The sequence below is a fragment of the Gymnogyps californianus genome, chromosome 5, assembly GCF_018139145.2.
Source record: "Gymnogyps californianus isolate 813 chromosome 5, ASM1813914v2, whole genome shotgun sequence".
NCBI classification, from domain to species: Eukaryota; Metazoa; Chordata; class Aves; order Accipitriformes; family Cathartidae; genus Gymnogyps; species Gymnogyps californianus.
The window spans coordinates 33,082,886-33,294,254 of record NC_059475.1 but is presented as its reverse complement, the minus strand read 5'-3'; the positions used below and the strand labels follow the sequence as shown (position 1 = coordinate 33,294,254).

Here is a 211,369-nt window from a genome sequence, read left to right as displayed (position 1 = left end):
ACACGTCTGGGAAAAAGGTACTAGGCAGCTGTCAGCAATGCAGGCTTAAGAGAAAAACTGCCTGTCCAAACTCCCTGCACAAAAAACTGCAGCTCTAAGAAGCTGTTTCACATTGTAGTGTGCTCTGTGGGGATCTGACATGCATCTGTTTCACATTGATTAACAGCAGGTCCTTTCCAGTTGATTGTCCTTTGAAAAATGCCAAACACTACTTTGCATCAGCTGAGATCTGCCAGTTGCTCTTCCCTTTTTCTTCTGTGTCCTGACTCTGTCCAGGACTTTTAGCCGTAAATAAAAGCAGAGAGACTGACTGCTGGTGGCATGTGAAAATGAGAGTGGGACCTCCTTTCAATGCACTATGAATAAAAAAATCATTATCCCTACTTGTCTAGCAAGGGCTATGGAGAGCCCAGATCTGAGCTATAAGTATGTGTGTATAGTTTTATGTCAGATTTTTGCTATTCGGATAATGTTTTCCATATGTTTTAAAAGCGTTACACCCTCTTCTTTCCCCCTCTGGTTCTCCTGTGATATGTGGGTAGCGATACTAGATGTTCAGCTGGACATCTCAAAGCACTGTGCTGATGTCTTAAAGACCAGCTCCATTTTACAGATATTTCCCCACACTAGAAGAAGAGTCGGTCCAAGCAGTAAAATTGGAACTTAAAAAATCCTTACGGAGCCCTGGAAAATATCGGACTGAACTGCTCATCTCTTGACAAATCGGTTATGAGGGAGAAAACTGCCTTGAAGTGCATGTTTTGTGCACAGTAGCCATAGGTGGTGCTGAGTATTAGACCGTCAAGAATACCCAAGTATCTTTTTTTTTTCCTCTGCCTTGTAAATGGGCGTTAGGACTCTTAATGCCGCTGGGCTCTGGCCCCATTAGCTCCATGCCCCCAGTTCTGCTGCACTGCTTTCAGGGTTTCCAGTGTGTAGTGAAATATTGGAGGGTGCTCTTGCTACCAGCAGTGAGGAAGCCCTGCTGCAACTTTGGACAAAGAAGCCAGGAGGTGGGGTAAATACAACTAGATAGATGTAAGAGCTAAAAAAGGTGGGTTATCTTTGTTTCACTCAATTGGAATAATCACCAGTTAAAACCAGAAGGACTTCCTGCTAGCCATCATCCTTTAGTTGGATGCATTTCACCGCCAGCTGTGGCTAGTCAGTGGGTTCATAGCAAAAGCTTATTTCTCATGATGGGCTGCAGTAGGGGACGAGGAAGAGAAATTGCCATAGTGAGCAGGTTTGCACTTGGGTAATAACCTCAGCCGTCTCTCAGCCTGCCTTGCCCTAACCGCGGAGGGAAAGGAGCAGAGGGAAGCCCGGATGGGTCCTTGTCCTCCTCACTGCCTCTTTTGCTCAGGACCTGCCATTCCGGAAGGTGAGTCCTGTGCTCTGCAGGGGACAGCAGCATGGAAATGTGGCTTATGAGCAAAGCCCAGAAGAACTGAGTTTGTCTAGCTCAGGGGAAACAAAGAACTGAGGAACAAGGAGATAAATAAGAAAAACACTGTGGTGAAGAGGAGGGGGATTTTTGTGGTCTGCTTCCTAGTCTAGCTAGGATGGGAGGTTATGGACTTAAGTGTCAATGAAGGAGATTTTGGCTAGTCGTGAAGAAAAGCTTCCTTACGGTACGCATTGCTTCATGACACAGGTCACATTGCTTCCTTACAAGCGCACTGAGTGACTCCCCAGCTGCAAACCATCTGTGCTGCCCACTGACAAACCTGGAGGTGATAAAAACTGAAGTATTTTAGCTAACTGTCCATGGGCGTTCCGCTCCCATACGTGCTACGTGCCCTTCAGTCACCCGCTGCCAAGACTGACACGCAGCGCTTCTCTCTGAACTGCTTTAATTAATGTGTGCCTGCTCTGGATTTTTATAGCTCTTAAAAAGTAGCTGTGAGTGGTATCTTGTATCAGAGGGACGTTTTATATCACTGCTGTGAAGCTTGCCATTGCTACTGCTGAGGAGGTGACCTTGGCACGTGTTCCCTCCCCTTCGCTCCTCGCACTATGTGTTAGCACCACACTTTGCTCTTCCAGTCAAATGCTTCAAAAAGGACACAGGAGCCAAATGAGGATTTTTTTGAAAAATGCAATGTAGCAGCTTTCAAAAAATCCCTGCTGCCTTGAGAAGAAATACAAAAATAGACCTCCAGACCTAAACAAACTTTATCTTGCTAAATAAGTGCTCATTTTTTAAGATCTCAGAAATTCACTTAGGGGAGACAATGGAGTCAGTAACCTCACCAGCCTTATTTTTCTATAAATCCCTGTGAGTTTGTTGGGGGAATTTTTTGGTGTTTGTTTTTGTTTTTTTCCTGGGGAGTTAAATGGAACTGCTGTACAAAGAAACAAATTGTGCTGGAATCAAGATGGGAAATACATGCCAGTAAAACCAGCATGATTTTCTCACTTCTATCCTTACAGGACTTTAATTATATCCTGAACAAAGATGAGGAGGGAAGCCTGGAAAACACAATCAACTTGAAGGGGATTCCAAAAGCCATGGGGTGCTGTGTGTTAGGCACACCGCAAAAAAATACCCTAAATGATCCATGAGAGCAAGGATGGGAATGTAGGAGTTGCTGTGCTGGACTGAAGCCAAAGTCTAGTTAGTTCAAGACAATTTCTCTGACCTTAGTAGTCTGTAGTGAGAGCTTGGTTCTCCCTAGGTAGTTTGTTTTTCACACTTCATATTTTCAGGGTGAAAACTCATTGATATTTCTTGTGGTAGTTTGAGGACAGCTAGGCAGAATTTTTCTAGCAAGTCTCCTATCACCAAGACATGTGGCAGTGCCTGCCTTGCTGGGGATGGGCTGTATGGTCAATAGGATTTAATTTCACCTTTCCCTCTCTAACCTTCCCCTACTCTCACTAGCCGGCAGTGAGTAGACTCTCAATGAGTCAGCTGTCTGAAAAATGCCAGCTAAAGTGGCCGCACGTGTTTCTACCAACACGAATTCCCAAACTGCATTTAGGGTTTGAAGAGGGGGGAGAAAGACCCTGATTGATACAACACTGCTTCAGTTTGCTTCAGAAAGGCTCCTGTGTGGAGGGACTGTTGGTTAGTTAACAGAGGATTTTACAAGGAAGAACTTCAAAGTCTTCACACAGATTGGTCTTTGAAATACTCTATTCTCTAGCTGACTCTTCGTTTCTTTTAAGGATGGGAGATGCAGGGAGTAATGGTAAACATAGGGAGGGTGTCTGTCGAATGAAGCGCTGGTGTTCAGGCAGATTTGGTGGTAAGCTACACAAGCTATTTTGCATGTTTTAACCCCAAAGACTTCCATTCTCTAGGTGTGCTGGTTGGATAAGCCAAAAAGGGCTTCTCCACCCTCCTTCCTACATTTGTCAGTCAATTGTGGTGATAGTGACATAAAAAGATGTTGGGGAACAGTGTCAGAGACATGTAACCTGACTTTCCAATTACAATGTATGGCAGAGGAGTAGAAATTCCCTCTACCCATGTGTGCTAGCCTTGCTGCTCTGCAGATTTGACATGGAGGAGACAAAGAAGGAGTTCAGGTTGCTTTTGTGGTCCTTATTGCTTCTGCTGAAACTGTGCCTGCCCATCAACAGCTGCACTGTGAAAACAAAACCCTTGTAAGGTAACTTGATGATGAGCCAGTTGGGGCTCATGGAGCCAGATGGACAATAGTGGCAAGGAGACAGATGAGCAGATATCATCTGTTCAGGCTTGAGGAACGCCATGGCTGTGTCTTCAGCAGTGAAGTACTTAAATGTCAATGGTCTTTCCTAGCTCTGCCCATTAATGCCCACTGAGATGCATCAAGTGACCTATTTTCTAAGCTAGTACAGACTGTCTGAAGAGGACCCTCTGGATGCATCTGTCTCTGTCATGATAGCCAGAAATTTAGACCTCGCTCACATGGCGTTAATTATTATTTTGATTGGGCATGGATTTTTGTTTATTTAACCGAAATTTGATCTGATGCTGTCAAGGGGGGTGCAAAGGTCTGTTATGTGGTTATAGCTCATTCCCCTGGCAGTGTAGTGCTATAAACACCTCGAATCCGGCAGCTGTGTCCGTCCTGAGGGAGCTGCATGGGTTTAACGCTGTCAGTATATTAAAGCCATATTACTTGTGTATCAACAAGCTCCTCTTTCTTTTAACAGTGAAAACATGTAGTGAGTAAATTATGTTTTTTCCGACAACAGAGAATAAAAGGCATTAAATCTGTGTGTCCCCACCTCAGGCTCCTGGCTAGGTGCATTTATGCACTGCTGGCAGCCTGGACCCCTGCTGTGACCCAGCAGACTTGTACAAAGGAGCCTGCTGAGGAATTGGGCGCTGGAGTGTCACTGAACCGAGGTGGGAGGTTGTCACAGCACTGGGGCCAGCTTGCCTCAGGAGCAAAGCAGGAAGAGGCAGTCCTGGGGAACGGAGCTCCCCCGCTTCTCACTTCAGTCATTACGGACCTCACAATTTCACCTTTTGCTCCTGTTCCCTGTTAATTTCACATCAAGGAGACCCAAAACACACATGATGAATGCAGGAAATGCGTCACTGCTCCTTCTGACATCTCCCATGGGGAAGTCTGTTCTTGTCATTTCTAAAACCTCAAGTCCCTAGAAAGGGGTGCTGGTGCCCCAGTAGCTGAGCTCATGCTTCAGCAGGTGGGGTGGTGGCAGGGCATTGCACCTCAAGCACGGCGTAGCTGGAATTAGTGTAACAGTACTGGAAAAAATGGTTCCCAAATGCAGCAAAGTAGTTTTAACGGGGGGGAACAGAAATAGAGTGAGATTGGGGCATTTTAAGGCGAGCAAGCTGCTGAACAGGATTTTCAGAGCTGCAGATGATCGGTCTTCAGAGAGGGGAGGAAAGCGCTTTCCTTAAGGTGTGTCTGTCTGTCCCACTCCTTCATTTCTGACCTCCCTGGCATCCATAAACTATATTCTGAATCTTGCTCAAAGCTGTGAACTCCTGACTTCAATAAATCCACAGCAAAGCATGACACATGGGCTGAGGTCAAGAAATGACAAAATCAGCGGACGCACAAAATCAGAAGTACCTGCAAACCCTTCTAAATCTCGATGCGCTGGCTGTAGCTCATTTATTGACTTCTGCTCAGTCTGGGGGCAAAAAAAATGGGCACCTGGATAAATGTGCGTGGTCTGCCTCAGTTCAGTCCATGGAAGGCAGTGCCAGGTCACTGGCTCCAATGTTTTATTAGTGAAAGGAATGCATCTGAGCCAAAAATGAACGGCAAGTTTTGTTATTTGTACTGTAGTGGCCAGTGTCCTAACTATGCATGGAAATTTGGGTGAGCCCCAGTTCATGGTGAATGGGCAATGACCTAATGGTCTGATGCCATCACAAATCATTTCTGTTGCAGATGATTTAAAACAACTTCAGATTTACATGGATATTAGTGCTAGTTGCACCCCAGATAATAGCCAGATCTTCTGTCATCCTTATTCCTCTCCCACAGTACCCCAGATTCACCAACCCTCAGTTTTGTCCTGTCTCATCTGCAGTAAGAGCAATCCACCTTCTGTTCTCCCTCTTCTTCCTTACCATATACCTAATGTTCGCTTGCTCTGGTAATTGGACTCTTTCCAGCAGGCTTGTCCCGAAGCAGCCAGGGCAGTGCTGAGTGTGCCCATGAGAGGAACAGCCTCTTGGCTTTTCCTTGCGATGCATGGGACACCTGGCCGAGGAATTCCTGACTTTCCCCAAAATTGCTCCTCTGGTGAGCAGTCTCTCGTTGCGGCTCCCTCTGAGACTGCAGGAGGTTGGACTTTAATTTCCAGATCCACTGGATATTTTTCATTGTGATTCCCATTTGTCATTCTCAGCTTTACTGGCTCAGACCTTTCATTTCCCACTTCTCACATCACAGAAGGCTGTCAACCTGTGTTATTTAATGACAGGGCTAGTTTTCTGCTAGCGAGCAGAAAACGCTTCTCTTCCTTCGCTGTTGATTACACTCTTACATTGCTTATTCTTAGCTCTTTTTTTTTGACCCAGGTGCTACGAAGAACCTGAAGGAGGAGAAGGCAGGAGGAGCGAGATGGGAAGAAGTGGAACGTTTGCTTCTCCTTGCCCATTAAGGATTGGGGTTTTTTCTTTCCTGAGTGCAGTGATTGTCCTCTGTCTTGTTCTGCAAATCTCCATCCTTCTCCATCTGTTTCTTTTTGACTCAGTCCATCTTCCCTTGCTGTGTTTCACCCCCTCCTCACTGCTCTCCTGCCTCTGGTGCACATACAATCTGCTGAAGAAAACCCATGTGTTTCTGACAGCGTCTCACCTCTGCTCTGCAGGAGGATGCACAAGATAGATTTGTCCCATAGCCATCATATCATTTTGCACTTCATCACTGTGTGAGCTGGTCACAGATTGGCGAAGGCCACCTCCAGGTTCAGGTGAACGCTAAGGCTGCAAGGGCCATGGCGAGATCATGGCCACACAAATCTGTACTCATTTCAGTCATGGGGCAGCCTTTAAGCTGGTTTCACTTGATGCTTTCAAAACAATTTAAGACATAGCTCAGAGCAAGAGGCTTGAACTAACTTAAATTATCCTTTCAGCTGCTGTGGGAAAAATGGCATTCAGCCCAGGTCTGGAGGAACAAAGTCAGATGCACAGAAGCTGACATGGCCACACTGGAGCAGGTCGCTGGCCGTGTGTAAGGGGCGTCCGGCAGCCATCACCAGCCTGCCTGCGCTGTCCCTCCAGCTCCAGTTTTCCACTTGGTCGGCCATTTGCAGTAATTTGTCCTCAGAGACAGGCAGCTAAAGCCAGGGCAATTCTTGGTGCACCATGCAGGGTCCATCTCCTGAAGTGCCACCAGAACAGACGAAAATAATTTTGGGATGCTCCTGGCAGGGATCTGGCTGGGAGCTGCTGAGAAGGGACCCTGGCCCAGGCCAGGCTGAGAACTGCTGCCCCTGACCTTCACAGCGATCCTCTGCTCCGTGCCGTGGGCTCACCCTGCTCCACCGTGGGGACGTGGGCTTCCCCTGCCAGAGGGGAGAGCACCGAGTGATGGTGACGGAGCACGCTGGGCTGCTCTCGGGGGCCTGCCTGTGTTAATGAGATAGCTTTCACCTGTACATGGCTGGCAGCATCCTTTCAAATAAATCCTTTTTATTTGTTTATATGTCATTAAAGGGAACATTTGCCTATTTGAGGGCTGATCTCTCTCAGTGAAAAGAGAGACTGAAGAGACTGAGGCTGGCCAGGGACAAAGCCTAGATTTTCAAGCTGGCTCTTGTGTGCTGTATTGCAGTAATGCACGGTCCTTCTCTGATTTGTCGTTGTGCAAGCTTTTTCCATCCCTTTGGATATGTAAAGAGCCAGGCCTGAGAGGGTTCACAATAAACTTGTGTATGGGATGTGGATAGTGGACTAAAATATAGGGATAGATCTGCCTATGGATGAAACACGTAACCCTCCCTGGGTACAGCTGACCAAGCTTCTCCTTTCCAGTGCGTGAAAGTCCACGGGAAAGGTGCAGGTATGCTCCCAAACAAGAGGGACTCACGGGTGCCAACACCTCAGGTTTGACCATCTCTCCACATCCCTCACAGGGAGGAAAGCTTCATCTCTTTGAAATCTCAGTTCTACCTTCACATCCGACCCCTGCCTCTGTACTGAGTGAAACCATACCCTCTTCAGTCCCAAATCCAAACCCCTGCAATGCCCTGGTAAGTTTATACCTGGTAGGCCCAGCTTTAGTGTATTAGCTCCTCTGCAAGAAAAGGAAGAGCTGGCAAAGGAGGAGACAGCAGCTGGCTTTCTGATTTACAGATGCTTTTGTTGTAAAGCACCTCAAAAATGACAATTTACAAAGGTAGTTTCTGAGAAACAGAATGAGCTTCCTTTCCCATCCACTGGAAATGTCCATGTTTCATTTTTTCTCCATCTCTCCCCATTTTTCCTTTTTGATGAACATTGTTATTTATATTCTGTAAGAATAAGAAGCAGGTTTTTCCTTGCAAATACCAGAATGGCTTAATCTCAGGCCATTCCTTGAAAATAATTAGCTGCAGCACACTCTGCCTCAGCTGAGAGGTATGAACTGTGGCTCTTCTCCTTGGCACCTCTGCTCAGAGCAGAGTCTAATGAAATTGGATCTTGGCTCTTGAACACCAAGAATCTTAAATCTGGATCTTGGTCTCACTGCAAATGCTGGAAGAGAAAGAAATGCCCTGGGAGATGCTGTAAAGCCTAGATGTGGGAACTGAATTTTAAATTTAGGCTTCAAAGTTGACTTTCATGAGGGTGGCAAGGGTGGCCTCGGGTGGGCCAGAGCTTGGGGGGCACAGCCACCACCACTGAGGTCTGAGCAGCCGCGCATCTTTGGACAGAGCAAATCCCAAACACAATGAGGCTGCTTGTATGACAGCCTTTAGAGACAAATGAGGATGTGATGTTTGGAGAGCAGAAGAGATAAAATAAAAAATGAACCAGATAAAATCTATTTAAAATCTGTTTTATCCTGGATTATCCTAGGGAGGTTGCAGAAGTCCCTGAGGGCTGGAAACCTGTCAAAGCAAACTCATCCTTCAGAGCTTGGCAGGGACCAAACAGCCCTACGAGACACAGCTGTCCTCCCATCGAGCTCCTCCCTGCACCTGATGATAAAGGGAACCTGGTGCCTCTTTCCCTCTGTGCCTGCTGCCCTCAGCTGCCCCTGGGGCTGCCAGGTAGGGAAGAGCTGCCTCCCATCCCTGGAGACATGGGTACAGGGGCTGCTGCCACCCAGCTGGGGCAGGAACATGGCATGTGAGAGCCCAGTGCATGTTTGAGGTGCTGCAATGGTGGGGCCTGAGCTTGCCCTGTGCTGGAGCTGGGACAGAGCCTACCTGGCTGAGCCAGCTGCTTGGAGCAGGAAAAAGCCAAGCTATAGAGCAGGAAAGGCTGGTATCACGGTGATGCACGGTAGCATAACCGTCTGCAGGCTGAGATTATACACAGCTGTACATGGGGCTTTAAAACTTGGGCCTATCAATATGGTTATTTTTATCTATATAGATTTTACTGCACTAAAAGAACCTGTAAATGTTCTTCAGTATGCCATTAAGCAATATGATTATAATTGTCGCACAGAGCCTTTTTCATCCTCTCTCTGTGGGGAAAGGTATGTTGTAGCGGACACACTTGTAGAGGAATTACATGTGCAAGTACTTATATATTTGCTAGAGATAGTATATTTCTTTGATCTTGCTGTGACCTTCAAACAGAAATGGACAGGCTTGCAATGGCTCTTAGCTCCTGTGAGAGAGATTTTCCTTGTCTTCAGCTGGCACCAGAGAAAGTAGCGTCTGCTGCAAACTTGAGTTAGACTTGAAACTAATCTAAGGGTGTGAAACACGTATATACACATGCAACGATGTATCTCTGCGTCTGAAAATGCTGCAGTAACGTGCTGAGCACCTCTGCAGACATGCAAGCATTCAAATGAAAGAGTACGACTTCTACTTGCAGTGGCTTAAGCAGTTTCTCCCATTTCTCACTCCTTTTTCTGGCTGCTACGCTCCCACAGTGACAGCTCTTCATTGCCAAGCCGTGCATTCAGGTACTGGAGACAATTACAAGCAAAAATGAGGGGTCATTTTTTAAATAGTGGAATTTCTTACTTTGTAATTCCCATCCCCCTCCTATGCAAAAGTGGTGGAGGTAATTTTGTTTGGCACTTCTAAAGCATTTACCTTTAGAGAGGAAAAAAATGTTTGACCTAAAATGTGAATATTTAAAGAATATGAATCTGACCTTCCCTATTATTATTACAAGTGTAATCTCTATTACATTTCTTTATTATACAGTGCACTTTATAAAAATGGCTTCCTAATGATGAAGCACCTTGCCTTTCAAGGAGAGGCAAAAAGTCTGGGACTCCTCCATTTGGGGAAACGAAAGCTGGCTGAGAGGGCAAAAATCATGGAGGCAGTGGATAGGGTGGGTGGAGAAGTGCCATGCACCAAATCCCACTGCTCAGGGACCAGGGGGCACTTGGTGACGCGTGTAGGAGGTTCTTTGACAACATATAAAAGATTAAGTGTTATTGTGCAATGTGCAGTGAAGTGTTGGACCTTGGTGTCACAGGAGGTGGTGGAAGCAGATGCTATTAAGGGGTTAAGAAGGTGATGACATAAATGTATAGGCTCTATTGCCATAAACAGATCCTACAGGGGATAGCAGGACTGCATCCCATACAAGAGGGGCAGGTATCCCAGGTGAATATGAAAGGCATGGATGGCAGGAAGGGGCCAGGTTTATGAGTTCTCCCCGGACAGCATCTCTTGTGACCACTGCTGGGGACAGGGTGATAGGGCAAAATGTACCATTGGTTTCACTCAGTGAAGTGTAACTTATGTTCCTGCTAACTATGTCCCAAATGCTACAGTTTCTAGCAGTCCTTAGGGATGTTTTGTAATAGATAGCCCCTGGTGTCAGGTGTGTTCATGGTGAGGCTGTCAGCTCGGGCACCAGCACTAGCGAGTTTTGGAGGAAAACTCTGTCCTCCAGTTTGCACTTCCAAATATGCTTTCATGATGTGGGACCTGATCTGCAAAGCAGGGAGCCCCATGTGCTACAGGACTCAGGGCTGGAAAAGGCCTGCAAGTGTGGAGATACCAAACAGGGATGATGTGAACTCAGTTCACTAAAGCAAATGCCCTCAAACCCCCATCACCTTCAGCTGGAGCCAAGTGCTCCTAGCACCTTGCAGCATCAGTCTAAGTCAGGCCTGCTGCCAAGGAGGTTATGTGTACCTGTGCTGAGATCCCAGCTGCCGTCAGGTAGGTGGTTCCTGCCAGTGCTTCTCTTGCCACCCTGACTGTCGTCGTACTTTTTGTGCTTCATTAATTCTGGGTTGTGGTATGGCGCAGGTCAGCCTGGCTTTCTTACCCTCCTGCGCTGCCTCAGTGCTGAACCCTAACGCTGGAGAGAAACACTGAATGCTAATACTGAAACCCTGCCAAAAGGAATGAGAAGGGCTGAGCAAGGAGGGGTAGGTATGTCACACCCAGGCTGCTGACCTGTCCCATTGCTGGCAGAGGCTGGGGGCTGGAGTTGTGCAGGGATTTAATTGCCAAATCTTGCCAGGCAGAGCTGTCACTGCTGATGGTTTCTCATCCAAAACGACTGGACCTGCATGATCCCAGTGCAAGGGGTTCCCATGCTGGATGACTTTATAAAGTCATGAGAGGACAGCAGCCCCATTTCTGCAAGAGCTTCAAAATAAGTTAGTGGCGCATTTGTGGAAGCTTAGCAATACCTGGGTCGTTGTTTAAAGGGATCACAATGGAAAGGTACGCTGCCAGGCTCAGACTGTGTACCTTATTCTTAAATCAGAAATGGTGTGGCATTGATGGAGTTGTCTGTGCATTGCCTTGTGGTGCGCCCTGGTGTCTTCCAGACTGACGTAACCGCTTGCTGGCCTGCTGCAGGTCAGCAGTTTTTATTGGTTGCAGTTCCACCGGGGCTATCATTTCAATAAATATTCTTGTCATCCTTGAAGTCCCCTTCACCCACCTCCCTAGGAGTAAAGATGTTCCAATATAATGCAGATGGAAAAGGTAGAAAGTAATAAATCTTTAATAGCATGTTGATCTGCCTGGATCTTGCTCCTGACATTACAGGGATACCTGATGTCCTCTGGACTCCATCCCTTTCCCTGGCTTTTTTGTACTCTCCAGTTGCCACCTGGAGATGGATCTCGATCCCAGCAGGCAGAGGTTACGGGATCAGGCTCGCTGCGGGGGTACTGCAGTGCCTCTGGAGTTAACTGATCCATGACTCCTATTTCTGGCCTCCCCTCAGCCTGGAGTTTCTCACGCTTAGTGCCAGGGCTGGAATGTTTTGGAAAGTTTTCCATTAATTGTCTAGGCTATTTTGAGTGACAGAGTTTAAAAAATAAATACATTGCTGTGACTTTTAGGAAAGTTAAGCATTTTTCATTGCACTGAACTCCAACGCAGTCTGCTGTGCAGGGTGCAAGCCTCTTTTATGGGATGTGTGAGAAACTGGGTAGGATATCTTTCACAGGTTATTTCCCAGATTGTCCTGTTTTCACATGGAATTCCTCTGTAGTCAAAAAGACAGGAGTTTCATTATTTTGCCAGATGAGCATTTCAAGCTGCTTCTGCTTTGCAGCCAAGAGGACTGTTATGAGCACTAACCTGGTAGCTACAGTGAGCTGTAAAAGCTTTGAATTTCTATGAGGATTAAATTGCAGTTCAGGTCACAGTCAGTGCTGTGATGGGCTGCTAATAAAGGAGAGCAAATTGTCGTCAGATCATAATAAAGAGATTTTATTGTTAATTAATTCTGAGCACCAGAAAAAGTGCTACGTGCTTTACCATAAAGGTGGGAAATAAATCCATGTCCTAGAAAAGATGCAGCAAGGAGGAGAAGCAAATGATTTGGGGTGAGAAAAGGAGATAAGAAAAGTGGTAGGAGGGAGAGCAAAAATTTATATCAGGCTCATAAAGTGAATCAGGTTGATTATAAGTGGATCTTTTAGTTGATAAGTTATATTAATATGTAATTATTACTACTTAAATATTTATTCTGTTTCTACACTTTTAAAAGATTGCACGATGGGTGCATGAATTTGAGCATTTTTCAGTGCTGTTGATAGCTCCTGCCTGATTCTGCCATAACTCCACTCCTCACTAAGGCTGCATCTAGTCTTGCGGTGGCAGACAGGTGGGTTACCTGGCTCAGAGAGGGTTAATGGCACCATCTCCCAGGGGGGAGAGGGGGATGTCCTGAATCCCGGCTAACCATCTCTGAAGATTTTCTTGGTTCCTCCACACTGTCAAAGGAGATTCATCTTGCAACTGTTAGCCTTTCAGCAGATGTTTTTCTCTTCTTACTTGAAGAGCACAAGTGCAATGTGGAACTGTTAATTACAGCTTATTGGGAATTCTTCTCTATGCTCTCATTTTCATTAAGAAACATGTTCATGAAAATAACGTTAAGGTTACAGTGACCTTAAATAGCACTTCAGACAATGTTTAACTGTACAATTTAAAGCACCTGAAATCCTGGTTCCCAGTCAACTATATGCTGTTTGCCTTAACTTGGCCCTGAGTCACTCCCCTCCACCACCTTACTGTTTGCACGCTGGCCAGAAACAATGACCCAGAAGGTATTTCTGTCCTGGTCAGCATATGTGCCACCCTAGGCAGCTTATCTTCTGTTAAATGCAGAACTAATTGGCACCCACCCTCTGTACCTATTCCGATAGAGCATCAGGATAAATTAAGAATGGAGCCACTCCTGGGGGAGTGATTTGTCTGTCTGGCCTTTTTACGGTGCCTGTGGCCGTGGCGTTGGTGGTGAAGGGCTGGAGACTGCCTGAACAGTATGATGCCTGAACATGCCTGAACAGGGCATGATCAACGCAAGCTGTTGGACTTTGTGCACCTTGTAGTTTCCCAGTGGTGACCGAGGCCAAGGATGTGGAGGGTGGTATGTGAGCCGAGGCACAGCAACATGGATTTTCAGAAACCCACACGCATACCCATGCCCTCTGACCAGCATGAGAAAGCCTCTTCAGACAAGGAGAGTATTTCAGGCGGTTTAGGAATTTGGCCAATGTAGATGAGTAATGCAGATAACATTTTTCTTTTCACCAACCACGCAGTGGAGGATGACGGCGCACACTTTGTCATCTTGGCGTTACGGTATGAGTAAACATGTCTTGGAGGTTTACAGGGGTATGAATTGGATGTGGATGAAGGGCACGGTGAGATGCTATGGTCAGACCATCAGAGGGGCCTTTCATCCATTATGGGGAAAGGACTTCAGCTCTTTCTGCCCATTGGGACAAACATTTCCCCTTCTCCCTCATTTTCCTGAATTGAAATCAGGGAGGAGCTCTGAGTCCTCTCCCTTCAATAGGTAAAATACTTTCACCCACTCCTACCCACCTATACCTGACCTGGAAGCAGACCATTGACCCTGCTTGGGAAAAGACCAGAAGCTTCACCAGGGAGGGCAAGTGTCCAGCCCAGGGATGGGCCAGAGGAGGAGGAAGGAGCCGCTTAATGGCAGCAAGTTCAGAGAAAACCATCCTGAGATGTCTCGCCTTCTCCCAGGCACCCTGCTCTGCCCGTGCAGAAGGAGCTCTCTGAGGAGTGTTCTCTTGTGAAAATTCCCTGAATTGAGGCTGCTCTTCCCTTGCACAACTTAGCTAGGAGCCACGACAGAGGCTTAGCTAAGAAAAGAATCAGAGCTGTCTCAGCCGTGTGTATGGATGGGCTTTGGAGTGAGAATTAAAAGAAGGAAATTCTGCAGCTGAAGGGCCATAGGGAGCTAAGCCATGTTTGCGTCTGTCGTGGTTTAACTTGTCCCTTTTGGCTTCAAAATACACAACTTTCTGGATCTTCAGTCCACAGCACTTGCAGCGAACAGGCAGGAGCCCAGCTGGGTGCACAGTACTTCCATGCAAGGTGGAGCTCGGCTCCCGGCCAGCTGCGGGCAAGCAGAGCTGCCTCTCCCTGAGCGAGTCCTCTCATCCCAGCAGGACAACATGCCACTCTCGTTTCTCTCTGGAGCATGGCCTGCTCCAGCCGCTGAACCCTAATGCTAATTTTCTTTAAATGTTCTTAGCTAAACTCTGAATGACTTTATTCAAACTGTTTCCAGAGTCTAGACAGACCTTATGTTCATGTTTCAGATGGCACTTCCATGCCTGGAGGCCACAAATATAGTGGACCTGATTTCTCAGATCAGAGTAGTGCTAAGAAAAAACTTTTGGCGTTCTCCAGATGTTTCATAGGTGAAAGCTCAGCTACATTTTATGTCAGATGACTGCAAAAACATGCACTGTGTCTCACCACAACTATAAAGCAGCCACACTTCATTTTTTTCTGAAGACAAATCTGGATGATGCTTGTCTTTTCCTCTGCAACAAAGATCATCTCAATTTTATCTGGGCAATTTGGGACACCAGATCTGTTCTCTTAGGTGTTGTTACCAAGACTGTCAGCCAAAGACAAGAAAATGGCTTCTCGAGAGCGCTTTTGAATATTCATGGTCCTAGGAGATCTCTTTCCATTGAAGGTGATGCTGATTATGGTGATTATAAATAAAATCAGGTTCTCAAACCCTACATAAATTTCCTCCATGTAGCTGGTCATATTCCTCCCTCCCCGTTCTGTATCTAGATTACTCACCAAATACTTAGTCTATGCTCATGTTAAAGAATCAGCCACCTGGATTGTCAAGTGGTCCCTTATATTATTCCACTGTACAAAGTTTGTCACAAAATAAGAAAAGACTTAACATCTCTAACATGGAACAGCTACAGAGGAAACTGAAAAAGAACAAGTGTGGTGGTAAGACCCCATAATTCTGCTGTGAGGTTTGTATAATCTTGATTTGTTTATTTTATTATATTATGTTTCTCAGGTCACTTTTCTTAGGGCATTTATTGAATTAGCTGATGCCTTTGCAAAGATCAGCAGTGAAGTATTATCACTGTTAATATTCATTGGATGTCTACATTGCAGGTTGTATTGAGTAGAGATCTCCATGCCAGACTGCTTCTGGTACTCTTGTTATCTCTGATGGCGCTGGCTCTAATATTTGCATGCAACACTGCAGCTTACAGTATAGCTGTACTTGAACAACTTATATTGTCAGAGATCCCTGTAAAAACATAAGGTTAGAAGTGTATTGTCTTTTAAAAGAAAGATGAGATTCTGGAGCAAAGCTCTGCAGTCAGAGGTGAAATGATCGCAAATTCTGGCTGCAGAACACAGGACCTTGGGTACCGATAGCTTGGACCTGGGAGCTAGTCATCCTGCAGTGAGGTATTTGGGCCCTGAAGATGAAACATTGCTGTGGAGACACTTTCAAAGTGTGTGGAAGCCTGGTGCTGCAAACGTACATGCCTTTTCTGCTGGAGCTGTGCTGAAGGTCCTGTCTCCTTCAGGTCAGCCAGCTCTAGTGTCCCTATCAGCACTCCCTAACCCTTTCCAGCTCAAACAGGTCCCAAAGCTTAGGCAATGTAAACAATGGGTCTCTTCAAATCTGACTTATCTGTGCTGAATTGGGTACCTGCGGGCAAGTGTGAACTGCTCTGCCAACAGCTCTGAGGGTGGGTAACTCGGTGCTTTTGCTGTGCCCTTCGCTGGGGTTGTGGGCTAGAGCAGAGCTTCGCTACCCCGTGCTCTGGCTGTGTTTCTGCCGGAACAACCCGTGCGTTCTGGTGCTGACTTCTGGAGGGAGAGGGGAGTAAAAGCAGCTTTCGCCTAGGAGAACGACCCCTTGAACTTCAGCTCGTCTTTCCTACATCAGAGCTGACTTTTGTTTGGGCTCTGCAGAAGCTTGCCTGCAGAGCTTTCTGCTTGTTTCTGACACTTAGCTACAGGCCATCCCTTGAAAGGGATTCAGGGTCTTCAAATGAAAGAGTTAAATTATCTGGGTTGTGTTTATCTTGTAATTAATGAATTGATTTAATGCAGGAAAGAAGTGATTCTGCACAGGAGGGTTCCTGTCACTCATGTAAGTTGTCAGCAGGCCACATTACCCAGATAGTACAAGTAAACTCAGAGTTTTTGGTTTTTCTGTGCTGTTTTCTGAACTGCTGGCAATGCTCTGGGAATAACAGGATGTGATGGGGGCAGAATAGCAAAGAGGGCTCGGCAGCGTGTTCTGCAGGCGTGAGAAAGCGCTGCTGGGAGCTCAGGAGCCTCCCCTCCAGGAGCATAAGCTCATTAATGACAGAGAGCACCCACCAGCATGCGGTCAGCTTTCAAGGCTTGTGCGTACGGTGCTTCCACTGGCAATGAGGGCCAGCTGGGTGCAGGCAGCTGCCTGCTGAACTCTGCCGTGGGCAGTGCCACCCTGCCCTGTATGGCTCCCTGCATGCGTGCACAGAGGTTAAGTTCCAATACAGCCCGAGCTCTCTGCTGACACTTTCCCCTGGTCAGTGATTGCAGCTCCGAAACACGGCGGGACCAGCTTACTCTGCTCCCTTGCTCACCTGGCAGTGCTTTGCACCCGCTTAGCACAGGGGTCGATGGCTGCTCCAGGCAGGGGGAGGCTTGGTGCCAGCCCTAAGAGTGTGAGCCTGTATTGTAGTATGGACAAGGTGCTGGGATTTATTAGCAGATGGCAAATGTTAGACTGCACTTGCAAAACTGAAGTGGTAATGCTGTGAAAATATAGGGCTGCTCGTCCTGCACAGGGAATAAAGTGTGAGGCATCTTTGCCCAGAAGGTGGTATGTGCTCTGGAAAGGGAAGAGTGCTAAAAATGATATTGTCCCTGGAGAATCTGAATCTGAAGAGTCAGGGAGCTGGGTTTCTTCTGAGCAGAAAAGAGGAGATGCTGGGCTGACCTGGCAGGGGACTTCTCAACTGTTAGAGGCTTGGCTGAGATGCTTGTGGGGTGGTGTGGAGTGGGGATCACCATCAGGATGATTGAAAGTGGTGAAATGTGGTGTGGGGAGGCAATGGTGACAGCGTGGCAGCTTATAGGGTGCGCTAGTAAAGACAGCAACGGAGGAAGAAAATGAACGGCTGTGGTGGAAGGGGGAAGCAGCGTGCTTGGCAAGGCAGGAGAAGGCGGTCTGCTTAGTTCAAGTGTTGGGGCAGAGGGTTTTCTCCTGTTTCACACACATTTCTCCATCACTGTGTGATTTGCTTTTTTGTAGTGAATCTCACAGGACGGTGAGAAAAGACTAAGAAGGAATCGAGCAAAGTCTGGTATGATCTGCACAGTGGTGAAAGAGGAGACAGTGTATGGGGCTGGCTCTGCTGTCACAGGGACATGAACATGTCTTTCTCCCGTGTCTTTCCCTTTTCTGAATCCTGGATACAGCTCCTCTGCCTCTCTTCATGTCCCTCTGCAACCCAGGCAGCTGCTGGATCCAAACCCACATAGGAGAGCGGCCGCCGTTTTTTTGTAGGACTGTGAAAGAGAAAGAGACCGAAACCAGTGGGAGCTCAGCTTCTACAGGTTACTCGTACCATGGGGACAGCCGTGGACTGGGCAGCTTGGACTTATTGTGTTTTTGTTGATCCCTTGGAGGACTTTGTTTCGCCTTGAGTGTCTCAAACTTCCCCTTGCCGCTGGCGGCCTGGGAAGCTGCGGGTCGTTGATGAGTTATTGGGAAAGGTACCTAGGAGGATGTAAGATGCTTTGTAATACCTTTCTGCATCAGGAGTGCAGTGTGCTTTGCAGGGAGGTTGGTGTGGAGCCATGCTGCAGCCCTGGGAGGTGGTGGTCCTAGCAATAGCTTTCTGCCCCAAGCGCTGGCACTGCACAAGTATGACGGATGAATTTCATACTGTGCTGTGCTTCAGGAAACAAGCGGTGTGCAGGTAGACCTGAAAGGGCAATTTAGCAGGACAGGTTGTAATCACATTTAGAGGGATTTGGCCAGGAGGAAGGTAGGCAAAAAGTCATTGAGAAGCCCTGCTGCCATTTTCTGTACTGTAATTTAAATCCTCCAATCGCCTCGTCAGGTGCCTTGGAGGCACCCACATTCTCTAAGCACGTGTCTTCACTGGTAGAGGTTTCTTGGTACCTCCTCCTGCTCTCTCAAACCCTTAAGCCCTAGTTGCACAGCAGCTGCACTGTGCCTCAATGTAGCTTGGTTTCACAAGCTGGATGGTCTGTTGCCTAAGCTGCCCACAGGGCTGGATTCGGTGAGCTTTTTACCGCTACAGCTTTGGCAATGCCCTGTAATGTGGAATTGTATAATCGTTGCCCCTCCACTGCCACGCTTCCCCTTCCCGCAGGGCTCGAAAGGCCTCGTGGCTGTAGCACTTGCCCAGATGCCCAGCCCTTGTGCCAGTGTGTGACTGCTGGGTGGTTGTGTGTAGCAGCGATGGGAGCGGGTGCTTGGGCGGCAAGGCCCAAGAGCCTTGCTTCTGTGAACCCCCACAGCTTCGGTGTGAGAAGCTTCCGGGGATGCGCCCATCTCCACGGAGTGGGTGCCTAGATCCCGTGTGCCATGGGGTGCCACGGTGTACTCACTGGCCGCCTGCCTTACGGCACAGAGTACCGTGTGGCGCTCGGGCCACCAAGGGCAGGGACCTGGGCTAGCAGTGCAGGAGGGCAGGCTGCTGCGTCACCCGCGTCCCAGCAGCTGCCTCGTGGGGCTGAGCCCGTGTCACCCACTCCCCGCCATGGGGGCCCTACCGCCACATCGGAGCACCCGCTTTCCCGGGGCGGCCACCCCCTCCCCGCTTCAGCTGGAGCGCCGGGCGCATCCTCAGCGGCACCCACGCAGGCAGCCGGCCAGACCCGCCGCCCAGCCCCGGCCGGCTGCTCCCCCCGCCGGCCAGGCCGGGTGGAGGAGGAGGCGGCGGCGGCGCGGAGCCCTCCGCCCCCTGCGGCGGAGCGGGGGGAGCGAGGCGTTAGGATCCGGCGGCGGCTGGGCGGCGCGGGGCCGGAGCGGGAGCGGGAGCGGGAGCCGGAGCGGTGCCGGGGGAGCCGCCGCGCCGCCGCCGCCTCTGCCCTCCTTCCTCCCGCAGCCGCCCCTGCCCGTCGAGGCAGCGCTCCCAGGCTCCCCCGGGGCGCTCGGCATGAGGAGGATCAGGGCCAATGCCATCGCCATCCTGACCGTCGCCTGGATCCTGGGCACTTTCTACTACTTATGGCAGGACAACAAGCCCCGCTCGGCGGCCGCCGGCAGGTCCGCCGGCAGCGGCGGCGGTAGCGGCAGCGCCCGGAGCGGGCAGAGGGCGGCCGGCAGGCTGGAGCTCCGCCGGGAGGAGAGGACCATCCCCCTCATCGTGAGTGAAGCCGCGGCCGCCGAGCATCCCGCCCTGCCGCGGCGAGGAGGGATGCTCGGGCAGCCGCCGCCTCGGGCGGGGGGTGAGCGGGGCGAAGGGGAGCGAGGAGGGCTTCGCTTTGCCTTCGGGTTGCTTTGTATTTATTTTAGCATTCGTGCTTGTCACCATGGCAGCCGTTACAATCGGGGAGCGGGGTGGGCAAATCTCAGGGGAACAGAGTAATGCCGTGGGTAAAGTGCGAGTTGTCTCCGCCGGCTCGCCCGGGCTCTGCTCCTCCGGCTGAGAGCGGCTGCCCTTGGCTGAGGAAAAGGGTGGGTGAAACAGCTGGAAGGTTTTTGGTTCGTGTTCAAGAGGCTCATACATACATACATACGTGTATATATATATACACACACACACATATATATATGATCACAGTTTTTTCCCATCAGGGCCAGATAAGAGCCATGACCTCTCACAAGCCCTTCCTCCGGCCAGCTGGGCTCTGGGCATTGGGCCGGGGGATGTGAGCGGCACTTGCTGGGGGGGACTGTGCAGCTGGTAGCAGCTTCTGCCTCGGCTCCCTCCGCTTTGCTGCCAAATGGGGGACCTGGGCGCAGCTCACGAGTTTTGTCTGTTTTAAGCCAGAGACAGCAGTCTGCGGGTCGGGCTCAGGCTAGGGTTTGGGCACGGTGGGAGATGGGGGGAGCCGTCGGGGCTCCTTCCTAACCCGAGGGGTGGTAGTGGTGCCCTGATGTGCTACTTCAAATTTGCTTTGAAAGCCCCACACTCTGCCCTCCCTGGGTATCTGTGGGCTCAGTAGGGTGATAAAATCGAGCTCCTGACTTAAGGATGATGAGGACCTTTCTGCTCTGTCCATGGAGGAGGTTTGTCCTCCTTCAGCCTGTATAACAGCAACAATAAAGCTCTCCAAACTCTAGGCAATAGCTTCATAAAAAATAAACCAGTCCCTGGAGCAAAAGTGGCCCAGCAATACCATTCCCAGGAGTGATGCAGCTGAAGCAGTTCGCGAACTGCACTGTGTGTCACTCTTTGGCTGCAAATCCATTTATCAGCCGGTTACGCACACATGGAAGCAAACAAAAGCAGCAGCCTGGTCGGAGTTGGAGCAGGGGCCGGGCACTGGGGCTCTCTGCTTCCCTCCCTGACTGGCACTGGGATTTTTTGGCCTGTGTCTCTCTTTTCTCCACTGGTAAAGTGGGGGTGGCAGGTGTGTGCAGGGGTGTTGGGGAAGTCTCGTGAATGTTTGAAAAATGCTGTCAGAGCAGCCCCAGCCCTCCAGCAGTAGGGTGGAAACCCTGCAGCTGAGACCCTCAGCCATCGCTTGCAGCTGCCAAAACTCAAAAGTCAAAACTGAGGCTCTCGAGCAGAGCGAGGATGTTATTTGCTGCTCATTAGGGCCGGGGGCTGCCAGCAGTTCAGGCTGCTCTGCTGTGAGACCCTCTATGGAGCAGGACTGTGGAAATGAATACGGTGCCTCCCGTATTCATTCATGCCTCCTCCGGGCAAGGAGCTCTGTGCGAGTGCTGTTATTGCTGTAGCCCTTCGGGCGTGCTGGGAAACGCTCTCAGGCTGGCCAGGGCCGAGTTGAACAAACGGAGGACTTGGAGCGCTGCTGCCTGTCAGATTCCACCTTAGCAGTGGGGGAAGCTGCCCCTGAGCCCCTGATTTCTTGCGCGTGCTTGAACATGCTGCTCTGGCAGTTTTATTTCTCCATTCCCCCGCTTATGCCTTCCATGTTTTTTTATTGCATTTACTTTACTCCCTCTCAGAGGGCTTGTGAGGTTACAGGAATCCGTATCGTCTGCCATGCACCTTAAAATCCTTGGGAGGAGGATGCTGTGGCAGTGCCACACGTTGTTATATTGCTGCTGTTTGGGGGGAGGCGGTAGGCGCTCATGGCTAAGCACAAAGCCTCTCGTTACAAGCTATAGCGCCGTACAACAGCTGCTCCAAATCTGGTCCTGCTCGCAGAACGACATAAAGCATCCCCGCTCTGCTCCACGCCTGAAATCCCTTAGCAGGGAAAAATAATGATCCTTTGCCTCTCCTGTCCCTCTGTAACTGGGGTCCCAGGATGTGCCAGCCACCCCCGCATAAGTCCCAGTCCCGCAGCAGACAGCAGCTGGGATGAAGGAGGACCCTCTCCTGATGCACCTGACAGTGGGGCATGGTGGAAATATCACATCCTGACCTGCCATGATTTGTCTGCATAGAGAAGGGAAACAGGAGGGGTTTGTGGTGTTTGGGCTTCCCCTTGTGCGTGCAGAGCGGTTTCCCAAGGATTTGGTGGGTTGCCATGAGAGGCAAGCTGGTAAAACGCAATACATGTGCTGCTGTGTCTATGCAGTGGCATGGCTATCAGAGAGCCTAACGGGCTTCGCTGTGACGGGAGGCGAATAACGAGCCGTCCCAGCCGCGGCCTCTGCCTGCGCTGCTGGGGCAGAAGCAGGGAAGCGACTGCAGGTGGGCGTGGGGTGGGAAGGTCAGGAGGGGTCCGGGGACAGCACCCCCCCGCAGAGGGTGGCACCTAGCCGGGGTCTGAGCAGCTGGTCTCCTAGGCTGAGTTGACCGTGTGAGCTGGCAGGGCTGGTTACGCAGGGGCTATAGCTGTGCAAGCGGCCCTCAGCACGCATCCTTCTCCGGCTCCTGGGCGCACAGCATGCGGGCTGTGGCGCTGCCCACCGCCCTTTCCCAGACAGCATGGAAAATGTGCCATTTCAACCACCCCGCTGGAGAAATGATGAATCTAGAGAAGCGGCTGTCCTTTTGCCATGCAGAGCCCTCAACCCTGAGTTCATTCCCCGCAAAGTTAGATTACTTGACTTAATATATAATGGTAGTCTTGTGTAAGAGGAGGCGTGCCTGTGCTCCGCCTGCTTCTCGTGTCCCTTGGCCTTCTGCAGAGCCACTGAGACAAGCTGCCCATTTTGATCCAGCTTTTGGTTTCCTCTGCTCTGCGTGAGTGATGATGTTGGAGTTCAGGTTTGGGCTCATCTGCAAATAAGGGTGACTCATGTGACTTATGGGTCTCTGGAAAATATTTTTTCAATTTTCTAAAGTTGGCTGCTTTTCTGTCTGGGAAAAAGAAAAAAATCTTGTCTTTTGGGTGAGCGAGTCCAAGAGTTTTTCTCTTGCGTCTATGCTGTGACATTTCAAATTCTGGGCAAATGAAGGTCAATTGCATGGGTTTTAAAAATTGAAGTGCTTTCTGGGCTTGTGGTTTTGTTCTTTATTCTCTCCCAATGCAAAGAATAAAAGTCACCTCAGGTAAAAACTATAGTCAATTGCAAGTCTCAACTTGAAACTGGTTTGTTATTTGTTGACCTCATGTTTATTAGCACAACTTCAAACTTAAAATCTGGATGTCTGACTCCTGGAGTCAGCAAGGGAAATCTTTGAATATTGAAGTTGGGGCGGGGGGGCTGTCAGAGATCAGTGTCCCACATAGCTCGTGCATTAATAGCAATCCTCCGGATCCCTGCTTTATATCCAGAAATCTTGAAATGTGGGCTCTCTGCAATAGCCTCTCCCCAAACAGGTCCTACAGATGCTTGAAATAAAAATGCAGAAATTGGTAAAGGTCAGGGCTGACTTGGTGGCATGCCGAGCTCCTGCATGCTTCCCCTTTCACCCGCCACAGGGGGTGGAAACATGAGTGAGTACCACAGTCCTAGGAATGCATTTTTTCTCTGGAGCACAGCATAGTTTCATATAAATTAGGAGGAGCCCTGGGACCTCTGGCAGTTGGTTGGTGTGTTGGGTGTTTCTGGAGGATGGACTTCTTCCCTAGGCTCTTTTCTGTCCCTCCCAGGCAGGAGGTTGCCTCCTGCTCCTTCAAAATTTCCCAGAGGCAGAAGCTGTGCAACATGTCTTTTGGAAGGGCTTTGGCATCATTTCCACACTATGTATGGGCAGTTAATCATTCACCACGTGCTGCTCATCTGCTTTAGCATGGCACTGATGGGCAGAGCCCAGGACTCTGTTCTCCCGCCTCTAAAGATCGCAGCGTGGGAAGCTTGTCCAGTGTACCTGTGTCCCACTGAAGAGAGCAAGGCCATTGCTGTCGCGTGGGCAAAGCCACTTAGCCAGAGGGGTGGCTGGTAGGTAGCTTTGAAAGAGGAATTTTGCTGTTGGCTGACTGTGAGCTGAGGATGGGAGTATTTGCTCCCATTTCCCAGTCAAAAGCTGAATGTGAGGCTGCCTGCGGGCTTGTGGCACCCTTGCTCTGGGGTGGTAGGAAAGCAACAACATGCCTGGAAGATGGAGACAGAAGAGTATCATTAGTTAAATGCTGTGAATCGTGTTAGGCTGGTGCCCAATTGCTCTTTGGAGCAGGTATGTTGTCTCTTATCTTTGTCCTGCCAACTTTTGTGACCTGTGTAACTCCTCTGTGGCCCTACTAGAGTCTCTTTGGCAGCTGAGAGACCCTATATTATAATACTGGCTCAGGTTGCCTGGGCTCAGCTCTCCTGGCTGCTCCCTACCTCTGTGCTCAGCCGTGTAAAATGAGCACCGGGGAGATGAGATCAAGGCGTCCTTTTCACTTGTAGCAAAGGGTTTCTAAATGCTCTGCAAACATCGCTGAACTGAGTGTCACTTGCCTGTGGTGAGACAGCGAGCAGGAGACTCCTCTGGGACGTGCTGCTGAGTACAGGAGGTGTCTGTACGCATCAAGCAAGTTGGCAAGGAAAGATGTCAATCGTTTGATTCCCCCCTCTTGTTTAGCCAGAAAATAGGCAGTGGCTGGGATTTACCTGCTTCTCTGAGTAGCTGAACTGGCAAGTTTAGCCATGCTTGTATTTGCCACGATGTAAGATCACCTTGATGTATGCTTTTCAGACCCTGGTAGACTTAACTAACTTGGCCAAACAGTGTGCTCTGCTGCATTTGTTTTCTGTTGCCTTTGGCTGTGGGTATCTGAATCCCGTGGAGCACGTGCTGGCTGATGTTCACCATTTGTTTGTGAATGATTTTATTCCCGTCCCTTCATCACATTCCCTCTGTGCACAGCTTTCAGGGGATGCTGTTTCCCTCACAACTGGGATAAGCTGCAGCTTTCGTGGATTGATAAGTGATATCATTTTTCAGGGACTTGTATCCCACAGGGCTCCTGCATGTGTGCCTGCCTGGAGGCAGAGCTTGTAGCCCTGGGGATGTAACACTGGGAACCGAGGTGGATCCTAAATAAAAAAAAAAAAACCAAACAAAAAACAAAAACCAAGAGGGGGAAGAGCACTAATTCCTTGCATTGGCATACTGTCGAGCTTGTGAAGTACATATTTGATTTCATGTCCTGCTGTGCTGTGGAGAGAGAAGGCCTAATACTTAATGAGATGCCACAGCTCATTTCAGCAGCTTCCTTACCATTTGACTCTTACCAGGTTGCTCACTTTTGAGTCTCCTGCCTTTTGGGGCAAAGATCAGCAATGTGGCTGTATACATTTCTTTCTGCTCTTACACTGGGCGGCTGTGTGTCAGTTTGCATGCGTGTGAACACAGCACAGGGGGCTGTATGGTCTCCCTGAGGCTGTCTGGTCTCCCCAAGGCTGCTGCGCTGCCTGTAAGCCAGACCACCTCGGGTGCAGGTGGCAGGAACTCAAGTCCAGGGAGGCACGGTGAGCAAGCCGGTGAAGTCGCCAAGTTCAACAGCTTATGAAATGCTCTTGTTTTCTTAAAATGTCTTCTTCCTTTCAAGTTAAAGGAAAAGTGAAGGAGACTTGGGCTCTCCATCCTGCCAGCCTGCAGAGCAGCTCCGCTCCCTGTGGCTCTGCAAATATCTGGGGTGCTGGAAACAAGATGGAAAAGAAACTGCAGGTCGTAGTGGTGATGCTTTTGCAGGGGGAAGGTGCCCCCTCCAAGTGCTGGGTTTGTCTGTGCCGTTCAGCCTGGCCCGTTCCCCTGCCAAAATCCAGCACCTGCCTGGCTCTTCCCTGCACCTATATGGCCTCTGCTCTTCCCAGTTTATTTTAGGGTGCAGGGAACAGCCCTTAACGCTTGGGGTTTTGTGGCAGCCGTTCCTGCTGTAGCCAGACCCCTGCAACACTGATTTTTTTTTTTTTATTTCTGTGGGATCTCTCTTATGGCAGATGAGAGGCCTGTGCCAGCTCCCTGGGAAAGGATGACTTGGTAACTATTTCTCCAGGGGTATTACTGCAGGAGGAAGATTCAGTGACAGTTCGACAACTTAATATTTTATTTATGGTGTTTATGTTTTAAAAATGTGGGAATGAATGCTGTTTGCCTAAATGGCGGAAAACGATTTTATATTTAATTTGTTCCAGTGGCCCATGTGGTGCATTAAAAAGTAAAATAAAAATAAGTGGTTCACAATAACAATATTAATAAAATCCAGTTGGCAGCACTGGCCTTAATTGTTAATAAAAGCGACGAGGTAGCTGCAGTGAGGTAGCTGGGGCTCGGGGAGCGTGGCGGTCTGGGCAGCCTGGGATGGTTTGTAGAGGTGTGGGGGGGTGAAAGTGCAGTGCTCCTGAAGATGATTTTTTTACCAGAGCCTTTCCATTAAACAAGTGGGTGAAGCAGCTGCAAGTTTTAGCAAGCTGAAGCGTTCTTTCAGTATGCAGCTGCTTCCCCAGTTAGATTTGTCTTTGCATACAGAAAACTGCCCTAAGATTTAAAAGCTAAAAATTTAGCAGTGTTTGCTGGAAACAGAAGCCTTTGAGAGACATCTCAGGTCGCTGTTTGCCGTGGTGAAACTTGGCCCAGGTGCTTCATCCTGAGGTGGGTAGGTTGGGAGTCACCTGAAAGGCAAGGGGAGAAGATCTGGTTTTGTTTCAGCAGCACTGAACTGGGACTGCCTGTGTTGGAGTGCTGAAAAATGACTTAATTATTCCTCTTAGAAAAACATGCAATGTAGCACAAAGGCAATGAAATAAACAGAGGCGAACGTGCTGGGGATGAAGCACGTGGGTCAGTGGGGGACCCTGGCTCGCCTGTGCTGTGCATCGTCTCCCTTCTGCAGGGAAAGCCCCAGGGCAGATTGTGGCTGGGCAGGATCTCTTGGTCTTCCTTGGCTCTCCCCAGGATGCCAGCTGGTTGTTCCTGTCCCATGGCATCTCAGTGACAGTCCCAGGACCTCGTTCTCTCTTTCCTGTTTCAGTGGCATATGCTGCTCCCTTGTGCTCCTCCAGCCCTATCTGCCAGCTCCTGTGGTAGGGTTGTAGGCTCTTTGGGAACTCGTTGTGTCAGTTGTCACTGCTGTTCTGTCTGTACAGCACCTAGCGCGGAGGCCATGATCCACAACATGTCCCATGCTATCGCATTAAGGTAAAGACATAACTAAAGTGAGACTCATAGACTGGGAGTCAAGCTGGCTTACTGACTGAGCTGCAAACTCATCCTCCTTAAAGGCTGCTGTGCCTCAGTTTCCCCAAAGTCTAAAATGGAGATTTTATCTGCCTCACAGGACTTTTGGGAGGCTTAGCTTGCAAGTTTTGTAAAGGGCTGGAGATGAGAGAACCTTAGCAAAACATTTGGTTGAGTTTACCCTTTGTATACCTTTGAACCAAGAACAGGATTAGCAGAAATGCAGCAGGTCAGGGATGATCTGCTCCAAGAGGAAGATGTTAAAGGAGCAGCATGGGCTGGTCCATGCACTGAACAACAGGATGTATGAGGAAAGGCTGCGTCCTACCTGCTGCTATCTTGCACTGAATTTTTAGAAGCACATATTCTTGAAACTAGTAAAAGTGATAAAGGACAGGAGGTGGACTGTCCTTATCAGATTTCCAGGTCCCAATTGTGCTTGTGGCTGTGAAGACAGTGAGATATATAGGGGTACATTTTAAAAAAAAAAACAAAAAAAGGGTAAAAAAAAAAAGTGGTCTTTTGGGCCTCATCTTTGCAGAGAAATTACCCATGTTGTGATGTGCTTTGAGCATATGGGTAATTTCTCAGTGTTGGTAGATCCTGGGTTTTTGATAGGCAGCTGCGTGCTCCCTTTGGAGCTGCTTTCTTTCGGCTACTTCAGGGGCATCGTCCCTGCAGAGACCTGCCTCAGCTCCTTCTGCGGTGGCAATGCAGGTCCCACAGCACTGTTGGTGTCTAAGCCCCACGCTACCCCGGGACGTGAATGAAGCTGCCACGTGGGGCTGCCCCTGGGCGGAGAAGCTGTTTTGGCTGGTCAGATGATGCTCGGTTGGTCGTCCTGCCATGACGGAGCTGTAGGGTTGACTTTGCAGTTCAGGCTTCAAGGCTGCCGTGGTCAGGCTGGGGTAGTACTCTAACTTACGACTCTGTTATAGCATGGGCACTGATGACATTTGGCTAAAGCCGCAGAAAATGATGTACTTTAACCTCTTGTTTTCATTCTCCCACTTTCCAAATTTTTCATCTTGTAAGCTGAAATGTGGTCCTTGTGAGGAGGCTTTGTTTTAAAGTAGCAGGGAGAGAGAAAGCAACTGTGCTGAAACCTGCCTCAGCCATTTTGTGGGCCTGGGAGGAAAAAAAAGGAATATTTTTCTTGCCTTTTTATTTTGGATAAGCTGAATCCTGAAACAGCCAGGGCTTGGCTGGAAAAGTGCTCCTACCCAATGAAGGTGTCTTCAGAGGTTCTCTGAAAAAGTCTTCCTGCAGGACAAAATTGGAAAACACTGATGCTTTCCATCTGCTCGCATGCTGAGTGCCCTGAACGAAGTATTTGGTGCCAGAGAGTGTCATGTTCAGTAATGCCATGCTGTACCTTTGTGCCTTTTGGTATCAAGTATGCAGTAAAAAGCCTAATAAATGAGGACGAGCATGTAAGAGCTGCAAAAAGCAGTACTGCTCCTTGGGTAACTGGTGAGTTAGTCTCTGAGTGTGGGAATGGGGATACAGTGGCAATGCAAATGGGAGCCATCACATCCACACAATGAAGTTTAAAAAATTCTGTGCTCCCTATGTAGTTTCCCAAAGTAATTTTAAATTGTAAAAATTAATAGTAAAGTATTGGAGTTAGGAAATGTGAATGTTGCAAGTGCTCACTGCAGACTCCTGGTGCTCAGTGATGTGATCATGCTGTATTTCCCAAGTGCTATAATATGCATGTGACTTTTGGTTTGTTTTTTTTTTTCTTTACACCTTTCTGGGAGATTTTTTAGATCTGTGGTAGGGCATAACCCTACCCCCGGCACAGGGACGCTGAGTTGCCACATCCCTGCTGGTGCTATGCTTGCTTCTGTAATGCTAAGGCTCTTGGTTTTGTGTTCGGGAACAGCAGAGCTGGCTCCCCTGGCAGTACCAGATGCAGGCTGGGGCGAGCACAGTCACGTTTCTCCCATTGCTCGGAGTGCAATGTGGTGTTTATACTGAGCTTGGGTTGGCAGCAGAAGGATGGGTGCTCTGCAATGAGGTAACCCTTTCAAAAAATCTGTTGGAGCAAATCTGAGCAAACTTGGCACCTGCTTGCATCCTCTCTGCGTTTGGGTGGTCTAAGTCTGGTTGCGCCCTGCCCTGGAATGCCAGATTGCTGTGCCGTGCCCGCTAGCAGAGCGGCCCTGTGGGGCATTTCCCGTCTGTGCTGTGAAAACTGGACCACGCTGGCTGGGCACTCCCAAAGAAATTTTGGGAAGGGCTGGGAAATCAGTGTTCCTTCAGGACTAGCTGTGGATCTGCCAGGTCGGGCGATGATGAGATGCAGTCAAGTGAGGTCTACCCTCGGAAAGGCTGCCCAAGCACCTATGAAAAGCTCCCTTTGGCTGAGTGTGAAAGGGCTTTACGTCAGTGGATGGACTGCTGGCTCAGGTCAGGTTCTTGAACAGACACAGATCTCATGGTACGTGTTAGGCAAGCCACGACGAGGTGGTTTACAGTGAAAGTAAACACTGTCCTTACAGCGCAGGATACAGATTGAGTCACATTGGGTAGTAGGAAAAATCTGCTTGCATCACTTAGCTTACAGCATTATTAAAAATAATTAACTGTAAATTACTTAATCATTAATTTTCTTGGGCCCAAAGCCTCACCTTCAGGAAAGATGTGCTGGAGTTGAAGGGAAACATGGTGGGATGATACAAATGATTGTGCTTGGCAGGGCTAATGTGAAAGATAGGTTATTTGCTACATTCTTCTTTCTGCTGCCGTTCAGCTGTTAATTGTGCAGCTCTGCCCTGCGTGGTTGGTACCACTCTGACCTTTGCTGCCCCTTGTACCTGTGAAGCAGGGGGGCTACCTGAGTGCTTCTGCCACCCCCATGGTTTTGGATGCATTAGTCTTGGCATGGCAATGCCATGGCATTAGAGTCCTCTTACCCACCGCTAGCATCCTCGGGGCAGTGGGTCTCACCAACTCGCGCTTACTCACGGAGGAATTGGCAGGGACAGTGTGCTGCGGGGACCTTGTTAGAGGCATATGATGTGTGCAAAGCCGAGCCCTTTAAATCTTGGTGCCCTAGTTAACAGGGATTTAGTCCTCCCAACCTGTCACAGCCCATCTCATTTTTCCTCCTCTTTCTTTTTAGTTAGAGGATTATAATTGTCGCATTGAGTTTAAAGAGGATTGGAACGCTCTGTATCTTTCTTCTGCTTTTCCCTGATGTCACCTAAGAGACATCATAAAGAAGGACCAGGAATGGATAAACAGGTATCAGCACCACTACAAGAGCTGGAGAAGGGGTGAGAAAACTCTCCCTAACCTGTTGTGCCTGTGTTCTTGCAGGGTCTGCACGGGATGCGCTGTGACATCCTGAGCTGTGGCAGCTCCCCGACACACTGGTGTTACTCTGTGTCCCCAGATCGCCTGGTATGCAGGAGCAGGGACTCCTGGCAGTCAGCTGGGCAGGACCAGCAGCTGCAAGAGGGGAGAGTGCTGATGGGAACTGGGTGTATGAAGGGACCCCCTTCTTATTCTTCTGCGCCTCCTGTACCTTAGGAGCCTTGTAAGGTGTTACTGTAGTTCCCCAGCTCACAAGCGCACAAAAGGAACTTGCTGCTGCCAGTGGGTTGCATATTTAGAAAACCCAGTACGCAGATGCACTCAGTTCCTTCAGCTGGGCTTCAGCAGAATCCAAAATGGTAACATGTAAACTTTAAATGAAGTATCTTGACTTTTTTCTTTTTCGGGGGGGGGTGTGGGGTGTGTGTGTGTAGGTGGGTGGTGCTATTCACCATGGAAGAATCATTAGAAGTGTTAGAAAGCAGAAACACAGGGTAACCATTTGAACTCTTTAGTTTATATAGCAGTGAATCTGAGAAATTAGGAAATAATGCCGCACGCAGCATTTATTAAATGTCCAGGAATTCGCTAAACTGAGTCTTGTGACAGATTCATTAAGACTAAGTAAATTTTGAGGATCCACATTACATCATCAATTTTCTTCTCTAGCTTTCTGTTAATGTTTTTATAATTCCACTAGAAATACACCTTCCACTGCTATATTTAGTTTGCTGGCCCTGTGTGAAGCTTTAATTGTGATCCTCACCATTCTCTGTGGCAAGGACAGCCATTAAGCATGTTGCCGGAAGGTTATTTTGAATCATTAAAGGCAATTCATGTCTTTCCAGTCTTGAGTTGGTGAGTTGAATTTGAATGGAAAATATTTCTATTGAGATCAGAATTTGCTTTAAGTTATCAGTTCAGTACTTTTCCTCCCAAGGTAAGTTCCCATATCATTGTCCCATATCTGATAGGGGTAAATTTAGATGCATTTTGGTCATTGCCTGTCAGTTGGGGGCCCTTTGAGAGTCAGATGCTGCTTAGCCTGGGGTGGGCTCAGCACCCCTGCAACGCAGGGGTCAGATCTGTACTGGGTCGTGATTGGGGCGACTCCAGCCATTACCTGGGTCTGCTTGGCAAGAGCTGGGTGAGTGCTGGCAGTGTGCTGAGGGTTCAGGTGCAAAAGGAGGGGCGTGGAGAGAAGCTGTTCTGTATGACAACTCAGCCGGTGCCAGCAGCTGCCAGCCTTTCCGCTGCCCTGGCTGGAACTCTGTGTGCCAGGGGAGTGCGTAGCCCAGCTCACAGCTGGATGTGTACCTCCGTAAGAGACTCTTTCTGTATGTGAGGGACTTGTTTTGGGGCTCTTCTGGGATTGGAGAGCGAGGCAGGGAGACTTGTTGAATAATAAACCTTTAGGGGCTGCCGCAAGCCTGCCTGGAGTTACCAGTCGCCTTGCCATCCTTTTCCGAGCAATTTGCACATCAAAGTTACGCAGCCTGAGATCTCCTGTACATCTTCCTCCTAGCCCAGACCTCACATACAGCCTGTGCTGCTGGGTCCCTCCTGATTGTCTGCAGATCCCGCCTTGTAGGGGTGTTTGGGTATCCAGACTGAGGGCTCTTCTGCACATGGCAAAATGTGAACAGAAAAGACAGCCTCTGTCCCGAGGAGTTTATAACCTCTGTAGATGAGTAAGATAAAGGGTTGGGGATAGAAAACGTTCTTCCCCCCATTTCCCTGATGTAATTTCTGCTGAAAGGAAGAAAAGAAAAAAAAAAAAGTTATGTTCATTATTCAGATCTGCTAACCTCTGGTTATTAACTCTGATTAAAATATCAGTGAAGCCAAGACAGCTTGGATATTAACTGTGTACCAACATGAATTCAAAGAACTTGGTACTGGATTCCAGCTACTACCCAGAGATGATTAAAACTCATTTTGTCCTGTGGTAGCTGCTGTTGTAACTGGCCGTACCTCATTCTTGTTAGGGTTTCACATTTCGCCTTGGTAATTTATTTGAGCCACCTCCCCACCCCTCGTAATTTCTGTGGTCAGTGATGGGTTGGCCACCTAAAACCACTCTGGCACTTAGCGTAACCTGAGGGGGCTGGGACAGCTTGGGGGGAATAAATTTGGCTCGTGGCTGGGGGAGGGTGTTGGGAAATTCCCCCCCCCCCCCCATTACCCCAAGTGCCAACTCAGGTTTTGGTGTGCGTTTCTTTCTGTGTGTTCATTTGGGGGAAGAAGCAGCATTTGAGGATAAGCCGCTGGGAGCGGGAGTGGGGAGACAGGTTAGAAAAAGCTTCTAAATGATTCCTGTATGTGCAAATGTTAATCATTAAACCTGTTACCACTTAACAGCATGACTTCTCATCATGATAAGCTGCCCCTCCAGGCTGAACAGGAATAAATCTCAGGGTGTTTGCTGAGCTCTGGGAGCTGGACTTCAGCCTCTCCGACCTCAGCCCTAATGCTGAATGGTGTTTAAACACTCCTTAGTGGGCTGTGGTGGCGACCCGCGTGGCAGTGGGGCTTCTTGGGGCTGCTGCTGCTTCTTCAGTCTTAACTCTGCCTTTGGAGACTTAAATTCTCAACTTTATCAGGGTAAAGTGAGGTTCCCTGTGTTATGTTGTTTTCAATGCCAGGGGACATCCATAACCAGCGTCTGGATTCTAGTTCTGTGCTCAGACAAGTAGCCTGTGTGATTTGCTCTTCTGGGGGAAAAAATGCACTGTAGGCACTTTAATCATTCTTTCTGCAGAAAAAAGAGTGTTTTCATCTGGGAATACGCTCTTGGCGTTTGTAGTATGTACTCGTTTTTAGTCTTGCTACCAAGTTCTTTGAACAGATAGATAACAGCAACGTGAATGCCTGCATGCTGAAATGCTTATATGCCTGTCTGGTGGCACGTGGCACAAGTTGTAATGGGCAATACCATCTGACTGGTCATATGGCCTTTTTGCCACAAGTTATTAATAGTCAAATGCAAGCACAAACTGCAGCATCTACTTTTGTAGGAGCAGAATTTTACAAGGGTGAATTCAGCTGGTTGTACTCATTTCCCCCAAAATAAGAGTCTGAATGTAGGGCATCCACTGCTGCTAATGCATACCCCAGTTTTGTGCCGAGAAGGGGTACTTAACTAGTTCAAACTCTAGCAGTCTGGCCAACATCACCTAGATGATGAAAAATTACAAATGGATGACTAGGCCTTTACCCCCGTTGTTTTGGCGAGTGATATCGGGTAATATTTGTTGCTAGTAATTCTGTAATGCAGGCAGGGGAAACTTTGCAGTCTAAGGCGTGAGGGCCCTAGGGTATAGCCCGTACCTGAGCTGGATAACCCACTCTGCGAGGCACGCTGGAGACCACCTCTCCTGATCAGACAGGTGAAGAGCAATGTTTCTGGGGCAGCAGCAATATGCCACCTCGAGAAAGCTCCTAACAGCCGCAAGCAACTGTAAGTCCCTAGGGAAGTCTGTCCTGTTTGACACAGACTTGCTATTGCTTCTTGAACTTCTCCATACGGCGCTACGGGATTGGGACAGAATTGGTTCTAAAGAATTGGTTCTTCAGAATGGCTCTGCACTGTAGCCAGAAATGGGCTCTTTGGAGTTACTTGAGGGGAAAAAATGGCCAAAATAGACTGAAAACCCTGATGATCTAAAGGAAATACCTTTGCTCCTGAGAAGGGTGAGTGGAAAATCCTCACCTGTTTGGTAGGGCCACTCAGGCTCCCCGTAGGCTCTGCCTCCAGAAGAACTATTTGCAGTTCTCCTGCCAGTTCAGTACCTCCAGCATTACCAAAGCGTATGTGAAAAACAACTGCATCGGAATGTCTTCGTTGTCATTTAGAGGGCAGCTCAGCTATCTGTCCTCCGGACAGACACCAAGTCTGGCAAGGAGAAAGGCGTTTATACTGTGCTTTAGTAAGTGTTGACCTAAAAGAACTTGTCACTGCACATTTCTCAAAAACCTGTTAGTTTAAAAAAAATCTCTCTTAGCTTTCAATTAAATTGATTTGGTGCATTTCTGAGAGTGTGAAGGTGATCGGCAGTATTCTCCTTGGTTTGCTGAAGTAGCTTGCGTGAACGTGGAGGGGCTTCCTTGGTGCTCCCTGCCGATGAGAAGGGCACATGAGGAAGTGTGGGGTGCAAGGACTTTTGTCTTTAAGAATGTGCTCCTAGTGTAGGGCAGGTGTGGAAGTATTAAAATACATTTAAAACATTTGAGTGTTTGCTGAAATGTAGACTCTTAATGTTGTCTTTCTTACCTTGTCACTTCAGCTATTTGAGTTTATTAGGAAAGAAGAAGAGTGGGGTTTTTTGTATTTCCTCTTTACACATATGGTGTTGTTTGTGTCAGTCACAGAAAGTGGAGGTGCTGAAATAACTATCATCCAGGCAGCCGCCCTGCAGATGCTGACTGCCTCCTGTAGTAATGGCCCGCACTATTTCTTGGAACCTCTTGCTTGTTTGGCGAGGTACAGAAACGATCCGATAGCTCTTCCTTCCCTCCGTCTCGTTAAACAGGTTGACAATATAATATGCAGGATGCACAATGCTGTGGTTTTAATCTGTATTAAGCCAGACTGAATGCTCAAGGTCCAAAACCAGAAGGAAAGATTATCTAAGGATGCTGGGATTATGGAGTAGGATTCCATGTCACTGGGCTGGAGCTGGCTGCTCCTTGCTGCGGAAGGATCTCGGCCACAAGCCCTCCTTTGAAGATGTGTGATTTGGGAGGAGAGGATGGCTGTTAGAGAGGCCTGTCTGCTCCTCCAGAGCTAATTTAACAGCCTGCCTCCCATTCAAGCAAGGGAAATGCCATCAGTGGAATTTTTCCTATTATATTAAATGACCTGACTGTATGTCATGGCCTAATGGTGTTACCGCAGAGAACGGCAGATAGAGGATGATTTTCCTTGAATGTTTTCTTTGCTGTGTGGGAAAGGTGCCGCTCCCATCTGATTCAGCTGCTAGGCAGCCAGATTTCTCTCTGCTGGTAAATAAACAGGAACTGCTGTTTCATGCACCAGAAACTGGGGTACTGCAGAAACTGGGGTACTGGCTGCTATAGTTATGACTTAGTTTCTAGTGTCAGATTAGTTAGGAGTTAGATATTGCACCAAGCCAAGGATCTATCTACTAAAGATGTACAGGCTGTAAGTGAATCTGTATATCTACGTTAAACAGATCTGTAGCAGCATCTCTTCTGCCCAATGGTTTTTACAGCGGAAACAGTCCAGAGACAATAAGATTGAGACACTTCAGTTGGTACTTTTGGTAATAAACATTTTTTGCGTTGACACGTCTGGTGCACTTGACTCTTCAGAAATGTAGTAGGTGCTTAAGCATCTTCTTTTACAGATCAAGAGTCTGAGGGAGGCTCAGAAAGGTTACAGTCTTGATTTACACTGATTGCTCAGGCTCCATTGACTTTCTCTTTGAATGTCTTTCCCACTGGGCATTTGACTGACATTCCCTTCCCTAGAGCTTCAGTGCATGTGCACACAGTCATAGCTCTTTTGCAGGGATGGGAGGTGGATTAAGGAAAAGTGAGGTGAATATACCCCGCTGATGCACAGTGCCAGCATGCTTTGCCCCCCAAGGATGACACTTCTCCTCTCGGGGTGTCTTTGGGATGCAGCATTGAGAGTGCTCAGGTCTCTGTTGGCAAGTGTGACATCTTGCAGTGCTGCAAGGTGAAGGCCCTTGTAAAGAGTGGCTTGAATGAGACAAACAGTAATGAGTTGTCCAGGGATGGTTCACTGGCTCGTGCCTAGCAGAAGGAAAAGTGTCACTGTGATTTGTGCTTACCTAGCTATGCAACTGAATTTTATCCTTGAACTGGGTTCCTGGTTTAGACAAAATCCCTCGGGTGAGACGCGTGCCATTTGCACAGGGCTCTTAATTAGAAGAATTCATCGTAAACATGGGCATCTTTCTCTCGTTAATATGGCAGGGGATAGAGATTAATTACATCAGCAGAAATGTGTCTGTTGTTGTTTACTATTTCTATGAAATGTGGCAGTCCTTCATGTCTGCAGACAGAGATGAGGTTCCATATGATATTGCTGTGCTGCCACTATTATGCTTTTAGTTATTTAATGAATTACTGACTTTTGAGTTGAGGTAGCTCCACAAGGCTTGCTATCTGCTGGTCAGGAGATGCTTAAAACTTGCATATTCAAAAATTTCTAGATGTGCAGTGATGAAGGGGGAAAATCATGGAATGTTTAAATTTTTAATACCAGCCCTCTCCTAAAATATCTGTGTTCTCCTCTCCCATACTGCCACTAGCAAAGGACGGGATAGAGTGCAAGGAGATAATTTACTACGATAATTTCAAAATTAACAGCTTAGTTTGGAGCACAAGTAGATCTTGCATCCTGCTTCTCTCCCCTCTATCCTCCCTCAGCTGGCCAAGGGATGCCATTTTGAAAGCGTCCGAAGAAAAGAAAGTCCATTGGCTGTGCAAAGCTCAAGAATCGGAGATTAAAATTGCTTATTGGGTTCTTCTATGTGAAACCTAGCTTCCAGCGCGAAGGATTAATTGCTTACATTCAGGTTTGCAAGGGTCTGTGTCTTTTGCAGAGAATAACGCAAGAACTTCTTGCTGGCTCCAAAGCACGTAAGCATTATTTGAAATGCTTGCCAGTGGGGTGCAGCAGGGCTCTCTTCTGAAGCTAGCGGGAACAATTAGACGACTGGAGAGTTGGTTTTGGTGGTTTTTTTGGCCAATAATCTCCATCTGTCTCCTCAGGGAAATTTTCTTTTAGCTGGTTTGTCTCCTTTCTTCCTCTCCAGATGGATATCACGGTATAAACAGATTGCTAAGGAGAACTGTTTCCTTCCCCTGCCTAAAAAGGAAGTGACCGTATGGAAGCTGTCTCACAGAGACAGGTTTTGAGCCCTCTTTTAACTTGGCACAGACTTTGCTCTCACCCCAGGAGCCCTGAGGAGCAACACCAGTGTGGCAGGCAGAGGCAGAAAGGGAAGCCCACATAGATGGCTTACAGGAAGAACGGACAAAGTGTGTTTTGAGGAGATCAGTGTTGTAGCAGTTGGATACACCTATACTGTACTGGGCCAAATCCCACTCTGGCTCTCACAGTACGTAAAAGTTGCGATTTGCAGCTGCTTCTGTCCTCTAAGCACAAAAGCTAGGTGATCAGGGGTGTTACTGGAGAGGAGGCAAGTGTTTGTCCATGTGATAATTAAGACCTGCTCTCCAGTGAGTGCTTTACTGCAGGTGCTCTCTGGACACTTCTTGCACTTTTCTTCTGGGATTACACTGTTAAGCAATCTTCTTTATCCCCTTGTCTTCTATGCTCTCATGTCATGAGTTAGGGATGAAAGTGCCTCCTCTGCCAAATACGATCTGATGGAAGGTCTTGCCTGGAAGATTTATTTATTTGAGTATGAGGTTTTTCAAGTTTAAGTGGTCATTAAGTTGGAATTTAAAGAAATACCTCAGAATGAAGGAGGGTAGAAGAAGCATTTCTGCCTGTCCTTGTTCTCAAGTGTGCAGTGCCTATCACTCTCAGAAGAGGAACAGACTGTTGTGGAGTTAAGATACTTGAAGAGTCACTGACCTGTGGGCTGTGGTGCCTTCTCTGTCCAGAAAACAAACCCAGAATAGTTTCTGTGCAGTTTTTTAAATGCCTAGCTTGCAGTTTGGGTGCCCAGACATGAATGATTTTAAGATCTGTTGCATGTCTGAGGACAAGAGTTACAGACCCTTAGAACAGATAAGAATTTAGTTAAAATAGATAAGAATTTACTGACAATCCATAGCTTATTGGATTCCTCCATGTAAAATCTCATGTACAGCACTGAGAATTAATTGATTAAACACTTCTCTGGAAAAGTTTATTCTTTAAGATGTGAGTAACGTAAAATTGCCTTACTGGCTCAAAAAAGCATAAAAATAGGAGTTTAAAGTGGCTGTTGCCAGACAGAGAATACTGTTGTCTGCTTTTAATTATAGGACAATATTTTCCTTAAAAAAAAAAAAAAAAAAAAAAAAAGGTGATTCTAAGTCTTTTGTATCCTTATGGTGAATGGAAGCAGTTAATTAAAATAAACACTTTGGGTTTGCGATTTGCAAGGTCTTTCAGATGAAGGACTTAGGTAGACCTGGAAGTAGGTGTTTTATGAAGCTGTTTCCTGCTTTGCAGTTCTCCCTTTGAGCTGAGATGGAAAGCAGGTGTTAATCACTTCTCAAGGGCTCTGCAAGACATTGCTGCGGTCTTGTGAACATCATTGATTGTGTCCTCCAAAAGATCTTGCTGGGGCCATGCAGCTGGAAGAACGGTTGGACAGCTGTGGTAGCTTGCTGAAAGAAGCAAGAATATTTGATTTAAGAGCCTGCAGGCACTTATTACTGCTCCTCTTGCTCTGTCAAGGCACTGATCTTATATTTTTCTCTGCAGGTTACCATGAACGACTATGCTATCCCTCCAGATTTTGCCAGCTGCCAGTAGGGACAGTGCTTGGGACGTCAAGAAACACAGGAGAAACTAGTCTTACCAAGACGTCCCTCCATCTGTCTGCAAATGATGTTTGTATTTCCTTGTCCCTGGGTACTGCCTCCCTTTTGGGCTGTGAAAGAGGCAGGGGCTGAGCCAGTACAGCCCCATACCAGCAGGAGACGGGGGCTCTGCTAGGTCATGAGAGGCCTAGGGGCAGAGGGTCATCTTCCAATAACTGGACTAAGAAGACACTGAGGGATACGAGGTGTATTTGGTAGAAGTGTAGGGGGAAACAGGAGGAACAAAAGCCAAGTTGGTCTCCACCGGATGCTGGCTGTGGTCCCTGAGGAAAAGCATTTTTGCTCTGTTGCCACTGATGTTTGTACTCAAGGTTAAAGCACTTGGGTGGAGGTGAAGACACCATTCTGGGAATGTTTTGCTTCAGATGTGTTGACTACAAAGAGAATTTTTCTTGTTAGCCTGGTATTAACCAGGGGCTATGAGAGGGATGATATGACTCTGTCACTTGCCTGGTAACATGGAAGTGTGCAGTGAAGGGTGACATTAAGTCATTGTCAACTAAAAGAAGTTGAGGGAGTTCCTTTCCCTCTTGGTTTAAAACTTGTTGCTTCACACAGGTTAACACAGTGCTCTGGGAAGAGATCGAAGGGGTGAATGTGTGTAGGAAAACAGAGGATGGGGATGGGTGTTCTATATATGCTTTTCCCACTTGCTGCTTCCCTCCAAAATTTATCAGTCATTTGGGAATTGGTTCTGGCATGTTGCTTTTTATGTGTATAATAGGAGGAATCTGTTAAAGGCATATCTGATGGGTGATGAAGTACTTGTATGAGCTTTCATCTGTTAAGATATTATCAGGTTAAAGATGGTTGTTTGCTGGGGTGGTTGCTGCACCCCCAGCTCCAGTTCAGCACTGAGTGGAGGGACTGGGTGGAAAGGTGCCATTTGGACTAGCAGCCCTCAGTTCAGCTCCAAGGGCTGCTGGAGCAGCCGTGCTGGAAATATCCTTGTAGTTTGAGCCACTGGCCTAAATGCTGGCTCCATAACCCAGAGGGTCAATATTAACCTGGAGACAGAAAAGTCTCATAGCCTCTGACTCAGTGCATCTAAGTGACATGGAATGGGAAGAGCTTGCAGGGGTCCAGGCAGGATGGATAAAGAAAGTTAATTTGGAGGGGAAGTATATTGTGACGTGACAAGATAGGACCAACTTTGTTTCCTTGTGCTTTTTCCTCTGCGCTCTGGACTGCAGAGAACAGCAGCTATTTAAACATCCCTGTAGACTTCTCTCACTTTCAGATGAGGAAAGAAAGGCACAATAATTTTTTAGGAAACCTGAGGTGTGGCTCTGTGCACGGTTTCTGAACTGAGTTGTCTGGGAGATGTGTATGTGTTATTTGCGTGGGTGTATACTGACAGCCTTGAGGTTCATGTTGCAGCCCAGCTATGAGTGCATGCAGTAACGATATTTTAATTGTGATAACTTCTGGAGACTTTTTTTCAGTACAGAGGATTTTCATCATCTTTGTACTTATTTTCCTGTTTTATTTAAAGTAGTAATTCAGATCTAGTGTTTCCCTACTGTTCTGAGTGGTAAAAACGAAATAGTGACAAGTCATTTGACCTCCTGTGCGAAACCTTTGGAGGTCAGAGGGATGCCTCCCTTTACCTACCAAGGGAACTGACATACCTACCTAATAAGAGACCAAACCTGATCAGTTTGGCTTGTACACTTCTGTCCCCACCAAGCAGAGGTCCATCTTGGACACCTTTAGTTTAAAAGCCCCAGAGCCATCCTGCGGAAAGGGCTGGTGGCAGGCGGCTCCAGGACCCAGCTGCCTGCCTTCCTCTCAGGTTTCTCTTGTCTGGGGCATCCAAGAGCTGGGGACGAGCCAGGTTACTGTCCTCTCCTGTGTGAGGGTGGGCTTGCCCAAGACGGGGTGGCTTGTGCGTGCATCCTCTGTTGAAGTCACCAGGGCAGCAGTGACTTGCAGCAGGTAGAGCCCTCTTTAGTTGGAGGTGATCTCTGAGCCTTGCAGCAGAGGCTCCACCAGCAAAAACTAGTGAAGCACTTTCAACTCCATTGATTAAAACTGCAATAAACAAGCATTTGCTTGTGATGGCTAAGTGAAGTTGTAGTACCTCAACTCATGAGATTTTGTTAGATGTTTCAGTGTTCCCAAGTTAATGAGCCTCCTTGAGATAGGTATCTCTTTTCTCTTGACACCTATCATCAAGTCTCAGACCTGGCACAGTAGGATTTGAACTGCGTGACAGTGGTTAATGCAGAGATATAAATTGCTATTGCATTACCTTCACCATGGTGCGTGGTCTGTGTCAATTGTCTCCAAGGCAGCCATTTTTGAAGCAGTCCATCATGCTACAATTTCGCTTTCAGTGAGGAAGATCACTTACTTTTCTGCAAAGAGAAACATGATTTCTTCCCTAATCTATGATTAAAGATCAGTGGACTTTTGAAAGATACCTTTCTACTTTCCTTTAACAAAATTATTCATTCTGTTGTTCCGCATGACTGACAGATATGTATCAACTCCAGGCCTTTAGCATCACAGTACAAACCCCTACTGCCCATGTTTAAGGACTGATTATTCATTTGCAGGAACAGTACCAGGCAGTTATCCTCTGTGAACCGGCATACAGAAATGGGTAGCGTGCAGTCGTAGCAAATCAGGAGGATAGGTGTGCAAAAATTGCTCCATTTTATGATGGGTGTACCTTAGAAAGATTTGATGCTGTGAGACAGTTTTCTATTGTTTAACTGAACTGCTGGTTTCTAATGAAGAGTGTGCTGCTAAGCTCTTCTTCTGCTCCACCTAGTTGGGGCATCGGTTGCTAAAGAGTCAGCTTTCCTGAACTACCCAAATGTACCAAGTGTTTGGCTCTTTTAAAAAAAAAAAAAAAAAAAAAAAGCTTCTGGCAAAAGGATGCCTTTCTTTCTGCTTCTGGAAGGATTCTCCCTTGGGTATCCTTGACTCTGAACATGACCACAGTTAGTTATATTTGGGGGAGTAAATGGCTGGCAATCAACTTGTGTCATCTTTTTCAGATTCTTTGGAGTAGCCCGTGAATGACATGCTGAAACCCAAGCTGTTGACCAACGTATGTTGATATGGGAGGTCTGGAAAACATCCTTATGATAGTTGTGTTAAGGGTTCTGTAGATCATTACCACACCCTGCAAGTAGACTCTATCATTGAAGGAAAAGTTGGCTTTGCATTATTTGTGCTGGTCTTGTAAGCAGCTTTTGGCTGAGCTGTTTAGGGGAGAAGCTGAAAGTGGATGCCTATAACAATCTGATGATTGTTTTGAGAGAAGTTAATCACAAGAGCTCCCCAAGGAGGTAAGGAGGCGCAGTAGTGTGGTACTCATCAGCATGGGTAGGTAGCAACACCAGGCTGGGTGCAGGGATCAGAAATGGCTTTGGTGAATGAAGTGGGCAGAGCCCTGCAATCGCAGTGGGGCGTGAGGCAGGAGCTGAGCACCTCTTCTCAGCACCCTGCTCCCAGGTAGCAGGCCCTGCTGCGTCCGCAGCATGCTGCGAGTATTAATTTCCTTCTCACATAACTGGGAACTGGCTCTGTTTGTACTGGATAAGAACCTAGCTTTAAAAAAAAAAAACAAAAGCAACAAAACAACTAAAAATTACTATGATATTGCTATGGTAACAAACATCTAGAAATGCAGACAGATCTCTGTATCAACTGCAGGCTTGGGCTTTATAGCCTGTGCCCTGGTGGTTGCATATGCAATCAGAGACAGAAATGATGCTGTAAAGGGAAACAGCAGCGAGTTTATGATACCTGGGGATCTTTCCAGATATGAGACCTACTGCTCCCTCTGCTTGAGGCAGGCTAGGAGCAGTTGCAGGCTGTTGGTGTGTGTCTGTCACTGCCTGTTCGCTACCCACTCGGGCAATGAGAGATGAGCGGCCAAATGCACTTCCCAGCACTGTTACGGCTGAGCAGAAATGACTGATTATGGGATTGGTGCTGGAATATCCTGCATTTTGAGTTTAAGAACACCTTGGCCTCTCATTGGGTTTTTGGGTGGCTTTGACTAGTTGGAGAAGACAAGTTCATTTTGCATATGGTGTATCATTTGCAGCTTCCAGCAGCATGTTCAACAGCAGGCCTGGGAGAAGGCAAAGGGAGCTCAGCTTCTTCCCTGGTATGGTGGTTAGTTGTGTGTGCAGTGGTTCTGGGTTTTGCTTTGTTTTCATTCTTGTTTTCCATTTTCACTCTGTTATGGGCAGTGTTAAAATCAGTGGAGTAGGAGGGGAGGTGCCAGCAGCAGAGAGCTTTGAGTTTCTGGCTGAGATGGAGCAGGTTCTTCCAAAGCACCCCTAAAGCATGGGGTGTCTTGGTAACTCAGCCGTCTTCCTCTCCACAAGCATCTCCTGAAAAATACGGCAGGACTGGGCAATAGGACAGGAGACAAAGGGAAGGAACTTCCACCAGGGCAATTATGGAGGTGTAGGGGACCCCGCTATAATTGTGGAGGTTGATGTTAGGAGAAAAGACGACCCATCCTGAGAAGGCCTGGCTTTGAAGAGGAGTAAAGACCTCAAAATGCTGCCTCCTAAAAGAGGTCTTGTTTCCCTGCCAGCCCTCCCTGAGGGATGATCCTGAAAGGATCCCGGCATGTGAAAAGGAAGCTGCCTCTTTTAATGCAAGGACTTCTCCGGCTTGCTGCTGCTCTGGCTCTCCTCTAGACCAAGTTGCAGGCTGATTCTTCCTGACTACCATTTCAGGCTTCAAATTAGTTGAAGCTACTGAGTGTGAGATATCACTGGGAACTTGATCTGGACGCTTTTGGCATCCCACTTGTTTCTGTTCGACTTTGCATGTGATTGCAGGGAAGCAGGGGAAGAACTCCAGGGAGCTCAGTCTCCTGCGTCAGGGCACATGTTGGTGTGTAATTATATGCAGTCATGCCAATTAATGCTTGTAGTGGACATGCATGGTAGAACTAGCTTTGCGTTGACACTTGTAATTCAAGATTGCCCTTTGTGCTGAGTGCTCGACTCTACAACCTTAAATATGCCTTTTAATACTGGTATGGGGAGGAAGGGGCAAGGGAGAGAGCTGTATAAAGTAGTATATCTATTGACAGACAATGAAGAACCCTTCATCAGCTCACGTTGCTTAAACATCTGTTAAATAGGGAGAAAGATTGAAAAACGCTGTCCTGGCAATTGGCTGGATCCTGAGCGGTGAACGTTACTCGATGAGCATGAGAGCTGCTGTGCGTGCTCTGGCTCATGCCCTGCGGCTGCAGAGATCTCACTGGCAGCTGCCTTTGTGCTAATCAAAAGCACAAGATTTGAACCGTTAAACCCATTTTACTCCATAGGAGGTGCTGCTCTGCTAAAGAGTGTTGCTCTTTATTGGCATTGGGTGTGTTGCTGGTCAGACCACCTTCAGCAGTGGCAGGGATAGAGTGCCTGAAATAGGGCATGCACAGGTGAATACACTGCCTTGGGTGCTGTCGGTCCGTAGTCCTGCCACGTTCAGACTCATTATATAGGATACCTTTTACATCCAACCAGCTACAGTAAGAAATGCTTATTCCAGACTGTAATGCAGAATTACAGGCTAATTCCTCTTTCACATTCACCTTTTGTCATTTAAGGATAGGCCTCCCGCATCTTGTTCCCTGTCTATAACAGTTCTTTCAAGTTTTGGGGTGGTTGGTTTTCTGGTTTAGTTTTTTTTAAGTTTATTTTGTGATATCTTTGGTGCTGTCTGTCCCCACGCTTGCAACCACAGCTCTGCTTTTTGTTTTATGAATTTTTTTAAACCTACTTTGAACAAACCTCTCAGCACATTTCCTTTGTTCATGTTTGTTCATCTCCATCTTCCCTTCCAGAGCCAGAATTGCTAAAACCCAACAAGAGCGAGCCAGAAATGTGAAGAATGTCTCAACATCTTTTTCTGTTTGGGAGAAAATGAATTGTGTTGCAGACTCCATGTCTCTAACAAGCTGTATTGCATTTAACCTTTACCTTGCCACTGCAACCTCCAGCTAGAAATTCATACATTATTTGTCTTCTGGGTAATGAAGTCTATTTAACAACATATTAGTTAAAATGGTTTCTAAACACAAGCCATTTTCCAAGGCAAATAAAGATTTGGAAGAAGGGGAAGTTCAGTGTGTTAAGCAGTTTGATTTTTCCAATAGATCGTAATAAAATCATGAGTGTGGACAACTGAAAGGTAGTGGAAAACTGGGGCCTCGATGAGTACTGTGTGTGTGTTTGTTTCTCTCTGTTTATATTTTTGTTGTGGCTGAAATCCTGTCCTGCTGATGTCACTGGGAATTTTGCCACTGGATTTTGCTGGTAATTTACAGCACACTCAGACTTTTACGTTGTGTTCTTCTGAACACAAACAAAGCCTCTGTGCTTCATGCTGCTCTCTGCAGAGAAGAGAAAGCAGAGCTCATCCTCGTGAGCAACCCTCTGGTTTTCATGGAGCTGTGACAGGACTGAATGTATCTATGTTTATTTTTCATTCATATTTAGGAAGGCTGCTGAAGGCCCAGGCAAGACTTTTTGACCATCACAGCACCGGTGGCTTTTTGGAGCTGTGCTCTTTCTTTGGTGAAATAAATCTGTGTGGTGAAAAATGCACCTGCCTGGTGCTCCTAGGCAATGGGAGGTAGCGAGGCTGTTACGTTACCCAGAGACGTGAATGGAGGGCACTCAGTCCTACTGGTTATACTCAGCTGTCATACTCTGGAAGAGGAGAATTTTAAAAAAAGCATCCGATGGATCTTGAGAAGGGAAAACTGTCTTCCTTGACAGTGTTGGTTATACTCATACAACACTCCTCTGGGAAGCAAAAGGTTAGGATCACAGCCCCAGCTATCAGAAACAGACACCCACATTTTTGTTATGACCCATGCATGAACTTTGAGTACGAAAACTTGCTCACAGAGTGGAAACTGCTGAGCTGGTGGCTGGGTTTGAGTCAGCCAGCCGTGGGGGGCAGTGGGCTGTCAGGAGTGCAGTCTTTGCATGGTGTGAGGAAAGTGGGACCAGACTGCAGGGCTCTGGGAGCTTTCTGAAAATGAAATTTGGGCAAAAACTCACTAGTTGAATATGTGGAGAAAAATGTCAGACATATCTTTTAATATATGAACTCAAAACCAACAGTTCCCAAAATCTGCCTGATCAGACTTGTGGTTTAGCCAGGCCAAAAACCAGCTATAGTCCAAGGTTTCTGTAGTGGTGTTATTGCTGACCACAAACATTCAAACATTACTTGATTTGAAAATCAAGTTTTGTGTCCTTTATCTTCACCTTTTGGGTTTTGAATTTCTAGGTATCCACCTTTTTTGTCTTCTGCAACTATGAAGGCAAAAAATTATCCTTTCAAAAGAAAAGCTGTGAGTTCTCCTAACAACATAACCCAGGAGTTGCATCTTTACGAGATGATCTTACAATATCAGACTCGCAACAGAACTGTGAGCACTGTGTGTGCAGAGTCAGATGATGGCTGCCCTTTGTATTGGATGTGGATTGATAGGGTGATGGATTTTAAAGATCATCGCTGGTCATTGCAATCATTGACTTTATTTTGCCGCAGTTTGCACCTGCAGAATGAGACAAGTGGCTGTGTGAGGGACCGCGGCGCTTTGTGCAAGGGGAGAACTGTGTTTCCATGAGCAGTGGTTTTGGCCATACCTGTCCTGAGTGCATTTTTGTAATGCCCACTTCAATGGTTCTGTTCTTCCTTATATGCACAGCTCTTTCCTGGTTGACAGTGATTAAATGGCAGAGCAGAGAGGCTGTTGCAGAGGCCTCTATAAATAGTGTGATTGAACTCTAGAATGACAGAGGCCTGCATAGCATAACACAGGGGTTTTCATATTTGACAGGCATATGTGAGCCAATTGCATGATTCTTCATTGGTATGCATCCTTGATTAAATTTGCTATTGGGGAGGTGAATTTAATGCCTTTGCAAATGGAGACCCAAGCAGGAGCAGAGTGCGGCTCTGAGGGTCTTGTCTGTTCAAATTGACTGCTGAGTCCTGGAATTGGAGCAATACAGTAACTGAAAAATTAATCAGTTAAAATGGAATATCATTTGGCTCTTTGGTGGTTTAATCCCAGCCAACAACTAAGCACCACGCAGCCGCTCACTCACTCCCCCCACCCAGTGGGATGGGGGAGAGAACTGAAAAAAAGTAAAACTCATGGGTTGAAATAAAGACAGTTTAATAGGACAGAAAGGAAGGAAAAAATAATAATGATAATAATAAAATTGCAATAATAATAATAAAAGAATTAGAATATACAAAACAAGTGATGCACAATGCAATTGCTCACCACTTGCCAGCTGATCCCCAGTTAGTTCCCGAGCAGCAATCTGCCCCTCCTGGCCAACTCCCCCCAGTTTATATACTAGGCATGACATCATATGATATGGAATATTTCTTTGGCCAGTTTGGGTCAGCTGTCCTGGCTGTGTCCCCTCCCAGCTTCTTGTGCCCCTCCAGCCTTCTTGCTGGCTGGACATGAGAAGCTGAAAAATCCTTGACTGAGTATAAACACTACTTAGCAACAACTAAAAACATCAGTGTGTTATCAACATTGTTCTCATACTAATTCCAAACTATAACATTATACCAGCTACTAGGAAGAAAATTAACTCTATCCCAGCCAAAACCAGGACAGGCTCCTAAACAAAATGTAAACAGCCTGATATTCTCAAATCTTCACTGACAAACAGACAATGAGGTTTTCCACTATTAGAAGACAATGTTGCATGCCACAGGGCTGAATGCATGGCAGAGAACATATCTGAGTGAACAAGGTCTTGTGCAGAAGGACTCATTTTTGTAATAAATCATGGATGCATATGCACCATCACTATTGTTGCTACAGAAAGAGTACCAGTACAGTCCCTGGGGATAGGTCTCATGGCTTCGAACCTCCGAAATACAAGCCTGCATTGTGAGGTGATGGTTATTCTTGAACTTCTCTAAGAAACCAGGTCATGATTCAACGGCGGCATGAGGATTTATATTAAGTCACTCTGTTAAACGCCAGTTTGGTTGTTGGTTTACAGACAAGTTGCATTTTCATATTGGGCCTGGCTAACTCCCAGCCAATTGGTCCTGCCAAGAGCCTTTCTGTGTGATGTTCAAAAGCTAATGCGAGGAAGAGCTGTGTGGAGCATCATGGTAAATTACCTGACTCGTCAAGGTCGCGTCCTACCCAGGTGTTATTTCCTGGGAAGACAAGCTCCGTGCAGGCTCTGGGGCTGTGGGCCAGCCTCCAGGAGCAGCACGGTACCCCAGCTGGCACAAAGGCAGGAGTGTGGCTCCCTGAGGCCAGTCTGCCACCCGGCTCGGTCTGCAGGATGTGCCGTGCTTCCCACCTGCGTGGTGCAGGTATCTGTGAGAGGCTGTAACAGGATCTGTCTGATGATTAACATGGGGAGAGAGGAGACAGTTGGTGCGGAATTGGATAATATTCGAAATCATGAGTGTTTGAGCAAGATCTACTAACAAAAACATGTTAGGGAAAAATCTTTCCTTGCTAGAAGACGGGGAGAAATTCCCACCTCCTGCTGTGGGGCTGGGTTTGTCCCTGGTGGGGGTGTGAAATGTCCCCTTGTCTTCCTGGCTCAGCTGTGCATGTGCACAGTATTTCTGTGGAGTGTGAATGTTGGCTAGTTGCAAAACCACACTGTTTTATTCCTAATCTTTTAATCTCCGTTTAAAGCTCTAACTCTTGAGGATAAAAGATTAAAAAGGTACTTCAGCTTCCTTTCTCTAGCCTTAGCAAAAAGCCCTTACAGTGTGATCTTGAAGGCAAAGAAAACGAGCCCCAAGCTTAATATAATTAAATATTTTAATGCTTTGGGTGAGCACTGTCCGCTCCTCAGTGCTAGCTGACCTCTGCTCGTCTCTTAGGTAACTAGTTCACTGCTGACTATGTTAGCAGCTTTTGAGGTCTAAAGTTGCTTTCTCGTTCTCTGCGAAAATACCTGTGGCGGCATCTGTCACTCTAGACAGTTGTGATTCCCTGGGAGGAAAAGGCTGAATGTAGGTCACTTGAGTTCAAAGGGAATGGATTAGTACATCAGCACGGGAGGCACATACACGGGTTGTGTCTGTGCAGACAGTGTAGGTGGGGGAGTGGGCACAGAGAAACACAATTTATGTGACTGATATGTTTAATGAAGACCTAGACCACCCTCATTTGAACGGTCTTATTGGCTTCATAGATGCTACCAGGTAATCATGAGGGCATCATCTGTCTTGATACAGAATGCTATATGTCAGTCTGTCATGATACAGGTGCTATAAAGAAAGGTTTCAGGTAATGCCTGAATGGCCACTGAGCATCTAACACTTAGAAGACAAATAACAAAACATTGTTCCTTTTTCTTCTTTGTTTTAGTAATTCAAAATCACTTGGAAACCAGGGGCATTCTTTACATATTTAAATGTCTACAAAGACCAGGATATTTTTCCAAAAGAAAAGATGCAGCTTCCTAGAATGCCTTTTGTTACTCTGAAGGACCTCAAAACACACTTTTACAAACTGTGTATGTATAACCTTTAGCAGAGCAGTATTCCTATATACAGTAAGTAACCTAGATGGCTTTTGCTAAGGAGGTTTGCTATGTGATACTAAACAGATGTCTGAATGCAGACAGCTTCATGTCCATGTGACCATCGCTTCTCTGTACAAAACTTTCATTCCCAGAGGCACTGTGTCCCCAGCTACCCATTGGGATCTCTTTCTGACAATGTTGCTGTTTTGGTGTGAATGCCAGCATGAACCGCCTAGTCCTTTAGGTATTCAAATAGTGTACTGTCATATCTGTCTTCTCCCTGACACCAGATGTTGTCATGCATATTTACAGATAGAGAGGTGTGCTTGGAAAACAAGTGCTATTTCAGGGAAAAACAACCCCACAGACCTCATGCTCCTCTCTCATGCTGGTACTCTAATTTTGAAGACCATCCCGTCACTACTTTTCACGGTTTTCTCCACGTTGTTTTCCTCCTGGAGAGAAATATAAAAGCATAAAAGTCTCTATCAGCAAAAATGGCAGTGTTCACGTCACAACAAATTTGCCAAAAAGGGAACAAATGGCTTTACTCCAGGGTATGAGATGAAGATCGAAAGAACATAGAAGCCAGATGTATGTGTGTCTGGACATGTGGGTGTTTATACAAAATCAATGTATGTGAATGTCATAAATATATTAAAAACAAAAATTGTAATATAATTTTTCAGTTTTGCATAATGGACATCTGTGTGCTTCCCTCAAACTGAGGGAAGAAATAGGCCTTAGCAACTGCTTCACGTTGTCTGGGGTCTGGATTTTTACCGTTCTGAGCAGCCTCATTTCCTCAGAGCTGTTTGGAAGAGAGTGCCCTCGGGCATCTATCTTTGGAGCCCTTTTGGCTTCCACTGCTTTGCTTTATTCAACACTCCTAAAAACAAAAGACTAGAAGGATGCCCCAGGGCATCGTGTCCCCTCCCTCCAGTTATGGGCAATGTCTTCCTGCCTCTGGGCAGCTGGGCCAGAAAACGTTATAGGATCCTGCCCTTGCTAACTCCTCAAGGTCTATTCAGGATTACATAGCTGGGTCAAAGATGGACATACTTTACAGAAGTCATCTCCTGCTATATGTTATATTTATATATGCTATATCTGTCTTGGCCAGCGGTAGAGCATGATAACCGATAGTATTGTGCACCTGTCATGTGAGGTTCTATAATAAATTCCAGCTTCTCAAGGTTGTCATTCTACAATGAATATACATCAGGACTGTATTCAGAGAGGAATCCAAGTTGGCATGATTTATGCATGGATTGCTAATCTACATGGGGGCGGAGAGGGGTTAGTTCGTGCTGAAGCCAGTCACTGCATGTGGAAGTGAATTGTTTGCATGCAGTGTGATGCTGAGCTCATATAACCAGCATGGCAGCGAGTACCCCACACTCTTTAGGGCTGCTGTCTGCAAAATGAATGAGAGTGATGTGTGCTGTAGTGCTGGCGCCTGTGCACTGTGTGTTACTTTTGGCTGTCCTCCAGTTGTCAACCCATGCTGCTTTGCATACCTTTGGGACCTGGGCTAAGTGATCCAGATGTGCTTCCTGGAAGCATCTCTTCCCTCCTGTAGACAAGGACGTGCAGGATCAGGATGAAACATCACAAGAAGGATGCTTCTCCACAGAGTCACTAAAGAGATGGCTAAGTAGGATCATTAGGCAAAGGCCACATGGCTGCCTCAGAAGCAAGATTGTGAGTTCTTAGACATGAAAGCAAGGAGTTGGGACTGTGGTAGGACAGACACTACCTTTCCATATGCTGAGAAGTTGGATGAGGGTAGTGGCGTGTGAAGCTATCAGAGAACCACCGCTCGTGATAGACAGAGGTAGTAACTTCATTGCTCTCAGGGCTTTTTTGCTGCTCCCCCTGCCAACTTCCCCCACACTGTTTTCCTCTCTTGTGTTGCCTACTTTCTTCCCCAAAACTGCCCAAAAGACCACCTTGTCAAACTATGGCAAGTCTGCTTGAAAGTTAGTGGCCAAGCCTTGTCTATCAACACGCTGTTTTGACCTGTAAGTCAGCAGCATCCTGTTTCTAAACTCTTCACACTAACAACCCATGTCTGCTTGTGACAGACATCATAGGAGAGTGTGATGTTCACCTCATCCAGGCTGTAGGATATAACATGGAAAACACTGTGCCGTCTTCTACGTCTCTTGGAGGAGGCTCTGAAAGTAGCATCCAAAAACTGATGGGTGTGGGGAGAACATTGCTGTGGAAACCAAACACAGAATAATTGCTTCTCCTTTCTTGCCTTATACAGGATTTCCACCTTTTCAGGCCAGATGCTTGAGGACACTTTCCTTGTCAACAGCTCAATGTCTGGCAAAACTATGAGGGAAGAAAAGAAGAACAAAATAGAAAATGTTTGGTGGAATACCATGACTTCCTAGCCATGAGGCAGGGACAGAGAGAAAGGGTTTCTCAGGGCTAAAACAGAAGAGAGCAGAGATGCAGTCTTGCAGAGCTGGCAGAGAATTGCCTCTGCATGCATAGATGGCAATAAATGCCAGGAGACAGTGGAAAAGAACATGGAGAAGAACATGGAGGTGGAGAGGCACCTTGGGCAAGCAACTGTGCTGGAGAGCAAGCCCCAGCAGACTTTCCCTGCTTCTCACTCCCACCATCCCTTGGCAGCTACAGCTCTGTCACAGGGCCTGGAGAAACCCTGTGAGCTGGCAACCATGGCCTCTTCTCAGAGGGCATTGAACATAGCCTCTGCTGGGCGCCCACCACTGGTCTCTCCAGCTCAATTTGGAACTGGCAGCAGGCCTCAAGATTGTCCAGTGTTGATGGCAGTAGGAAATCTCTTGCAACCAATTAGCTGCTGTGGGAGCTGATCAATTCAAGTAGCTTTACTGCTTCCATTGTGTTACTCCAGTTTGTGCAAGCTACAAACAAAACATTCAAATCGGTCTCTGAGCTCCTCTGTCAGCACTTGCACTTCTTGAAGAACAGAGATGGTTCTATTTAACTGTGGTAATTTTTATTAACATTTCATAACAGAAGTTCCGTAAGAGCACAGTTCCTAAACCACATTTAAAATGCTTTACACAGTTAAACAAAGCATGAATAAAATAGGCCCTGTGCTGTCAGGCACAGACTTTTCTCTTAAAGTATTTTGAGCAATTTTTCAGAGAAGTATACAAACTATTTCATGAGACATAACAAGAGCCATGTGTGCACTGGGATTCCTAAACCCAACTGGAAACGCAACACACCCTCTAAAATGAATGCTCTTGGCAACAGGCATTCCAGAGACGCTATCTTGTAGGTTCAGATCATCAAGAGTAGGTTGCTCCCTGGGAATTTCTTGGGAGTTGCTGCAGCTCTCAGTCCTGCCCTGTCTGTTGTCTGTGCCATTCGTAGCCCATCCATGTGCCAGCATATGGGTTACAGAGCTGAGCAGCACCTGTCTCTGTAGCATCCCCAAGCACTGCTGTGCTCCCCAGCATCTGATTGCTGGTGGTGGTGCTGTGCTGTCCTGTCCTCTCTGGGACTTGTCTTCAGGTCACTGGGACAGCATATGAAGCAAGTGGAGTGAGCCCACGGAGAAAAATTTCACACCGTGCGGGCCCCAGCAGCTCCACTGTGGTTTACAGAGGTGACTTGGCCCTGACCTTTGCTCTGAGGCAAGAGGATTTGCTCAGCCAGCAAGGTGGTATCTCAATCCAGTGGGTTGAAGCTGGCATTAAACCAGTTCAGAGGGGAAACCTCTGCTGAGCGGGGTTGGAGCTGCAGGGCTGGTGGGAGGGAGGTGCTGGCAGGCTTGAGGGTCATGGCAGTGGCAGTATGTGAGGCTGCAGCAGCAGGATACATCGAAGGGGGGCCTCGAGAGGGAGGAAGGTTTGGTGAGGTTGTTGCTCCCTGGCTTGCTTTGTGCCCATATTCATCAATTAGACCTTCCTGGTCAGTTAGTTCTTCCAGGGAAAGACACTTACTGGGGATGTCTTGTGATTGACGCTTTTTCTGTCCTGGGATTTGACAGAGCTGACACAATCATGAAGATGAGCTTAAAACAGAAGAGAAGCATGGCAGCCCCTTGCTCCATTTGTTGTACTAGCGCTAAACACTTGTAAGAAAGACATGCAAGAGCTGTAAAGTATATGTCCTGTCATATAAAACTGCTGTTGGACTAATTTCACAGTAACTATAAAATGATTAATTGCACTTACCTTTGAGAGTTTTGCATTCCTTACTCTAGTTAAGTAATGATTCCTCATGACCCCTGGAGTATGGTTATCCTTTTTGAATTTGGCCAAGCCTGCTGTTACAAAAAAGTATCTTGGGACCCTGAAGTCCCCAGCTGCTCTGGTTTTAGTGGCTGTTTGCATGATGTTGGAGCTGGCATGCCTGTGTCTGGTGGCAGACAGTGACAATGCACAGAGGTGAGTGGCACTGTCTGTATTATAGTCTTGCTATTTCACAAGTGATCAGGCCTAGAGGAATATCACTGTGCTAGTCAAGAAATGAGGCTCTCAAGTTTTCATAGATGTGCATGGCATTGATTCCTTTCCCTTAATCCCTTGCTTACAAAGTTAATTTCACTACTAAAATTGTTTCTGGTCTCTTGAACCATGTCAAAACACAAATAAGAATGTGCTTTCAACAGCAGAAGAGCATCTCCGTCCATTCCGTCACTGAAAGGGAAAAGCATATGTGAAAATAAGAAATGGTGAAATGAGATTAGAAGGTTTACAATATTTCCTGACATTTTGGTATGTGTTGGAAGTCTCAGCAATGTTTGGGACAAACCTTAATTTATGCAAACTACTTTGCCAATCTCTAGTCTAGACACTCACATTTCCAGTGCCTATTCATCTTTATTTCTGCTTTCATGTAGTAAATTTTTTTGGTCTATCACAGAGCATCAGTCAGAAGGAACTGGGCTCTTCTGCTCCCATGACTCCCACTTGTAGTTCCAGCCTCAAGCATGGGGATACAGGGTGTGTAGCTACATAAAGAACTTACAGGTATGAACTGTCCTGTTGATGTGGTAAAAGTCTTGACTCTGCACTCAGCTGTACATACTGTGCCTTTAATATACCCAGAGCTCATATGTGCTTCTATTGACTTCTCCCTGAAGTGAGAGGTGTTAATGTGAAGGGAGAGGAAAGAGGGGGTGGACGTCAGTCCCCCCTCCTCAGGGGGTTTGGCAGGGGACTGACTACTTATTTCATAGAGAACCTGTGCTGCTCCTGTCAAGTATGTTTTGAATTAACAGTGATAAATGTCCTGTAGTCAAACATCCATATTCTAGGAAAAGAATCTGATAAAGCAAGTCAGTCCTTAAAGATAAGCTTTTTATTTGCTTTGCCAGGCTTGTTCATAGCTGTCTGGGCTCCACTCAGGATGGTGTTTGCTCTCCTCTCTTAATCTGACTTTGCTGTTATGTGGTTTGTAATGAGTTGTAATATCTAGGGCTTTTCTGAGGAGCTGCTACCTTGCTGTTTCTGCCATGTTTTGTATTAGCACAGACCTGATGAACTGTAGAGGTCTGTGGTGCCCTTATTGAATTGCATTTATTGTTTTCAGACTTTTTTTTTTCCATGTGTTGAGATAATTTAGAATTCTAATCCTGTTCCCCAGTGTGTCTGACATTTTTGCTGGACTTCCTATGGATCTGACAAACATACTCTGTCTCAATATCCAATGTACTTATGAAAATACTGAATAGCAGTGGATCCAGAACAAACCCCTAAGACCTGCTTTCACCATAGCCCCTTTGCCCTGACAGTGAACAGCTAGTAATTCTGCTGACAGTGGCTTTCCAACCAGTTTCACCCATTCCGCAGTACTTTCATCTAGACTATTATTTCTCTAGCTTGCTAATGACAACGTCTTACCAGCCCCTATCAAAAACCTTACCAAAGTCATGATGTATCTATCTCCTGCTTCTCCACACCCTTAAGACTGATTACTCCACCACAGGAGAAAATTAGATTGGTCTGACATGATGCAGTCTTGACAAAACTCAATTGGCTCCTATTTATTACCTTGTTATCTTCTTGGTGCTCACAGATCAGATGTTTGATGACTTGTTGATTACCTGTTGATTACCTGTCTTTCTGGAAGCTGAAGCTAGGCCCTCTCAGCTATCATCCCCTGAATCCTCCCTTTTCCCTATTTGAAGAGAGCACAAAGAGATACTGGCTGAGATAAAAATGAGAAATGTTCTTAACTGACAATTAATTCCCCGTGGTCTTTTACCACTTTTTAAATTTGATGTATAACTAATGTGAGAACCATAGTATCTAGAGGAATTACCCCTAAGAGTTCAAGTTTAAATGTGTCATGGCCCTGAGGGCACTAATGGGCCTTCCTGTTCCTGCCCACTCCCCGGGGCTCCCCCAACCCTGCCCATGGCCCAGGACCCCATGTCAGCCCCCCGGGGCTCCCTGCACCCTGCCTATGACCCAGGACCCCAGGGGCTCTCAGCCCATGCCCCAGCAACGCCGCAGCAGGACCTGTCTCCAGCTCCCCACAGCCCTGCCCTGCCTGGCCATGGGCCCTGCCAAGGTGGGCCCACATCCCGTCCTGTCCCCAGAGAGGTGCCCGATGTCCAGGGCTGGGGCTGCCCCGGTGCCCCCCGGCTGCCCCCCTCCTGGCTGGGGCATGGGATGGTCCCTGGCTGCCAGGCCCTGCCCTGAGCCCCACCATGGGGAGCCCCTGGCCCTCATGGTGCCCTGACAAAATGGCTTTCGAAGACTTGTTGCCACTTCCAGGATTTTGCAAGACGTTCCTGGCAATATAAACCAAAACCAGCTGTTGCTTTTCCAGGGCTTGTGGAGACAGAGATAAGTAGCAAAGGACAAACGAGTGACTGCAAAATATTTAAAGGCGTGTGATAAGCTGGGCTTTTGCTACACATCAGTGTTGTTTTCTAGGGCAAGAGGAAAAAGAGAAATGGAAGCCAAGTTTGACAACACTCCTAGTATGAATTAAAGGAGGAAAACGTTTCAATTTTTAGAGGTAGGAAAGTAATTATTTTCCTCGTCGTACTGAAAATATAATTTCAAGGGAGAGTCTAGGCAGCAGGCTGTGAAACCAGCCATACAGATAACTGCACCGTTGCTCTAACCCAGCGACATGCCCAGCTGGTGCTGCGGCGGCGGGCACTGCGAGGGGTGGCAGGGGGACGACAGTGTCCCTCGCAGAGGGGTGGCAGTGCAGGGCACTCGCTGCCTGGAGGGGTGGAATGCAGGCAGACTTACCTGCCAAAGTGTGCCTATGCGAGTCCTGCGCTAGGGTAAATCCATATGCAGCAGCTTGGTTGTGCAGTGGTTGAATAAGTTTCTTGGTGTTGAAAATAGTGGCGCTTTTTTGTTTCCTATGAAAAGATGTTTCCCTCGTTCTTGTATGGTAAGAAAGGGAAATCTGAGCATCAGGCTGACCTTGGCTGTATTAGGCATAATTTTATGGGCCACCTTCGGGTTTTTTCTCACTTCGTTCATCTTCTCTCCAAATGGAATAGTCCTAACCTTTAATTTCTCTTCATCCTCCAGTAGCTTCCTTCTTGCTCTCTGGCCATGGCTGCTGAGCTGTCACTGATTTCGTATAACAGTGTTCACAATGGTTTCAGTTTTCTCTGTCCCATATGCAATGCACTCGATTTGCTGTATTTCCCATCTCAGCAGACCGAGTGCACTGGAGCGAGTGGTCACGGTTGGTTTGAAATCCATCAGTGTGCATGAGTAGTTCAATTTGTTTCTTCTAATGTTCATTATCGTGCACTTGTCTATGCTGAATTGCATTTGCCATCATTTTACCCAACTGTCTGGTTCTCCTAGGGCTGCCTGCACTGCAGGGTAGCCCTACTCGGAGAAAGGTGCAGAGATGTTTGTTCTTCTAAGCGCTCTCCTGCTTAAGGAATTTGCCATGGTGCTGGGTCTCGAGTTGTTTCCCAACCTACTAAGACGGCTCAACCAAAATGCTGTGTGATACTGGGGACCAGTCCCTGGTCTCTTGCCTGCTAAAACTCCTAAAGGAGCCTTATAGCAGAGGGACAAACGTGATCAAGCCTAGTATTAGAGGGTACCCAAACTATTTTGCACAGAAGGATCTCAAGATCTGGGGATTGTCCAGCGTTTTGGATGAGATGTGGATGTGCCAGAATCTGCCTTTTCCAGCAGCTTTAGGGAGCTCCAGCACTCCTTTGTACAAGGCTGGGAGCATTTTATGGCTTCTTCATGATTTGGTCTATCGATCAGCTACGACAGACAATTTGTTAAACTACTTTTATTGTATAAACAATCCTGACTGATTGCTTTATAAGCTGATATTTTACAGTTTCTAGGTTGTTTCCAGCCAAAATCTTGTATCTGAGAGTTCAGCATGGGCCGGAACTGTGCCTGTCCTCCCTCCTGGTGGCCCTAGTGAATGGTCTTCAGGTGCTGGCATTGCACTGACTCTGTGGCCTAGGAAAGCTAGAGGAAAATTAGGAGAGGAGAGGGATGGCTGAGGTGTTTTAGCTCTTGCGTGGGACTGAGGACAGTCACATGCAGCTTCCAACTTTATCACGGACTTCTGTGAGACTAGGCAAAGCTGGGCAAGGCACAGCAGGGAACCTGTTAAATCAGCTGCCTCTGTATTTGTATGTGATAGTGATTGCTGAAAGGCTGAAACTGTTTTTCCTCAAAATACTGTGTTTCAGCCACATTGGCTGGAGGCTGCTCTCAAACCCGCGTTGCCTGGAAGGGTTTCCAAATGCCTGCAGTCTCACACCTTCTGCGTAACAAGTGCTAAAGGGAATTTGGCTCTGCCTGTGCTATCAGGAACAGCAGCTTTCATCCCAAGCTCAGTCAGTAAGGATAGCGAGGCCTGCAATTTTCCTCAGAGAAAGGAATTATAACACCATATCTGTGAGGGTTTCCTGCTTTCCTTTCCAAGCTCTTGCCTGCCCTGCCTTCCCCCATACCTGAGCCACTTCCAGATGTGTGGCAAACAGCTTGCCTTAGTGTACGCATGTCTGAACTTATTACCTGTGTCTAAACGTGAGTTGGCTGCTCTCCCTGATGCTCTGGTGCTTGTCTCTGCTCTAGATGACAAGGGCTCCCCAAGGAGAGAAGAACAGCCGGAGGGGTTTTGATGAAAAGGCTTACTTGTCCTCAAAGCTGCTGAAGGCCGGAGAAGATCCCTACCGCCAGCATGCTTTTAATCAGCTAGAGAGCGACAAACTCAGCAGCGATCGGCCCATTCGGGACACCAGGCACTACAGGTACTGTGCAGCCCTTGCTCCAAGCCATGGCTGGTGCTTGGTGTGAGGAGTCCACTGCCCTCCTGCGTTGGTCTGCAATGTTGTCAAAGGATGGTTTGGGTTTTTCTTCGCCAGCGTCAGTCTGTTACTTCATTGTATTTCATGGTGAATCTGGAAAGGTCTCAAATGTGCAGAGACCCTTGACTAATTCGGCCCCAGCTTGTTGCTTTTCTAGCATCTCTTCTTCCAAGTCCAAGCATCACCTTGTTTCAGCACAGTCCCTCCATTACAGCTCAAATTGCTCATCTGACAGTTCTTTTTTGCACAACTACCCTCACACTCATGGCTTCCCTCAGCGACCCTCTGTCCTGGCTGCAAGGTACACCATTGTTGCAGCCTGGCTTTACTCTGGTGTTCCTCACCTGCTGTGCCCTGGCTGGCTGAAGCTGGTTTGGTGCCTTCTTTCCAGCCTGAGCATTAAGGTTTGGATGAAGGCTGTTGGGGTGGGGATGAAACTAACGTGCGAATACAGTGAATATTTCATGACTTGCAAAGTGCTCATCGTTCTGTCCTTGTTTCACTGGGGGTGAATTTATTCTGCTGACTAAACTCATCCTTAAATTGCTGATAGTGCTCAGGTAACTATTTTGTAGTTTCTGCAGTACAAAAAGATAATGTTGTGCCTTGGAAACGGTAGGTTTGATAGTGATAGGATAGTGTAAACCAGCCTACTTCAATGGATAAAAACCAGAAGCAAACTAACCATGCTGAAATGCTTGTCTATCAGGGCTGGAACCTAGACCCTACCTAGGGTTGCAAAGCAACACTTCACAGCTGCTGGGAACGGGAAACCAGGCATCTAGCTTGACTGAAACTGTGAAAGGGATGTCAGGAGACATGGATCTTTGTGAGCCTGCCAGCACTGACAGCCATCAGGGTGCTTTGTGAATGCAAGCAGTCCGGACCTTGGTTGTGAGATCAAAGTCTTGTGCTCCTGTTCCCCAGCACAGTACTTGGGATTGGCTTCCTACTGACTCGGAGGCAGCCATGCCATGTCCTGCATTACTGACAAGTCTCCCTGCCATGCAGAATTGCTGTTTTCTGTTAAGCTGCTGTCATATTCTGGCCTAAAACCAGCTCACTTCAAAGGTGAATTATTGTTTATTTTGATCTGTGGTAGCATGGAGAGCATGCTTTTTGTGAAAAGCCTCATCTATGCACTTCAGTCTGAAGAACAACATATATGTGATTCCCTGGAAATGTATAGCCATTTCAGCCCCAGCTTTGAAAGGATTCCCTTCAGCAATGGGGATTCCAAAGTAGTGTATAATCAGAGCAGATAAACCTGTTTCCATGTTCCTCCCCTTTGCAGGGGTGGCAGTTTGGGAATGAGGGAGCTGTGTTTGAGTGCCTTATCTTGTAACAATATTGGAATGGTTGCTGGGATGGCAGCTTAGGATGAGGACTTATTTCAGCTGATACAAGTTAGCTTGCGGTTTGAGGAAAGCTCATCCTTCTGTCACAAAAGGGCCTGGCTCCCTATTTAAGGAATGGGAGGTCAATACGTCACTAACGTCACTTTTTCTTCAGGCACCCAAGCAGAGCTTGGACATACTTGACTCCACATCCTACAGGCTCCTTCTGACCTAGCATGTAGCTGTTTTTTTGATCCAAACCAAAGAGACAACTTTCAAGCACAAACTTTGTCCTTGTCCTCTGTGATGCTGTAATAATGCTGAGATCTTGGGAAGACTTCCCCAAATAACACATACACCAACCTCTTCTGCTTTTCCACTTCCAGATGCCTTAATACATTTTATATGCTTTACATCATGGAGTTATTTTGAAACAATAATAAATGCGGTATGTCTCCTGTGTGGTCTCAGGTTTTCCACTTTAGTCTTTATCAAGGTTTCTTTATATGTTTGAAAATTGCTGTAAGAAGCTGCTGTCCCCTTAATAAAATATTGCAATGAAAAAGTCATAAACCAGTAGGATTGAATGTGATGATAAAACCAGTAACAATTTAGTAATAGCCATAAAAGAATAGTAAGCGTGGAAGTACCAGTAGTGGCTGTAAGAACTGAATTGTATTCCTTCCCGGGATGGATTCAGTCTATGCATGGCCTTCAGTTGTTAAAAACACTAGGCCACAGTTTCAGGTGTGGGCTTTTCATCGGGCAGGGAATTAGTGCAGACTGACTGCTGTTTGACACTGGCTGGAAGTTAAGGCGGCAGACAGTCTGGAGGAGCAGATCAGCCCAAATCTGCCATTCCTAGTATCTGCCAGAACTGGATCCAGGATTCACATCTGTGAGTTGTTCTCCTCCAAGAATCCTTGTTCTCCACAGGGTTCTCCACAGGGTGCTCCAGGTTCTCCAGCAGAGCAGCCCTGGTGCAAGCTGATCCTGAGTTAATCCTTGTTCTGAGTATGAGAATGAACGTATGTACCTAACATTACAAAGTCAGATGAGAAGATGGGAGGAATTGCTTTCCATTGCCAGCTGAGGTACTAGTGTTGAACCTCAGCAACTCCCTGATGCAGATCACAGCACTAGCTAGTGTTTTCCTTTCTGTAAAGCCCAGTGTCCAAAGAATTTGAAGTGCTTTGTACAGCGATGCCTGACTGTACCAGCTCCATGCATCCTTAGCTTGTGCATGTCCTATGCATGAATAAACAAGATTTTACATGAATGACAGGCGAATCCAGGGACTAGAGTCCACGATGTTGAAACTTTGTTCCCCATAAAACCCACGTGCCCTCCCCAGCATGCAGCATCATGAATTTAGGTATCACAGCCTCAAAACTTTGCCTTTCAACAGGTACAGTTCTTTTTAAGCTCTGCCAATCTTCATGCAGCGGCTGCTGAGGCCTCCCTTGCTGCAGCTCAACTGTGCTGTTTCTGATTATTCTCTTCGCCTTTAGAAATTCTAGGTACATTGCTGCAGTGGCTGCTGCTGGGTGATGTTTGGCTTACACTTTTGCTCTCCTGTGTTGCAGGTGCACTTCTGTACGCTATGACACAGACTTGCCAGCTACCAGCCTCATCATCACCTTCCACAATGAAGCACGCTCTACCTTGCTCCGCACGGTGAAGAGGTGAGTTCAGCAAGGGGTGCTGGGCCCAAACGATGGTGCCTGGAAGGGCACTGGTGGAGAGTTAGGCATTTTCCAGCAGTTAGACAAGCAGGGTGGCTACAGTCCCCCAAGTGCTTGTAATCTACCCTTGAGCTGGCCCACTAGAACAGGTCAGGGGCTTGGATTGGCAGCGTGGGCGTGTCTTCAAATACAGAGCATATCTGCAATTAGCCACTATATAGCCCCTGAGAGGGGAATCATTAGCAGCAGGAAAGGGGCTGCTGAGCCTGCATCTGCAGGTGGGAACAGTCTGTATGAGCTTGGTTTGGAAGAGTGAGGGGGCACCAAAGGGGACACTGTGTTGCTAGATGCAACTGAGGGATGGGGCTTGGGAGGGACTGTGTTCCATAAACGGGAATAAGCAACCAGCTCCCTGCTAGGGCACGTGTTACAGGAGCTGGGACTGGCTCAGTGAGGGCAGGGGGCACAGCTCGCAAGTCTTTCAAGCAGAAGGTGATGAACTCGAAGTCTTGTGGAGATCGAGTCCTTGTGGTTTGAGCAGGTGCTCAGAGTCAGTTGCTGGTAAACAGTTGCTGAACCTGATGGCCCACCAGATCCTCCCTGGGGCTTTGTGCACAGACCCTGCTGGACCTGCAGGACACTTGCTATCTTATCTTGCACTAGTGTCTCCTCATATCTGAGTATCAGCAGTGGCCAAATCTAACCAAGTAAATAGGTGGCATAGGGCCTCTCAACATCACCAAGTAGACCGAAGCATGCAGTTATCTGTACCACAAAGCAATGTTCCAGCTGCTCCTTCACTCTGCCTTCCATCACACCTGCAGAACCCATGGAGGCTCTTTTCCTTTTAGTTTTCACACAAAAAATGCCCCCTGACCTCTCTGACTTATCAAGTCATTTCTCAAAGGGTCTCTGAAGCCTGCAAACAGGTCCAGGAACAGCCTGTGGAGGCTGAAGGAAGAGTGAATTGTCTGAGTGGAAGGTTGAGCTGATGGTATCACTAACAGGAATGCATTATTCATCATCACCACTTCTTCCCCTGACAGATCCTGTGGGCTTAGAGAAATGTACTTTGTGAATAAATAACAGGCTTTTTAAAGTTGGCCTCATGGCTAGAAGGCTGGGTTTCTGTCTGCCAGGTTTGGTGCTACTGTGTTTCCAGAGACCTGTATATATTGCATTAACACATTTTGCCTTTTTACTTCTATCATTTCCTTTTCATTTGAACCATAAAATGAGTTCTACAGAGCCACTGTTCAGAAAATGAGCAGATTTGTTTGGAACCACAGTGCTGCTAGCACAACGGGAGGAGATTTCTGCCGATTACGTCATAGGTCAGACAATAAATGGTTAGGTGATCAGAAACCGTGCTAGTAGGATCCTTAAGAAAATCTCAAGGCAGCCAGTCAAATAGCCAGATGCCCTGATAGTTAAAATGAAGAGAAGATGACATTCAGAGCAGCAGTAACGCATGGAGAGAGAAATTGATATCCAGATCCTATGGAGGTGATGTCTACTAATGAGCAGATGAGTGTTGCCGATGCATTAACAGGCCAGGCTTGCTCAAAACAAGGTCAACTAGAGTAGGTTGCTCAGGGCTGTGCCTGGTCAGTTTTTAGTATCTCCAAGGATGGAGACTCTGCAACCTCTCTGAGCATTCTCTTCTCAAGGCTAAACAACCCCAGCTCTTTCAACCTCACCTCATACATCTGATGCTCCAGTCCCTTAATTATCTTAGTGCTCCTTCGCTGGACCTGCTTCAGCATGTCCCACTTTTTCTTGTCCTGGGAAGCCCAGAACTGGACACAGCACTCAAGATGTGCTATTACCAGTTTTTCAGATGTGGTCTCCTGCAACCCAGAGCCCCCAACAAAGACCTTGAAAAATGGATGACCCATCTGTTCAAATTGGTCCCCGGATTCCTGCTGCCACTGGAGGAGTGCTGTTGTGAGAAACTGGCTGCACTCTGCTGTGAATGGTAGGGTGGGTGGCATTTCCTCCCAGACCTCTGGATACAGCTGGAGTCTTCATTGCCAGATGGTTTACAGCCAGTGCATACGATTGATTTACTCCTTGCTTACATCAAATGTCAGAAGTGTCCATGTTTTATCCCTGTCTGCTGAGGGATCCTGAAGGCTGAATTCTTCTTGGGCTCTACAGTATTTGCAGTGTCACACAACCAAGCATTGGCTAGCAGCCTTGTCTTTGAGGCCCAGGATGTTTGACAACCATACACAGAGGTGAAGGCTTAGGTCATGGCTGCACTGTTAGAAGACGCATACAACTAAGTCCCACTTGCAGGTTGACACTGATATTATAGAGGGAGTTGAAGATTTCAGGGTGCTCTTCAAGGCCTCTTCTGTAACCTGAGAGTCCTGTCTTTCAGCAAAACACATCTGAATGTGCCAGGCTGAGTTACTGCTGTGAGTGTAATTGTCACTCAATTCGCATACACATCAGTGCACCAAATACTGTGTAATTACTTTGCAGCACTTTGGGATAAGTCAAGTACCAAAGGGACAGGACTGTTCTGTTCTATTTGGTTTATGACCTGGCTGTGAGTCTGCAGAGGACCACAGTGATATTAGGCAACAGGAGACATAAAATTGCACTGCCTGCTTACCTGCTGACTAGTCAGGCTTGTAGCCTGTCATTATTTCTATATCCATAAGAGCTTTCTTAAGCCATGTAGAGCACGATTATTTAGATAATTAGAATTAACCATTTGAGATGCACCTGGTGAAAGTTAAATATGATTCCACTGTTATTATGGGCCTTTTACCAAGTTTAGTTATCATAATTATGCTATGGGGATACTATAAGAGAAGTGGGGGTGGAAGAGGACAACTGATGGAAATGAGCAGCACTAAGAGCAAAATTTTCCATGGCTGGAAACTTTTTTAGAGGCCCAATCTTTAGAGGTGAGCAGAATATGTACTACCAGTTGAAGTTTTCATACCTGAGATCTTTGCAAGCCTGGCTGTTGAGTGCCTGAATTTGGGCACTCAAAAATCAGCTGTAAAACTTTGGGAAATTCTAGGAAGAAATATATGAAAAGAGTACTGGGATTGAACTGATCTTAAATTAAAACTAGAGGGAGCCTAGATGCACTCCTCTGAGCCAGATACCATCTTACTGTGTTATTCTGACAGCTCTGCAAGGTAACTCAGCTAAGTGGCAATGCTGGTACCAAAAGGTCTTGGGAACTGACCCAGGGATGAGACTCCTGCATTACAGTTTATTTCGGGGTGTTCTAAACATGGCAGCTGTAGGGGCCAGATCCTGATCTGCAGACCCTTCTTGCTAACTCCACCTGTGTGTGTGCACACGTGGACTCGCACAAGCACCTCTGGCAGCTCAGCAGTTGCCACGCTCTCCCTGCTGCCCCTGGGATCTCTGCTGCTGGATGGAAGCAACGGGAGTGATATGCTGTTGTTGCCACTTGAGGATGGGAGAAATGTTTGTGTATGAGGGAGAGGGGGAAATAGAGGAATGACTGTGGGGAGGAATAACTTCTTCCCTCCAGCACCCTGTTGCTTGTTCCTCCTGGTTCCCAGACACAGCATGGGCTGCATGCCTGCCTGCTGCTGTGGGCTCCAGCCATTTTCCTCCTCTGCCCTATGTAAAGGCAACAGGCAGCTGGACCTGCTGCCCAGCCTGCAAGCTGCCGGAGGGACCAGGCCAGCGCACCAATAGGCCATGCTGCCCCAAATCCTACTGGTCCCATGCAGGGAGTCCTTCAGACAAATTTTGTTCATTTGTTTTCAGTGTAGAGGGAGACAACTGGTTAAAAATATCCAGCAAGAGACTAAGAAGGGGGGAGTAGGGGAAAAAAAATGGGAAATGGGCTATCCATCAGAACCTGTGAACATGCCAGTTCAAATGGCTCCTTGCTGGCATCCTCGGTCCTGCAGGAGATGCGTGTCAGTCAAGAGCTGCTTGCTTGCGTGATATCTCTTCCTCGGCAGGACATAGCTGTCACTCTCAAACCAGTTACTTGCTTGGCATCCTGTTCTCCTTCAGAAATAACTGTCACTCAAAAGGCATTTTGCGTGATTGATGTCTGTGCCTGATGATTAGTCATTAAGCAATACCATCACTTCTGCTGCGGTGACCATTCTTGCAGAAGGGAAAATCAACTGCTTTGTTGTCTGTTCTCTTTCTCTTTATTTCTGATTTCAGTCATTATTGCAGGGACTGTTTGGTTTTGGTGCAAATGTAAAGGTGAATAGTCAGGCTTTAAGTCAATGGACTTGAACAGCTGTCAGTGGTTTGGTGCCTATGCAGAGAGCCTGTATTAAAAGAGCCATCTGATTAAAAGGATGCTGTTGTAATGCTAGAACATTTGGTATAGCAACTCATTACAATGACAATTTAAATAACGGCAAAAGAGGAGATTATTTTAGAGCAAAGAAAAAAAAGACGCTCCTCTGCTAACATCTGGAATAAACGAGATTATCTGTGAGTTGATGAGGGATGGACATATCAGCAGAGGAGAGAAACTCATTGGCAATGCTGATGTGGTGTCATGCGACAAAGTAAGGACACTGATATGGAAAGAAGAAGGAAGCTGTGAGAAAAGACAAAGGAGGTAGGAAATCCATGAGATGAGGGGAGAACAGTCCGTGTTTCTGCTGTAAAAGGCAATTGTCATTTGGATTTTGGAATCCTAATAATACATTTTGTGCCTAAAAGTAATTGATTGTCATGCCAGTCTCTGCACCTCACTGAAGGGAAATACTAGGATTACTGTGTTCCTTGTTAAAAAGACAGGCAAGACAAAGTACAAAGAAGATTAAGTACCTTTCCTAAGGATCCACAGCAAATCATTGCAGAGCTGAGAGAAGAATTCAGCATTGAACAATGAGCTGTGAACTCCTTGAGGAGTGTTTTCTCGCTGCTGGGGAACTGGTGGACAGGTGAGGAAGAGGGAACAAAATGTTTGCTTTTTTTTCCCAGTTATGTTGAGTTGGAAGACCTGAAACTTGTGGAGAAAATATGAGCATTGCTAATAGTCAGGCTAGTGGGAGAAGGTGTAGAATACCATTTTACAGCCATTATACTGCAGGATGCAGCCTGTCTGGACTGGTTATGTTTTGTATTGAGTTTGCACAGACCAGAATTTCAGCGCAGGGCAACCTTGTCTGTAAAATATGCAGATGATGGCTATGCTGGGAGAAGCCGCACTTACAAATGCAAAGAGGAACATCCCCCACCTCCCACCCCACCATACTGGAGGATCCAGAGAGGTATGAGCCAAGAGAAGCAAATGAGATTCAGCTTTGAAAAATGCAAGCTCAGTTATCTAGGGACGTATAAGCTCAAAATACAAATACTCTCAGAGACATGAAGCAGCATAAATCTGAAATAGAGTGGGATGTGATACTGAACAGCAGAGCAGTCAGGATTTTGCTGTGTGAGACAGCAGAAAACTCTCCCAAACTGAGGAAACTTTGGCTCTGTATGCAAAGCCATCAGTCATGCTACATAGGAAGATGGTAATTTATTTCTCTACAGCTCCATTCCTGGGAGTATGGGATTACTCGTTGTCTGTTTCCTGTATAAAACAAAAAAGCCAAAAAAAAGAAAAAAAGCCAACAATCTTTCTCCAGAATTGCTCAAAATCAGAAGAGCGGGTGCCACTGAAATGAGATGGGTTGCTAGAAATAGGAAGACAGTGTTTACCTCTGTTTTTAATATTAAAATTTAATATTAAAGTTTGAATAACTGTCCTCTTCATTGGGGTGCCTAAGTGTTACTGAGCAATCATCTAGTTGAAGGCAGTGAGGACCTGCCTGTGCGTAGAGGCATTGGAGGAGGCTCGAAGGGGGAATATGCTGTGTGATTGTAGTAAAGCCAGGGGAGGGACTTGAAGAAGGTCATGGAAAATGAGTTCAAGCATTTTAAACAAATGAGAGGGACAAAGAGGTCAGAATCAAACTGCTCTGACTCCAGGGTACCAGAGTGCATTGATCTCTGAGGAGGGCAGAAGCTTTTATCCCTCCTCGTGTGTGAAAGTCCCTGTGTCCTGCAGACACAAACCCACTGCAGTCCCAAGGGTATTGTGGGGTATGGTGCAACTAGCCTGAGGAAAGGGGGGTGCTCTCAGCAAGTGTGGGGCTGGTTTGAAAGAAAGACAAGTAACAAACAAAAGAGGGAAAAAAAATCCAAATCCGGAATATTGCCAAAGCAAATTGCCTTCCTCCCAAAGGAGGGAATCGGTGAGAAAGCCCCAACAGGCCTCATCTGTGGCATTGAGACAGAGCTCCTGACTGGGGAAAGTGGCAGCTCTCTTTCCGCTCCCCAGCAGTGATGAGCTTTGCTCAGAGCCTGGCAGATGGGAATGGCCTCCTGGCTGCCTCGGGGCAAGTGGTGCTCTCCTTTTGCCTCTCTGTTTAGAGGCAGAGAGCATGCTGCAGCATCCTTTGCTAGCTGCCCCCAGGCAAGTCCCACAGTCAGCTTCCCGGCTGTGGGTCCCTGTAAGGTCCGGCTGAGATGCCATAGCTCTCTGGGATATTCCTGCTTGCAGTTTGGCTCCTGCCAGTGAACCCTGGTACAAGGGCAAGGTTACCTCTTCCACATTACTGGAGTTTGGTATTCCTGCTGTAATGCATAGCATAGCAGATTTGTATCAGTCCTACCATTGTCATTATTATGGCAGCTCACAAAGATTTTCTTTTTCCTCCCTGGGTCCCTGCAGCGTCCTGAACCGCACCCCTCCCAGCCTCATCCAGGAGATCATTTTGGTAGATGACTTCAGCTCAGATCGTAAGTACGGACCTATTTCCCTTGCACTTGTTTCTTCCCTTCTGTTTTCCCTCTTTTTGTTTGCTCTGTTTAGTCCCCCTCCCTCACAGAGATTCCCTCTTGTCTGTATGCAAGAGAAAAAGAAAAGGGAGGAAGTTTTTCTGTGTTTAATTTATGTCCATGCATGGCAGAGGCCAGAGCTTCTTCCTCATTTTTTCTTTCTATTGGGTCTTCCCCTTCTGTCAGCTTGGCAGTTTTGGCCAGGTTGCCAGAGATCTCTGTCTAGTTTCATTATGCACCATTTTGTGAGCTGTTTAGCACAGATATGTATGTAGCAATGGTGTACATGAGCAGAGTGAGTAATTACAAACCAAGAGAGAGCAAGAGGATGCCATGGAGCCTATAGAAAATTGCTGCCTGGGATCCTGCAGGCAGACTGGGGCAAGACTGTCTGCCTGCCTCCATGTGTCTGGGATCCCAGGTGTCCCTGTGAGAGGCCGTGGAAGGGTTATTGCTTTGGGCAGCGCCATACCTTCTCCTGCAGCTTGGCACAGGGATGGAGTGTCTTCTGCATGAGTCCCACCAGACCTGCAGACTGGAGTCTATGGACTCTTTCCATCTGTACAGTTGCTCTTGCTCCTGGCTGTTGTGTAGTAGTGGTGAGGTGGTGGGGACAGAAGACTTCTTGCTTCTCGCACGTGCTAGATTCAAGGACAATCTGGTTGTGTGCCACATACATAATAATTGATAATTACTCCTTCAGAACACTTTACAGATAGCTGAGAATGCCCACCTTGGCCTGCTGAGGTAAGGAAGCATTGATCTTTTGATTTTGCAGCTAAATACTTATGTAGCTTTGGCCAAAAAAAATTTTTAAAGGTGGATGCTGAGATTAGGATTTAAGTTTCTGAGGGCCTTAGAGTGTGATTTGGATAAGGACTGAGCTGTGGCCAGCTGTTGGAGTTGGGTGTTTCTGAGCACTTCCAACAAACAATCCTAAGTGTTCCACATTCAGCACCTAAAGATTCAATTCTCAACGGCCAAAGTGTTCCAGATCAACACTGATGGATTTCTGGTACCTGTCCTGCACAGGGCTCAACCAGAAACTCCCATTTAGGCTCCTAGGTAAATAGAAAGATTTTTAAAAAGCTCCATCCTACGACAGCTCTCATTTTTTCACCGGCAGCTGGATATTTGTGGATACAGCTACTCCCCTGAGGCACCTGCATGGAGGCACTTTAGCACATTTTTAAGGTCTGATGCTTTGCTTTAATATCCACCTTGGTTTCTCCAAAGATACAGTAGTATCTTTGTATACATGTAGTACACAAGAGCAGTATTTCAGATTGCACGTATCCTTGAGAATGGAAATGCTTGTGCAGGAACATGCCAAGAGATGCATTTTGGCTAATGGCCTTTGCGTTCTCCCCAGAGCACTCAGTCTGTGGGAGAATGACAGCAGGGAAGGGGAGGGGGGTGAGACATGAAAAGGAACATGGAATAAACATGGAAACTGGGGTGAACTTGGTGGAGCAAGGAAAAAGAGCAAGTTAGAAATTGTTATTCCTATGACCTCTGCCAGGGCAGGAATAGAGAGGGGATAATAGAGAACTAGAGACCCAGTGCTCATTGGTACAGCTGGGCTGGAGCTGGTAGGTATTCCTCTCCGTCTCTTCCCTGGGCAATGTAAATGAGGGATGCCACGAGCTTCTGGCAAGCTGCCAGCAGAGCCCTCGGTTAGGCATCCATGTGTTAATGTAATGATGTCTCCAAGGAAGCAGGTCACATCCCTGCGGCCTTTATTAAATAAAATCAAGCAGAAACTGCCCCGAAAACAAATGGTTGGAAATGCCCAGACGAGCCACTAAAGGCAGAGAGCGGATGAGATCACTTTATATGACAGGACTCTCTTTTACTTGGCACTTCAGTGATTTGCAGCCCTGGCTCCCTGGGCTCCACATCAGTGCTCGGTGCCACATTGCCAGCGCATGCCCCGTTGTTCTTGTGAAACGCTGAGTGTAGGAGGGCGAAGGCCTGGCTGCTCAGAGTATCAGGACAGGCTCAGTTGACCGAGGAGGACAGCAAGCAAGCAGTGCTCTTCTGTGTACTCTTTAGACAACAGGATTAAGACCATCAGGCTGATTAATGTGATGTTAAGTGAAAGCAGAATTTCCCCTCCCATGGAGAAGCGGGAGAACAGTTAATTGGAGCTTTCTGTTGAAGCCAAATAATTCATGCATGTGTGCCAAATGTTTTTTTTGCCTTCCCTAAGCTGAGGACTGCCAGCTCCTTACCAAGATCCCAAAGGTCAAGTGTCTACGAAACACCCGGCGAGAAGGTGAGTGTGGAAAGCTTTGTAGGTACAAAGGTTTTGCAGATTTTCCTGCAAAAATCCTGGTTTTTTTCCTGTTTGCCTGCCAGCTGCTTACATGTTGTTTCTTCTAGTTACAGTTTGTGTTTTCTATGTAAGGGTTTGGTATCCTAGTTTGGAGGCTCTGTGGAGGGAGAACCTGGCTTATCAACTCTCAGGCTTTAGGGCTCACATTTCATACTTTAAATAATGAGAAGTGGTGTCCAGAGGCCCTGGCTAGAACAAGGACCACATTTTAGATCTTTATGAATACAGATGCAGATATAAGTCCTGTCCTTTTAAACTCAGAGTGCAATCTAACAAGCCATCTACGAGATGTGGGAAAAGGAAAAACAATCATATATCTATCATAAAGAGATACAATTAAGGAAAGTTATTTCTCATATATCTCTTATGTGCATAAATGGTAACGCTGACTTTCCCAGCTGCTCTTTAGTTTGACTCACATGTGCTGGCTTATTTCTAAAGCTGTCAGTGCACAGCAGGCCTGGAGCAAGGATCTGGGAGATGAGAATCACTGCTTAGTTCATGAAGAGCGTCCCAGGTAGTGGGATGGCCCGTAAGAAAGTAAGGAGACATCTGAGAGCCAGGTTGATATCTCTGACCACCAGGCAGAATAAAGGACAAACAGGAATAAAGCAGACGAGCAGTAAGAAAGGCAACAAGCAGAGAGCAGAGCTTGGTCCCATGGAAGTGGTGAGACAGGCAGCAGGGTGCTCTAATGGGAAAGACACCGAGCAGGCAGCAGCAAGATACCCGTGGGGAGGGCTGGAAGGGAAAGGGGATGTCATCACAGCAGGAAGCAGATGAAGGCTCAGTGGCATGGACAGAAGTGACAGGCGAGGTCATTCTTTGTGTGCTGGGAGGGCTCAGCTGACAGTGTCCCCCAGGGGATGCCCTGCTAAAGCTGCTCTCTGCTCCTGATGGAGGTGTGACATAGGAGAACCACCTGCTCTTCCCCTGTAATGGCCACACGAAGTATTTTTTCTGAAGGAGGCTCAGCTGTTTCCCTCCCTAACCTTCCTGCTCCTCTGCTGTCCTTTCCTCATTGTAGGGCTGATTCGCTCTCGGGTGCGAGGAGCTGAAGTGGCTGCCGCTGACATCCTCACCTTCTTGGACAGTCACTGTGAAGTCAACAGTGAGTGGCTGCAGCCAATGCTTCAGAGGGTAAAAGAGGTGAGCACCATGTTCCCCTCTGGGATGGATGGAGCTGGCCTGTCTTGTGCTGGTGGATCCTCTGCCCTCACATGCCATCAGCAGTGCTGGTGAGGACAAAGCCTGCCTAGGTACTCCTCTTCTCAGGCAGGCTGTTACAGAGGAAGGTACAGCCTGAGCGATATGGGCAAGAGATCCCTGACGGGCTTCTATGGTCTCCTGCCAGTGTGGCAGGGCAGGAGGTGCTGAGTGATGGGATGCAGTGGTGAATGCTTGAACCACCAACTTGTATCTCATGTCTCCTGCAGGTGCTGTGCTTCCTAGTCCTGTCCACCTGTACATAGGATAGCCACTTTGGCAGCACACACTGTACAACTTTTCCATCGTTGCCATCTCCCTTCTTGCTGCTGGACTCTCCCCTCTGCCTTGTCACTGCCAAAATTTTCCTTCCATTAATGCTCCCACTGGGCTGCCAACACACATCACCTGCATGCTGGTGGCTTCCTAGCACAGAGGAGCTGCCTGTGAGTGCAGGGATGTCCCTTTGCTGGTTCACTTGCCAAAGGATTGCCATGAGGCTGGAAGAGTGAAAATGAGACAGGAATATTAGCAGCTGTCACCCTGACTGCACTGTAGGGCTGGAGGGGGAGACATACAGCTCTGCTGTAAGAGCAAACTGGGGAGAGGTGATGGGAGAAGTCACAGCCATGCTTGCAAGTGGCTGGGATTGATCCCCTCCTCTGAAAGGAGGATCCCATGGAGTAATGGGCCTCCAGAGAAGGGGTGGAGGCTCTAATGCTGCCTTGTATTCATGTCTGGTTGGCTTCATATGAAGGAGCAGAAGAAGGTGAAACTTCAGGATTGATGACTTAAAAGCTTCTGCTTTTTATTCCTGCTCAATAAATCCTCCATCTCGGAAGCCCATAAATGTTTACTTTACTACTGCTCTTTAATTCAAGCTGCAGCAGCAGCAGTATAGGGGTCCCTAAGCAGAAAGGACCTCACTCGTTTCTTCAGGGAAGGATCTAAGTTGCAAAAGCTTGGCTGCTGACTCCAGTATTATTTAGTGATTAGATTTCAAGTCAGCCTATTTCTGACCTACTTCCTACATTTCTGATGTGCATCCTAGCTCAGATTTCAGTCTTGCCCTACCCAGTCCTAGCATTGACTGGCTGGAGCAGTGGCTGGAGCACCAGGCTGCCGGGTGGGTGCTGGGGGGCTCAGGCTGGATAGACGTACTCTTGCTGTGCAGCCATCGCAGCATGGAGGGGAATAAACATGAATGATAGCTCTCACCTAGGATGTGCTGTCCTGGCCAAGCGCGCTACAGCAGGAGGAACTATTGCAAGGCACAAAATGAAGGTTTGATAGGAAAGGCATGGAGACTGTCAGCTGTCTTGATAACAAGATGCTGTTTCTGGCATTGCCAGCTCTCTGTTTCATCATATATTTCAGCTATCACAAGACTGTCTTTAATGCCCTGTCTCATGATGTTGAAAAATTGTTACAATCTCAACTTCCACTAACTGAAAGGATTGCAAAGGAAAACTGTAAATATCTATACCCCTTAATGCCAATAAAGTACCCCCAATATCTTAATATTATAATGTTTTTTTCAGTTTGCACTATGTTTCTTAAGTATGGGGTCTTGATTCATAGTACTTGTTAGGAAGATGCTTTATTAGGGGCTTGATCATTTCTAGGCTGATGACAATGAGTTAATTCAAGGATGGCTGAGCAGAAGGTTTGTTGTTAGTGGATAACAAAAGCAAGCACAAAACCTTGGGGACAGTGATTTGTGCCCTGTGACTTGGGCAGGAAACAAAGCTGTTTCTTAGCAGCACTCCTGGGTGTTGGGGTTCCAGGCTCCATTCCCCACATCCATGGCATGCAGCTGGCTAGTACCCACCATCTCCATGTTTGGATGTCGTGGCCATGGATCCCTTGCTCAGCTACCAGAACTGTACTGGAGAAGCCAGACAGATTTACATGTGCAGCTTTGTGTTTTCTGATCTCTAGCAGCTTTGCCAGACATTCAAGAAAAGCCTGACTCCTTTTTTTTTCCCTTTCTTTCTCTCCCTCAGGATTATACCCGAGTGGTGAGTCCAATCATTGATGTTATCAGCCTGGATAATTTTGCCTACCTGGCAGCATCAGCAGATCTGAGGGGAGGTGGGTATAATGAATGGCTTGTGTAAGTTAGGCCTGAGGGATGGTGCATGAAAAATAATTGATGTTCTCTTCAGCTTTCCAAGAAAACAGTGATGATCTTTCCTGATGGGTTCTCTGTCCTCTTTTTCCTGCAACTTGCAAAGTCAAATCTTTTGCAGAGTTAAAACTCAACTAGTGTTTTCCTCTTGAGCTTGCATCACTGTCGCAACATTTTGCAATTTCAGGGCTTGTTTAATTGATTAAACATATCACCATGCCCTCCCTACACTACATGTACACTGGAGTCTGACAGGGACTTCCAGTTGCTGCTCCTATCTGCCAGGCTATCTCATGGCATCTTCTGAAAAGCATTTTCACCTCTCTCCTCGCAGCTGAACCCCCTGCAGCTCTTCCTGTGGTCACCCACAGTGCCTGGTGCTCTTCTCCCTCTTCTGTGGCTGGGGTTCACTGCCGCGCTGCTTGCCTGCCAAAGGCTACTCATTCTGTGGCTACCCTTAACAATGGTATAATGTTAGTGACTGTGCTGTGCTCAACTATCCACCACAGGCCAACTATAAATAAATGGTAGTCTTGAAAGAGGTGATGGTTACAATGATCTGCAGGGCTTTGTTTCCAGAATACATCACACCCCACAAAGTCCTTCTTTGATTAAAGCCTCATAACTTTGGCAGACAGGGAAGTGTAAGACCGACTGGCCAAAATGCAATTACATCTCACACTGACAACATTCTCCTGAAGATGTGGAGCGGAGTTGAGCAGAGATCTGTAATGCGAAGGGATGAGGATGCCAAGACAGAAGCTGGGGGTTTCTACCTTAGGATAGACTCTTGCCATTTTGGGTAGACTGTGAGGGAAGTCAAGGAAGGAAAGTAGGGTGTCGTGGTTTAACCCCAGTCAGCAACGCAGCACCACGCAGCCGTTTCCCCCTCCCCCTCCCAGTGGGGTGAGGAGGAGGAAAGCAAAGGAAAAAAAGAAGTAAAACTCGTGGGTTGAGATAAGAACAGTTTAATAACCAAAGTAAAATTTAATACTAACAATAGTAATAATGAAATATAATAATAATAGTAATGAAAAGGAATGCAACAAAAAAAGGAAGGGGGGGGAGGAAAAAAACCAGTGATGCACAATGCAATTGCTCACCACCCGCTGACCGATGCCCAGTTAGTTCCCGAGCCGCGATCCGCGCCTCCCGGCCAACTGCCCCCTGTTTATATACTGGGCATGACGTTCCATGGTATGGAATACCCCTTTGGCTAGTTCGGGTCAGCTGCCCCGGCTATGCTCCCTCCCAGCTTCTTGCACACCTGCTTGCTGGCAGAGCATGGGAAACTGAAAAGTCCTTGGCTTAAGATAAGCGCTACTTAGCAACAACTAAAACATCAGCATATTATCAACATTATTCTGACACTAAATCCAAAACACAGCACTGTACCAGCTACTAAAAAGAAAGTTAACTTTGTCCCAGCCAAAACCAGGACATAGGGATAGCCTGTGATGTAAAGGTGGAGACTATCACTGAAGCTAGTAGAAAAACAATAACAAAACCTATTATTTGATGTGTTTTTTTCCTTCTCAGGGTTTGACTGGAGCCTTCACTTTAAGTGGGAGCAGATTCCTATAGAGCAGAAGATGTCCAGAACAGACCCAACTCAGTCTATAAGGTAGCTGTCTCTGATGGACTCTGTACAGTCCTCCAAATGCCTTTACTACGCCTTCACCTGTGTGGCAAGGAGTGCATAGGGACTGCCTTGCTGAGGACAAAATGCCACAGTGTTCACTTGATGAGAAACTCTTCATGTTATTTTCTGAATGCACTGAGGTCTATACCCTAATTCTGAGAGTATTACCCTCTGAATACTGTAAGAATAACAATTATATACTATCTTAGGCTTGTAGGCATGCCACCTCTACAAGCCACCTCTTCTTCTATATGTTTGTTTTTCTGGTCTCCCTCACTCAACACCCTTTGAGGGTTTTTAATTACCTCCATCTTCCAGGTGAAGAATTAAGGAATGCAGCAGCTAAACAGTCACCCAGCAAGTGTAAAGCAGACTTGGGAACTGAATCTTGCCTAGTAATTTGGGCACAGAATTATCCTTCTCTCCTAAATTTGCATGTCCATGGACAGAACGGTCTCTGTTGGCTGGAACAGTTATTGCCAGCCTCACTGCTGTATACATGGCTCTGAGGAATGTAGAATGTGACAAATCCTGATAAAAAAAGTCACAGTGCTTGTCTGTATAGGCAGACACCTCCCTGTTTGTAACATAAAAGTAACATTCAACTACTCTGTGTAATTTGTGAGCCTCTGTTTTGTACTCCAGAAGCAACCAGCTTGCTAACAGCAGAGCAGTACATGCAGCAGTCTCTCACACCGTGTCTAGTTGGTGAACACAGTCATCAGTCAGTGCCCCTGTCATTCCTTCACACTGTGCATATTTGTATAAATGCAAAAGACACAGCATTACTCATGTAGTGCTTGCAGGACCATCTAACAAAGGCAGGAGGGTGATCTAGTGAGGGGGATCTCAGAAGCCTGCTGCAGGTTCATGTCCCAGCTCTACTATTTTTCTCTTTTAAATGAGATACGATTTGTCAGGCCTGGACAAATTGTCCCCCTTCTAAAATGAAGATGGTGGTGCTACATATACGTGTGATTATTTTGTGTGGGCTTGTGTTTTCTTTTCCAGAACCCCTGTCATAGCAGGAGGCATCTTTGTGATCGACAAGTCCTGGTTTAACCACCTGGGAAAATACGATACTCAAATGGACATCTGGGGAGGAGAAAATTTTGGTAAGTTCAGGATGTTTCAGGAGAATGACACACTAATGCAGAACCACGTCCCAGTCTTCATCGCCTACCAGAACTCTCCTTTTAAGAGATCTGATCTGCATGTCGATGTAAGGCTAGGGACATGGTCAGGTAATCCCCATGTCAGTCAGAACCGTATCGCTGTCAGCTTTGTCCAAAGTAAATGGAGGCTTTTTTGCGATCAGGGCTATCACTCTCTTACAGGCATATGCACTATTATACAGGTGCTTCCACAGTACAAGTAAGAAAGAGGAACCTCCTGATATTTAAATTGTTGCTTGTTTTTGGAGAATATTCCTCCAGTCCTTCACATGACAGTCTGTGTTGCTGCAGCTCTGAAGTGGACAGTCACTCCGATGCTCTCTTATACCTGTTCCTCTTTCCCAGATAAGTCTGAGTTGCTCTCCCAGCTTGATAGGCCAGAAGGATATTTTTCCTAATAAAACAAGCCTCTTTGTAAGTGGAATTTGGGTACAAATAGATTCAGAATGAAAACATTTAGAAGCAGGCTAGGGCATCACAAACATCTGAGGAATTCAGAAGCCCAGGATAGTCTGTCCACTCAAGTGCTGTTATATTATACAGCATGGTGCTTAAACTCATCTCCTTGCACTTAATGGTGTCACAGATATTCCAGGCATCTCTCTTTGCCCCATGTGAAGGGATGCTGCAATGTCACCAGGTGTTAGTGACAAAAGGAAGAAGAGTATTGAAAAGAGGTTCACAGAGACCTCAAGTATTCGGGGCATTCATTTAGAAATGATGCGGGTGGAGCTAAAGAGATAAAAGCCTTACTCTGTTTTGCAGTCGACTTTTACTTAAATAGACTTTTCTGTAGCTAACACTGCCAAAAAAATTATTCTGTTTCTACAGCTTCCATAAATGTCACAGATTTGTAAATAAAACCCTTTAAAGAAGAATTTATATGGTGTTTTCTAGCACCTGGAGGACCAATTAGAAAGAAAGAAATAGTCAGGAAGAGGAAACTTTAGTTTCTCTGAACACAGCTGGGAGAGCTGCCTGTTTCTGAAATGCTCTCTGAAACCAGGAACTAATATTTTTGGCCGATAACAGAATATCAAGGTACCACTTTTTTAAAACAAAATATCTAATAATGAGTGCTTGTGTTCTCTGTTTTCTGAGGTCTTGGTTCAGTTTTATGATACTCATGATATTAAAAAGAGATATTAAATGGGGCTGGCATTGGGATCTCAGCAGTGCTAGTAGCATCAGCTAAGCACTGGAGGCAGAAGTAACAGGCAGCCTTTACCCAGGCATGAAGATCCCCTCTCCTGTGTCCCTTAGACTCCTCTGCACAGCCAAACTCAGCTCCTTGCTGTCACTAGTCCTGCTCCAGCTGCAGAGCCAGCCACTTGGCCATCCTGTCAGCCTCTGAGCTGCAACTGTGTAAAAGCTGTAAACTGCAAAGATGGAGAAAGAATATTTTTTTAGGCTTTTGGTTGTCTGCTTCTGCCCACCTGGGAGCCCAGTGTTGTTGTTTGTTGTGTACGTCAGTAGCTTGATGCTAAGCAGAACTCTCTGCCATAAGTGGCAGTAAATTATCTGCACATCCACAGCCCTTCTTGCACATAGAACTGATCAAAACCTCCACAGAATTGCTTCATTCTCCTTCAAATTGCTCTTGTAAAGCCTGGCAGTGGCTGGGCCAGGCTGTGTGGGACTGGGCCAGGTTTACAGGGCTTGCCAGTTTTGCCTTGTGTGGTTTCCCTGTAAATTCGTTGTCTCCCATCACTTGTCTCTTATCCTGCACCTCCACTCTTCACTTAAGAGGGCAAAGCTAAGTGCACAATGCTCTGTTTAAAGGGGCCTGTCCCTGAGCTGCATTGCCACACCACCACTGTGGTGATGGCAATGGGAAGGTATTTTAAAAACAAAACAGACTACTTTTTTTTAAAGCTAACTTTTGTTCAGCTCTGCAGCATAATGTGTGGCAACAAATCAACCAGTGGCTTCTGCATCAAGCCTGTTGCTGTTGCGTGGCAGAGGGGTAGAAACCAACCTGTATCTGACAACAAGAAGTATTAATTTTCCTTGAAGTATTCAGAATGGTTAATTTACCATCTTAAAAAAAAAGTTCTCCATACTAATTGAAAATTAGATTTTGTGATCAAGGAAAAATGTTGATAATGTTCTGAAACACTATTTTTACTACAAATTACAATTTTGAGTGGAAAGGAACTGTTTGGATAAGGTCACCATTTGCAGGTGAGGTGGGAGAGTGGTTCTGACTAATTTGGGTGGCTGGGATGGGCCATTCTCTGCCCACGAAAGCCATTTTTAATAAACAACTTCTTTGAAAGCTTTTTCCTGTGAGGAAACAGGATAAGAGAATGTATGGGAAGGGCACAGAGCCAGACAAGCTCTACACATACTGCAGGTACACAAAAATGATCAGGCAGCAATTACCAGCTGCCTAAATATCCTTCCAGCTGGATGTGAGCTGGTAAACCCCTTTTTTTCCACTTTGATGTGGAAAAGCCACAGTGATTAAAAGCCATTTAAAACACATATGGACTGGGTCATGTCCTGGAAAATATACAGCAAAAAGTTCTCCTATGCTTTCCATCAGGGCATGGATGAAAGTCCTTAATAAGCTATGTTTGATCTCCATCTTCTCTTCTGTGCCCCAAATCTGCATTCTTTCGCCCCTTCTTTAAAGAATTCTGTCATTTGCAAACCTGGACATGCAGTCTGTCTGTGTGCCTAAGATACCAATATGGCATGAGGAATCCTCTCTTGGGAAATGGACGTCACTTTAAGTTACACATGCTAGATTGAGAGTTTTGTTTTTGTTATAGGCCGGAGTGAGTCAGAACCTCATTCCAGGAGAGCAAATGCCAGCTGGACACACCACCAGACAGAAACTTATGTCTTGGCCTTTTTTTTTGTTTTTAAAGCCCTTCCTCTCTTCAAAGCTGGAACTCCCTGTTGAAAAGAGACTGAAAATAATAAGCTCTAGGAAGGAGTCAGGGAGAGACAAGGGCTAGTAAGAAATGCCACAAAATACAGTCTAATAAAATTTTTTTTTACTTAGAAGCTAGATTAAATACACCCCCCCCAAACACACTGTTTAAACAACCTTTCCCAGGAGCTAGAGAGGAAAGCTTTTTAATTTCTGAACATCAGAGCCCCATAATTCAGGCATCACTGGAGGGAGATCTCAACTGAGTAAAGTTTTTGAAGTAATCAGTCTACACAATCTGAAGCCCTTTTGGTAAGAACTACCAAACTACCCAGCTAATTTTCATTTTCCTTCTTCCTTCTTCTCTTCTCACCGCCACATGAAACGCAAGTGGAAAACCCCTCCGGTGTGGCAGTGATTAAACTTGCGAGGACAGACCCGTAAGCTTGAGCGAGGTCACATCTCTTCTGTGATGCAAATAAGCGCCTGTACATCAAAGATCCATGTTCTTCTAATCCTTTAACAAAATGTTGAATTTAGCTTCAGGACCAGCTGGATTTCTTCAAGTAGCAGGGTTCTCTCCATATTTTTATAGTCACACTATTAGACTGATTGCTGCTCTCAGCAGCTCCCCCAGCAGAGGCAACTGGTGACAAACTGTAACCCAGTCATCTGCTTTTTTTGTTTTTGTTTTTTTTTTAATTAGCAGAGCCAAGCAGAACAAGAACAACAAGGTATTGTAGGGTGGATAACATGGAGGTATCAGGGAGAGGACTCTGCTCTAGACATTGATTCACTTCCTATGCCCTCATCTTGTTCTCTCCTTTCTCCTTGTCTCCTAAACTCCCTTTCTTCCTCACACGATTTGCTTTACATGGTGAATTCTTCTTTTTTTCTTCCATCCATGTGCAGGACTGGAGAGTTACAGAAGTCCAAAACAAGGTGGGTGTGGGGGTGATCTCAGTCTGTTGCCAGATGCCATCCTGAAGGCCTGACAGCAACCACAAGGACCTGGTCAAGGGGAAAGGTGTCTCACTGAAGTGCTCAGGGGACCAAAGAGAGGAGCGTGACTGGAGAAGGCTAGGAAGTCTCTGAGCCACAAGAGTCGCCTCCATTTTAACAAAGGGAGGACAGTTTTTCCACTCTCACCATGGCATTGCTTTTCCTGGTTTTGCTGTTGCAGGCAATACATCTAGAGCTGAGGGGCAAGGTTTTCAGGCACACTGCTGAAGTTGCCCTTGTTGGAAATGCTGCTGATCTGCCTGCAGCTGTATGACTCTTGGGGTCTCTTCCAGAGCTCTCTTTCCGAGTGTGGATGTGTGGTGGCAGCTTGGAGATCGTTCCCTGCAGTCGAGTGGGACACGTGTTCAGGAAGCGCCATCCCTATGACTTCCCTGAGGGCAATGCACTGACTTACATCAAGTAGGTGTTGGGTAGTTCCTGGTAGCAGCCAGGCCACCTTGATGTTGGGCATGTCTAAATAAGCCTGAATTCTTTGTTGTCTTTCTGCCTGATGACAGAGGAGAACAGCTTGTGGCTGAGCATCTGTTCTCAAGGGAAGGATGAGTTGCTGTTTTCTGTGAACAAAACCTGTTCCCTTCTCTGTTGTTTGTATTAGTGCATCTTGTTCTTCCTCAGTCTGCAATGGAGGGGGGGAGCAGTAGCCCAGAGAGAGACCCTGCCCATTGTGGATACTGCCCTATGACATGTGCCTGTGTATCAGCAGTCCTTAGTCGTCTCTGTTGTCTCTGAGCTGCTTTTGAGTCCAGAGATCCTACTGAGCTGTATGTGCTCTGAGACAAGCCCTAAGGACAACTTCCACTGCAGGACAGATGGGAAGAGAAAAAAGATGAGAAAAAGTGCTTCACAATGAGAGCGGTTAAGCACTGGCGCAGGGCCCTAGAGAGGTGGTGAAATCTCCATCCTTGGAGATTTCAAAACTCGACCAGACAAGACCCTGAACAACATGACCTAACCTGAAGCTAGTCTGCTTTGGGCAGAAGGTTGGACCAGGTGATACCTAGAGGTGCTTTCCAAGCTGAATTTTTCCATGGCGTTATTCTAATCTGGGCAAAGGGATACTGTAAAGCAGGGTGATGGTGACAGTCAGTCCAGGTGTCTCTGCAGAGGGAGCGTGTGTGAAAAAATCATGGTAAAATTTTAACTTCTGAACTGAAGCACCCTTGCAAGGCTTTGTAGACTTAGCACATTCAATCTATATCCATCTGTAGTCTCCACTGTGTTTCATGTTTGGGACTGTCTCCCACTCCCTCCTGGCAGACAGGCCTTCGGTCTGCCCACCCAGTGCCTGCTTGCTGGGAGGGCAGGTTCTCCAGCAGCACTCAGCAAAGCATCTCCTCATCCCCATGCAGGAACACCAAGCGCACAGCAGAGGTGTGGATGGATGAATACAAGCAGTACTACTATGAGGCCCGGCCATCTGCCATTGGGAAGTCATTTGGAAGGTAAGCTGCCCCTAAACCTCGGTAGGAAGGCTCTGGTAAGCCCCTTGCTAGCAAGAAATAGTTTTTGGATCTTCTCTGGGGCTAAGTGTGGGAAACAGAGATGCTCTGAATGGCTGGCTTGCCAGGGAGGTTGCAGCTTGAGTGTCTGGCTAACAAGGTTTGCTTCTAATTCACTTTATTTTTCCCCCAGTAACCCTGCATAAATCATTTGTTAGCAGAAGGGATCTGTAATGAAATTAAAAGGCCAGACATCTTAAGTGGGTAGATAAGAATATTTTCTAACACAGCATGCAGCTGCTCTGGAAATGTGAGTTATGCAGTTACTAGAGCTTGACCCAAAGTTCCTGTGCGGATGCAGAATCCCGGGGCAAGCACGGCTAGCTGGCACATGGGGCAGGTTGGACTCGGTGCACTCCCCTCTTTCCTGATGAGTGAATGGGTGGTTTGCCTGGTTTGTAGAGCAGGAGAGAGCATGGCCAATGGTGAGACATCTCATTTAGAAACACAGTCCAGTTGTGACTCATCTCCAGCACCTGCTGAGCCCACTTCTGTGCAGAATGTGCTCCTTACAGCACCTTTGCTGAAGCTGTCTCCAGGCCACATGAGATTTGCTGTTATGGGCCTAAGTGTTCTTTGTGACCCAGAAATCAGTGATGGACACCAAAAGCAGGGATGAGGGGAGAGCTTGCTCCCTGTGCTAACAAACCCCTACAACTCCCAGATAAATCTAAAAAATCCCAGGAGTGGTGTATATCTGTGGGTTATATCTGCCTGTGAACCAGTGACTATTGTATCAGCGTAAAGACTTGGCAAATATGGTTGTATCTCAAATGTGTAGCTATGTGCACTGGGTAATGATGCATCTCCTGCTTATTTGATAACAAGCAGGTTTGGTCTGACCCACACACTCTTTTTTTGTTGTACATAGTGCTTTATTATCATGATGCATTACATATTTTTGTACAAATAGCTTTGTCTACCTAATGTATCTGTCCTTGAGCTGACTGCAGCAGTTGGGCTGGGGCCAAATAGCAAGTAACCCTGCTGCTTGTGAAGGAAACAGGACAATTGCATATTGGACGTGGATATATTGCTCATGTGTTTTAGGGCCAAAACCTGCAGTTCTTGTTCACACAGACTTCCTAGTGGCTTTACTGGCAGCATTGGCTGAATAAGAGCTGGAGCAGAGCTGTAGGATTTGATTTCAGGCAATTTCTTGATGTGTAGTAACAGCCCTGTGAACCTGCATTAAATCTAGATTTTAGATTGCACATGCTTCTGACACCATCACTGTCAACTGGGCCTAAAATGGACCCTCCTTCCCCACAATTTTGATGTGAATATAGGATCTAAGTACATTCTCCTGAGGTATGGGCAGTACAGTGGCCTCTGTGGGCTGAGGATGGCAAGGAGCATGGGTACAGTTGAAACTCCTTCCCAACACACAAATGTAGTGTTATAGGTTGAAGACGAGAGTCCCTAGTGTCACTGCTCAGTAGGACTGCTTGAGGGAACTCCTCTTCTTCAGCCAGCTAAAGCCAAGCAAATCAGCAGTGGGAGGACTGCTGCAGCAGACAGTTACTGAGATGTTGAGTTAATTTCCCCTTATACTCCTCCCCTTTCCCAAAACTGCTTAAGAGCAAATAATTATGTTCTTTAGGTCTGAAACCCAGCCTGAGCCTAGAGCTGCTGCCATGAGCTAGAGATGTGCCCTAGCACACACAGATTAACCGTTTGTATATACCTGAGCACAAACACTTTCTAGGCCTTTTCAGGAGCTGATCATTGTGGAAGTTTCATGGTATGCCTCTACAGGGGCACCCAGAGGCAGAAATACTTTCCTGGTCCTACAGTAGTTTTACTGCAATGTATTATTTAACACTGTAGGACCTGGGCCCTGCCATCGTTCTGAGCCAAAGGCAGTGCAAGAATTGCTCTCTGAAGGTGTTTATGTCTTCCTTTTCTATTTCCTGCCACTTGCCTCTCTCCTCCTTTTCACCTCAGGTCACTGCTAGTGCTCTGAACCCAGCAACAACTACGTGGGAGAATGAGTAATGGGAAAAAGTCATGTAGTCTCCCTCAAACCTCCTGGCCAATCTTCATTGTTCCCCTCCCTCCTGTTCACTATCTCTATCCTCAACAACCTGCCTGTGTTTCCAGTGTTGCAGACCGAGTGGAGCAGCGACGCAAACTGAACTGTAAATCCTTCCAGTGGTATCTGGAGAATGTCTACCCAGAGCTCAAGTGAGTCATTTCTCCGCTTGTAGAAATCTCTGAAGGATCTGGGAGGTGGGTCACAATGAGAAGCCGAGCCTTGGCAGCAACGGGCAAAAGAGAGACTTATGCTTGGAAAAGGTTTTCCTCTGTTCTTTTTGGTGAAAAGCCTCCTGTGATTTCCTGGCTTGTATCATCACAACAACTCTGCAAAAGGTTTGTTGCTCCTGCCTCTGGGAGCCCTCTGCTCTGCCCCACACAGCTGTCCCTCAGAGATGTGCAACAGTGGTGTTTTCGGCGGTGCGGGGTGTAGACAAGTGCCAGAGCACTACATCCCTCCCAGTCATGGCTCTGCCTGTTGGATGCTCTGCCTGGAGGTAGTTGAGCCAAGTAGAGCTGGACAACCTCAGTGCAGAGGTGCAGGTGGTTCAGAGAAAGCCCTGGTGAATGCCAGAACCAGCTGTGCCTGTGGCTTCCCCTGCCCCTGGTCAGGATGCAGTAGTGTTGTGTCATTGCTCTGCTGAGAGGTAGCCTGGGTAGAGCTGTGTTGTTAGCACTTGCTAGCTAACACACCCTGGCAACACATCCTTACATCTCAGTCAAGCAAAGTCTGTAGCTAACATGGGTTGAGGCTAAAACATCCAGCTGTCATCTGGCCTTGACAGATCTTTCCGGTATTGCTACCAATGAGACAGTGAATATGTGCTAGCACTGGGGGAAAGACTCTGGAAAAGGGAGAGGCAGAAGCAGGATAAATCAGTGTGGATATGGCTTTTTACTGGCAATGGCCTCTTTCAGAAGAGACATCACACTAAACTGCTTGGGGTATACCTAAAGATCCTGTTATGCCTTCTGAAACAAAAGGGTACCAGCCTTCTGACCAAGTTCTCCCTTGACTTTTGCCTCCTCCAGACATTTCCAGTGGACAGCATGATATTTTTCATTTTCTGTCAAATAAAGGGGACTGTGTTTTAGTCAGGGGCCAGTTATGCCCCTATAAATGTGAAAGTGCTTTGAACATTTCTGTGTATGAAGTGCCATGCAACTGTCATTTTACTTCAAGGATTCCTGAAAAGGAGTTGATTCCAGGAATAATTAAACAAGGAGGAAACTGCCTGGAGTCTTGGGCACAGGATACCACAGGGAATATGTTGGCTGGCATGGGAAACTGTAAAGGAACAGTGAACAATCCACCTGTCACTCAGGTAAGGCAGGCTTCAGTTTGGTGCTTTGCTCCTGCTTCTGCCCTTTTTATTACCTGAGAATGAAAAGGCATCTCTGTCCTTGGTGGGTTTGTACAGATGTGAATGAAGGAAGAATTTGGCTCTGTTAATGATTTTAATAGTAAGCAGAAAAAAGCTGCGCCCATCTCTCAGAGCTCTGTTGGCTCAACAGACTCAGCAGTCAGGCGTAGAGTAGGAAGGTTGTCATCACTCAAAGGCAACAGGTAGCGCTTGAATGCTCAGGGGTGTGACTAGTCAGTGCAGTAGGCGTGCGACCAGGGTTTGAGTCATGTAGCTGTTCCCACTCAGACCGTTGCTTGGGTGTGCTCTGCTTCATCATCCACCCCATCAGAACCGGTCCTGGGGTGTGCTTGGCTAGTACCCTGGCATGTGGGTAAGAGATTTTCCCAGGATCAGAAATGTTCCTTGGTCTGCCAGTTCAGCTGTAGCTGCAGATGGCTTGAAGTGTGCTGTTTTACAGATGCATTTCAGTATAAAGCCCAAATAGAGTTTAAATAGCCAAGACCCCAGCTGCAGTAATTTGATGCAGCTCTCCTAACTGCAGTGGAGCTGTGCTGGTTTATACCAGCTGAAGATCTGCACTCAGCCTCTTCTTTTGGTGACGGAAAGCAGCAGGGAAGCAGCTTGAGAAAGTTAAGGGTCACAGTAGGATATTTTATGCCAGAAAATACATATTCACATCTGTTAACTGTTGGAAACTAGTTTGCAGCCAGCGTTCAACATACCATTTAATCTGACTCATTGTTCCATGTCATTACGATTTGAAATCTCTGAAACTTATTGCATTTTGTATTTCTTCCTTGGGGAAAGTATAATAATAATAGTTGATTGGGTTGGGTATCCATCTAGCGAGAGGAGGGAAAAATGAAGTGGCTTGTGCTTTATGTGTGCTGGTGATATATGTTAGCCCATGGATATGCTTGCATGTGTTTTGCTTTGCTTGACAATCTATAGGTTCCAGATACCTGTTAGAGAACATATCTGCTATGTAAAATATGCAGAGGCCATTGCATGTCATGCAAATCAGGGCTCAAGTTCCTCCCTGCTTTGTAGGCCTGAATCTGTAAAGCTGCAGAGCAGGGAGTTCCATGGGATCCAAGGTTAATCAGACAGCTCAGATGGTCAGGGGAGCCAGCTGCAGGCTTTGAAATAGTTGTGATGCACCAAGCCTAAGCATGAACTTCTGATCAGGTGAAGACTGCCGCCATAGTCTTCCCAGGGAGCCTTTGGTAAGAGCTGAACAAAGGGTACAGGTTTTTGAAATATTTGATAGAAAAAACTCTTCCTCCCTCATCTGATAACGGTTATGATCCTAATGGAACCTTTCTTTTTCTTATGCCAAAGGAGTGGGTATTCAGTGACCCTTTAATTAGACAGCAGGACAAGTGTCTTTCCATTACCTCCTTCTCTACTGGCTCTCAGATCACACTGGAAGCCTGCAATCAAAAAGATGGCAGACAGGTAGGTAACTGTGCACCTGTTTTTAATCCCTTCATCGCCATATACCCGTGTTCCTACATCAGTGCAGCCTGCAGGGGCAAACCTAGTATTATCAAAGTGTATAAAAGTCCCCTCCATCTTCTCCATCTCCATCTCCCTCTCTGGTGTGTTTCATAAGCTCGGATGTATGAGATTGCCCGCAACCAAAGCGGAGAGCACAGACCACACTAGTGTGTGGGTCTCTGGTCTGCCTGGGCCCTCAGCAGCGTGGTTAGCTCCAGCTCAGTAGCACCCTGACCTTGCTCCTTGGATACATTTATGTTCAGCCAGATCGGTGCATGGATGGAGCACAGCATTAGAGAGGGGTAGATAAGCAGCAAATGCTTTGAGATACCCAAGGGAAGGGTGGTGTGTGCTATCATTTGTTTACTTATTTAGGAGTGAGAGAATTGTGTTCTTTGTGCTGTCTTTGGACATGTGAACAGACCTTTAAAACTGCGTACGTGCAACTCATTTGAGAAATACCGACTGACATAAAGCACCGTATGTTCCACCCAAACTGCTCCCTGAGGAAATATACACAGCAGCAGTGTTCCCAACAAAATGCAGCTCTGTGACTCTTATGCTGTTTCCAAGATGTGCATCCCTGATCTGTCAGGACACATAAGTCATTTTGCCTTACAGCACTAGGTAAGAGATGGCCTCTGCGATGGCCAGGGTGCCCTCACAGAGATGTGATGTGCCTTTTTATCAGAACTGGGCAGGACACAACAGGTGACAGCACAGCACTGGCAGACACTGGACAGGGCTTGTTTCATCCCTAGTTCCTGTGCTTCCCTCTACACCAAGAGAGAACAAATTTTCTGTCATTTAAGGCTATGCTGACTTTGTGTTTTCTGACACATCTATTGTTTTGATAGCCCAAAGGTAGGAGATGGCTCAGCTTGCTACCAGTCCTCAGCAGCATCCTCTTTTGTCAGTACTTTTTAATGCTATACGAATCTCTGAATTTAGTTCTTCCAGAAGGAAAGAACTGAAATCTAGTCTTGCCCATTTATGGAAAGCCTGTGTAGACTTTCCTCTGGAGGGTTGGTTAATGCAGAAATGTCTTAAAGAGTTGTCACCATGAATACGCTGAGAAAACTCTGAGTTCGGATTAGCCTTGCAAGGATATCCCAGGTGGGCTGCGCTTGCCTGCTCCTTTTTCTTGTTGGTAATCACTCACCCCCTTGCTGTGTAATTAGGTCACTTAGCTTCCCCTTAGGTGCCTTGCAGCATTTTCCTCCCTGGCAGCACAGAGGACTCTAGCAGCTGCCAAAATCAGCTGTCTTTCCCCGCCTCCCCTGTCATGGAAGGACAAGGGTCCCCTGAAGGGGGGTGGAGTCCGAGCCCTATTAGCCAGAAGAGAGATTAATCCACACGAACACAAGCAGGCTCGTTCTGCTGCTGGAATAGGATTTATTGAGCCTTGATGTATTGATTATATACAGGCTCATTATAAAGACATGCACACACACTTAAGGATGTGAGCTGTTGTTTTCCATTACCTTATGTGAACAAACTGCACTTAAATCAAGGACTTGACCTAGCAGATGATTTAGCCAACTGACTGTAAGCAAGGATTTTGTTTAAGCATTTCAAATAATTAGAGAATGATTTGAGTCACAGCTGCCATTCCAAACCGCCTTGCGGCTGAAGGGATGAGGTGGGGATGAGGTGGGAGAAGTGCATTGGAATTTTTAATCTAATTTGGGTTGAAATGTTCGGATTTTTTTGGAAGTCCCAAACTCCCATTTCAGATTTCTACTTACAAAGCCAGTTCTACTTGCAATGCTCAAGTTTGTTGCGTTCTTGGGGAATGTTGTTATGGTCCCTTCCTTCCATAAACACAACAGTAATTGTTGTTAATACTGACATTGGATTTTAATTAGCTAGAAATCAGTCATCTTTGCAAACTATCCCATTCTCTCTCCTTCTGATATTTGGGAGGTTGAGTTTCAAGGAGACGGCCACTGCTGTAGAAACTTTAAAGTGTGAAATGAAAAAGCAAAGCTGGAGGGAACAAATTCCCTCAATTGCCCTACAACTTGCCTGTCTCCCCGTGGGTACTCATAGCCCAAAGTGTGAGTGCTGGGGGGAGAGTGGTGTTTTCAAACTATGCATGGGTGTAGCCACTCCTCAGTTCAAGTGGGCTTCTCAGAAAGCCAGAGGAGCTGAGTAGGAGTGGAGGAAGGGGAGTTGAGCTACTTCAGAGAGGTGGAGGTGACAAGTGAGAGCCCCGAGTAGGTGGTCTGAGTGGAAGGGGGTGAGCCTGAGCAACGTGCATCACACATACAATATCCTAAGAGGAGATGGCGGCACGATGAAAGCCCAGCTTTGAACATCTCTGGTGTCACTGTCATCAGAGGTCTGTGGTGGAAGACGTTTGGACTTTTCAGGATCTAGATTTCATGTCTATGTCTGAGTGATGCATAAGCAAGATTTCTGACAAAAGATGGGGCACGTGATGGTTTTGTTTTTTTAGTGCCACCAGAGTAGATGATTGGTTAGATCCTTACGACAGCACCATACAGCTCCTAAAGTTGCTTTCTGCTTTCCAACATACTGACTCTGTGCCCATGCTACACAGCTGTTGTGCATTAAGCATGTCCACAGGGCAGATAATTTTGTTGTTATTTTTGAGTGCTAATAACAGTCCATCTAACATATATGTAATATTCTAGCGGAGGCTTTGCAGTATTATCAGCTGTGTCTAGAGTATTACCTGAAAATAAGTCTAGAACTTTGCAAGTAGGAGGATATGAGACAAGAGTCAAAATTTAGATGGTTTTTGGTTCTGTCAGACTATCCTCCCTTGGGTTGAAGGGAACCAGGAACAAAATCTATTTGGCACCATGATCCTGTTGATCGTTCAACAGCAACAGCTGGCACTGCTAGCAGAAGACCAGCCAAGAGCTATTCTGCATAGTGTAGAACTAGATTTCAAACCAGATGGATGTTATCCATAATGTTATTTGGAGAATAGCATTTTTTAGTTGAGTGCACAATAAATTATTGCCTTTAGCTTTGGTTTTGGCTCTGACTGACGGTGGGAGTGGCGTTTTAATTTGTATTATAGTGAGGACAAATAGAAGGCAAAGTGAGAGTCAGACACTAAAACAAGAAAATGAAAATGAGAAACATTGGCACAGTATTTCCCAACAGAAAAAGAAGCATGCTGAGAAATCCTATTAAACAGCCATATTTCATTAAAATGTGCTGAAGGAATGTGACCCCAGCCTGAAAATGAGGACACCAAGTTTTCTTGTGAGACAAACAGTATTTGAAGTCCTGTGTGCCTTTGGACGTGATTGGGAAATTTTTCCCACCTTGCTTCTCAGTGTATCATATTACCTGAAGTGCAGACAAATGCAACTTCATGTAGACTATCAGAAAAGAGAAGGAGTGAAAACCTGTCTGTTCTGGAAGCACCTGACTCAGCGTCTTCATGATAATAAGTAGGTAAAACAATACTGACAGTACGCCATAGCTTGGAAGCAATTTTCAGAAGACAAGAGTTTCTCTCAGTTGTGATTCTTAGTTTTACAAATTTAAGTGCTCAAAGGGAGACAGTACTTACTGGATGCTGGTGTGAGCTTTTTCAACACACTCTGTCTGCTCATATATTTAAAATATAGTGTTCGTCATCTTCAACATCAGCTTCAGGCTGCCCATGGCTCTGCAAATACATTCAATTACATCCTGCAGCATCCTTGGCTATTCCAGTTATCAGATCTCCATGCATTTCTGTCCGAAGCATCTCAGTCCTAATCAACAAAATCTGCTCTTCTCAGCTATGTTTCCTGTGCTTGGCCAACTCCACTATGTTATCAGGGTTACAAGGCTATTGTTAGGATCTTGAGAGAAACCCTGGACTGATTGGATTACAGGGGGTTTAAAAGAAAACTGATTACCCTGAAAAATTATACTAGTGTAAACACCTTCAGCTCTTGTATATATCGGGTAGAAGAGGACTAGCTATTTCTGACTTTTCTCTTAGTAATTGCACGTGAAGTGCTTCTATCCAGCCACCTCTAAGTACTTTGCGATGATAGACAATAAAGATGAAGAGAGAGCTTTACAGAAAAGTGGGGAAATTTTTGGTTGACATTGGGGACGAGGATCAAGACACAATATTTCAAAGAAAATATGGATTCTTTTTTTTCCATCTCCACTCCAAATCTGCTGTGACCAGTAAACTGTATTATCTCCATCTGCACAAGAAAGGGAGACCAAGGAGGATTTTCAAGCCAAAATTTTTCAGATTATGCAATGTTTGTATCTTCCAAAAGCTTTCCTTCCAAGTACAGGCCAGTCATAATGTCTGGGTGTAAAAGAGGAGAGGACTCCCTGTAATGTTTGGCTGTGTATGCAGGAGGTGTCTGCTCTGTTTGTTTTTCCTAAAGATGGGCATCATCACTGTCATTTAAAAGTTAGCTGTCCAGGCTCCCCTTGTGGTCTGTGGAGAAAGCTGGGCCCTCCCAGAAGATGCTTGTACCTTGGACCCCTTCATAAGTATGTCAACCAGGTGACTAGTTTAGACTAAGTTGCCCAGCTCTGAGGTGGCTGACAGTGGGAGATGAGCATCCTATCTCCTGTTTCCACCCATTCCTACTGCCCATCCTCCTCAAGGGTCTGAGATATGATGTGTCCCTGCAGGGCTAGGTGTTGGGCTGTCCTTGGCAATCCTGTGGTCTGGCAGTCAGGCAGGGGGGTCTTGTGAAAGGTTCAGGTGAAGTCAGGGGGATTGCTCTGGTATCTCACGGAGGGCAGCAACGCGGAGTTTCTGACCAGAAATAGTCGAATCCATCATTCTGAAAATACCAATTCCATGTGAAATGAGGAACGCTACTTTGGCTTTTAGTGTCAATACACTTTATAACAGCTCCATACATGGCACCTCCCTGCAGCCCGGATGAGCCTTACATTCAACTCTCTGTCACCTTCTCAGTGTTCCTCCCCTCCCTTCCCCATCCTTGCCCCACTTTCTTTTGAACATAGGGATCTGGGGTGACTTGAAACGCTGGGCTTTCCAGTGGTGTGATTCACTGAGAAGCTGATTGATTTAGTGTAGTTTGTTAGCAGCAGAAAATGTGCTCTGGTGAGTGTTTGCTGGTGTCCTGCTGTGTCTGTTGCTGTAGAGTTTCCCTACAGACATCACAGTGGGTACCTGCTCAGCATGGAGAGATGACACGGCAGGAGGTCTCTGATCTGGAGGAATAACATGAGCGAGCCTCCCAGTGGTGCTAGTTTTCTCCTGAACAGCTAGGAGAAGAAAACCAGTGTCTCTTGGTAATTGCCCTTGTCCTCCCTCTCAAATCTCATAACAGCATACTCCTTGACAGCAGGGTCTTCTGGTGAGCTATGGGGTGTGTGGGAGAGACGGCTGGCAGGCATTCTCTAGCACACGCACAGGGGAAGGCGAAGGAGGAGGCTGGGAATTCACAAGTACGGAGAGGCAGGGGGAGGGTGGGGGACAGGGAGGAGTTTCCCTTTGCACAGTAGGTGTGCTTTGGAGAAGGTCAAGAGGCTCTTCACTGAGGTGCCTCTGACCCTGGGAAACAGTGGTGGGGAAGCCGTTGCGCAGAGATCGCACCAGCTAGGCACAGTGCGCTGCTCTCCAGGGAAGAAGACCCCCTGCTTTCCACTCCATCATTACAGCTGCTGCTTTATGGTATTAACTCTTCCTCAGCTCTTTGTAGGGAGACTTCTGCCAGATGAGAGCCAGATGGCTCTGGGACCTGTGTAGGCAGCGGGTTGCAGCAGCTGGTGAGGGCATTGCAGTGCACAGACTGCACTGTATCTTCCTCTCCATCATCACTACATTCCTCTGCCCCCTTGCCTATTAAACCAGCTTCTTCCTGCTGCACAAGCAGCTCTCCTTTAGTGGTATCCTGTCAGACAGGGCTAGCAGTGCTGGCAAAGTGATCCTGCCTCCGGTATTTAGTCTTGAAGGAATATGTGATACAGGAGCAATAGATTACTCTGGGCTTTGCAACTGCCCTGCCCTCCAAGAAACATAACCAGCACGCAGATTTGGAGGAGAGCTGCCAGCAATAGGTGAACATAACTGGATGTCTTAAACCACACAGCATGTGGCAATCTGTTTGCTGTGTTACCCAAGAATTAAAAAGTTGGTAGGTTTTGACATTGTCCGGATATTGCAGGAATTTTTTATTCCCTTTGCATATCATTTCTGCAACAGCCTTGAGGTCCATCAGTGTTGTCAAGCTGTTTCTTTTTCTTCGTCAGTCTCATAGGTTAGCCAAAACATCCTCGTAATATTCCTAAGCTGTTTACTGACTGAGCACCCAGACCCTAATTCCAACTAGGTCATCTGTGTGACTGAAAAGAGTGATGGGAAAATCCCTGGAGCCTGGAGCACTCAATCCAATAACCTGCTGATCTCAGCTGTGTCCCACTGGAGGGAAATGGCACAGCCTCACCTGGGAGATCCCAAGTCCACAGACTCATTTCTACTTTTTTTCTCTTCACTATCAATCAGCCACAATGCTCCCAGTTCTTTCCAGCAGGGATGGAAGGTACAGCCCTTTCTCAGCAGAATTTGCAGTCCAAGGTTAGGACATACGTTTTGTTTCCTGGAAAGCAGAACAACCAAAGTGGACCTTCAGGAAAGGGTTGCACATGGGACCTTGTGGATATGCTCTGAGGGGAGCTGACCCAGAGGACAGCACTGCAGAAAGCAGAGCAATACATACTGAGAAGCTGTCAAATGAACACTTATAAACTGAAATGTTGGCAGGGCAGATAAGATTACAAAGAAGAGCCAGCTGAGAAGTGTGCAGAGCTATGAAGAGCTTTCAGTGTAGTGCTGATAAGAATCTTGAATTTGATGAGAGAAGAGGTGAGAGGACGTGGAAGAGAGATAGATACAATCTAGTCAGGCAGCAAGAAGTGTGATTTTTGCTTTCTGTGGATGGATTGCTTTCTATGTTGGGAGAGCTTTCAATGCTTTGCTTTCTATGGATTGGAAAGAAACCATAGCATGGTTTCAGGTTTTGACAGGTATCTGGGTGCCTAGAGATGCAGGACAAAGAATGGCAGGAAAATTGTGAATATAATATGCTTTTGAAAATGCCACTACTTGCTGATTTTTGTGTTGTTTGCCTTCTAGATGCTTCTGAATAGCTAGCCCTATAATTAGCTAAACTCAAACTCCAGGTATCATTAATACAGGAAACCAGTGCTTTGGAGATGCTGCCCATACCCAGATTTTCAATCTATCGCCCCAGTTGTTGGGGTTTACTTGAAGTTTATGCTCAACCTTTCTCCTTCAGCTTGGAGGCACAGTTCCATGGTGAAATGGAAGTAACAGCATGTTTCTTCTCTGTCTTCTCACAGAAGTGGAAGATGAAAGGCAGTTTCATTCAACACTTTGTCAGCGGTCTCTGCCTGGAACACCAGAGTGGGAGAGTGGTGACCAACCCTTGCCAAGCAGGTGTGCCTGGCCAACAGTGGGAGCTGCTACAAGCAACGTGATGGTAGCACAGAGATCTCCTTGTTTCTTTGTGCATGAGACTTTGGGAACAGAGGGGGATCGGGAAGGGAGGAATGGTTTTGTATGTCTGACCCTAAATGTTTTCATTGTGCCCATCAGCAAGCCACCATTTCAGCTGAGCACTTGGTGTTTTTGAGCTTTTCAGAGAAGAAGCTGGGGGTGAGAGAGGGATGCGGAGAGTTGTTGAAATCTTCCCATCTGTTGTCTTAAGTCCTCCTTTGTAGCTGATGTCCGTGCACAGCTGCACCCAGAGAGTGGGGAGGACCCAGCCCAATACTTGGAGTGACCAGAACTGCCTTGCAGCTCTCCCCATCCGTTCCTTTCTCTGCATCCAGAGTCCATGACCTTCAGTCCAACAGCTTAGACAATGCCTGTACAAACATTGGTAGCTCTTTGGCTTCCCTGGCTTTTCACTCTTAACATCATGCATTGTTTATGCATGTGTGTCTCTCAGTGAGGACTGGCCAGAAGAGGAGTCATCGTGATGAGTGGAGGGGCTGGGAAGGAACTAGCAGACCCTGGGGGCAGGTTTGTAACCTCTTTGTGGTGGGCCCATTCCTTCCTCTGCCTGCAGTAGCTGCCCTACAGCCAAACGGGCTGAGATTGGCACAATGCTGGCAAGAGAGCTGGAAAAGGGACAATCTGTTTTAGCAGCAGAACCAGGGATTGTTTGGGGGTCTATTCCCTGTTGAATTCTTGCTTCCAGTTTTTTACGGGTGGAAGGCCAGCCCTGCCTCCATGAATGATTCAAGTCTGTAGGCAGCCCAGCTGGACCAGGGTTCAGGGTACCACGCTCCTGCGGAGCTGGTCAGAGATGGGTGCCGACACTTTGGGATGCCGGGGAAGCTGGGACCATTCTCTGGCTGCTCTTCCTGGTGCTACCGGACACTGCCCGCTGCACCCCACACCGAAGGTGATGCACAAAGCTGTGTGGGCAGCGCACATGGACAGTGCCGCTGCACTTGGCTCAGGCCTGTGGTGGGAGCCCACCCAGTTCCCCGCTGCGAGAGGCAGAAGGGGACAGCCCCTAGGTCATCGCAGGCTTCCTGCTGCTGGCTGGGCAGGAGCACAGCTCTCTCACTGGCTCTCCGGCTCTGCATGGCCCTTGTGAACACAGCCTGGCATGACAAGCCACCCAATCCCTCTGTCTAGTTGCTTTCCCCCTCTCTCTCAGAAAGAGGCGGCGAAAAGGCCTGGGGCTGCTCCACTTGTGAGGCCCAGCTCTCCTCCCGGTGGGCACCTTGGAGAGGTTGGTTGGTGAAGCTGAAACTGGCCCCTGCACAAACGGTGCCACAGTACAGGCCTGCCCTGAGAGATCTCTCCTTTGTGTTCCGGAAACACCAAAGACAACTGGTGTCTCTAGCTAGCATCCCAGTCCTGCTCCCAGTTACCAGTCAGCTGTAGCTGAGTGTGGGTTTTCAGACCTGCCAGGGGAAGCTTACCTATTCAAATAATAAAAAAAAAAGCCCCACAACCTTACCTTTTCCTACTAGATCTGTTAAATTTTCCTCTTGGAGCTAAGTTTTGTAAACCAACCCTCCTCTCCAAGAGCCTGGCAGGGGAACCAGATGGTGAGGCCACCTTCAGTAGGCAATTGCTTGTCTGGATCCTTTCTGATCTGGTGTAGAAGAAACAGGATGTTCATTTGGATTCTGAACAGCTGGCTGCTTTTGATCATGTTTGTATCCCTTTTTAATTCTTTCTCCTAGCTTGGTATTAGCCCAAACAGTTAACAAAAGAACAGATACTGTTCTTCATATGTTGCATGTGCTCAGAAGTGCTTGTGTGAGAACTGGATGATTTGTTTGCTGTTCTCAGTTCTTTTATTTAAAAAATTAAATCAGGCATGTGGCAGGAGCTCTTTTCCTGTTTCCCCCTTCACTTTGGCATCAGCTCACCATCTCGACACTGATTAACCAGATGAATGACCTGCCCGCACTGTGAAAACTCAGGAGGCAGTTCTCTTTGGTCCCAAGCTTACAGCATGGTGCAGCCACTCTTCTGTGTGGGGAATGCGGGCACTGACTCTGCAGAGATTTCTCTTTACCTCTATAGAGCTTTGGGCCTGAACCACTGAGGCCAGGAAAGAGCAGAGAAGGAAAGAAAATAGCCTAGGAATGGAAAGAGAGCAGGGCAGACAGACCCATCATGGGGGACAGATGCCATCCTACTAGCAATTGCTTTTTTAAACAAGAATACGCAGGAGGTGCTACTTCCAGAACAGCATCATTAGGCAGTAGGAGACAGGAACAGTCAAGTTCTCACATACCTGGCTTGAAAAAAGTTGATGCAAAGACAAACGAAAGGCCATTGAGCAGGTACTGTACATAAGCTCTGTATACAATGACGTGCTAAAGGATTAGGTATTTTCATCAAAATGCGTCCTGAGTGGACCATCTGAGCTTCCCCCATTACACTCTCCAGAAGCGTAAGGGTTGCAGCTAACAGCATGTTCACTCCTCCACCAGGTACTGCTTCCTTCCTCCTTGCTCCCACTGTGTGTGTGCAGCTTTCTTGCGGTTCCTTCTTCATAACCGTACTGGGACTAGGACCCAGCTCCTCTACAAACAATTCTCCTGACTGCTGCAGACCACAGAAGCTCTGCTTAGATACAGACTCCAAGCTCTGGGCCAGCCCTGGTTCAAAGGGCTCTTGTCAGCACGCTGGCTACTGCCCTTGGCTTTGTGCTTGGCTCCAATGTTGGAGGTTACTGACCGCTCCGGGAGCAGAGGTACCGCGACTAGCTGTGTCGATTTGTGCCTCTCTTCCTACTGCTCGCCACCTGGCAGAGTGTGAACTGGCATCCATTTGGGGCTGTGAGCTGGGGCACCTGAAGATCGGACGCTCTCCTTCTTCACGTGCCCCGGCCTTGGGGAGAAAAGGGAAAGGGTGGGCATATGCTAGGTGTCAATAACTTAAATTGCCCCTGGAGTTAGAAGTTACCAGAGCCCTAGCTCTATCTGGTTTTGGACGTGTTCTGCTGAGGTCACTTCCCCACTGCTTACTCTGCTGTCAGCTAAAGCACTGCTCACAGGACCTTCCTGTAGGCCCAATGCACACCTCCCCGACATCATCTTCTGGAAGCCATTGGTTTCCAATGGATTTTAGCAATTGCTGAAAAGGAGGTGCATTACAAAAGGCTGCTTTCAAGTGTGGGCAAACTAAACTTCTCCTCAGAATAAACAAAGTCTTGTCCAAACTCATTATTAGCATACTTTCCATTTCCCTTGCACTGAAGGAAGGAGGAACGATTTTATCTGTGCTTTTTTCCCCAAGGTCCACACAGTGCCATGTTTTGGAACAAGACTCCATGGAGGTTTTTGAAAGTAAACTGACTGAGCCCTCAAATTTGGCCCAGTGATTTGTTTCTTTAACAGTCAGAACAAGCAGCTGCTTGCCCTTGTTTTCCTGTTTACTTTAAACAGCCCCCTAGACTGTCAAGACAGAGCATTTGCATTGGTAATACCTTTTAAGAAAGCTGTTATTGTATCAGATCATCGAATGTAATTTCATGTGCTGTGAACCAATGGGGGTTTATTTAAGAGGAGCTGAAACTCCTGTTGTACAGAAATCAATATTTCAAAAGGTTTATTTTCCCCAGTCACTTGTAAGTTGCACCTTGCCAGATGTAATTTATGTGGAGCCCAGATTTGTTGTCCCTTTTCTTGGAGAAAGCATGTGCCAGAATCTGTTTAATGCCTGGAATAAAATCCACTTTGAAACAAGCGTTTCAGCCTGTTCTTATTCCCCCTTACTTCCCATCGGAAAAGAGTCTCCATCCTTTCTTGCCTGGTCCCTGCCTCTGTCTCTCACTGGGTTTGTCCTCCCCAGACATACATACCCCAGTTCTTTGCATGGGTTCCTGGGTTGCTTCTAGAGGGATACTGCAGGAGCTGGCAGAGAGATTTCTAGGGTACAATGGCATATCAGTTGAAAATGGCTGAAGAAACCCTCCTCAGCTGGCTAGGCAGGAAAGTATCCTTTCTGGCAAAAGTTAAGAGCAGTTAAGGGACTGGCTTTTACATGCTGAAAGAAATAGCTGGGGGTGAGGAGAATTAATTCTTCCTTTTACTCCCTCCTTGATCTTTTCCTCAGGCTATCAGCCTGCCTATTCCTTACTAAGCCTCCCAAAGGTCTTTCTTCTGCCTCTAGCTTGAGGGCAGGGAAGCATCACCACCCACAGATGCCTCCTAGCATGTGCGTTGCTGAGCCTCAAATACTGTGACTCTCCAAGTAGGCTGGTAAGCTTTCCTAATCTTACCTTATTAAAAAAAAAAAAAAAAAAAGCCCAGCCAGCAATGTCAATTTGGAGGCTTTCAGTTCAAAATCAGGGCTCAACTGCCTGCTGGTTCACCCACAGAGGCTTTTTCAAACTAGGATCAGCTGGGGCTGCCTCTACAGGAAGCAGTTGTGCTGGAGCCTCCGTCTATGGAAGGAGAGTGAAGGTATGCTGGAAGTTAGCTGGTGTGGGGGGAACTAGTGCTTCCCCATGCTGCCTGGTAACGTATCATCTGGTGTTTGAGTGCTGTGGGAACTTGATAAAAAGGAAAAGAGTTGGGGCTCTCTCTCTTAGTGCTGCTTCTGTAGCAGGACATCAGTTGGGCTGTGTCCCTGGAGTCCTGCCATGCACGTCCTGAGTGATGACCGCTGAAGTGCCCTAGAAACCAGGAGATTCTCAGGCTGTAATGATGGCTGGGAAGACTTTAATTAGTCCTGTCTAGGAAAATGAAATATTGATCTTCTGAAGAGCCAAATTGAGGGGGGGGGAAGAAATGAGTGAGGGATGGGTTCCCCTCTGAGGAGGATAGGGTCAGACATGCAGTGATCTGGCACGTAAATGAGGTGGAGAAGAGTTTGGAGTAGAAACAGTTGCATCAAAGGGGACTAGAACCAAGCATGGTGAAAATTATAGGGGAGTAATTTCTTTGCAGGAGGTTAAAAACATAGAAGCACCACATCCATAGCAGTCACGCAGTTGGGTCCAATTCAGTAAATGCTTTGTCTCAAAAGGCAGATCAAGTGTTGTTTGGATTTGTTGTGGTTTTTTTTTTTAAATACTCAAATAGTTCATTTTAGCATTCACAAAGCAGATTATTTTCTTAGAAACAGATGTTCTCCAGGCTACGTTCAGTAAGAAAGTTAGGTGCTAGGAGATCTCCTTTTTCTGCAGTCTGTTAAAAGGGACTTGCTTGATACAGAGACCTTATGTGAGTGTCTCTTCATTCTCAAAACCGTCTGCTGTTGGGCTGCAGGGTGTGTTAAGGTGGATATCTCTATCCCTCTAATTGGACTTCTTCAGCATTTTAGAAGTACATACTAATTGCAGAAGCGTCTTGAAACCTGACTGCTGCTCTTCCCTCGGGCAAGCATCCTAACACACTTCTTGCATCCTGTCCTGGTTTCGGCTGGGATAGAGTTAATTTTCTTCTTAGTAGCTGGTACAGTGCTGTGTTTTGGATTTAGTGTGAGAATAATGTTGATAACACACTGATGTTTTAGTTGTTGCTAAGTAGCGCTTATCCTAAGTCAAGGATTTTTCAGTTTCCCATGCTCTGCCAGCAAGCAGGTGTGCAAGAAGCTGGGAGGGAGCATAGCCGGGGCAGCTGACCTGAACTAGCCAAAGGGGTATTCCATACCATGGAACGTCATGCCCAGTATATAAACAGGGGGGAGTTGGCCGGGAGGCACGGATCGCTGCTCAGGCATCAGTGAGCGAGTGGTGAGCAATTGCATTGTGCATCACTTGTCTTTTTTTGGGGTTTATTTCTCTCTCTTTTTTTTTTTTGTTATATTCCTTTTCCTTACTATTATTATTATTATTATTGTATTTATTATTATTGTTAGTATTATATTTTATTTTACTTTAGTTATTAAACTGCTCTTATCTCAATGCACGAGTTTTACTTTTTTTCCCGATCCTCCTCCCCACCCCACTGGGGGGGGGGGGAGAGCGGCTACGTGGTGCTTAGCTGCTGACTGGGGTTAAACCACGACACATCCTTTCTCTTTCAGTCTTTTACTGCTTGGCCAACACAGCTGAAGAGCTCCAGTATCCCTCCCTCTGAGGGGGCCTAAGATTCATTCCTTTGTTGTGACTTGTGAGCATTTTAAACAGAAGCAAAGAAGCCCCGGAGAACTGCAAATGTTGAAATTAGATGTTTAGATCTACCTGAAACAAAACTTGCTTTCAGTGTGTTTGTTTTGCTGCTTTGGTAGCAAAAAATCAGCAGTGCACTGCCCTATGAAAATAAACGGGGTGTTTGCAGCATGCTGGGCTTCTGGCTCTGCTTCTCCAGTGGAGAAGTCTGTGCCCCCACATGGGCACAGAGGCGTTGCACCTCTGCCACTCTCCCAGCTTGGGTGCAAGGTAGCGGGGCTGTCATCCGCATTTCTAGGGCCTTGTTTCTGTAAGGAGTTTTGCAAACACCTGTGATACAGTCCAGAGCTGTGTCAAGAATGTTTCTGTGCTGCAGCATGTTGCAAAGGTGCCGCTGGGCAATGGGAGGCTGGGTACGGGAGGAAAGTGAACAACCTTTTGCTTTTTTGACTGATCTGCATCTGTTTGAGAAATGCTGCTTAAATCTCGCCAGTGACTGACCAGTAATTAAAACCCAGCCAGAACAAGGTAGTATTTCTGTGCTGGAAATGACACTGGGTAAGTGTTCAGACCTGCCTATTTTTGAGTCAGGGACATGCCATCTGAATGGAAATAGTGGCTTCTGCTTGACATATCGATGAAACCTGTGCTTTACAAATCTGAGTCACTAAAATAAATCCAGCTTCATCTATACTGCATGGTGAAAAAAAAAAAGAATGAGAGAAAAGATAACAAAATAACCCACTTGGGACAAAATTGTGTTTTAATGTGATTTTGGTGGAAACCAGCTTCTCTGGTTTTGATTTCCATGGAAACTAGTACAGCAACACTGCTTACCGCTGCCTGCAGCGAGGCTGAGCTTGGCAGTAACAACAGTAGCCATGCGCTGGGTGATGAGCTGGCCAGTGCTTAGGGGGATGCTCAAATTCATGAGCATGAACTCAACAAAATGGGGCCACTGCCCCAAAAAGCCGCCCATGGGTCCCTCCGCACCTCCTGATCTGTCTGAACTTTCTTTTCCCAAGGGCTCTTCTCCCTGAATTTTGTGGTCAGAACCCAGGGCTGCTTTGCCTTCTCCCTGTCTCAGTCGATGGGTGGATCTCAGTATCGCCTTCTCTGTAGCAGCCTGAGCTTCCTGTAAGCGTGGTGGCTGCTGGCTCCTGGGGTCGTTGTGAGCTCTCACAGGCTCTGCCCCAGCTCTCGAGATCCCTCTTCACCTCGCGCCCTGGCACGTCATGTCACTGCTCCGTGGGGCTGCCATGGGGCATCCTGATGGTTATTTAGTTTTAACCTGTAGACCTGCTGCTGTCTGCTGTTGGCTTCCCTTCAGCAGCTGGGTGACCAGAACTGGCCCTGCAGTATAGCTGTATTTTTGAAGTGACCACAGAGGTTCCAAAGAAGTGGGGCAGCTGCATACAAAGTAGAGAAAACAGCTTATTTGAAGAGGTGACAACTTTTTATAGTTCACCGGTGTTTGTGTGAATTTCTTTACCCACCAAAACGCCTTCTTTCCCAGTCCTCCCAACATATAATGAAAGCAAACTAGAAATCGTGTCAATGTTGGTATATTTTGAAGGCAATGGTTTGTATTTTGCCCTTGCTAAAGAGAAGCAGTGTTGTTCCCAGTGCTGTGGCAAGCAGAAAAGCAGCGGAAGGGGAAGTGCTGAAATAGGTATGAGGGGACTCAAATGTGGCCATATTTTCCAGGGTAGAAAAAACGGGAAGATGGCTGACGAGTGCCTTTCAGCCCAATCAGCAGTAGAGCAACAGGGTAAAGAAGAAAGGGGTGTGAAAGGAGCAGGAGTCTTCCTGTGATGGCTGGGGGTGTTTCTAGGACAAGAAGACTGTGGGTCAGGCTCTGACGACAACGTAGACCTGTCTCTTGTTTCTAATCCCTGCTGCCCCCAGCCCTTCTGCAAGCTGTCCCCCTTCTGTTTCAGGGGACAGCTTGGCCTGCGCCAGGCAGCCAGCGGGACTTGGAAGAACAGTGCTCAGGCTGTGACTTTCAAGCCTGGCTCCCACTGGAGGGATGTTACGCAGCCAGCAGCGGGGCTGCACTGGTATGAGGGAGTCTGTATCTCCGGCTGCAGCAGAAAGTGGGGAATCGGGGTAAGCTGAGGCTCATGTCCCAGCCCAGATGTTGGACCCAGTTGCACCTACCTCCTTCTCTCCTTGGTTCTCTCTGAAACATGTCTCCTGAGTCTTGTTTTTCAGGATCTCAGTGAGGATCAGACAGTCCAAGGCTGGCCAGGCCTGAACTAGAAGATCTTTTCCACCCCTCATCCCAGTGATTCCTTCCCTTTTAAAATAAACGCAAGAGCCACCAGTGCTACAGCTGGAAATTCAGTGGAGAACACATAATGGGGACAGTTAATTCTGAGTTTTGCCTCATCTTACCAAGGGACAGAGCAAAAAGGATGTGTTCTGCTGTTGGCTGTGATCCTCAGTGACTGCAGACCAGTCACATCAGCTCCCAGTACTCCCTTTCCTTCTCCAAACTGGGAACGGTTCCATCTGGCTGCCACATGAAGTGAACTTTAATTCAGCCAGCAGAAAAGCACTTTCTCCATGGCAAAGAGGAATCATTTTTGCTATTGGTGTTTCCTAATCAATCTTCTCCTGCAAGTTGTTTAATTCTTTGTTGAGTTTTTTCTTTGCTCGATCGATCTGAGAGTTTGCTGTGCTCGCAGTGCAGCGTGAGAAAAGCAAGCCCTCCCTCAGGCACCGGGCTCAGTGAGTAGTCGCAACGCAGCCAGCGCTGCCTGGAGCTCAGGGTGGGCTGCGCAAGCTGCCTGAGCCACCGTGCCGATGCTGGGGCAGTTTGCCCGTGCTGATCCCCTCGCTGTGCTGACTACAGCAGCGACTCCCCTGCAGCTGGTGTGTGCACCTACATGTCCTGCCTTCCCTGCCCAGCCAGGCAGGAAAACAAGGGTGAAATTCTTGCTCTATTTAGTCTCTGTGTGTTTTGCCATCATCTTCACTTACATCTGCTTTTCTCCTTTCTGGTCTTAAAACAGACTTTATGGGTGAGGAGACGGAGCAGAGAAACATTTTTCTTAGCAGAAATTGATGGTGGGCTTTCTCCTCGCTGCTGCATTTTTCCTTCTCTTTTTGCAGGGTTGTGGGGGTGTTATTCATTAGTGTATACACTTGTCAGATTTGGGAAACAGACTCAGTCTAAATCATTGTTCCTCCTTGGATTAAATTTCTGATTGTGCATTAGAACACTGTTGGCTTTAAGAAATGCAAGTGGCTGGGAGAATGCTGCCATTCAGCAGTCGCTGGCTTTGTGGCAGAAGCAGCAGTAGAGAGCTGGCCTAAGGCAGGTGAGACTGAGGGCTAGGGGGGAGCTTGGTGGTTATCCTGCTTGGTTTTTCTTCAGCAACAGACACAGTGAAACTGGTAATATAACATTTAAATCTTGAAGTGGCTACAAGGAAGGAGAGAAATACAGCTAATGCTTGAAGCGAGTCTGCCTTCTGTACCGGCGGTGTTCCGTGGATGCTCTGTACAGACCCTCGCTCGGTGTCCAGCATCGCCTCTCTTCCCCTTTGAAACACCCTACCTATCTCAAGCTGTTCATCTGCAATACTGCTCAATACACTGATACTTCTCCCCATTAAAACCAGCTTAATGACAGCTGCTGTGTAGATGAAGGCTTGACTGTGTGGGCTTTATAATATCATCTGGACTGCCTCTGCTGCTGAACATGCTGCAGGGCGGGAGGCATGTAAATGTTGTGTCAGCAACTCAGGCATGGAGGGACATCTTTGAGGCAGACGTTTTTTCTAGGTAATTTCTCAGATTTTTGAGGAAAAGTAGCAAATTGTAGCAGAGACTTGATTCCAAATTGCTGGATTTGCTCAGCTGGTGTATTAGGCGTGCAGGCTGCTTTGTCCTTTTGGCCAGCCCTGAATAGTTTTAAACCATCCCCTAGGCCAGGCTTACTGGCACAGGCTAGCACAGTGCAGCCTGTCTGCGCGCTGAGATATTCAGCTGCCATGGGAGAGTTCAGTTCGTCGCTCAGCAATTGCTCTTACCTCCTGCCATATCTGGGATTTTCATGGGAGCCTTCACCTCCAAGAGGTTTTTTTAGTCTAAATCACTCAGCCTGTGAGAGCTGATGATGCTGCAGCTGTAAATATCTGTTGATGAAATCGGGCATTAAAAATGCGACAGATGTAGCTAAGTCTAAAAGCACACCAAAGGGTCTTCTGCTTGGGGTTAAATTACAGAGTGCAGATGTTCAGGCTGGTTCTTTCACGGCTCCTCTCAAGGCTTCAGTGCAGCATGTTTAATCTTCTGTATTTTAACTCCCTTAAATGCTATTGTGCGAGATTTGTTGTGTGCGTTTTTTTAACTAGGGGCTAGGCGTTATAATGCTGTTGACAAGGACAACCAAATGATGTCAAAGTCCCTCTAATTATCCCAAGCTGAAGTGTCACTTCTGCTTTCCGTCTGAGTAGATGAAAGCAATGTTCAAAGAGACCCACTTAATACCGGAGCATTTTTCAAAGCAATCAACTGCTCCAAGCTCTTTTCCCCCTAAGCAATCTAAATGCTAAATAGATCTTTAAAATAATTATCATATCTAAGTCGAGGAGCCATTCTCCCCTGCAAACACCTGATGCTCATTAGCAATATTTAATGTGTCACACATCACCTTTGTTTATTCTAAACTTTTTTGGCTGGAGTTTGTCAAGTGTCTGCAAGTGCTGAGCCTACGCTGACGAGCTTGGGGAAGCCTCTTGAACACAAATCCTTTGTCCTGAGACAGAAGGGGTCTGGATTTCTGCAAAACTCTTCCCTTTTCCCCCCTCCCAGCTTCATTTTGATCTTATTAAAAATAAATAGTGTCAGTGAACACCACCAACCTGGCACCAGCCTAAGCCGGGTCCCCAAATCAGAGATGAGCTTAGCACTGAGGGGCAGGGTGGTAGAAAAGCTGGCTTTAACCTGTCTTTGCAGCGCCTCTTTCCCAGGTCAGAACAGGACACAGCTGGGTCACTGGTGCCTGCTTGCAGCTTCCAAGAGTACTCGGCAGGACCAGCAGCTGCCAGCACGGCCGTAGCCCCTTTGCCCAGGAGCATCTGTAGCACATGCTGAACTATGAACCCCATGGGGCTGCTGCACGGCTGTTCTAGCGGCTTTCCCATGACAGGCAGAGCCTCCTGCTAGGGGAAATCCATAGGAGGGGTCTGCTTGCTGTTCCTCATATGGCTGTCAGGAATCACTCCCACCCTTGAACCAATGCAATACATTAATGAAGGAACAGACCCTCTGGGAAACTGGGGTTGCTCAAGGTGGAGCCATTCTTAGCTCTGCCTGCTAAAGCTGCTCTACTTTACGCCTCGCATGATAATGAAGCTTAATTTGGACAAAGGATGTATGATTCTAGCCTAGTGGTTCAAGAGCTTTCTGTCTCTGGAGCAAGGCCTGGAGCCCGAGATTGCTTCAGGAATTACTTTGCATTTTTATTCTGTAACTGTTTAATTTCAAGTTCATAAACAGCCTTTGGAGCAGTGCCTGGAATGCAGGACCTTCCTGCCATGCAAATACCCCAGCTGCTCCTAGAAAACTGTAATTACTTTCCCTCTGGTGCAGGTCATCCTCAGATATTCCATACCAAGGATTTCAAAAGAGCCTCACCATAAGACATACAGTGTTTTGCACTCTAATCCCTCCTGCCAGCCCCAGACAAGCCTGTACAGCTTGGTGAAATAGAGAAAGCAGTGACTGTTCTTTTATTTTTGCATTTATTCGCAATGGCTGTGCTCTGAGAAGGCTTACCAAATCAAGGGAAATGGAGGAGCACCTTGTTTATGAGTTCACTTACAGAGATGGTCTGAACACAGCTAAGACTAAAGCGCTTCTGGGTAGGTGTTGGAGCAGATCCTGAATTGTGAAGACCGAGATGTACATGTTTGAGGTGAATCCAGCTTTGGACAACAGCTGAATAGAGGCTTTTTGGATTCCAGTGTGAGATCTAATGATTCAAATCCCGCCTACACCCTTTGGATCTGGGCTTCCGGACACCATACATCATCTGGGCTACAGCCTGGAAAAGAGTCTGAAATCATCTGACTTTGAGCCCTGTATTTTGGCTAGGATGCTATACATCCCTCTTATTGCACACTTCTCAAAGTTCTTATTCAAATGTCTCATTTGAATAATGTGTGCTTCATTGCCACAGGGGTTCTTTATCCTGTAATACACTGCAAACAAGGCTGAAGGTCTTGAGTTAGTGGAGTTCATGGGACCCTTCCATGGGTGTGCTGTGCATGGTAATGCTATCATCTGTGATCTCTGTGAACTCGGAGCCTCCAAACACTATGTCCATTAGTAAAACAGATTACAAAATCTCAAAGGATTTTTTTGGTGTTGCTCAGAGGAAAAGCAAGCACTGCTGTAGAAATTTCCTCTGAATTAGATAGTAATAAAACCTGACCCAGAGGACTGTGAGCATGTGTGAGAAGGGTTATTTGGGGGCTCTCCCTGACACCCCAGGGCCCTCACCAGCTGATCTGTTCAATCACGTCTTAATCTGACCATAATCCCCACAAGCTAATGAAAGGGAACTGGCAGGAAAGGCTCGGTGCCTGCTGTAGCGATGAGTGACCAAGCAGATCCTGAAAGCTGGAAAAGGTTTTAAGGGGATCAATATTCTCTGTGCTCTCATTTCTAATTGGGCTTTATTGCAGGGCTCTGACTCATGTAGTTCATTAAATGGACTCAGATGGAGTTTCTATAACCGCGTTTATACTCCTAGGGCATAGGATCAAAATCGCAGCAGAAAGCAGTTGCCAAGGCCCCTAGAACTCATCTGGAGAAGTAATTGCAAGAGTGTGAAGCATTAGACTTCAAAGAAACATGGATGTGGCTAAATCAGTATTATTAATTGCATTTAAGTTTACAAAAAAAGTTATCTGCCACGTTAAGAGTCACTTTAAAAACCACTCAGTGCCATGAAGTGGATATTTCAACTAATTTGTAGTACCACTTACATTCTGGGTCTTTATGAAGCCCATGAGTAAACAGGTCCTAAACAGTAACTATATCAGCTAGAGTTACATCATCTCCAGTTCTCTCATTCTCATGACACCATGCCCAAAACACCAAACTTGTGGAAACAATGAGGAAAATACGTGGAAAATACATGGAGAAAGATGCTACCTATTGCAACTCCTTATCTACCTTAGGTCTGCATAGACACTTTCATCTTCCCTGCAAAACATCTGTGGAAAACACTAGTCAAGTAAAAAAAAAATCCAACATAAAACCCCAACATAGAGTGCTTAATGTGTATCTGATCAGATAAAAGTGCCACCTAGTCCATTAGCCTGTTTCTGTCAGTGGCCCACACCAAGTGTCTAGGGGAAAATGTAAGAACAGGGCAATTGCTACTCCCCCAAAACACTCTTGGGGCCCCCAGTAACTTCTGATGTATTGACATCCTGAGCAAGGGATAGCATCCTTGCATTTAATAACCATTGATGGATTTCTCTTTATGGGGCTTACCTAAGTAAATAGGAAGAGGGGTGTGTTTCAATTCTCAGAGGATCTTCTGCATTAACTAATTAGCACTACTTATTACTAGTTATGGTGAGCATCAGTTTTTGATGGAAGGTAGGGCAAGAGATATCAGTTAGGTCAATGCATGTGTGAGGAGGGAAAGGGGAAATTGGACCAAAGTGCTCAGCATTAAGGGGCTCAGCTGGTATCGGGCTGGGACCTGCATTTTACTCTTACATTACCCCAGGAGCCAAAAGAGAGCTTGGGCAAGTCACACAGGTAGCTTTTTCAATCTGAATTACATGTCAAACAGCTTTTGAGGCTGGACCTCCATTCTCCCTGCAACAAGATTTAAGTGATGTCTAACTTCTAATGACAGCATGCCTGGAGGTAGTCATGAATTTTCTACAGAAACAGTTTTAACAGAGAAATCAGATTTATGGAGCTTAAAATGTTTTATTTGAGGTGTCTTGAGAGGCAGGAGGAGGTTAATGAAAATTATACTGGCTGCTGTTCCCCCACAGGAGGAATCTGGGGCTCCAAGTGAGATGCCTAGGCTTCCTACACCTAGGGAGAATGGGGTCTGAGGAGTAAGACAGAAGCCAGCACACTGAGCAGAGAGCTGCTTAGGTTATGCAATATGCTAACAAGGTGATTAGTCCATTAATCATAAGATGGAGGGAGGTGCCTATTTTTCCTTGGGATTTTCAGAAGGGAAATACTTCCTGGAGCTATGGCTGACCTGATTTGGCTGCTTTTCTGCCAAGAAACAGAGCAACACAGTTTTGTGGTTAATGTAGCCCCCACTCTGCTCATTTCAGACAGGCTTTGAGTTCTCCGGGATATCCGAGGTGAGTGTTCTCATTAAGATCAAATGCTTGGTTATTCTCACGTGTCTCTTTCTCAAGCTTTCTAGCTGAAGTTGTTTCATTTTGCATAAATAATGACTGTTTTTACTTGGAAATGATAGAGGAAAGGGATAGAGGGTGCACTGAGTGATCACTGAACAATTATTGTGTTGTAAACATGAAAACAACACATGCAATTTTAGGAGGCATTAAATGATTCATCCTTGGTTAAGACTAAGGAGATGTCATTACCATAGTATGAAAGATTGGTAAACTTCATTTAGAGCTGCAGGTGCCCAGAACAATAACGATGTTCAATCAAAGACGAACTTAGACAGGAAAAGCTGCAGAAAACTGCTAGGATGAGGAAGAGACAAAGCAACTTGTTGTACGAGAAGAAACTACCAATCACAAGTTACTAATTTAGCAAAATTGAGATGGGGAATGATTGCTTTTCCTGGGAGATGAGGGGAGAAGTACTTGGAGAAAGAATATAAAAAGATGCTACTAGCACAAAGTGGATAGAAATTGAAATTAAACTCACTTGCCCCAGAATCTAGGATACTAATGAGCTGAGTAGTGTGTTCTGGAAGAGCATTACAAGCCAGGCAAGGAAAGCCGCATTGGTTTGGCACTGGCCAAACTTCTGGAGATGATGGGGATAGAGAAGAAACAATTCTGGATTTAAGAAATGCACTTCGAAGACAGGACTTGAATGCTGACTCTGCTTGCTGGACTCTGGTTATATCTTGGTGCTTCTGCTACATTCCCGTGTTACAGTGGAATAGATGTACAAGCTAAGAATTCCCTCAGAGATCAAGTTAATGGAATGAGACAGAAGAGATTTCTTCCCCTCCCCTCCATTTCTTTCCTGCTCGGAACCTCAGAGTAGGCATAGCTAAAAATGAAATGTGGAGCAAGGTTTATTTCTAGTCCTAGTAGTGTTCACTTTCCTCTTCCCCCTGCAAGTACATTACTGGATACTGCATTAGAATGCCTTTGCCTCCCAATGAGATTAGCAGGGGGCGTTGGGGTGGAGGCGGGGACATGGGTGTGATTGATTGCTTGTCTCTCCATTGTCATGCATGGCCTGTTTCTTACCTTCCCCTGGCATTTTGCAATGTCCTTGAGCTTTCCCTATCAGTACATCACAGATTTCTGAGGCCTTTTATCTCTTCTTACACAGATATTTTTTTTAATTTGTTGAGGGCTGGAAAGGCTTGTGGGGTGTGCGAGTGTATGGGGGCGGGGGGGGGGCGCAGGGGGTTGCATCTGGGTGGCAGGTCTGATGACCTCTCAGGACTAAACCTCTATGAAAAGGCATTATTCTCAGTGTCCCATGTGAACCTTCATTCATACAAAGAGAATATCAGAACAAGATCAAATCTGACTGTTCTTCACACTGTCTTTGTCACTGGGGATTAGTTGCACTTTCTGTAGCCTAGTGAATACTACTGTTGTGTCACACAAACCCACTCACGAGTACTTGATAGCCTGCCATTTGCAGCACTGCCCTAGGTGGCCTGGGGAACACCGAATTCAAATGCCTGCATGAAATTGGTCAGAAGAGGGATTCAAAGCTTAGGTTTCCCATTTTTCATGATACGGGATGTTCCGGTAGTGAGTCCAATAGAATGATGGATAATTTAGGTTGGAAGAAAGCTCCAGAAGTCATCTAGTCAAATCCTGCTCAGAACAGGTCTAACCAGATCACGTTGCTCAGTGCTGTGTCCAGTCAGGTCTTGAACATCTCCAAGGATGGATATTCCCCAACCTCTCAGGGCAACAGGTTTGTGTTGGGAGTGTGTGAAACCCAATCCCCTAGGTAACTAAGAAGGTAGTAATTTAGATCTAGGAGCCTGTTTCCTGCACAGTCAATGGAGCGATGCAGAAGCTGTCTGAACAGGAATTAAATACACTAGATGGAAGCACTGGTGCATTAGAGATCTGGGCCGTACAAGTGTCATATTTAGCCAGTGGTAGAGTCCAGAAACACGGCTTCTAAGTACACAGCCCAATTTTTCTCTTCTCCAGGTCTTGTTGACTCATGTGGCACAAACACAAGGCATGCAGCAGCTACACAGAGTTCCAGAAGCGGTGTGTATGTCACTGATGGCTGATACTAAGACGACAGTGCATAGTAACAGTCTTAGTTGGAAGGACTACGGAGGCACTACAGGGGTTGCAGCAGCAGATCGACTAGGGTGTGTACAAAACTGGTAACAAAACCCTTGCTAGTGCTCCACCAGCGATGGCACTGAGCTGGGATATGCAGCAAGCAAGTTTTACTTCCATGTCATCTGCAAACTCAGCACAAACTGTAGGAATAAAACCTATAAATTGGAGCTGTGCCCAAACCTCATCCAGATAAACTGTTCATACAGGCACGGTTCAGATTACAGTAATGACAAAACTAATTGCTAGAATCTGACATTTCCCTGTAACGAATCGGGATGGGTCTTTCTAACTTTAATCCTTTGCAGACACAGTGAGGATGAAGCATTTATCAATGGGTCAGAATAGAGAGCTGCCTTGTGCTACGCAAAACCAAACATCTCCATTCAGTGTACTTCAGTGGCAAATTCCTTCCCCTGCTATTTCAGTGAATGGTATGTTATATTCAGCCAACACTGAGTAACATTATAGCAGACAAGACACTCAGTGTAGAAAACCTGAGAGAATTGTCTAATATGGCAGAGCTCTAAAATAATGTTCTGTTTCAACAGATTTACTCTTGCAGTTTATGTACAGCTAGATTATTTATCATTTTACCTTGAGACAAATACTGAAGTCAACACTACCAGACTTCAAGGGAAAGTGGGTACCTAAGGTGAGTGGTTCAGATGCTGAGTGAGGCTGAGAATCTCAGACTCAGTTACTAGCCTCAGCCATACCCCATCTCCTGCTGGAGAATTGCTAACTTATGCTCCCTGGCCCCACAAATGCTGCCCCCCCCCCCCCAACATATGATAATGGTAAGACAGAGAATTTATAATTTATTCGTTTTAATGCTCTCCAGGGTCTAGCAGACACTTAGCAGTTTCACAGCAGTTGAAAAACAGGAGCTTGAAATCACTTTGTACTTGTAATCCAGTTACCCTTGATTTTTCTCTGTTTATTAGCTTTCTTGATGGATTGTTTGAGTTTCCAACATAGCTGAGTTTCAGTACAATCAGGCTGTTACTCAGTGGGAATTGCAAATGTACATAACTGTTTATGTACTCTAAAGCAAAGTAGCTGGAGCATTCCCCTCCTCCCTCTGAGAGTAAGTCATCTTAAGAAGCATCTTTGCTTTCAGCACATCACGAACTAGCACATTGCTTGGCATATGGTAATGAGATCACAACCAGCAACTTTGCAACTTTCCTACCTCTTTCTAATGCAAGTGAAAAATCTGGTGGTTCTTCCAACCTAAAAAATACTATGAGTGGTCAAGTCTCCTCTTGCTGTAAACATGTTTTTCTAAAGCACATATATTAGTTACTAACAAAGACAACAAGGTGGTCTTGGCTACTACTTACTCTTTTTTCCCTGCTGTACGTGACAGGGGTGTTAAGCACAAGAACAGACTGATGTAATGATGGGGATGCTATTTTCCTGCTGTGCTTATGATGTATTGTGATGAATGTCGTGATTTCAGTCTATTTTAAAAGAACGTGATGATGGAAGAAACTGTAGACAAGTATTTTAACTACCTAGCTTATTTCACCCTCAAAGCAGGAACACAAACTCAATTTTGCTTTTCACAATCCCCCTTCAGCATACTGAAGGAGGCTGCAGAGTGGGACTCCTGTAAGAGAATGATCCTGTTACTGTTGTGGTGTCAAATACAACTCAAATTCTAATCCTAGTGGGGTTACCCCCTGCCCCAGTGCACTACTGACTGGCAGGAGCATGCAATGGTAGATAAACCGGTCCTTTATATATATATATACACACACACACACGACAATTTATCATCTACTGTTTTCTGCAACAGCATCTACCATGCTTGACCTTGTTCTCAAAGCCTCAGATGAGATTTTTTTTTTTTTTTGAAGTGACCGGCTACTCTGCTTGTTGGTGCTGATTGGCAGTCCTGTTCTCCCCTTCCCCACCACACCCAGTGTCTCTTTTGCACGTAGCGTCAAGTAGCATTATGCCTTTCAACAGCAGTGAACTGTTAGATCAGCTCGGCCATCTCGCAAAACTTCACCTTACTATTTACTTAGTGAATAGCCATGCCAAGAAATAAGTTGTACCATTCTGGTAATGCCTCAACTTGAGATCAGGAGCAGGCAGTCCAGAGACTGAGTGAGGACTTGCCTATTCCATGATTAGAAAAGATGCAGCATGGTTCCTGGCTCCACAAGCCAGGCAGAAGTCAGGCAAGCACCTCAGTTGCTCTGTACTCCGGGCAAATGGATGAGGGCTCATACATCTCATTGGACTGAACTAGGCTTGCTGAATGGACTTGCTTCAAAAAAAATGTATTAAGTATTTCCACACTTGGAAATACTAAGTCTCTGGATTCCATTCTTTACCCCTGTTTTACAATACTGTACCGCTCTCCTGCAGAAACAGCCAATATAATTTACTTTATCATTTACTCCCACACTGTAGCAGGCATGACCAACACTGCTACTCGTACCTATCCTTTATGTAAGAAGCACCAGACAATCTGCCACAGGCAAAGCATGCATGGGATGACAGATTCTTTTCTGACATATTTTCTGTAATGATGCAATTTGTTTATGGCTTTACTTGCAAAATGCTGTTGATGAACCTCACTTTCTGAAGTAGCTGAACTTGGGCAAATGCTTGGTATCTCTCAGTAGAAGTGCTCTCTTATGCCTCTAAGGACAAGTGCAACTGGAGAAAGTCCTAAACGCCCTGCTGTCATTCTTTACTGGAAAGGAGCCACAAAGCAAACTGGAGAGTAATTTTTCACCTGGCCTGTCAGCGCAGACTACATGACTAGAGTGCCAGTCTACTAGCACATCGTAGGTTTCCAAGTGCTCATAACCCTCTTCGCTGTATTTCTGAAGGCAGTGGTTAGTTGGAGACAGCCTTCGAGATTCTTTCTAACCAGCTGCAAATCAGGTAGATGCTGCAGCGTTTTTTTTTCCTTCCAGTGTATTCATTCAGCTGCTCAGTTAAGCAACAAATCTGTTGTTTCATGAAGTTAATCAAGTAAAAGGGAACTCTAAAGGAATACAGAGAACAGCAGCTCAAGAACTATGCACTAGAGGGTTTTAACTAGTAGCTGATTTCAGGAAAAAAAAAAAGACTTGTAGCTGGGTGACAAGGGGGAAAAGAGACGATGTCCAAGTCCCTTCTCTTAAAGTGGTCTGCAGACCGTATTTTTATATCAGCAGAAGGCCAAGTCTGGCTCCAGAGGTATAAAAGGAACATTTATTTGCATTTTCCAATTCCATGAAAACTTCAATTACTGAGATGACCACAGAAGTTTAAGTGTAAACAAAAAAAAAAAAAAGGAAAAAAAAAAAGTGAATTAACCTTGAAGTTAAAGCTTACCTTCTACTTTCCAAAAAACATACCTTCACAAAGTCCCTTTCATAAAGGAGAAACATTTATTACCCCCTGCTTTAAAGTACCTTCTTCCCATTTTCTGCTCTAACATGAGAAATTCATATTTTGTACTTGTTTAGTGGTCTTAGTTTGCAGTTATTATACTAGAGCCAAAACCAAGATTTTTTTTTTTTCATCAGACCAAACTTTAGGTTATCTTTGAAGGAAGAGCTGTGTCATGTTCCAAGTTCCTGATTACTATAGATTCAGCATGCTCCTTGCACTTTTCACAATAAGGAAACAGCTGTTTTTCCTTAAATTGAAAACAAGCTCACAGAATGAGGAAAATACTAAAACACTATTTTTAATGCGATAGGAAGTGAGAAGGGATGTTTATGTGGCTTCACTTAAAGACTGCAAAATTGCATCCTACTTAGCACCTTGAATAATCCACCGTGAGAATATTGGAATTTTTACCCAAGAAATCATAAACATTTACCAGAAGTTAACCTCAAACATGTTAGGAAAGAACGTTATTTTACTACTTGCTATACAGGAGGAGGGTAAGCTAGACAAGCTGTTTAAATAACATTGCTTATATTAAACCTGAATGTTATATGGGGCAATAGCAAATTTTGTAAGTTTTACTTACTGTGTCAAGCTGCATTTGGATATAAAACTTCCGTACAGAAGTATTTACAGATTTAAGTAACCTTAAGTGGATTAATATACTTCTGACCTAATATGTTTTGAAAATCACTATTTATTATAAAGGAAGCATGTTTTGACATTAGCAGATTGAATTGATTCCTGGTCATTACAAATGTAGAGCTAGTAGGTCTAATCTCCAATTTGTATTCATGTCAAGAAAGAAGTTTTAACACCACCTCCCAATACCTTTCTCAGAATTTCTATCTCTTCAGTAATTTGATTCCAAGTCTTCAGCAGCTATTACTTATCACTTAAGTGAAGCTATTTTAATTAAAGCTTTACTACAGACAGTCAATTTGACCTCAGATTCTTTTAAGCCAATCCATTTGCTGTGAGGTCCATCAGAAACTATTGATGTGTATTAGGAAGTTAAGTGCACTGGAGAGAATTACATTCCTCTGCTAGTCCTGGAACTGCTCCTGGTTGACTATACCTGTACAGTCTAAGACTCAAATCTGTACCTATAGCAGGCAAACTCTGGACTAACACAAAGGCACAAAGTAGCGAGCTGGCCTTGCTTTTCTACCTGCTGTATTTTTTGGTCTAATGTGTCCTCCAATCCAAACTTTTTCAGTACAGCAAAATTACAAAGGCATCGGTGTTCAAGATATCCAGGGGCAGATACAATTTTACAGTGAAGTCCTTATCCTTTGTAACGAGAAAATGCAGTTTGGGGCAGATCCCCATCAAAACAATTTGCTTTCCTATTCCTTTCTCAGGGGAAGGCTGGCAGTAGGCTAATTCAGGGGGTCTGTGATGTGTTACATTCAGCCTGCTCTTACCCATCACCTATCCCAGAACAGACACACTTACCTGAATATAAATGCCTTGTAGAAAGATCAAGTTTAGAGTGCAAGAGGGTTGCTGTGTTTCCCAAAGATCCCCAGGAAAGACCGCAGTCAAGACTAGGCCAGAGAAGTTAACTTGGCAGGCCAGAATTTGAGCCATTCTGTAATACAGCAAACTGTTGGTTCAGTCCACATAACCTTTTGAGCCCTGTTCCTTGGCAAACAGGCAAGAAAGATTTCCTTTGTTGTTTGGCAAAAACCACAAAATTCAGCACTCAAGTTTAACTAAAGGGTAGTTTTTTATTCCCCGTTAAGACTGTCTCAAGGACATAACTAAATGTTGGAAACCCCACAGAAGGGCACATACAGTGAATGTGGCGAAGTACAATGTGAACAGCCCCTGGGGTTCAAATAAGGTAGGACCATAAGCTAACCAGAGGAAAAAAACAAATGAAAACTCTGCTGAAGATGTTGCACTTTCTTCTCCATTTACACTGAAAAAAAGTCAAATCCAACAAAAATCTTGCATCTCTAACAATACATTCAGTCCTGGCTAAAGAGTTTAACAAGATGGCAACAGGATGACTATAATACAAAACGTTCACTACTACACTCTGTACACACCTGTTGTCCAAGCCCTCCCCCAAACCCATGTAATGATGGTGCCCCCATTATTTGCTTGCTTGCTGGGCCTGCCTGCGGAGGAGGACGTAGATCTTCTCCTTTATCCAGTCTTTATTGTACGGTTGGTATGTCTGAGTATCAGCACGGTAACTACAGAGAAAAGAAGAATGAATGTAGTATCAGTCTGCCCTGTAGCACCAGAAGAACTCCACAAACAATTAAGTGTCCTCACGCGTATGAGGCAGAAAGTTGTGTACAGAACACAAGTAATATCAGAAGTATATGGGAATTGCCACTTACCAAACAGATTTATCCTGTTCCCTAAAAACCAGTTACCCAGCAGATCAGTAAGAACCTCAAATAAAACTAGATGCTCCAAGGACTACTGAGTGACTGGATCATAGTGTGTTCACATTTTAATTCATTAATATAACTACTTATGGGAGACAACAAATGGAACACCTTAATATTCTGGAGCTCAGAATGAAGAAGAATAGTCCCACCAGGAAATAATCTAATTTGTCTTAATGAGCCAAACACTTCTTCAACACTACTTCAAGCAAGTGTTCATGTAAGTTTTCAAGCGTTCCACTTCTGTTTGGAATTTTTAGAAAATGAATAAGAGCACAATTTTCCAGGAGCAAAGGTAGACTCATAGATGGATGACAAAGGATTCTTGCCAGTTGGCAGTGAGGGCAAGCTTACATCTAACAAACAAGGACACTTCATAAAAAGCAAACTGAAAACAAGAATTCACAGACTCATTTTCTTTGTTACTCAGGGATAGTTGATAAAAGTAGTTCACTATCAAGATTTCTTGCCAAGGCCAGAGAACTCAGTTACTCAAGACACTTTGAATTGAAGCAGAATTAGACCGGTAAATGAAAGCAAACTGCATGAAGTTATCTGTGTAGATTTGTGCCCTCCTTTCCCCCTTAGTCGTTAAAGTTGAATGTTTTTTTGATGAAGATGGTACTTTCAGTGAATGCTTCAAGAACTACTGAAGTCCCAGTCAATCTTTAAATCTTGGTACACGTATTTGTAATCAGGTAAGGGGGTGAGATGGTCATTGGTAAGAAGCTAAGTAAAAATCCAGTTAACTCAATCCAGAACAATTTACAGTTCTCACCTAAGGAAAAAACCCTAAGCATACTGTTTCTAAGAAAGCCTTGTTATTTAAAACCCAGCATGACTAGTTCAAGGCCATAGAAAGACTTTCAGTATATATTGATATAGTAGTAGTTAGTAGTAGTTCCAGTGCAGTATAAGAAATGTTAGTTTCAGGAAAAGTTACTGATTTCCACCCCCGCCCCAATCCATTTCTAATGCTACACTGCAAGACCAGATAGCAAGTACTTTAGGAAACTCCATGAACACAGGACATGTCTGGTACGCTATGTGCTACATGTGCCATCTGGTGGAAAACTATAAGCTGAAGTAGAATTTGGCACGACACTGCGTTTACAAGCCTAATTAAGAAAGGCACAAGACTGTACTAGAAAACAGTTGCTACTTCCTAAAGCAAGTAGCTAGCCTCAGTCTGTTAGAGAAACTAAAACAAAGTGCATCTTTCAAACTGCATCAGCCCAGCCCTATGACACCTGAAGATTAAACGTGGCAGAACGTCTAGGGACAAGGTAACTCTGCAGAAACTGTAATCCTGTTTTACTTATTCTACTGAAAACTTTGGTAAATGGCATTTGTAATAAGTCACTATCAGTAACATAGATTCTGTATGTACATCAGAATGCAAAGGAAAGCAATCTGATGCTCAGGTTTTTTTCAAATAGCTTTTTGTTTTAAACTGGAATTAACTGGCAGAGGCTGTTCACGGTGCAGCTACACACATACTTGCACTGGGATTTCAGACAGAGCAGTACAGCTGCAGGAATGTCCACAGCAGATACTCACTGGCTTAAAAGGAGTTTCTGGAATTTTGAGACTCGAAAGTCAAATACTATGTCTTTTGTTATTTGAATATGAGATTTGTATCCTTATTCCTACAGAATTTCTGCAAAGTTGATACCACTGTCTTATCAAATCACTACCTTGAAATTTATGGTACGGAACATACTCATGATCTGAACTAAGTGATTTAGTTACAATGTTATGTTCTGAATAGTGAAATTTAACATTTGATTTCACAGTGCAGTCAGAATGGAAAGTATGCAAGACCACCTTTGCTTGCCCACAACTTCAACACACAGATGAGAACTGGAGATAATGTATTCACAAGAACACTTAAACAATTAGCTAGGGCTCTCTGGTGGACTGATCTGTTCCTCAATCACTTCATCAGGATTTACAGAAGCTTCCATCTTGCTGTATCTTGATCAAAATAAACAGTTAGCTGCAATGCACTTCTGTAGACTTCTACCGTACCACTAGTACAGCCCTCAGCTGAATAAAATTCTGTAATCATTCTGCCTCCTTAAGAATTGGACCAACTGCACAAAGGCAGATACAGCCCCAATTTAAACAGATTCTAGCATTAATAAAATACATAGCTGTATTAAACTGTTGGACTTCAGTATTCCAAATGCTGGCAGCTTCAATGTGACTAAAATCCAACTGGAACTGTCAGTTTCTAAGCTTTCTTTAGAGATACTTTATTCCAATACAGTTAGTTGGAGCAGGCAACATGGCATGCCAGCTGCAAGACTGCTGCTTTACAAACAGTTACTGCAAAAAACCCCCAGAACCTTACCAGATTTCACACAAAACATGTAAGAGTTTAGATGGAAGACTTCTGACTTCTCTAAGTCACTGAAATGGACTTGTACAACTGAACTTACACAAGACAGCTGAGGTCTGCCAAGTCATCAATGAAGTCAAACAATTGGCTGATATCATATGTAATGGATGGACTGTTGGGATTCATTCTCTTCAGATGCTCTTCATACATTTTACAGACTCCTACAGAGAAACAAGATTAACAATGCAATATTAAAAAACCAACAACTGCATTTGCTGAAACTTCTTCAGCTATTGAACCACAGATACCAGGAAAGTTTAGAGATGACTACCATGAAAACAGAGACATAAACTTCTTACTCAGATTTTGCAGAGTTGAAATGCTGTTGTTCTAGCTATTTGCACTGAAACATAATACTACTACTATAAAATCAAGATGCATGGAAAGAAGCATTATCATCATCTAGAGGAAGAAGTTTTAGTTCTGTCAAAGATGTAACTTTCCATGCAGTAAGCTCCAACTGAAACCTGAAATTCCTTCTAATAATTTTAAGACAAAAATTGCAACATATATTCCTACTGTACAAACACCTGAGAAAGAGAAGAACTAATGTCAAATAAAGCTACTCAAATCTCATAAGAAAGATCATTTTTTATGAAAGAGTCAAACAGGGCTACTGAGGTAAGAGTGACAGCACAAGCCTGTATATGAATTTAAATCAGTTTTACTTAAGCTAGCCCATAAACAATTCAGATACATTTGAGAAGAATATAATATTAAAGCGAGCACAGAGGCTTTACATCGTCTTTATTATGCTTTTATTTGCCTCACAAAACTTCCTGGAATTAGAATTTTTAACGTTAAGTGAACTTCCACAATTAAATCATACAGCTGTAGTATTTCAGTCTTCTTTCTAAGCCCACTATGTGTCTCTTAAAGTCACGCAGGATTTTTTCTCTGGCAGACATGCCACGAGGCTGCATATTACGTATCAATTGCACACATACTTTTATTTTATATATTATTTCCAGCAGCAATCTTTCCTTTACATGGCTAGCACAAAAATTAGTGAGAGAGTTAGGCTCTGATCCTGCAATGAAATGCATTCAGGCAAGTCTGCTGCATGGCCCCACCAACAATATTGCCTATTCTCATGATCTGAATGTGGTTCAATCTAGTTAAATCAAAGAGACATTTAATATAAAAACGAAGTTTTAGAAACAAAGATTAACTATTTTTTAGTTTGCTAAAACACTAGTAAACTAAAAGCATGAGACATCTTTGCATTTTTTTGTTAATTACCTCGGGAAAACATGAACAGCAACTTATTTTCTTACTGAGTAAGTTTGGGAATATGTCAACAATGGCATTTTAACAACAGTTTTTGACTACCATGTCTGCACCCACCTTCCATGCACTCATTCACCGATTCATAATCAGCATATGTTCTGCCTTCTGGCCTCTTGGTAGGCTGGACAAGTAGAATTGTGTGAGACTGAAAAACAAAAAAAAGCAAACACCAAGAAAACAGGTTACTTGCAAAATTTGAAGGACTTTTTGTTTGAATTAAGTTATTTATCTGAATGAAGCACTAAAAAGAAGCATAATACTAAAACACTGAACTAGCAATCAAGGACACAGACATTTTTCAAATAGCATTAACTCTTCGTAATAAGCTGTGTTAATAATTTTTGTTTCCAATCAGTCCTATCAATCCTTACATAACTTTAAAATGCGTAAAATCACCAGTAAAGCAGCTACTGTGTTGAAAAAAATACCACGGAAATAGTAGTTTCTATTTAAACACAAAAGCAAAGCAATAAAGTCAATGTATAAAAGCTATGCCATTAGTGCATTTACTTATTTTATTCCAGTCGCAAGCTGTTAGTAAGATTTTAAATACCCCAATTAAAGAGCAAGGAGGGAGTCCAGCTTAACTTCACTGTCAGTCTCACCTTAAAGATTTTAACAGAAATAGCTATTTTGAGTTATTCATTTAACTTCAAGGGAACACAAATTATACAACAAATCCGCACGTAGTATTCAAGATTATTTCCTGCAAAACAGATGCACTGATTTTTCATACTTTGGTGAGTCTACTGAAACAGTAATTATGGCACAGATAACTGTTCCAAATGTCAGAGTCTGTAAGCTTGTTCTTCTGCAGACTTAGATGATTGTACAGTCTGTGGCTTGCATTATTTCTGTAATATTTTTCACTTGGCTACAGTAAGTAATTTGAGCAAACAACAAGCAAGATTTTTGAAGCGTACACAATCTGTGATCTAACTAACAGGTTACACAGTGCAGAAAGTTTGCAAGCACACTAGAAAACACCATCTCCAGTGCTGCTAATTGGATCCAACATTTTCAATGCTAATGTATGAGGTGAGCACACAACATGTAATACTCATGGAGGCAACTGCAGAGTAAGACACGCTGGAAACAAATACCAAAGCATATTATTGGGCTTAAATTAATGAGCTGCTGATAGAAAAATCCTGACACACGCTTTGGACATATCAGTGAAGATACCAGTTCAGTGTTCATCAAATGCAGTGACAGAAAAGAAAAATGGCAAATATTAGGATTTACAAGGAACATACAAGAACACAGTACAAATTTTTGTACCATGAGTGATAGTGTTCCCATGCCTGGGATACAGTTTTCAGTTCTTTAAATTCTGTCTCAAATAACATCGTAGGAGATTCAGAGAAGCCCAGGAAAAGTTTACACCGAGAAACAGAAGCAGCAAGACTTTTCCCAATCAGAAATGGAAAAGGAGGGGAATTCAGAGCTACACACTGTAACAAAAATCATACAAAGAGGAGACTAGACCATTTAACTCCACTTTCATGTATGCCAAAGGACACTAGATTTGAAAGGTATTCCCCAAGGAGGGCTGGTATCTGGCTGTTCCTAAGTGCATTGTACTTGAACAGGCATGTCTTACCAGTGACTCCAAATGACTGCCAAACTTTATTATAAAATACTTTTTCCAGCACTATCATTTTTATTTGCTGGTCACTGATGACAAGGCTTGGTTCCAGGACTTGCAACTCTGACTTCCTGGGAGCATTTGAGTAGGGATCTCTTATTAACAACAATGGACGAGGTGTATCAGCCAGTTCAGTCAGTGTGTTCTAAAAAAAGCTGTGTTATTTTAGCATCAGAATGTCTCGCAGACTACATTAGTGGTGTCTGATGACATACACATATTTATCTCTTTCAACTAAAGTCAGTATTAAAAAAAAGTTGTGTTTGTTTGACAAAACCTAAGAGAACACAGATAAAACTGAACTGATCAGGAGTTACAGAACTGTATCATAATTGAGTGAATTCTGCATTTGGTCTCTCAGTATCTTGCTGGGGAATCATTTTAGGCTTTCTGGCCTATAAATACCCAGGCTATTCCTCCCATTCTTTGAGTGTTAAATGAATGTATATATCCTGAAGTTATGCCAATAATCAGATTATAGGAAAAAAAAAATCAGTGAGCCAGACACGGAAGCCAATTCTTCCAGAACTTTACAGTAGAAATTATTTGGGCTTCTGACTTTAAACAGTTTATCACTTCAGACACTTTACCATATCTGTATCAGATACTGGCCTAGAAATTATTAAAATTAATGCCATCGGGACCATCCGTATTGTAAAATTAATGCATTACATCTCAAACATTTCTTTGGGAACTTCCCATTATTTTATCTTAAGGGAAAAAAAAGAAATTGTTTGATTTGATAAAATTGATCCTCCTCTCCTACCACATAAGTATAAAAAAGTGACAAGTTCAGAAGCCTGAGAGAAGCTTCCTCCAACTATCACCTGCCCTACTGAATATGTGCCTAGACGACAGGGCAAAAATCAGTGTGATTAATAACTATTATGTTTTCTTATAGGTATAAATCCTGTTGTTAGGAAAAAGATAATCAAAACAAGGGAAGATCCATAGACCTTCATGCGTTAGGACCAGATTATGTGGAAAAGGCCAATATGACTCTTTATTATTCCGATGCATACATTGTGTTTTCTTGCATTTTTTTAAAGGCACAGTTGTACTGCCTGCTGTTAAGCAGGACACTGAATGAGATACCACATGGTTTATATTACACCAATTTTGAACTTCTAGAGAGCACTTTAGAAAGTGCTCCTATTACTGAAGACACAACCCTGTAAAAATGGTTAAGGCAGTGCCGACAGCCAAACCAGCAAGACTTAGGAGCTAGGCAGCATCTGCCCAAAGAGGCTTCCACCAATTGTAGTCTATTCAACAATAAAGTAAAAAAAACAATAAAAAAGGAAGATAAGTACTGTAAGAATAAGATGCGCAGTGATGCAAACACAAGTAGTATACTGCACAGACGTAAATGTCTTTCAGTTACTTCTGCTAGGCAGAAAAAGTGGTTTAAGTGTCATCTTTCACTTTGGACAACAGGGACAGGGCTTGTAGCTGCTCATCCTAGCAGAAGCTAACTGCCTTTGAGCAAGCACCAGACAGATGCAGAACTTTGCTGCAAACCCAGAAGCAGTTGTCCTTTCACCACATGGCGACAACTTGCTTCAGCATATTTAAATTTGCTACGTGAACGCAACAAACTACTGTGACTGGTAGGCCTTTGTGCTTTAACGTGCCATTCAAACAGCCCACCAGCGCAAGCTACCGCCTTTCCCTTCTCCAAGTACTGGGGAGGAGTACGGAAAGCAGCATGGGCAGAAACAGCTTCAATTAACGCAAACCAGCCATTTACGGGAGGCATACTCGACGGATCCGCGAAGCCAGCGCTCGCGAGGAAGAGCTGCGCTTCCAGAAGCGCCCTGAAAAGGGGCTGCAGCTCCCGGGCAAGCCCGCTCCACGCCAGGGCCGGAAGCCTCCCCCCCTCTCTCCCTCCCCGAGAGCAACCGGCCTTTGTGCCGGGGAGGCTCCAGCGGCGGCGGGGCGGCACTTCCCGAGGCCGCTGCCACGCCAGCACGTGCTGCCGCCCGCCCGGGCCCGGAGCGGCGGCCGCGGCCTTCCCCACTACCCGCCGCGCCTTCCCGCCCGCGGCCCCAGCGATCGCCCCTTGCCCCAAGGAGGAGGGAAAGCAGGCCGGGCGGTGCTGGCCCTCCCCCCCCAGACAGGCGCGGGGTGCGAGGAGCCGCCGGGCCCGGCCCGCCGCCCGCCCCGCTCACCATCACGGCTCCCGCTCCTCAGCACCGCCGCGGATAAGAGGCGCGCGACGATCCCCCACAACCCCCCGCGCCCGCCGGAAACGCTGCGCTAACGGCCGACCATAGAGCTCGCGGCGCCAGAGTGCCGCTCGCGCACGCGCACGCAGGCCCACGCCGGCGCCCGGGCGCCACACGGCGGGGCGCTGAGGATGCCGGGAGCGGCCGACGGCGCCAGGCTGGAGGGGGCGGGGCGCGCGGGAGGCGCTGAGCGGCCGCGCGGCCATCTTTGATGAGGGAGCCGCTCCTTCCCGCCGCGGCCCGCTGGGCGGCCGCGGCCTCGCCCGCCATCTTGAAGTCGGGAAGCGCGCGGGGGCAACGCGAGCGAGGGCGGGGCGGGGCGTGCCCCGGAAGGGGAAGCGCTGGGTCGCGGAGGTGCCACTTGGCGTCCGAGGCAGTGGTGGGGGCGGGTGGACGAGGGAAGGCGCGCACCGGTACCGCAGGTTCCCCGCGCCTTCTCTCCGCGGACGCAGCCCGCCTCAGGCCGCCATTCCGCGAGGAGCCGCCTCGGCGCCTGCTGTTTTCTCTCCCCCCCACCCCCGGGGGCAGTGGGGTGTAGGGGAAGGTCCCGCTGCCTCAGGTGAGGGCCGGGCCTGCCTGCCCCGGGGCCGGGCCGCTCCCTCCCTCCCAGCCGCGCAGGTGTCTCCCTGCCAGTCCTCCCAGCCCGTCCCCTGCAGCAGCGTCGGGCGGCCCCGGCGGGATAGCGGCTGCCGCACGCCGGACCCGGAGGGGCCGCCGCTGGGGGCCGAGCCGGCCGGAGCCGCCGGGCAAGAGAGACATGGCTGAAAGCCTTTCCTGGGAGCTCGGTGTCTGCACGGGTTAAGGCGTGCGGGGCGAGGTGGAAAAGTTGCTATTGAATTTCACTTTAAGGGACCGGACAGAAAGCGGCGAAATGGATGACTTCCGCTCCATCTGCCTGCTGTCTCTGGCCATGCTGGTCGCCTGCTATGTGGCAGGAATTATCCCCTTGGCAGTTAATTTTTCCGAGGTAAGACAGCTTCGCCAAACTGCTCGTTGGTTGCTAAGGGAGAAACTAGATGGAGAGATCTACCAGGAGGAGTTAGTGCTGTCCCTTTGCAAGTATGGCAATGCTGTTAGGGGTGACGTTGTAATTTTGAAAGATCTTTAGGGAAGTTGTGAATGCAATACTAATTTTCATTCAGAATTGCAGTGTAAAATTATGCTTGCTCTACAGTGTGTATAAAAGCCATTTAAACGTGCCAGATTTGAGCAAAGCGTCTCGGCTACGGATGAAGCAAAGCTTCAACATGAGGTGGAAGGACATAATAGGAGCTGGACATGGTTATTCTTAGAAGCTTGTGTCAGAAACTACTGAAGTCAGAAGTTAACTGTTATTTTGTGTCTATGGGCTACTCAAATTAGGGCTTTTAAAAACAATTCCGAGAACATTCTCAGAAAACTTTGTTTTGGTTCACAATTTTGTTCACGGCTTGTGCTGCTGAAAATTAAACCTTAGCTCTTTGGTTACAATGCAACTTCAAGTTATGTTATTGTCCTTTGTAACTCAAGGCATTCTTTTGGAAAAATCTTGGATACATAAGGTATTCTACTCCATTCTTGTGAGACCCCACCTGGAGTACTGCGTTCAGCTCTGGGGCGCCCAACATAAGAAGGACATGGACCTGTTGGAGCGAGTCCAGAGGAGGACCACAAAGATGATTGGGGGCTGGAGCACCTCTCCTATGAAGACAGGCTGAGAGAGTTGGGGTTGTTCAGCCTGGAGAAGAGAAGGCTTTGGGGAGACCTTATAGCAGCCTTCCAGTGCCTAAAGGGGGCCTACAAGAAAGCCGGAGAGGGACTTTTTACAAGTGCATGTAGTGATAGGACAAGGGCTAATGGCTTTAAACTGAAAGAGGGTAGATTTGGATTAGATGTAAGGAAGAAGTTCTTCACTGTGAGGGTAGTGAGGCACTGGAACAGGTTGCCCAGAGAAGTTTGGATGCACCATCCCTGGAAGTGTTCAAGGCTGGGTTGGATGGGGCTTTGAGCAGCCTGATCTAGTGGAAGGTGTCCCTGGCCATGGCAGGGGGATTGGAACTAGATGATCTTTAAGGTCCCTTCCAACGTAAACCATTCTATGGTTGTTAAAGGAGAGGGAGACTTTCATAGATTGAATGAGTTTCCAAGTGGTACAGGAGTTCAGAAGTAAATGTATTTGGGTGCTTCTAAGAAATTATTGTTGAGGTGATGATGATTGTTACAGTCTCTAGAGTCTCCTAATATTCTCTGATGCCCGGGGGGTTTTTCTCTTTCTAAATGATGATTGTTATATAGAGGTGTGGTATAGTGAGAGTTTAGTTGTTCTAAGGTAGTAAGAGCTCTCTTACGAGAGGTTTCCTGTTTCTACTGGGGGCAGTGCCACTTTTGGAAAGCAAAATGCTGGAAGAGAGATGTGACTTGTTCTATCCAGTCACAGAGCTGGTTGCACCTGTCCTTTGGTCCCGTTATTACTAGGAGGCTTTGGGAGCAGCAGACCCTGAGCAGCATGGAAGGAAAGGCTGTTCATTTTGGTAACAGTACAATTCAGCTAAATGGATTGAAACATGACAATACATTCTGAAGTCTTTACATAAACATTAGCATAGTTCTCTTTTGCCAGTGCTTCGTCTGATGCTTTGATGGACCTTCCCTTACATGTCTTCAATGCTGTTGCTTCCACTGTCTTGTGCTTCACAACTCACTTTTGCCCTGAAGCCTACAAAGGTTTTTCTTGCAAATTTGCTGAGAACACTGCCTGGATGCTAATATTCTCTCTTTTTTTATTTGATTTTGCATTTCCACATGTATGTGCTTGATAGTCACCTGTTGTCTCTGACTTTATATTCAGTGTTGTTTGAAGGTAGAGTTCTTGATCTGTGTTTATGTGGTTTATTTATATTTATATAGTAGAATCAGTGGGCTCCTAAACTTTTTGGGGCTCCCAACAGCTGCAGGAGTACAGATCTGTTGTGGATCCAAAACCAGCACTCTGCATAAGCAGTAATCACGTACTTATTAGCCTTTTATGTGTGCAGTATTTTACCAACAGTACACATATGCACAATCAAGTTTATTGTGGTATCTTAAACTCTCAGAAATTCTTGACTCAGTTTTACACTTGATTTAAATTCAATATTTTAAGGATCTACATGCTGTGGTGGTTTAAAAGAGGAGCAGAATCTCTCTGCAAATTATATACAAATACTAGCTAATCCTGGAAGTGTCTAATTAGACGCTAGAATTTTTTTGTTTAAAATGATTGCTTAGGGCTCTGCAACAAGGACAATTTCAAACTGAAATGACTGTTTGGACTGTGCATTCTATGGTTTGCAAAAAGTTTTGCAGATGGCCTTAGTGAGGAAAAATGCCTCCTCCCACTGGCCACTTATAATGGTTAAGCAGAAAACAAAAATGAATGCTTTACATAATATACCCCAGATGCTGGAGAACAATACAACTATTCATTAGTGTTAATACATTCCTTCAGATGAGTTTTTTACCATGGAACCTATTGGTTGTGTTCTGATTTCATGCTAGTTTCTATTCTTTTAATTAGATTTGGATATTCTTGAAAGTATAAAACTCCAGCAAAACCAGGTATGACTAAACATTGGTGGTAAAAGTACAGACTGAACAGAGCTTCACTTTATTTCTGTTTGCAGATGTACCCTTTCAGCTTAATCCTAATTTACAGTACTCTATTGGGCTTACTTTGGGCTGGAAACAACACTATACCAGTTCTTGAGGCTATCCCTTAAGTTGTAGTAGTCTAAATGCAAAAAATAAAATCTAGTTGTAGCAGTTTGAATGTTTTGCTGGTGTAACAGAGGCAGGCAGTATTGACTGGACTGGGACTGCTTGCTGCTGAAAGTAGGTGTGAGTTTTTGACAGGTCCAAGTAAGAGTTTCAATGCCATGCAGATTTAAACCAAATACTGAGCAGTGGAACGGCTTGCTAATTTGAGGAATTTAAGATTTTTCCCATGCATTTTTTAGCACTATTTACTGTGTTGCTCTTGTTTTTGATGAGAGACACAGAAGTGTTTTTGTAACTGAAATGGTTTGATTTCTTGGATAAAACTAGATGACTTTTGCCTGTCTGGGTAGGCTGCAATTATTAGATTGCTGTCTTCACCATGTCTAAGTATTTTGTACTGAAAAGGAGGCGCAGACTTCTCTTGAAATAGTAATTTGTTAGCGTGTATTATTTTCATGGATCTTTAAAATTCGGAGATGCCCAAGTGAAAGCAAACAGTACTCTGTATTTGCAGTCGTAATAAAACAGTATTACTTCTGACATGTTTTTCCCTGTGTTTATATGTGTATGTATGCAAAAGATTATAGTGCTGCAGTATAAAAATAATCTTGTTTTTCCTTGAAAGACACTATATTTTTGCGAAAGGACTTTATGAACAGTGGGTGTTGAAGATTATCTTTTCATGTAGATTGCCACTGTATAACAATTTACCAATTATAATTGTTATATATGGCAGTATACAGTGCATTTTTGTGGAAACTATACAGGTGTTTTCATCTCTTGCATATTACTATTTGAATTTTCCCCAGTAATGCTGTAATTGTTTCCTTATGGTCACATTTGGCTTGCTTTTAGAAAGCTAGTTGTGCATCTCTCTAGAGCCTCCTATTTCTTCTGTGCAAGTGTTGCCTATTTCGGTGAGGTTCAACAACTTGTGTCATTATAGTGCATGAAGGAGGAGAACGGATGGCATAATAAGGATATGCAGCAGGTGGTTTCCCGTTAGTCAAACACTGACCTCTGTCTCCAGGTCCTCAGTAGTTAACGTTAGTATTTTGGTAGCACCCAGACATCTCATTGTGCATGGAAGGTGATGATGGTTCTGCCACAAAATGTGTGCTACGCAGTTGTTAGGAGGATTTAAACTCCCATGGTTGCTACACGTGATATGATAAGGGCTCTTATAGAAATGATGAGAAACAGCCTCTGCAACTTGTCATATTTTAGAGTCTATTAGATGTTTATATAATTGTATTTTCAGTACATGGCTTTGACTTTAGCCTGTCAATGTTGTAGTCACAAGGAAGCAAAAAGTGATAGTAAACTGTTCTTACATTGGTAAAACAGAATTTAGTCAGTTTGGGAGGGGCGAGGGAGGGGTGATATATCTCCAAACTTTTTGCCCAAAATTAGAATGTAACTACGAAGATAACCCTTATTAATAGTAGCAAGTACTTATAAACTCTTTATGTGTGTGTTTTTAGTCGTCTTGTAGAAATTCTTCCTGAAATATGAATTAAACTATTTTTCTTTGCTATACTATAAAAACATTAAGTTTATGTATTTTTTGTTAAGGTTTAATTGCAAATTTGCAATACTTATGTAACAAGCCTATTTTAAAACCTATCTTTGCAGAGGGGAAAGGGGATTGCCATGGTTTGTAACTATGTGGGGAGTGGAATATCATTTTATATTGCCCTAAATGCCTTTTCAGTCTCTAATGCCTTTTAAAATGCTACTGGAAGGCTTAGAAATGGTTGTAAAAACAATAAGCATCTCCTAATCAGATTAAAAAGAAAAAAAGACTGATATGAAATGTATATTAGCACCATTATCAGTTTGGTGTAATTCTCTCATTCAAACTCTCATTTAAGTGAGCCTTTTAAAATTATTTTTAATAATTCTCGTTTTGGAGCTATTTTGGGGATTCAGTCCCTTCTGCCATATTTTGTAGCTACCTGACATTCTGCAGGTGCTGTGATACTGCAGTTCTAAAACTTTACCTGCCACCTCATTTTTTTTTAATACATGGAACACATCATTAGATCTTTCAAGTACAAAAAAAAGTATCTTTCTCTTAAATTACTTTTTTTATCCACACTTTTATGTTTTTAAAGAAGGTCTGTTCTTCAGTGATACCATATTAAATAGAAGGCCATTAAAGTATGGCAGTTTCAAGGACAAGCTTCTGCACAAGAGTGGCTGTTTGGTTTAGAGACTGAAATATAGTTCATCTATCATGTAACAGTCTTACAACAGCTTAACTTCATTTCTTCTGTGTCTCTAAACCTGTAGGTGAAAGTAGAGCTCCTGCTGCTTTTTTCTCTAAAATCTTCCTTTTCTCCTTCTGTAGTCCTAAAACTTTTCTTAGCCCTTTTCTGTGTTATATAAATATAGCTGACTTAGTAGTTTACACTTGACCAATGTATTTGCACTTACATTATTGGTTCTCTTGTTTTTCTGTTTTTACTTTGGTAATTTAGTTTTCTTTCTTGTATTTTATTACTTAAATTGGCTTTTTTGGGGAACAGGCAATTCATCTTACGCTGTGCCATACCTAGCAGAGATTTTAGGGAACTTGCATGTTTAAGTATGATTTGTAGTAGGAAGGATACATTTGAAAACAAACCCAGAATGAAGATAAAACATAGAGTTGCAAACATGCTTCAAAATTCAGGCACTCTCAATCTTTCTTTGTCTCTGCAGGCCTTAAATTTGAGGCCCTAGAGGATGAATTAGACCCCAATAATCATTAGTGCCAAACATAGCAATTCTTGCTATTTTCAAGTATGCTTCATTTCATTTCTTGTCTGATGTTAAGTGTCAAATGGGTCGTCTTTGACTTTCATTTCCTACTTCAGTTGATTGCATCGGACACTGGATATGTTCACCTTTCAGAAAGTTAATAGTTAGAAATATAGGACTATGCAACTGGGGGTCTTGAATAAAAATCAGCAAGAGGTTTTGTGGATCGTTCTCTCTCCTCCCCCCACCCCGTTAATGAGGGAGAGTAGAGAAAGTGTTTTCATTCTTAAAGATGATACTTGTTTTGTACTTGCTTGCAGGAGAGATTAAAGTTGGTGACTGTTCTGGGTGCTGGGCTGCTGTGTGGAACTGCCTTGGCTGTCATTGTGCCAGAAGGAGTACATGCACTTTATGAAGACATTTTGGAAGGTAAGAACCAAACCCAGATGGCCTTGTTCAAGATAACTTAGGTCATGGTGTTATGGTATACTGGGGCTTGTTTCTAGGGCTTTTAACATGAGATTGGTGGAAGGGTTTCACAGCAGCATGACACAAAGCTGGCATAGAATCACGAAACTGCCATAGGCATGATACTGCATGTTTATTGTGATTTGACAGAGGGATGTGATCAGGCTGTGGATCGATAACAGTCATTTGTGGGTCCAGGTACTGTACTGTTCATGGAATCACAGCCTTTTATGCCAGGTTATGTGTAGTGTTCCTTATTCTGGGGAGAGTTAAGGTTTAACTTTCACTGGAACTTCAAAGGAGTTGTAAGGATGCCTTTGGCAGAGAATTAAATTGTGGACTATTTGGGGTTGCTTTTTGTAGTTTAGATTGCTTCTTGTTAAAGCAATTGCAGGAAGTGTTTTATAGATCTAAATGTTCTTCCCCTCATAAGAATTTCCTCCTTTGAAGCTGAAGAGCATCTTGGAATTAAGTTACCTTAATATACTTGGCTGAAAATTATGGTTATATAGGGCTAATTCACAGAGTAGGAGGCATTTCTTTCTTGGGTGGTGGTGTCTGTTACATGTAGGTATCTGCACGTGCTTCCAAGTTCAGGCATCCAGTTCTAGTCTGCTGTTGCCGGTCTTCAAAACCTCATAGCCTCTAATGAATAGCTGAAAGCTAACAGTGATTATGTGTCTTGTAGGGACGTGAGTGTGGAGCACATCTTGTACCCAGCAGTCTTAGTGAACCTCAATTTGAGGTTATGACATTATTTTAAATAGTCAGGGCTCATTACCTCTGTTTGGAGTGCACTTTAAGTCTTGCTTTAGCTTGGGGTCTTGTGCTATTACCATTGCATGTATGAGATTTTTCCAGTATGCTCAGAATCAGAAATTTGTCTGAAGGTAAACAGCAACAATTTAGTAGTCACAGGAGAAAGGACTATAAAGTTGAGGCTGCAGAGAACTTTGCAAGTATCTGATGTACTATTGTTGCTAATCTGGGATTTAGAGAAAATTGTAATACTCTTCTTTTCTTGTATTACCTTTTTTTCTTGTTTCTACACTGTTTTAAATTTATTTTTAGTAATATGCTTAATTTATCCTGTTTTAGTTTCCACTAAATTTATGTTGTTCTGCTTAGATTTAAAGTAAACAGAAGATAATACATAAAATCATCCTTTATCAAGAAGTGAAAGAACCTCTGATTATGCTTTTATACTGTACTGTAATTTGTGCACTCTAATGTAAGATGTCTCTAATAAGCTGTAGTTGTGTGTTTGCTCTCCATTCAATTTTAATTCTAAGTAGACTAGATTTTTCTTGTAATGATATGGCTAGCAGTAAATACAATTGCTGTGAACGTTTGCATTTTCTAATTTGTCACTAAATGGGGCATACTGTTCATGTATGAAATCTACAGCCTGCTGTTTAGAGCTATATGCTCCATAATGTAAAGTTTAGTATGTGGAGAGGAAAAAAGGCACTTCCCATTACTGCAATAGTAATATCAGAAGTATTTGTGTAGGAAAAAAGAATTTGTTCTGTGAATGAATTCAGACTCAATTCCTAACTCACAGTATCATGTCTAAAGCCAGTCTGTCTGTAAAGATTTTTTTTGTATTGCAAAGAGGCAAAATTCATGGGTATTGTAGATTTAACTACAAAAAATATTTTTAGTATATTTTTACAAAAGTAGGATATTCAAAGTTAAGCTTAAGATTCTGAGAACCTAACAGCTTTCAGTGCATTTTTTTTTTTCCAAATTCACGAATTTACATAATTAAATGTAGAAAGGTACCTAAGGGAACATTGAGGTATATTCATATAATGGGGGGGGGGGAGAGGTTGGTGTTTGTTTTCCCATTTCCAAGTGTAATTTAACTCAGACTGGTTGCTTGTTATCAAAACAGGTGTTTGTCATTGATGCAAAAGTCATTTGCTACTACTTCTGTATTTTCCCACAGGCCACAGAATAAATAACTTCTAATTTTTGACCTTGTAGGCTGAGAACAAATAGCATATCATGATTCAGATTATTATTTGATCATAAACCTATGTATGTGTGTAGTGAAACCTTGGTTTGAGTATTACCAGCAAATAAAATTCCTTTGGTGACTTCAGTCCTTTGTTTTAACTGGTGAAACTGCATAACCGCTGTCAGAAAGATTGCCCTGAGTTACCCACTATGTTTTATGGCTTGAAATGATCTGAAGCAAAGTTAACTTTTTAATATAGATGGCAACAATCTTGTGTGGTCTACAGTTACTTTATTGATCAATCTTGTTTAGCAAAGATATGTTTGTGAAATCTTTCAAGGGCTATGAATCCTATTCTGATGTGCTTTGTCTGTAGTCATGGCATTGTGCCAACGTTTTGTACAGTGGGATGGATGTACAATTGTGTCTCAACCAAGAAGATGTATGAATACTCCAGCAAGATGACTTGCTAGAGGAAGTCAAGTTTTTGCTGTTAATGTCTAAAACTTCTGAAGAGTAGTTGCCAACCAAAAGACCTCCTAAAATGACAAAAGTTTTACTTTTGTCACTTAAGCCACAGATGTTGGGAAAGCCCTAATGTATGCTGTGCTCTGTTTTGTTTGTTGCCATTCTCTTTTTATAAAATTAGGTGGATGAAAGTTGCACTGTCACTCACTTATAAAAAAAAAAATTATCTAGAGTGAACTTAAAATGCAAGGTTGAAACAGGAGAGATATTCTGTGTTGAACTGTAATTATAATCAATTCAAACATGAATATCCTTACCTTGATTCAAGCAGAACAAATCAGCTGTTCTGAAGTCAAAAAGCTTTCCAATGCTGAATGACAACTCCTCCAAAAGCCTTGTCTATTCTCATACTGAGATAACATTGCTTGCTATTAGACCAATGAAACAGTGTAGTTGATATCCTAGTTTCTTTTAAGTGCTGTACGCTAGTCCTGTTAGTCCTCTTACTGTGATAAAAATTAAACTAAAATCAGTAACATTGTTTCTATTAAAGATTTTTAAGAATTTCTGATGGAAACGTCTTGCTTAATCAATGTTGTTCTATATAGTATTGCCATCAAAGCATTGCTGTTCTGTGAAGTAGGAAGAAATACAAAGTGAAACCGAGAAGGGGTTTGTGCATGTTATTGTTTCAAGTGATTTTGGAAGAAGTCTTTTTCAGAAAAGAGAGAGAGTTCAGCTGGTGGACAAGGTCAGGTAGGTCATTCCAAACTTCAGGAAGAATTAAAAGGGATAGATAGGAACAGGTGACTAATACGTAAGGCTCTGTCATCTTTACACCCTCACATCAGGTATTTCTGTACATTGATAAGATCCCCCTGAGCCTTCTCTTCTCCAGGCTGAACAGTCCCAGCTCTCTCAGCCTTTTCTTATAGGAGAGATGCTCCAGTCCTGTAGTCATTTTTGTGCCTCTCCACTATGTCCATGTCTCTCTTCTGCTGGGGAGTCTAGAACTGGACCCAGCACTCCAGGTGTGCCCTCACCGGTGCTGAGTAGAGTGCAAGGATCACCTTCCTCGACCTGCTGGCAACACTCTTCCTAGTGCAGCCCAGGACTCAGTTAGCCTTTTTGTGCCACAGGGCACACTGCTGGCTCATGGTAAACTTTGTGTCCACAAGGACCCCAAGGTCCTTTTCCACGAAGCTGCTTTTCTGATTGTTGGCCCCCAGCATGTACTGGTACCTGGGGTTATTCCTCCCCAGGTGCAGATATTAAGATCAAGTCAGATCTTAAGAGATAATATAGTTCCTGATCAAGCATTTGAACATGAGTCCTCTTCATGTTCATAGTTTATATTATAGCACTAACTGTTGCTTTGTGAGGGAGTAGAAATTAATGTGTCACCTGCTTCCTTGTATTGGACTGTGATGCATATGTTCTCTAGGGCATTAGAGCTTTGTGGATGGGTTCTTTGTTTTTTATTTCTTATTCAAAAAACAAATTTCTTTTGAGTTCCCAAGTAAGTGCAGGAAGCTTGCTTGTGTGAGTAACTATGTTCTCTAAGTGTAGGGGAAGGACAAGAGACTTTATGAAAATAATTACAATTGGAGATTGTGATACCATCATTAGGTCTAGCAGAGAAGCATAGAAGAAGAAACATTTTCTTAGTAGAACATTAAAGAGATTTACAAATATTAATTGAACCTGCCAAATGTGGTTGTAAACATTGGCCCTGTTCTGGAATGGACGCAACTTGTAGTGAATGGTAGGTAGTTCCGGGCTTTGGAGTATAGCATGCAACTCAAACATCTGACTTAGCTTGAGGTATCAGATGTGGAAGTAGATTTACTGTGTCTGTTCTCCCATTGGAAACATTTGAGTAATACTTACTGTGTGTAAAGCACCTTACCTGCTGCAGAGGTACAACTACTTATAATAATGTCAAGGAGCATTAAATGCCTCTTCTGCGTTACCCAAAGGGCTTTCTAGCCTGATGTCATGTCTCTGACAGGGGCTGTAAGGGGAAATATAAAAAAAAGAAAAAGAAAGAATATATGATTCAGGTGAGCACAGGGTCTGAAACCAAGAGGTGAAATGTTTACTGTGTTCTATATGGTAGTTGGGAACTTAATTCAAAATTCCCTATTCCTGATCTGTGCTTGTACCTTTCTAACAGTGTATTTCTGTATGCTGTTGGCAGAAGAAGGCTTAGACATGATTCTTCGCTTATCAGCTGGAAACAATACCTAGAATTTTGCTAAAAAAAGCTTTATTAAATCTCTTTCACATAAATGTACTAAGGCAACTCTTGCCAATCTTTGCTGCCCAGTACTGAAAAAGCTATGTACTTCTGGACATTGTTTGCCCTCTGTCAGATGGGATTGCAGAAGCAGTGATTTCCTGTGGTCATGAGCAAGGTTGGAGGATCTCATGGATCTATCTTGGGAGCCACTAGGCCACAGACTAGTGGAAATGATAAATGCACGTGCCAGAAAAACCTTCTCCTTTCTGTTTAAGCTTGTGTAAATTCAGAGTGAGACTGATGATGTAATTTCTGTTGAAATTGGTTGGAATTCTGTGTGGTGAGTATTTGCTTGTGATAAAGATCACACATGCTGGGCAAATGGCAATCTGTAAAAGTTGGTAAAGTTATATTACATCTCTGCTTTCTAAAGTCATTGTAGATACAGACATTTGTGACTGTTACTAACCTATGAAATATTTGAAAATGTTTTAAAATTATAAACTGTGCACCAAATAAAGCATTTTATACTATGGAAACTTAATTGAAAACCTGTCCAGCCATCTTCTTTCCCTTTCTTAGATTTTTAGAGTCATTTAGAGCTCACCTAATTTCAGGGTAGCTCAGTGAGACAAAGTAAATGTCTTGGGGGTGGGGGGTGGCATGGAATTAAAGCTTGTGTAGGGAAAGGAAACAACCACACAACAGTCAGCTGCAGGGCTTGGACTTGGGTTCCTAAGATGGTGCTGACATTTGTAAGACAGTGTGCTGACTTAACTGTTGTTGTAGTCTGTGTCAATGGAGTGTATCAATGCTAACTTGTTTAACTAGAGACTGATGCTTTGAGATATAAAGTTAATCTTAAAGATTGCATTAGATCTCTTAGTGGATGAAACCTATTTTACCTCCTAATCCTGTATTTTCTCACTTCAATGAAGATTATGACTTAACTGCTTGACAGTATCTCTGAATACTGACAAAATTGGCAACTTCAGTTAAAAAGGAATTATTCAGCAATTTTTATCAATCAATTTGTATTTAAAATGCAGCATTTAAACAAAGTATGGCTTGTTAAGTATTAATGCTTTCTTTGCTTTTCCACACTGAAGTTGTATGAGGAGAGGCCAACCAGGCAAATGTGTGCTTCCCTAAGAAAATGGTCTAAGAAAGACCTTAAATGAGGACTTTTGTGTACTGTCCAAGAAAGCATGAGGAACACTTTTGGCAAAAGAGGAGAAAAGTGACCATGCCATGTTTAGTCCCCTGTCCCCTAATCTGTTTGCTTGCCTGCCACAGGGAAGCATCACCCGGCAAGTGAGATGCAGCGTGTGATTGAGTCTGAGAAGGTAGCGGAAATCCCGGTTGTACACGAGTATGGCCATGACCATTCCAGGTTGCATGCCTACATTGGTGTATCCCTCGTCCTCGGCTTTGTCTTCATGCTGTTGGTGGATCAGATAGGCAGCTCTCATGTGCACTCTACAGATGGTAAGTAAAGATTAACTTCAATTAGACTTGCTAATTAGTCTTAACTAGCAAGTTGCAATTTTTAGAATGCTACTGAGATTTAATTTGACCAGTCATGTCCAGAGTTTCAGTAGGTGCTTTACAAACATAAAGCAAGGTCTACGTGAAAAGTTTGTGCTGGAAATCGATCCTGGAATTCAGCGTAATCTGAGAGCTTGCTTCGCTAGCATGAAGTAACTGTATGAGCACGTATGGTGTCGGGGTGGAGGGTGACTTGACACTTGAGTTATTGTCTGTTTTACAGTATCACCCATAGGGGATTTCTTTGGCTTTCCAAAAAACCTCAGGTTAGTCTTATCTTCATTTGTTTTTCCTACTTAATTGTCATACATGCAGGTAAAATTTGCAAAGAACAAAAAGTTATCTTAAGTAAGACTGCAGAAATGACTAGATGTCAGCTCTGGTCCTTTACTGTAACTGCACAACTGGACTCCCACGCTAGCCTAGAGCCTCGCTTACTTCAAAGTACTTGCTGCTTAGTCCAAAGATTTCTCAACTTCATTGCAAGACTCTAAAAATGCCTACAGTTGCCTTTGTTTCCTGCCCATGGCTTCATGCTCAGACTGTAGCTTGAAATGCACCAAAGGTGTTTTGTTATCTGAAAAGGTATTTTATTGCCTTTGGCTGCTCATTTTCTCCCACATAATCTCCTCTGGTGGAATTTGGCCCTCAAAAATTAAGGAATTGATCTTGAAGGAAAACACACACACACAAAGGAGGGGTAATGTGTTTTGTTTGGATCGTTGGCAGTTCACAGTGCAGATGCGCAAATGCTTGTATGGGGTTAATGTGGTGGGACAGATGGGAGGCTAGTGCAGGGGCTGCGTCACCTTTGTGCTCCTGGAGAAGCGTAAATGGAGCCACAGCCATGGCTAGCTGACTTTCAGAGCTTTTCAAAGGAAACAGTGGCAGTGAGGATGACAAGGGGACGCAGGTGAGCAACTGCCAGGAGAATCCTTAGTTTGTACAGGTTATGACTCTTTCCTATGTCTCTGATCAGAGCAAATACCAGGAGAAAATAGACTATGATCTGTGTTAGAGATATGCACTATAAAATAGGATATTAAGTAAAGTTTTATCTAGTCTGTACCTCTGTCACAGGAAATGTAGTAGTGTTTTTGTAATGTTTTTTAAAGCTGTCGAAGAAAAACACTTTTCTCATTTGAACCAATGTCTGGTAGTTTTGTTATCTCCCAAGTGGCTAGATTTTACTTTGTCTAAACTAGAAAAATTCTGTAGGCCAGAATGGAGGTATGAAATCACATGTGACTCTCTCTTTGAGTGTGTTTCGTTCTGGTCAATCCAAAACAAATATAAAGGAAATGTTCTTTGTAAATATCTCCTCCTATTTGACATGAGTATACCATCGCAGTCATCCAAATGCAGCTTACGCAATTAATTGCTCAAATAGGCTCCCCTTGATTCGGAAGATCAATCTGACCGAAGAGAATACGTTAGTTTTTTAGCCAGCACACTTCCCTGATCTGACTCACTGGACAGCTACGTGCGTGCCTGGGCCTGAAGAGAGAGACTGGAGGGTGTGGGGACAAGCAGGAGGAAAGGAACAGGACTGGACTTTCTGTTTTGCTGGCAGTGCAGACTTACTAAAGTAGCTGTGTCAGTGTGCTTGCAGTCAGCTTACTGACCACTAGTATAATTAAATAACGGCTGTTCAACTGTTTGGAATAAAACAGTTGAATGATAAGATGTTTCTATACTTGTGTAGGACTTATCTGCCCTGTTCATTGCAGTGATTCTTTGTAACAGTTTCACCACCAAATGCGTAGTGGTGGATATTGCCCTGTGGTGCTGTATAATAAGCTAACCTGTAAATGTCCTCAGAGTAGTTGTCAAACAATTACAGTCAAAACACTGGATCTCAAGCAGCACTGGCTGCATTTCTCTGTGGTGTATAATGCTGGAGGGAAATCTTTGCAACTGCTGCCATGACAAGTAGAATGTATTGCTTACTAGGAATTGCCAGACAATCAGTGCAACACAGACTGCCCCAGACTGTCACCTGAAGGAAAATGCCCATATTGGGCTATGTGTGGAAAAATCATCCTGACTCTTGGAGCAGCTCTGGATTCTGGGGATGGAAAACTAGCTTTTCTTCCCCTTGGTAGCACAGAACTTTAACATTTGGTTTCAGGAGGTTAAGAAAAACAGCTGCTTCTGCCTATATCAATGATCCTGTAAAGTGCAAAGAATTGTCTATGATTCTGTCACTTGTTTGTTGGCAGAACTTGAGGTGATTTGAAGGTGTTAGGTATCAGACTATTTTTCAGTAAATCCAATGCAGAAATACAAAAGCTGGTAGTTTTGAATATAACTGCCTAAGCAGCTGGTAGAGAGATGTGCAGTGATACTTACAATTTTTCTTCCAGCGTAATTTATGTATTTCTATTTATAACCTTATTTTATGTATTTGTATTTATAACTTTCCTCATGGCTGTTTCAGATCCAGAAGCTGCAAGATCAGGCAACTCCAAAATCACCACAACGCTGGGACTAGTAGTCCATGCTGCAGGTAATGTGGGACCTATTGTTAGCACTTGACAAGGACTTCTGTTGCTGTGTGGCTCATCTTTAGATGTGATAAACACTTGGGTTTTGTTTTTGAAGGTGGCTTTTTATACAAAAAAAAAAAAGGCAGGGCAGGGAGAACTAAGGATCTTCCCCAAAACTTACTGGGAAAACATACTCCAGTGCTCAGAATGTTCCATGGAGTTTTATTTGGGTCCAGTATTTTCACTCCTTTATTTTTTCCCATCTGAAAAGTTGTGTCATGCTCACTCTCTGCCTCTTCAATTTCTTTTTCTGACTGCTTTAGCTGCTAAATTTCAATACATGCTAACACATTTGATAAGCAGTATGAAACACCTTTGGGTTTGCTTGTCAGTTGACCTGTGTTTTTAAAAAAAATACTAAGTTTAAAAAAATAATATCTTGTGGAAAAAAGGACGTTACAGAGTGGAGCACAAAGATTTGACTGAAACATATTTTGGCTGACTTGCAAGGACTGAAAAAGTTATGCATGTGTTGCAGTCAACCCATGTTCATGTTGTAATTCTTCACTATATGTGTGTAGTATAAATATGGTGCTTTTTAATCTCTCCTGCTGAAGGTTATTGTCGAGATAAGTCATAAGATGTTGATCAAAAAGATATTTCTTCACTAAACGAAGTGTCTGTATATTAAGGATTAATATGGTATCCACTTCCTATTTCATTTAGACAATGTATTTATATTAAATGGTAAAAAAATAGTATTTACAATAGTATTTATATTTGAAAATTCATGTAAAGGGTAATAATTAAAATTCTTTTAATGCTTAGAATCTAAAGTAGATTTTTTTAATTTAGAGAGGAAGCCAATTCTACTACAGAAGACTAAAATAACTAAACTTGTTACCTGGTTCTAATTTGTCAGAATGTGTCAATACTGAATAGATTCTCAGTATGGTTTTTTATGGTCATGGGAAATACAAGACAGCTCCTGTTGAGGGTTGTCTGATATCCTGAAGTTGCTGTGGCTTAACAAACAAAGGGAAGTGAATCATGTGTTGGGTTGGTATTGTTAATGGCATTTTGAGTAACAGGACTTCTCAAATCAACATGTTTTGTACTATCAGCCATTGAGGGGATGGGAAAGCTGAAACTGATGTGGAGGAATAATCCATGAACTTGCACTCCTGTTTCAGCTGATGGTGTTGCATTGGGTGCAGCAGCTTCTACTTCTCAGACTAGTGTCCAGTTGATAGTGTTTGTTGCGATTATGTTGCACAAGGTAAGTCATCATCCAAAAAATCTTATTTGTTCTATAAGACTGTTAAGATCTTTAGTAATTTCTGTATGCTTTAAGTTTCCATAGTGATGTAATATGGAGATGTGTAATGCCATTGAAATGAACAGGTTAGTAGTACAGCTTCAAGGACCAAAAAGCACTGGTATGATATATGACAGAATAGCAAATGATGGACGCCAAGTCTGAATGGGGTATGAATGAAAGAGAATTCTGACTGCCTACTGCCTATCCTTGGTTGCAATGTTTGGGAGAAGTCTCCCAAAAGTAGGGAGAGAAGAATAGCTCGTGAAGAAATGTGGCAGCTTCACACTGACTTTTTCTGAAGCTAGTGTGGTGGTGTGGTTTTTAAAAAAACAAACACCCCCCCCACCCCCCACCCCAAGATTCTTACTGCTGTAAGACATGAATTCAGAGAAGTTCTGGAGGGTGAAGCACAGAAGTATATGCTAGTGTATTCAACGAGGAAAAGCAGTTTTCTGCTGATTACAACAGTTTTTTAGTCCTGTGATTTTTCTTAAGAAAATGGGAGGGATATTTGTTATAAAGGGTTTTAGTGTTTAAAGGGTTAGTTCTTTGAAACCACTTAATATCAGAGTACTGAATTACAATTTCGGGTTACCTCTGTTATTGTAGTAGCTTCAACATTGAGTCATATGCCATTTCTGCAGGAAAAAAATTTAATTTTTTTCTAATGGTAACAAGCAAACAATGGCTCTTGAAGATCAGAAGATCTTTTTTCCTTAATGTTTGTGCAAAGATATCTATTAGCTATATAGGTTCTAAACACATGTGTGCAGATGCATATTTGACTTACGGTAGCCCTTGCATATATTACAGTAGTTAGTCATACATTCATCCAAAATCTTGCTTGCATAATTGCATGTTCAAAATGTTAGGAAATCCAGATCTAGTATGTCTTTTCTTCACTGTTCATACAAGAAATTGTAGTTTACATAACCCTCTTCAAAGGTGGCAATGTCAATGTCACATCTTGTTATGAAGCTTAGTTTATGGCTATTGCCAAGTGAAACTTGCTTTTATTATTCTTAATGTTCAAGTTAACTGACTTCTGAAAGTGTACAATTTTAGAAGAGAAAAACTTCTATGAAAGATTATCAAGAAATATTTGGTACTGAAAGAGAAATGTATTTCTCTAGTGTCTTTTTTTATTTTTCTAATCTTCTGATTCTGATTGATGCTTTTGTCTTTACCATCTTTTTTCCTTCACTCATGGTTTCCTTCTTCTAGGTTAAAAAAAAAAATTCTGTGTATAAAAAATGCTCAATATATTTCAGTTAATATCTCAAAAATGTCAGGGTTGACTGCTATTGTCTTTATGTGAGCAAAAATATAGTAAATTCCATGAGTAGTAGGACAGCTATGCCTTGTGGATAAGAAACTGGATGCCAGCAGAGGAGAAGAAGGAAGTATTTGTTTGCTTCTCAGTGGGAACAGAAATGAAACTGAATGATGAACTAATCAAAAGAGCTCTTAAGTCTTTGTTCATGTGGAGGCTGACAGTTATCTTTCTTCGGGAATTTTTTCCCACTCCATGTTAATTGTAGAATTTTTCTGCTGCAGATAAAGAAACTGTTCATCTAAGGATGTATAGTAGTATCAGGATGAAAAAAGAAATTACATAAGTTAATGGAGACTTAGGGATTGTAGCAATGACTCAAGTCAGAATGAAAATTTTAATATTTACAATGACTACACAAATATGTGTACTCTGATAGCCAGAACATGAGTTTCCATTAGGTACTGTTATTAAGGCAGGGTAGTCTGCAGAATTCCATTGATTTGGGTTAACTGCAACATACTAGTGCTTTCCCTGAATTTCTTCCGATTCAGTGCATTTCAATGTAGTAAGTTGTATTTCAACTTTATCTCTGATTTCAGGGGATTTTAGAAGGTATTGTATTACCAGTGAATATTGTTTTTTGCAGGCACCAGCTGCCTTTGGCCTGGTTTCCTTCCTGATGCACGCTGGGCTGGAACGGAATCGAATTAGAAAACACTTGCTGGTCTTTGCGTTAGCAGCACCTGTTATGTCGATGGTGACATACTTAGGGCTAAGCAAGGTAAGTCTGTGATTTTGTTCTGCCCAAAACGTAGCTTAGTGGTGGAGTTTGGGGAAAGGAATATCATATGAGTTTCATAGAACCTAATTCCAAACTGCTTGAAAAATTTAGCAGAATGGAGATTTAAAAAAGCAGATAAAAAGGTAGCAATATGAATGTGTGAAACAAAAAATAACCCAGAACCAGTGACTTAACTCCTCTATAGAGTTTTGTATAGCTGTTTTTACAAGGCTGATTTCTGTCTTTTCTGCTTTCTGCTGCTCCCTGTTGAGAACAATTTACTTATATACCAGGTTTTATCTGATGACTATATAACTGAGTAATTTTCAGTGTTGCTGCATGCATTCTTATTTTAATATGCAGGTAGAAAATAATCTTTGCTAGTTTCCCCCACCATCCCAGAATTGGTCCTATATGTTCAAAGCTTTTTTCGCGCTGTGTCAGAAGCTGAATCCTCAGCTAGAACAGCCTTTTTCCCTCTCATACTCCTTAAAGCATAGTCTTGTCTTGGCTCTGTGCAACGAACGACCTGTGAAATGGGCCACTGCATGTGAGTTTATCATCTCTGTCCAAATTAAATGTTTCTGCTTCTCATAACATTTCCTGTGACACTCCTGTATTACTAACTGCTGTGGACCATGCTGGTGACACACTATGATGTTGTGTTGTAAAGAATCTAACATGTGATCTCATGAAACTCAAGGCATGAGAGGAAAGATTAAGTAAATCATCTGGGCTAATCCCTTTACTTGCCGGAAAGGAGTTATATTTGATATTTCAGTACAGGAGACAGGGTTGGGTTTGTAAATAGAAATGAGAATGCTGTTTGAGCATTCTTTTGGTGTAGGCTCACTAAGAGTTGGTTTTGCATTTTGCACTTCAGAAAGAACAGAGAATTGATAAGGCATAAGGGCTGTCGCAGTGGTTGTATAGTTCCAGAGCAGAAGATGTATCTCCGCTCTTTGGAAAAATAACCTGAGAGTATACCAGAGAACTAACAACACACTTGAGTTGGAAATTGTTCAAGAAGCATTTTGAAACCTATATGAGTGGGTTTGCATTTCGTTACATTTAATGACGTGTAGCATGATCTTAATCCTAGTATGAATGTGAAGAGGTGCTCAGTTTTGATCCAGAAGATGCATTTCTTTATGAAGTTCGCATGGAAATTCTGGAAAAGTTTTGGGTGTTTACTTGTACATACAAATGAAATATTGAATGAGTGATGATTTGGGACTTAAATCTAGCAAATCTTGCTCTGACCAGCAGGGGACCAGATATTTAAAGGCTCACATCTTATTTGAACTCTTTGTTTAGAAAAAAAGGGGGGGGGGGGGAGTCAATCTTGAGTGTCCTTTCTAAAATTTGTGGCTTTGCAATCTGAACTTCATTTTTTTTCAAAGCACACTTTGTCATTTTGACATTTTGTATGTTGCTGTGAGATGGTCAAACAAGATGCTTCTGCAGAGACTGTGACTTTTTTCTTCTGTAAGGGTTCCTAGAAGTCTGAAGTGAACTAACTAGGATGAGAGGTGTCTTTCTGCCCCCCACATCAACTTTAGAATGCCAGTTGCTACACATGAAGTGCAAGACACAAAACAACACATTAAACCATTGTCATTGTGAGAGAATGAGAGTTGATAGAAATCCTACTGTGTCTGGACACTTACGGAATTTTTTTGTTATTGATTGAAGAACTTCTGTTTATCCTCATTTTTTTTGTTCTTTCTGTTTTTTTTCAATTTCAGAGCAGCAAAGAAGCCCTTTCAGAAGTCAATGCCACCGGAGTTGCTATGCTGTTTTCTGCTGGGACTTTTCTTTATGTTGCCACAGTTCATGTCCTCCCAGAAGTAGGAGGAATTGCTCATAGCCACAAACCTGAATCAACTGGAGGAAAAGGACTCAGTCGTCTGGAGGTGGCAGCCCTAGTATTAGGATGCCTTATTCCTCTAGTTTTGTCCATTGGACACCATCACTAAATGCTCGAATTTCACCGTTCTCCTCCTCGACCTGACGTGAGCAGTAAATGTCAGCTGCTCCCTTTATCATTGTCTCTTACCCATCATCCATCCCATCCACTTTATGGAGTTCAGAGGGAACCTTAATTGCAAAATGAGAAATACTGGGAGAGTTTTTAGTGTAGCAAAATGGCAGCCGGACGTAAATTCTATATAACTTTCTTTTCTGAAGACATTTGCTATTTTAATTGTTACTTCTGGCCCTATTCTCAGGGAAGATGGAATTTGGAGTTTAAGAAAGGTGAGTGGGGAAGAACATAGCGACTCATCACGAAATTGCAATCACCAAAGTATCTTGCAATTCAGCTTTCACAGCTGAGAGCAAAAACAAAGGATGGCTGCCTTGTGAGAGGTTGAAGTCTTATTAATGAAGAAGGGGGCTCTCCCCCATCAGTTCTATGTTGTCCTGACAGCGTGACTGGTCCTTGTGATGTTTGTCACTAATTGCATTGCAAAAATGGGCTACACTCGGAACTCTGGACAACACTGCTGTTGTCACAGAAGTGTCACTGATGGGAAGGAAATGATGTAGACAAAGTGTAGGATTAGAGTAGGAAATCAGCTGGTTAAGAAAGTGCAAATGAATTTTGCAGTGTATTCAATTATTTAAGACAAAGGATAGAAGCGAGGAGAATAGTGTTTTGATTGTTTATGCAATTGTTAATAAATTTTTAAAAAGGGAGCGTTTCCTGGGAGATGGTCTTCTGCCAAGTCAGTAAAGCGTAGGCACCAAAAATGTTAGCAGGAATTAGGTATTGGGTACTGTGGTTACACTACTACTGTTGAGAGAGATACCCATAGTGTCCTTTGAAATCGAGCTGTTCTGGGCTCTGAGGAGTAGAAATCTGATGGAGACAGCTGTTGAGGGACCAGAGAACTTTACTAGCTCATTTTCAAAAGTCTGAACTGCTGAAATCGGGGGGGGGGGTGTTTATTAAATAAAAGATATTAAGGCTAACAAAACAAGATGTTTAGTTAAATATTTATGCTGCAGATAGAGTACAAAGTGTTTCTAAAGCAGTTCTGAACAAAAAACCCCAACAAACAAAAAAACAAACTGGTGGGTTCCCAGTGGACCTGTTAGGCATTTTGCTTTTCCTTTGGGAATTGTGCATTTGCCTCTTACTGATAAGCATTAGTTTTGGTGAATCTTCTGGAGAACTTATTGGCAATTGCTGATGCCTCTCACTGCAGAAGAGCGATAAAAGATCCCTCCCTTTCCAAGACACAGCCGTCTCTTGTCAGGCATCATTTCTCTTGTGCAAAATATGTTATACTCTAATAACTGTAGTGCACTGGAAAGTCAGGAATGCTTGATGTGCACAGACTCAACATAAAATTCTTTCTTTAGGGGAAAACTTTTTAATGTCATACCCTTTTTAAGCTATAGTCTGTCTGCACTTTTTAAAGATAACATTGCCAAATATATTTTTCTTTTGATTTTTTTTGTTTGAGATGGATTTTCAAGGCTTGAAATAACTTCTTAACTGAAGTGCTTCTTGTTTCCATTTGAATGAGCGTGTCTGTCTTTCATGCCATTTATTACTTATACTACACAGGCCATTGTGCCTCTTAACTTCTTTACATTTCTGTCATTGTCCTGTTTGTCTATTAGTTCAACAATGGGTATGGCCTGGCTCTTGGACTAGTGATTGCTTTGTCTGTTGACTTTGTAACAATACAGGTATATCCCAGGATTGTACCTAGTATTGATCCCCAGGAGTGCTTGTTCAGTTGTGTGTTTTACTATATAAGATCAATGCAAAATTATTAGAAATCATCTTTTCCCACAAGACAGTATTTTCACGTAGAATTAGTGTATCAGGCCTAAACAAGCATTTTTGACACTAGACCTTCAAAATTTAATTCTGTTCTGAAAAGCCACTGCAAAATTAGTGATGTGGATGAGATCCTCTCTGCACATTCTTAAACTTTTTTTACAATGTACATATGCAACTAGTATGTTACCTGTTTAAAAAGTGCAGTGATACAGATTACCAACACATGCAAATGATACACAGGGATATTTACACCAGAGCTCCCAGCGTTCTTCCTCATTTCCCCCTAATTACTTTCTTCCTTGATAATCTCACTATTTTTACCATGCTTAATCTTTCCACATAACTGTTTCCAAAAGCTGGAGGGTGTGCAAGATCTGCAGCAGAAGCAGGAGATAGCTTAGTGCAGCACCAGATGCTTACATTTTGTAAAACAGTAAGGTTTTTTTTGTTTGTTTAAACTGTAATCTGTCACTTGCACATGCACCCCACCCCACTGGTTAAGCTGGCATCCTGACTGCGTTCCACTTCAGCCTCATTTTGTGTATAACAATAGCAATGGTTTAGGGAGATATACAGGTAAGGTCCTGTTTCGTGCCTTTTGTTTCAGTATTGGAGCGTGTGGATAGTACCTTCTTATATCGATCAGTGTGTATTGATGAGATGTGGCAGCCAGCCTTTTCACTGCTGACATAACCTCTGGCGTATTAATCATAAGAGGTGCCACTGCTGAGAGGTCTTGTCGTCTTTCTTTTCTCCGGTCCCTCGGATCATGTTTCCACTGGGGCGGCCACCAGAAATGGTAATACTCAGTTTAATGATTCATGAACTGTAGAGGCCAAGTTATAGCAGCAGGTGAGGGATTTTAAGTGAAAACATTGGCAACTTAAAATTGGCACAAAAATTCTGATAACATGTACTTTTCATTTTGGCACTCAGTTAAGTGATAGAAGACTTCTGTGATTTTTACTTTTTTTTTCTACCCATTTAGAAGTAGCAACAGCGTTTTCTTTTGGCTGCCTCTGTTATCTCTGTGTTGAACTTTTATTTTCAGTTGTGTAGCTGAAACTGCAGTGACTAAGGAAGCTTTTGGTTATGTGATAAGGAGAATATGAAATTTTAAATTATCAGACCTTTCCAAATTGTTAGTTCCACAGGGAGGATTATTTTCTTGAAGCAGAGTATTTTAATGAGTTAAATAAAATGGTCCATTTTATCATAGCCCCTTTTTTTACCTATCTCCCCATCTGTCACAGTAAATCCAAGCATTTCATGTAGTCAGGGCCATCTGGTATCATTTTCTACTCCTCAGGGGACCTTGGTGCAAACAAATTCCTCTTACTCTCTCTATAATAGCCATCTCTGCCTGTGTTTTCTACTGTGAGGTAGGTGGCAGCAGGCCTAGCAGGTTACACTTTAACCAAGTTCTAGGCATGTCCCCCTTTCCTTCTGTTAATCCCTCTAGGAAATCTACAAGCTTCTCATCAGCTGTTTTTTCAGTTACTGATTTCTTAATTGGCCATAGGAATTGGACTAAAGCTGTTTCCGTTGATCCCGGTGTGTTGAGGTACTTTCCCTACTGTTGTAATTCTTTCATTGTTCCTTATATAAAGAAGGGAAATATTTCTTTTTCAGCACGTGATGACAGATGCAGAAGCTGCACTGACATTAACTTGATGGCAGAGCTGTCACACAAGGATAGGAATTTTTGATAGTTGTGGCATGTCAGGTGGCCGGGTGTTAAACACGGTCACCCACTGTTGACTTCAGAGAACCATTTCCACGTGGATTGTGTAAAAGGCTAATGTTATCCAAAAGACCCAGGAAAACTACTGTGTTTTTTCAGGAACTAGTTCAGAGCCTTCAAGGAGCTTTGACAGTAGCAGATGTGTCTGCGTGGTATCAGCTCTATGCAGAATGAGAGAGAGATGCTGTGGAATAAATGTTGCTGCTGCTCCCTTCCCGTTCTGTGCTGAGACTTGGGAAGAAGAGGAGGGAAGTGTATTTGTATTCTTTTGGGGGTGGAAGGAGGAGGAGTGGTTGCAGCATGGTGGGAAAGTTTATGATGAATTTCAGATTCCTGTTCACCTCAAACTTCTTTTAAAAATAAAATTTTTTTTTTCTTACTTTCCTTTTATTACATCTCTTAGCAGCCTTGGCTTTCCAGGGAAAAACATTGCGTGGTCATTGCTGTTTACCTGACTCCATGTATGGAACTGTAATTTTAATGTCTCTTTTTCCAAACCATTTGTACACAAAAATCATTCCATGAATGGCTGCCTTATAATTTTTCCACTTTAATTGTGAATGGTTAAAATAATGTTGCTGTTTTCAATTTGTTTTATTATATTAAATTTTTACTAGGTGCAGTACTTTGGAGTTGGCTTGTCATTTACTGCATGGGGTTTTGTGACAGCTCTGACAAAGAGAAATGACAGTCTTAAATGGGATGCAAGCGGTGCAGACAGTACGTCTTATTTTTGTGTAAGTGTTTGTATAAGACATTTCTTCAGAATGTCTGTGCACCTGGAAACCTGAAGTGTGAAACTGCATGTTGGGAGGCAGTCTAGCAGGTTGATTTGGATATGGGTATGAATGGGTTTAGAGGTATAAATACAGAAATGATTTGACAGCCCTGCTTCAGAGGGGCATTTGACAACTTCTGTCTCCCACAGAGTGCTTAGGAGTTGGCATTGCTCTGAAGCTCTCTCTTCCCCCACCCCCAGGGAAATCTGAAGCTTACACGGCAGAGACCTCTTTGGAGGCCCATAAGGAGATGATTGGCTCAAGATTGCTCCAGGCCACTGTTAAAAGGCTGGAGGACATGTTGAGGCTAAAGAAAATAGGGAGCACAGGATGGAGTGAAAACAATCTTGTCAGCCCTGAACCCAAAATGCAAACATTGAGTCCCTCCATTCTTTTTGGAGACTTTGTGGCAAAGTAGCCTTTCCCGTATATATGTGCCTCTGTGTGATTTGGACTAATAGTCAACTTTAAATATGCATGCAAAGATGTGAAGAAAACCCTAGCCTGCTTTTTGTTCTTGTGTTATGGGGGAAAACTGCTGGTGAAATCTTTCTTGCCCCTGTTCTGTGGCTGGGTTTTTGTTGTTTGGTTGGTTTTTTTTTTCCCCCCCTCCCATCTTCTTGCTGTTTTCAGGCACTGAGTCACAGCTCAGCTTTCCTTGTGACTGCCCTGTGATCCTCCTGCTTACCTGTTCACAGCTCTTCAGTATTGCTCTCAGTCTTCGCTATTGACACAGGTTTCCTGGAAGGCAGCTTACCTCCTTCTTGCAGTGTACAACGAAATGAAAGCCTGTGTTAAGCTGTAGCTACCTAAGTTTTCTCTCTAATGGTGGTCGTAGTGGTCATTGTAACTGAGAGCAGAGTGTGTTCTTGCTGTGAAGAAAAATTGTCTTCTCAGGCTCCTGAATTTCTCTAGAAGGGTTTTATTTGCCTCTGACATAATTTTGAGTTGCAAAGAATAGTTGGAAATTAAATTTTAGTAGTGGCCTCTAAGAGGTGCTCAGGCAGGTGTGAGGAGAGCTTTGAAAATTAATTGTTTTGTTACCTGAGCAAAAACTTGCAGGACAGCCTTTTTTTTCCTATAGGACACTTTAGGCTGTATTTTTAGGATTTGCAGGTCTTATTAAAAGATTCTCAAAAAATCCAGTGAGTTGCACATTGTGTGCTGTGATTGTAGAAGGGGCAAACTTTTCATATAAAACACTGAATTTCTTTTTTTAAAGGATGCAACTTCAAAAAGAATGGCCTCAGTTAGACACCTCTGACTGAAAATGTTACTTTACGAAACTTCGTTGGGACTAGATTTAACATTTTAAAACACATGTAGGGCACAAATACATGAATAAATTGAAGGAGCAAATGCTGTGTGAGAACCAGAAAGGTGCTTGTCTCTTGCCAAACCATGTCCTGTTGCGTGTATGCTTTTAGGGGTTTGTAGAAGAAAGTTATTACCAGTGCGGCATCCTATGGCTACTGCCAGGATTTAGGGCAAGGATGAGAATCGGAGTTGGGATCCTTGGAATAACTAGGAAGTTGACTCCCTGTGACAAGGCAGTCCCTAAGGAAACACCTGCTTGGGCGTTTCAGATCTGTACATAGATCTGTGGGTTTTGCAAGTAAGTGGTCTGAAACTCTGTCCCTTGACCTTATGTGATAAAACTATCAGCTGGAGCAATTCAGGAGATGTTAATGGTTTAAAACGATCTTAGAGAGTGAGGTGACCCCTTAAGCAGCTTGCAGATAGGTAATTAAAGACTCCCCTTCGCCTCCCTGAGATGGGGATGGTACCTGGCAGTGTGCCAAGGTCTGTAGCGCCTGGTGGGAAGGCACTAAGTGAACGCAGTCTACAGCACCGATTGCAGAGTGGCGGAGGCTGGGAGGGACCTCTGGAGGTCATCTGGTCCAGTAACACCCCTGCTCAAGCAGGGCCACCCAGAGCCAGTTGCCCAGGACCATGTCCAGATGGCTTTTGAATATCTCCAAGGAGGGAGACTCCACAACCTCTCCGGGCAACCCGTGCCAGTGCTCGGTGATGCTCACAGTAAAAAAGTGTCCAGAGGGAATCTCCTGTGTGTCTGTGTGTGCCCATTGCCTCTTGTCCTGTCACTGGGCATCACTGAAAAGAGCCTGGCTCCATCCTCTTGCACCTTCCTTTCAGGTATTTGTATACATTGATGAGATCCCTCCTATAGCTGCCAGCTTGACACAGTTTATAGATATTCTTGCTCTCCATACTCTCCAGCTGCCCGGTAAGCAGGATTGGGTTTTAGACATACATATTCAAAAAACAGAAAGGGGAATGATGCTGTTACAGGATGGGTGATGTATGCATTCCCAAGCTTCATGCATCCATTTAAGAGATACCCTTGATGGAGATGATTTATAAGCAATTAATTAAAAAAAGGATTTATGTTTTTCTCCTGCAGTTGCTATCTACAGACTTATCTAAGATCCTGTCACTTTAACTGTTTTAGCTATTTCACTCAAGCAATAAGCAATCTTCTCAGCTAATTGCTTACTTTTGATTTCTGTGGTAGCTCATAGGACTTGTGTGGTTAGGAAAAAGTATAATCTCTTTATACTGGCTTAATCACAAGAGAATATGATAAATGTAAAGTCAGTACGAGAACTGAAACAAATGATAGTGTTGTTATTATAGCTAGTACAGGCAGATACAAGGCAGTAAGGATGGGAAGCCGGTATTTCGCCAGATAGGCTCTTGTTTTTTCGGCCAGTAAAATGCAGTTTTAATGGTGAAGCATTATGCAGTATATTAGGATTCTTTTAGTGTGTTTAATAAAAATGTTGCCTCGGTAACTGGAGACTTAACCACTGCAGTCTGTTGTAAATCCTTTTGGAGATGTGAGGAAGTGCTTTTGGTGCATTTATGTTACAAGAGTTACCACTAAGAACTTAAATATTGAGGAGCTGTGGTGTTGCAGGCTTCCTGATGATGGCTGTAGAGTGTTCCTTCATTTGTTAAGGAAAAAACTTTTCATCAGCATTTTTATCAGACTCATTAAGGATGAGCACAGCAGCAAGAAGATGAGCTGTCACCTATTGTTCCAGCTTACAAATTAAGCCATTCTTCTACTGATATGTGCAAGCTGTCTCCAAATATCCCTGCAGGCAGAATTGCACAACATTCCACCCTCTTTATCACAGCACTTCTCCCTCTTGTCTGAGATGTCTAGAGATTAACAAACCCTTATGGTGGATGGGGGGTTAAGAAAAATGCCTCATTCAGAAAACTTGTAGTGCTAATTAGAAGTAAGCTGTATCACGCTGACTGACGCTGAAGCTATATAGTATTTAGAAAATCTAAAAGCAGAGGTGAAATTATTAGACAGGAGAAAAATGCTTGTTCTGTATGCCCATCCAGTGTCTGAAGTGGTAATTACTTTGTGATATATGATCATAGTTATGTTGGAGTCTGTGGAAGTTAATGGGCTTCTGCTGTCTGAAGAAACACTTTAAATGAGATACTCATGGTTATACTGGGCTGAAGAGGGCTGCTAAAAACCCTGCTTACAAGCCTTAGTACTAATCTGAATGACTCCTACTGTAACATCTCTTAGTCAAGCTTTTCTTGCTTGCCTCCAGAGGGTGAAGCTATAAGTAGAACGAGTCGTGCTTTAGCACTGCAGTGGATTTCCCATGTTCTCTTTTCTCTTTTTGACAGAGAAACTGAGGGATGACTGATCTTGAACAAAACTTTGTACTCCTGGTATCTGCTCTGTGCAGATGCTTCATGTGAACATGATTTGGTGCACATGGAGGGCTAAGCAATGGGTCTGCCTGGGAGTTTTTCCATGCTTATCCTTGCAGCCTGGACTTCAGCAGTATGAGAGACCTCATCTACAAAAGCTGTGTGGCAGCATGGCTCATGGCGGGGGAGGAGGTGGCCCTCTTAGCCTGCTGTATTTTGTGGAGAGCGATGTTTTCTGGCATCCTTCCTTGCCAGGCAGTTTATCTTTCATCTGGCTGATGGCTCTCCTCAACATACAGGGTTTGCAATAGAGCTGTCACGGTCTCCTGCTGTGATAGATGGCACCAGTAGATCTCTGTGCCTCTGTTTTTAGATAACCACTTGAGAATGCGGATAGGAAGGAGGCAGGAAGTATGTCCTGTCCTGTGTATGTGCACAGCAGGAGCCTGTGTATGAGCTTGCAGTGACTGGCTGTGAGCAGGACCAGGAAAGAGAGAGAAGCTTGGAGCGGAGGCTGCTGCAGATTAGAGCTGAGGGGTATAGCAGAATGTATAGGTGAAGGGTGTGAAGAACATTGGTCCCTGCAGTTTTCACTTCTGAATGATGTCTTAATTGTAGTGTCTTTAGCTTTTTAAGGCCTTGCCTTCAATGATCATAATAATGGTAGGGGTAAAGGGAACACTGAATGTGTATGCAAGAGCAGTTATGGCCTCTGTATACGTGTGCTGGGCATTTTATGGACTTTAGATTAAATGAAAACATGGTCTAGCCAATCCTATTTTCTGGATATGTATTTATTGTTTAAAAGTTAAGCCTATGACTTCTTTCCCTCTTCTGACCAGAGAGAACAAAGTGGGTAGAAATCAGTGGACTGCAATCAATATCTAAACTTTCACAGTTGAGAAACACCTTTAGAAAGTAGTCCTACACCTAACCCTGTTTTAGAAACTTGGGGTGAGAGCTCAGATCTACTGACTGGTGTTGAAACAGCTAAGGAGTGTGCTTCTCCAGAGTGGGCAGCCATCAGCCCTGGATCTCATTTACTTCTTGCTGGACTGTTTTGTCAGATCTTAAAAGTGTTGATGGTGCTCCACTTGTTTGCCTGTGTTAATATGTAGAGGTATTACATTTTTCCTGTCCATCATTCTGCCAAGCAAACTCTAACAAATCCTTCTCTTTTGCAGGATTTTTTTGGCTGGCCACTGTACCCAAACTACTGCACGGGTATACGTATTCTTGTGATGTTCTGGATTTAGTGCCAGTGTCATAGGTGAGGAACTGTGGCTGAGAGAAATCAAGTTACATGCTTAAGTCAGGTAGGGACACCGCCAGGGCTGGAAACTAAGCCCCAGTGCACTGAACTCTGCTTCCATGCCCTCGTTACAAAGGCAACACTTCTTCTGTGCTCAAAATTAACAGGACTGAGTAAGCAATTGCACCTTGAAACTGTGCTGACTCCCGGAATAACTGCTCTAAACCTTGTCTCTGATCTATTTGCTAGATCTCTGAGTGTCCTGGCACCACAGGGTACAAAAGGCAAGAAAGTCTTTAAAAATTGCTGAGCCGGCCTTTATGTAGCCCGTGCTACTCATGTGGCATGTGTATGCGTGTCATAGGTAGTCCTCGACTTGACTTCGATGTTTCTGTGCAGAAAGCTTCCAGCAGAGCTGGCTAAGCCATCGCTGCTGAGCTGTGTCACCTTGTCAAACCACGTCCTTGGTAAGTCTCTACTGTTGCTGCTGTCATGTTTGGGATCGGGTTGAATAATGTTGATCACAAGCAGGTAAGACGTAGGTAAAATGAAATGCTCTAGGAAAGGTAAATAGAAATGCAGGCGGTGTGCATGCTAAGGAGCAAGCCTGCCAGCTCTGAACACTGTTATAAAAGCTTCTTGGGGAAAGGTTTGTTCTTCCCTGTCCCTGTGCGTGGAGGTTCAGCCACCCCCCGTGAGGAGGAGTGCTCCCGTGGCCACTGCGCTCTCCCACAGCCTCAGAAATGGGACTGGGATTTGGCTGGCTGGGGCTGCCTGAGCAGTGCGGCTGGTTAGGCAGCAGTCACCGCGGACGTGCAGCACTGCCTTTCCCCAAGGAGGAAGGGAAGGGAGCGTGTGCTGGTGGGTTCATAATCTAAGGAAAGAAAGCAAGCAAGTAGAGCTGTATTTATGTACTGCTGTTGAACAAGCTGCTGGTTGGAAGCAGCTTATTTAACTATTCCAGTACTAAGCATTTTCTGTTTATGTGAGCCATGTGATCACTTCGTGGTATTTAGGCTTGATGGGGAAAAACTGGTGTATTGCAGGAAGCCTATGGGCCATCTTCTGGAGGAAGCTTTTTCAAATGTGGCTGACCACTCTGATGTATTCTAAAGTCCCTAAAAAATGCCTGTTTAGCAGAAAACTTTTTTTAAAAAAAACAACCAAAAACCACCAGAGTGAATGAGTCTTCTTCCAGAAGAGATCTCTCAGTAGGATTAAAAAACAAAAAAAGAAATTATCTCCTTTAGATGCTGAGAGAAATGGTCATTGACTGTGCTGTCAGTCCCTGAGCAAGCCACCCCCCAAAAGCCAGGCTGTGAGTGCTTACTGTCCACAAGGCTATTGGGCTGGCTGCTTGCTATCAAATCCCTTTGCTTCATTAAACTGGCATCTTATTTGCTGTCTTCCTGTAAGTCTCCTGAAGTGGTGCTATATCCACAGCTAATAGTTTGATTAATATGACTCATGGGCCATCCAACATGGATCTGGGTGGGTTTGAAGGGCTGGGACTGGTGGAAGGCTTTGTCTGGAACGGGCCACTGAGACCACGTGATTCTCAGCAAGGGATGATGTCAGACGGGGTTATACATCTACAAGAATGATGTCGGATGGGGTTACAAATCTACAAAGACTCTTCAGTTTAATGCCCGTTTGCTGAATAAGTCTTTTCTTTGAGCTCTGCAGGACAGCTCTGACTTCCCATCTGACACTAAAAATTTAATTATGTGTGAAAGAAACATAATCTGTCGATGTATCACACTAGAGATGGATTGATGGCGGTTGCTTTTGTTCTATTTAAAATAACCTCCACACATAATTGTACTTCTGGGATGCTGGAGCATCATTTTGATAGGTGCATGTGACACTTTATCTTTGCAAGAATGATATATCATAAATGGAACCTGAGCTGGCCTTTCTTTTTATTTCTCCACATTGTTCCACATACCTGCTAATACCTCCCATAATTGCCAGTGGTTCTCTGGGTTGAAAACGGCTACAGAGCGTATCAGAAGCTGTAAGAGGAAAGGGAATCCATACTGGAAGGCAAGATCTGAATCTTTCCAACTCTGCAGCAGCTCTGATCCAAATCTCAATTTCCTGGCCCCAGCCCAAGGATTAGTTTGTTCTTTTCTGCGTAAAGTACTATTGTAAGGCTGCCCAGAACATAAAGGTATAACTTTTCACTTAAATACAAGCCTCCTCATTGGCTGCAGTGAGCCAGTATGTGTATCCTTAAATTGAAAGGGAGCATCTTCCAGCTGGAGGGTGGCTTGTGATGATGGAGTGTTACTTCTGTACTAGCTTGCACTGCTGTCTGCTGCAAAGGTTTTTTTGAGCAAAATTTTATTGGCTTGATGTGTAAGAAAAATAGGGACAACATATTAGCAAAATAATTCCTGTATCAGTACAACCTATCTCTCTGCAGGAAGGTTTTCTGAGTAAAGCTCCAGTGCTTTCTCTCCAGGATGTACAGCTGTGTTCCCCTTCGAGCCATCAAGAATGAAACATCCATCTAAAATCCTTAGGTATTATTCTGGAACAAAAATGTTTCAGAGAAAGCGGGTGAGCCTAATCTGTATCCCTGGAAGGTATGGACACCTCAGGTTGCTGTGCACGTAACGGACCCAACCAAGTAATGGCTTTTTGCCCCTGCTGCTCTCGTTGCGAGGCAATTCCATAACCCCCTTCCTGTGACGGTTACACACCTCATTTATTCATGGCCAATTTAGGCCAATTTGTTTTACTGCAAGCATCAACTTTTACCAGCACATTAAGAGGGGAAAGAATACCTGAAACTAGACAGCAGTCAAATTTTCCCCTTCTCTCTCATTTAAACAAGTGAAGTCCTTTTAGTCTCCTGTCATACTATGGGTTAGCTATACCTGTGATCATCCTCAAGTCCTTTTCTGCATCTCTTCAGGGTCAGGGAATCTGTTCAGCCAGAACTGTACAGAAGGGATCACGTGTGGGTCTGGTACAAGGGCTTATGTCTGCCTTCACTTCTAATGCAGACCATGACTGCGTTTTTCTTTTTGCACTGGTGTCACGCGATTGTCCTGCTAAGGTCTTGTATACTTGGGTCTCCCTCCTCTGCTCTTATTAAATGATGAGCTCCCAGATTAAATACAAATTGATTATCTCTGTATAAATGTCTATGTGCTTTTGGGCTGTTAGGTTTCACCAAGAGCTTATAGCAAACCCACGTCTGCTTGTGCTTTCCTAAGGTTTTCTGTCCCCTGGAATTTGGAGAAGGCACTTCTGCAGGACCCAACTCTCCCTATTCACCCTGTGGTGGACCCTTTTCTCCTGGCCGGGTTTTATGACTCTAGATCCCAAAGTTCCTGGGACTCTTTTATAGACTCTTGAAAGTCTATAAAAGACTATAAAAAAGAGTCTATATAAAAGACTCTTTTATGTTCTCTTGATCCCAAAGTTCCTGGCCAGCTGAAGTAAGTTTTGCATCTGACAGAAGTAACACTGAAGAACCTTTAAGCTGGCCCTTATGCCATTACCTTCTGTTTGTGAGAGGCAAGTTGCTTAGACCTTTTGTGTTGCTCTCACACTCTTTCCTTCAGACAGGCCCCGATTACATTGGTACACGCATAAAGGAAATGTTAACATAACCAGTGTTATTACAAATTACTTTGTCCAGACACCAGCGGTTACAGAATGCACCCCGCTGCTGTTTACTGCCCTAGTATTGCTGGCTCCTGCCCATGTTTAACTCTCGGTCACTTGACAAAAGCAAGTCGCTCTTTCCCTCCCCTGGAGCTACCCACTCTAAAGAATTTGCTGTGACTACTCAGTCCCTTGCTTGTCCTAGAGGTCTCCAGAGGAAACAATATCACAGTTTTTTGATGATCGAAGCTAGAGACCTCTTTTCTCTCTTGGTCTGTGCAAGATAAAAATAAGTAAAGCAGCAAAGGATGAAAATCTGCTTTTCCTCACTGCAGGTCACTGCTATCAGATCTTTGCATCGCGGGTGCAGTACAATGGTGGGGCACAGAATCATCCTCACACGGGAGCTCTGTGGCTTTTCACTGCACATTTATAGAGTAAGGTGATGCGGTTTGGCCCAGAATCCTTTTTACCCTTTGTGCAACATAATTCCAGGGAAACTTTTCCCTCTCCTGGTTATGAGTAGTATTGTCTTCTCAGTGCAGCGTGTGGAATGGTCACTACAGCATTAATACTTCTCTTCTGCAATGCAGTGTTGTATTCAAGAGTTGAGGTTCAGGTAAGATGGAGGCAGTATCTGCTGCTCTCCCCTGTTCTCCACCCTATCCCTTAATGTGACTCTGAGATGGGCTTTGATGCTGCTCAGGACACGTCCTCTCTGGGACCAAAAGGCCAGTCAAAGCCAGGGTGAGAGAAAGTAACAAAGCATTGAGTTTGCTGACTCTCTCATCTAGCGATCAATAGTGACTTTTATCAGGGACCTGCATCTGTAATTTCTCTAATACCAAATGCAGCCTGTGAGCTTGGGGCGGGCCGTCTGCATTTCCTCTGTTTAAGATGCTCTGCAAGTGCCTGTGACCATACAAAGCTAAGTGAGCCTGTGTCCGGTGCTGTGACCTAGCCTGTGGCACGTCCCAGGTTTCTAATCTCCAGGAATGAGAAAGGACTGTGTGTCTGCAGTGTGTCTCTTCTGAATAACTGCATTGGGAAGGGCTGATATTTAGCAATTATAGCATCAAAATCAATACACATAGGATGGCACAGGTTAAAACAGGAACAGATGCCTCACAGCATGTATGTGTCCGTATTGGTTATACGATACCCCAAAACTCCAGATGCTTTACCGGGCACAATGCAGGCAGTTCTTCCCCAAATCCTAATCCTGGAGGGAAGGCAGGATGCAGGAAGGAACAATATGATGCTAATGTGCTTTCCTGTGGGCATTACAAAAGCAGGGGTTCTTTTGAAGGACTCTCTTTGTATCTCTGCAGGGAGGGGGGGTTTCAAGAGAGGAACAAGGACTTAGGGAACCAGAATAAAAAGCTTGTTGTGGGAGTACTAAACAGGAGATGAATGGAGACTCACCTGAGCTGCGTGACATATACCCATGTCTCTCTGCTGTGGCCAAGAAGGAGCTGGTACTTAAAAGACAGGGCAGAGGCTGTGCTTGCCACATCTCCAAGATGCAGCAAGGCACGGAGGCAGGCAGAATTTTATGCTCTAACTTTGATCAGCAATGGCCCTTTAAGGCTGAGCAAGGCGTGCAGCATGGACACTGCCCAGTCCAAACCCCAGCAGCCACGTGAACTGTACCCGGGTGGGCAGTGCCAGGCTGGCACAGCAAAGCCTCCCGATGGCAGAGGGAATCTGATTGAACTTGCTGGCTCCCACCCACTCTGCTCCCCTTTTCCTCAGGACAAATGAGAAGACCCTGTCTCCAAGCACAAGATTTTGGGGGTATGTGTCAGAGTAAGAGATGCCTGACAGTAGAACGTCCGTCTCGCCCTACTTTCTGCCTGGGGTGCTGCAATGTCGAGTGAAATAACCTTCCAAGCTGGCTCTGGTGCAGAGGTATTTTGGTGTATGTTATTGCTGGGAGCTTTCTTTCTGATGAGCTATTTCTGCCTCTCCGTGTTCCCGATCTCTGGCTCTCTTCACTCTTTTTTTTCCTTGGGCTGGGATGTGTGCTGTCTGTAATGCATCAGGAAGTAATACGCAATGAGGAAACTCTCATCATCTGTGCATCAGGGAGAGAATTATTGACTGAGTGCTGAGCAGTCAAGTTATTGATTCAAACTGTAGCCCAGTCTCTCCGTCTGCCGCTTGGAGTGGCTGGTTACATCCTTCTGGTTCATTGCATTTAATCGGATTCCCTGAGCTGCCGCACAGAGGGGGAGAGTTAGAACCAGAACCATCTATAATGTTCGCTTCAAAATCCAGTTCCGTATCCCCTTCTCCATCCATGGAGCAGGCAGATTCAGATGCTCTGGACATCAGCACCAAAGTACAGCTGTATGGCGTGCTCTGGAAGAGACCCTTTGGGAGGCAGTCGGCCAAATGGTCCAGGAGGTAAGCCACGGTCGCTGAGGGATGCTCAGGTGAAATACAAAGCCTAAGGGTGCTGGGGTAAGTTAGAGCCTGAGTGCTTGGCTTTTCAAGTGCAGCTAGCCAGGCAGAGACTAGGGATGAAACTTTGGGCATAGCTTCCCTGCTGTTCTGAATCTGCTTTACACACATGGCACCCCATTGTGCTTTCTTCTTTATCCGCCCAGACCCTGTGCTACGTGCACTTCAGGATGGGAATAGGGACTAGCTGCCTCCTCTGGATAATTATCCTATGATCATTTCATGAAAGAGGAAGAGTCGGCTCATATGTTTTGCCCCCAGACTGCTTGACTTCGTTCATTAGCGCTTGTTAAAGCTCTTTGAGTCCTTCGGGTATGAGATGGCTAGGCTGAACTGACTGTGCATGTGGGACTGTGTGTGCGTATGGTCTGCAGGGGTTTGTGGACCAGCATCAGTACTGCTGTGCTGCGTGACTGTGATGGCATGCTTGGAACAGCAAATGCAGACTCTCTTCCCTGGGGGGAAGGTGGCTCTGAATTCTCTCCCATCTGGTGCTAGGGAGTTGTAAGCTGCTGTGTGTTGTGTATCAGCAGCCAGGAAGTTTGGAGCTGGAAAGCATTTGCTCTAACTTTTACCAAGGATGGAAGTATGTTCTATAATACTGAAGTGGTGGGTCAGTTTGAGGTTTAAAGTTGCTGTAGTTTCTTTACGCGAATCGCTGAACCTCACAGGAGAGTTTTGTGCTGGTTGTCAAATGATGAGACACGACTGTTTATGGATGGGTACTTGCACAGAAACATGGTACAGCTCTATCTCATTGCTCACTGGGAGTACATGATCCAATGGATTAAACCTTCCAGCACTCTCAGATGGCAGATTAATGTCACTGCTGATAGATGTCATTGGCAAATGATTCAGTTAGAAGACTAGCAGCCAAGAAACTTGCATTTTCACCCTACCACTGCCAGAGATATGTTTTGTGACCCAGGATTTGTTGTCATGATCTGCTAAAGGATAGTGGTACTTACCCGCCTTTAGTAGTTTGATATCTGCAGATGAAAAAGTCTGCCAGAAAAGCAAAGTAATGTTGTTTTCTTCCCCCCCCTCACCTTTCCACTGGGGAAAGGCACAAATGAGTCATTAACAAAAGGCAGCACAGGAAGCCTGAGCTACCTCTGGAGCTGAAAGGCAGTTTTGTAGCCTTTGTAGCATAGCGTGTCTCAAGGCTTTTAGGAAGAATACATTAACTTGCACATGAGCAATGTCTGTTGGCTGCCTCTGGTACTGACCTTTCGTGGGTACCTTTTTGCTGCAGTCTGCAGTGTAGATACAACACATCAAATTCATTTTTAAACCCAGCTTTCCCAGTTTTGCTCTGTGTAGTAACCACAGTGCTGTCCAGTCTAAACCTGTGAAGATGACATGGCCTGAAAAATAGTTAAATGTTGCTTGGGAAGCAGTTTTGTGTTGGTAACCATCTTTGACCTGTATGCAGGTTTTATTCTGTCTGTCATCCTCCCCGCCTTCCCCCCCCCCAAAAAAAAACCCCAATGGCCATGGCCGTTTTTCACCCAGGAGAGAATTTGTGCTGATGCTCCCTACTCAGCTCCCAAACATTGATATTTAAATGAATTATGTCTGGAAACTAATGTGACTGTGTTATGGAACAGAAGCGGACACAATAACGGAGGGAAAGGTAATTTGCCACGGAGGAGGTATTCTTAAAAGGCTTTCTTCTTCCTAATCAAAATTTCTTGCAGGCAAATAGCCCATCTCTTCTCTCTGTTATTATTTATTTACTGCTGTTCTGTTCCTAGAAGTCACCCCCATCTTCAGCAAGTGGTAAATATTTTAGTGATAGCAGGTGGGCAAAGATGGGGAGGTGACCGTGGGGCAGGGATGATGTGGAAGGTTAGCTGCAAGCACGGCAGCTGAGGGTCCTGGGGGACCAGAGACAGGTCAGTGGGAGATGAACACAGGGAATCTGTAGGGTTTGGACGGAAGGGGTTTCCGGAGTAAAAAGACTGGAACAGAAGGAATGATAAGTTTTTTTTTATCACAGGAGAGATTTGCTTTAAAGTAAAAAATTTTGCATGTTATAAGTCAGTCATTATGAGGGGATAAGGAGAAATTCATCCATTCTCCCCACCTACCCCCCATGCCCAGCAAGACACAGCTGGTCAAGTGCATTATTTTATGAAAAGGAGAAGAGATGTTTCCTACTCCAGTTAAATTAAGAGAAAAAAATTGACTATTGCTAGATACAGTTGAGGATCTGATCTCTGAGCAATGTAGATTTTGTCCTGAAATCTTGGACTGGACAATAGTACTACTCCCTGTCCAGAGGAAAGTCTTTCCAAGCTACAGGAGATAAACCAGCATGTAACGGGAGGATTGATCACATCAGGCCATCAGCCATGGAGATGCGTCTGCGTGGCTGTTGAGATCCATGATACTTACTGGCTTGATCCCATTCATTTGGCTGTAGCAACAGCGCTGCTAGAGACACTGAGAAGAAAAGCAAGTGTTTAAGGGAAGGATGGAGGCTGACTGGGTAATGGATCAAGGCAAAAAGTCCAGGCATGGTGTCCAGTGCTTTGGCGACTGAAATCCCAGGTTTGGGGATTTCGCAGCAGTAGAGGTTATGCAGGGAGCAGGGAGGGATAGCAGAGCCTTGTTTTAGTCAGGGCTGGCATCTGATGGCACCTGTGAGGACAGCAAGACTTGACATGAGGCAGTTGTCTGGCGCACTTTCTGTCCTTTCCCTTGCCCACACAATGGTCTGTGCCGCAGCCTAAGCACTTGTGTGCTGCCTCAGGTACTGACCGAGAGTGGGCTGGGTGCTTCTGGCACTGGACCAACGTGGCTGTGTTTATCTGCCAGGGCTGACATCTGAGCACGTTGCCTTTCAGAGCTTTATTTTGAAATGCCATTAGCAGCATCCTAGCTCCTGTCTCTCCAAGAGAAGAAGTTCTATTCCTAATGTGAATTTTCTTTCCTTGTAAAGTAATATCCTTCCAAGAGAGATGCAACCATCTTCTGACTTTACTGGTGCTTTTGACCAGTCTAAGCTTGGGTCACTGCTGGAGTGGCTTTGGAAAGTCATATTCTCAGCCCTTGACTTATGGTGCTCCTCTTCACACCAAACTGCACCCCATTCTTCCTTCCAATTAACAACAAGCAGTTTAGACTCTTCACTACTACAAAAGTTGTACTGGTAACGGCATCAGCCTGGCATGGAGTCTGGAATGAAATGCACAAGGTACATACCTGCCCTGGATGTGGCATGAATGTAGCAAACGTAGCTTTGCAGGTAGTTAGTGACACATCCTTCTCTACTGTGAATACTCCCAGACCCATATAGAAATGTCAGGCTCTAAGCTGACTGTCACCATTCAGGTGTGAGACTTTGGGGCTAAGGGGTACAGTTCCAGGAGGGCATCTGCTCAGTGGTCAACCAGAGTCAGAAAAGCAAGGTGGAACATGAGGAATTGAAAAGAGTAGAGAACAAAACATGCTTATACCTCTGAGTAAATCCATCAGAGATGCCAGGTTGCTGCTGGAAGGAGGGAAACACAGCACAGTTGAGAGAGAAATGTTATCTTCTCTTGGACCAGTCATGGCTGTGGCACCGCAAAGCACGCACGTAACCTTGTTTTCCAGCAGAGTGGCTACCAACAGTCACTGGATGCGGTCACAGGACAGAGGGAAAGGGTAATTGTTTAGGACTGTTTTCTGCTCTAAAAAAACTAGAAAGCACGCAGCTGCAGAGCAGTGTGTGTGCGTGCAGCACAGGGGCAGCAGGAGCTGCCAAGGCAGCAGGGCTGTGAGTCAAGCAGACCATGTGCTTCCTTCTCGTCCTTGTAAACTTCCCACTTGGCTGGTTGCTGTCAGGAAGCATCCACCTCTTCCCGCTCTCTGCCCAGCTGGGCACTGCTCCAGCTGCCAGGGCAGGAGGCAGGCAGGAAAGCCTGGAGCTGTCAGGAGAGGAAGAGTGAGGGACAGGTACTGCAGTCTCTGAGCTGACATGCTGATAAAGATAATTTGCCCATCGTTTTCCTGAGCTCTCCCCTGGGAGAGAGAACTGGGCTGATCTAGTAACAGGGATTCGCTGCCTGTGCTCCTGGACTGGTGCCCAGAAAACCACCATTGGAAGGAAGGACCAGTGAGACTGCTGCAGTTTTATAATGTAAATACTTAACATGGGCCATTGTCACTTCAAAAACTTTTACAAATATTAGCTAGCTAATTAATCTCGTTGGCCCTCTGTGACACAAAGAAAGCACTTTATCCCCAGAGATCGGGTATCTGTACTTGTCCAGGATAGAGCTGTTGTGTCAAATCCTGGCAGATCATGTCTCTGGCTTTACATCCAAGTCACTTGGATTGTTACTGTTCCTCTGCTATCCCAGTTTAATTACACTGCAGTTTCAGTGGTTTCTTAGTGCAGGATCTAGCAACAGGGGCTGGGTGACACAAAGGAATTGAGCATGTGTGAATGGCTCTTGTATTACTTGTGCTGCATGTAGAGTGTGCACGGTTGTACCAAGTCTTCTCACCTCTCTCACCTTTGCTGCAGCTCTCCAGGCTTTTTGAATGCTGCTCTGTTTTTAAAGCTCTTCTTTTTTGGTTTCTTGTTTGTATTTAAAGTCTTCCCCTGTCTTTCCAGCACTCCCTTTTCTTCTGCTGGCACATCTGTGCCTAATTCAGATACGTGTTCAGTGTCTCCAGCCCCTCAGTCCCAGTCCTAACTGGGTGTCTCTCCCCATTCTCCCTTAGCCGTCTTTTCCCTTTCTGCTCTTACTCACCTGGCTGCCGCTTCAGTCTTCAACTTGCTCTTCACTCATGTAACTTTCTCCTCTACTCCTTCACTTCATCCCTCTTTCCATCGTGCTGCATCAATTATCCTTGTATTGTTGTATAGAGACTTTGTCCTGAAAGTCAAAGTTAGTGGTGATCCTGGTTGCTTAGGTGTTGCCTTCCAGGTAAGGGTAGATGAGGGAATATGATCTGAACATAAATACATTATGTCCATCAGCTAACCAGATTTTCAATGTTTTTCCTTCATTATTTGCTATGGAGTTTTGTTGTTGTTATTTTTTAAACTCTTATTTTGTACATTTTCATTCCAAATCCCCACAAATTCTCTCCACATCTGTGAGGTCAGGGATCTAAAAGTTCATTAATCTGCCAGAGGCACATCAGTTCTCAGAGATCTGTGCTATGCTTTGTTCTTGTTTTTGTTTTGGTTTTGTTTTCCACTGGAGCATAATCTATAATATCTATAATATAATTATCAGGAGCACTGAGCAGACAAAAAGTATGTAACAAACAAAAGCCTGGCTTTAAGTGGGAGTTAACATTTAGATTAAAAATCACACATAGTTAAAGACCAGTATCTTCACCTGTCTTGCAAATGTTTCTCAAGGTTGTTCAGACTGAAAAGACTGTTGAAAGCGATGAATAGACTGTCTCAATTTCATGCGGTGTGTTGGTTTTTATTCCTTAGTTTTGTATTTGTGCCCACAGTATATGGTTCACCCTGACCCACTGGAGTAAGTACAGGCCATTGGCCAGGCAGGATTGTTCTTTAAAGATGTTATTTCTGTATTTATTCTGCAGATGAGGTAACATGACCCTCTAAAAAAATCAAGTCCTCATTGAACTAAGCATTAGAGTCATAAAGTGAAGATGCAGCTACTCATAAGAAAACTTTCTTATAATGACAAGAGGTGGAAGGAAAAATGAAACAGGAAGGCACAAGGCTGCTGCTCACAGAAATGATGTGCACAGGAGGAACCAGAAACAAGCCCTGTCTGCTCTGTGGAGGTGTCTCTGATATCTGCCTTGGCCAGGGTCAGCTCCGAGCCTGCTGCAGGGGTCGTGGCTGCCTTTGCCATTAATGCAAATATGTCTGAAAATACCAATCCTTGTTTCACACAGAGGTGAGACCTTGGTGAATCCACTCTATCGGTAATGTGTCCCACAGAGATGTGCCTAATGCATCTGCTAAACGGGCCGGTGTCTCAAAGTTGTGCGAGCAGTTCAGCCTCCCACCTTCTCTGGGATGCTCCTTCACATCCCTGCCTACTGTCATGAAGAAATGGTTCTGATCCCTGATCTGTGATGCTGGCAAGAGATTTAGGATGGAGATTCCCATCACAGGGAAAGCAAGTTGTGCCCCATGGACAGTCCATCTCCCTGTCCATCTTAGGCACCTCTTACAGTTGTACAGAGAGAGTATGGACAGCCACCACAGGTGGGGTCACGCATTGCTTTCTCAGCTGAGGGGATGTTAGATGCAGCTCCTCTGGGAGGTGCACTGGGACACAAGCTCGGGCTGGAAGGGAGATGGTCCCCTGGGTGGAAGGTGAATAGTAATTGCTCCTACTCAGATAACTTGCTGGACAAGCTACACTGTGAATGAGCACCTTTTCGGTCCTCTACCAATTAAATGAGCTCGGTGCAGAAGAGTGATTTTTGCACTGAGTTGTGCTGTTCTGCTGAGAGACATTTTGCCAGGCTGTGGTCAGGAACAAGAGGTGAGGTTAGGCAGTCAACCATGATGTTCCTGGAGTATCAAATGAGAAGACAGTGTCCTGCTGAGGAAGCAAGCTGGCTGCTTCTCCCCACCTCTGATGTCAACATGAACAGGTATAGATGAGTGGGCAAGGAGAAGAAGAAATTTGGGGCACAATAATTGCTGCTGGTGTTTGTATGTTCTGAAGATTTCTGGATGTAAATATGCACATGTTCAATGACTGTCACTTTTAAACATTTTGGAGCAGGCGCACAGTAGGTCCAGAGCTTGAGCTTGCTGCAGGCATTCAGAAGTTTAGCTTTGTTCTGTGTTTTTCGGTCCCTCTGTGAGCCCATGGCTCATGTTTCTGTGCCATGTGGCAATTTCATCTGTCTTGCCAGAGCCACAGCAGAAGAGCAAGAGACAGGAGCTGGTGGAAGCGGTAAAGCTTTCCCCTGAGTATAATGATGATAATTATTATTAATAATATATTATATTATAATGATATACATTATTTTATTATTATAATGATAATTCTCCACCAGCTTCGACTTCTTTCTTTAGCTTTAGGAACTAAACTGGTACCAAATTGCTATGCTCATCTGTACTGGAGGCAGCGTTCGGCTCCATCTAACAGGACCTCTGCTTCAGGAGAGGACTGGGGTGGGATGGGCACGTGGAGGTATTAGAATTGCTCTTGTGGATCAGACCTCTTGCCCCATAGCCCATTGCTAATGGTGGCTTCAGAGGAAGGTGCAGGAATCCCCAGGCTGCTCAACTGGAAAGCCCTGCCCAGAGAAGTCTCTTCCTGATCCCTCTCAGTGGAGGCTTTCTGCCCAGAAGCAGGAGGGTTTCCTGGGGATGTTCTCATTATTCACAAAACTGCCTTATCCTTTCCAGATTCCTCATGAGCACTTGTCCTCAGGACCACATGAAAGTGATTTACGCAGCAGTGTTTTGTGCAGTGTAAAAAGGCATTCTTTATTAATTTTCAGCTTATTGCCTTTCACTTTCTTTCCAAATCCTTCTTTTCTCATATCAGGAAATGTGTACAGAACAGTGCAACACATTTTCTTTGTCATTTACTCTTTTGAAACCTCCCTACTAAGCTCATCCCCATTTTTTCAGCTGCTCTTCAGCATTTTTGAGTGCTGCAGAGATTTAGACTGAATTTAAGCTAAGTCAGGTACCTCTCCCCTGTACCACTGCCTGCAGAGTAAATGCAACCTCAATTTTCAAAGAGAAGAGAGACTCTCCCAGGGGCATTTTGAACATCCCAATAAGCTAAAAGCAGCACTCCTTTAATCACAATTTTGAGGACATGCTCCAGTAAATTAGAGGCTTGGTTTACAGAAGCTGTGATATTTTGTGGCTACTATACGGTGTTCATCAGAGCATACCTAAGGCTAACTGAGCAGAACAAGGCATATTTTAATGTGACGCATATGAGAAAAAAAAAATTAATTTCCTTTGTATTTGCAAAGGTCAATGACAGGAGACTTTGCCAGGAGCTCTGCTTAAAAATATCTCTAAAATTTATTTCTGCTCCTGAGTGCTCTCATGGCCAATCTTTTGCCTCAAGAGTCACTTGGGGATGCTAGCCTGTGACTCTCCCTGCCATGTGACTCGGTGTTACAGTGGAAACACTTCCCTTCTGGCTTACGCCGAGTTGGGAGGAAAGAGCGTGGCAAGGAGTAGACTGCAGAAATAAGCTTTTAGTTGCTCTTAGCCCATGTGAGAGAGACCCTTAAAAAAAAGAGCAGCTCTCTCCCAATAGGTTGAATCCAACACGTGGGCTAGATAGAGTGCGCACAGGTCAAGATGTCAAAGGGCTTTGGCTGTGCTACTGTCTTGGACACAGACCGCCATCCCATTCCCCTGTGAGTCAATGGTGCTACGGTTTGCCTTCAGCACTGGTGTGTGCACACTGTAGTAAACTGCAAGCACAAAGCACTTGAACTGGGCACTTAGTGTTAAGCACTAGCTCTTGGCTATGAGCAGAAGTGAGGCACCTCACCTGAGGCTTAGATGGGAATAGCAAAATCTTCTGCTCAGAAAGCAGCTTTAGTTAGGTGGAGGTTTTCTTGTGCTGTGAACCACGACCTCTGTTCTAGCAGAATTTATTTCCTTTCTCTGTCTTAAAGGTTCTTCATCATTAAGGAAAGTTTCTTGCTCTACTATGCTGAGAGTGAGAAGAAGAGTTTTGAAAGCAATAAATACTTCAATATCCACCCCAAGGTGAGCATGGGAGAGGGAGTTATTCTGTTTCTAGCTTCCTCCCCTCCACAGGCCCAGGAAGTGAAGAAGAGGTAAGTCACAAACTTCTCACAGATGCAGGGAAGCTTCAAAAAAAGCAAGAATCATGTCAGTACCTCCTCAGGCTCCTTAATGATTCAGCAGGTACATGACTTTAATGTTTTTTTACCTGATAGTAGATGTATTCCCTTGTTTTCATGATCTCCTAATCAACTAATCTTGTGGCTATGAGAACACTGTTGGCAAAGCCAGTGGTGGGCCTAACAGCTTTGGTTGCTGCTTGTTCCTAACCTGTACTTGCACTCATAAGCAGTCACGGCCAGCCCCTGCTAACCCACTTGCCCTCAGCCCCGAGAAGCAGCCCCCATAACTCTGCCGCCCGGAGCTCTCACGGGGAGACTCTGTGCTCTGAGTCTGCTTTTATCCTCTGTAGTCACTGGAGGCTGATGAAACACATGTGCTTCCAAAGGTGCTGATTTCACCTGGCCAGGTTAGGGGCAGCAGGCCACCCGTCCGTCCCCACACAGCACGTGTGGGGTCTTGACCTACTGGTGGTGACTGTAGTGGATCCACAACCTCTCTCATGGTGCCACACTGTGAATCTGCAACATCTGCCCCTATTGGGAGATCACCTCCTCCTTGATAAAAGAGCCCCCACTTCCATGTTCTAGCTAGCAGCCTTCCCTCCAAGCCGAATGCAGGAGAGCCATCTTTACCCTCTTTCAGATACCACTTGGAGGTCTCCTGGTGGTGGTGGGAGTCCCTCTGCTTTTCAGGAACTGTGTGTTGTATTGCCCCTCCTGGGATAGGCAGGGCAGGGGCCCACAAGTGACCAAGGGTGAAATTTCAGCTCCTGGTTAGTTAATAGTTATACTTGATTTTGCTGACTGACTGGAGTGCTCTGGTTTATCCCCAGGGTGTCATACCCCTGGGAGGCTGCATCGTGGAGCCCAAAGAAGAGCCCAGCATGCCTTATGCCATAAAGATCTCTCATGAAGACTTCCATGTAAGTAGACTTCTTTTCTTCTCAAAAAAACCCAGACACCACAAAACATTTTCTTGCTGATGAGCAGAGCTGGACTGGCAGTCTCTCCCACCCCACCAAGGTATGCCTACCCTCTCTGAGCAGACTATCCTGAGAGAGAGGATGGCTTAGCATCCCAAGTCCCCTCAAGGCTTTGCTGCTGCTCCTGCTTTGACAACCAACATGAAAACTTGCTCTTTCTGACAGCAGGTCTTATGATACCAGCAGACAGATATTCAGAAGCCCTAGAGCTCATGTTGCCCTATCATTTTATTCCTACCATGACTGCTTGCCGTGTGCATCTCTTTCCAATCTGTGGTAGGCCTGGGTCATATCTGCTCCCACCTGATGCCTTCCGCGGAGGTGGAAGCCTGCGGTGGGCTCTCCTCCCACCATAGCTGTGCTAGCTGTGTCCAGTTCATGCCCTGAGTGCACAGAGGCGCATAAGGCACGAGCCTCTCTAATCCGGGTTTTTTTCCCCTCCCCTCCCCTCTTCTAGGGTAACATTGTTCTAGCAGCTGAATCAGAGTTTGAGCAGGCTCAGTGGCTGGAGATGCTACAGGAGTCTGGAAAAGTGTAAGCTTCTTTCTATTCCTTATTCTCTTTGATCTGCTCTGTTGATGTGTAAAGAATAAAGAGGAAGAAGCCTGACTAGAAGGACTACGGGGAGGCAGACAAGCTCCCCAAGACTAGCGAGACTTTCAGTTGTCTCCTGGACCCATCCTTTCCCCAAATGAGAATGCTCTAAAACTGACACAAAGCTTCCTGCCTTGGTGTGCAGTGTGGTATGCAGTATGACTTTTTGCTAACAGCCCCAGGCTGTCATCTGTCAAATGCTGATATACCGAGTGGCATCTGCTGTCCCTCTCTCTTGCCTCAGAGAGGTGGGACCTGGGACTGAACAGGAGCTCTCCTGGTCCGTTTTGTGTGGGAAGCAAGGTCCACAGACTTGACAAAGGTGGGGGTCAGAAAAGCTCCCTACACTGCAGATGTATGAATTTGGGGTAACGTAAGAGCAGAACAGGCAAGACACAAAGCTAGTGAGCAGCTGTCCATGTGCCTTTACATCCTGCTGCCGAGCAGGGACCCCACCAGCCCGTCCCGGCTCTCCTGAGCAGTACCGGTCATGCTGAGATGTCAGTAACAGCCCTGAAGTAATTGTGTGACCATGGAGTGTGCATCCCTTCTGCCCAGATCCTAAGGTGCTCAGGCCATGCAGCAGCAGGATTTGGCCTCTCAAGAAGAGTTTAATTCTGAAATGCGGAGGCAGGCTAAATCCCAGGGGAGGAGTGTTAGCAAAGCATTTCCAGCCCACCTACAGGGGTGAGAGGGTTTGACTGCTGTATGTGTACAATATTGAGTTCATAGTCTGCTGAGAATGCTGGAGAGATTTGCAGTTTGTTGGCCACCAGCTCTGCAATCCCTCGGCACCCAGGAGCCTGACAGTACAATGAGCAGCTGTCCTGCAAAACCAGAGCAGGCTCTTTCTAAACCTCAGCAGGTGCAGGAAGAGGTAACACTTAAACAGGGATTTGACTTTCCCAAGCCAGTTAGAAACTTCCAGGATCTGTAGAGCAGAGCCTACTATTCAGCTATGAGGCTTGAAGCAATGAGCACTTTCCTCTGCCCTTCCTGGCTGCATTACAATGCGTGTATGTGGTTTCTTGTGACTGTAGGGACAAAAGCCGCTCTTTCAGGCAAGTTTAACTTGTAATACAAGTGTGTGCATGCATGTGTGCATGGTAAAGGCAGTATCTCAGTTAATTCCAATGCTACGAAGCTGAAAATGTTAATTTGTAATTAATTGGGAGCACACTGTTACGGTCGATCAGCCCAAGCCAAGCTCTGCGCTGCTGCAGTGAGCCTGGCTTTGGTGCTGAAGCGAGCTGTTACTTCCATGGTACTGTATGAACTGCAACACAAAGCTCTCCATTAAAGCTTCATGGGAGCGTAAGCCCCATGGGACACAAGACCCAAGGCAGGGGTCTGTCACCCACTCAGCATGAGCAGGCTTGGCCACTGCAGAGGAGCTGGGACCCAGATTTAGCCCTTGAGTAATTTGGAGTTTTTTGTTTGATAGCACAGGTCTGCACTTGCCTTCACCAATGTTAAACTTAACTATTGCCAAGGGCAATAATTTGAGGGCCAAATTAATCTTTCAGTTGTGTATGGGAGGGAAGAAATGTGGCTGCACAGCTCAGGAGGGGTTCTCACAAGCAAGCCATGTGCAGCTGCTTATTTCACAGAGCCAGCCTTTTCTCTAGTCCTTGCTTCAGTATTCCAGCACTAGTGTTTAAAACAGGAGCTAGATAGTGGGTGCTATCGTACAGCAGGCTACCTGCACCTAGCTGAAAATCTGCCTGAGACACCCCCTTCCCTCCGCTCTCTGCTTCTGTTCTCGCATCAGAGAAGGAGAGTGATGCAGCTCCAGTGCTGGCCTAATCAGTGCTGATGACAGCCTGCATGTGAGGAAAAGCACAGATTATGTGATTTATGTTAGCAGGGTCAGGTTGGGAGCTAAGCAGCAGCCGGAAAGGCACAGCATGGGCCAGTAAATTGATCTGCAATGAATAGGAAAGCTAAAAGGACACAGCTGAAATCTTCTAGGCAACCTGTTTTAGTGCCCTGTTGTTCCTAAATGGAGATTGTACTGCCGATGGCACTGCAACACAGTTTATTGTGATCATTCTACAGTCTCCCTCATTATTTTAAACCAACCAAAGAAAAAAACCAAAACCACAACACCCTCAAAAAAACCCTAACTCCATAGACTGAGGTTTTGTTAAATAGGGGAAAGAGGAAAACATGAACCCAGGATGGGAAGCGTCCTCTATCCTCTCTCCTTTGTTTCAGTTTCGTCTGCTGCCTCCTTACATCTGGGGCTGGGTGGGGTGTGTGTGTGTGTGTGTGCCTGTACAAGTGCATATTACCTCCACCATCACAGTCTGCTCAGTGATGCCTTCAGCTCTTCACTCCTTTCCAAGCCTCCTGGTTTGATAGGGAAACTGCTTATTCAACGCGGAGGAGAGCTGATGGTCTCTCCACCCTTCTGTCATGTTGTGGCTTGGACTTATCACACTTGCCAGATCTTGAAAGCTTTTTGGAAATGCACAAAGCCCTGACTCCCAGCTGGCGAGGCTCTCTTCCCACCCAGAGAGGCTTTTGCTGCTGCTACTGGGGGAGAGGGGCACATGTACAGTCTCTATGTCCATAGCAGCTTTCCCTGCACTGGTTAAAAGTAGACTTGGTGGGCAATGGGGGAAAAAACCAGGTAATATAGTACATATGTCCTGTGGGCCATGTAGTGCTAAGTGTCTCCAAAAATTGGTTGTGGATGCTCCCAAGAAAGGTAAAATGCAGGCAAAGCTAGAGAGGTGTTCCCAGTGCTGCAAAAGGATTGAAAAAGACAATGTTTGAGCTGTATAGCAAATGGAGATACTATCCAGCTTTGGGTTGGGTGGTTTTTTTTTCAGAAGTATATTATAAGGGCGCTTTCTACTTGTCCCAAGAGCCTTCCTGACCCTGTGCTTTCCAGCACTTTAAGCCATGTGGCTTTTTCTGATGAAAATTCACTTGGTAAGAAGTACAAAATAAAAAAAGCACTTGCTTGCCCCTCAGCTGAAGTCATAGCCTGTACCTCCCCACTGCTGCCGTTACACATCGGCACTGGTTCCAGCAGATAAAAGGAATAAAAGTTTAAATGCCGCACAGTGACATGGGTGCATCTTCGAAGTTATACAGCAGTGGGTGTAGTAACCTTTGAGTTACAGACAGGGAAACATCTTGTTAGGCTGGGGAAGGGAGGGAGCACTGAAAAAGTGAATCTAATAAACAGACACCTTAAAGGCTACAGCCATTTTGAAACCCTCCAAGTAATCATATGATGAACTCTGTCATCCCCTGCCCCCTTGAGCTGTTTGGTGTTGGTTTCTCTGGGATCAAATTCATCCTGTATCAGAGAACGTTAGTGGAAAAACACATTCACACCCACACGTTCTCACTCAAGATGAAGATGTCTACCTGTGGGCAAAACATCACCTTTTTAATTAGCGTTCTAATTTCCTCTGCACTTCAGAAATATCCTAGATGTTCATTAGCTCGAAAGAAACCCAGCTGTCTGCAAAGAGCACAAGGCAGTGCTTGGGCTGCTGGAGCTGTGAGCTGCCTGGTCCCTGGGGTGATGTGTGTTCAATATATTTGTCTGGCTTTTGTAAGAGACGAAGTACAGGTTGCCTTGAAATTGTTTTATAAGAGGTTGCCAACTTAACGGTTTCCAAAAAGCTACAATTTCAAATGGCTCACAAAGAGGCCTGGTACAGGAAGGCTTACGGGTATTTAATATTAATAAGCTCCCTTGGGATTTAACAAAGATAGCAGAATTTCTGGGCAGCAATTGCTGTTCCTGTATGTGCACCTATATCAATAGATTGGGATGAATTTTACATATATATTTTATGTGTGTAGATACTTTTTTCTAATGGAACATGAATAGAAGTGAGCAGCAAACTCCATTTCTGGTTCTGTTTTTGATTTGTGTGGTGTCCTTGTCCTTGGTATTTAATATCTGTATTAAAGCCTACCCTGTCCATCAACTCAATCAGTAATGGGCATCTGCTCCACAGGCCTTTTTTGCAGCTTTGTTTCATAATGTGTTCAAGAGACCTTGAGATCCTCTGGCCAATGGTCTTACAATAACACAAGGTACTCTTTGAATATGCCTGCTTCCTTTAACTCTCCCTACTTGCCAGCATCTTGTCTGGCTTTTATCTCCAGTTCTTCCCTGTTTTTACAGGGAGAGGCACTTAACTCACAGTGTAGGGCCAGACACCAAATGCTGGTGGCTTACAAGTTTAGCAGAGGAGGGATTGATTGGTTTCAGGATGGATGATGGATACCAGAAAGGCTGAAGATAGAAAGCTGGGGGAAGGAGTCAATAAATGGTTAATGTTTGAAGGGGAAGAGTGGCTATAGCAGCAAAATATGAGAAAGGCTGCAGAAGACAATGTCACAGGCAGATGGGAAGTTAGTTGAGTTAAAAGCTAAAATCTGGTTCTAAAGTGTGTTGGGATCCATTTAATGGGTTCCAGGTACATCCTGTTGCAGTTGGAGGCTGTGCATGTGCTGGGTTGGTCTGGAGACTGAAGACTAAGCTCAGTGTAGAAATCTCCAAAACACTGGAAAAAACATTTGAATAGCAGTGCGGTGTTGACGTACAGCTCCTGTATTAAAAAAAAAAAAAAAAAAAAAAATTACTGAATGTCAGAGAAACTTCTCCAATTCATTTGTGGAGAATCACTGTCCCAACTGATGAGAGTCTGTGTGTTTGAATTCCTTGGTAGATTGCTAGACAGTCTGCTGCCTCGCTCTGTGGGACCCTTAGCTCTCTTACATTGTCTGCTTTGTGTCTGCTCTCCCTAGGACCTGGAAGAATGCCCAGCTAGGAGAAGCCATGATTGAGAGCCTGGAAGCCCAAGGACTGCAGCTGGCCAAGGAGAAACAGGAGTATTTAGGTAGGAAACTCTTACTTCCAAAAGTCATAAACCCCAAAATAGCTATTTTGCTTTTCTGGAGTTGTCAGTGTGGTCAAGCCAAGCAGCTACAGGTTTTTACTGTTGACTTTTACTGAATGAAGTTTTTGAGTAGTCAGCAGCTGAAATTCAGGTTTTGAAGGGCGTCAAAACATGAAAATGTTAAGGTAGGATCTGGACATCTGTGTGGAGCACGAAAGGAAGAACGTGCTTTGGCCAGCATGCTGCAGTCCTGCAGCTCCTGATGGCCGGACTGTACAAATGTTTGCTGTCCCTGAGAAATTTGGATGTGCTGATTTCAGCTGCTCACCAGGTAAACAGCCAATACCTTTGTCTCCCTGAATCACCCAGGATTGGTATTTCTGAGGCTGATCACAGCTTTTCATGCATGAGTTTTCCTCCTCTAGCTGGGTTTTTTGGTCTTACTCGGTCTTTGTCTGCACTTGCTCACACTGTTCATATTGGAAGTGGGAGCATTTACATGGGCTTGTTTGAGGTGTCTAATGGCAGTGGCTAATTTGTCGTTGCTCTCTCCGTGGGCAATGGAGAGAGAGCAGTTGCTCCAGATGAACATAGAATAATTTACGTTGGAATAGTCTTCTGGAGATTATCTAGTCCAATCCCCTACTCAGAAACCAGCCTCTGGATGGCAGTACCTTGGGTGCTCCGACTGCCTTGGGAGGTCCAGCTGCCTCTTCCCCACAGTGCCTATCTCAAGAGCCAAGGGAGAGTAGCCTTCTTAACCCGGATGCCTCCTAAGTTAGAGCGTTCCCCAAGGTGTAACAGCCCTTCTGACCTGGGGGCTGCTGGTCACATGTGTGAGCCCAGTGACTTGTCTGGACAGACATCTGCTTTAAACAAGCTAGCAGCAACTTTGAGTGCTTCAGGTTAGTGATGCCTTGAGCAGGGGCTCGTGGTATCTACCAATCATCAAGCCACTGGAGGAATCCTGAAGAACCTTTTGCATTTCTGCATCCATGCTGATCAGGGGTGATCTCGGTATATGGTCTCACATGTAACAGTGATCATAATTCAAGTATCAAGGCATATTCATTCTGGCCATCTAAGCACCATTCACACCTGTGAGCTGATGGATGGGCTTGTATGTGAGGCAGGCAGGAAGGAGTGGTTCCACACCTGACAAGGGGATAACGGGGAGTGCTGAGAGGCGGACCTGGAGAGACAGGAGGAAAATTAGAAATGGGAAAGTTTTGTCAAAATGTTATTTTGCAGCCACCAGAGCAGACTAAAGAGCCTAAGAGACTAAAGAGGGCCACAGTACGATGAAAGACAAGGTGATGGAGGAATAGAGGAATACACGTTCTGTGGCAAACAGGAGATATTTGGAATATAAAATATATATTTCACTGGGTTCTTTGGTCCGTGACAAGAACATTCAGAGCTGGTCAATTGTCAAAAGAAAGTAACCAACTGTGACAGCAATTATCTATTTATTCCTATATAACTGCTGAGGCTTCTGCCTCATTAGCCTTACCTTCAATGATCTGTGTTCATCCTGTAGTTAAGCTTTGAAGTCAGGCACTGCTCCTGGCAGCAGGTTAAGGCTCTCTGGAGGAAGCAGACACTGCTCTGGGGAATTCCCTGAATCCCCCTGGAGTTACCTTCCACCTGCCCCCCACCCAGCTGGGATCCAGGTTTCTCTCTCGGGCAGGGACTTTGCAGAAGCTCATCAAGGCCTGGACTTGGCCCTCCCAGGAGGGGCAGAAGAGGGAAGGTGGGAGACCCTCTGTGTAACTACAGTGCAGCTGTGCTGGGTCCTGGCAAGGAGGAAGAGGGCGAGAGTGGGAAGGAAAGGCAGCGGTGGTGGTCAGCAGAGCTTTAGTAATATAACACAGTTGCTCTGGTACCAGGAGCCCTGCTGTGGGCAGGAGGCAGAGGTCTGCATTCCTCCTAACTGGTAATCCTGCCAGCAGTAGTAATCTCTTCAGCTCCCCAATACAAAGGAAACCGGTAGCATCCTCCTCACCTGATACGGGGAAGACTTTCATAAAGTGCTACAGTGAATCTGCCCCTGCTCACACGGCAGCCGGGGAGAGCGAGCTAAACCCTAGGCTTAGCTATGAGGAACGTGTTTCTGTCTAGTTTCCTGTAAGCATGACTAAGAGCTGCCTAAGGCAGAGCCTCTGTTTCACGTTAGAGTGCAGCACAATGTAGGTACATCAGGTCACAGTGTAAGGATCAGAGCAGAGTCTCTGGTGGGCATGTGTCCGTCTCAGTAGACAAGAGCAACTGATGTTAAGGGGAACTATTCTTAGCAGCTAAAAGTTTTGTGGCTAAGTTAGGGGATTGATTTCTGGGCTTGGCTGGGGCATCCCAAGGTGACAATAGGGAGCTGGCAGTGATGCCCAGGGGCCTGAAGGAGAGGGTGATGTTCTAGGTGGGTAGGGATGGGGCACTGAGCTGCAGGAGGAGGACTTGACTGCTGCTACACGGTGTGCGACCCTGTGCACCCACTTTACCTTTCTGTGCCTTTGCTTCCTCATGTGTGAAGCAGAGAGAAGACTATTTTCCTGACTCAGCTAGAGGATTGCAAAGGTTAGTTCGTTAATGCTCTTTAAGAACATTGAGAGGAAACCTTAGAAGGAGTCCACAGCAATATGGTTGTTCAGTTTATTAAGTTATTTGGCAGGAGGGAAACTACAGAACATCCCATTAGCGTCATCTCAGCCTCTGGAGCCTCCCAGACAGATACACACAGAGCAATAAGGAATGCTGCATTTTCAAGCTTCAAACAGTGTTTCACGCTCATAAATATCCCCAGGATATAAATTGCTTTTCTCTGCATTTGGCCTTTGTGTGTGTGTTTGCAGATAAGCTAATGGAAGAAACAGAAGAGCTGTGTCTGCAGAGGGAGCAAAAAGAGGTGAGTGTTCATCACAAGCCAGTTTCCTTCAACTTCCATGTGGCAGGACTGGGAAGTTGGGAGTTGTTGGTTTGAAGGCATGTCAGAGTTCAGGGAGGGAGGCTGCAGAGCCAAAAGAGTCTGCAGCCAGCCTCTGAGCCCTGTGGATGAAAAGAAGAATAAGAGCTGTGCCATGGGATGGGTCCTGGAGGTGTATCCCCACTCCCCTTCCTAGGCACTTTCCATGTGATTATGTTCCAGGAGGACCAGGGAGGAAGATCAGATTAAATTCATATATGCTGGGTTGAATCAAAACAAATCTCTGCTCTTACAAAGCCATGCACAGTATTTCCATTGGCCACAAAGAGCAGATGGGGCCAGGTTAATTTGAAGGAGTTTGATGCTGGTGAAGGAATGAATATATAGCTCACTGAGCCGTGGCGGTCTGACCCACTGTGAGCCTGAAGGCTTCAGAGCAATATGTTGGGAAAGCAGCTTGAACCATGTATCTGCACCGTGGAGCAAGAGTCTTATTATGAATTTATCTGGTGTCAGTGCTGTTTGGTGACCTGCCTGGGCCTGCAGCAGGAGTTCTGCCTAGCAGCTAAGGCTGCAAGGGGACCTGACCAGGAGCAGGATCCTCGCTGTACTGTGTCCCTGTCTCCCTCCATCTGCAGTAGGTCTCGGTACAACGGCTTCCTCTAGAGTAGGGGAAGAGACTGCTTCACTGCTTGAGGATAGCCTGTGGTATTCAGTGCTCTTTAAGCATGGTTTTATTAGCACGAAGATAGTGACAGGCTGATTAAACTGTGCAAAGCTGTAACTGTGCAGTTCATGTTTTCCTGTCCCAGCAGGGATGGGAAGCAAGGCTGAGTAGAAATATCACACTTCAGGTGCAGCAGTGCTGCGGCTGTCACATTCCTGTCCAGGCTTTCTGTACCTGCACATGTGGGTGCCTGGAAATGGTACATGCATATGTTGAGTCCAGCTTTCCCAGGGAGCTTTGGACCTTCTGTATATGTGCAGCAGAGCTGATCTGTGCAGGGAGCATGTCTGGGATTTCCAGGTGCCTGGTAACGTGGCTGGGACTTCTGGATGTCTGGAAATCCTCAACCAACCTTCAATCCCTTCTAATTCCCCCTGGACAAAAGTGTGGTGGAATCGGACACCCCGTGGCTCTACATAGCTCAGGTGAAAAGTCCCAGGCATTGTTAACAGGGAAGCCTTTCCTAACTGTAAGCGTGTCAGCAGAGTACATTCCCGTCTTCTCTTTCGGTCCAGGAACTCGAGCGTCTGAACCAGGTCCTGGAAGCAGAGAAGCACCGGTTTGAAGAGGTGGTACGGGAGCTGCGGCTGGAGCAGGAACAGATCAGACGGTAAGGCGGCAAACTGCACAGGGCAGGAAAAGGACACAAACTCCCACACTGGGCAGAAGTGCTGCTGTGGTGGTCAATCAAAACAGTTTGTAAAATCCACCTGTTTTGTGCATATAGGAAGGAGATAAATGCTATATTGACCAAAACAGGAACAGTTGAGATCTGTTTACCTGCATTTGCTATCACTTGTGTGACCAATAGAATACAGCTTAGTTTCATTTTGCATTCAGGGCTCCAGCAACTTCACTTTCAAAGGGCTGGGACATGAGTAAACCCCAGATTAGTCGGGGTAGCATGGCAACGGACAGGTGCTAGAGGATTTCAGAGAGGCAATTAGTTTGATTGACTGACCAGCCATGTGGGCTCCAGACATCTGAATCTGGTTTTCCACCATCAGCTGAATGACACTGGGTGGCTGATGAAGTTGCCTAACCAAGAATAATTTTGTCATTTTAAGAGTTACACTACGCAAAATATGAACAGAAAGGGAAGGATCCAAGTGCTTTGCCCTGAGTGTTGAAAGGGCACATTTTGCCACTGCCTCTTTTTTTCCTTTTCTCTCTCTAAATAACATCTTGGAAAAGCCAGTGTGATTTTGCAAACCATTTTTGTTTTCATAGACCTACATCTGCTTAGATACGACTGCCCTGTCTGAGCTCTCCCAGTTGCAACCGTGGCCCTGCCCTTGCTAGAGAAGCACACTAACAGCTGGTTTTGGTTTGACGATCAGGAGGCACAGTAAAGTTCCTGGACACCCGTAGTGTGTTCAAGGCATGATGCTTCCTGGCAAGCTCCTGACTCTCCAGGGCTGCCTGTACCAACCACCGGTCGCAGGTCCTGCACTAAGAGATCCACAGCCTGCGCAGTCTGAGCGCTGTCTGTGGGGCTAGTGTTCCCCTGCAATAGCTATCACCCTTTTTGCTTCTTTAGGGAGCTAGAGCTCACAGCCCGCTCCCTTAAAGGAGTGGAGGAAGAAAAGAAAGAGTTGCGAAGCCTGACACAGTCCTTACAGAAAACCCTAGAGGTGAGTGACCACTTCTCCCCTCTGAGTGACAGCATTTTGGGAACGATCCATGAGACCTGACCAGGGCTGAAAGCAATGCTGTCCCATGGAATGAATCTAGCATCCGCTAGTGCCGGAGTTAAGTCCTGTGCGGATGAACGGGTTCATTCGGTAGCTGATATGAAGGCCAAAATCCCCTGCAGAGAAGGACTAGAAGTGACTTGGAGCCCAGCAGAACCAACCTTTTCTCAGATGTGATGTAGGACAATAACCATAAGTTGCAGTTTGGGAAGCTCGGGTTGAACACTAGGGAGAGACTTTTCACCAGACAGGTAGGCAGGCAGTGGAAGAGGCTGAGGAACCTCCATCTTGGAAGGTTTTCACAACTCAACTGTAGAAAGCCACAGCTGACCATACCTTGCTGTGTTGACAGACCAGCTCTGAAAAGGAGGCTGCACTAGAGCCTACCAGAGGGTCCCTTCCAGCCAACACGGTTATAAGTCTGTGATAGCTTTCTGATTTTTTTTTTTTTTTTTTTTTTTTAACTGCAGCTCCCTAACTCCTGGTGGAAACTGGAGCAGGAGAGAGGCATTCCTTGCTCACGGAAGGGAGCATGATTCCCAGGGAATCATGTACCACATGGGAATTTAGGAAACAGAGTGTTGATGTATTAAACCCTTTCCTTACTTGGTATCACTCTGATGGATTGGTGGAAAGTGGCTTTTCTAAATATGTATTGTTTGTGAAATTTCCACACAGCAGGCCTTCTGAAGCCTCAATGTCATCCTTAATGTTCCTGTCAGATCCTGCAAGTTTGTCCAAAAATCTGTTGCTGATTTCTTTGAGCTCTTCTCCTTGCCCACAGTCATGGGTATGAAAAAAGAACTGGAAAGCTAGGGAAGGACCATTCATGCCCTAGTTGCACACCGGACCGAACACTTCACAGGAAAACAGCATGAGTTGTCCTATTGCCCCGCAGTTTAGAAGTACCACAGAGGGGATGCCTCTAGTTCACACTGAGGAGCAAGGTGAGGAGGGAAGGCAGGAAAGCTGCCTGCATCAGTGATGCACTAGGGAAGCACAAGGCTCCAGTCCCTGAGCTGGGTCCTTACTAGCATATCATGTCAAAGGAGCCTGCAGGTTCTCGCCCCCTTGCATAGCGAAGGCTATGGTGGAGGCTTGCTTCTCATGAGGCAGGTACGAAATGAAAACCAGATGTTGTTATTCCTGTTTTTAACCTGAATGAGGCATGTGGATGTAAGGATGGAGGGACTCAATAGGGAGGAGCCAGGCAGGAACCGGAGCAGAAATGTTAGACTTGGCTGATACTCACAATCTCTGCCCTTCTTCAAGGAGCTCTCCCTGGAAAAGCAGCAAATGCTGGAGATGCTGGAAGAAAACGAGAGCCAGCTCCCACCTCCAACCAGCCCCAGCAAGGAGCAAAGCCCCGTCTGGGGACTGCACTGCAGCCTGCGACAGATTGAAGAGAAGATGCAGCAACTTCTAGAGGAGAAACTCCTGGCAGAGAAGAGGTGAAGTGGGGGCAGGGGCTGTTATGGTGGTGCCAGAGACAGGGATGTGGGACAAGATGCCATCCAGTGTGAAGAGGGTGGTTGGAAAAGAGGTAGTTTTCCCCCTTGCAGGTGGGAGGCAATCAGAAAGGGTATGGCTAAATATTTCCAGGCTTAAAATTAGGATCACTTCAAAACCATTCCCCTGTTTATCCTGAGACCTGCAGAGAGGCAAGATCCTTTATAATTTCCATTCTTGGGTGCGGTAAAGGGAAGAGGACACTTCTGCCCTGCTCAGGCTTAGTGATGCCAAATGATGTGACTATCTGCTGACTTGCTTTTTGGTTGCCAACACAAGACAAGTCTGGAAGCTTGTCTGGTTCCCGTGGCAGGAGTTCAGGTTATAAACACTTCAGAGGGGACAGAGTGAGGCAGGGCAGCTGAACTCCTTGCTGCCGCTTGGGCCTGCTCCTTTCAAATCAAGACTTAGGCATGTGAATCCATTTGGTGCTCATGGACTTGTCCATAAGAAGTGTTTGGTGCTCCTGGACCTCATCTGGGGGTTGAGAACGTTCCATTCAAGAACTGTCCACCTGGCTTTCTCCAGCAATGCCTGTGTTATTGAAGTGAAACACAGACAGTGCTCCTGTTAGCGCCTCTTTGCTCGGGGCAGCCAGGTAGTTAAGCATGCCCCATCACGATACTGAGCCCTTTCCTTCCTGTGAGTTGTGCTGGGGTGGGAATGGTCGTCTTCCTTCACTGTGCCGTGCACCAGGATGAAGGAGAATGAGGAGCGGTCCCGAGCACTGGAGGAGGAGCGGGAGTTTTACTCTTCCCAGTCACAAGCGCTGCAGAACTCACTCTCGGAGCTGACCGCGGAGAAGCAGCAGACAGAGAGAGACCTCAAGGTATCGCCTGCATATGTCACATATTGCTGTCCCTGGGCCCAGAGTTCTCTCATTTTCCCTTTCAGTTCATCCCCTATCAAGTGGGAGACTTGATTTTATTTTGTTTTCATTTTGTGATCATAAATCTTCATTTGCTATGCTTCATATTATGGTAACACATGAAGTTGCCATGTTGTACCTATGTAGCACTACTATTTGTTTTCTCATTCTGAGGCCTGACTAACCCATTCAGTAAAAGTCTTTTCATTTGCTACTGTGAAAGCATCATCTAAATATGGAGGGAGGAAAAAAAAGTAAGAGAGGAAAGTAGACACAATCAAGAATAAAGATTATTTCAAAGAAATGCTAATACGGACATTGCAGAACTGAGCAGAAATCTTCCCTCCTCACTTGTGCTCAGAGAATCAATCTTAAGATTTGTAAATCTTCAGGAACCTCTGCATGAACCTGGGTTCAAAAGCAGAGGAATGCAGGTGAGGTACCAGCCCTCCTTTGTTATCCCAGTAATGGAAGATACCTTAATCTACGCAAAGGTAATTGGACAAAGTATGCTATTTTATCTTAATCTAAATAATGTAAAGGTTATCCTTATTATTAGCTGTTTGACACTCAACCTCCTTCTACAAATATTTTGTCCAAAAAAAACCCCAATTCTTCTTTTTCCTGCACCTCCAAGATTTGCTTATCCTGTAACCTTCCACTTGGCCAAACTAAAGCTAAATTGACCTAAACTGTATTAGTTATTCTCATCTGCTAAGCTACTACTGATATTATCCTTTATTTCTAACTTTTCTTGTGTTTTGTAACGAAGTACTGTACACTCCTTTGTGGGAATTGACTGCCTTTATCTCAAGTCCATCTCAGCTGGAAAGATGTCCTCCTGTTCCTGCTCAGCTGCAAGTACTTGCATAAGCACAAATTCACGTGTTGAAATACCGTCTTTGATTTCACATGGTTCATACAATGAGAGGGAAGCTGTGAAAATGAAAGTCAGAGTAAAGGAGAATTACCAAAATAATCTGGACTTCAAATTCAGATTCTGTCTTAAGACAAGCGGAACAACTTTTATGTTGCAATATTTCTATTGGTTTTCCTTACTGTTGTCCTTTCATTTTCATCAGCTTGGTGGGTCCCTCACAGACCTTGTGAGTTAGCAGGATGGTGATTGAGACGCAAGCTGTTTTTCAGCAATGCCTATTCTTTTCCTCAGGCTGAGGTGAAGGTGCGCATGGATCTGGAGAAGAGACTGAGAGAAGCTGAGGAGGCATTGCAGAGCTTGGAGCAAGGCTTAAATTCTCTGGATTGCAACAAGGAGAAAGAGGAGAAGATGAAAGCAGATGTCAGCAGTTTGAGAAGTAAGTCAGTCATCCATCCTCCCTACTGATGAACAAGCCCTGAGAGAGGAAATATTTCTACCCATCTACCCATCTTTGTGTCTACCCAGACACAAAAAGAAGTTCCCAAATTAGCAAAGCTGCACATAATGTGCTCTCTCAACTCCTTGTACCTCAACCACACCTCCCTTTTGAGGAGCCAGAATGTGGTGTGCAGGCACTTGGTGTTTTGCCCTCAAAGGAGGACAAAATTATCCCAGCCTTCCCTGTTGGATGCTTTCCAAAATGTCAAAAAGGGAAGCTGTGGCAGAGCTGTAAAGACTGACTAAGTCTGAGTTATAAAGAGTCCTCTAAGTCCCCTCAACATAATCTTTTCTCAGCCTTGGTTATGAAAACATCAGCAGTTTAAGGAGGACCGTGGTTGCTGTAGCAATGTGCTAGTAGGTGACCCAGCAGGTGAAGTCTGGATCCTTACTCAGAGGTGAATCACTGCATCAGCCCAGTGCTGCTGTGCTGAGACGACTGCAGTCCACATGTCAAGTGCAAGACTCAGGTTCCTCACAGCTTACCCCTGTTTCTTTGCGCCCCCCCCCCCTTTTTTTTTTTTTGGTAAGATGGGGCATTACCCTAGCAGCTGGCTTCAGTCAGGTTTGGGAACTGACATTGGCAGCTTCAATTGGCTGAAATCTTGCTTGTTTTCCATCCTCAAGTATAGTGCAGGGGGAGGCTGTTAGGAAGATGCTATATCTGTGCAGTTAAGGCTTCATTTCAGTGAAAGGTGGATGTATTGGGCCAATACAGACAAGTCAAAAAGTCCTGTGGCATTCTGAGCACTGTTACATATATAAATATAAACACATTTATAAATAGTTTTATATGTATACACATATTTATAATTTTTATATATAAATATATGTAAATAAAATAAGTATTACTCAGTTGCTTCTACATCAGATTTCTAAACTGAGACAAAAGGGCATGATTCTGAACTTCATCCCACTGGCTCAGAGCCATGGTAAGAAAACAGAGCTAAAGTGGATGTGTTGAGCTCAGCATTCAACTACAGCTGAGCTACCTGCACAGGGCATAAGTGAGTAATCTCTGACACTGAATGTCTCCTGACACTCATTTCCAATCTTAGATTTTTGGGGGACGTTTTCTTCAAAAGAGTAAAAATGTACTGATGAGCAAAACACTAGAGAAAGTGAGGGACCAGCAATGTTTTCTTTAACGTCAGTCCCAGCACAGATTGCCTTAGTCCTTCCAAGTGATTCCTGCAGCTCTGCCCTGCCCTTTCATGTAAGAGTTGGGGCCCATTAGCATGTGAGCCCTCTGAACAGCAAGGGACCAGCGACAGGCAGGAGGACAGCAAGACTGGAACAGCAGAAGATATGCCGGTTAGACCGTAAGAGAGGAAATGGGCCAGGAAAAGCAGCTTGTGTGGCAGATCGGGACAGAATAACGTTGTCAGAGTTTGGACATGGGGCTTTGCATGGAGCCTGGTATGTATGTATGTGCTAGTATTTGCTATGCTGTTAAGAAATCCCTGGCCACGTATGGCCTGGGTGTGTGTGCCTGTGCCAGTGTTGCCAACACCTCCCTTTCCGCAGTTAGACTTGACTTGTTTTAGAAGTCCTTCAAAGAAAGTGCGATGACCAAGGCTTCAGACCCCTCTGTTGCAAGAGAGTTGAGAAGTTTTATCATAATATCAGAGGCTTTTGACAGTTGAATCATGAGCAGTTGTGGGAATGATTGATGGGGAATGGATGGTTGCAGTTCTTTCTATAATTTGAGTATGCATTTCTTGGGGACTGGAGGTTTTTGTCACTTCGAACTTGTTCATTCTGATATTCTGGAGCTTCATGGATTGTTGTTCGTGAAGATCTAGGGAGGTGTTGAATGTCATTACCTGGCTCAGCCCATCAGCGAGTGCAGTCCCTTGTGACTGGTTCATTACTTGAAGCGTCTCTCCCATCACTGCTCACAGCGGTGTCTTCTCCTCAGAGTTCTTTGAAGAGTGCATCCGCAATGCCGAGCTGGAGGCCAAGATGCCCGTGATCATGAAGAACTCTGTGTACATCCACAAGGCTGCCACTCGTCGCATAAAGAGCTGCCGCTTCCACCGCCGGAGAGCCAGTGCTTCGTGGAATGACTGTAGGTATCGGGCACCTTCTTACTCTGTATCCTGCAGGAGCAGATATGTGCAGATGGGGCTGACAGAGCAGTAAGGTCTGCAAATGTGGTTCATATTTCATATTCCCTAGTAAGTAGAATGGAGCTACAGAGAAACTTGGAGCTTCCTTACCCAGAGAACAGGCACTGAGTCTGCGTACTGATTGCCTGTCTCTTCATGTATGTTGAAAGGTAACTGCTGTGATGGTCCTGGGCCCCTAAAAAAACATGCTCAAAGCTGACCTCATCTGAATGCTTAATCATAGACTGAGGTAGGTTGGAAGGCACACCTGGACATTGTCCAATCCAGTGCTCAGGGTGGCTACTTGCAAGGTTAGATCAGGTTCTACGTAGAACCCCAAATCAGAGGCGGCTGTAAAGAAGAAAAGTGTGTTTCCATGCTGTCAGCATTTTCCTCCTCTGAAAACAGTAAGGTGAAGCTGTTAGAGTGCAATCGTTAGCTCATCCCTTGCCAGGCTCTCAGTCGTGTTGATCGCATGGCTCGTGTGCTCTAGTGAAGCTTTGTCTTCAGTTTGTGTCCCTGACGGAGAATGATGACATTTCTGTGCTGCTCTTGTTTCAGTGAAGCAGTCCCAGTCCTTCATCTTCTCACACGCAGAAGCTGAAAACATTGAGGAGCTGAAAGAAGCAGCCAAAAGACTGAGCCAGGACCAGCACTTCAGGGAAACTCTCTATCAAATCATGAGGTCGCAAAAGGATTCTGCTTCGGGGGACAAAAAGTGACTCTTGTTGAGAGGGGGCTTCTGATCTCAACTTGCCATTCAGCTCCGCAAAAGTTACGCCATCGGGCACTAGGGTCAGAAGGGAGATTTGCCCTTTGGTGGAGAAAGTGGGGGAAAGTTTTGTGTAGGCAATTCCCTCAGTTAGTGGCTTTCCTTTAGTTTGAGCGCTCCCTGTAGCCTGGCAGACCTTCTCTGCTGATCACTCCAGATCTGTTTGCTTCAGCTGCTTATGTGAAGCCACTTTTTGCCAAGATACCATGGTCAGTGTTAAAGTGAACCACAGACCATAGCTTAGGAAGTGCCACCTCTTTCCTTTCCTGTCTAGCCTGTCTGTCAAACACAGGTGCTTCTGAGAAAGCCCTTTATCACCCTATGCTCCAGCTGGTGTAACCTCCCCAGTTGGACACAGCTTACCCTGTTCTGCCTGATCCCCTCTAGGAAATGGCTTGCTGCACACCCCCAATCAATCAGCACTTCAGTGGGGCACATTTCCTGAAGACCACAGCAGTCCCAGCCTCCCAAGCACAGGCAATAATATCAAACACAGGGCAACCTCTTGGTGCTACATCATTTCAAGCAAACAGTAGCAACACAAGGTGAAGACAACCTGAGGATGCTGTGGATTTGGCTCCAAGGAGGATCATGTGCAGCAAAGAGCTTATAGGTAACTCAGCAGCATCGATGCAAGCTGGAGGGAGGGTAGCATTGTGTTGAATGTGGGCAGAACATCCTGGGGCCTTTGCACTTTTTTTGCATTGGGACATCTGGCTGTGGCACTGCCAGAAGGAGGAGCAGAGCTATGTGCTGCAGAAGGTGTTATCTATAGGCAGATTCAGCGTGGAGGAGCCTTTGACTCAGCTCTGACAGCTTCCTCATCACCTCTGTAAAACAAGATAGAGGACAGGTGGGTGAGGAGTGTCCAGCAACAAAACCCACTACCACTTGGAGAACTAAACATTGTCAGCGGCAAGCTCTCAGGGCTGTGGAGGTGGGGAAAGTCATCTCTATGTTCTGCAGTGAATAGCCTGTGTCCAAGGCTTTGTACTGCTCTCTACCAGTCCTCTTAATTGCACTCTAGGCTATCTTGGTCAAACTGGGACCTCTGGCAAGTCAAGGCTGGACTGGGAGAGCTGCTGTGGACAGCCTATTCAGAGGTGGGCTTCTGGCTGGCCTCTGTCCCCTCCCAAGTGGTCACCATGTGGTTATTGCAGGGGAAGATTTGCCCTGCATGTGGTCATCTTGTATGTTACAGGAGAGGAATCACTTTGTTGTGGAAACCTCTCCCACCTATTTTAAGCAAGCAGCTGACTAATAATTACCCGTGCTATTAATAATTACCCGTATTATTAATAATTACCCGTAACAGCACTGCCTGGTGCTTACAGAGCACATGACAAGCACACTCAGAGTGACGCTGTTATCCCCGTTAATTGTTAAATTGGGAAACAAAGGAAGAAACAGTACAAAGGTGAATGAAGTTAGCAGCAGAGGTACAGTTAGGGCTCAGGGGGTCTTACGTGCAGATTTACTGGGGCTCTCAGGGCTGTACCCCTCATCAGTACCCCTGGGTATTACATATGTCCAGTGACACCAGGGTGGTGACACATGGACTACCTGTCCCATGCAGACTGTGACACTGTCCAGGCCCAGGCTTTGGCTTCTGGCCACGTAAGCCATTCCCTACCAATTCAGTGCTGTTTCTAGGAAGAAGTCAGGGGTGAGGCTGGGAAGGGAGCCCTGGCTTGCCAGCCAGAGGAGAGGTGTTGATGCTGGGTGGAGGAGCGTACTGGGAAGGTGTGATGCTCCTGGAGGAAGTCACTCTGGTGTGACCAGAGGAAAAACATTGAAGGCACAGCCTGTACTTTCCATTTCAGGCAGTTACTGACCAGTATCCTTCTGCCAGGCAATGGGAGTTTTTATACAATCAGAAGGTCCAGCACTGAAGGCTGACAGTTTTGTGATGACAGGTGATGCGATAGGAAAAGAGAAGTTGCATCCCTCCTTAGCATACCTGATCCTTCTGTGTTTTTTCCACTCGTGCTTGCATGCTAGAAAGCCACAAATGAATTCTTGCTCCTACAAGGCTGAAGGGCTGTGAGAAAGCAATACAGAGCTGGTTTTCCCCTTCACACTGTCCTCACATCATCTCTGGCTATTTTCCAGTTACAAGATCAGTCTTATGTGATGCTGGAAGGGACAGAAAAAAGGACAGCCAGGGAGTGTATCTGTAATTCAGGCAGTTAGGAAAATCACTCTGTGGCTTGTGAATGCAGCACCTTTGATCTATTACCATCAAAAGCCACAATATCAGACTTTACAGAAGCATTGTACTCAGGAGGTAGCCACATCGGGTCTTCCTTTGCTGTGCATATTGACAGCAATAAATAAATAAAAGTTATGCTGACACTAGAGTGAATTCCTGTGTGTTCTTTATACACTGTCACTGAAATGATGTTAAATTGCCTCTGCAGGAGTTGAGACAAATCATTGTGACATGCTCATTTACTGCCAGTACACTTCCTCTGCTTCACTGAGTTGTTGTATTACTTGCTTAACATCACCTCTCAAAACGACTGGCTGTATGTAAAATGCTTTCACCCTTGCTGCCCACTTCCACTTTTAAAATGTGTATAAAGTTAAAGCCAAGATGTATCAAATCTGAAGAAGAAATCTCCCACTTGCTTACCTGAAGCCAGTGAGCAGCTCTCTGTGTAACCAGCAAGGCATGCCCTAAGCCACCTGCAGCGAAGTGCTTGCCATCAGTTGTTCCTTGCTGCAGATACTAGTCCTGCAAAGGAATCTACTGCCCTGTAAGCTCCCTGGCAGAGTCAGCGCGGAGCTGGGTCTATGCACCATAGCATCTTAATTAAGTGACTGTTTCCTTGTTCTGTTTGAAAGGACACAGAATTACTGATTTCAATGTTACCTGTATATTTTTAATGCAATGCGGTAACAGGAAGATGGCTTAGGGAGCAACCCACCTCTGTTCAAATAACCTCCACTAGTAATCCTGGGTCAGATCACTTTCTCCTACTGGGAAAACTGAGAATGAGATGAGAACTCCCTCCACTGAGGACAGTTCCCTGAATTGTTCCCTTGTGTCCGAGGATAGGAGAAGATATAGGATGGTTTGCACCTCTAAGATTTCTCTTCGGAAGTTGCAGAACAGCTAGACTGGCTCTGAAAAGCCTGTGGCCATTCTTCCACCACCTCCACCTTCTGGCTATCATCTGGGAACTTCTCTTCTCTCTGAAGACTTTCCCTGTTGTCCCCTTCAGAGACACTTTAAAATATGGTTTCATTTGCAGACACTGCCAAATGTGAAGCCTGCTGCTTCTCCTCTGTGTTGTCTTGCCTACTTTTCACAGCGTGAACGGTGGCTCCCACTAAGGCAATTTAAGGGTTAATTTCATCCTCCACATAAGGTGCACGAAGCCTCCAGGCTGTTTCAGTCCCTGGTGTAGAAGAGTGGTTCCGGCTGAAGGACAGGGCTTTGGCAGCTCCCCTGGTGCTTGCTGCCCCAAGGCTTTGCTCTTGCACAGAAGTAAATGGCAGAGAAAGGAAGGCAGCGCCAGCCCCGCTGCCTCCAATATGTGCTGCTTCTAAAGCAGAGAAAGTGGACAAGAAATGGAAACTGCCCTCAGGGTCAGAAGTCAATAATAAAGGATAAATGATTGCTGGTGCGTGTTATGCATTGCTGTGCACGGCACACAAGTGACACAAGCTGGTAGCAATTTTCAGCTACAGCGTGTGCCTTTTTTTTAGCTCAAGATGGTACGCAGGCTTTCTGCTTAGGACATTAGTATAACATGAGTGTATCTCTCTGGAAATAAGACGATAGTTTTTCAAAGAAATAGTCTGTTTTGAATGCTTTTCAATACAGTCACTTTTTGTGGTTACTAGAGGGACAGAAGATGGCTCCTCTTGTGTCTAGTAAGGAGAAGCTTGCTCCCAGGAAGGTGGCCATGGTCTGAAAGTTTTGTCCAAGGCTTAGCTTCAGGCAGGTCCTGGTGCTTGCCTGGACACTCAGTGCTCCTTTGTGCTGGTGTGACTGTGAAGGATGCTATTATTTTTAGCATCTTCCACCTGATGCACTGGGCACAACGACAATTCTGCAGTTCTTCACTTAGTCCATGCACAATTTATCCACCTACTTTGAGCGTGGCCACAAATGGGAGAAATGACCAAGCCAGAGGAATTGGCTGTAGTCAGTCACCTGGGAGCTGGGTCTGAGGCGGCCTGTTGGGGTGACAGTGACCATGAGTGGGGCCAGATGGGATCATGAGCTCGGCAACCACACATGGTTTGTTGAACAACCTGCAGTGCCTTTCTGCCCACTGCAATAACAGCCTTTCTTCTATATTAAGTAACATTTACTTCTTACTGCAGGCTTAACTCCAAAGCCAAAATGGAGAAAGATCCAACTGAGTACTCAATCAGGTCCGAGTGTCCTTTCTGTTCCTTTTTGCCACCAGTACTAATTGCAGGATATGCCGTAGTGCTGGAACCAACATTTTTTTTTCCCCCCAATGTTGGCAGATCTAGCACTTCAGAGGAAGAAAAATTATAAAGGCCATTTTGTGGGGGTAGCAAAGGCACCTTTTGCTAACTCAGAGGTGTCGCAATAAATAACTTGGTAGGGTCATGTGTTCTTATTTTGCTGTATCATGAAAAGTGCAAACTTTGCATTGCTTAAAATAATAAGTGAACTCCACTTACCCTTGAGTTCTTCTTGACTGCACCCCTGCCTCAAACCTCTCTGTGGAAACCACCCAAGAGTGGAGGAACAGGTCCTCTCCTAGAGCTGCTGCTCCCATCAGTTTCTTCATCATTAATTCTGGGGGCAGGAGAGAGCTCCCGTTTTCCTCCATACGTCAGCAGCTGTCTGCAGGAGATGCCAGCTCCTGCTCCTCCGGCATGAGGAAAACAGGTTCTGGTTTTTCTCAGGTTTTTTTTGTTCTAAGCTCTGCAAAATAGGAGGAAATATTTTTAGCGTCTCCATTTTAATAAGGAGCCTTGAAAATGAGCTGTTTATGGTGGGTCTGAGAAAACTGACTCGCTGCGATGGGATTAAGCCCTTTTCAAAAAAGGTGCTCTCTCTCTCAGCCTTGATGGAAGTATGGCTGGAGGCTTGTGTTAGAGTCACTGCTGAAAGCACAGCCGTGAACAGGGCAATAGCACGTACAGCAGAGCTCTGTATTTGGGATGGTTCACAAGCACTCAAGGACCCTGTGTGGCAGAGGTAGGCTGTGCTCTTAGGTGCACTCATCTCAGTAGCATGCGAGGCTGTGAGAAGAATTAAAACTCCATGGCAAGAAGGTGGGAATGCTGTGGCTTTTGTAGCAAGACAGAGGAGCAGGCTTACTGCGAAGATTGCCAGAGAATGGATTGTAACTCACTTGGGAATAGCCACTGCTTTCATTTCTCCTTTCCCTTCCTGATTCTGCCAGAGGCACAACACTTGTGCTTGCCGCGGGTGAGTAGAAGATGAGGACGCTTCACCAGGAGTGAGATTGAAAGGTAGGAGTGCAGCAGATGTGACTAAAAACTAGAGCACTGCTGATAGTGGCTTGGTGTGTTTAAAAAACAAACAAAAAAAAGTGTGCTTTGGCAAGCGCATCTCAATAAGCAAAAGACAGCTGTCCTATTTCTCAGTAAGCAAAAACCACTCCGGGTCCCAACCGGAGTCCAGTCCCAGGTGCTCAGAGAAAAGGGGTCTGCAGCTAAGGCCCTCTTTTCCTCTCTCCAGCTTACTGCTGCTGAGCAAGACACGGTGAGAAAACACAGCTCAGGTTGCACCGGCATGGCCCAGCTGGGTGACGCAGGGACGTGGCTCATGCTTGTTCTCCTTTGCAGGTAGCTGTGTGTATGCAGCAGCTGCTCAGGGGGAGAGAAGTCAGTCTTTTGGTCCTGGAAAGGTTTTGGATATCTAAATGTTGACTGGAAGAGGCTGGAAATTCCTGCAACTCCCAATGGATTTGGATGTTCAGAAACTCCTCTAGCCTGGAGCAGCAGCCCTCTAGATCCCTCTCTAATCAAGCATGCGGTACTACAGACAGGTGCTCCAACCCACGAAGGGATGCGGGGAACAGCAGTGAAACCAGGCATTCTCTTTTTCTTTCTGCTCCTGCTCCTAAATTTCTCTTGTTGTAGTTTCTCCCTGCACAGAAATACAGAGCAGGTGTGCTTTAATGTGGAACTTATTTTAGATTAAGAGAAACAGCATGCAGGCAGAGCTGCCTTTCCTCCCTCTATAGGGGGAACGTGGGCTCCAAAATGAGGACAAAAAATTCCCAGCCATTCAAAGGTACCTTAGACGGGTAAAGTAAGTGTGCTGATCAGATATGCCAAGCTTGGATGAGGAGGAGTAGTAGGACACACTGTATTCAAAGTTTGAAGCCAGCCTGCAGTAAGGGAAACTGAGTTTGTTTGGAGAAGGACATGTTTTAGCCCCTTGCTTTGGCTGATGCTGAAGGAGCTAGAAGAGAACGTGTCCACTAAGTCCATGTTCTCCTTTTAGCTTTTGGCTGGCTCCTGGTGCTGGCATGGGATTAGGTTTGGTGGCTGCTCACTACACAGAAAATCCCTCCAGCTGTGACCAACTGTGAACAGCCTTGTTCAAAAGCAGTGGTGGTGGTTGTGGCTCCAGGGAGCACCCTCAGACCTGTATGCAGCAAAGGACACCTCTCCCAGCTAAACTCACGGGGGCTCAATGTCATGGGAGCCTTTGGCTTCCCCTTGCAAGCGGGCACGAGCTCAGCTTGCAGCTCTGTGCTGGCACCCAGGAGTGGAGAGCCCCATGCCCACTGCTTGAGCTGCTCCTGCATCCCAGCCTCCCCACTGCCTCTGCCTGTTGGATCCCAGCACGCCAGGGCCAGACCTCTGCCACCGAGCTTTCCTCCAGCAGCAGCAATGTGGAAGGAGGGGATTTAAAGAGCCAGCCTTAGGAAAGGCCATTGGGAGCTGGTGTGGGAGCTATCCCATTAACTTCCTGAAGGGAGAAAAGCATCTCCCTGTCCCTGCCCCTATAGCACTCTGCTATAAGCACCCCGTTTGGCTCCTAAGTGCAGTGCAGGGAGGATCCAGAGGCTGGCTGTCAGAGGAGTGTACGTGGGCTCTGCTTCATTCCCAGACCAGGACAGGAGAGAAGGGGAAGGGAGAACAGGTGCTTTCCAGGTGAATTGGAAGGAAAGAGCAGACCTAGCAGGGAAAAAAAGAATAGCTGTTGTGGATAGCACCCTGCAAAGGAATAAAGCATCCTGATAATCTTCTTTTCTTTGTCTAGATGGGAGGGAGCAGACCTGAAAGATGTTTCTGGGCCTTGGTTCTGGTGCATTCCCTGTACAAGGAGTTTTGGTCCTGTCTGTACTCGAAGAGGATCACAAAGTTAGCACACAAATATTGCTTTACATGAAGAACATCCTCTCCCTCCCTGCCCATCCAGCTCTCCCCAGCTCCAAGCGGGATTGCGAAGGGCAAGCTGGCTTCTCCCCACCTTCCCCTCCAGCCCGCTCCCTCAGCTTTCCGTTTGTTCTTCTTTGGCTAATTGTGGCTATCTCCCCGAGGTGGAAATTAGCATCACCCCGGCAGGCTCGGCGGCACCCGGTAGTGGTGGAAGGACGGTGCTGGCCCAGGCAGAGGGGAAGCCCACCCTGCCATGGTGGAGCTGGGGAGCCGCTCCCCTTGGAGAGTGCAAAGGAGGTTAGACATGGCCTGCAAACGATTGTAGCTGCTCATGCCTTTTTCATAACACTGGCTTTCTGTCTGGAAAATATTATTCATCCTACTCGCAAAGGCTTTCAGACTTGAGCATTTCATGCAGAAAATGCATAGAGATGGGCAGTGAACACCCCGGGCTGTTAACCAGGCACCTTCCTTCCCTGCTTCACAGCCCACCTCACACATGGCTTTGGGCCAAGCCCTGCGGGTGCAAAGGCGGGCAGGGAGGTGCCTGGTCCCCCCCCTCGCCTCACACCCTGCAGCGTGGGCCCTTTCGGGGTCTGTGCGCCAGGTCCTGTCCAAGTGTGCTTCACAAGAGCGAGGGGCAGGCTGAGGAACCAGTGCCTCCGCCAAACCAGTCTTGAGCCTTCGCTGGGAGGCTCAGAGGGCCTGTACTTCAGCGAGTCGGCTGGTGCTGTGTGTCCCTTGCAAGCTGCTAATGAGCGCTGAATCCAGCTCGCCTCTCCCCCCCCATGTATTCACACACATATACATACATCCGTGCACACGCATGCGTATATATATACACACACATACATAAAAAGATGATGTGTATTAAATGCATATCTCAAATATATGTCATCTATCAAAAGAAATATTTCATAATGAGGTCTTTTTTTATTTTTCTTGTTTTGCCTGAAAATAATTTCTGATTTTTCCTCTGGTTTTCTTTCCTTATAGGCAGAGAGCAGACCGGAAAGTTTTACCTTCAGGTGAAACATGGTGTGCTTTATAACTGAAGGTCACCCTGGAGGCTGTCTCTACTGTAGTTGCCGTTGTGTCCTGGTTTAACCCCAGCCAGCAACTAAGCACCACGCAGCCGCTTCCCCCTCCCCCCTCCCAGTGGGATGGGGAGGAGGGGGAAAAAAAAAAGGTAAGAAAAAAAAAAGGGTTGAGATAAGAACAGTTTAATAACTAAAGTAAAATAAAATACACTACTAACTAATAATAATAATATAATAATAATAATTGTAATGAAAAGGAATATAACAAAAAAAGAGAAATAAACCCCAAGAAAAGACAAGTGATGCACAATGCAATTGCTCACCACCCGCTGACCGATGCCTGAGCCACGATCCGCGCCTCCCGGCCAACTCCCCCCTGTTTATGTACTGGGCATGACATTCCATGGTATGGAATACCCCTTTGGCTAGTTCAGGTCAGCTGCCCCGGCTATGCTCCCTCCCAGCTTCTTGCACACCTGCTTGCTGGCAGAGCATGGGAAACTGAAAAATCCTTGACTTAAGTTGCGCTACTTAGCAACAACTAAAACATCAGTGTGTTATCAACATTATTCTCACACTAAATCCAAAACACAGCACTGTACCAGCTACTAAGAAGAAAATTAACTCTACCCTAGCTGAAACCAGGACACATTGCCATACCCACAGAGAAAGCCGCACGTGGGCAAACAGCCCTGGCAAGGACAACAGCCTGTAATCCTGCACATAGGGACATTTCTGCTCCTCCACCCTGCAGCAGCCAGGTCAAATATGGCCTCAGTTTTTCCGAGTCTTTCAGCAACCTGCTCAAGACATGCAGCTGAGCATCTTTCCAGCTCCCCTGGATGAGGGTCGGTGGTGGCAGCTCCCTGCCAGCATGGCCGGGCGCGCAGCTCCCATGTGCAGAGCAGTGCCGGTGAAGGGGGCAAGCAGGTTGCCCCAGGGCAGGGGCTGGGGCATGAGGCTCAGGGCTAACGTGGGTTTTGACATTAGCGTATAGGAAGCCTGATGCGCCCTTTTCCTTGCTGCTGCCTTTCTCTGGATAAACAGTCTCAAATCACGAGGGCTATAAAACTAGTGCATTTCCTAGTGCTAACATCATGTAAATAAGCCAGGTCAGACAGCTGGCGTGCCAGAAATTTCCTCAAAATTTTCCTATCCACATGATTTAACAAAATACAACCATATCCTAAAAGCCCTGGAAATGCATCCCTCTTACATGCATCGGGGATGTTTTAAGTATCTCTGAATGTCACGGAAAAAAACACAAGTAACTGTTTCCTTGGAGAAGGTGGTGTGCACGTCCCAGGCAGTGGGCTTGTGGGAAAGATCAAGGGAGGGAGCCGCTGATTTCCTGTAGCTGCAGTGCAGCAAGGAAGAGGTGGTGTTATAAAGAAAGATTTCCTGATTTAAGGCACTGAATAACTTTGAATTGTTTTGCAGAATAATTGGCTTGCACTTATTACTGCTGTAATGGGATAGCCAGAGAAGCAGAAGCCGTGGCTGCTTCTGCAGCAGGAGACATCAATTATGGAGGAAGGAGGACGTGTTGTATAAGGTCAGGAGACAGTAGGACAGACGGGACTTGTCATGGTTTAACCCCAGTCAGAAGCCAAGCACCACACAGCCGCTCCCTCGCTTCCCGTCCCCCTCCCCCTGCTCCTGGTGGGATGGGGAGGAGAATTGGGAAAGAAGGCAGAACTCGTGGGTTGAGATAAGAACAGTTTAATAACTAAAGTAAAATATAAAATTAACAATAATAATAATGAAATATAATAATACTAATACTACTACTGATCATAGTAATGAAAAGGAATATAACAAAAAAAAAGGGGAGAGGGGAGGGAAAAAAAAAACCAACCAGTGATGCACAATGCAATTGCTCACCACCCGCCGACCGATGCCTGAGCCACGATCCGCGCCTCCTGGCCAACTGCCCCCTGTTTATATACTGGGCATGACGTTCCATGGTATGGAATACCCCTTTGGCTAGTTCAGGTCAGCTGCCCCGGCTATGCTCCCTCCCAGCTTCTTGCACACCTGCTTGCTGGCAGAGCATGGGAAACTGAAAAATCCTTGGCTTAGGATAAGCACTACTTAGCAACAACTAAAACATCAGCATGTTATCAACATTATTCTCACACTAAATCCAAAACACAGCACTGTACCAGCTACTAAGAAGAAAATTAACTCTGTCCCAGCTGAAACCAGGACAGGACTATATTCTGTTTTTTCTCTGCCTGTCCAGGTGATGTTTGCCATGGTAGGATGTGAGTTCCCAAGGTAACGTGAAATTAATCCTGTCTCCTTTCTAAGGAGAAATGGGTCAGTATTTGCCATCCCTACAGCCCCGATACCACAGCCTGCCATGTTATGGATGTTAATTACGGTAGTAAGGTCATGACTTCAGCTCACTTTCTGGAGGCTGTGTGTAGAGAAATGTGAATTATACAGAAGCAGGATATGGATACTCATCTTTGGATGGACAGCTGTGCCAAAGACAAATCAGATTTTATTTTACGGAATCTCCTCTTTCCTTAATCTTCAGAGATTTATTGAAAAGCTTAAGGTTAGGAAAGACCACTACGGCTTCTAATCTCTTCTCCTGTCTGCCACAAGACAAGTACATTTCACCTACTTACCACTGGGTTAATTTTAGTGTTATTCTAATCTATGGCGAGAAAGGCTTGGGAACAGGATCTGCGGCACATCATCTCTGGCACTTACTGGGGATTTCCCCACCTGCATTAAAGCTGCCTGGACCAACACACACCTAAACACACCCCAGCACGGACCCTCCAGGAGCTGTTCAGGAGCAGCAGCCAGCTGGGGAGCACATGGGCTGGCAGGCCTCCATGGCTTGGCTGTGCATGGAGAGCTGGAAGGCAGAGGGGTCCCCAAGGGAAACCTGGCAAACCCAGCTGGCAGTGCTGGAGCATGGGGAAGGAGAGGATCCAAGGTACTTGGTGTGAGGGAGCCCATCTCACACTGCAGGAAAGATCTTCAGGCCACACCATTTTTCATGGAGCTGGCACCACTAATAGGGAAAAGAAGGAAAGCAGTGGCTGGCCCAGGCACCTCACACTCACTGCTGGAGGGGTCGTAGTTAATTACGTACATTTTCCAAGGGCTGTTTCTATCTAAACATATACAGACCATTTTTTTCGGGAAGATGTATTGTTATCCAGGCTAGTTGCTGTAGCCTTTGGAGGCTCGGGGCTGGTGAATCCACTGGAAGAGATGATCCTGTTCTTGGTGGCCATGCTGTCAGCTGGAGCATGGTGGAGACGTAGAGAAGTCATGAGTAAAGTCTACTTGTAGGGAAGAGGTGAAGCTCAATGAAATGGGAAAACTAGTCTAAGCAGAGGTGCCAGGCTGGAGCTTTGTGGGAGGAGAAGGCAGCTCCTGCCATCCCCCAGCTGACCTGGTGAACTTGTGTAGCCATTGCCCTTCCTGGGGATCAGCTTGTAACTTGGCCAGAACAAGCTCTGGGGTATGTACCCAGCCACAGCCTGCAGCAGCATCCCTGTGGAGAGAAGCACACAAAGGAGAGGTAGAGCAGTGCTTGATTTCCACTTGGTTAAAAGGGTTCCTTGCACATCTGTGCTCTAGAGCAGAGATGTGGTTTTTGTGAAGGGGTTGTCCAGCTTTCTGCTATGGCCAAAGTGACATTGAGGCTTGGATTGTGGTGGCTGCGGATCCTGGGGCTGCAGGGACAGCGGCCATGGGAGGGACACTGAGGAGACAGGGCCCCTGACAGGCTGCAAGGCAGACAGCTCTCACATGCACATTCCCCCGTCTCTGCTCTTGAGAGTCACTTAATGGAGAGAAGGATTTTTTTTTCCTGATTAAGAACAATATAGAAATATATGTAATGTCAGATTTCCCCAAAGACGCAGAGAAATGCAGGTGGGAAAGGGAGGGGAGCCGAGGAGCAGCAGCCAAGTGAAAAATCCAAAGCTTTATTAGTGCTCCATTTTCCACATGGAGCACCGTGGGGTTTTGTCTTCTTCGCCTGAGATAAGAATTGGGAAAAAGGACCTTTATTTGCAGCTAGCTCATCCAGGCTCCTTGCAGGGCAGGCAGGTTACTTATTCCGCCTGCCAGTGCTGCCTGTACTTTGTTTAAATATCTCTGTGTCTCTGCTGTGCCTTAGCTGTTGGGCTGGAGGTGGGTGTGCGGAAAGCGCACTGACGTCTGTGCCCTGCCACAGGAGGATGAACAGCATGCACGTAACCTCAGCGAGCCCCTCTTTGGGGGACGTGCGCTCTTCGGATGCAACGCATTCAGCTCAAAAAGCTTCAACTACCAACCTGCCCATATCTAGCTTGCTTTCCTAAGAAAATGAAGTGTCGGCAGTTGCTCTGTCTCTCCCACATCCCCACAATTGTGACCTCTGTCCACCAAGCTTAATAGAGACACAGAGATCTCAAAGATGATCTGACCTTTCACGTTTCAGAGCTGAAAGTAATAAAAACATTTTTATTTTGATTTATAGCTGAAGAACAGTGGAATTTGCCAAGCAGGCTCTGGGCTAATCTTGTGCCTTGAGGTGGGAGCTGCTTCTCTCGCGTCCCACGCCAGTGCTGTGGGAAGCATCTCTTGGTGGGAAGACGGAGGACAGCAGTGCCTCTGGCTGCAGGGTGGCCCTGGCTGTTCACAGGTAAGGCACACAGACTAGGCAGGGTGTGGGTGTTTCACAGACGAATGATAATAACCATGGTCTTTAGGGAGCAGCTGGACTGCAAAAGGCGAGATGTACTGAGGGAGGTGGGAAAATGTCCTTTGGTTGCTTAGCTGCCTTTGAAAGGCGCAACAAGGAAGATTTAGCGCGTGTGGAATTTCAACCAGAGTCTTAGGGACCTGGCTTCTTGGCTAAAGAGGAGAGACGAGGGTTCCTCCTCTGCAGTTACTGTCATATACATGACCTCAAAGGAGTCACCTGGGGAGCTGGGAGCTATTTGTATCACCCAGCTTTGGGTAGAGAGCCTCATCTTCTCAACCTTTTTCTGTAATCTCAGCTTACGCCTTCCCCATCTATGAAACGGGGGCGATCTCGGGCAGCCACCAGGCAGGGGACCGTGGCTCATGCTGCCTGGATGTGCGCAGAAGGTCCTGAGGCACTCACAGCAAAGCTGCAGGAGCTGATGCCCCGTGTTAGTCCCTAGTAAGAACCTGGTTTCATAGCTGTGTCAAGAGTTCTCCTCGCTCTTTTACAGTGGCAGCAGACCTGGACTCTTTATATTTAAATCTCGAATGAAGAGTTTTTTCACCGATGTGTTCAGTTGCCCTCTCGCAGCCCAGTGGGGCTGTCCCTGTATGCAGTGAGCTGTGGGGCTGGCAGGCCCTGCGGCTCTGCCCCAACAGGCTAGCTTATGTGGGAACGTGACTTAGCACCTTCTGCTGAAACTAATACATAGGACCTATGCCCTCTGAAACCATATTTCTAGATATATGTGTTTCCCCCAAGGTCAATTCTTTTCTGGCCCAGACTTAGTGCTCGGTTAGTTCTTCACAGTCTATTAAAAGCTCTTCCTGCATAATGTTCTCTATTTAGTACACGGTGCCAAATATATCCAACCATCAAAACCTTTTGCTCTCAGAGGGACAGGTTTGGCATAGGGGGTGTTTAAGGGAGGGGGACATGTGTGCACAAAGCTGAATACCATTTTTCCTGTGTTTATCTTCCCCTGCCATCAAGAGGAATCTCAGGGCAGGTGAGAAAAGTCACACTGCACTTCCATGGCACTTTAGTGGCGTTATTCTCCCAGAAACAGCAATAAAGACATGGCCTGTGGGCTTGCCGTGACAGTTCATCTCCTCATTTCATTCCAAGCCCTGGCTGCATTATCTGTCAGGAAGATAATTCCTTGACCTTGCAGTCAGGGGATGAGTGCTTTGCTTAGTGATTAAGCCACTGCAGTAGATAACACGCCATGTTTAATCCCTTTGGTAGCTGGTCCCAGGGAGGAGGGGCAGGAGGGGCTGCAAAAATACAGCAGCTTGCGATAGGTCTGGAGACCTCAGAAATGGTGGCAACAGTGCAGAAACTGTGGCTGTATATGCCCATCCTCCTAAGTTAATTTGGTGGTAGACTGGAAAACAACCAGCATATCTAGGGCACTATTTTATCAAGTGATAGAGCCATATGGTGCAAAAAACCACAGTCATCTGAGGGCTTAGGCATGTCAGAAATCAGGGAGTCCCTTTGCATATTGATCCTGTCTGCTAGCTGGCATACATAAAAAGAAGGTTTATAATTATTTTTCCTCCACTCCGTCGATGGGGGAAGGGACTCCTGAATAACCAGCTAATCCTGCTGACTTGAGCTGGGGAAGGATGAGATACAACCTTTGCTGCTGCTGCTTCAAAGTTGTGGCTGGGATATGGCTGTGAAGCATCCGGCTGGCATGCTGGAAAACCCCACAAGCCTGCCTTAATGTCCAAGCAAGTGCAGCAAATGTATCGGACTGTGGATGCTTGACCAGGTTTCAGGGTTGTACAAGTCATCGAGGGTTGAAGCCCAGTCCTCCTGGTGATATTTAGGGTCCTGTCTGCAAGTGAAATCAGAGTGAGAGCTTTGACTGACAAGGTCTGACCTAGGAGGTTTCATCCTCCCAGCCAGCCTTCTGTCCCCCCTCTTTCTGCTGAGAGTTGGCTTCTTGCCCCTGCCGGAGAAGGAGAAGATGGGGACATGAGCCCCCATCCAGCCTGCCAGCGGTGAGACACTATCTTTCTGGAGGGAGGACCCTTTTTTTTTGAGCAATCCAATCTTCCCATGCTGTCACTGCATAGTTGAGGAGTATGATTCCCCTTTAATCTGGCTTTTCCCTTTCAGAAGTTCTCTGCCCTCCTTGGAAACAGCCCCAGGCTCAGGTTTCCTTTGGCTGTGGTGTCACCTCCCTTGGACACAGGAATGTGCTAGTTGCCACCATGTGCTTGCCTTTGGGCAACTGACCTTACCAGGCATGAACCCAGCCCCAGGCCCGCGGTCTGGTGACTGAATCGAAACGGTTGCTTACAAATAAAGCCGTGCATGGATCTGGCCTTTGTGTGACACTATCAGCCAGCTCTCTGGTTCCCTAACAAGAACTGGGCTATGGGCATGTCGTGGGTTTCTACCAATCCCTGGCAGTTCGACGTTAAATTTGGTCTTTAAGGAAAAAAAGAGAAAAAAAGAAAAAGCAGAATTAAAACAATCTTCAGTAGAAATGTGCTTCCTCATCCTGTGCTCTTGAGCTAGATACCTCTTCTGCAGCTCATCCTCCTGATCCTAGCACTGACACACAGTAAAATCCTTTTAGTGCCAGCTCACTTTCAAACACTAAGAGAAATGCTCCTCATCACCCTCTGCTTCGCAGAAGCCCCCTGGGCACCCTTGGGTGCTGCCCCGGAGCCCAAAGGGTGGTGGGTTAGCTCAGGCTCTCTCCTAAAGTCATGGGGTGCTGCTGGCCAGTCCCCCGGTGCAGCACCCACGCAAGACTGGGGTGGAGGAAGCCAGCGGGGTGGCGTGCTCCAGAAGGCATTTCTCTGCTATGGTAAGGGAGGAGCCTTCAACAGGAAGGAGACCTGAAAAAATTCAAAATTCATCATGCCTCTCATGTAGGGTTCCAGTCCTATTTTCATTATATTGTCCACTCATTTAAGTCCTCCATGCGCTTATCCCAGCCAGCTCCATGGAGCTGGTTTCTCTTTTCCCTCCTTACTCCCATCATGCATTCAGGACATGTTTCTTTGCTGTAGTGGTGTGAGAGCCATCATTGTTGGAGATGTCTAGAACAGCTTTTCTACATTTCTCCACTCAGCTTTCCAGCCAACCCCGACCCTTGTTGGAAAACACCGCTCCTTTCTTACCTGTGGTCCTAAGTACCTTCCACCATTCTTCATTCCCTGAGAGTATCCAAAATGTTGTGTGAAAGGAGCTGTTTGGCCATGCACATCTGTTGCATGAGACCTATAAACCATGTCTCCTATGATTTGAAGGTTATTTAAATCTCCCATTTTGCCATTTCTTTCTTCTCTCTCACATTCACCAATTCTTTCCTTTCCTCCGGGGAGACATTTTGTCCCTTTGCATTTGTGCCTCCAACTTCCCCATAGAAAAGACATATGCTAAAATTATACTCTATACATCTGATACAGTGACTCCCTGACCAGCCTTGCCTGCTTGCAGGATGCCTCCCTGTACCTGAGGACACTGCGGTGTGTTGTCATGGAGAGGATTCAGACAGTATTGCTAGGTCAGCGGGTACTGTACAGCATGCGAGTTTATACAGCGCTGGCATCAGGACGGATGGAAAGGGCCCCTGAGGATTCCAGGAGACTCTGCAGAAATTCCCCTGGTAGCTTACAGTAAATTTTCTGTGCATTTGGGGACTCGCAGGCTGTGACTGAATCACGTGGCATCTGCATTATAGTACAGTGTCTTTGCAGGGAGGGATCTGCAGGTTCCCAGAGAGGGCAGGAGCTGAAAGAAATCTACAGAGTAGCACAGTGTACTCTGATCAGAGACACTTAGAGAGGACAGTAGCTCTGGGTGTGAACGTCACTGCCTTTAGGAATCTCTACTCCCACAATTTTTTGATGGAAGCACAAATAAAATGCATTGAAATACCTGATTGTGCAAAGAGGTATGTGCAGGCTCTCTGAAATGTTGTAGGAATCACAGAAAACTTCTGCTACAAGACAGAGTGCCTTCTGCCTGGAAAATATTAGGACTCACAGCACCCAAGAGATGTGAGTTGGAGTGACAGCTACCATGCAAAGTGATATGGAGTATATCTACAGCAAACCTAAGATGTCAGTCAGGTGCTCTAGTGTTGCATAAAGCCCCAAAGGATCTCTCGGCTTGCCTACCTGCCTAGAATTTTCTGAGAGCAGGCAGGTCAGCTCTGGTTTACTGAAACAATCCTCCCTGGCGTTACTTCCTCCTGCACAGCAGTAGGTGAAATTGCTAGCAGAAAAACCAATGTCATGACTCAGAGCTAAATATGTCTAAAATTCCTGTCATGACAGGTCATGCAGGCCTATATAAGCTAATTATTAATTTACCAGTAGAGCTCAGGATGGGTTGAGAAGCCTGTAAGGAGAAGCTGGAGAATACTGGACCAGTTAGCCCATCCTAGACTCTGCACTGCTGCAGTTAAACTGCTAGTGGTGACTGAGCTAGTCTGTTTAACACTGGCTTGGTTATACTCACACCTCACTGGCAGTCATCGCAGTGGTGACAAGGTGGGCATATCTTAGACAGGATGCCAGCCTGTCCCCAAAGCGCAGGCGATGATGATTGCAGAAAGGAAAGCTTCCCTCTCATGTAAGAAGGGGCACCACTTCCCTGGTCTAAGCATGGAGGGCAAACACCTAATCACTTCTTCTGGGGCTGCTAGCGCTTGCCCCATTCATGGTACACTGTCTGGGAAAGCAATGCAAGGGAAGCAAATTAGCAGTGGTGCTGCTATTTAAAAATCAAATAGTACCATCCCTTTGGTACACCGTAACATCCTAGTTCTTCTGTAGGTTTTCAATCTACACCACCCAAAGGCCCAAAGCCCACATTCAGACAGTTCCTGTAGTTGCTCATGCACAGGCATGCCTCAGTTTAAGGAAGAGCAGGGCAAATTAGTTGGCTTGAAGCCTCTACAGACAAGTGGAGACTTGGCTGCACCCTGTGGTCGGCTCCCCAGGTACCTAGCTGCAGGCAATGGGAGCAGCAGCCTCAGGACCAAACTGGCTAGGAAACAAGAGCAGCTTGAATCTGGTGGGAGCTGAAAATGGTGCAGAGGCTCCTAGACAGTGTCTGGGAGAGGGCTGCAGAAATCCCCTGGTGAGAGCAAAGTGTCACTCCTCCGGTGGGCTTCATGTCAGACGTGGGCTGAGTCCACCCAGGACGGCTGTGTAGTGGTCCCTCTACAGTGAAAATACTGCCTTTCTGTTCATGGATCTCACCTTTTCCTTATAGTCTGAAGAAACAGCTGTTACTGGGAGGTAAACGTGAAGCCTGTCTCATTCAGCATGTACAGGAGACAGGTGCCCAGGTAGCAAAGCTTGTGAACAGAGTGGCCCCCCTCCTAGGGTCTAACAAAATGCATGCAACTTGGCACTTCTTAAAACTCTCAACTGCTGGCATAATGCTCAGGGCTTTTTTCAAGAGGGAAAGGAAAACGTCTTTCTGCTTTACCTACACATCTGTGTTTTGAGCTCCCTTCCTTATTTATGTTCCCATCTCTTATAAATCATTAAATAATTGTCAAAAATAGCACAGCTTACTTTGGAGGTGATTAAAAAAGAAATTATCCCATCACCCTCTTACAAACCAAAACATTCCCAGTAGCATCCAACAGACACAGAGCCAAATCTTTTACTCCCCACTGTTTAGCGTGCCGTCTGACAAGGTGCCTCTGTGCCAGCTGCTCTTCCCCTCAGCTGCGCTGAGCTATGTAAGCAGACATTGCTTTGCAAACACCCAGGAATACAGCATGCAGCATGGGGTATTGACAAACTCATCGCCCAGCCTAAAAATACCAACTGATATGTGACCTGTTGCCCAGGTACAGTGCAGGCCGGGGGGAATTTCCACCAAGCTCTTGGAAGCATAACCTATCCCAAGCCACTGTGATTAACAGAAATAATAAAAAGTTTAATATATATAGGCTGTATTCATTCCTGGAGCAACTCTGCTGGCTCTAGGGAGGTAACTAACAGGATGAACTGGGCCCTGTAACTTTAATGTGCTGAAAGAAAGTGTTATTGTATGCTGTCATACATAGAGATATAAGCGATTCTAGCTAGCCAGGATGGTATAAGGATTCTCAGTCCATGCCTGCTCTTTCCTTTAACATTTCCATCTGTAGCTCCTGTGCATTTCTGCTAATGCACCTCCTCCCACCTTGCCTCTGTCCCGGGCTCCCAGCGCAGCCTTATCTGTGCCACTCACCTTTAGGCCCCCCATTTGAAAGTGCTTCAAGGTTTCGGGGCAATGCCCAGAAGTGGAGGCTGGCAGCTTACAACAGCCAGAGGAGCTGCCACAGCAGGGGCACAGGGATATCCTTCCCTTGCAACCAGGAGCAGTTAATTAGAGGGCTGCTTGGGGAACAGGGAGGACGTGAGTGAGAGCTCCAGCTAGATCACTGAGGCCAGTATGGCCCGGGGCAAGTCACATCAGTTCTTTCTGCTTCAGTTTTCCTGTACTTAGGCTGGGGGCGATAACTAGTTTACCTCACAGTTAGGTCCTGAGATTAGATGCGGGGAGCTGTGTAAAGCACTTAAGAACAAAATAGCAGTGGCAGTTTGGTTTTGTAATACAGGATATTTCTTACTGCCAGAGTGGTTTTGTAACGCGGGGGATTTCTTGCTGAATGGCAGGGGTGTAGGAGATGACTGCAAAGTTGCCAGAGAATGATTTGGGTCCTTTCAGACTAGAACCTTACAATAACAAGGTTGTGTTTCACAGTGAAGAGCCGTGCTCAAAGAATGGGCTAAGGACAAATAAGTCAGACCTAGAACTGAATTTTTTATGCCCTAGCATTAAGAGGCATGCGGGATGCAGGGCATATCCCATTATGAAGGCTCTGAACACTGGCATTCCCCAGAGTGCTTGTTGATCTGCATAAATGGAGAATGCGTTTCCAGGTATCTTGTATGAAAGAGTTTTGCATTTTTTCCTCTTCCCAGTGTTTTCTCTTCAAAACATCATCTAGTAACATCTCACCAAAAAGAAGGGCAGAGCTGCCTCCAGCCTAGAAGCAGAAACATTATGGTTTTCTTACCATGCCTCAGTACCGGCTCTTTACAGCAGGTGCTATTGATTGCCAAGGGCTTGTGGGGCTGCGCTCCCACAAGGAGTTGTATTAGGGCTCCATTGGCTCATGTTAGAACATGTCTGTACTGCGCTGCAAAGTAAAAGTCACGGGGCTCATTTCCAGAGGGACTGGGCTAAGCCAGTGTCTTCCTCTTCTTTGCCTACGACAGCCTTCTTTTACAACTATGACAGCTAAGACCGACTCTTAACAAACTTAATTCCCTAGGGCCTTTACTCAGCAAAGCATTAAATGAGCTTAAACTTGCACGCTTTGAAGGGAGCCTGTGTGATCTGAGAACATGAAGATCCCTCCCAGAGCACCTCTGCTCTCCTGGATGTGGTGGCTGCTCTACTAAACAACAGCACAGCCCCAGCTCTGCAAAGCAGAACTGTGTGTGAAGAGAGCCACAGTCATCACCCACAGTGTGCTGCATCTAACTAGTTTTGTGTCTCATCCTTATACCTCCCCGCATCTGCTTTAAGAAGAAAAACAAAAAGATAAAAAAAACAACTTTCAAAATGGCATTCTAACTATTACATTTTTGTCTTCCCCACCAGAGAAAGAACATCCACAGCTGAAAGCAAATCTCTTGTTTTGGTGTAACTGGTGGCAATGAGAAGCCGTTCTCAGGTAGGATGTGATCAGCCTGGCTCTCTCTGAGGTCAGTAAGGGAGCAGAAAATGTCACTTCCCTGAAGAAGTCACTTCCCTGATGACAGCTAGCAGAAGTGGCTCTGGGGTTGTTCTTAGCAGTACTTCTGGAAAACTAGTGGTTGATGGACTTTGTATTGCAAGTTCTGTGTTTCCCACGTCTCCCTGTCCGGGCCTGGCTTAGTAAAGACATGCACACCAAAATAAGTCCCCTCTCAGACCTGTGTGCACTGCATATTCAGCATTTGTTTAGTGAACAGAATTCCCCTGGCATCAGGAGAAATTATGGCACAGAATGAGCCTGGAGCTCCAGAAGCATCGTAAGAGAAACACAGTAGGTAACCAAGGTGAGAAATCTAATCCTCACATCTCTCTTAGCCATGCGGTGAAAGAATTTATGATAAACTGGGTTAAAAAACACCTTGTAAAATATTAACTAGTGGTGGTGCAGCTGCTGCTCCTAATAGCTTTTGAACGTGTCTGCCAAATTCAACCTTGACAGACAGATCGTGTTTTAACGATGAATTTTGTGTGAAGAGGCAGCACGCAGAAGAGATTGTTGGCACACTCGCTGGCACTGAATGGCTCTAGCTTTAGCCCAGATGCTGTTAAAAACTAGACAATCCACATAAACAAGATATAGTCTGTGAACACTCAAAATGGGTGAAAGATTCATCCAGAGCTCAGGCAAAAGAAACTGCTCTTTAGTCAATGCTTCTCCCCCATGTGTGAGTTCTCTGATGTCTAATACAAGATGAACTCATCCTGCAGCCGTGGTTTCACTGAAGTGAGAATCACAGGGCACCCGCCCAAGGAAACCAGGCTGCGCAGTTCTGGGGCCTCTGAAATTACTTGTCTTATTCTGATGTAGCCAACAGTGTGACAGACTCTTCCCTTCCGATACTGCGTGCTTGATCATGTAGTCTCACTATGCAAAACATTAGTATATAATGATGGGATTTTTACCTGAAAATGAATCCCAGGACTTGGTCCTATAATTCTTTCTAGTACATTTAAATGATATTGGAGTCTTTCTCCCTAATGTTTCAATACTTCAACTTCAGAAACCCTGTAAACATTCAGAGTGGTTTCTAGCAGGTCAACTTCTAGCAGTAGTCCTAGTCAATGGGCAGTAGTAAGCAGTGCAGTGATTTTCAAGTGGGGTTAGAGGTCCATCCACATGTCAGTGTTTGGCTTTAGATTTGAATGTTTAGTGACACTGGATCCAGATTTTGGGTAGTTCCATTAGATCTATGGGATCCAAAGTGAAACCTGGAGCTAGACTCCAAGTCTTTAGGAATTGAAACCTGGGAATTTGATGCTAGCTAGCTGGATCTAAGATGTATTATCGGTCACAGAAGTTTCCTGGTAATTGTCCTTTTGTTGCTGTTGCTTTTGAAGTGCAGGTATTTCAAGGTCTAGTGGTCATTCTGCAGCATGAACGCAAATGACCTAGAAGCAAAGTCTTTATTATAACCTTATGATTATAATACAGCAATAGCCTCAAATGTGTTTTCTAATCCCAGGAGAGGACCAACCTAAGTTATCTTTCTGCAGGACCTAACCAAATGTCATCAGCTGCTCCTCTGCTCTAAGTAAGCCGTGATCTACTTCTGAGCTCTAAGTTAACATGTTGCTTGCTTTTAGTTCTCCCTGTCCTGCAGCTCTCTATCAAAACACCAAATAAGCCTCGTCTAAAACGGCTATACTTTTTACATGTGTCCCAGGGTTTAATTTCTGTTCCCACAGAAATCCAGCAGTAAAACTCCTTCTCAAATAAACAGAAGCACAAGCAGACCCAAGAAATACCTCTCATGCCTCCACCCAACTTGCTGACGTAATTTTCCATGCCACAATTTTAAACAACTTATAAACTCCATTGACTTTCACAGACTTTGGACTGGAACCACAACAGAAATAAAAAAATACCCATACACAGACTAATGTCTTTTGAAAAAAAATATTTTTTTCTTAAATTGCACATTCAAAACTT

The 211,369-nt window shown here is 45.5% G+C and overlaps 4 protein-coding genes across 4 annotated transcripts; 3 read left to right on the top strand and 1 right to left on the bottom strand.

Moving 5' to 3' along the window:
* The first annotated feature begins 19,532 nt into the window (after positions 1–19,532).
* Positions 19,533–98,599, top strand: GALNT16 (polypeptide N-acetylgalactosaminyltransferase 16). Its single transcript, XM_050897107.1, has 16 exons — positions 19,533–19,746; positions 39,165–39,180; positions 58,575–58,712; positions 61,693–61,791; positions 68,492–68,559; positions 70,811–70,876; positions 71,964–72,085; positions 74,149–74,236; positions 75,813–75,897; positions 76,927–77,030; positions 81,267–81,393; positions 82,344–82,436; positions 84,597–84,680; positions 85,714–85,855; positions 87,239–87,355; positions 94,736–98,599. The coding sequence occupies exons 1-16, from the start codon at positions 19,533–19,535 to the stop codon at positions 94,871–94,873; spliced, it is 1,701 nt and encodes a 566-aa protein (XP_050753064.1). The 3' UTR covers positions 94,874–98,599.
* Positions 98,600–116,634: 18,035 nt separating this feature from the next.
* On the bottom strand, positions 116,635–124,899 carry ERH (ERH mRNA splicing and mitosis factor). The gene is made up of 4 exons (XM_050897848.1): positions 124,848–124,899; positions 121,086–121,173; positions 119,779–119,899; positions 116,635–117,133 (listed from the first exon to the last, which is right to left on the bottom strand). The coding sequence occupies exons 1-4, from the start codon at positions 124,848–124,850 to the stop codon at positions 117,031–117,033; spliced, it is 315 nt and encodes a 104-aa protein (XP_050753805.1). The 5' UTR covers positions 124,851–124,899; the 3' UTR covers positions 116,635–117,030.
* Positions 124,900–125,378: 479 nt separating this feature from the next.
* On the top strand, positions 125,379–146,872 carry SLC39A9 (solute carrier family 39 member 9). The gene is made up of 8 exons (XM_050897876.1): positions 125,379–125,463; positions 125,754–125,871; positions 131,705–131,813; positions 137,822–138,013; positions 140,514–140,582; positions 141,756–141,841; positions 143,806–143,940; positions 145,689–146,872. Exons 2-8 carry the CDS (start codon positions 125,776–125,778, stop codon positions 145,917–145,919), a joined length of 918 nt encoding a protein of 305 aa, XP_050753833.1. The 5' UTR covers positions 125,379–125,463; positions 125,754–125,775; the 3' UTR covers positions 145,920–146,872.
* Positions 146,873–161,103: 14,231 nt separating this feature from the next.
* On the top strand, positions 161,104–188,786 carry PLEKHD1 (pleckstrin homology and coiled-coil domain containing D1). Its single transcript, XM_050898126.1, has 13 exons — positions 161,104–161,252; positions 169,914–170,007; positions 170,942–171,031; positions 171,549–171,625; positions 176,468–176,559; positions 179,409–179,461; positions 180,722–180,816; positions 181,747–181,840; positions 183,173–183,351; positions 184,106–184,238; positions 185,449–185,593; positions 187,577–187,726; positions 188,328–188,786. The coding sequence occupies exons 1-13, from the start codon at positions 161,104–161,106 to the stop codon at positions 188,486–188,488; spliced, it is 1,512 nt and encodes a 503-aa protein (XP_050754083.1). The 3' UTR covers positions 188,489–188,786.
* Positions 188,787–211,369: the final 22,583 nt, after the last annotated feature.

Bases quoted from the DNA above. Each gene is read 5' to 3' on its own strand.
- ERH (XM_050897848.1), bottom strand. The intron at 119,900-121,085 runs GTGGGTGCAGAC...GTTTCTCTGTAG, and splicing joins GGTGAATGAGTGCATGGAAG to GAGTCTGTAAAATGTATGAA. The intron at 117,134-119,778 runs GTAAGTTCAGTT...TTTTCTCTGTAG, and splicing joins GCAGACCTCAGCTGTCTTGT to TTACCGTGCTGATACTCAGA.
- GALNT16 (XM_050897107.1), top strand. From the start codon at position 19,533: ATGAGGAGGATCAGGGCCAATGCCATCGCCATCCTGACCGTCGCCTGG. The intron at 75,898-76,926 runs GTAGCTGTCTCT...TTTCTTTTCCAG, and splicing joins GACCCAACTCAGTCTATAAG to AACCCCTGTCATAGCAGGAG. The intron at 82,437-84,596 runs GTAAGCTGCCCC...CTGTGTTTCCAG, and splicing joins ATTGGGAAGTCATTTGGAAG to TGTTGCAGACCGAGTGGAGC.
- PLEKHD1 (XM_050898126.1), top strand. From the start codon at position 161,104: ATGTTCGCTTCAAAATCCAGTTCCGTATCCCCTTCTCCATCCATGGAG. The intron at 170,008-170,941 runs GTGAGCATGGGA...GTTTATCCCCAG, and splicing joins ACTTCAATATCCACCCCAAG to GGTGTCATACCCCTGGGAGG. The intron at 179,462-180,721 runs GTGAGTGTTCAT...CTTTCGGTCCAG, and splicing joins TGCAGAGGGAGCAAAAAGAG to GAACTCGAGCGTCTGAACCA.
- SLC39A9 (XM_050897876.1), top strand. From the start codon at position 125,776: ATGGATGACTTCCGCTCCATCTGCCTGCTGTCTCTGGCCATGCTGGTC. The intron at 138,014-140,513 runs GTAAGTAAAGAT...TGGCTGTTTCAG, and splicing joins TCATGTGCACTCTACAGATG to ATCCAGAAGCTGCAAGATCA. The intron at 143,941-145,688 runs GTAAGTCTGTGA...TTTCAATTTCAG, and splicing joins CATACTTAGGGCTAAGCAAG to AGCAGCAAAGAAGCCCTTTC.